The sequence below is a fragment of the Dromiciops gliroides genome, chromosome 2 (assembly GCF_019393635.1).
Source record: "Dromiciops gliroides isolate mDroGli1 chromosome 2, mDroGli1.pri, whole genome shotgun sequence".
NCBI classification, from domain to species: domain Eukaryota; kingdom Metazoa; phylum Chordata; class Mammalia; order Microbiotheria; family Microbiotheriidae; genus Dromiciops; species Dromiciops gliroides.
Window position 1 is genome coordinate 243023379 of NC_057862.1, and position 273848 is coordinate 243297226.

The window sequence follows — 273848 nt, forward strand, 5'->3', positions numbered from 1 at the left end:
AGATGGGGTGAAGTTTTCCAGCCTAAGACTACTTACAAGGTCAGCAGGAATGGTCTATTGCACCAGGGTGAGTATGGAGTGCAGGATGCACCTGTATAGGCCACACCACAGGAGCAGGACTTAGGGATGACTGAATCAGTACTGGCAGCAGCTGCTTTTGGAGCTCTCAGTCCACAGACCATAAGGAGGTCTGACAACTGATAAGAAGACTATAGGGGTCCCTCTGTCAATACTGGATATAGGACTCTGTTGCATTACCCACACTCAGATCTTAGTCACAGCCCAGGGTAGCAGTCTTAGGGTGAGAAGGATCATTAACACACCAGCGCTTGTGGCCACGGGGGAGCAGAGACAGTGGTTACAGTTCCAGGGCAAAAAAGATTGTTTGAGGTTGCTCACAGATCAAAACACAGGCCAAGAAAGTAGTAAGCACACCTCTCCTTAGATCATACCACCTTGGAAGAACTAAAAGCTCACAGACCCCCCCCAGAACTAGCTCTGAAAACAGCTGACCAAAAAACCTGAAGCTTGGGACAGTGCCTCCTCCTCCCCAGAAGCAGAGCCCAACTTTAATATAAAGTTAAAAGTCAAGAAACAAGCTGGAAGGTGAGCAAACAAAAAAAGATCCTTACCATAGAAAGTTACCATGGTGACAGGGAAGATCAAAACACAAACTCAGAAGACAACAAAATCAAAATTGCTGCATCCAAAACCTCAAAGAAACATGTGAATTTGTCTCAGACCCAAAAAAGAATTCCTGAAAGAGTTCAAAAAGAATTTTTAAAATCAAATAAGAAAGGTAGAGGAAAATTGGGAAAAGAAATAACAGTGATGCAAGAAAAGCATGGAAAAAAGGAGTCAATACCTTGGGAAAGGTGACACAAAAATGAAGAAAATAACACCTTAAAAAATAATAGACCAAATGGCAAAAGATGCACAAAAATTCCTTGAAGAGAAGAATGCCTTAAAAAGCAGAATTGGCCAAATGGAAAAAGATGTACAAAATATGGTAATGTTTTACATAATTGCACATGTATAACCTATGTCTGATTGCTTACCTCTTCTAGGAGGGGAGAGGGGAAGGAGAGAAGGGTGGGAGGAATTGGAATTTAAAACTTTAAAGAAAAATGTTTTTTATTTTTTAAAAAGAAAATGACAGACAAAAATCCACTGAAGAAAAGAACTCCTTAAAAATAGAATTGGCCAAATGGAAAAGGAAGTACAAAAGCTCGAAGAAGAAAATAATTCCTTAAAACTTAGAATTGACTGACTTGAAGCTTATGACTCCCAGAAGCAATAAACCAAAATCAAAAGAATTTTTTAAAATTGAAAAAATGTGAAATATCTCATTGGAAAAACAACTGATATGGAAAACAAATAGAAGAGAGAAAATTTAAGAATTATTAGATTACCTGATAGGCATGATCCCAAAAAGAGCCTAGACATCATCTTTCAAGAAATCAAGGAAAACTGCCATGATGTTCTAGAACCAGAGGGTAAAATTGGCATTGAAAGAATCCACCAATCACCTCCTGAAAGAGATGCCAAAATGAAAAATCCTAGAAATATTATAGCCAAATTCCAGAGTGTCCATGTCGAGGATAAAATATTGCAAGCAGCCAGAAAGAAACAATTAAAATATCATGGAGCCACAGTTAGGATAACACAAGATTTAACAACCTCTACGTTAAAGGATAGGAAGGCTTGTAATATGATATTCTAGAGAGCAAAAGAGCAAGTACTAAACCAAAAATTACCTGCCAATAACACTGAGTTTAATTCTTCACAAGGAAAATAGACATTCAAAGGAGTAGAGAACTTTCAAGCAATACTGATGAAAAGACCAGGCCTGAATAGAAAATTTAACTTTCAAATATAAAATTCAACAGGAGCATAAAAAGGCAAACAGGATAAAGTGTTTGCATTCCTACATGAAAAAATGATGCTTGTAACTCTTAAAAAATGTTTCATTATTAGGGAAGTTAGAAAGAATATACATAAAAAGGGGAGATGGGTGTGAGTTGCATAATTATGGGATAATATATAAGAAAATAAAATTAAGGGGTGAGAAAGATGAATGCACTGGGAGAAGAGGAAAGGAAGAAGTGTAATGGGGTAAATTATCTCACATAAAAGAGGCACAAAAGAGCTTTTAGAGTGAAAGAGAATACTGGGGGCAGGAGGAAGTGTTTGAATCTTCTTTTTCTCAAAAAGAGGATAACATACACACTCAGTTGGGCATAGAAAAATATCCTATCCTACAGGAAAGGAGGGGAAGTGGATATGGTGGGAGAAGCTAAGAGAAGAAAGGGCATATTTGGGGAGGTAATGGAAGCAAAACACTTGAGGATGGACAGGGAGAAAGGAGAGAAAGACTAGGATAAACAGAGGAAAATAGGATAAAAGGAAATATAGTTAATAAACATAATAGTGAAAAAATTATACGTCCAATTTCTCTGATAAAAGCCTCATTTCTCAAATACATAGAAAACTGAATCAAATTTATTTTTTTTTAAAGTAATAGCCATTCCTCAATTGATAAATTGGGTCAAAGGATGCAAACAGGCAGTTTTCAGAAAAATAAATCAAAGCTATCTATGGTCATAAAAAATGCTCTAAATCACTATTGATTAGAGAAATGCAAAGCAAAAGAATTCTGAGGTACTGCCCATGCCTATCAGATGAAATAATATGATAGGAAAGGGAAATGACAAATGTTGGAGGGACATGGGAAAATCAAATACATTGTTGGTGGAATTGTGAACTAGTTTACTCATTTTAGAGAGCAATTTGGAACTATGCCCAAAAAGCAATAAATCTGTTTGTACCCTTTGACCCAGCAATACTACTCCTAGGTCTGTATCCCAAAGAGATCAAAAACAAAAAGGAAAAGGGACTATATGTGGAAAAATATTTATAACAGCTCTTTTTGTGGTGGCAAAGAATTAGAAATTGAGGGGAAGCCCATCAATTGAGAAATGGCTAAACAAGCTATAATATGTGAATGTAATGGAATACTATTGTGCCATAAAAAATTATAAGCAGGCAGATTTCAGAAAAACCTGGAAAGACTTAATGAACTGATACTGAGTGAAGTGAGCAGAACCAGGTGAACATTGTACACAATAACATCAAGATTGTGAAATGATCAACTATTAAAGACTCAGCTCTTCTCGGCAATACAATGATCCAAGACAACTCCAAAAGAAAGACTCACGATGGAAAATGCTATCCACATCCAAAGAAAGAACTATGGAATCTGAATGTAGATCAAAGCATACTACTTTCACCTCTTTTTTTGGTTTTTTTTTCTTTTTCATGGTTTTTTCCTTTTGTTCTGATTCTTCTTTTACAACATGACTAATGTGGAACTATGTTTAACATGATTGTACATGCATAACTTGTATCAGATTGCTTGCTGTCATGGGGAGGGAAGAAGAGAAAAAAACTTGGAACTAAAAATCTTACAAAAATGAATGTTGAGAACTATCTTTATGTGTAATTAGAAAAAATAAAACACTTTTAAGTGTGAAAAGTGTTTTCAAACTAAATTATAACCACCCAACAATAATTTAAAAAGAAAGAAATGGCAAGCAGGATGCTCTCAGAAAAACCTTGAAAGACTTACACAAACTGATGTGAAATGAAGTGAGGAGAATATTGTATACAATATTAGTAATATTGTATGATGATCAGTTGTGAATCACTTAGCTATTCTTAGCAATCCAAGATAATTTCAAGTGGGTTATAATGAAAAATGCTATCCACCTCCAGAAAAAGAACTAATGGAATCTGAATGCAGATCAAAGTATCCTTTTTTATTTTATTTTTCTTGTTTTTTTAGGTTGTGTTTTCTTTCACAACATGACTAAGATGGAAATATGTTTTGCATAACTGCACATGTATAGCCTATATCAAATTGTTTGCCTTCTCAAGGAAGGGGAGGAAAGAGAGGGAGAGAATTTAAAACTCAAAAATTTAAAGAATTAATTTTAAACTAATGCAGAAATATGTTTAATGTGATTGTACATATATAACCTATATCAGATTGCTTTCTGTCTTGGGGAGGGGGGAGGGGAGAGGGAAGAGGGAAGGGAGGGAGGAAGAAAAATTTGGAACTAAAAATCTTATGAAAACAAACATTGAAAACTATCTTTACATGTAATTGGAAAATAAAAATAATAATAAAATGATTGAAAAGAGAATGAATTTTAAGAATTGTTTTTACATGTAGTTGGGGAAAAATAAAATATTAAATAAAAATATATTTAAGAAAAAAAAGAAACAGAGGATGGATTACCACTTGTTAGGGATGTTATAGAAAGATATTTAGATTCTTTGTTGTTCCTTCATTTCATTCCTGCCTGACACTTTGTGATCTATTTGGGGTTTTCTTGGCAAGGATACTGGAATAGTTTGCCATTTCCTTCTCCCAGCTCACTTTTTAAATGAGAAAACTGAGGCAAATAGGGTGAAGTGATTTGCCCAGAGTCACATAGGTAATAAGTATCTGAGGCTAGATTTGAACTCAGGAAGATGAGTCTTCCTGACTTTTTGCCTGGAACTCTACTGTGCCATTTAACTGCCCCTATTTAGATTCCATTTGGACTAAATTACCTCTTTAGTACCTCTCAACTCTGTGATTCTGTGACTATGTGCTCTCCAATGTTCATTCAAGCTGTAATTACTTGTGATTCTGTCATTTCTTGAGGATCAAAGCTTTTTTGGTCTTTATTTAGGCCCATTTCTCATTATTTGCTCATCCACAGATACAGAATAATTGTTGATATCTTCCTCATAAATCTTTCATAAATTTGACTACAGTGACTGTCACCTCTCAGCCTTCTCTTCCCCAAATTATATAATCCTAATTCCTTCAGCCCTTCTTCACTGAATGTGTTTTCTAGGCACCTTAACAGGCAAAAACAATGTGTCCAAACCAGAGAAGTGAACTTTAATAGGAACAGATAGAAAGCTCTGCATTTAGTTTAGAAAAGTATAGGTATAGGATGGGAGTGGGGCAGTAGACAAAATTTCATGTGAAAAATATGTGGAGGTTGAGTTATCCATAAAAATGCCCAGATTGATCAAATGTTTTGATCTGATTCTGTGGGTGGATCTGATTCATGTCAGTACAATGTACCAGTTCTTTTAGAAACCAGCTGCCTGATGTGTGAATGCTACCTCTGGCTAGCAGAGGGATTAGATAGGAAATTGAGAAGAGCACAAAAAATGCAATATAGTGGTGCTACATGATGTATACAATCCCATTGCAAATGATGGTGAGCCACAGAAACTGTCTTTCCAATTCATTTTTGGTTTGTTTTTAATTTATTTTAAGAATGTCTGAATTATGTTTGGGTTAACTCCCATTTCTAGAGAAAACAATAAAAAGCCTGGCTCAGCCATGGCATTTTTCCTCATTTGTGGCAATTCAACTTTTCTTGGAACAGAAACCCATGACTTCCATCAGGAAAACGAAGCAGTCTGGCAGAGTCCCAGAAAGAGCCACCCAGATACCATACCAGTCTATTTGTCTTGTCAAGAGTAAGAAAGGTGAATCCAGTGTTTCTTATTACATTTTTTTCTGTTAACTACCAGATGAACCACCACTAGAAAGAAAATGTGTATTCACATCGGAGAAAAATTGTGGAGTAAGAGAAATGAATGACAGAGGCAAGAAATTGATAGTAAACACACACACACACACACACACACACACATACACACACCTTAAACTAAAACCAACAGGATTCCAAGAATCTAGCCCTCCTAACTAAGGAATGCAGCTCCTTAGGAGAGGTGAATGGATCATCCATGGTACATAAACTTCACGTTGTATATAGAGACTATAAGGAGGCTTTGTCATTGGAATAAATCCATTTGGAAACTGACTATCTCATATCAAATGGTAATTGACTTGAATCCTCTCTTTTCATATCTCCCAGGCACCACTGTTTTCATTTTCAACAGAGACATGATGTCATGTCAAAGGCTACCAGAGCCCTCCATCTGCTTTCTTGGAGAAAAAAGAAGGGTTGCTGACCACAGCAGTCCCTAGGGAAACAGGTGCTTCTTCTGAAAATAGTTTTTGCTAGTATCCTCCTAAGCACACATACTCAAATACTGCATGTATAAACAGATACTCTTCTAAACTTCTCCCCATGCTGTACATGTTTACAGTCATTCTTGTGCACACATATATGACACTTTGTTTTGCTCCTGACCTATGCATGGGCATTGATCATATGAGCATTCACCTATTTCTCTTTACACATACCCACACACACATACACATACACATACACACAGTCACCACCAGATGGTATCAACTTCAGAGGAAAACTCATTCCTTCCTACCCTACTTTCTAAACCTATGGTGAATGGAAGGGTCATTTCATATGGAGAGTTAAGTGACCTAGATCCTAATCTTGTCATTGTTGTTAATTAGCCATGTGGCAGAAAACAGGTCATTTCATCTCACCAGGGCTGCTACTTCATCTGTAAAATCTTATGGTTGGACTATATTATCTCTAAGGTCTCTTTCAGTCATGATATTCTATGACCCCTTAATCTTTTGTCCCCTAAGACAAGCGTAGACCCCTCCCAGGATTTAGGAGAAGCACAGGGTTGACCTCCTGCAGAGCTAGGAGGCCTCTGGAGAAACCTGAGGAGGTGCCTCAATGGGCTATGACTGATAAGTTGCTGGAAGCAGATCTTTCTGGCTCTGCGTTCCTCTCATCAAATGATATCTTCTGGGCTCTCATACTTAGAAACTCATACAGAACTCTCATGAATATTTCCCTAGCCCAGTGAAGGGCAAGCCTCAGTGACAGATAAAAAGGAAAAGGAGAGCTGAAGAGACAACTCTTGACTGTTCATCATTTTTCCCATTGGGTCAGGGATGGGAGGAAGACAGCTATTAAGAGAAAGGGTGCTACTTTTAGTTGCCTTACAGTGTTGTGCAGTCCACAACAAGGGCTCAAGGAGAGACACCCCAGAAATTGTTTTGTCTCATTTTTAAAAGGTTTCTCTACCAACTTCATTCATATGCTTAGCCCTCTTCTTTCCCTATTCTAATTCTACTCTACCCCCAGAACAAATCTCTCTCTGCTGTCTTTGTTAGTGAAGTCCTATGATTTTTTAAATATAAAACATCACCTAAAACACACACACACACATACATACATACATCCTCCAGTGGAAAATCTGGAGAGCGTCACCCTGTTATCCAAATGCCTCAGAAAATCCTTGATCCCCCCAAATGGGAGAATGTTTGGGGGGAGGGGCTGTTGCTGCTGGTCTGATGGAAACATTGCCCTGAATAGCTCCTCTCCCCTCCTTTGATAATAAGGGGTCTATGGGGACAGTAAAGCTGTGTCAAGGATGGGATTGTCCAGGTATACTATAGAATAAGAACAACTCTTCTGATGTGGGGAGAGCTTAAAGCTACCTCAGTCCCCCAGTCTTCCATCCCACAGAATCTAACAATTTAGAAGGAGGCCTTCCCCATTCATTCATATGTGTCATGGTGTCATGGAGGTCTTCAGTGGCCCAATAGAACAGTGAGGTGGTTCAGTGTCTTGTCAACAAGAGCACTGGAGGCTAGGAACACCCCAGCCTCCTTGGAGGAGAACAGGAAAAGTAAAACAAGGTTGACAAGGGATAGAAGAAGTCTACGGTGGAATAGTGAGGCAGATGGCTAAGAGAAGAGAGTACAGAGGATGATGGCAGGGCCCAGCTCAGACACGGGTGTGTTTGCAGGTCCTCGTTGCACCTGAGGTGGAGGGAACTTCCTCATCTGCTGTGCTGCCTGAGTCTTCTTTGCGTAGACCAAGGCCGATATGGGTCTGCAGGGCTGCTGGGGTGAGCCATTCCTTGGGGAGACAGCTCTGTAGAAAAGGGATGCATGAGCTGAAGTAGGCCAGGCGGTTCACCCAACGAGGTATCTCCCGACCACACAGGATCTAGGAGGAGCAAACACAGAGAAATGGCTAAGTTTGATTGCTAATGAAAATTGCTAATGAAGTTAAGCACATGTTAAGAAACATCATTGTGGAGTGAAAATTAGATATTACATTGAAAATTAAAATATTTCCATAAGATCAATCTTTTTTATATCTATGTGTTTAACTTCAAAGAGTCTCAGTTTCCTTAGCTATAAAATGGGAATAATATTTGTATCATGTCATTAAGTAATTGTGAGAAAATAACTTGTAAATTTTGAAGCATTGTATGAATATAAGGTGGTTTTTTTATACATGCACCCTTTTTACTCTTTTTTTTCCTTGGCTATCCTTTGTTTTTACATTCTTTTCGTTCCAATATATCCCTCCCTTACCCATTAAGTCATCCCTTGTAACAAAGATTTTAAAAGGAGGGGAGGGGCAGCTAGGTGGTACAGTGGATAGAGCACCAGCCCTGGAGTCGGGAGTACCTCAGTTCAAATCCGGCCTCAGATACTTAACACTTACTAGCTGTGTGACCCTGGGCAAGTCACTTAACCCCAATTGCCTCACTTAAAAAAAAAAAAGGAGGGGAGAAGCAGTTCAGCAAAACCAACCAACATATCAACAATGTCTGACAGTAGATGTCAATTTCTATACCCATAATTCCTATATCTGCAAAGAAGGTTTATTTTATAACTTCTTTAGGACCAAACACAGTTACTGCAATTTTACTACATTTGGTTTTTTGTTTTGTTCTTCATTTATATTGTTACAGTAACTGTATATATTGTTTCATGGTTCTACTTACTTAACTCTACATTAGTTTATGTTTTCTCATGCTTCACTGGTGTGTTCATATAGTTTTTTCTTGTAGCATAATAATTTTCCATTATTATCATATAGAAAGTTTTATTCATCTATATTCCAATTTATGGGCATTGACTTTGCTTCAAAATTTTACTCCTATGAATATTTTGGTTTATAGCCCAACTTGATTTATACAAGATGTTTCTGTCACCCCATCTTTGGGATATATGACTAGCAGCAGAATCTCTGAGTTAAAGGATAGGAACATTTAAGTCTACATGTGTACTTTCTTCATGCAAAGTACTATGCTCAGCAAGATAGGAGTTACAAAGAAAGATAATTAAACATATTTATTAAGTATCTACTATATGCAAGGAACTGTGCTTAGTGCTAAAATATGTCACAGTCTCTGCTATGAAGGAGATAATAGATGCAAAGGTTCTTTTAAAAGTTAAAAGAGCTACAAAAGTTCAAACTATTATTGCTTCATTAAATCTTCTTCCAGTGCCCCATCATGGCCTAGAGGTGACTCTGGGTTCTTGAAAATTTATTCCTGTAGAGTCTGCTTGGTAGAGTCCTACCAAGGTAAAACTTTGAGTATGAGCCCAGTGATTATAGAATCATGGATTTAGCATTCAAGAGGTCTTTAGAGGTCATGTAGTTCAAAGCTCCCATTTTATAGATGAAAAACTAAGGCCCAGTGTATGTGTTGTCCAAAAACTAACCTAGCTAAACTGGGAAAGAGTCATCACCAAAAAGTGAGCCACCAGCTAATGAAGTTATTTGGGGCAATAATGACTCTTTACTAAGACTTAAAGGGGATTGTGATCGAAGGAGCATCCACACTGATGAGAAATCAGTCTTGAGGCATTGAAATATATCATCATCTTTGCAATAACAACTATAATAATATAGGCCAGTCTGGCAAATCAAGTGAGAGAACCATTCTATAAAAAGCATAGGATTTTTGCATTTGATTATATTCTCGTTAAACTGAAATATGAAAGGGTATAGAAAACTGTGATTCTGAAGAGACAGCCTTGGAATTGTCCATTATACTGAAAGACATTTTATAGATGTACACTGGGAGCCAGGAGACCTGGGTTCTTGTCTTGGCTTACTACTAATTAGCTGTATGACTTTGAGTAAGTCACTTTACCTCTTTAAGTCCCAATCTCTTCATCTGTGAAATGAGAGCTGCTCTATAGGATCTCTCAAAGTCCTTTCCTGCCCTAACATTCTAGACTTCTGTGAGAATCAATCCAGTGCTTCAGAAAAGACTGGAAGCTCAATGGATTTTGAAGATGAGGGATGGAAAGAGGAAAAAGAGAGACAGAGGCATAGGCAAAGGCAGAGACAGTGGCAGAGACAGAGAGACAGAAAGAAAGATAAGTTGCCAGACAAACAGTAGCCATGGAATTTCAGGTTTGAAGAACTTGTGCAGTTTAGGAAACAGCAGGGGCAGCAGCTGTTTGGGCTTTTGTTCTGTTTTCTGGCTTTCAGCCTGGAAATAATGCTGCCTTTTCCCTGATTTGCTTCTGTGAGTGTCTCAGGAGGACTGATCATTGAGTAGGGAACAAGCTGAAAACAGTATTTAGGGAACTTTGAGCAACAGCTCATCTATCACATCTCAGGCTGGGGCAGTAGTGCTAGAGGTAAGGGAAAGGTTTCCTTTACCTCCTCAAATCAGGTCATACCAGCTGCCTAAGAGTCAGCCTTTCAGGTGTTGCTCAGTCATTTTTCAGTTATGTCCAACTCTTCATGACTCCATTTGGGATTTTCTTGGCAAAGATACTACAGTGATTTGCCATTTCCTTCTCTAGCTCATTTTACAGATGAGGAAACTGAGGCAACCAGGGTTAAGTGATTTGCCCAGGGTCACACAGCTATTAAGTATAGAGTCAGCTTTACGAAGCAGTAACCTAAGACTTCAGGAGCCCATAGAATGGTGTTCTACATAAAACAATCTCTCACCCCCAGCTTGTTGATGCCTGATAGTCAACAATTTGGGGTTCATTTATAAAGTTTCAGGCTTTACTCTTTCCAGGTATCCACACAAGTTTATCATAACCGGTCCAGAAATCACTGGGATTCATTGAGAAAAAGTCATACAAGGAAGGGATAATTTCCTGTTTTGATAGGGTTACTATACCAAGAGTTCAAGGATATAGTCAGCAAGAGATTTGAAGGTGTTTCTCATGAAGGAAAAAAGACTCCATGAGAAAGAAAAGGAATTTGGTCAGAGGGGATAAGAAAGACAAGTTGATAAGAACAATTAAGCAACTAATAAGAAAAGGGGAAGGGAAGTTCGGTGTGTTTGTCGAGGTGTTCACAAAGTGGGAAAGAGAAACTCCAAAGGCTGCTTGCCCAGCAGTTCTCCTGGAGAGAAACTGGCAATAATAACAAGGTCTGTGCATCTGGATTATAAGGGATTATGAAAAATGTCAAAGAGCAAGCTGATATTCTTTCAAGGAATGTCTCTCCATTAACAAGGATATTAAAGAGAATGATGTGTCCTTTTCTTTTTCTTTTTCTTTTTTTTTTAGTAAGGCAATTGGGGTTAAGTGACTTGCCCAGGGTCACACAGCTAGTAAGTGTTAAGTGTCTGAGGCCGGATTTGAACTCAGGTACTCCTGAATCCAGGGCTAGTGCTCTATCCACTGCGCCATCTAGCTGCCCTGATGTGTCCTTTTCAAAAAAAAAATGGAAATGTGTGAGTTTCAAGTAAGATAATCACTTTGTTCTTTGCAAATTTTAAATGCTATATAGTAGGCTTTGGAGTCAAGAAGACTTGAGTTCAAGTTTTCCTCTGAAACATAACAGCCATGTGACAGAGGCCAAATCACTTAAACTCTCAGTGCATCAGGCAAATCTTTAAGACAATAGGTTGCAGAGCAGGTGCCAATCTACATTGGTAGAAGATGTTTAGTTCAGTCCCAAATCATTAAAAACTGCCATACTGTTATCATTAATATTAAGTCTACTATTATTATTATTATTATTATTATTATTAACTCCTAATAAGGAGTTAACTAGACACATTTATACACACACACAATTCTGGGATTTGTAATTCTGTCTAGTTTTGGAAAAGAGGAAACTAATGAAAGATCAGCTCTTAGTGGGATAGAGGTTTTCACTCATGTCAGGAACTTTGGGAGGAAAGAAGAAAAAAGGAAGAAGTAGCAGTCATGACATGGCAGTAGCACAACAGTGTCAGCAGCCTGTGTTTGCCACATGAACAACTGCCTTCTTTGGACCAGAAGAAATGGTGGGAGGTATGAGTGACCATGCATTTTTTTTTTTATCATAGGCACTCTGGTAGCAAAAGCACTGAGAGGAAAAAATGCCATTTGAAAAGAACTAACCCTCCCCAACTTTGGCCTTACTTCCACTTAATCGTGTTAGTTTGTTTGATTTTATTCTGTTCAAGAACACATTTAAAAGAGCTTTGAGATATCATTTTACAACTATCAGATGTCCTTCAATTGGGGAATGGTGAAACAAGCTCTGGTGTATGACTGTGATGGAACACTACTGTGATATAGGAAATGATGAGCTGGTTGACTGAGAAAAACATGGAGAGACTTGGACCTATGAAGGTACATGCTCAGCAGCTCCAGAGAAAGAACTGACGAGTAGAAATATGCATAGTAGGGTCTTACATATATGTATATATGTGTATCTCAGCCCTGCCTCACTTAAATCCAATAAGGTACAACTCAAGTCATCATCCCCATGTCATGGTCCTCTTTAAGAATGAAGGGCAGGGAGCAGCTAGGTGGCACAGTGGATAAAGCACTGGCCCTGCATTCAGGAGGACCTGAGTTCAAATCAGGCCTCAGACACTTGTGAGACCCTGGGCAAGGCACTTAACCCTCATTGCCCCACAAAAAAGAAAAGAAAAGAGAACGAAGGACAAACAACAACAATTAATGTGAATATATGTATATACACACACACATATACATATATACACACGTAGTTGTTTATCCTTCATTCTCGAAAAGGACCATGACATTGGGGTGATGTCATGCCTTGCAGTGAATTGGATTTAAGTGAGGGAGGGCTATGCAAGATCATCAACCTCACTTACCTCCTCCCAGAGCCATCTGGGCTGTTGTTGTTTGTGCTTCATTCTGAAGACACCATGGTATCAGGAAGTAATGTCATGACTTGCAGTGAATTGGATTTAAGTGGCGGAGAGGGGAAGCCTGTGCAAAGTCACTCTCTCCTCCAGTGCCATCTGGTTCCAGTGGCAAGACATATATCAGGATGAATGGAGATGGCCCCAAATGTTTGAGTCAATTGGGGTTAAGTGACTTGCCTAGGGTTACACAGTTAATTAGAGTCTGAGGTGAGATTTGAACTCAGATCTTCCCAACTTCAGGGCCAGTGCTCTATACACTGTACCACCTAGCTGCCCCACATTATTTGTAGCCTTCTGGCAAGGGGTAGGGAAGGGAGAAAAAAATAAAATAAGAAGTACACAGAAGAGAACAAAAGAAAACCTAGAAGGAAGCACAGAAAAATTGGGTAGCTTTGGGGAAAAATGTGTAGTATTTATTATACAGGTTTTCTTGAAATGGAAATTTATTCTTTTATATTGAATCCTTTCTTATATTCTTCTGGGTACATGGAAATGTTTTTGTTTCTTTTCTTGTTTTGTATTCAAGTTTAAAATTAATTTTTGAAAAATTTTAAAGAAAGAGAAAAAATACATTTGCCAGATTTAATATTATTTCTCAGAAACATCTGTGGCTGAACTTGCCTTTATGTTATCTCGTGTCCTTTTGTTTGCAGCATGCAATGGTAGCCACAGAGGAGACAGGGATCTTTCCTAGTGCAGGTCTGGGAATTCAACCTCCAGCTCATTGTTAGAAAGTTTTGCTCTGTAACTCTGGGCTTAAAAATAAACCATTTCATAAATAGCCATCTAAGTGCAAAATCTGCATCTAAATGCACAATATATTTTATAAATCTGTCTCATAGACACAAATCAAAGTTACATTATTGGGGCAGCTAGGTGGCGCAGTGGATAGAGCACTGGCCCTGGAATCAGGAGTACCTGAGTTCAAATCCAGCCTCAGACACTTAACAATTACTAGCTGTGTGACCCTGGGCAAATCACTTAACCCCAATTGCCTCACCAAAAAAAAAAAAAAAAAGTTACACTATTAGTAAATGTGAAAAAAGAGAACAGGGAAAGGATCTGGAGAGGAGAATACTGACCTATGTCAAGAGGTTATAGGGTGGAAAAATGTGACAAGGAAGAGAAAGAGAAGGAACACTGGAGATGAGTAGGAGATGAATTGGAATACATTCCGTGGATCTTATACTGAACTGTCCTGACTGCTTCTGGCCAACCGCACTGAAGCACTCAGGATTGGGGGATGTTGAAACAATTCTTTTATGGATCTTTTGGTTCTATGATGGTGGCAATGGGTGCTACAACAAGAGTTTTGGGGGGTAGCTAGGTGGCACAGTGGATAGAGCACCAGCCCTGGAGTCAGGAGGACCTGAGTTCAAATCCAGCCTCAGACACTTAACACTTTTTAGCTGTGTGACCCTAGGCAAGTCACTTAACCCCAATTGCCGCACCAAAAAAAAAAAAAAAAAGCATTTTGGTCAATTAACCAGGAAGCGTGAAACACTCAGTGGCTCTTCAAAGGAGTATAATACACTTCCAATTTACCTCTTTCTTCCCCTATTGTTGAGTATGTCAGGACCTTCTCAAGCTTCTCCTTGGAATAGGGAGGTTAGGGAGGGGTGGGGGTCCTCCCCGACCCTGATAGCCGACAAAGGTATAGAAAAGCACTGTGCTTGGGTCCTAAGACTCTCTAAAATGTCTCTTCTTCTTTATGTTCCTCTCTTGAGCATGGGTAGCCTCAGGGGTATCAATGAAATCTAATAGGATGAGACCCATGGCTGGAATATGTGTCTGGAATGATAAAACAAGTTCAAATAGAAAAGGAAAAAGGTGAGGAGTGAGTGGGAATAGTAGCATTAAGGAGATATATTTATGTGAGAATTCCAGGAACCAGAGTGGGAAAAGAGTGTGGAGAGAGAATTGGGAAGAATAACAATGGAGCAAAAACAGAAGCAATTGCTGATTGTCATTAGCATACACTACAGAGTACATATACAGAATGAGGAAATAAATTGGTTCAGATAACAGATCACAAACCTAGAACAGAGGGATGGAATAAGATATATGAAAGACTTCCATTACCCATATCTTTGCAGACCAACAAGGGGAACAGTTATTCTTTTTTCTCACTAAAAAGGAGGAACTAGTTGTCAGTGTAGAAGGGATGGGAATCTTGGAAGGTATAACTATTCCATCTAGGATTGGTAATGGGGGGGGGGCAGGAATGGTGAAGAACAAATGAGCAGAACCAAAAGAACACTGTATACAGTAACAGCAATTTTGTTTTAAGAATTACTTAAGGGGCAGCTAGGTGGAGCAGTGGATAAAGCACTGGCCCTGGATTCAGGAGGACCTGAGTTCAAATGCAGCCTCAGACATTTGACACTTACTAGCTGTGTGACCTTGGGCAAGTCATTTAACCTTCATTGCCCCGCCAAAAAACAAAAACAAAAACAAGAATGACTTAACAGAGGGGAAACGAGCTGTGTGACCCTGAGCAAGTCACTTAACTCCAATTGCCTCACCACCCCAAAAAAAGGAATGACTTAGTCATTTTGACTATTATAAATATACAAATTAAAAATAAAGGACATAGGAAGAAAGATGCTATCTGTACTGAAACAACTGATAAATAGAAGTATGAATAGAATGATTTTACATATATATATGTATATGTGTGTATGTATGTGTATATATATATGTGTGTATGTGTGTGTGTGTATATATATATATATATGTATGTATGTATCTAATGGTAGGATGGGGGGAAAGATGAGAAAAAAGGGGGAAAAAGAAATTTACATTATAATTTTATATATATTTAAAGAAGTACATAATAGTTTCATGTGCAATAATCTTTCTTATTATACTATGTTATGGAAATGTTTGTTTTATTCCATAAATTAAAAATAAAATAATTTTTTTTAAAAAGGGAGCTAGGCATAATCTGACATGTGGATTTCAAAGGCTTCAGAGAAAATCTAGGTATTATTCCATGGCCTACAATACTACTGGGGGAAGTCAGTTCAGAAAGGATGGGAAGCTCTTGAGAATGAATAGGAGGAAAAGAGGTGATGTCTAATGTGAGCCATGTGAACGAACACAACTTATCTAACAACTTTGATTTAAGGTAGAAGCAAGGACTGATAATGGATGGAGGAAGATAAAACATGGTACAGTCAGAAGAATAATGTCAGCTCAGGGCTCCAAAAGCTCAGACAACTGAAGATTGGTGAGGGAAAACTATGGACAACAAAAACGATGAGTTTTATATTTTTTAGCTATACTGAGGAAAAGAGTGAGTCCAACACAAGGATCAGACTATTACTCAAGGTTGATTGGACAATGACTGAGCTAAAGGTAGCAAGGGAAGTTGAGGACAACAAAAAGGATGGATTTTATTTTTTTTTAACTAGATTGAGGAAAAGAATAAGTTCAAAGCAAGGATAGGACTATTGCTCAAGATTGATTGGACAATAAGCTAAAGATGGTAAGGGAAGTTACGGACAACAAAAAGGATGGGGTTTTTTAGCTATATTGAAGACAAGAATAGGTTTAAATAAGGGATAGGACTATTGTTCAAGGTGGATGGAACAATGACATCTGATGACAGAAAAGACAGAGCTGTTCAATTCCTATTTTGTTTCCACTTTCTGTATTAAGGAACATGATATTTGGGGCCGAGCAAAAATGGCTAGAAGCAGTTGGAGTCAGGAAGACCTGAGTTCAAATTTGGTCTCAAACATTTACTAACTGTATGATCCTGGGAAATTAATTTAACATTTGCCTGCCTCAGTTTCTTCATTTGTAAAATAGAAAAAATAATCTCACCTACCTCCCAGGGTTGTTGTGAGAATAAAATGAGATGTTTGCAGAAGTGTTTTGTAAATCTTAAAGCACTATGTAAGTGCTTGCTATTATTAGCAGGGAGTTGAAGTCCAAAAATAAGTAAAAAGAAAATGAGAAAGCACTTGATGAGTTCCAGTCACAGGGCCCAAGTGAACAGCTTTCCAGGTTATAGAAACAACCGATTGCTGTTCCTAGATTGGGAAAATAGGGGCAATGCTATAGAAATAGTTTACCTAAATTTTAAATAAATCATTTGACAAAGTATTTCATGTGTCCTTGAAAAAAGAGGGAAGTTATACAAGAGTACATTTCAGTAGTTTAAGAAGTGAATAGCCAGACCAAAAGCCTTCATGTCAGTTTCAATGGAGGTCTTTAGTTGAGCACTCCAGGGATCTGTGTTTGCCTCTAGAATGTTTAGCATCTTATTAATTACCTTAATAAAGGCATAGCTGTCAAGCTAATCAGATTTGCAGATGACAAAAAAAAAACTGGGAGAGATAGCTACCAAATTGAATGACAGAGTCAAAATAGAAAAAGATCTTCATGGTCTAGAATGTTGGTCTGACTAGATAAGATGAGATGAGATTAAATTAAACTTTTCTATTTGGGCTCAAAAACCCCAAACTTTATAACTATAATATGAGAGAGAAGTGGCTAAGAGCCATTCATCCAAAAAGAAGATATATATGTATAGACAGACAGATAGACAAATCTGCAGAGTAATATGATAGCCAAAAAGCTAATGCAATTTTTTTTCCATTTCAGTTTGTCTTTTAAGCAGGCTTTCAGAAAGCCAAAGAAAATGGTTTAAATGATTTTTTAGCCATTTCAAATATAATATAAATGGAATATTAATATTTTTCACCAAAAAAAGGACAATATTAAAAGCATTTTCAAGAACCTCTTTTTTGTTTCCAAGTCTATTCCTCCCTAAGCAATAATACTTCTACGTAGATTGAGATATCAGCAGTTTTTCTTCAGTCAGTCAGTAAGCATTTATTAAACACTTCTATGTGGCAGACACTGTACTAAGTGTTGGAGATTTTAAAAAGCAAAGGAACTCACAGTCTAGTGGAGAAGACAACAAATAAATAAACAGATTCATGTATGATATATGTAGAGCAGATGGAAGGTAACCTTAAAGAGGAAGACTCTCTAGAAGGGCTGAGAAAGGACTCCTAAAGGCAGTACAGCTGAGCATTCAAAGAAAACAGGGATTCTGTGAGGCAGAAGTGAGTGAGCTGGGAAAGAAATTCAGGCATTGAGAACAGCCAATGGAAAGGCATAAAGTAAGGAGATTGGGTATTGCTGCAAGGATCAACAAGTCAGCTAAAGGATTTGAGTACATTGATTGGGAAGGTGGGGAGAGATCAGATTGTGAAGGGCTTTAAATGCCAAACAAAGGACTTTATACTTGATCCTGGAGGTAATAGGGAGCCAGTTGAGTTTATTCAATGAGGGAGTGGTACTATGGGAGTGGTGACATTTCTGGGATAGAAAAAAAATGTGATGTTTAAATTACTTTGGTAGCACTGTGGATGATGGCTCTAAGTGAGGAAAAAGTTGAGACTAGGAGATGAATTAAAAAGTTATTGCAGGGGGCAGCTAGGTGGCGCAGTGGTTAAAGCACCGGCCCTGGATTCAGGAGTACCTGAGTTCAAATCCGGCCTCAGACACTTGACACTTACTAGCTGTGTGACCCTGGGCAAGTCACTTAACCCCCATTGCCTAAAAAAAAAAAAAAAAAAAAAGTTATTGCAAGGGGCAGCTAGGTGGCGCAGTGGATAGAGCACCGGCCCTGGAGTCAGGAGTACCTGAGTTCAAATCCGACCTCAGACACTTGACACTTACTAGCTGTGTGACCCTGGGCAAGTCATTTAACCCCAACTGCCTCACTAAAAGGAAAAAAAAATTGAAAAAAAAGGTTATTGCAAGGGGCAGCTAGGTGGCGCAGTGGATAGAGCACCAGCCCTGGAGTCAGGAGTACCTGAGTTCAAATCCGACCTCAGACACTTGACACTTACTAGCTGTGTGACCCTGGGCAAGTCATTTAACCCCAACTGCCTCACTAAAAGGAAAAAAAAATTGAAAAAAAAAAGTTATTGCAAGGGGCAGCTAGGTGGCACAGTGGATAAAGTACCAGCCCTGGATTCAGTAGGACCTGAGTTCAAATCCAGCCTCAGACACTTAACATTTACTAGCTGTGTGACCCTGGGCAAGTCACTTAACCCCAATTGCCTCACTAAAAAAAAAAAAAAAACCAAAAAAAATGTCTATTGCAGGGGGCAGCTAGGTGGCTCAGTGGATAGAGCACCAGCCCTGGATTCAGGAGGATCTGAGTTCAAATCTGGGCCTCAGGCACTTGACACTTAATAGCTGTGTGACCTTGGGCAAGTCACTTACCCTCATTGCCCCATTAAAAAAATTATTGCAATAGTCCAGTTGAAAGGCAAAGGGGCCTGGACTAGGATGGTGGCAGCATGAGTGGAGAAAAGGAGGCCTATATAAGACATGTGAAGGCAGAAACTAAATTTATGAATGGATTGGATATTTGGGGTGATTGAGTGAAGAGTCAAAGATAACACCAAAGTTGAGAAACTGAATGAAAAGATGGTGATATCTGAGACAATAATAAGGAAGTTTGGAAGAGGGATAGGGGGAGGGGGAGATAATGAGTTTTGTTGAGTTTGAAATATATATGGGACATCTACTCTGAGATGCTCAATAACAGTTGGTGCTGCAGTCCTAGATCTCAGGAGAGAGACTTGGGCTAGATATATAGATCTTCAAATTATCTACATAGAACTTATATTGGACCCATGGGAACTGATGAGATAGTATAGAGAGAAAAGAGGAGAGGGCCTTGTAGGACAGTCATACTTAATGGGAATGACTTGATTAGAGATCCATCAAAGGAGGCAAAGAGGGAACAGTCAGACCTTTAGGAAGAAAACTGTGAGAAAAACAGTTTTTGTGAAAAGTTAAAGAGAAGAGAAAATCCAGGAGGAGAAGGTAATCAACAGGAAAAGAGAACCAAATGCTGCAGATCAAGAAGGATGAAGGCTGAAGCTAAGGCTATTAAATCTGGCAATTAAAGAGATCATTGTTAAGTTTGGAGACAGTAGTTTCAGTTAAGTAATGAATGAAGTTAGAAGCCATATTGCAAGGATTGAGAAGTGAAGGACAGGAGAGGAAGTGGGGGCACTGGGGTACAATTGGAATGGTTATGGCTGGAACTCAATTCTCAAAAAGTCCTCTGAAAGCTGGAAGTGGTAGAGGAATATTGCCCTTCAAGTGCCTCCTCCTGTGCCTGCTCTAAACAAGTCCCATAAACTCCACAGGCAGAATCTTAATGGCCTCCTAAATGACATATAAAGGTTCCAAATAGTCTATCTAGCACAAGTTCTTAGATATTTTCAGCAAAATTAATGGTCTTTTTTGAGGCCCCAGGCCTCATTACTAGTGGGCCCTGAGTGATTAAAATTCCTTTCAATACAAAGTTTTGCAAATTCAACAAATGGCATTTTACAAAGCTTACCATTGATTACAATCTGTGTAGTACTTATAAGGGGCATGTCCCAACATGAGTAACTCTGAAAAAGGAAATTAAAACTAGAATAATACAAATGAATTAACATTTGTGAACAATTCAGAAAAGGAGAAGGAAAAACTGAGTCTCCTCTCTCAGGGAAAAGTCTTAGCCTCTAGTGAACTCCCCAAAATATATGGTTCTCTCCCTTAGGGATGAGGGACTTAGGAGTTGACTGGAAGTCTCACTCTCAGGTAAAAGAACCAAACCATCCTTAATGAAAATTACTTTGAATCCCAGCAAGAAAACAGCACCCCAAATTTTCCCAACACCATCCTAAAAAAGGGCATTCTAATGGATCCCTGTTATGCACAGATACTAATAGAGTTCCAAACTCATCCTACAATAAGACAAGCAGACCAAAAAATTCAGATGAGCCCCAAATACAAGTGGCCCCCAAAAAAGGATTAAGTACTCAAAGCTGATTGGAATCAAGCCTTCCCTTCCTTGATTAAGGATCTAAAATGTGACAACAAAAACTAATTCTGGGCCCAGAGCATCTAGTTCACTTTCCCTCTTTCACTCCCCTAAGGGGGCCACTCTCCACCATGGCTTCCACTCAATGCTGAACCAAGATCAGTCCTTGAAGGATCTTAGCCTCTATAAGAGAAAGATAAATCTCTTTTTGTCACAAACTCTGACTTGTTGCATAACTGCATTTTACATTATAGAGTCAAATTTTCAATGATAAAATAGACTTTTAAGAAAACAACAAAATAAAAAAAAATTTTTTTTAAAGAAGGAAAACAACAACAGCATGAACAGTACATTTTCCCAGAGCTTGCATTTTGGACTGGCCTATAGGGTGCATGGAGGAACATCATGGACCAGCAGATGTTGAGGACATCACCCTTGAGAACAACTGCCTTAGGTGAACCAAGATATAAACCCAGAGGAGCAATGTGGTCACAAGAGCAAAGGTCACTAAGGGCAGGGTTTCAGTACACATGTGCTGCAGAGCTGTGATAAGAAGGAAAGTGCTGCCAAGAAAGAGATCCGAGTCAGGCTCCAAAGATTTCTCCTCTGGCTCCTACCATACCCTGCCCTTTCAAGCTCCCTGGCTTTAGTAATAAAAAGCTCATGTTCTTCCCTTTACCTGTAATAGTCATGTATTTCCTTTCTGCCAGAGAAGACAGGAGATGGAGATGAGGAAGGAGACAATTCCAGGCATGGAGGGAGGACAGTCAGAATACACGTGCCACTGGAAGTGGGTCATGAGCCCACCCCCTCAAGCCAATCCAGTCCCTGATACACTATGGTGCATTTATTCCTATGGTACCTTAAAATGTTTTGTTTGTTTGTTTGTTTCAGGTGTTAACATTTTATTCTAATTGTTTCTCTTCCTTTGAATCTCTCGTTGTACCTTGGACAGTACCTAGAGAGTTGAAGTCAGGCTCTAAATCTCTACCAAGTCTGAACATGGTAACTGCTCAGTAACCTTGTTATGGAACTTAGAGTTGCAACTGATCATTTAAGATTTTTTTCCCCTAGACCTATCATTTCACCAATCTAAAGCAGCAGTTCTAAACTTTTGATCTCAGGATCCCTCTTATACTTTTATAAAATACTGAGGACTAGGGAGCAGCTGGGTGGCACAGTGGATAAAGCACTGATCCTGGATTCAGGAGGACCTGAGTTCAAATATGAGCTCCGACACTTGACACTTACTAGCTGTGTGACCCTGGGCAAGTCACTTAACCCCCATTGCCACACATGCCCCCAAAAGAGAGAGAGAGAGAGAGTACTCCCACCCATGAGCTTTTATTTATGTGGAATCTATCAATATTTGCCATATGGTTTTTTTTGGTTGGTTGGTTTTTTTTAACCTCACAGACCCCCAGAAAGGATCTTGGGGACTCCTAAGCATCCCCAGACCACAGATTGAGAACTACTGATATAGGGAAAACTTGTGTGTGGAAACTCTAACCATCAATTAATATGCAACTTAGAAAGTTCCCTGGGTCATTGAGATGTTAAGTGAGCTGCTGAAAGTCACACAATTAGTATATTTCAGAAGAAGGGATTGAACCCAGGTCTTCCTGATGTCAAAATTGGTTGGTCAGGGGCAGCTAGGTGGTGTGGTGGATAAAGCATTGACCCTGGATTCAGGAGGACCTGAGTTCAAATCCGGATTCAAACACTTGACACTAGCTGTGTGACCCTGGGCAAGTCACTTAACCCTCATTGCCCCACTCCCAAAAAATTGGTTGGTCCATTACCCTCTGGGCCAGGGGATCTTATCCTTTTTAATGTCAAGGCTCCCTTTGACAGTCCCATGAACCTTGAGACTCTCCTCTTAAAATGTCTTTAAATATATGAGATAACAAAATAAATCAGTCATATTGAAATAAAGTTAGCAAAATATTTTTTAAAACAGGTTCATGAACCCCAGTTTAAGAATCCTTGGTTTATGCCATGCTGAATATGACCCATATAGTCTACCCCATTTATTTTTATAATTGGGGTTGTTTGGTACATGTCTAGACCACCTATAATTAGTGATGCCATCTTAAGGGGTCTAAGCATGTGCCAAACCCCCACTACAATTTTATAAATGAAATCTGGAAAGAAGTAGTGGCTCAAATACAGTCACAAAGGTACTGGGAAAGCTAGTGCCAAGACCAAGGTCTCCTAACTTCCCTCTGAGGCCAGGAATGGAGTCAATAAATGAACCCAAAGCCGGTGCTGATGCTTACCTCTGCCAGGGCATCTGAGAAGTGGTTGCAGTTCTTGTGCATGAGGTGGTAGGCATTGCCTTTGTATTCCTTTCCCATCTCCTCCAAGATCTTGTCCACATCTTCTTCTGTGAAGTCAGTGGTGCCAAGGGCTATGGCTTCTCTGTGGCAGGAAATACTAAGGTGAGAGAAGGCCTCCAGCTGTGTACAGCCAACCCCTGTGGACAGTAGGGACAACCCCATTGACCAAGAGGCCTGAGAAGCAAGAGGGGAAAATGGAGTTTGGTTCACCAAAAGAGTTCCTCTAGTACGGTGGAGAATGATCACTCTATTTATTCACCAGGCCATCTTCTAAAGTCTTAAATGTATATCCCCCAATTTGGAAGGCTATGGATCCTCCAATATGTGCATGAACACACACACACACACACACACACACACACACACACCAAGACACTGTGTTTCCAGGGGCAGCTAGGTGGCACAGTGGATAAAGCACCAGCCCTGGATTCAGGAGGACCTAAGTTCAAATCCAGCCTCAGACACTTGACACTTACTAACTCTGTGACCCTAGACAAGTCACTTAGCCCTCATTGCCCCACAAAAAAAGGGAGAGAGAGAAAAGGAAGACACTGTATTTCTGAAGGAGGACAATACAAGTAGCTATGCCCATTGTAATTTCTTTCTCCCCTTCTCCAACTTTATGTCTATGAGGGGAAAACAGGTATTTGTAGTTGGGGGAAGGAAAAGGAGAGTATTTAAAATCAATCAACAAGTATTTATTAAGAGTCTAACCAAAAAAACAGTTTCAGAAGGGATGAATATTATTAGTGCCCATTGATGTCCCAACTTCATTACTCACTAGCCATGTGACATTAAGTGAACACAATTTCTCTGATCCTCAGTTTCCTCCTCTATAAAATTGAAATAATAATAAATAATAGTCTCAGCACTACCTGACTCCCTATGTGGTTATGAGGACTAAATGAGATTTTTGAAATGTTGTGTTGTGTTTTTTTTTTTTATTGTAAAATGTCATACAAGCTTTAAGTAGTAGTTTGTGGTCCTGAGTATGTAAATATGGAGACTTAGAAAGAATTCTCTTTGGAGTGAGAGAATCCTGGAAATATGTTCTTGTGAGGTTGAAGAGTGAAAATCAGTGCTGGAAAATGTGCAGGCAGAAGCTGGGAGCCACAGCAATATATTTGGGACTTGTGAGAGAAGAGTGAGTGGCCAAAGCAAGAGTGCAATAGATTTTCAGCAAATCTCATGTTTATCCTGAGGAAAGTGAGAATAGAGTCTGGGACTAGAGTTTTGACCTGTTTCCTCATTCTCCCAGGATATATCAGCATGAAGTCAGCAACAATGAAAGGCCATGAAACCAGATTCTTTCCAGCACAGTATATTTGAATTTTGGACATCTGAGATCCTCCTAGTTTCTATTTCAGAAGAATACCGGAGGGGCAGCTAGGTGGCGCAGTGGATAGAGCACTGGCCCTGGAGTCAGGAGTACCTGAGTTCAAATCTGGCCTCAGACACTTAACACTTACTAGCTGTGTGACCCTGGGCAAGTCACTTAACCCCAATTGCCTCACTAAAAAAACAAACAAAAAAAAAGAATACCGGGACCCTGAATGACTTAGGGCATTGGGTAACATCATGTATAAGCACACACAATCACTCTCCCATTTTGAGGATATGGGTCAAGTCCCATTACCTACTTCCTTTCTCTTCCTACACTGAGAATGTGTCACTGAAAACCTTCCCCAACACCCTCATTCCTCCAGTTCGACACCTTGGCATCCTCTGGGTCATATTTATAACCTTCTCCATTGAAGAAGCCCCCCTGGAATAGACTCTTGAAAGAATAGACTCCCTGAAAGAATGTCTAGGAAAGGAGCTGAAGAAGGGCTGAGGGATGAAGAGTCCTTACTTGAATTTAAAGGTTTCTCCAAGCTCCACTGCACTTCCAGGTGTAATCTCAAAGATCCCGCTGAAAGGATAAGGATGCCCCCCATAGGCAAACTCTAAACAAGAGAGGAAGAAATCATGAGGGTCAGGTAAATCAGAGAAGATGCCTCAGAGAGAACCACCATTTGGTTCCTCTCAGCCCTTATTGTCATGACGGTAATCTTTGCCTTTGCCTCTGGGATCTTCCTGTTCTGTCTGTTTCTCTCCCCACTAGTTCTCCATCCTTCACAACCCTCCCAAGTCTTTCATTATAAACCTCCTAATCTCCATCAATGCTTTGTCTTAATCGCAATATTGGTTACAACTGGGCAGTACCCAAAGTCAAGCCTAACCCCTACAGCATTCTTGCTAAGGCATAGGGCTCCAGTTTGTACCTTCCTCCCAGGATTTTCCCCTGCTGCCTTTTCCAATCATAGTAAAACCCATCTGCTTAGCATGCATCCATTTCAGTGAAAACAATGGACATTATCAATGAGAAGGGAATGTGAGATTGCAAATAGAGATTCTTACCATTCCTGGGAGTAGACTAGGGCCCATTCTATATTATTAGGGTAATTCTAATTCCAGGCTTTTTCATGCCCAGAACACTCCCTTATAACCACCTCTCTTGTCAGACATAACCTAAACCATGAATAATTCCTGAATCCAAAACTTGTGTCTAACTCAAAGTTCTCCCCTAAAATGACAAGAAGTTCCTGATGTAACAATTGGAATGACGCCATCTACTGGAGAGTTGCTGTAGGAAAGCTCCACCATGAGGAGAAGGAGTCTGAGGGAGGGCAAGCCATGCGGTTAGGTCCTTAGCATCAGGAAGTGACCATTCGCTCATGGGTACTGTCTATCAAAGCTACCAGCCAATTAGCTTGGAGCTGTGTGTGGGGGATGTTCCCAGTTTCACAGGAGGCTTCTGGGAGGAAGGAGAAAGTGTTGGGTCCTTTTTGTTCCTGACCTCTCCATGGTGTGTCAGATGATGGGGTCTCTTAGAAATAGTTAGATTTTTACCTTTCTCTCTGGTTCTAATGCTCTTTAATAAATCTTTAAACACTTAAATGCTCTTGCTAAAGATTATAATTTATTGGCAACCACTCATTAGATATTTTAGACAGACTAGTTAGAATTTTAGCTCCTTACACTGATGAACAGCAGCCCATCTCCCTACCCACAAAAGTGTACAAATAAAAGACAAGGGGTCAGAGCAAGAACCCCTTAGAGCAGTACTGGGTTTCCCAGTCCTGCTGCTTATTACTTATATGGCCTTATACATGTCACTTAACTTCTCTTGACCGCATTAGAGATGACAACACATTGGAAATAGAACACCTTGTGGTGTGATTTGACCATCAAAACATGAGCATTTCTTCATGTCAAATGTGTAGGGCTCTTATAAATTTGAGATGCTACATACAAGAGCTTCAAAATGCAGATTACTCTTCCCCCTGGCTTTTAACAAACCACAAGTAGTCCTTTTTTTTTTTTTTTGTATCTATTCCATTTTTAAAGATTTTTCACCAATATAATATAACTTTTTGTTGTTGTTCATTCATTTCCTACTTTACATGACCCCATGAATGTTATCCATGGGGTTTTTCTTGGCAAAGATACTAGAATGGTTTGCCATTTCCTTCTCCAGTGTGTCCCCATTTTATAGATGAGGAATGGAGAAAAATAGGGGATAAGTGACTTGGCCAGGGTCACACAGCTAGTAAGTGTCTGAAGCCAGATTTGAACTCAAATCTTCCTGACTCTAAGCCCAGTGCTCTATCCACTGTACTACCTAGCTGGCCCATAGTATAACTTTGCTAAATTGTATTTCCTTATTTACAAAAGAAACTTTTATTTAAAAATGAAACAACATAAGCATATACTCAACTATACAAATGATGTGATAAGATCATTTTGCTACTAGTTTACTTAGTAAGAACTCTTTGTATTTAAGTCTTGGTAGGGTCAGAATTTAATATTCCCACAGCTACTCAAGAGTTTGAGTTCTTGTGGCTATTGTTGGCTTTTTTCAATGAGGTTTTTACTTCCATTTTGTTGAAAGCACCCTAATAATTTCTAAAAGAAAATGATAATGAAGATTTTTACAGGAGAATTATAACATCTATAAAATGAGGGAGCTGGAGATATGCTAAATGACCACTGAAGTCTATACTGCTTCTAAATATAGATTATATAGCCTGCCCAGTGGCATCTAAGGATGCCCTTTGGTCACTTTTTCTTAATGCAGTGGTGGTCTGAGTCACTAAACCATCTGCCCAGTGGTTTAGCATCATGGAAAATTTCCCAGACTCTGACTAGGAGATGCCCTTGTATTTGACCTGAGCAGAGCATACAAAAATGACCCCCTTCAAGAGCTCTCCCACACTGCCCCTCACCCTTTCTATCAGTTTCACTGCTCAAGGTAAAAATTACCAACAGTGTTACAGAAAACAGACCTATTACTTCTTCTGGCCCTTATCCTCTGCATTTCCCAGTAACCTGTGTGTTTATTCACCAACTTTGTTGTACCTTCTGCTCTCAACCCAACATCCTACATGGAAAAGCCCCAAATTAAATCAGCATACCCCTTCTGCCCAGTTAATTATATAGGAGGCTCTACCTCGGCCGTAAATCTCGATGCCTGAATGGAACACACCAATGCCCAGAGTAGAGGTGTACTCATTGATCCAGTACTGTAGGGAAAAGAAAAGAACATTAGAAGGGCAGTCACAATCCCAGGATACCTCTTGTTCCACAGTTTATGAGCCTATCCCAGAAAAATCCAGTGCATGGATAGCCAAAGTCATAAGTAGAACCTCTAGGCCAAGGGCAGGTAGCCATATACAGTGTCAGATTAAAGTAACTGGAGTGACCTAAAACATTTAGGAATTAGAATTCTTCATGCTATAACTGACAGTGAATAATCAAAATATTAATATTACCTCAATTCAGAAGATAAATCATTTGTCAGCATAAAGAAAGGAGTGCTGGGTTGTGTTGGGAAATTTGTCTCCTAAGCCCAATTCAGTCACTATCCAGATGCATGAATTTGGCCAAGTCAATTTACCTCCTAAGTCCACATCGTACTGATTTGTAAAATGAGGCAATACCAGAAGTCCCTTTCAACTCTTGAATCCTAGAGCCTACCCTTTATTATTTAAAAATATATATTCATTAGAACTTAACAAACACAATATTTACAAAGAAGAACAGAAAAAGAGGATTGCATATGAAACTGCGAATCGCTATTACATACAATTTCTTTTGTTAAAGTACATATTACATTTAATACAATAGTACCAATACTTCCGGCCTGTCACTGTGTCCTGAGCATTCTTATGCTCTCTTTGATGTATGTTTCTTGCTTCACTGATGCTCTTTTCCCCCCTTTTTGTTTCACTATCAATATCCCACCAATCCCCTCCTAATTCTCCTCTCCTACCCTAAAACAAAAGCCCTGATTTATAACAAATAAGTATAATTGAGCAAAGCAAATTCACACATTGGCTCTGTCTGAAAACATATGTCTCATTCTGTAGCCTCTAACCCATTACCTCTCTACCATGAGGTGGGAAGCATGGTTCCTTATCATCCTTTGGGAGGTATGATTGGTCATTACATTGATCAGAGTTCTTAAATCTAAATTATTTTCCTGTACATTATTGTAGTAACTATATAAATTATTTTCTTGGTTCTTCTCACTTCACTCTGTATTAGAAACCTTCCCAAATTTCTTTGAATCCATTTTTTTTGCCATTTCTTATGGCACAATAATATTTCATTACATTTACATACTGTAATATATCCAGTCATTCCCCAATTAATAGGAATCCATTTTGATTCCAGTTCTTTGCTACTATAAAAATAGTTGTCATTGATATTTTTTTTAACAATTGTTTCCTTTCCTTCTTTCTTTGCTCTCTTTAAAGTATAGACATAGTAGTGGTAATCTCTGGATCAAAAAGTATGCATAGCTTAGTGATTTTTGTGTGTGTATAGTTCCAAATTGCTTTCCAAAATGGTTGGATCAATTCAAAGCTCCATCAACAGTGCCTAAGTGTGCCTGTCCTTGAATATTCCTTCACATACATGCTATTGTTATTTTCCATTTCTGTCATCTTTGCCATCCTGATGGGTTCAAGATGGAAACTCAGAGTTATTTTTATTTAAATTTCTGTTCATGTTAGTGATTTGGATCATTTTTATAGTTATCTATAGGTTACCTATTTTCTTTTGAGAACTGATTTTTCATGTCCTTTGACCATTTATCTATTGTGCAATGGCTCTTCTTCTTACATATTTGTATCAATTCCCTATATACATTGCATAACAGACCTCTATCAAAGAAATCTGCAGCGAAGATTTCCCTTAGTCAACTTAGTCAATATGTTTCTCTTCTAATTCTAATTGCATCATTGCTTGCAAAATCCTTTCAATTTTATATTATCCACTGTAGAATAAAAAGTGCTTTGCTTTAGTAGGCATGATTGCTCAAAGCTTTTATTTTCAAAACAGCTGGCCACACTGGGGAACACTGCTTTTTTAAGGAAGTGGCTCCCACCCCTTATAGAATTGAAGTGTCTCATACATTAGCAAACAGAAAAAAAATTTTTTTAAACAAGATTATGTGGAAGAGGACTTCTGCCTGGATATGCCACTGTAGGAAATTAGGGGAGTGAGACTGAGTTGCACTGCATCCAAGTAAACCAACATTATATCCTTGCTGAAAATCTCTTCTATGCTAATATAGAATGAACTTTTGTTAAATGTTATGTGATTTTTAAGTGCCTCATTTCACTCTAATCCCTAGCCTGAACCACCATATTTACCTGACCTGAACATTTGGAATAGCCTATAAGTTTGATATGAAATGATCTTGTGACTGAAGTAGGGAAAGAGAGGAGCTCCAGGTGATTGGGTGGCCTGATAGAGGAGACTGATACTTTTAGCCACATATATAACAAGTCCTTTCTGTAGGATCAGGAAGGGGGCTTTCCTTAACACAGTTGAACTAGTTTCCTTAGTTTTCAAGGAAGTTGAAGGAAAAATAAAGATATCTTTAGGTATTCATTCCCTGCCTTTTGTTAATAGTCCTAGAAAAACTGGATTGCCAACCTAAGGAAACCAAAAGTAAACTGCTGAGTAAGGGAGAAAAGTAGGGGAGGAAAGAAAAAGAAAATAAATTTACATGATAACTTTATTATATATTTAAAAGGAATAGCAAGTTGTACATAATAGATTTGAAGTTCCATATATAATCACCTTTTTTTATACTATGTTATGGAAATTCTTGTTGTATTCCATAATTTTTCTAAAAGTTTAATTTTTAAAAAAAGAAATTGATGTGAATGTGCATTTGGTCTTTAAGGACTGTACCTTAAAATCAGAGGAACAATTCATAAACTTAGTAATAGCACAAGTAAAAGGTGTAAAACTGATGGAGACAGAAACTGACCTATGGGCATTAAGTATAGTCTCTAACTTGGAGGTCTCAAAAAAAAAAGTGAAATAGTCCTGCTGAAATCAGGACTATAGAGAGAGATAATAGGAGTGAGAGCAAGGAGAAAAATAGGAACCTTCCCCAATAGTGAGGAAATCTTGAGCATATCCTATCACCACCCCTAGAGGGGCCACTTCCAATTTAAGAGGGCACCTGGTCTTTGACTAGTAAGTAAAATATGTTTGTTTGCTTTGTTTTGTTTGGGGGCAGGACAATGAGGGTTAAGTGACTTGCCCAGGGTCACACAGCTAGTAAGTGTCAAGTGTAAAATATGTTTGAACAAGACTCTGATGAGTCACTAGAATGATGGTTGGTGAGGTCATGGTCCAACTGGGGCAATGCAAAGCTCCTCTAAGCTACCAGTTCCATTAGTTTGAGGAATCTCACAGAGGATTTACATCTGTAAAGTCAGTTAAAACAGTTAGTCCCCAGATGGGAATTAGACTCTCTCTATTTTCAGATCACTAAGATGGAGAGTTTCACATACCTGCCTGGAAAAGGTGAATTCCCTTTGTAATGGTTCTCCACTGGGGTGTTGTCAAGGAAGGGGGTAAAATTCCTAAAGAAGATAGGTTTTGTGGGCTGGCTATACATCACCCTACCATGGTCCCTTAAGTCCTATGATTTGTCAATGTTAGGAGCAATTAGATGTGCATGCACACACATACACACACACACACACACACACACACATACACACGCCAATTTTAATACATCAGCACAGCAACTATCAATATAAAAAGGGACTTGGGGCACTCTGGGGATAGCAGGATAAAGTACAACATCCTCTATCCTGCTAAATGGGCAAAGAGTAATAACACCCTTTTCTATGAGGAGCTTTGGGTTGGCAGTCCCAAGCCACTCATGTATATCATGCATACTTAAGAGTCAGTAGCTAGGAGAAGCTAGGTGATAGAGCACTGGCCCTGGAATCAGGAGAACCTGAGTTCAAATCCAACCTCAGACACTTGACACTTACTAGCTGTATGATTCTGGGCAAGTCACTTAACCCTGATTGCCTCACAAAAAAAAGTCAGTAGCTATATGAGCACTGATGTCAACCTCTATGCCAGTTATTGTGCATTAGGACAAATGGAAACCCTTGGAGGTGCCTGAACAATACTATAGAGTTAGCACTGTCAACCTGAAAATTAATGAAATGATCAATATAGGAGAAAAAAGGTCTTTAATCAGGGCAAAGGAGCTATAACTTGGATTATCACAAAGCAAGATTCCTAGGAATACCCAAAGATGGGGACTGAGGACAGGGTTTATGTGGGGTAACAGAACAAAGGGAGCTATGAGACTGCCTTTAGGTTAGGTGAGTTTCTCACAAATAGAAACTATTTAACTCTAAATAGAAACTACTTAATGTAAATGAACCTTTTTACATAATAATCTAAAGTCCAGGAATTAAGTCTGGGTAATAGTTTGTTTGGGAGATCCATAAAACAATTAAGAGTCTGGAATTGACAAAGATTGATTAGCCCCAGGCAATTCATTGGGCCTGGGAATGGGAAATAGGTGAGGATCAGTCTGTTTTCAGTAAATTGTGGTTATCAGCACCAAACAGTAGGTCCCAAGAAGCACAAAAGCTATTTCTTCCCTAGTGATGAAGATAAAAGAAGCTAGAGTACATTGCTACCACATCTCCCATTATGATAACCCTGTGAGGCCAATGAGAAAGGTAGATGGCATCTGGCAACTTACAGCAAACTACAAAATGCTGAACAGAGTTGTCGTGCCTGTTACTGTTGCCATTCCAAACCTCATATATGGCACAACAAGCAGCCCAGGCCATGGGTGAGTGGTAAGGGGTTTTGCCCTTTTCTCTATTCCTGTGGCTGAAACTAGCCAAGAAGAGTCCAATAAACCTTCACCATCTTTTGGGTGTAACTGAAACCTACCTGGTAGAGTCATGATCTGTTGAGCAAAAACCTGAAAGAGGTCTCACCCCCTGAGGGCACTGATATCCCACACAACACTGATGGCATCATGTTAACCAAACTAGATAAGGCCATGGTGGCAGAGACTCTGGATTGGAAAGTAGCCTATATGAGGGGCAAGAGGTTGGATCAACCTAAAGGAAATACAGAGTCTAGTCTACCCATTCAAAAATGGGGGGAATACTATAAACGGGGAGAACTTAAATTATTCCAGGTATGATCTGGAACAAATGGCTGATACTTACTTCACCTTGTCATGGGGTGCAGAGCACCCCAGAATTTCTCTGGGGTACACCAAGGAATCTTCTCCTTGAGAAACTAAACCAGAGGACAGATAATGCCTAGAGAGATAAACTGAACCAAATCAGACTGAGCTAGCTTGGGATTCCTACCCTTCATTCTAGTCTCCCTTACCCTGGGGAGATAAATTTGGGTGTGGCTACGGTCTTTTCCTTCTGAAGAGGGATCCATAGCCACCCTTCACCCAATTCCTCTAGTCACTACCCGTGGGGGATGGTCCTCCACTCCTCACCTAATTCCCCCAGCTACCACCAGTGGGGGATGGTCCACCCCCATCAGGCCTCTATAAAAGTACTTTCCAGTCTCCTATTCGAGGAGATTTGGTACCTCTGAGCCATGTGCTTTATGCCAATCTCCCCATGAAAAGTCCAGGGATTTCTTTCATGGTTTCCCTCCCCCCACCCTTCCTTTCCCTTGCTCCTAAATAAACTACCACCTTATTCTAACTACTTTTTGTGTGCAAGAGGGTGTAATTCTTTAAAGAGGAATTCCTAAGAACCCCAACTCCTACCCCAAACCCGTACCCCATTTTTCCCCATATCATTTGGCGCCCGAACATTTGTAGGGATGCGGGAATTTCCCCTTTCCTCTTAGCACACAAAATTGGGGGGGGGGTGGGAACTTCCCTTCTGGGTTTCCTTTCTCCCTCTCCCGCCTGACTCAACCTCCGGTTTGAGTCATAGAGAGGTAGAGAGAGGATCAGCTTTCACACACGACAGTGGAGGGCAGCCTGAGTCTCCCTCCCTCGCCGAAAGCTCAAGCAGACGTCTGGACCATGCTTGGCACACAACCTGGAGGTAAGACCCTACCTTCTGGGTTTCTCTTCTCCCTCTCCCACCGGACTCAACCTCCCATTTGAGTCACAGAGAGGTAGAGACAGTCGGCGTCTGCAGGACAACAGAGAGCAGCCTGGGACTCCTAGATGTCCGAACCACGCTAGGACTCTCAGACTACACATTTCTGGGTAAGAATATTTATGCTTATGTGTCTATCCCTTACCAGCGCTCTGCTCTTGGTTCAGACTATTCTCCTTAGACAGTACTTATGGGACAGAAAGGCAGTGTTCCGAAAAATTCACCTCTGGGGTGCATCCTAAGAGATTGGACTAAATTGGAACTTAAAAACCTGAGAAAGAGATGTATGATACATTTTTGTAACAATTTATGGCCACATTATCCTCTAGGAAGTGAAGGAAATTGGCCTGTACACGGCACCCTTAATTATAATACCATTTTGCAATTGGACAAGTTTTGCAAGCATGAAGGGAGATGGACAGAGATTCCATACCTACCAGCTTTTATGAGTTTAAGCCAGAAGTCAAAGGGAAAGGATGAGGTCCCCTTGCCGGTTGAGAATCACCGCAAGTCCAAGCAATTAGCCAACCCTTTGGGCACCTACTCTGAGACCTCAGCCTCCCCTCCTCCTCAAACTCATTCCCTACCTGTTTCTCATTCTTCTCGGTCCACTCCTTCCCCGCCTGCTTCCGTACCTATGGGTCAACCACAGTCATATCACTCTATGACTGAGACCTCTCCTTGCCCACCGGCTGATCTCAGAACCAATTCCCTGTGCCACACGGGGAGTGGATATCAGTCTCCCTCTATCCTGCTCTACCCCATTTACAATCGGGGGGAACTCCAATATGTTCCCATTTCTCCTGTTTTTTCCATTCAGCCGACCCCATCTGCTTTACCTAATCTGCAGTCACCTACGGCTATCTCCCTTTCCCCATCTCCACTCATGCTGCAGCCAAAGACTGTTTCCCCTCCCCCACCTACTCCACAGCCAAAGGCTGTCACCCCTCCCCCACTGGGCCCTCTGCCCAATCCTCTGTCTCGGCCTCCACCTGAGCTATCTCCCCAACCCATGTCCTTACCAGCATCTCCCACTGCTTCCCTGCTTCCATTAAGGGAATTTCCCATTGGGAAGGACACAACATTAAGGCATGCCCCTTTTTCTATAAGCAGGTTATCTAAGATTAAAGAGAAATTGGGGAGTTACTCAGAGAACCCCACAAAGTTCATAGATGGCTTTAAGTCTGTGACACTGGAGTTTGACCTTTCCTGGACCGATTTGCAAATTATTCTTGCCAGCTGTTGTACCCCTGACGAGAAAAAACAGATTTGGGATCTGGCAGTACAAGTTGGGGATGAACACTCGCAGGTTGGAAATTGGGTTGGGGTCCCTGGATTTACAGCTGTCCGGGTCATAGAACTGAGATGGAACTATGATAACAGGGAAGACAGGGCTCGTAGAAATCACATGGTCACCTGCCTAGTTGAGGGAATGAGAAGGGGGGTTAAGAAACAAGACAATTATGGAAAGGTGAGGGAGATAACACAGGGGTCTGATGAAAATCCTGCTGTCTTCATGAGCGGCTTAGTGGACTCTCTGAAGAAATATACCAACCTAGACCCCCAAAGAGATGTAGGAATAACTGTCCTCAATATTCATTTTATTAGCCAGTCTGCTCCTGACATTAGGAGAGAGCTCCAGAAGCTAGACTGGGGTCCCCAGATCCCATCCTCACAACTCCTTGACATTGCTTTTAAGATTTTTAATAACAGGGACCTTGTAGTAGCCAAAGAGAGAGAAAAGATGGCTCGTGCCCGCTCCATAGACCAAGCTTCTATAATAGCAGCAGCCATCACCACATCTGCTACCAGCAGAACTCCGGCTGGCCGAGATTCTGGCAGCTGCAGTAAACCGGGACACAGAAGTGGGGGACGCTGCACGAAGATGAGGCCAGCTCTCCTACCTCTTTGTCCCCAGGGCAGCACCCAAGAGATTGGCTTAGCGAAAATCCAGCGCTCTGCACCTTGCTCTCCTGACCAGCACCTTGTCAGGCCTATGGCCAAACTGGACATAGGAGGCAAACCTAGGAATGGTTTTGGGGCAACCTCTGTCTTACTCTCTGGTTCAGGTCCTAGCATGCCATCAAGGTACAAAGTGGGGATGGGATACAAGGACCCTAAATGTAGACAGACACTGCCTATCACAGAATTAGGCTTGATTTGATTACTTAACTCCAGTAAAGCAGGCCACAACCGTGTCCTGCAAAAAGGTCCCACTTGACTCCTGATCTGATAAAGTCCCTTTTCGTTTTTTTTTTTGCTCTGGTCAGTTTTAATTTTTTTAAGTCTGTTCCATCTAGGCTCAAAGATTCATGGCAGATACCCATTGTGCCTATGTGTCAACTCTGGACCCTCTGAGCCCCTCACAGCTCCGTGCACTCTGGGCCTTCTCCACTTCTCTCCCCTCCCCCTCCCTTGCGCCATGATTTCTTCGACCCCCGCTCAGCATGAAGCAGTTTCAGAAGAATCTTTGCCCCCTTTCCTTTATATATAGAGAAGTGGGGAATGTCAAGGGGTGCAGAGCACCCCAGAATTTCTCTGGGGCACACCGAGGAATCTTTTCCTTGAGAAACTAAACCAGAGGACAGATAACGCCTAGAGAGATAAACTGAACCAAATCAGACTGAGCTAGCTTGGGATTCCTACCCTTCATTCTGGTCTCCCTTACCCTAGGGAGATAAATTTGGGTGTGACTACGGCCTTTGCGTTCTGAAGAGGGATCCATAGCCACCCCTCACCCAATTCCTCTAGTCACTACCAGTGGGGGATGGTCCTCCACTCCTCACCCAATTCCCCCAGCTACCACCAGTGGGGGATGGTCCACCCTCACTCCACAGGCAAATGGTCCACCCCCATCAGTCCTCTCTAAAAGTACTTTCCTATCTCCTGTTCGAGGAGATTTGGTACCTCTGAGCCATGTGCTTTAAGCCAATCTCCCCATGAAAAGTCCAAGGATTTCTTTCATGGTTTCCCTCCCCCCACCCTTCCCTTCCCTTGCTCCTAAATAAACTATCACCTTATTCTAACTACTTTTGTGTGCAAGAGGGTATAATTCTTTAAAGAGGAATTCCTAAGAACCCCAACCCGTACCCCATTTTCCCCCCATATCAACCTCAAACCAATGGAGAGGCCCAGAAGTTACTGGACTCATTGTCTCTACCTGGGTATCCTGGTGACCCCAATTTACTGAGTAATGTGCAAATTTGCCTCTTTCAGGTAGGGTCCAGAACCATCTGCAACCCTGGGGAACCTAAAGTTGGTTGTCCAGCAGTCTCTTGTTTCTCATGACTTCCTGGTGCTGATGTTTTTTTAATATCTCTGTCCATAAGGAGCAGGTGAAATGGAGCCTTTGGCAGGCACCAAAAAGTGATTAGTTTTGATGATCACTAGGCTTCCAGAGCGAGCTTTGCGTGATGATGAATTACTATGCCACTTTAGAAAAAGTTACTCATTTCTTATTAGCCCCTAGTAACAAATTCAGTTACTACTGAATGGATAATAACAGGTCATAACATCACCCTTCTACTACAGTTTCCTATTATGAGTTGGAGTATGTAAAATGGTCCCTCTAACAAAATGGATAGAGCTCAGGTGGCCTATGTTATTACATGGAAAAGATCTATCCAAGACCATGCTTGTTTAGATCCCTCTCACATTAGCAACCTTCATGAATATATTTGGACTCTACCACAGGCTGAGACCTCCAGACCCAGCCCAGGCCTGATGCACAGCCTTTCTAGCTAGCTCTGCGGTGCCTGGGTCCTGAAGAACACTTTTTTTTACTTAATTCTCCAATGCCTCTGCCCAATAAAAGAGGAAAATTCCCCTTTTCTTGCCATAGACTAAGTATACAGACACAATACAAGCCTTCATGATTTACAATGATGGGATTTTTAAAACAAGAAGCAAAATCTGGATAAAAGAGTTTAGATAAAAAGAAAAGAGTATATAACAGTGCCAGCTATTGGAGAGAAACAAAGAAGGGAAATTGGAGAAGGCATTGATCTTTATGATACACCTTGTAATACACCTCAGTCTTTGAAAAGGAGAACACAATTGGCAGCCTCAGTCCAAGTTCTTTGTTCCAAGACAGTAATCCAGTGGCCCTGAATAATCTCTTCCTTGTCTACCACAGCTCAGCTCCCTCTCCTTCTCAGTGTCCCTCTCTTTCTCTCCCTTTTCCCTCCCTCCCTTTCCCTTTCCCTCCCTCTCTCTCCCCTCTGCCTTTTCTCTCCCTCTCCCTCTCTCCCACCATCCTTCTCCCTTTTTCTATCCCTGTCCCTCCCACCCTCCTTCTCTCTCTTTCCTTCTCTCTCTCCCCCTCTCCCCCCTCCTCCCTCTCCTCCTCTTCCCTCTCTTGCTCTCCCTCTTCCTCTTTCCCTCCTCTCTCCCTCTCCCTCTCCTTCTTTCTTTTCCTCTCACCCTCTCCCCCCCCCACCTCAAAGGTTGAGTCCCACAACTCTTGAATTTGGGTTGACTAGAGAGGCAAACCTAAGTTGGCACTGCCCAAGTACTTCTTCCCTACCTCTAGAAGCTTGGTTCCCTAAACTCTCTAGCCGCCTGAACTGTTTAAGAAATCCCACCCCCATCATTCCTTAACTACAGTTGGCCCTTGCAGAGTCTCTTCATGACTGGGTCAAGGAATAAGACAACAAGCATTCATTAAGCACTTGCTTTGCCTAAAGTGCTCTCCCTCTTCATTTCTGCCTCCTGGCTTGCCTAGCTTCCTTCAAGTCCCAGCTAAAATCCCACCTTCTTTCCTGAAGGAAAGGAATCCTTTCCCAAAGCTCCTTAATTCTATTGCCTTCCCTCAGTTGATTATCTCCAATTTATGCTTGTTTGAATAGAGTCACTTTTACCTTGTCCCTCCTAGCATACTTTGAATTCCTTAAGAGAAGGAACTGTCTTTTGCCTTTCTTTTTCTGGGGCAATGAAGGTTAAGTGACTTGCCCAGGGTCACACAGCTAGTAAGTGTCAAGTGTCTGAGGTCAGATTTGAACTCAAGTCCTCCTGAATCCAGGGCTGGTGCTTTATCCACTGCACTGCCTAGCTGCGCCTCTTTTGCTTTTCTTTTTATCCTCAGTACATAGCAAAGTGCCTGGCACATAGTAGACAATTAATAAGTGTTTAATAACTAACAGATTCCCAAACAGAAACTCATACCTCCACCATTATACCAGATGTCAGTTTCACTTGAACTAAGGAGTTGTCTTCACTGGGACAGATTGACAATCCCAGAGAGGGGCAGTCACCCCACCCCCCAAGCTCTGCTCTAAAATCTGTGATTTCAGTTCTCTCTAGATGAAGGATTATTAACCTTGAACTCATCCATAAAATAGAAGCAGATGATAGAATGGATTAGAAATCAGAATCCAATGATATCCTGTCTACAAGAGACACACTTGAAACAGAAAGACACATGAAGTAAAAATAAAAATATATTATGCCTCAACTGATGTTAAAAAAAAAGCAGGGATAGCAACTGGTCTCAGACAAAGCAAAGACAAAAATCAATCTAATTGAAAGAGACAATCAGGGAAACTATATTTTGCTAAAAGTTACCATGGACAATGAAGTAATATTGAAAAATTTTGTAGCAAGTTTCTCTGATAAAGGCCTCATTTCTCAAATACATAGGGAACTGAGTAAAATTTATAAAAATAAGAGACATTCCCCAATTGAAAAGGAGTCAAAGGAGATGAACAGGCAGTTTTCAGAAGAAATCAAAGCTATCTATAGTCATATAAAATTTCTCTAAATCAGTATTGATTAAAGAAATGTAAATTAAAACAACTCTGAAGTACCACCTCACACCTAACAGATTGGCTTACATGACAGAAAAGAAAAATGACGTGTTGGAGGAGCTATGGGAAAATGTAGACACTAAAGCACTCTTGGTGGAGTTGTATGTTGGCCCATCATTCTGGAAAACAATTTGGAATTATGTCCAAAGGGTTATAAAACTGTACATACCCTTTCATCCAGAGATATCACTAGTAGGTCTGTATCCCAAAAAGATCAAAGAAAAAGGAAAAAGACCTATATGTACAAAAATATTTATAGCAGCTATTTTTGTAGTGGCAAAGAATTAGACATCAAGGGGGTATCCATCAATGGGGGAATGGCTTAACAAGTTGTGGTATATGATTATGATGGAATACTATCATGCTATAAGAAATGATGAGCAGGATGCTCTCAGAAAAACCTGGAAAGACGTATATGAGTTGATGCAGAGTTAAGTGAGCAGAACCAGGAGAACAGTATACATATTAATAGCAATATTGTAATGATGATCACCTTTGAAAGACTACTCTGATCAATATAATGATCCAAGACAATTCTGAAGGAGTCATAATGAAAAAATGTTATCCACCTCCAGAAAGAGAACCAATAAACTTTAAGTGCAAATTGAAGTATATTTTTTAATTTTGTTTTATTTTTTGGTTTTGCTTTTTTGTGACATGGGTAATGTGGAAATATGTTTTGCATGATTCCACATGTAAAACTGATATCATATTACTTGCCTTCTCAATTTGTGGGAAGTTTGGAGGGAGGGAGAGAAATTGGAACTCAGAAATTTTAAGAATTTTTAAAATAAATAAATAATAAAATTTTAAGAGTGGGGGAAAGGATTCTTAGCTTTTCTGGTTTTAGAAACTGTCTTTATCAGTCTGGTGAAGCCTATGGATCCCTTTCTCAAAATAATGTTTTTAAATGCTTAAAATAAAAGGTTTAGCAAGTTGTGGTATATGAATGTAATGGAATACTATTGTGCTGTAAGAAATGATGAGCAGGCAGGTTTCAGAAAAACCTGGAAAGACTGAAGTGGACTGATGCTGAGTGAAGTGAGCAGAACCAAGAAAACTTTGTACACAGTAACAGCAACATTATGTGATGATCAACTGTGATATAGACTTGGCTCTTCTCAGCAGTGCAATGATCCAAGACAATTCCAAAGAACTCGATAGAAAATATTCTCCATATCCAAAAACAAAAAGGACTGTGGATTTGAATGCAGATCAAGCCATACTGTTTCTACTTTTTGACTGTTTGTTTTTTATTTTGAGGTTTTCCCCTTGTGTTCTGATTCTTCTTTCACAATATGACTAATGCAGAAATATGTTTAATGTGATTGTTCATATATTACCTATATCAGATTGCTTTCTGTCTTGGGGAGTGGGGAGGGAAGGGAGGAAGGGAGAAAAGTTTGGAACTAAAAATCTTATGAAAACAAATGTTGAAAACTATCTTTACATGTTACTGGAAAACAATAAAATACTTTTATAATATAATATAAAAATAAACAAACAAGCAAATAAATAAATAAATGGATGGATGAATGGATGAACAAATAAATGAATGAATGATTAAATGAATAAATAAATGAAAAGTTTAGGATTACAAAGGGAATCAATTATATTGAAATATAGATATCAAACACTTTTTAAAAAATAAGCTGATGAGGGGGCGGCTAGGTGGCGCAGTGGATAAAGCACCGGCCCTGGATTCTGAAGTCCCTGAGTTCAAATCCGGCCTCAGACACTTGACACTTACTAGCTGTGTGACCTTGGGTAAGTCACTTAAGCCCCATTGCCCTAACAAAAAACAAACAACAAAAATAAATAAATAAATAAGCTGATGAACCCTAGTTAAGAACTTTTACTCTCACTCTACTTTGAAAGAAGAGAAAAAGATAGAAGGGGCAGTTAGGTGGCACAGTGGATAGATCACCAGCCCTGAAGTCAGGAAGACCTGAGTTCACATCTGGCCTCAAACATGAGCTGTGTGACCCTAGACAAGTCATTTAATTCTGATTGCCTCCCCAAAAATGCCCAGAAAGACAGATTTTTATAATATGACTGACTCTTTTCTAGATCTGGCCTATATCTTCCATAAGGAGGTGCAATCAAAGCCCCATACCAAAGTTCACCTTCCTGTAATCTTATTGTCATGGGGTACAGAGCACCCCAGAAGTTCTCTGGGGCACATCGAGGAATCTTGTCCTTGAGAGGCTAAACCAGAGGACAGATATGCCTAGAAAGATAAGCGGAACCAAATCGGACTGAGCTAGCTTGGGATTCCTACCCTTCATTCTGGTCTTCCTTAATCCTGGGGAGATAAATTTGGGTGTGGCTGTGGCCTTTGTGTCCTGAAGAGAGATCAGAAGCCACCCCTCACCCAATTCCTCCAGTCACTGCCAGTGGGGGATGGTCCTCCCTCACTAAAGGAACTTTCCACGGGCAGATGGTCCACCCCCATCAGTCCTCTATAAAAGTACCTGCCAGTCTCCTGCTCAGGGAGATTGGTACCTCTGAGCCACGTGCTTTGTGCCTATCTCCCCATGAGAAGTCCAAGGATTTCTTTCATGGTTTCCCTACCCACCCCTTCCCTTCCCTTGCCCCTAAATAAACTACCACCTTATTCTAACTACTTTTGTGTGCAAGAGGGTGTAATTCTTTAAAGAGGAATTCCTAAGAACCCCAACCCCTAACCCAAACTGTACCCCATCTTCCCATTACATCATCAAGTTGATTAGGAAATTTTACTGATCAATCCCTTATAGATATACATTGCCTTACATTTTATAAAGAAAGCACTTTTCTCCTTTAAGGTAGGATTGTAAATATTATCATCTCCATTTCTATGGAAAAGGAAATTAAGTCCTTGAGAGGTTAGATGACTTTCCCAGGATCATCCACTTGTTTTCTGAGTTTGTTACTGGAGAGTATTTCCAAGAGGGTGAAGCCTGGGGATTGACATAGGGGATGGCTTTTGGAAACTGAACGCAGACCACTTTAAAGGCTACATGGGGATCTCGCCAGAGATGGATTGGCAAAGGGGGTTACAAATCCATGTTCCACAGTTTAGTAAAGTGTGCTGAAATGGGAAGCAGAGAAAAAGGAGCAATGGCTATTCTGTGTGAATAGGCTAAGGTGCCTACAAGTACTACAGATTCACCAAGTTCAATTAAAAGCGGCAAATCCTGCCTAATCAAGGGACAAATGTGGATGGGGATGGAGAGTGTGACAGATGGACCAGTTCCCCCACAGAGCTTCAAGGTGTTCACCTGCTCCAGCATTGACCCAGAAGCAGGCTTTCTACAAGGGTGGCTTGCAGAAGAAGAGAAGCACAGGGAGTACCAAGGGGTTGTGCCAGCTGGCAGATTCAGAAAACTGAAGGAGGTCCTGGGCAGGGAGTCTGGAAGCCAGACAGGTGTGGGCCTAAACTCACTAACCCCTCCCTGTTCTGATAGTCTCCAGGCAGAACATCAAAGCAAAGCATGGCAAAGGGAAGACTCAGATAATAGGGGAGGGAGGGTGGCTCACCCATAGCTCTTTTTTTTTTTTTTTAGTGAGGCAATTGGGGTTAAGTGACTTGCCCAGGGTCACACAGCTAGTAAGTGTTAAGTGTCTGAGGCCGGATTTGAACTCAGGTAATCCTGACTCCAGAGCCAGTGCTCTATCCACTGTGCCACTTAGCAGCCCCTCACCCATAGCTCTTAAAGAAAAAGAAATGGGCATGAGGCTGCAGCAGTCAACCTAAAATGCCAACCCTGCTAAGATGGAGCTTTCTATGGCCACATAGCACCGAGGGCAGAGACAGGAGAAATACTTAGTGGACTCTGAGAATTCTCCTGAGGCTGAAAATGCTGTATGGAGGGAGGTCAAAGTTGTTGTTGTTCAGTTGTGCCCAACTCTTCATGACCCCATTCAGGGTTTCCTTGGCAGAGATACTGAAGTGGCTTGCCATTTCCTTCTCCAGTTCATTTTACAGATGAGAAAACTGAGGCCCACAGAGGTAAGTGACTTATCCAGAGTCATACTGCTGGTGTCTGAGGCTAGATTTGAACTCAGGAAGATAAGTCTTCCTGACTCCAGGCCTGGCACTCTATCCATTGCATCACTTGGTTGTTCCTTAGGCAGTATGGTATATATAGTTTTTGGGGGGGTTTTGCAGGGCAATGGGGGTTAAGTGACTTGCCCAGGGTCACACAGCTAGTAAGTGTCAAGTGTCTGAGGCCGGATTTGAACTCAGGTACTCCTGAATCCAGGGCCGGTGCTTTATCCACTGCGCCACCTAGCCGCCCCCTATATAGTTTTAAAGAAAAGAAAAAATGGAGAAAAAAATTGTGCCAGGGGCTAACTAGCTGTGTGACCTCTGGCAAGTCACTTTCCCCTTCTGGACCTCAGTTTCCTCAATTGCAAAATGAACACTTGGACTAGATGACTATTTTGGTCCTACTCTAAATCCTATGTTCCCTATGAACTGGTCCAGTGGTGTCAGACTCAAAAAGAAATGGGTCCCTGCAAGATATATTACACCACTTAACATTACCTATGTTGTATTGTAGTTTTATTTATTTTTTTAAACACTTCCCAATTATATCACAATCATTGACAGACACCTTTAGAAGTTTTGCAGGTGAAGCTGTGAGTTTGAGACCTCTGATAGTCCATCATCTTTTATTTTGCAGTGGAGGAAACTGAGTCCCAGAAAGGCAAGTTACTTACTTGTATGAGAGGGTACAGAGCTGTACAGAGAGGGTCACACAGCTAGGAATATCCAAAAGCTAGATTTGAATTCAAGTCTTGCTCACTCCAAGTTCAATACTCTATCTACTATATCATCTTAATGCCTAATAAGCATTAAATTGAGAATTTGAACATTAATTTCCTGATTCCCGGACCAGTGAACTGTGCTAGCATTTAAAAAGGCCTGATTTCTTTATAAAAGACCACTTTAATCAAACCTGTTTAGAAGAACCACAAGGAGTTGAATAGCTCACCACCCTCTGTAGCCTTATGACTCTTTTCATTCATTTCCTAATCACCTCTGGGGCTGAAAACAACCAAATAACTGGCTCTGAAATAAGACCCTTGAAGTACCCTTGAGAAACACCTTCCCATCTAGAAAGGTAGGCCAAGATGTGTGTGTGTGTGTGTGTGTGTGTGAGAGAGAGAGAGAGAGAGAGAGAGACAGAGAGAGAGAGAGAAACAGACGCAGAAAGACAGAGATAGAAAGAAGAGAGAGAGGAGAAAGAGAAAAAAAAGAGAGAGGTAAGAGAGAGAAATACAGTTGGAGAGAGGGGGGAGGGAGGAAGAGAGAAACAGACAGGAAGAAGGGGAGAGGGAAAGGGAAAAGAGAGAGCTAATAGGGTAAGAGAACCCATTGAGCCATAATCTCAAATACCAAAGAAATCCCCCCAATGACACAAAGATTGTTCCAGGGGAAGTTTTCACTGCAGTGTCTACAGATCCAGGAAACCAGGTAGTGAAAAGCAGGTATTAACCTCTTGCTGGGAAAGACCCATGTCACGTTGATTTCAAAATAAAATAAGCAAGAGGAATGGATGCCCCCCTCAGAAGTCTCTAGGACTTCTGCAAATGGTATAGATGAACTTCCTCTCCCCCAGTAACAATCCACCTGGGCTCACAGAAATTCAGAGTTGGGAGTGACCTTGGATATCAACTAGTACAAGCAGTACCACGATAGGAATCCCCTTTACAACACTAGGGATGGGTAAGGGGAGGGAGAGGGAGAGAGAGAAAGTCATGCAGCCTCTTTTTGAAGACTTCTAGTGATAGGGAATTCATTCCTTTCACAAGGCAGCTCATGTCATTTTTGGACAGCTCTAACTTCTCCTGTCTCTGCCTAAAAATTGCCTTTCTGTCATTTTCACTCACTGCTCCTCATTCTTCCCTCTGAGGAAAAGCCGAGTAAGTCTAAGCCTTTCAAATACTTGAATACTGCTCTTATGATGCCCTAAGTCTTTTCTTCAGGCTAAACATACCCAGTTCAGTGGAGAGGATTTTTTTATTTTGTGTTTTGGTACAAGTACAGGTTGAATTACGTAAAAGGAAAGAGATACCGTGATTCTGAAATCCTAATATAACATGATTTCCAATCCCCTTTCCATCTTGGTTATTCTCCTCTCATTTTTAAATGACATTTTATTTTCTCTAATTACATGTAAAAACAAGTTTTAACATTCATTGTGGGTTTTTTAAAGTTTTGAGTTCCAAATTCTATCCCTCCCTCCCTCTCCTCGACCCTCCCCCCTCTCTGAAATGGTAACCAATCTACTATAGCTTATCCAAGTGCAAGCATGTAAAACATTTACATATTAGTCATTTGGTGAGGGAAAAACTTGAACAAAATAAGAAAAGGAAGGAAGGAAGGAAGGAAGGAAGGAAGGAAGGAAGGAAGGAAGGAAGGAAGGAAGGAAGGAAAGAAGGAAAGGGGGGGGGGAGTTGAAAGAAATTGAAAGAGAATAATAATGTGATCCATCCAGTCTGTATTCAGTTCTTTTTCTGGAGGTGGATAGCATTTTCATCGTGAGTTCTTTGGGATTGTCTTGGATCATTGTATTGCTGAGACTAGCTAAATCATTCACAATTCTTCATGATACACTGTTGATGTTACTGTGTATAATGTTCTCCTGGTTCTGCTCACTTCACTCTGTATCAATTCATGTAAGTCTTTCCAGGTTCTTCTGAAATCAGCCTGTTTATAATTTCTTATAGCACAATAATATTCCTTTACAATCAAATACTACAACTTGTTTCCAAATTGATAGGCATCCCCTTCATGTCCAACTCTTAGCCACTACAAAAATATCCTTTTCTCTTTTTAGAGCTTTGTTCAAGAAGAAGAAACAAGGGTCCATACTGTTTTGGGGATGGAGCCTGGCATCCATCTTCACCATATTTCCCTAAAATAAGAAAACCTGATGCCCCAGAATATTAAAAGACAAGGAGGAACTAATTGATGGGTTCAGTTCAGGTAGCTGTCATGAAACAACTCCTGCCTCATCAGACCCAATTTTGCCATAGATGGTCATGTCAAACTCCTCTCATTCTCCCTGAGACTCAGTTTCCCTATCTGTAAAATGAGGACAGAAAACTAAAATAACTATATCACAGTGTTTTTGTGAGGTTTAAATAACCAAATATATGTCAAGGATTTTTCAATCTTTAAAGCACCGTATGATTGTTAAAATTGTAAAGCTAGGGATGCAAGTGTCTGAGAGGTCAGAAAGTCAAGAAAAAGACACACTCACTAGTAAGAAGAGTTGAAAATCTTTGATCCCAGAACAAAAGACTCTTTATTCTCTTCCCAGTGTTATACAGCCCACTATATCTGGACAGCTCTTGACTCAGTTAATTGTCTCTAGAGAGAAGTCAGATGTGAAATCCTGCCCCATACTGAAGTCAGGACAAAAATGTAAGGATTGCCTCACACAGAGACCTACAGAGCATATGAGCTCAAGTGGAAAACAGGTTATGTTTCTGTATGCAAATGATGGGAGGTTCCTTCTGGTCCTCCAGAAGGAGAGAGAGGTTTTTCAACCAGGTGGCCAAATCCATACCAGATGAAGGGTTGGCAGCCCAAGTATTATCTGGTCCCTGTCCCACTCCCACCAATCCAATGAATAAATATCCCAAATCAGCCCAACCTAATGGGTCCCTGGATGCTTTTGGAGTGATAATAACTTAAGCACAGAAGTAGGGTGGCAGGTGCCTCTTTGGATCAATGGATAGAGCTGGGCACAAGGAGGAGAAGAATGGGAATAAAGGGGAATAGGTATAAAGAAAATGAATAATCAGCTTTGTTAATAAAATAATACTTGGCATTCAGATAGTACATGTCAATAGAGATCTTGGCAAGCGAATTCTGTCAACCTTAGGATGGATCCAGGAAGCCAGGTCTTAACCAATGTGAAATGGAGAATGTAAAATGAGTCTGCTAGTAGTTATCTGAATTATTCAAATTTATTGGCTAAAATATATTCTCTCTCTAGATTATGAAAAAGACTTGCTGTGCCAAGTTATTTTTTTCGGGCAGTAGCAAAGTTACCAAGTCACCCTTCCCCCTAAAAGGCTGCAAAATGATGTATCTGACTTAGATAGATGATAGATAGGTAGATAGATAGATCAATAGATAGATAGATAAATGATAGATATCCTTTTATGCTACTATTTACACAGAAGTATAATAAAATGTATGCAAGATTCAATTCAAGAAATATTTGTTCAGTACAGCTAGGTGTCCGAGTGGATAGAACACTGGATCTGGACTCAGGAAGACCTGACTTCAAATCCAGCTTCAGCCATTTACTAGCTCTGTGACCCTAATCTGTAAAATGGGGATAATAACAACATGTGCCTTCCGAGTTTGTTGTGAGGATAAAATGAAATAATGTTTGTTAAGTCCTTTGCAATAAAGAACTAAATAAATTATGCTATATAAATTGCTAACTTTTATTACTTTTTGTTGTTATTAATGGAAAAAGCTCTGGATTTGTAATCAGAGGACCCAGATTTCACTCCTAATTCTGCTGTTTACTAAACAATGTGACCATGAGCAAGTCCCCTTACCTCTTTAGGATTTAGTGTCTTCCTCTATAAAAGGAGGGAGTTGATTAGATCCCTGTGGTCTGTTGCAACTCTAAATTCTATGATGATGGGGGACAGATAGGTGGCACAGTGGATAAAGCACCAGCCCTGGATTCAGGAGGACCTGAGTTCAAATCCAGCCTCAGACACTTGACACTTACTAGCTGTGTGACCTTCAGTGTCCCACAAATAAATAGATGGATAGATAGATAGATAAATTCTATGATGATGCTCCTAAGGGTGAGTAGTCCTGACCTTTGGAAGCAGGATCTGTCAACATGCTTCCCATGCCAACACTCCTATAAAATTATCGCATAGCACCAATCTGTAGTTATTACCCATGCACCATTATTCAGCCTTTGGGAAAGGGGAGCTATTCTCTGGGGTGGGGGCAGATGGTAGTGAGAGATTGTCTGGATCTGTGATGTCATTGGTATAGGGAACTCCCAGTATGAAAACTTCATCCACTAATTCAATCTACCCATGCAAATCACATCAATTAATCAACCAGAAAGCAATTATTAAAAACTTTTCATGTGCCAGGCAATTTATTACATTCTGAGGATACAAAATCAAATATGTCACAGTCACTGCCCTCAAGGAGCTTACATTCTATTGGAGGAAATAACAATTACATCTCTGTAGAAGTTGAGCACATAAGGAGTGATCAGCCACTCATCTGCAGTTATGTGAAGGCTCTTATTGTTGCTGTTGTTCATCCTTCATTCCCAAAGATGACCAATGACATTGATACTTTGACTTGCACATGAATTGTATATAAGTGAGGCAGAATTGTGCAAAATCATTAATCTCATTCTCACTTCCAGAGTCATCGAAGTGCAGTGGCAAGACAAAAGTCAGGATGACTGGCAATGGCCCAGAATGCAGTGGGCCCATCTGTAGATCACATCAAGAAGAGCACTCTAAATCCCTTGCTAACAAACAACTCCAGGATTACCATATTAGAAAATGAAAGAGTTCTGAGGATTAGCTTTGTATCTAGGCAAGAAAGCTTAACTGCATTTACATAGCTACTAGTCCCAGTCTCTCTCCTGAGGCTCCTGTCCTCTTAGACATCACCAACTGCCTCTTGGAAATTTCCATCTGGATGTCCCATAGACATTTTAAACACATATCCAAAACAGAACTCATTATCTTTCTCCCCAAACATTTCCTTAATCCTACATTCTCAATTTCAGTTGAGAATGCATCATTCTTGAGTAAGCTCTCAGAACTCATGACACAATCACTCCAAAAAACCTCCAGATAATGCCATAGAACAATTCCTAGAGCAGCAGAACCCACAAAAGAACAGACTGAGATCATTTTCCAGCCAAAGATGGCTTAGAAGGTCAGAAGGAGGGGGCTGCTATACCAGAGTGGTAATGGAGCCCAACCAAACAGTCAGGCTAACACAGATCCAGGCCCAGGCAGGCCTCACCAGAGAAAGAGACTCCTGAAGCCCCTGAATCAGCTGCAACACCAGTGTCATCTGGAACTAAGCTCACAGTCTGGTGAAAGGGCTGAGTGATTGGCAGGGGGGAGATTACAGGGGTCTCTGCTGGCACTGAGGTGGAGCTTGGGTGTTTCACCCCTACTGGGAACCATAAGTAGGCTTGAGTGGCAGTGGCCCAGGGAGAGGAAGAGCACAACCTCATTGGAGCTGACAACCACAGCACACAAAGTTTTGCTGCCTAGTTAATTAGCAAGTTGGCCTGAGGTTATCTAGGGACCAGAGAATAAGCCATGCAAGTGAAGAACGTGCCACTCCTTAAACTATACCACCTGGGACCCCCTGAATCTTGGAACAGTATATCCTGGAAGTAGTGCCCCACTTTAAGAAGGAGTTAAAAGTCAAGTAAAAGACAGACAACATGATCATACAGTGAAAGGTGAGGACCATAAAAAGTTTCTTTAGTGACAAGGAAGATTGAGGTACACCCTCAGAAAAGGATAGCAACATCAAGGCTTCTACATCCAAAGTTTCCAAGAAAAATATGAATTGGTGTCAGGCCATAGAAGCACTCAAAAAGTACTTTGAAGATAAAGACAGACAGAGAGGTAGAGCGAAAAGCAAGAGAGGTAGAGGAAAAAATGGAAAGAGCAGGGGAAGCTATGGGCTTGGCCATAGGAGGAGTAGAGGGTGGGGTCTGGAGAGGAGGGGAGGGACCAGCACAATTTGAATCAGACTTGATTTTGAACTCAGGCCTGGATTCCTCTTCCCCCACTTTGCCTCCAGGTGCTAGGGAATTAAAAGCTTCTAGAGGGTGGGTCATTGCCTCCAGGCATGCAAAATTAGAGCAACAATTAGTGTTAGAATTGGGAAAAGCTGCAGGAATCTCTTCAGGTTTCTCTGAAAAAGCATGGTTGGGAGAGGGAGAGATATTTCCTTGTGTGAGTAAGTTGCTGGCTCTTTTAACAAAAAGAAAAAGAAAAATAGAAAATCCACAAAAACAAAGCATTAACATGATCTTATCTCCCATTTGTCTGGTTAAACAGACTAAAATCAAAAATAGGATAATTAGGGAGTTTAAAAGGTCCATTCGAAAAAATTTAAAGGAAAACACAGCCAGTACACCAGTACTTAGCAGTTAAAGGGAGAGGGAGGGGAAATTTCTTACCCAACTAGAAGATCAGAAGAAGACTGAAGGTTAGCTTTCCTCTTCGTGGTCAGCCATCTGTTAACGGCTAAAATTCTAGCTAGTCTGTCTAAAATATTTAATGAGTGGTCGCCAATAAATTATAAGCTTTAGCAAGAGTTAGACTTTTAAGCATTTATTAAGGAGAATAAGAATTTGGTAAAGAGAGAGAAAAAGGCCTAGATTCCTATCTATTAAAGGGAGAGCACATTTCTAGCTCCGCTCTCCACCAGAGTCCAGAGGAAAGAGCCCCAGAGTCAGCGCCAGTCTCTTCCTTCCTCCTCCCACTAGTCCGCGTCACTTCCTCCCGCCAAAGAAAAGGCTCCTGGTCTTGCCCTCAAAGACCTTCGCTTCATGGGCAGAACTCTTCTACAGTAAGTATCCAGCAGGTGGCATCATTCCAATCGTTACAATATCTTTAAGGTAAAATTGAGAGGTAAGAGGAATGCACTGGGGGAGGAGGAAGGGGAGAGGTAGAATGGGGTGAAATCCCACATGAAAGAAACAGGAAAGGGCTTATGGAGTAGGGGAATAGATGGGGGAAGAGCAGGGCAGTAAATGAACCTTACACTCATCAGAATAGACTCAAAGACCTTAATCTCATCAAAGTTGACTCAAAGAGGGAATATCTTGCACTGCTATTCTAGCCCTTCAGGAGGGTGGGAAGGGAGGTGGATGAGGGAAGGGTGAAAGAAGGGAGGGCAGATTGGGGAAGGGGGCAGTCAGAAGCAAACTCCCTTTGAGGAGGGATGGGGTAAAAGAAGATAGATAATGGAGTAAATATCATGGGGAAGGGAGTGGGATGGAGGGGAAAATTTAACAGCAGTATCTGTGAAAAAGAGAAAAGGGAAAAAATTGTGCAAAAAATGTTTATAGCAACTCTTTGTCGTGGCTAAGAATTTCAGATTGAGGGAATGCTCATCAGTTGGGGAATGACTAAACAAGCTGTAGTATATGATTGAAATGGAATATTATTGAGCAATAAGAAATGACAAGCAGGATGATTTCCGAATAACCTAGAAAGACTTATATGAACTGATGTATAGTGAAGTGATCAGAACCAGGAGAATATTGTGCACAGTGACAGCATTAGTGTTCTATGAGCAATTGTGAATGACAACTACTCTCAGCTATACAATGATCCAAGATAATCCCAAAGGATTAATGATAAAGCATACTATCCACCTCCAGAGAAAGAACTGATATTGAATGAACACAGCCTGAAGCATGCTACTTTGCATTATTTATTTTTACATGAGTCTTTTTATATAAAATTACTAAAATGGTAATGTTTTACATAATTGCATATGTATAATCTATATCTGATTGCTCACCACCTCAGGAACAGGGGAGGGAAGGGAGGGAGGGAATGAGAGAGAGATGGAATTTGGAACTTAAAACATAAATAAAGAAATAAACAAATGAATGGTTAAATAAATAAATGAATAGATAGATAAATAAATGGATGAATGAATAAACAAATAAATGAATGAATAAACAAATAGTTAAATGAATGAATATGTGAAAAAATAAATGAATGAATGAATAGATTAATAGATAAAGAAATGAATAAACAAAGAAATGAATGGATGGATAGATGAATAAATGGATAAATAAATGAGTGAATGAATGAGCAAATGAATGAATGAATGAATGAATGAATGAAAAAGAGAATGCACAATTCTCCTAGATACCCAGATTCACAACCTCAGGGTCATTTCCAGCTTTTCCCTTCCCTTCACCCCACCCCAACATCATATTAGTTACCAAGTAAAATGATCAGGTTGATTCTGCCTTTTAAAAATTTTTATCCTATTTACAATTAATTGATTTTGCCCTTTAACCTAGTCATGGTCCTTTGAACTTAGTTCAGAAACTCAGCTGGAATGTAATGAAATAAGTTTAGAAATCTAGTTCCACTACTAATCATTGTTCTATTCTTGCTTTGAGGAAATCTGTTATCCAGGGAGTCTGGTATACCACCAAGCTATCCTTCAAGAATGCCTGTTTTGCTCTCCAAAGAAGTCTGGTCCACTATCCTTAACCTTACCTGTGGACCCAAACAATGAACATTTTTAGTCACAGAAGGGAATAAGGGGGTTGTGGATAACCCCCCACTCCTAATTTCCAACCAATCATATTGTCCCCCATATCTCAGCTCTGTAACCAATCATATTGATTTCACCAGTCATGATGGCAATGTCTTATAACCAATTACAACTTGTTCCCTACCTACAAAGCCTTCTTCTTTTTCTATAGTCCCAAAAACTATAAAAAGGAGCTGTCCCCCTCACCTAGGGTCTTAGCTTTGCTGAGGAAGCTGAGATCCTATTTATTGGTAAATTCATGTTTTACTAATAAATTCACCATGCTCAGAACTCTGTGCCTTGGTTTACCTTATTTTGACTAACACAAGTTTTATCAATTCTGCTCCCTAAATACACCTTATATTCATTGTCTTTTCTCTTTTCATACAGCCTAGTTCAAGCCCTCTTCATTTATCACCTAGGTGACTGCAATAGCCTCCTAGTTAGTCTCTCTGCCTCTATTCTCCTTCTCCAAACCATCCTTCACACAATTTATGATACTGATATTTCTAAAGCAGAGGTCAGACCATGTCACTCAAGACACTCTAATGGTTCCCAGTGACATCTGGGATCAAAATACTAGGCATTTAAAGCACTTCTCAATCTGATTCCAACCCTACTATTTTAGGCTTACTGTACATTACTCTCCTTCAGGTAAACCATGTTCCAGCCATGTTCCAGGTATGTTCCATGTCCTACTTGCTGTACCTCATACACAGACATCCCCCATGCCATCAATCCATTCCTTTGCCTCCCCCTTATAGCATTCTTTAAGTTTTTATTCAGGTGCCACTTCCTTCAAGAGACTACATGTTCATATTGTTCATATACCTAGGTTCATATTGTGTTTCCCCTTCCCACTTCCTGGGGGAGAAAACAACTTTTTTTAAAAGAATATAAACTCCTTGAAGTTAGAGACTATTTTTGTACCCCTAATGACTAGCACAATATCTGGAAGAAATTATTTAATAAATGTCTGTCAAATGAATGCATATTATCTTAGAATTGCCTGGGACCCAGGGAGGTTAAGTAACTTGCCCACAAAGCAGAATTTGAACCCCAGGTTTCTTGACTCCAAGGCCATTTTTCTCTGCATTGTCTCTCTTTCTCTATCTATATATGCTAAAAGACTAGTTCAAAGGGATAGTGAAGTTAAAGCCAGTTACTGCCTTTGGGAGAGTGCATTAACCTCTCTGGACCTGAATCTGAGTCTGTAAAATAAGAGGTTTGACCTAGATAATTACTAAGGTTAAATGAGATATTTGTAAAGTGCTTAGCATAGTGCCTGCCGCATAGTAGTCCTTTAATAAATGCTTTTTCCCTCCCCTTTCTGCTACCCCATTCCACACTCCCATATAGCTCTCTGGCTGTTATAGTAGGAAAGAACCATAGGATTAAAGAAGGTTGAGGACAAGCCAGGAAATCTTTCCAACAGTTACTTCATTTAGAGCCTTGAATAATACAATACAAGATTTATTCGCCCTCCCCACCTGATCTTGCTTGGACAGGTCCTTATTGACCTTGTGGCCAGATGGCTGGCTTCTTTGGCACTGAACATGAGTTCAGTGTCTGGTTGTAGCCAGTATGAATGTAATAGTGAGATCAGAGGGCAACAAGCATCGATTGTAGGGAGGGTAGAATAGCATTGCCCTGCCAATCAACATGGCTTATATAGAACAATTCATGCAGTGTAGTATTGTTTAATCACACACACATCCACACAGTACTTCCTAGGATATCAGGAGACTTCAGACCCAGCTCCAGAATGTGATATGGCAGCTACAATGCTGGATGTAGCTTCAAACCTGCCTTTGAGACTTAACTGTGTGACCACGAGCAGGTCATTTAATATCTCTGAGCTTTAATAAGAACATTAGAGGCAACTGGGTGGTGCAGTGGATAGAGTTCTGCTCCGGGAGCCAGGAAGACATGAGTTCAAATGACCCCAGATACGAGCTGGACAAGTCACTTAACCTCAGTTTCCTCAATGGTAAAACAGGGACAATAACAGCACCCACTCCACAGGGTTGTAAGGATCAAATGATAATATTTGGTTAGCACAGTGCTTGGCTCTATATAAATGCCTATTCCCTTCCCTACTTTCCTTATCTATAAAATGAGGATATTATCACTTGTATTACCTACTTCTCAGGGCTGTTTTGAAAGATCCAAATGAAATAATGTGAGTAAAAGTCTTTGCCAGGCTCCACGAGGCTGGATACTATGGATGTGGAAAATTGCTCATACAGGGTATCCCAAAAGTATTAGTAGGTTAAAACTGCACAAAGACTTTTGGAACACCGTATTCTCTCAGACGCCTCTAATCTATTAATTACTTTTGCTGAACTACCCTTAACCCCATCACTGTGGTGGTGGTGGCGGTGGTGGTGGTGATGGTAGTTGTTGTTCTAAGGAATGGATCCCTGAAGAGGAAAGGAGAAGGGATGTATTTAGAAATTAAGGCGATATAAAAGCAAAAGTTATCAACAAAAAAATTGTTAAAACTCTATAAGGGCCAAGTTCCAGGGTGGAGCCAAGATGGTGGAGGAAAGGCAGTGAGCTCTCAAACTCAAGACACAATCACTCAAAAAAAACCTCCAGATAATGCCATAGGACAATTTCTAGAGCAGCAGAACCCACAAAAGAACAGGCTGAGATCATTTTCCAACCAAAGATGGCTTAGAAGGAGAGAAGGAGGGGGCAGCTAGATGGCGCAGTAGATAGAGCACCGGCCCTGGAGTCAGGAGTACCTGAGTTCAAATCCGGCCTTAGACACTTAACACTTACTGTGTGACCCTGGGCAAGTCACTTAACCCCAATTGCGTCACTAAAAAAAAAAAAAAAGAAGGAGAGAAGGAGGGAGCTGCTCTGCCAGGGCAGAAGTGGAGCCCAACCGCACGGTCACACTGACACAGATCCAGGCCCAGGCAGGCCTCACCAGAAAAGAAACTTCTGAAGCCCCTGAATCAGCTGCATCATCTAGAACTAAGCTCACAGTCTGGTGAAAGGGCTGAGTGATTGGCAGGGGGGAGATTACAGGGGTCTCTGCTGGCACTGAGGTGGAACTTGGGTGTTTCACCTCTACTGGGAACCATAAGTAGGCTTGAGTGGCAGTGGCCCAGGGAGAGGAAGAGCACAACCTCATTGGAGCTGACAACCACAGCACACAAAGTTTTGCTGCCTGGTTAATTAGCAAGTTGGCCTGAGGTTATCTAGGGACCAGAGAATAAGCCATGCAAGTGAAGAACGTGCCCCTCCTTAAACTATACCACCTGGGACCCCCTGAATCTTGGAACAGTATATCCTGGAAGTAGTGCCCCACTTTAAGAAGGAGTTAAAAGCCAAGTAAAAGACAGACAACATGATCATACAGTGAAAGGTGAGGACCATAAAAAGTTTCTTTAGTGACAAGGAAGATTGAGGTACACCTTCAAAAGAGGATAGCAACATCAGAGCTCCTACATCCAAAGCTTTCCAAGAAAAATATGAATTGGTCTCGGGCCATTGAAGCCCTCAAAAAGGACTTTGAAGATAAAGTCAGAGAAGTAGAGGAAAGAAATGGAAAGAGAAATGAGGGTGATGCAGGAAAAACATAAGAAAAAGGCAACAGCTTGAAAAGTCAAATGGAAAAGCTCTCTGATGAAAATAATTGTCTAAGAATTAGGACTGAACAAATGGAAGCTAGTGACTTTATGAGAAACCAAGACACAATAAAGCAAACCCAAATGAATTTTTAAAATAGAGGGTGGGCAGCTAGACGGCACAGTGGTTAAAGCCCCGGCCCTGGATTCAGGAGTACCTGAGTTCAAATCCAGACTCAGAAACTTGACACTTACTAGCTGTGTGACCCTGGGCAAGTCACTTAACCCCCATTGCCTAAAAAAAAAAAAAAATAGAGGGCAATGTGAAATATCTCCTTGGAAAAAAAAAAGCTGACCTGGAAAATAGATCCAGGAGAGATCATTTGAAAGTTATTGGACTACCTAAAAACCATGGTCAAGGAAAGAGCTTAGACATCATCTTCCAGGAAATTGTTAGGGATCATTGTCTTCAGATTCTAGAAGCATAAGATAAAATAGAAATTGAAAGAATCCACCAATCACCTCCTGAAAGAGATCCCAAAAGGAAAACTCCCAGGAATGTCATAGCCAAATTCCAGAGCTCCCAGGTCAAGGAGAAAATATTATTACAAGCAGCCAGAAAGAAACAATTCAAGTACTGTGGAGCCATGGTCAGGATAGCACAAGATCTAGCAGTTTCTACATCAAAGGATTGGAGGGCATGGAATATGATATTCCAGAGGGTAAAGGAATTGGAATTACAACCAAAAATCACCTACCAAGCAAAACTGAGTATAATCTTTCAGGGGGGAAAATGGGACTTCAGTGAAAAAGAAGACTTTCAGGTATTCATGAAGAAAAGACCTGAGCTGAATGGAAAATTTGACTTTCAAATACAAGACCCTAGAGAAGCATAAAAAGGTAAACAGGAAAAAGAAATTAAGAGGGATGCTGAGGGGCAGCTAGATGGCACAGTGGTTAAAGCACCGGCCCTGGATTCAGGAGTACCTGAGTTCAAATCCGGCCTCAGACACTTAACACTTACTAGCTGTGTGACCCTGGGCAAGTCACTTAACCCCCATTGCCCCGCAAAAAAAAAAAAAAAAAAAGAGGGATGCTAAAAGGTTAAACTGCTTACATTCCTATATGGGAAGATGATACATCTAACTCATAAGAACTTTCTCAGTATTAGGGCAGATGATAGAAATAAATTTAGACAGAGGGTACAGGTGGGAATTGATTATGAAGGGATGATATCTGCAAAGTATTTATTTTTTGTTTATCTCTCTTTGTGGGGTGGGTGGAGTTGGGTGGCATGCCTGGGGAGGAGAGTGGGTGAGTGTTTTGTGACTGGGGCCAGATTTGGGCTGGGGTCCCCCTGAGTTCAGGTTGGTTGCTTTGTCCACTGTGTCACTTAGCTGCCTCGTGATGATATCTTTAAGGTAAAATTGAGTGGTGAGAGGAATGCACTGGGGGAGGAGGAAGGGGAGAGGTAGAATGGGGTGAAATCCCACATGAAAGAAACAGGAAAGGGCATACAGAGTGGCAGGAGAGATGGGAGAGGAGCAGGGCAATAAATTAACTTTACACATAGGGCAGCGAGGTGGTGCAGTAGGTAGAGCACTGGCCCTGGAGTCAGGAGGACCTGAGTTCAAATCTGGCCTCAGACACTTAACACTTACTAGCTGTGTGACCCTGGTCAAGTCACTTAACTCCAATTGCCTCAACAACAACAACAAAAAATTAACTTTACACTCATCAGAATAAGATCAAAGACCTTAATCTCATCAGAGTTGTTTTAAGGAGGGATTAATACACACATACACACACCCAACTGGGTGGAGTAATCCATTTAAGATGGGCAGTAGATGAGCCTAACACTCATCAGAATTGGCTCAAAGACCTTAATCTCATCAGAATTGACTCAAGGAGGGAATAACATACACACTCAGTTGTGTGGAGTAATCTAACTAACCCTGCAGGAAAATAGCAAGGGAAGGGGATAAAAAGGGAGGGGCGGGGGGGCGGCTAGATAGCACAGTGGATAAAGCACCGGCCCTGGATTCAGGAGTACCTGAGTTCAAATCCGGCCTCGGACACTTGACACTTACTAGCTGTGTGACCCTGGGCAAGTCACTTAACCCCCATTGCCCCGCAAAAAAAAAAAAAAAAAAAAGGGAGGGGCAAAAGAAGGGAGGGCAGATTGGAGGAGGGGGCAGCCAGAAGCAAATCCTTTTTGAGGAGGGATAAAGTGAAAGAAGATAGATAATAGAGTAAATATCATGAGGAAGGGAATAGGATAGAGGGAAACAGTTAACAATAGTTATTGTGAAAAAGAGAAAGTGGGAAAAATTATATAAAAAATATTTATAGCAACTCTTTGTGGTGGCTAAGAATTGGAAATCAAAGGAATGTCCATCAATTGGGGAATGACTGATCAAGCAGTAGTATATGATTGTAATAGAAAATTATTGTGCTATAAGAAATGACAAACAGGATGATTTCAGAAAAACCTGGAAAGACTCATATGAACTGATGTATAGTGAAGTGAGCAGAACCGGGAGGACATTGTACACAGTGACAGCAGTATGGTTCTATGAGCAATTGTGAATTACTTGACTACTCTCAGCAATGCAATGATCCAAAGGGCTAAAGATGAAGCATACTATCCACACCCAGAGAAAAAGCTGATGTTGATTGAACACAGACTAAAAAAAAAAAAAAGAGTACTTATGGATTGTACATATATAACCTATATCAGATTAGTTGCTATCTTGAGGGGGGAAGGGAGGGAGGGAGAAAAATTTGGAACTCTAAATGTTATGAAAATGAATGTTGAAAACTACCTTTACATGTAACTGGAAAAAATAAAATAAATGTTTGTTACAAGACTGGAAAAAAAAAGAGAGAGAGAGAGAAAAAAACTCTATAAGGGTCAGCTCTAAGTTATGTGTCCTTGGGAAAGCTCTTAATTTTTTAATGCCTGAATTTATTAAGTATATATACATTTACAAATGTAAAATGGGACCAATACTACTCAAATTACTTATCTCATAGGATTGTTATAAGGATTGAATTATTTAATGTATGTAAGGTGCTTTACAGCCAAAAAGTGCTATAGAAAAATGTGAGTTGTTTTACTTAATTCAATAATGTTAAAAGATCCGTAATTTCTTCAGTGTGAATACTCTTTTCCATTCATGCAAATTGCAGCTCTTTCATATCATCTTTTCCTGTGAGACATTTCCATGCTTAAATCATAGGATTTAATTGTACAATAATCAACTCTGAATGACTTAGCTATTCTCAGCAACACAATGATCCAAGACAATTCTGAAGGGCTTGTGATGAAAAATGCTATCCGCCTCCAAGGGAAAAATGGATGGAATCTGAATGCAGATCAAACCATGCTATTTTTCTACTTCCTTTACTTTTTTTCATGTTTTTCCCTTGGCCTGTGTTTTCTTTTACAACTTGCCTAATATGGAAATGTTTTGAATGATTACACATGTATAACATATATCAAATTGTTAACTGTCTTGGGTGGGGGAGGATAAAGAGGGAGAGAATTTGGAATTCAACAGTTTCAAAAAATGAATGTTAAAATTTGTTTTTACATGTAATTGGGAATAAAAAATAAATTTTTTTTTTAAAGATCATAGGCTTTGAAGCTGGAAGGAGCCATAGAAATCATCTAATCCAATTCCCTATTTTTTTTTTGTGGGTCAATGGGGTTAAGTGACTTGCCCAGGGTCACACAGCTAGTAAGTGTCAACCAGGATTGAATACTTAGCTGGGTCTATTATCTCATTAGTTCAGGTACCAAGTGTTTGTATATAATTCCACTAGTTCAGATCAATTACACACACACACACACACACACACACACACACACACACACATGCACATACATGCACACGCTTCTTCATTCTGTGGGATTTTTCTTCATGTCTTTCCCTAAACCAGTCAGAGAGAATCCATCCAACACAACTGGAGTCTTTCCTAGCTTCTTTTAGTATCAGCAGGTTACCAGAGTAGTATTTGGAAACTATATAGAGGCAGTTTCCTGGCGCAGTGGTTAAGGCACTGGGCTAGGAGTCAGGGAGACCTGAGTTCAAATCCTGCCTCAGAATTTACTAGCTCTGTGACCCTGGCAAGTTACTGAACCTCATTTTCCCCCACCTATAAAATGAGAATAATAATTGCACCTACCTCCCAGGTTTGGAAGATCAAATAAGAATATTTATAAAGTTCTTTGCAAACCTTAAAATGCTATATAAATGCCAGCTATTATTATTTTTGATTCTTGCAAGGTAGAAGCTATTATGATCCTGATTTTACAGTTGAGGAAACAAGATTTAAGAGATTAAGTGAGGGGCAGCTAGGTGGTACAGTGGATAGAACACCAGCCCTGGAGTCAGGAGTACCTAAGTTCAAATCCAGCCTCAGACACTTAACACTTACTAGCTGTGTGACCCTGGGCATGTCACTTAACCCCAATTGCCTCACTAAAATAAAAAAATTTTTTAAAAAAAGAGAGAGAGAGATTAAGTGATTTGCCCAAGGCCACACAACTAGCTAGTAAGTAAGTGTCTGAGGCTAGATTTGAATTCTGGTCTTCCTGACTCCCAGTCTAGTGCTTTATCCACTGCACCACCTAGCTGCCTGAGAAAGCCTCTTGACCAACACGTTTATTTTACACGTGAGGAAATTGAAGCTTTAGAGAAATAAAATTAATTCCCCAGGCTTATACAGCTACCTAGTGGCAAAACCAGAAGGAGAATCCAGGTCTCCTGATTCCCATCACATTGCTCTTTCCATTAGACCACATTACCTCTCTCTAAACTCCAAAGCGAAATCTAAGCCAACCAAAATCCCCAAAGAGTTACTGTGTATTTCTTGGGTTTCCGAAAGCTGCAAAGACATTTTGCTAAAGATCTGGTATGTGACATAATAAAAAGACTGGCAGAAGTGATGATTCCTTTAAGCAACTGAAATGCACTCTGGATGATCTTATTTATGTACACCCTTTCCCTCTTTCCCTTGTTACCATTCAGTCCAAGCCCTCCCCATCTGATGACTGAATGACTATAGGCAAAACTCAAAGATATTGAGGGTTCAGTTATAGACCATCACAGTAAAGCAAGTATCATAATATAGTGAGTCACATGAATTTTTTGGTTTCTTAGTGCATGTTTCCACTATACTGTAGTCTATTAAGTATGTGATAGTGTTATATCAAAAACAAAACAAAACAAAACCACCAATGTGCATACCTTAATTTAAAAATACTTTATTGCTAAAAAAATTACTAACCATCAGCCTTTAGTGAGTCCTAATCTTTTTGTTGGTGGAGAGTCTTGCCTTGATGTTGATAAGACAGCAGTGATGTTTGCCCCATTGATTGATTCTTTCTTTCACTTGAATATTCAGAGGCCATTGTAGGGTTACTAATTGACCTAATTTCAATATCATTGTGTCTCAGGGAGTAGGGAGGCCCCAGGAGAGTGAGAGTGAGAGAGGCAGAGAACATATTTTTCAATTAAGTTTGCCATCTTATATGGGCATGGTTTGTGGTGCCCCAAAACAATTACAATAGTAACACCAAAGAACATTTACCATAGATCACCAAAACAAATATAATAATGAAAAAGTTTGAAATGTTGTGAGGATTACCAAAATGTGACACAGAGGGGGCAGCTAGGTGGCGCAGTAGATAGAGCACGGGCCTGGAGTCAGGAGTATCTGAGTTCAAATCCAGCCTCAAGACACTTGACACTTACTAGCTGTGTTGACCCTGGGCAAGTCACTTACCCCAATTGCCTCACTAAAAAAAAAAAAGAGACACAGAGACACAATTTGAACACATGCTGTTGGGAAAAATGGTGTTGATAGATTTGCTTGACACAGGGTTACCACTAACCTTCATTTATAAAAAATGCAGTATCTATGAAGCACAATAAAATGTGGCATGTGTACACAGTAGCAACTTCCTAATTGTTTTTCTTGCCTCCACTTTGTTGTTGCCATTGCTGATCAGTCATGTCTGTCTCTTCATGACCCCATTTTGGGGTCCTTCTTGCAAAGATAATGAAATGCTTGCCATTTCTTTCTCCACCTCATTTTTACAGAAGAAACAGAGGCAAATAGGGCTAAATTACTTTCCCAGGGTCACACAGCTAGCAGTATCTGAGGGCCAGATTTGAACTCATGAAGATAGCCTTCCTGATACCAAGTCCAGAGCTCAATCCACTGCACCACATAACACTCCTATCAAGACTCAATTTCCCCCAAATCATAAGATCATAGATTTAGAGACAAAAGGGACCTTATAACCATCAAGTCAACCATCTCATTTTACAGATGAGGAAATCAAGGTTAGAAAGGGTTAAGTGATTTGTCAATGGCCAAACAAGCTAATATCTAAGGTAGGATTTGAACTCAGGTCTTTCCAACTCCATGACCATTACTCCTATCCACAGAGCCACCTAACTGCCTTAACCTCTCATCAAATTAACTCTCCTAATTGTTTATCAAATTTTAGGTGGCATGAAATTGGACACTCTCAGCTGGAATCTCAACAGACCAGAATAATGAATTGAATCCAACAAGTTGAAATTTAATAAGGACAAATACAAATTCCTGAAATTAGGTTTACAAAAGATCAATAGCACAATGTGTAGGTAGGGAGTGGTATGGATGGTAAAGCCTGTGACACAGACACAGGGAGTGGTAGGAGACCTCAAACTCAATATGAGTCAGCAAAGTAAGTGCCACAGAGAAAGCAATGAAATTTAGGCTGCCTATACAGAGGGAAGTGAGCAGGAATAGTAATGGGGCCTTAAAAGCATGCCTATAAGAATGCTTAAAAGAATTGGGGATATTTAACTTGAAGAGGAGAAGACTTAATGGAGGATAGAATACATTTTGTTAGGTATTCAAAGGACTGCCAAGTGAAAGAAGAGTTAGACATTCTGTGGCTACTAAAGAGAGAACTGGGAAGGTTATAGAGAAAGATATTACAGTTTAATATGAGAAAAAAACTTGTTAATAATTAGTTATCCTAAAATGACTGAACTGACCCATCACTGAGGTGTTCAGAAGGAGGCTGGTTGAATATTTGATAGGATAGCAAAAGAGACTCAGGTTGGGGGTTGAACTAAGTTATGTAATTTCTTCTAATGCTAAAATTCCACAAGGAAGGGATTCTAATCCCACCTCTGACACTTGCTTTTATGTCAATGGACAAATCACTTCACCTTTCTAAGTCCAAGTATGCTCATCTGTAAAATGGGGTACTAGCACCTACCACTGGCATGTTATAAGAATAAATCGAGACAATTTATGTGTAAAGGGAAGAGATTTGGTTCCCTCCTCCAACTAACTTAATTGATACCAAAGGATGTACTTAAAAGTGATGAGGTTTCAATGTATTAAAAAGGTATTAATACTCTAGTATTCCTTCCCGACATACAAATACCTCTTCAACTGTGTCATTGGCTGAGCAAAAATGTGCCATGGAGACAAGACATGAAGACAAAGTTCAGCAGTTGAGGAATTTAGGTGAGTCCAGCCTAGGAGCCAGAAGTCAGGAAGAACCCAGCTCTTTCAATTCTAGTGGGAAGGGAAGGCATGTTCTCTGTCCTCCCTCCCCCTATTGCCACTTGATCAGAAGAAGACACTCCATTTAGCACTTGAGAGTTAGAGAGAGTTTGAGGAACAGTTGAGGGATTTGACAGGCAGGGACATAGAGAGTCAATCAATTAGTGTGGAAAGAGTTTTAAGGAAGATGGCTTTTGGCAATAAGAAGAGAGCCACCTATGGATTCAAGAGAGAACAAATGGAGAGTTGAGGGCAGCTAGGTGGCGCAGTGGATAAGGCACCAGCCCTGGATTCAGGAGACCTGAGTTCAAATCCGGCCTCAGACACTTGACACTTACCAGCTATGTGACTGTGGGCAAGTCACTTAACTCTCATTGCCCCACCCAAAAAAAAAAAAATAGAGATAGTTGAGCTACAGAGAAGACTCCCTGAAGAGAGGAAGGAATACCTTACTGTTTCCATAGATGCTATGTATTTGTGGGGAAACAGGTCAGACATTTATGGAGAATATTTTGTAACTACTGTTCTTACTATAATATCTTAAGAAAAGCTTTTGTGAAGAGCTAATTGTATCTGCTGGCTAACTGGCAATGGGAAGCACAATAGGGGTAGGTCTTTCTGTGTCAGCAAGTAGACACAAGTGATTCTAGAAAGGCATTTATTAAGATATCATAGTAAGAACAGTAGCTACAAAAACATTACTATCCTTGAAATCTAGGATACAGTCTCTCATGAATATATGCATTGTCCATGGTAAGAGTAAGCACAAGTAAGATGGTAGTTAGAGTCAAATGTGGATAATGCATGTGGCCAAGGCTACTTACTTCTCTGGTGGTGCTCTGTCTCAAAGTCCTTTCTCTCCTTTGGAAGCTTTGTGAGTACAAGGCTACTCCAGAGTGAATCATTACTATTGTGTAGGTTGCTTACCTGACTCCTAAGGTCTGCTTTTCTCCACAGTTCAACTCTTCATTAGCTCTTCCCTTCCCTTCTTTGTAGTCAGTGACCCTGATCCCTGAAGCTGCTATTGGCCTCAAGTAACTCTCCCTGTATCTATGTGTAATAGTGATTCAGAAAATATGTGGACTGACTACCCTGTGAGGAAGCTAAATTGCTAAAGACACTATGAGTTGTAATACATCCCAGTCTGAAAGAGTTGAAGCTATCTTGGTGAAGAAACTAAAGGACAGAGTGGCAGCAGATTCTAAAAAGTTTTCTGTAAGAGAGAGAGAGAGACAGAGAGACAGAGAATAGAGCTGTATTGAACAACAGCAGCAGATGATGGAAACGTTTTCCATGAGATTGACTCTAAACTTTATGGTATCTATAACTTCTTCCTTCTCCAATCTCACCACTCAGCTTATAAGAGAGCTCAGCAGGGAATGGAAAGAAACTATGCCTAATCAGAGAAGCCATTGATGATAAATCACCCATCTCCCCATTTCCCTCTTTTTTGTTTTATCACTGCCTATACATGGTCAGCCATGTTTCTTTGCTCATTTAAATTTTGCTGATTGTTTGATGCTCATCTAGACAAAGGCAGAATAATTTTATTGCATCCTACATTGTTGTCTTTGCTATAAAACGTGCTTAAGGGAATAAAGCCAGTAAATAATTAGCTACATGAAATTTAACCAAGTGGAAAGGTGTGTTTCCACCCTAGTGATCAAAGGGATTATTTAGATAACCCTTAGGGGTTTAGGGTTTTTTATGGATATTACTAATAATCTGTATTTTTAAGCTGTCTAACTTTGCAGAGAAAAAATCCACATGGAACCAGAATGCTTGCTAAAACTAAAACTCTCCTGAGCTAGTCTCTCTACCTCCCAGCTGATAGGTCCTTCTGAACAAGGGAGCCTTCAAGTTTTCTAGTTAGTGTGGATACCAGGGGGGGGAAAGGAAGGGAAAGTAGAAGCAGGGAATGACATAACATGGGTTTCCCTAGTGGGGGACTAGTGGAGACAGGAATGAACAAGAATCAACTCCATCCACTTCCCCAAAGGGAGAGGGAGAAAGTGCTTTTCAGCCAAATTTTCCTCCATTGTGACATCTACACATATGTCAGTCTAAGAAAGTATGTTAATCTAGCCAATGGCAGTTGGGAAGTGAGGGAAGAAAATCCTTCCTTTCTCTCACAAGAAGTGAAGAGATGGGTTCTTAACTGACTTCTCTCACCTGGACCCACCTGGACTCACCAGAACTCACCTGGATTCTCCAAATTTCTCCTATTGTCAAACTTTGACTGTGGGGTTTAGCTATTTAAAGTCCTAGAAGGGGAGTGTCCCATTGTTTAGCCAATGATGTTTCTTGCTTCTGATTCATACTTTGTGAAGGGATAACAAGGTGTTAACACATTAAAACCTCATCTGTGAGTGTATCAACTAAGCTAGGGGGAAGAAGAGGGGAAGAGAGAAGAAAGAACCAAATCTCTTCTTCCCAGCATATGTACAGTCCCTGACAAACTTTAAAGCCTAATATAAATGTCAGTTTATTATTCTATGAAATCATGTAACATTATAGAGGTAGTTCTAAAAAAGCAATCAGAGCAACATATCATTGTGCCATTTTAATTGTGGTGTCACAAGAAACTGTCTGATTTTAAAGCAATTGGTCCCCAAACGGAGGCACTAAACATTTACATACCCATCTGCAGAATACAGTAAGTAACTTACCTTTCCTGGAATTGTTCTTCAGTAAATGTTAGTTAAAATTAGACCAAGAAACTTCTGTCATGAATCCAGAGACATGTGGCAGAATAAAGAAGAATATGAAAGATACCTTATCTCAGAGGCTCCATAAATATGTGTTCACTGGGCCAGAGCACATCTTAACCCACACAGGGAAGAAACAGGGGCCATGAGAATGAAAGAGAGAGAGAGAGAAAAAAAAAGATGAATGACATGAAAATTGGTTTTGAGCTACTTTGGGAAGAAAAAGAACAAGCACTTATAAACATACAGAGTGCTCTTTTTATAACTCATTTTCCCACCATCTGCCATGAGTCCTAAAGGATTTCATTCCTAGGAAGGTAGAAAAGGCTAGGGTTATAGCAGAATATTGTAGTCTTCCCCCCTCGGCTCCCCATTCCCTTTTCATTTCATCAGGCATTCTTTGAATGGGTTTTATCTCTGATTTGCCATTAAAGAAGCTTTCTGGGGAGCCACACCTGCTCCTTCCTTTTGTTTCCAAGTTTTTTCTGGCTTCGGACCACAGATGAAATGGTTAACCCTGGCCCCCATTCCCTCCATTAGCAAAGAGTTTCCTCTGGACCCAGCAGCTGGCTCTGTGTCAGCTTCAATTTGATTTTCTAAAGAGCTTTTAACTTCACCAAATACAAAAGCAGCTCAAACACCCTGGGATGGGCTGCCCATCATGTAAATTATTGCTTCCCGGGTCCTAAGACATGGTACATGTCAATATAAAAGGTCAGAAAATGTGGTGGGACTTAGTCCAAGCACCCAAATACATCAGTAGTTCAACAAAAGAACAGAGCAGTTGCCCCCAAGGAAGGAACTGTGACTCAAATGAGACAGCTGGGCCCACAGTCTACTGGGAGGATTTGGGATATCAATGAGCATTGAGAAGGAGAAGGGAGGTGGGAAAGAGGAGGAAAGGGGAGGGGAGCCCAGTCAGATACACAACAGAAAAGAAATCACCTACCCTATAGCATATGGTTGTAGAAAGAGGAAAGGAGAACAAAGAAGGTTCCTGTGGACAGGGGGAAGGGTTGAATAAGTTGTGGGGTATAAATCAAATGGAATACCATAAGAAACAAAGACTATGAGGAATTCTGAGAACTATCTTGAGCCTGGTATGAGCTGATGCAGAGGAAAGAAAGCAGAACCTGAAGAACAATGTAATTATAAAAATGTAACTGAAATGAACACTAGGATTCAGATTAATTACAATAACAAATCTTGGAGCAGGAGATCAGTTCCTAGCACAGAGATGGAAAGTTGCATATATTATCAGATAAGATCACTTTGTCAATTTGATGTGGGATGGAATTAGGGTCAAATTGATCATGAGTCGTCCCAAAAGAATTATAAGACTCAGTGACTCAATTTCCCAAGTTTTATTGCAATACGGCAAGTGAACACAGGGAGAGAACCAGAAAAGTGGAAAGGTATCCCTTGAATAAGGAAAGAAAAGACAGTTACATTTGTAGTATGGATACATTGATTATCAGTCTCATTTTAATAATCTCCACCTTAGGGAGGTACAGGGGAGGGTATATCCTAATTTGGAGTGCCTGGGGGCTTGAGCCAACCCCTGGGGTGGATATCTTTTTCCGAGGAGGTGCGTTTTGGGGGTTAACACATCATAAGGTGAATCTGAGGACAAATTTGGCCTTTTCTGGGCATGTCACTTCTTGATTCCCATGTCTGTGTACTTTAAAAATATTTTCATTGATCAGTTTGAATTTCTCTGCCCTGTATGTGTATCATTGTTACAGTTAAGGTCTCTATGACCTGCCTCTGTTCTTGTTATGAGTGCTGATTAATATAGGTAAAGAGAACCTAGCCCTGACTTGTATTAATGAAGACTCAAGTTTGATCTACTAACTGGGGTCTGAATCCCTTTTAGAGCTCATATCTAAATTAGATCTTGCGTCTTAGGTTTTTCTGTTAACCCCTTGATGCAGCAGGAAAGAGAGAGAGACTATCCTGGTCTACCCAATTTTAAAGACTCAGGCTTCCTTGCTACCGGGCCAACAAAGTAAGGCTGCCGCCAACCGCTTAGTAAGGAATGGCAGAAGTAGGTGATCTGAGCGTGCCCAGGACAAGCCCACCCTTTTTTTTTTTTTGGTGGGGCAGTGAGGGTTAAGTGACTTGCCCAGGGTCACACAGCTAGTAAATATCAAGTGTCTGAGGCCGGCTTTGAACTCAGGTCCTCCTGACTCGAGGGTCGGTGCTTTATCCACTGCACCACCTAGCTGCCCCCCAAGCCCACCATTTTGTTACAAAGGAGGAACCAATGGAGGAAAGGTGGCACATTGGGATGCCTGTCATATAAAAATCAAAAGGCATCGATAAATGGGGCGGGGCAGGGGGGGTTGCAGGGAGATTGCTTTGTTTTTTTGTTTTTGTTTTTGTTCTTGTTTTAAGTTTATTTATTTATTTATTTAGGCAATTGGGGTTAAGTGACTTGCCAAGGGTCACACAGCTAGTAAGTGTTAAGTATCTGAGGCCAGATTTGAACCGCAGGTACTCCTGAATCCAGGGCCGGTGCTTTATCCGATTGCTTTGTTTTTAAGAAAGAACAAGAACCTAGGACTTTTGAGGCTTATAAAAGAGAAAGCATCTTAGAGTCAGAAGAACAGAGTTTAAGCTCTTGCTTTGCTTCTAACTCATTGTATAACCTTTAGTAAGTCACTTCATTTCCCTGAGCCTCTGTTTCCTCATGAGTGTCCCTTTTCACTGTTGTCTTTCTGATGGAGTGCTTACTGTTCTAACACGTTAACCACATGACCTTCCTTGTAGCAAGTCAACATCTTTGGGCCTCTGTTTATCTGTCAAGAATGTAAAAGTATGACAGAATCATTGACTTCCCAATTTGGAAGGGCATATCAAATGATATAATATTTGTAAAGCACTTAGCACAGTGCCTAGCATATAGGAGGTCCTTAATAAATACTTATTTTCTTCCCTTCCCTTTATATAATCCCAACTCATGCCTCAAACATGAATCCCTCTAATACACCTGTGAGGAATAGTGATGGAGCTTCCGATTAAAGGTCTCTTTTGACAAAACCCATTGTCTCCCTAGATTGCCCATTACGTTTTTTGGATGAAACAGTCCAAAAATTGAATGGGCAATCCTGAGAAGTAGTGAGTGGGTCATAGTGGGACACAGCTGTCCAAAAATGGCAAAGTCAATTTTCCCCTTACATCAGGTTAAAATATTTTTCCTTTTGCTCCTGGAATCAAAAACAGCATAATATCCCTTTAAATACTCAAAGACTGACTTCATGTACCCCCTTCCCATCTTTTTCTCCTCAAAGGTTAAGTATTACCAGTTTCTTCAGCTAATCCTCCCCTAGCAGAGTTTCCAATTTTCTCACCATCCTGGTTGCTGTCATCTGGTCACTCTCTAGTTTTTCAGCTTTTTTCCCTAAAATATGGCACTTAGAATGGAATATTCCAAGTGTGATCTGATCAAGGTCAATTGGACCATTACTCACCTTATTCTGGACACTATGACTCTATCACAAGAGTTTGGTCAGGACCTTTTAAGTAATCTAAGATTACATTAGTTTGTATGACTGCTAAGTCAAGTCATATTAAACTTTCAGTGTACTTTAGTACACTGATCTTTTTCACATAAACTGTTGTGTGACCTCTTCACAGGATATCCTGAATATAATATTTTTCTTTTATAGTTATTGTTCAGTGATGTCTGACTCTTCATGACTCTTTTAAGGGTTCTCTTATCAAAGATACTGGGTGGTTGGCCATGTTTTTCTCCAGATCATCTTACAGATGATGAAACTGAGGCAAATAGGGTTAAGTGACTTGCCCAGGGTCATACAGCTAATAAGTGTCTGAGGCTAGATTTGAACTCAGGAAGATGAGTCTTCCTGACTCCTGGCCCAGTACTCTATCCACTGGGCCACCTAGCTACCCTGCTATTATTCTAACCCTTTAATATAACCTGTTCTTCTTAAGTAAGGAATACTTTTGCATTCCTATATTCCAATCATGAGTTGCATCCAGAGGTGTGCTGGAGCCAGCTTGAACCAGCTGTGAAAGTCAAATGTTAAATTTTCAGTGTAAGCATTTATACCTCAGGTATTGGTAAATGATACAAATCAGGCTTGATTTATTGTTTGCTGATTATCTAAACTTAAGAAAGTGATAGAGAAAATATTAATAATTCAGATTAAGCTTAAAATTTTTCCACATATCCTTTTCTTTTTCAGAAACACAGCTGTTAAACATTGAGTTTACACCCCTGGATGTATCCCATCAAGTTGAATTTTCCTTTCTGTATTTTCATCTTTATTTGCCATTATTAGTCGGATCCTACATATTTGTGTATAGACATCTGAGATCATGAGTATTATGCCCTCTCAGATATTGTATCTTGCAGATAATCGGGTCTCTCAACTGACCCTTCTCCTGCTCTCTGTGTGGCCTGACATGGCAATATTCTCCATGCATGTTGGAATTTTTTTCCTTTCCCTCCATTTTCAATTTAAAGATCTTGTCAAGGGATTAGGAGACACCCTGTTTTCCAGACCTAAGGCCCAGCAAGCAAGCTGTGCCCTGAGCTTGGTATAACAACAATCCTTTGCACTCCCCCTCTAGATGATCTCACCCTCTGCAAAATCCCCATAATTATTGTGTTGCTTTGACCAGCACCAGGTGTTCTCTGAGTTTGGACAAGCACTAGACAAGCTTGGATAAGTTCTGGTCATGAAGCCCTGTGAATCAAAATGGTCACATTGTTACTGTCACCCCTCATTGTCAGGGCTACGGTTCACTGTGTAGCAATGATATAAGTATTAAAATCTGCCACATTAAACCAGGTCCCCTCTACAAGGGGCAGGTCCCTGGCACATGTGTCTAGTTTTCCTCCTTGCTTGCAAGCCATTTCCCTCACTTTGAAATTAAACTTCTGTTTGATTCCCTACTCTCCTGTCTCTAGCTGCTCTGTTCGTCTCTGGCCATCCACAGGTAAGAGGCCAGTTCAGTCCAGTTGACAACCCCTTTACCCTCTCTGGGACTATGATATATTTTATATATAATATGATGGATATTAGATAGATAGATAGATAGATAGATAGATAGATAGATAGATAGATAGATAGATAGATAGATAGATAGATAAGACTATGCCTCATCTGTCACTATGAATTCTTTGTACTAGAAGATCTCTAAAAGATCCTTTCAATATGAGACTCCACTCCAGTATCTTTGGCAAAGAAACCCCAAAATGGAGCCACAAAGAACCAGGCATGACTGAAACAACTTAACAATGGCCTACTAGCGTCCAGGAAAAGACATTCTTCACAACCCTTGTTAGATGTATTCATTCCTAACCTAGAGACCATTATTCCTGGAGCTAAAGCCTTGGTCAAGAAATGCAAATACCATTCTTCAGAGTCAACTTCTTACATAGATGTTTACTTCCTATAGCTACCTTTTTCTTCTAAAGTCCCTATCTTAAACCAACAGCAGTTATTTTAAAATTTAAAAAAACATACCAATAATTAATGTCTTCAGTTTCTTGCCTAGAAGTTGTAATCCCTTGTTGTTGTGTAGTCATGTCCCACCCCATTTGGGGTTTTCTGGGCAAAGATACTGGGGAGTGGTTTGCCATTTCCTTCTCCAGCTCATTTTACAGATGAGGAAACTGAGGCAAATAGGGTTAAGTGACTTGTCCAGGGTCACACCGATAGTAAGTATCTGAGGCTGGATTTAAACTCAGGCCTTCCTGACTCCAGGCCCAGAACTCCATCTACTGTGCTCTCTAGCTGTCCTCTGTAATTTGTAGAAATGTTTATTCGTTTGTTCCTGACAATCATATTTATTAATGACTTGTTCTTAATGGAGCCACACTAGCTCCTAGGGATCATTGCTTTTCCTTCTAAGTGCCACCAACTATTCATTGTCAGTTTTAGAATTTCAGCAGGGACCATGCTGGGCAAGCAAAAAAAAAAAAATGGTGAGAGTTGTCCATAGGGCAGCATCTTTGTGAACCCACACAGCTGGGATGGCTTTTTCTGTTTCTCTCTCAGACAGCAATTGCAAGCCAGGCCATAAAAGAGCTGGCCCAGTTGGAAATCTGAGCAGGTGGTTATATTTATTATATGGATCCTGCCTTTGGCATGCCAGGGCAGTTTTTTTCCATGACAGCTGTATGGTCAATAGACTTTAGAGTCTCTCAGATTCATGGTCCCTGGGGATCTCTTTTCTCCCCACCACTCTATAGTGTTTTTTCCCTACTTTGCTTATCTATAAGTTTCCAATATCATCCCAAAGTCTGAGACATTAATCCTGGTGCTAGGGCAGATTGGCTTGGGCACATAGATATTCCTGGAGAGGGCAGAATATCTCTGATTTTGTTGATTGACTAAACAGTTTCAGTCATGTCCAACTCTTCATATCCCAATTTGAGGCTTTCTTGGCAAAGATACTAAAGCAGTTTGCCATTTCCTTTTCCAGCTTATTTTACAGATGAGGAAACTGAGGCAAAAAGGGTTAAGTGACCTGCCCAGGGTCACACAGCTAGTGTCTGAAGCCAGATTTGAACTTGAGTCCTCCTGACTTCAAGGCTGGGGCTCCATACACTGTGCCACCTAGCTGAACCAATATAATAATTTCTATAATTTCTGGATTGAGGTAAATATACATATCTGGGTAACAGCAGTTATCCACTACATGAACTCAAAGAGTTCATGTCCCATAACACTTTTGACTCTCAGCACCTATACTCCCCAAAAGACTGTTAGGAATGGACTTCTCTAGTGAGATTGTTCTTTCCTTAGTTGGGGGAACTCTATCTTGTTCCTAAATGAAAGAGTCCATTTACTCTTTTGTATTATATTGCTTGGGCAGATAGGTGGCACAGTGGATAGTGTGCCCAGGCCTGGAGTCAAGAAGACTCACCTGCCTGAGTTCAAATCTGGCCTCAGACACTTACTAGCTGGGTGACTCTGGGCAAGTCACTTAATCCTGTTTGCCTCATTTTCCTCATCTGTAAAATGAGCTAGAGAAGGAAATGGCAAATCACTCCAGGATCTTTGCCAAGAAAACTACAAATGGGGTAATGAAGGGGTCAGACACAACTGAACAATTAATCTTGTATAACTTCCCAGATTTGTTTTAAATGTTTACTTAAATAAATGTTTGCTCAAGATATCTTAAAAAACAGGCATTTGGGATGAAGGAGTCAAGATGGTGAAGAGTAAGCTAACTATATATTAACCTCCTGGCCTGGGGTGAGACTAGTTCCTACCTAGATCAAGCAGGGGAAATGGCTTTTATCCTGAACACCTAATAAGAATGTTGTACCCCTAGACTGCAAATATCTTAAATGTAGTGGATAGATATATTTCTAGGTCACTGCTAGAAAAGAATACCAGCCCACTATCATTACTGTTGATTGAAGATAGTGACACCAGAAGAAAAAGGTGACTATAGGAAGGAAGCATCTAAGTAAGAAGTTGGCTCTGAAGAATGGGATTTGCATTTCCTGATCAAGGCTTCAGATCTAGGAACAATGGGTTCTTGGTTAGTAATGAATGCATCTAACAAAGGCTGTGAAGAATGTTGGGCTTTGGTTTTGGTTTTGGTTTTTTTTTAGACTAGAGGAAGACTCACAGATTGTTACAAATGAAAACAAGTAGAGAATCTATCCTTTCATAGGGATAGATGAGTCAACTGGCATAGGCTCACACCTGTCTCTTGGAAATGGAAAAGTGAAGGAAGGAGTGTCTAGCCACAGCCCTCCTCTTGCTCTACTCAGTGGTAGAAATTGCAGTATCCCTCAGATATGTGGAGTGGGTTAAATTCTTAAGCCACAGTATAGAGGTATACCTGGTAAAACAAATATCCCCACAAAACTAGACATCTAATCTCTCGCACTGAAATGGCAAGATCCATAGCAAGACTCAAAAGTGAATCCGAGGTTTGGGACTCTCTGTCCCATAGCTTTGTCACTACATGACTAAACCCATAGAAGAAAAAAAACCCATTATTTTTTAAAGTTTAGGAGCTGGGGGGGGGGGAGGGGGGCGGGGCAGCTAGGTAGCTCAGTGGATAAAGCACCGGCCCTGGAGTCAGGAGGACCTGAATTCAAATCCAGCCTCAGACACTTGATACTTACTAGCTGTGTGACCCTGGGCAAGTCACTTAACCCCCATTGCCCCACAAAAACCAAAACAAGAAAAACACAACCAAAAAAAAGGAAAAAAAAGGTTAGGAGCTCATTGGAATAAATTGTTGGTGTTGGTGTCCATTGTTTTCAATCATGTCCAATTCTTCATGACTTCATTTGGGGTTTTCTTGGCAGAGATACTGGAGTAGTTTGCCATTTTCTTCTCAAGTTCATTTTATAGATGAGGAAACTGTCATGGGGTACAGAGCACCCCAGAAGTTCTCTGGGGCACATCAAGGAACCTTCTCCTTGAGAAACTAAACCAGAGGACAGATACACCTAGAGAGATAAACTGAACCAAATCGGACTGAGCTAGTTTGGGATCCCTACCCTTCATTCTGGTCTCCCTTACCCTGGGGAGATAAGTTTGGGTGTGGCTGCGGCCTTTGTGTTCTGAAGAGGGATCCCTAGCCACCCCTCACCCAATTCCTCTAGTCACTACCAGTGGGGGATGGTCCTCCTCTCCTCACCCAATTTCCCCAGCTACCACCAGTGGGGGATGGTCCACCTTCACTGAAGGAACTTTCCACAGGCAGATGGTCCACCCCCATCAGGCCTCTATAAAAGTACTTTCCAGTCTCCTGTTCGAGGAGATTTGGTACCTCTGAGCCATGTGCTTTATGCCAATCTCCCCATGAAAAGTCCAAGGATTTCTTTAATGGTTTCCCTCCCCCCCACCCTTCCCTTCCCTTGCTCCTAAATAAACTACCACCTTATTCTAACTACTTTTGTGTGCAAGAGGGTGTAATTCTTTAAAGAGGAATTCCCAAGAACCCCAACCCCTAACTATACCCGTATCATTTTCCCCCCATATCAAAACCAAGACAAACAGAATTAAGTGATTTGCCCAGGGTCAACTGAAGTTAGTTTTGAACTCAGGAAAATATGTCTTCCTGACTCCAGGCCTGGCATTCTGTCTACTGTGCTACCTAGCTATCTCCGTTAGAATGAGCCCTGTATAAATTCCTGGTGTGTATTTGTAAGCAATTGTGTATATTACAAGTTTATAAAAAACATTTTATGTTTTACATAATTGCACATGTATAATCTATATCTGCTCACCACCTCAGGGAAGGGGGAGGGTAGGGAGGGAGGGAATGAGAGAGGGATAGAATTTGGAACTCAAAACTTTAAATAAATAAATTTTTAAAACCATTGAGCACTCAAAAGATGATCTTATTATCCATAATGACAAACAGATAAGAAGACAAACATATCAAGGAATCAAGGGACTTAAGGTTTGGATTGACAGACACACCTAAGAAGTAAGATATTATGGGGTCCAGAATTTGGGACTATTAAAGTTTAAACTGGCCAGCTAAGCTACAGGACAGACACACCTTGAGAAGTAAGGGAGATAAGCCCATTAGGTGTGGCTTAAGTCAGATCAGTGCTAAGGGGACAGAGATAGCTCCAAAAATCAGAACAACTGCCCCTCACCCAGTTGGATTTAAAATAAAATAAAGATTATTTTATTCTAATTGGATTTGTGTGCAAGAGGTTGTAATTCTTTAAAGAGGAATACCTAAGGACCCCCACGACCAATTTCCCCTGTGACATAAGGGAAGATAATATTTTATAGCAGGAAAGTCAGTCAGGCATGTCTACTACCTTACCTGAGCTAGGAGATAGAGATAACTCCAGAGATCAGGGCTATCATTCCAAAAAAATGAATCCACCTGGATTCTCAGGAATGACAAGCATCCAAGCTTTCCCCACCCCACCCCAAAAAGGAACTTTCCATTTTCAGGTGATCACCCCATCCACCCTCTATAAAAGCTTTTGCCTTTCCTCTGTTCAGGAAGGAGAATGTCTGAGCCCTTCTCACCAGGGGTGAAATCTTTGACTTAGCCCTTCATCACTTTCTCTAGCACCAAATAAAAGATCATTTAAATTCTATTTGGACTGTGTGCAAGAGTGTAATTCTTGACAGAGGAATACCTAAGGATCCTCAACCATTTTCCTGTGACAATAATGACATCATATATCAAATAAGAATTATTTGTGTTATAATAATAAAAGCATTTAGCTAGGACTTTAGAGCTTATATAACAATCCTGTGAAGTAAATGTCATATATATTATTATTCTCGTTTTGCAGATAAGGCAATTGAGTGGTACAGTGGCTCGAGTGCTGGACCTGAATTCAAATCTAGCCTCATACATTTACCGTGACACTGAACAGGTCATTTAAACTCTGTTTAGCTCAGTTTCCCAACAGTAAAATGGAGATATTAGTAGCACCTACCTCCCAGAGCTGTTATAAGGATCAAATAAGATACTATTTATAAAATGCTTAGCACAGTGGGTAGCACATAGTAGGTGCTATATTAGTGCTAACTATCATTATTGATATAACCTTGGAGAAATTAAGTGACTTGCCTATGGTAGCACAGCTTGTGTCCACTCATTTTGCCTGATCCCAAGTCCCCACTACATCATGCTGACTCCTACATACAAATGACACCAAATAATCAAAGAAAATTCCCACATGTTAAAAAACTAATTGCCACCAGGGGCAGGTCACTCTATTGTCAATAAATTAAATCAACAATTATCTATTAAGCCATTTCTATGTGCCAGGTACTCTGCTGGGTGATGGGGATGCATAGACAAAAAATAAAACAGCATTTAGTTCTATTTAGGCATCTAGGTGGCACAGTGGATAAAGCACTGGGCCTAGAGTCAAAAAGACTTCTCTTCATGAGTTCAAATATGAACTCAGATACCGGCTGTGCGACTTCAAACAAATCACTTAACCTTGTTTGCCTCAATTTCCTCATCTGCAAAATGAGCAAGGGAAGGAAATGGCAAACCACTCCAGTATTTTTGCCAAGAAAACCCCAAATGAGATCACAAAGAGTCAGACATGACTGAACAACAGCCATCATCAACCAACTTCTTCAGAAATTTGTCATCTCAATTTATTTAGATGAAATTTATTTAAACTAAAGGCAGATAAGGGCGGCTAGGTGGCGCAGTGGATAAAGCACCGGTCCTGGATTCAGGAGTACCTGAGTTCAAATCCGGCCTCAGACATTTGACACTTACTAGCTGTGTGACCCTGGACAAGTCACTTAACCCCCATTGCCCTGAAAAAAAAAAAAAACTAAAGGCAGATAGAGGCACCTAGGTGGTGCAGTGGATAAAGCACTGGCTCTGGATTCAGGAGGACCTGAGTTCAAATCCAGTCTCAGACACTTGCCACTAGCTACGTGACCCTGGGCAAGTCACTTAACCCTCATTTCAAAGGGGTTGATTGGGGCCCCTGATCAATGAAGTCTTCCCAGGCCACTTGATGAAATTATAGACTAGAAAGGGAAGATAATTGTGACAATGAAGTTCTGTCCCTGTAGTGGTCAGATTTGCAAGTAAAAGTTATGAGACTTTAAGTGGGAATACTCACACTCTGAGTGTTCTATTCACAGACAGAAAAAGATTGAAACTGGGAGTGATCAATTCTCAACTTGTAAAAAAAGTGGAAAGAACTCTCTGCCTTTCCTTCCTGTTTTAGGAGCCATGAAAACAGTTCCTCTATCAGCTTAATGGAAATATAGGGTGGCTAGCCATTGGCTGGCTACAGAATCAACCATGGCTAGGGTGGCCTTTAAAAAGCAAGCTAGCCAGCTTTCGTGTGCTTGTGGAAAAATGGATGAATGAAAATGGCACTTCACAAGGGGAAGGAAAAGAAAGAAGGAAGAAAAGGTTATCAGCCTTGGAGCTCAGATTGCTGAAGGAGAAAATATGCTTGGTGTGAGCCATAGCTTTGCTTCCTTCAATGACATCTTTGTCCATGATATCTTTGGCAAAGAAACCATTTGCCAAGTGACTTAGTGGGATGATGGTGAAGGCTAGCAGAGATGGTCTTCCCCGTGTAACTATGTTGGCCACTCAGGACATTGCCTAGACATGTAAAGAACTAGGCATCACTACCATTCACATAAAACCTTGAGCTACAGGAGGAAATAGGACCAAGACACCTGGCCTTGGTACCCAGTCAGTTCTGAAAGCCTTGTTGCATTCTGGAATGAAGAGTTTGCATCTTTCCCCTCTGACAACACTTGAAAAAATGGTGGTTGCCAGTTACATACAGCAGAAGCAGAGGCGGAAGCAGAGACTGAGCTGCACGGCCAGAACGTTCGACTTCACCAAGCATCAGACCGCTGAGTTCAAGGAGACCTTCTAACTGTTTGACCACACAGGGGATGGAAAGATCTTGTACAGCCAGTGTGGGGACGTGATGCAGGCCCTGGGCTAGAACCCCACCAATGCTGAGGTGTTCACTGTCTTAGGGAATCCCAAGAGTGATGAGATGAATGTGAAGGTGCTGAACTTTGAACACTTTCTGCCAATGCTGCAGACCGTAGCAAAGAATAATGACCAGGGCATATATGAAGACTATGTAGAAGGGCTTCAGGTTTTTGACAAGGAAGGGAATGGCACAGTCATGGGGACTGAAATACGGCACGTCCTCATCACTCTGGGTGAGAAGATAACAGAGGAAGAAGTGGAAGTTTTGGTGGCAGGGCATGAGGACAGCAGTGGTTGTATCAACTATGAAGAGCCAGTCCAGATGGTGCTGAACATCTGAGAACAAAAGTCCCCTTTCCACAAAGAGTCCCCTAACTTTCTGAGTGTGAAAATGATCCTCTTGCCCTTGAAGAAACTAACTACATTGTCAGGGTTACCAACACCTTCCTTCCAACCCACACATGTCCTCTTTGGCCTACCTGCTCTCTGCTTTCACCAAATTAAACTTGCTAACTGCTCCTAAAAAAAAAAAAAATGGTGGTTGCCATCCATGAATATTGGTTTTAGGTTTAGTTTTGTTAATAAAGATGTCACAGTATTGTTGTTTTTTTAATTACATACATTCTCTAAGGAGTCATCCCTACCAGTTGAGAAAGAAGTCATCTATACCTTGAGGAAGAACTCAGGTCTTAAGAAAGAATCCCTCTCTACCTTTTTCTTTGTGTGTCTTGGGGAGTCACTGAGAGGAGCAGGCTTAGTGAACCCAGTAGAATGACATACCCAGTAGAGATACTGAACGTAGGAGGAATAGCAAGAGGATGTCATAGAAGAGAAAAAGGACAAAGAGGACCTGGTGTGTTCCCTATATGTGAGTCTCTCTATTAGTATATTCTACATGTATGCCCTCTGTTCTCACTGACATTATATGTATTTGTGTGGGAATTCTTCAGCTTTATATTTTACACCTACTTCTCTTTACCATTTATTTCAGTGAATACCTCTGGGCCAGGAAGAATGGGTGATTATCCCAGAGCTATTACCCTAAAATCATTTGGCTAAGTCTGGTACTACTCCGATGCCTTATCATGGCAGACTGGGTTCCTCTAAGGCTGTGGAAGCTCTGGAAAGGATTTAAGTGATGGATAGTATCCACTATCTTAGGACCTGCCTAGCTAAGTTGAAATCAAACCTCAAAATCAGTTGTTTCTTCATATAGCCCACCGTGGTCAGTGGCCTGATATCTCTGGAAATACCTATTAGCCTGACAAAATGATAATATGCCCTGCCTACTTTATGGAGGTCTGCCAAGCAGGGTGCTGGTCCTTTGCCCATATAAGTCACAAAATGACTCCATCATTTTCTATACTGCCACCAGAACCATTCAATAAAAACCTGAACTGACTCTGCCCTTAGATAGAAAGCTGAAGATTTATGCTGTGACAGGTCAGCTCTCTTTTCAAGTCTGATTAGACCCTTTTATCCTTTCCCTCTTTCCTTCCCTCTTCTAAAGAGAGAGGCCTAGAACATCCTCTGGGGAGGAAGAGAAAGTATTTGCTGACACAGAAAGAATAAAACTTCACAATCAATTAATCAATATTTATTAAGTGCCTACCATGCACCAAGCATTATGCTAAGTTCTGGGGTCATTAAAAAAAGGCAAAAATTAGTCCCTGCTCTCCAGGAACTTACAATCTAACAAGAATCACAGAACAGGAGGAACTTTTTGGCTAAAATTAATTTTTATTCAGACAACGAAGCCATTGAAACTTAAACCCAAATACAAAAAAAAAAAAGCTAATGAAGTACAACTAATTAACACAATACTTTATGAAGGGTGGGGTAGTTACAGATTCTGGCTAGTCATCCTATAGGTCCCTTTTTCTTTTCTTCCCCCAACACATTCCTACAGGTGATACATTGTTAAATTGAACATCTCAATCAATCAATAAACATTTATTGAGTACCTACTATGTGTCAGCCACTGTGATAAGTGCTGAAGATCCAAATATGAAGAAAAGAAAGATAGTCCCTGCCCTCAAAGAACTTGCAATCTAATAAGGGAAGACAAAATGCAAAAGGAAGATGGAAAGGGGGTTAGGGTGGTTATAGGTGCTAGGGAAAGTATGCAGATTCAGGGGCATAGTGAAGCCAGTCAGTAAAGTCCCAAAGTAGTACAGCCAGGTGAAAGAGGAAAGGCTGAGCTGAGCTCTCTCCCTAAATGGAAGTTATTCAGAAGGATTACAGAACTTAAAGCAAAGGGGGCCATGATAATTATTTACTCCAATCCCTTCACATTATAGATGAAAACTGAGATCCACACAGGATAAGAGGCTTACCTACAGTCAGAGCTAGGGTTTAAACTGAGGTACCTTAAAAATAAATGAATAAACAAACAAATAAATAAATAAATGAGCTGAGGTACCCTAACTATAAAGCTAATGCTCTGAAAATGAAAGCACACACACACACACACACACACACACACACACACAAATTACTCTGAAGGGTATGGAGGCAGGAAGGGCAAGTCTCAAGTCTCTCTGAATCACAGAATCTCAGAGGTGATAGGGACCTCAAGGGCCATCTACTTCAACTGGATTCTGAACAAGAATTCCTCTACATCCCTAACAAGTGGCCATCCAACCTCTACTCAAAGATCTCCAATAATGATGGGTGTGTGTGTGTGTGTGTGTGTGTGTGTGTGTGTGTGTGTGTGTGTGTGTGTTTTAGTGTAAGTCTCACTAGACTCTTCATCTAGACTGAAAATGCAATGGCCACCTAGGATGATCAGCACAGAAGCTTTGACTTGCTCCATTTCCAACCTGAATCAGTTCCTTAAACAGTACAATGGCCCCTGACTCTTGGAAGAATCATCATACTGGTGCAGACTTAGTGCAAACACCAAAGGACTTGGCCCACAGCAACTTAAGAATTCAAGTGATCTACCAGCCTCAGCCTCCCAAGTAGCAAGGATGATAGATAGGCATCACCACACCTGGCTTTTCTTCATTTCTTTTTTTTCCTCATAGAACCCAAGTTTTCTTCTCTGTCATCTCCATCCACTAGTCTTTGTTTTGACCTCTGAGGCCAAGAAGAATAAGTCTCATCCTTATTCCACGTGTCAGTGCTGTTAAGGGCTAAAATTCTAGCTAAACTGTCTAAACTATTTAATGAGTGGTCGCCAATAAATTATAAGCTTTAGCAAGAGTTAGACTTTTAAGCATTTATTAAGGAGAATAAGAATTTGGTAAAGAGAGAGAGAAAGGCCTAGATTCCTATCTATTAAAGGGAGAGCACATTTCTAGCTCCCTTCTCCACCAGAGTCCAGAGGAAAGAGCGCCCCAGAGTCAGCGCCAGTCCCTTCCTTCCTCCTCCCACTAGTCCGCGTCACTTCCTCCCGCCAAAGAAAAGACTCCTGGTCTTGCCCTCAAAGACCTTCGTTTCACGGGCAGAACTCTTCTACAGTAAGTATCCAGCAGGTGGCGTCATTCCAATCGTTACAGTCCCCCCTGTTGTTCCTCAAGAAACAAAATGTTTCCTTGACGGAACAGTAAAACAATATAATAACTATTGCTAACTAATAATATGTGAACAACAATATAGAAAAGGAAGAGAGGAAAGTTTTGTCCAGAGGGGCGATTTTTTTTTGTCCTCATGAACCGACGCTTTGACATTAGTCTTGCAAAGGGAGGGCCTCTGCAGAGAATACATGTTACAGATGGTGTATATTATAACAGAAAGAGAAAAAAAAAAAAACAACAACAAATCAAAACTGTTCATTTAAAGTCTCTGAAAGTCTTTTCTCAGATGTCCTCTAGGTGTAGTCGTGGAATGGAAGTCTTTTCAGGGGTTGATGTGTGGATGCTGGTAATCAGCCAGGAAAATTTCCTACAAAATTGAGCTTAACACAACTTTAAAATAGCTTTGTCAATAATCAAATCAAACAATGAAAGTTCTCAAAAACATGTCTAAGGGAATTCAGAATCTTAGTTGTTACACATGAAACATATAATAAAACAAAAATTGAAACATTCTTTAAATTTATAATATTACTATAGTCCCCCCTTATGGAGGGTAATTGAGAAGACAATTGCTGCGATATTAATTATTAAAAATAATTTTTTATCTTTGTTTCATCACTTTTTGCATCATCTGCCTAATTATCCTCATGCCATTATGAGAAATTAGAAATCTAATATAATTGGTAACAGATGTCAAGGCCAAATTCAACACTGTTATTTATCATGACATCTGAGATAATTATGGGGGTTACCATAAAAGAACAGAGAAATGATGGGATATGAGCATTCCCACACTTGAGCAATATATACTGTCCATGCAGTATGCCAGGCTTAAAATAGGTGGATGGAATACATGTCCATGCCACCAAACATATTGGAGGAAACTGAGTCAGACTTAATCAGATGCATGGGATTCAGATGTCCATGGCATCAGGCATATAGGAGGGAGCATAGAAGCCAGGTGTAGAAGTGAGATGGGTGGGATGAATACTTCCAGCCATCTGTACAATATTGTGGGGAAAAAGAGAACAAAATATTAAACCAAGAGAATCCAACCTCAACATTTGTCAAAAGCCGTTCTCTCGGCCATACCTTGACTTCATGCATGTCTCCCCTCATGTGACAGTTCAGTGTCTGCTCTTGCATGTATTCCTCTTGCGATTGGATGGCATCTTGGCCAACTGGCATCTGATAACTCAGAATAAAGGCAATTAGTGTCTTAAATGATAAATTCCCATAATCCAAGTCTCATATGGATTTAAAAATTGAGGATAATAAATGATTGCAAAAAATGTGAATACATCTTGACTTGACTCAATATATATTTATGCAACAATTTCAAATAATACCCCTTTTTTTTACTTAGTATACAATCACTTTTGTGAAAAATCAGAACATATTTAAATACAAGTTAAAGCACAACACAATCCTAAAGAAAACTTTTTTTGAAAAAATATACTTGAAGATACCTAACATCTCTTCCCTAAAGTCTTCTCTTCTATAAGTCAAACCTCCCCAATACCTTCAACTGACTCTAGTATGATACATTCAGAATCTAGTCATATGAAGATTGTGATTGTGATCTCCTATATGCATTCTAGTTTCTACATGACCTCCCTTTAGTGTGGCCCACACTTAATAAAATATTCCCAACCTGGTCACAGCATAGGAGGACTATTTTTAAGTAAGGCATTGTGCTAAATGTTTGCATATTAATAAAGACCTTTTAAAAAAATTTCTCCCCAGAGAAAGAGCTAGGAAAGAGGGTTTGTTTGATAGCAGGATCCTGGGTATTAGGGATCGATGTATTACTATGGAGTCACATCGTTCATGCATTTTATTTACCTATATTCAACTCTATGTGAGGAGAAGGAGGAGGAGAAAGAGAAGGAGGAGAGGAGAAGTAAAGGAGGAGGAGAGGAAAAGGAGGAGAAGGAAGAGAAAGAAGAAGAGGGGAAGGAAGAGGAAGAGGAGGAGAAGGAGGAAAGGAGGAGGAGAAGAAAAGAGGAAGGAGAATAACAAAATAGTGTAGTGAAGGGAAGGGGGATTTGTTTAACATTCTATTCAACAAGTAAGAATATGCCCTTAAATGAACCTGTGCACCAGATCCCTCATTGAGTCCCTCTTTCTAGCACTTAGAGATGAGCTTGGCCCAAACAGGGGCAGGGAGGATCAGTGTGGGGAGGCAAGACTAGACCAATAGTAGGGAACTATCAGTTTTGGAAAACCCCATTGTTTAGTAAGATTATCAAAGGATAATTTTCTCCCTTCCCCAAGTGGCCTCTTGTTTTCTCTTGATAGAGTCTAGACGCAGGCTGAGTTCTAGACAAACTTACCTCTCCCTCTTCTTTTCCAAAAACTTTGGGCCTGAGCACAGTTTAGGAAGATTGTTGGAAAAAATTTCCAAGCAAGAGAACTTGAACTATTTCTTTTCATCTTCTTTTTCTGACAAACCATTAATTGATGAGGAAGAAAACTGTACTTTGCATTTTAGCCAAAGTTTATTTTTAAAACATCATTCAGTTTCCCCAACCAATTTCCACTTCTATTTTATCATAGTCATGAAACAAAAGACAAATTCCAAGGCAAGATAAAACAAAAATACCTAGTTTAGCTTTGGGGTCTTTAGTTTCATTTAAACAGAACAATAACACTATGAGTATCAGTGTACCCGAGGAAAAACATCTTGCCTAAAAAAACAATCATTCACTCTCTTTTTAACTACCCCATTCTAATTTGGTGAGGGTGAACAAAGAGATACTTTTTAAAATTGGATTAGGCAAGAATAAATTTTTCCTCTTAGTTTGCTCACCATAAAAAATAATGATTTAAGTTTCTTGGTTTCATAGAATCAAAATCCCATTCCTGAAATTGATAGATTAAGGAAGATTGGTTAGATATTTGATCCAAGTGACCCCAGAACTTCAAGCTAGGACATTATCAAGATATTATTTCTTAATACTTCATAATGTAGCTGAGGCCTTGGTGCTACATGCTTCAACACTGGGCATAATAAATTTTCTCTTTAATAATAAGATTGTGGGGGCAGCTAGGTGGCTCAGTGGATAGAACACCGGCCCTGGAGTCAGGAGTACCTGAGTTCAAATCCGGCCTCAGACACTTAACACTTACTAGCTGTGTGACCCTGGGCAAGTCACTTAACCCCAATTGCCTCACTAAAAAAAAATAATAATAATAATAATAATAAGATTGTGTTAACTTCATTCATTTTGGTCAGTACCCACCCAACCATTCAAGAAATTTAATCTAGGGCTGGGAAGCTCATGGTGTTCTATTCAAGCTTGGGTAGAGACAGATCCTTTTGTCTAGATAGGAAAGAAGGCTTCTGGGTCCAGGGGTCACTCAGCCCACCCATTGAAAACGGTATACAGGGACAGCTAGGTGGCACAGTGGATAGTGCACTGGCCATAGATTCAGGAGGATCTGAGTTCAAATCTGACTTCAGACACTTAACACTAGCTGTGTGACCCTGGGGAAGTCACTTAATCCCAATTGCCCTGCAAAAAAAAAAAAAGTTTACATTCTTTGAATTGATAGCCTAAAGCTATATATAAGTGGTCTGGTATAGCCCTTCATTTTAATATAACCTACCTCCAATTACATTAACCAATTAGATTTGATTGCCAAGTGATCATGCTTTTATTAATAACCTGCCAGCCTTATTAATACAATTAAATTGCCCAGAAGCTATATCTCTCAAATTTTTATTCACCACACATAGTGGGCATTTAATAAATGCTTGTTGATTGACAATGCTGGTGAAGAGAATTACCAATCTCTTATATAGAAGTACAATAATAAACAGTAACGGAGTGGCAGGCAGAGACTTGGCATGTGGGTTTGGTTCAGATACAAGGAAGACTATTCTTTTTTTTTTTTTTAAAGTTCAACCAGCTTTAATTAGCCACATGATCACCCATCCAACCCACATTTTACCACATCATATAACAAATGTAGAGGAAATGCTGATGGTGACCCTGGGTCCTTGAATAGGAACCCAGTGACAGACTGTAATCTCAAGACCAATCCAGCTAAATTTCAAGATCAAGGCCACACAATATTGGATTTTTCAGCCACAGAAACTCTCGAAGGCTACCTAACTAGCATTAGAGAAGAGCAGAAATCTGTGTTGGTGGAGGGGGCATCCATACTGAGGAAAACCACTGATCCTTGAACTGTGGATTCATCAAACTTTGCCCTACACCTGCCATTGTGCTAACGCCATCCAGAAAGGAAATGGTTAGTTCCTGTCCAAACCCATCCATGGAGAAGTGTCATGCCATTTACTTAAACTAGGTAAATCCAAGTGAAATCATTTGTTGCTTGCCCCAAGCTCACCCCACTTTCCCCGCAAAGGTGAAAGTGATGAAGGAAGACTATTCTTATGAGGTATGTTCTCATCAGTTAGGCCTGACTCAGGTCAGTCAGGTGACTTAGGTTCAGGATTGGAACGAAATAAGACACTCATAGACCACCTGACAGTTAACAAGAAGAAGATTAATTAGCTCTAGGAGGGAAAGTATATAGCAAGGATACAACATTGATTCAGTCACGTGTAGCTTCTGCATTTATCATGGCTGTGTGGCCATCAAGCCTGAGGGAAGAGTTCCTGATTTCTCATGCACTGGCTTTTTCAGTTTATACCACAAGGAAGCTACATCAATGACAGAGCATTAGCCCTCTGAACCAATTAAGTAAGGAGAGTGATTTCAATGCCTTTTAAGGAAAAAATAGCCTTGCCTGTTTGGGATATCAATCAATAAATGTTCAATCTATAAATATTTATGAAGCACCTGTTATGTACCAAAGAGTAGCAAGGTGGCACAGAGGATAGAATGCCAGACTTGAAGTCAGGAAGACTCATCTTTCTGAGTTAATTGAACTTAACTAGGGGATAATTGGGGCTTTCCCCAACTATGGGGAAATTTAAGTGTTCCCCAAGAACACCCAATTTTGAGAGCATTGAGAGCTTTTTTCCATCCTTGCAACAATATAGAAACAACAGAATGTAGCCCTAGACTGGTCTAGATCAATAGTTTAATCAATATAATGGACTTCTACTACAGAAATTCCTTTCCTCAAGGCAGGTCAAGAACTTGTCTTATTTATAGACTTAGACCATAAGTCTATAGCATATAGACTAATTCTGTAACTTATAGTCTCAGAAATTCAGTACTGTGAGCATTTAGAGGTTAACTAACTGGCCCAGGGTCATGCAGCTAGACGGTTATAGAGGAAGAATTAGAAGTAGTGTAGTGGGGGCAGCTAGATGGCGCAGCAGATAGAGCACCGGCCCTGGAGTCAGGAGTACCTGAGTTCAAATCTGGCCTCAGACACTTAATACTTAACTAGCTGTGTGACCCTGGGCAAGTCACTTAACCCCAATTGCCTCACTTAAAAAAAAAAAAAAGAAGTAGTGTAGTGGATAAAGGCCTAGCCTAGGAATTAGCACCAAGGTAGCAAGAAGATTCAGTTAGAATATAAAGTTACCATATAACCATATGCTCTCCTCATTAGGTATACCCTGAGTGATCTCTTTCTCAGTTGGCTTTTCCCCCATCTGTTAACCCTTGCCCCAGTCCTTTATAGCAATTGCTGTTGCTGTTGTTGTTCAGTGGTTTCAGTTGTGTCTGACTCTTCATGGCCCCATTTGGGGTTTTCTTGGCAAAAATTCTGGAGTGGGTTGCTATTTCCTTTTCCAGCTCATTTTATAGATTGGGAAACTGAGACAAACAGGATTAAGTGACTTGCCCAAGGTTACACAGTTAGTACATGTCTGATGCCAGGTTTGAAATCAGGTCAGATCTGAAATCAATAAAACAATCTGGAGAAGGAAATGGCAGACCATTCCAGTATCTTTGCCAAGAAAACTCCAAATAAGGTCACAAAGGGTCAGACATTACTGAAAACAACTAAGCAACAACATCCTTTGATCACACAGCTAAATAAGTGTCTGAAACAGGATTTAAAGTCAGGAGTCTTACCTGATTTCCAGCACCATATCCATTGGGCTACCCAACTGCCTCTTTTAAATGAAACAAAATGTATCAATGATTGACATCAGCAAGAGAGAGGGAAACAGGTTGGGAAGGATACAACTATCTATTTGTCTTAATTAAGTGGAAAGGTAGAGTTCATTAGCTGAAAGTGGTAATAGAACCCAGGAATTCCTTATGAGAAATTAGGCTGGAAGGATTGTAAGGATACCCCAAAAGTTCCTCTCCTTCCCCACACCCTTATGTGAACCCAACATGGCTTTCCGATATGTGAAATTGCAGTTTGATTACTTTTTTCCCTCATCAAAATGTAAATATTCCTGGCAAAGGTACCATATTAGACCTGAGGTGCTGGGAGAAACAGGAACACAAATCTATAGTTGCAGACTATATGAGTTTAATTGTATCATTAAATTATATTTAGTTTCTGTTGCAATTATTAATTGATCCAAGCCTTCCAGATTTAATGCCTTACCAGGGGGCAGTAAATTATACAGTAGCAATGGACAGATGGTTAAGCTCTCCTGACCTAATAATACATATGTGCCTGCTTCTCATAAAGTAGCCCACAGATGTACTACCATGATGAATTCACAAATGCCACCCTCTTACTAAATTAATTTATTTATTTTAATTTTTCTCAGTTATAATGTAAAGATATTTTTTGAGTTACAAATTTTTCTCCCACCCTCCCTTCTTTCCCCCCTCCAAAAGTCAGTAAGCAATTTAATAAAGGTTATACATTACAATCATGTTAAACATTCTAATAGTCTTCCTACTATCCCCATCTTTCATCTTTGGTGGGGGTTTTTGTTGTTAATTTATTTATCTAGAATTTTCCCCAAGTTACATGTAAAAAAACCCAAATTTTTTCACATTGTTTTTTTAAACTTTGTGTTCCAAATTTTCTTCCTCCCTCCCTCCTCATCCCTCCCTAAGAAATCAAGCAATTCAATATAAGTCATACATGTGCAGTCATGCAAAATATCTTCTCATTAGTCTGGTTATAAAAGAAAACAGATTTTTAAAAACTTTGGAAAGATGAACTAACGAATAAAATTATACTTCAATCTGTATTCAGATACCATCAGTTCTTTCTCTGTTGATGGTTTGCATTTTTGATATGTCCTTCTGATAGCATCCTGCTCATCATTTCTTTCATAGTTACTATGGCTAACTGTATTACTGTTAAGGGCTAAAATTCTAGCTAGTCTGTCTAAAATATCTAATGAGTGGTCACCAATAAATTATAAGCTTTAGCAAGAGTTAGGCTTTTAAGCATTTATTAAGGAGAATAAGAATTTGGTAAAGAGAGAGAGAAAGGCCTACATTCATCTATCTATTAAAGGGAGAGCACATTTCTAGCTCCGCTCTCCACCAGAGTCCAAAGGAAAGAGCGCCAGACAGAGCGCCTGGCTCCCCCTTCCTCCTCCCACCAGCAAATGTCACTTCCTGACGCCAAAGAAAAGACACATGGTCTTGCCCTCAGAGATGTTCACCTCATTTCTACAGTAAGTCTCCAGCAGGTGGCGTCATTCCAATCATTACAATTACCTTCCATCCTATTCCCTCCCTTTCATATTTACTCTATTTTCTATCTTCTTTCACACTATCCCTCCTCAAAAATGTTTTGCTTTCTACTGCCCCCTCACCCAACCTGCCCTCCCTTCCTTTGCCTCTCCACCTTTTTCCCCCTCCCCTCCCATTTTCCCTCAGGGCAATATATTACTATACCCACTTGAGTGTTTCACTAAATTAAGGTGATTTGAGATAGTTTTGACCTATCTCCCAAAATGTCAGTTATTGCACATTTTGTTCTCTGAACCCAATTCCCTTTCCTTCTTTCCTCCTTACTCTTTCTCCCTTCACAGCTTTGCTCCAGCCTACTTTTCCAAACAGTTACATCATTCTTCATCATGCACTCTATAATCTGGCCAGACTGGCTTTTTTGATACTCCTCACTCTTGAAATTCCATCTCTCGTGCCTTTGCCCAAGCTATCCCCAACACCTGGAGTGCACTCCCCATCCTTTCTTTTCGCCTCTTCAGATCCCTAGTTACCTTGAAAGCTAAGCTCAAATTGCATTTCATACACAAGGCTAGGTGACTCTTCCCAAAAATTAACTTGCATTTATTTCATATATAATTATGTGTGTATATGTGTATATGCACACATATATGTATATATAGTATGTGTATGTATATGTGTGTACACATACATACACTTATTCTCACTCAATAGAAAATAAGCTCCCTGAAGGCAGGAACTGTTTAATTTTTCTCTTTGTATTCCCAACACCTAGGATAGTACCTGGGACATAGACATTCAATACATGGTTGTTGATTGATCAATTGATTGCTAACTAGTTAAAGTGTGTGTGTGCGCACATGTGTGTGTGTGTGCGCACATGTGTGTGTGTGTAATTTGCCAAAAATCTCAATAGGATCACATCCCTGGATAAGGCAAGGAACATTTGATATTTGAGCAACATTTGGGAATTAAATATTACAATAATTTATACAGTATAGATGAGTTTAAGCAAATTGATGAAAGTGAGGAATAAGGTAGAGGTAGGAAGGACATTACTTCATATATTTTTAAGTTTTATTTAAGTCCAGTCCAGGATGAACCCTCAGCCATTAAGTCACAGGATGTTATTATATCTGGTAAAGGAAATGTATATAATCCCTTCCAGGCAAAGGCTGTGTTGTAGGCTAGGCCTGATTCAGGTGGATCTGGTAATTGGGGTTCAGGATTGGAAATTATATAAGATTCTATATAACAGCTAACATAAAGAAATTTGGGAGCAGTTCATAGTTGATCATCTGATATAAAATTATGACAGTGAGTGGCCCAGAACTAGGAATATCAGAACTACAGAAAAGGTGGTAACTTAGCAGAATCATAGATCCTTTGGTCAAGGTCATATGTAGTAAGAAAATGAAACAGTCAGAAAGGTTGTTACCCTCTTTCATACAATCTGTCCCAGTGTAAGTGTCTGCTAAGACTTGTCCTGTACCATCATCACCTCCATAATCTCTAGCCCGTTGGCCAGAACTTCTCCTTCCCTGGGAGTCCCATGGTAGTAGGGGAGAGAATATAAAATCTTGCCCATTTAGTGCCCTGTGCTGAGGGTCTGTTCCCTTCTTCCTAGGGGTCTCTGTAAGGACACCATCTACCTAATTTTCACCTAGGGACACAAGATTACTATCAAGTCAGCTGAGGATCCACTTTCTTCCAAGTAAATACATCTAGTGAGACTGAATGAGCCTATAGAGGTCTTACCAGGAAGTACACCCTGAGCTTTATTAGAAACTTCTGGGAACTCTTACAATAAGGTTATTCATTTGCTTGGGCATTTGGTGATGATTAACTTCTTGTCTACTCCAGGCTACCTGGTGGCCCAGGAATGAAAGGTTTTTTTGGTACTTTGGAATGATATGATAAAGTTGTAGTGGTTCCTTGGTTGTCTCCACATCCTGAGGCAGCTGAAAGAAAATTAGGTGCTATGTCTGATAAAAGAAGAGGCTTTCAGCTAATGGTTCTCTTTGATGGCAACTCCCCAGGTGACAAGATGTGATTTCAGTAAAAGATAAAAAAGAACTTTTTTTCTCTATCCTGACATAATGGTGGCAAGATTTCCATATACAGAGTGTGCTAGGGCCTCTACATGCCCCTTGCCTCTCTTGTGTGTATGTGTCTGTGTTTTGTTGTTGTTGTTTAATTTTGTTGTTGGTATTGGCCTAATAGGAATCAAAATGTTCTGGAAGAACAGTTGTGGCAGCAGCAGGAGGAATGAGTTGGAGAAAAGTGGGCATGGGGTGGGGGGGAGGGAAGAGAAAGAGAAAGAGATGGAGGTAGGGAGGAAGGGAGGAAAGGAGTGAGAGAAAAACAAAAGGGAGATCTGGCTTGCTGTTTTGATTGGACTGTGTTTAATGCAGGTGGAAATAGAAAATAGCTAATTAGCAGCCTTTCAGGGGAAAAAAAAACTGTCTATATCTTGATGAGGTTTGAATATTAGCCTCAAGACAGAGAGAGTTTTTCTTATAAGGGTATCAACCTGGTTGTTTAGTTCGCAGAGAGCACATGATATCTCTGATGGGTATTGACATGGCCTACAAACAATTGTATGTAATTAGAGGTATCAGCAAAATTCTTCTATTGGTCTTGACTCCAAAGCATCCAGCCTTTGACATTCCAATACTGTTCCCTCTAGGCAGCTCACCTAGCTCCATGGTTGCTAGTAACTAGTCTAGATAAAGATCTTATTTCTCATTAGGCCCTCTGAGAGGACTTGCCAGGAACCACATCATTCAAGGTATCTCACATTACAGGATTACTGGCTACCAAAGGTCACTTGAGTATGCCTCTCTTGTGGTAGGCAGTGCTATTGGTGAACCAGACAAAGGAACAATATCAGGAAACACTTTCTCTTGGGCAAGGTCCTAGAAAGCTAGCATAGGAGGCAGGGTGCTGGGACTGGAGGCCCCAGACTCTGGCTGAGTCACAACCTGTTTGTTTTGGGCACTAATACTAAGTAAGGGTCCTAGGTGATTGAAATCTTTTAAAAGTACCATTTCCATTTAATAATAGAGGCCTCTCCTATGTCCTACCCATCTCATTAGAAGGACCATCTGATAACACCTATCTCCTAATAGGCAACTCTGGATGAAGGATGATCTGACATCAGCATTTCAGTACCAACTATGGCTTAGTAATAGACAAGCAAATGTTTTCCAGAAATGTTATAGCAAGTGGATGCTTTGGGCAGCTTGAAGCTCCAGAATTCTGCCCAATGGTCTTTTGGTCTGGCCACCCCATTGGTGCCTGCCAAAGGTTCTACTCAGCGTGGTCTCTATGGCTAAAGAGCTTCAAAAACATGGGTCCCACAAAGTTGGGCCTGTGGAAAAGTCAAGTCAAGTCAGTAATAAGTTTCTTCTCTGAACAAGGTACCACTGTGCTAAACTCTAGAAATACAAAGAAAGGCCAAAGGCAGTCCCTGCTCTCAAGGAGCTCACAATCTAATGTTGGTGACAGTATGCATACAGCTATATAGAAACTAGCTCTATACAGGATAAATTTGAAATAGTCAACATAGGAAAAGCAATAGAATTAAGAAAATTAGGGAAAGGCTTCCTATAGACAGTGCAACTTTAGCTGGGACTTGAAGGAAGCCAAAGAATCCCAGAGATAGAAATAAGGAGAGAGAAAATTCCAGGCATGGGAGACAGCCAGGACATATGTGTCTCCAGAAGTGTCCAGGGCACAGGTCCATCCCCACACTCCAATCCAATCCCTTAGATTCACTGTCACGTAGTCGCTCCTGCTGTATCTTACATTACTCTTTTGTTGTCTCATGCGGTAACATTGTATTCTAGTTGTTCCTCAGCCTTTGTAACTCCCATGTTACCTTCATAATTAACTTGAAAGAAGTCAAGAGATGAAGATGAAGAGAGAAAGAGTTGTAAGTATGAGGGTAAAAATGACCACAGTTAGGAGACGGAGAGTCATGAAGGATCAAAAATACAATCATCTGGGGGCATCTAGGTGGCACAGTGGATAAAGCACCAACCCTGGATTCAGGAGGACCAGAGTTCAAATCTAGCCTCAGACACTTGACACTAGCTGTGTGACTCTGGGCAAGTCACCTAACCCTCACTGCCCTGGAAAAACAAAAATACAATCATCTGACATTGAAAGACCTTTATAACTATGGCCCCCAACCACTTTTCCAGTCTTACACACTTTCCCCCAAGTCCCCTGCACTCTGCAATCTGGGAATATTGCCCTCCTTGTTTTTCCCACAAGACACACCATCTACTGGTGCATTTCTGGGAATTTTCAAGGCTGTCCTCCATGCCTGGAATGTTTGCCCTTCTCATCTTGGCCTCCTGGTTTCCCTGGCTTCCTTCAAGTTGCATCTAAATTCCATTTTCTTTCCTGAAGGAAAAGAAGCCTTTCAGATCCCCATTAATTCTAATGCCTTTCTTCTTTCTTTGATTATTTCCCATCTATCCTGCACATAGCCTGTTTGTACAGAATTGTTTACATGTTGTCTCCTCCATTGGATCGTGAGCTCCTTGAGGGCAGACCTTTGCCTTTCTGTATATCTCTCATGCTTAGCACAATGCCTGGAACATAGTAGACACTTAATAAATTGATGACTATGTGAGAAACAGCAAGGAGTCTGCTGGATGGCCCAATTTAGGTCAAACAGTTTCTGCTTTCACCCCCCTGGGCTATAACTTTCCTTTATGAAATATCCAATAATGGGGAAGAGAGGGTGGTGAGGGGTCCTTCATGGCCAGCCCTGGTGAGTCTCCTGTGCCTTGGCAGAAATGGCTACTTCAGGAACATAACAGCTACAGCATGTAGACTGACCTAAAGGAGTCTCTGGCTGCTTCTTTTTGTTTTGTGTCTCTTTCTCAGCAATGAGAAATCCTAAGGTGTATATTCCTATCCTTGGTGTTGGTCTTGAGTTTGAGATGACAATAGGTTTTTGCTCCCACCATCAGAGCTGTTTGACCAGAGGAATTTTCTGTACCAGGCAAGATGACCATCAACAAGAGGAGGAGCCCATGCCCTGGCTTGGCTAACCGAGGCCTCTTGGAGTTGTCTGAGTTCTCTCGTATGGCTGTTTCTGACCTCATCATTATGGTGAACCAACCAGGGGCAGTAACATCCTGAAATGAAACACTGGCAGTGGGCGGGGGCAGCAATGACAACACTCATTCTAGAAAAGAACGGCAATACTCAGCCTCAACATGGGAAGGAAGTTCCAGGCTTTGGCACAGTGAGAAGAATTGTGAATCTCAACAGCAGTGATTAGTGGCATGGTCTCCAGATATTGCAAGCCCCACCATCCAAGGTCAGGATCTTGGGCTCCAACAGCAGCTGGGTAGGAAGCAGAGACAGTTAAGTAGAACCCAGTTGCAACAGAGTAGGCATTGATTGGGCCGTGGATTGGGCACCAGCATGGGCGGCAATACAATCAGGCCCATTGTAATAGCTCTTCACTAACTGTAATTTGAAACTGGTCAGGCTCCTCCACCTTGCTCCCAGTACCCAGTAGTCACCGGACAATTCTTCATCAAGAAGGTATTGGAGATTACACATCCCAAAAAACAGAAAAAGACCTATTTGTACAAAAATATTTATAGTAGTTCTAAGTAGTTCTATTTATAGTGGCTAAGAATTAGAAATCAAAGGAATGCCCATCAATTGGGAAATGGCTAAACAAGCTGTGAACTATGATAGTGATGGAATATTATTGTGCTATAAGAAATGACAAGCAGGATGACTTCAGAAAGGCCTGGAAAGACTTAGATGAACTGATTTGTAGTGAAGCAAGCAGAACCAGGAGAACATTGTGCAGTGACAGCAATACTGTTCAATGAAGAATTGTAAATGACTTAACTATTCTCAGCAATACAATGATCCAAGACAATCCCATAGGACTAAAGATGAAGCGTACTACCCACCTCCAGCTAGGTGGCACAGTGGATAAAGCACCAGCCCTGGATTCAGGAGGACCTGAGTTCAAATCCAAACTCAGACACTTGACACTTACTAGCTGTGTGACCCTGGGCAAGTCACTTAACCCTCATTGCCCTGGATAGATAGGTAGATAGATAGATAGATAGATAGATAGATAGATAGATAGATAGATAGATAGATAGATAGATAGATAGATAGAGATATATACTGAATACTTCGTGGTCACCATCTGTAATGTGGCTAAAATTCTAGCTATACGGTCCAAAAATCTAATGAGTGTTCGCCAACAAATTAGAAGCTTTAGCAAGAGTTTAGACTTTTAAGCATTTATTAAGGAGCATAAGAAATTGGTGAAGAGAAAGAGGCCTAGATGCCTACATCTATCTATCTCAGGGAGCCAGCATTTCTAGCTCCACTCCCCATGAGGTCCTGGTGAAAGAGAGAGAGCCTTGCCCCTTCTTTGTCCCACAAGCCTCCTGTCTAAACCAGAAACATCGAATGTCACTTCCTGATGCCAAGGAACTGACCTTCCAAGCCACATGGCTTGCCCTCAGACACCTTCTCCTCATAGCAGAGCTTTCCTACAGTATCTTTCCAGCAGGAGGCGTCACTCCAATTGTCACAATACATACATACATATATATATGAAATAAAGGTAATTATTAGAAACTATTTTGTCCAACTTATATGCCAGAAAAACGGATAAATGCAATAGGTGAATATTTACAAAGCTATAAAATACCTAAATTAACAAAAGAAATAGAGAATTCCAATAATTCAATATCATAAAAAGAAACTGAACAGGTGAAAAAGGAACTTCCTAAGAGGAAGTGGGAGGAAATCAGCACCAGATTAATTTATAAGTGATTCTGTCATCCAATGAGCAATTAATTCCAATATTACATAAATTATTCATTTAAAAATTATATAATAAATTGGGAAAGGAGGGGATTCTACCAAATATCTTCTATAAAATAAATAATACCTATAAATAATAATATACAATAAGAAATATAAATAATACCTAATTCAAAAAGAGAAAAAGCAGAAAACTATAGTTCAATAGCTCCAATGAATACTGATGCAAAAATATTGAATAAAATACTAGCAGAGAAGCTATATTAACAAAGTCAAAGGATTAGGCTACACTATAACCAGATTGAATTTATACTAGGAATGCAGGATTAGTTCAATATTAGGAAAACTCTAAACACAGTAGACCACATTAATAACAAAAGCAAAACTCATGCATTTCTATTCATAGGAACAGGGAAGGTTTTGTTTTTGTTTTTACAAAATATAATACCTATTTAAGTTATTTTTTATAAAAAAACTTTTAAAGCATCATTAGAAATGTGTGTACTACCACATTAAATTGAATGAATAGGGGGCAGCTAGTTGGTACAGTGGATAAAGCACCAGCCCTGGATTCAGGAGGACCTGAGTTCAAATCCAACTTCAAACACTTGACACTTACTAGCTGTGTGACCCTGGGCAAGTCACTTAATGCTTATTGCCCCGCAAAAATAAATAAATATATAAATATTAATTAATTAATTAACAAACAAATAAATAAATGGATGTATTGAATGTTTACCTTTTTCCAAAAAAATTTATATATAATAGAAATTCACTGTTTCATATGCAATTCTCTGTTGTTCTTTGTATATGAAAATGTTTTTCTTAATTTGTAGAGTTCACGGTAATTTTTTTTCTTTTCTTTTCTTTTCTTTTTTTTTTTTTTTTGTGGAGCAATGAGGATTAAGGGACTTGCCCAGGGTCACACAGCTAGTAAGTGTCAAGTATCTGAGTTTGGATTTGAACTCAGGTCCTCCTGAATCCAGGGCCGGTGCTTTACCACTGTGCTGTCTAGCTGCCTCTCACAGTAACTTTTTTTTTTGGCAGGGCCATGGGAGTTAAGTGACTTGCCCAAGGTCACACAGCTAGTGTCAAGTGTCTGAGGCCAAATTTGAACTCAGATCGTCTTGAATCCAAGCCCAGTGCTTTATCCACTGTGCCACCTAGCTGCCCCCTCACAGTAACTTTTTAAAAGAAAGCATGGGGGGCAGCTAGATGGTGCAGTGGTTAAAGCGCTGGCCCTGGATTCAGGAGTACCTGAGTTCAAATCCAGCCTCAGACACTTGACACTTACTAGCTGTGTGACCCTGGGCAAGTCACTTAACCCCCATTGCCCCACAAAATAAATAAATAAATAAATAATAAAAGAAAGCATGGTATTTTCTACATCTTTTGTCCATGCTATATACATCCCTTTGCCAACAGAGAAACATACTGAGGTGCAGAATGAAGAAACTAAGTCCAATGACTAGTGAAATAAGGAGCAGAGCCAAGAACATCTGGTAAGCAATGAACGAGTGACTCTCCAAAATAACATGTACTTGGGACACACTTTTAAGTTTAATCTAAATAACTATTTTCTCCATCGATTTTTGTAGCACTTGCCAATTTCCAATGTGTAAATACTCACACTAGAAATTTAAGAATCTACTCTCTTTCAAGCCCATTTGAACTGGCTCCAACATGCCCCTGAACAAAGCAAAGAGTGAAAATTTCTGGCCCTGAGACCCATCCCTCTTTTTGTTGTTGTTCGATCATTTCAGTCATGTCTAACTCTTTAGAACCCAATTTGGGGGTTTATTGGCAAAGATACTGGAGTGGTTTGACATTTTGTTCTCTGGCTCAATTGACAGATAAAGAAACTGAGGCAAATAGGGTTAAGTGACTTGCTCAGGGTTGTACAGCTAGGAAATGTCTGAGGTCAAATTTGAATTCAGAAAAATAAGTCTTCCTGACTCCAGGGCCATCAATCTATCCACTGTACCACCTAACTGCCCCATACCCTCTCCCAGTACCCATATGTATCACAAATTTGAATGTATTATCTATGATCTATGATCCAAAGTTAAAGTGCAATTCAACTATTGCTCCTTTAGCATGAACTCATTCATCAAAGATCCTAAGGCCGGAAAGGACTTAACTGAGATCCAGAAGGGTTAGTTTGCCCAAGATTGCATAGTTTCTGTATAGTGGAAAAGGAAGAAGGGTATGGTGCCCTTTGCATATAGCACATCGCCTCTTAAATCCCTAGTGACAGCTAGCTGAAAGATGCTCCTGGCAGAGAGAGACACACGAGATAAATTTTAATGGGAGGTGGAGAGGAGAAGGGTAGAGATTCATTGCCTGGATCTATATCCAAGAGGGTCAGGGGTCAGTTATGAGATTTTTTTTCAACCTAGATTACCTCATCTTTAAGAGAGGGATAACTCACTTGTGCAAAGGCAGGGGGCTGGACTAGATAATCCCTTGGGGTTCCTTCTAATCCTATGATCTATGATAAACTAATGTATGCTGAAGTCCACAGCTGTTCCTGCTTAATTCATATAATTATTATTTTCTCCATCACTTTTTGTAGCATTTGCCAAGTTCAAAGGAGTAAATGCTCACACTGGAAATTTAACAATCTGCCCTTTCAAGCTAGGCCCCTGAGCAAAGTTAAGGTTCTTCCATTTCTTGGCTCTGACTTCTGTCCCCCTTACCAATACATATCACAAATTGGACTCTACTATCTCCTTTAAAATATGTTCAATTTGGGTATCATAGTGATCGATCATCTCATGGTTACACATGCAATGAAATTTAGCCTGGCATTTAAGGGTTTCTGCAATCTGTCACTCAACTACCTTTCCAAACATACATCACTCCACTCTCCAGCATACACTTCATGTTCCAGCCAAGCTGGACTAGCAATTCCTGAATCTCATCTGGCCCAGAGTTAATATGCATAAAGCATTCTGCAAACCTTAAAGCACCATATAAATATTAACCATTATTATGGTTGCCTCCTGCCTGCATGCATTCACGCAGGCTGTTATCATGCCTAGAATATGTTGCTTTCTCATCTCTATTTGCTAAAATCCTTCTTAGGAGATGAAATATATCACCCACTTCCTGCTAGAGAAGCAATGAGGAATGACACATATTTTCTGGACACAACCAATGAAGGAATGTGTCATACTGAAGTAAACATATTTTTGAGAGTTTTCCTTTTCTCTTTTTGTTATTCAGTGAGGAAAGAGGTGAACAAGAAGATAGATAAATATTTGTTTAAAAATATATAAAATAAATGACTTTTTAGAAAGTAGGAGGTAGAAAAATGAAGGAAGACTAGCCTTACCAGATTTCAAATTATGTTCTAAATGAATAATTATCAAAACCTATTTGTTACTGATTAGTAAAACACAAGCATAGATCAGTGAGATAAACTAGACAGCAAGATCTAGAAGCAAATGACTGTAGGGCTGTAGCAAACCACTCCAGTATCTTTGGCAAGAAAAACCCAAATGGGGTCACAGAGTCAGACACAATTGAAAAATGGTTCAACAACAATAATTCAACAAATCCAGGAACACAAACTACTAGGGAAGAAACTCTTTATTTAACAAGAACTGCTAGGAAAACCAAAAGGTAATTTGATGGTAAATAGGTTCAGCCCAATATCTAAATTAGTGGAAATTGGATAAATTTATTTTGACTCAGTAATCCATTTCTAGGAAAAGCCTGCTTTATTGGTCTACTTAACTATAACCTACTGTAATCATTACCATTCACTTGCTTACAATTACCTGAATTACAGGAACAATATCTAGGAAGCAATCAACACCTACTAAAGAACATATTTTGTTGGGACTTTTCCTTTCTTTATGTTTTATCTTATACTTACAATTAATAAACTTTACACCAACGTGAAAGGGAGAGAGATATACAGAAAAACAGAGGTGGGGTGGAGGAAGGAAGGAAGGAAGGAAGGAAGGAAGAAAGGAAGGAAGGAAGGAAGGAAGGAAGGAAGGAAGGAAGGAAGGAAGGAAGGAAGGAAGGAAGGAAGGAAGGAAGGAAGGAAGGAAGGAAGGAAGGAATCCTCCTTAGGCAGCTTGGCTCAATGAATAGAGTATCAGACTTGGGGTCAGGAAGACCTGGGTTCAAATTTTCCCTCAGACAGTTACTAGCTTTGCAAACTTTAAAACACTATATAAATCTAGTTATTGTTATTATTAACTATGTTACTCTAGGCAAGTTACTTCACTTCTTTGAATCACAGTTTCATCATCCATAAAACGGGCATATCAATATCTTTAGTGCCAACCTCATAAATATTATTTGTGAAGATTGCATGAAATAATAAATGTAGAATGATTGTACATGTATAATCTATATCATATTGTTTACTTATCTCGGAGAAAGAGAGGTGGGGAGGAAGGGTGAGAAGAAGGAATAAAATTTGAAACTCAAAACGTTTTGAAAAGCTTTTGGGGCGGCTAGGTGGTGCAGTGGATAAAGCACTGGCCCTGGATTTAGGAGAACCTGAGTTCAAATCCAGCCTCAGACACTTGACATTTAGTAGCTGTGTGACCCTGGGCAAGTCACTTAACCCCCATTGCCCCGTAAAAAAAAAAAAAGCTTTTAAATTGTTTTAACATGTATTTTGGGGGAAATGAAATATAAAAAATATGTATAGAATGCTTTCTAAACATTAAAGCACTATTAAATATAATTTATTGTTGATATTGTTGTTGTTAATCTTCCTTCAAAGTTAAGCTCAGGCACCATTTCTTCCATGATGTCCTTTCTTAACATCCCTATTTAAAAATTTTCTCTGCCTCTTCAGATTCTTTGAGAGTACCTTATCTTTATCTCTACCTTGTTTCATATTATTTGCATACATAAAGGAACATGGATTTAGTTCAACTGAAAGTTTTACATCCTTTATAAGATGTAAAATGATCTGCTCAAATCTGAAAGGCTCCATCCTTTCATCCTCCCCTCAGTTAAATATTTATTGTTCTCAGAAAATCAACCAGAGTGCTTTGGCAAATATCTGCCAATAGTCCCAATTCCTAGATAGCCTTATAGTGAATACAGTTCTAGATTATGTGTAGGACATGCTATATACATATGTCATAATAGCACATGCATATCCATACAAGTAAACATGCATAATCAGTAGAACAAAGCAATACAGCAATAACATCAATAAGTCTACTAATAACAGAAAAAATTCTTATTTTTCTTCAGTGAACCCCTGCAAACTAGGGCATCCAAGAGGAAGAGTTCTGAATGGAGAATCTCTCCAGTTTATGAGTACTCATTCTTTTTTTTTTTTTTGCAGGGTAATGAGGGTTAAGTGACTTGCCTAGGGTCACACAGCTAGTAAGTGTCAAGTGTTTGAAGTTGGATTTGAACTCGGGCCCTCCTGAATCCAGGGCCAGTGCTTTATCCACTACACCACCTAGGTGCCCATGAGTACTTACTCTTAACACTACAGCTCATAAACCCCCACCACTATGGTTCCATTAAAAATCAGCCCACTGGGGCAGCTAGATGGCACTGTGGATAAAACACCAGCCCTGGATTCAGGAGGACCTGAGTTCAAATGTGGCCTCAGACACTTGACACTTACTAGCCGTGTGACCCTGGGCAAGTCACTTAACCCTCATTGCCCTGCCCCAAAAAAAAAATCAGCTGGGGCATCTAGATGGCGCAGTGGATAAAGCACTGGCCTTGGATTCAGGAAGACCTGAGTTCAAACCCTGGGCAAGTCACTTAACCCCTATTGCCTCACAAAAAAACAAACAAACAAACAAAAATCAGCTGAGTGTCACAATTAGCCTTTGGAAAAAGATGATGTAGTAAAAATAGTAATTACAAAAGGTACACCACTCAGAAATCTTGTATACCCTCCCATCAGTGCACACAGTATCCACTGGATTAGTACACTCAAAATACAAAGGCAGTGAGACACACACATAGAGAACATATGTAGTGAAGACAATTTTCAAATCTGGTATAGCAGGGCTTTGATGTCCTTTTTCTCTATGTGGAGTACTCATCTTGGTCCTTTCTCAATTTGGGGGGCTATCTCTCACTTGAGTCCATAACCACCTCTCCTTTCTTCTGCCAAGAGGCTCTTCTCCTCAAAAGGTGCTTCCAGACTCAAGCAACTGCCTCACTGCAAATATCTGTTTAGAGAATATGCATCAGCTCTCTCTCTCAAGGTGCCTGAAACTGTTTTGAACTGACTCTCTAACTTCTGAATGGAGTGTCTACTTTTAGGTGACTAATTCTGTTGCTATGACCAATGAAGGGAAGTTGAGGACAGAAAATTCATTCCTCTCCTTGAAGAGATGAAAAGTTTGGTTCTTTTCCAACTGCTGGCTCAAACCTTGACCCTTCCAAGCTTACTCTAACTGAAGACTGTCTCCAGGGCTTAGTTATTTAAAGCCCTGCAAGGTCATAGCCCTTGTAGGGAGTGGGGGGGGGGTGGAGAGAGGCTGAGGGGGAGGGCATCATTCAATGACATTGTTTCCTTCTGACTCAATGAGGGAAAGAGAGATGTTCATACTTCCCAAAGGGATCACTAGGTGTTAGCAGTTTGTTAGCACATGGACACCTCACCATCTGTAATTATTTTTTTTTCACCATCTGTAATTATGTCCAATGGATACATCAAATGAGTTGGGGGGAGGAGGACAAATACTAAATACCTTACACATATATGTCATATCCCCCTTTGTAAGATTCTCAAGGGAAAGGATTGCATCATTTTTCTTTTTTTCCTCTTTAACTTTTTTTTCATGAGAAGACAGACAAAATGATATCAATTGTGCATGTGAAATCATACAAAATATATTTATGTCATTTTTCATTTTTGTATTCCCAATGCCTATAGTGCCTTGATAGCAGAGATATTTGATAAATCTGTTGAATTGTATTGAATTCCATAACCCAAAGGAATATGCAAATACAGAGGCAACAATGAAATGTCATGTAGGACATTCTTTGTGGCCAGAAAGACCTGGGTTCAACTCAAAACACCACTCCCGAAAACAGACAAATGTCTCAATTTTTATTTATTTTTATTTTTTTGCAGGGCAATAAGGGTTAAGTGACTTGCCCAGGGTCACGCAACTAGTAAGTGTCAAGTGTCTGAGGCTGGATTTGAACTCAGGTCCTCCTGAATCCAAGGCCAGTGCTTTATCCACTGCACCACCTAGCTTCCCCCATTCAATTTTTAAAAGATAAAAAGGGCAGATTCTTGAAATATAGGTCTATAAACTTTACTCTAATTCGTGGCAAATTTCTAGAATGAACTATTAGAGAGATGATTTAGAAAAGAAAGCAAAGAAGGGCAACTAGGATAGTGAGAGACTAGAGACCATGCCATATGGCATTCAATTGAAGAAACTGGAGATTTTTGATGCTGGAAAATAGAAGGTTTAGAAGAGATATATTAGCAATCTTCAAGTATTTGAAGAGCTGTCATGCGGTAGAGAAACTAGATTTTTTTCCTGCTGGGTCCTAGAGAATAAAATAAGGAACAATGGGTGGGAATTGCAGAGAAACAGTTTTAAGCTCTATGTCAGGAATAACTTCCTAACTATTTAGAGCTTTTCAAAAGAAGAATGGACTATGTCAGGTAGAGAGTTCCCCATTATTATAAGTCTTCAAACAGAGGCTGGATTGTCATTTGCCTGGGATATTGCAGAGTGGAATGCCTGCTCAGATATCAGCTGGACTAAATACTTTCAAGATATATTCCAACTTGGGAGATTCTGAGATTTCTTAATCAGAAAAGCAAGGAGAATTTTCTCAATGATGCCAGGGAGAAAGAAATCTCTGACAAAGAGGAGAATTCCCGGGGGGATGCTGTCTCTAGTCATATGGTCATTAGTACCATACTGGCATAGGACATAAGGTCACATTGTCAATTATGCATCTCCAAAAGCCCAGTGCCAGATGCTCTGTTCTCCAGCATATTAGAAGTGGGTGAGGACAGATGGATTAAAGACAACACAGTCAGAAATAAAGAAGTCCTCATTTCCCAGCATTTCGCTGTTCTGAGTGGACAAGGAACTCAAGTTCGGGGTTTTTTTAATTAAAAATGCAAAAGAAATGGACTTTGACTAAAAATTAGAATAAAATTGCTGTTCTTTTCAATAACAATAATATTTGCATGATGAGCAGTAGTACAATATTGCTAGGCAATTGTCACTGGACAGCATCTCCCTTTGGCTGATAGATGGGTTCCATTCATAACAACCATACTTTTAGCATGCAAAAAAACAAATATTGGAAATTACAGGAGCAAAACAACAACCAAGTACAAAAGAAACTATATCATGCTTGTGATTCATACCTTCTAGCATGTAAATATATCAGATGCATTTCTGTGTATAGACATATACAGTGTCCCAAATGTCCTAGTGGAGTTTTAAACTATTAAAGCTTAAAGTATATAAACACCATAGAACATATGCATAGGTCTCAGATCATTCTGCCCTATAAACAATAACAACAAAATCAATGAGCATATTATCCACTAGTATGGCCCTGTTTGAACATCTATTTTTAATTCCAACCACTTATTGATTTTAAACGGTCTTCTACCTTATAGTCAATATTTAGTCAATGTTATTCCACTTAAAATTCACCAATATGCCTTACGTTTGCATTATTTTTGTAACATTCAAAATGCTTTCACATACATGACATTATTAGAAATATCCCAAAATGTCAATATTACTTTTATATCTTGTCTTCTATAATTAAAATGTTAAGTATTATTGAAACTAATAAATGTTTGTCCACAGTAAAACAAAGATCAAAAAAAATCTAATTCATTAATTTGTTCATTTTTATTCCCTGATGCTGGACATTAGGATCATAGATTAATAGATCTAGTGTTGGAAAAGCTCTTAATGGTCATTTGGTTCAACCCCTTTATTTTTGCAGAGGGAAACTGAGGTTTAAAAAGGTTAAACCCAAGGTCAGACAAAACTAAGATTCGAACTCATCTCCTATGACTCTGAAGGGTTGTTAGGGGCATTGATACAAGCCATAAAATAAAATATACTGTAAAGAACCACAATAACATCTTTGTACAGGTGAAATACAGCTAAAATTATCATCAAAGGCAACAATATAGGGAGAGCACTCGGGGAGATTATGATTGTTGCATGTAAGAGTCTGGGTATTCAGGTTTTCCTTGATGGAAGAAAAATAAGGAGATTACGTGATGACATTCACTAAATTTTATTGTTCTCATCATTGTCTGATGAAGCCATGGGAGGAGGGGGTCATCCACATTATCCTTTGATATGCTAGAGAATAGTTGGTGCTATTCTTACAGACAAGATAAAGAAATGTGGGTAAAATCATCTGTAGAGTTATGTTGATTAAAAACTGTTTATATGTCTTGACTCAAAAAGTAATCATTAATAGGTTAATGTTACTTTGGAAAGCTGTCTCTACTGGATCTATCTTTGTCCCTGCACTAGTGAACATTTTTATCAATGATTTAGATGAAGGCATAGATCTGCACTATCTGATTTGCAGATGATACAAAACTGAGAGAGAAGGCTGGTCCATTGAATGACAGTGATAATCCATGGACCAAATCTAATAAGATGAAATTTGATAAAGATAAATGTAAAATCCCAAATGTGCAAAAATGTGACAGAGATAAATGTAAAATCCTAAGCCTGCAGCAAAAAAAATATTAACTTCACAGATATAATACAGGGAGGCATTAGCTAGTCAACAATTCATGTGAAAAAGATCTAGAGAAATTCAGCTCAATGAAACAAGGGAAAATTTTTTATGAACCAATTTTACCACAATAATATCAACAAGAACAAGAAATGAAACTGAATTCTGAGTAATTATAATGTCCAATATTACCTTGTAAGGGTGGGATGGTTGATTTTACTCAACCTCACCTGCTTAAATTGATAAGATGCCAAATCAGTCTCATAAGTTTTAAACCACATGTGGAAAAGTCCTTCAAAATGTAGAGATGTTGCACAATAATTGTGTTGAGATAGGAAACTTGGCCAACCTCAGGGTCATCTATAAATTATTAAGCTAGATAGAACCAATTTCATTTTAGAGGTTGAACAGAGTGTAGTCACCTAACAGGAGCAAAGGTGTGACAGAGAAGGGAGATATCAAGAAGAATAATAAGCATATCAGAGTAGAAAAATATGGCCTGAGGGAAATCTTAAGAAAAGGCTGTATCCTTCCCCCAATATCTCTTCCCAGTGACTATCCTTAGAAACTATAATATAATTTGTAATTCTGTTACCCAAATGATTTCAGTAAACTTAATTTTTTCCAGAACCACAAAGAAGCCAGAGGTTAACTAGAAATAGATTTAATGTAAATTTAGGTGGAATAAATATTGGCAATTTTCTACTGAACTCAAAGCTTTTCATCTAAAATAAATTCGTTTAAAGCCAAAGAGGAAAGAACCACATGGACCTTATCAGCCATTATATTTCTCCCAGGCTTTAATGAGCTAATTAGTGTAAAAAGGGTGTTACTCCTCTTTTCGTTGAAGAAGTGGCAATGGATTATGAGTGTGAAATATTGCATAGGTCAGTGTATCAGTTGGTTATGCTTAAGATTTTTTTTCTTACAAGAGAAAGCTCACTGGGAGGAGGTAGAAGAAGGCATATAATGAGAAATTATAATTTCTCAAAATGAATTTTTAAATAAATTTTTAAATAAAACTTAATGACATAAAAATATCAATAAAATATTCTGAAAGAAAAATTAAAATACTAAGGATGGATTTTGAGCTCAATGTGAGTCAGTAATGCAAAGTAGCAGCCAAAACAATTTTTTTAAATCTTAGTCTTGACTTTAGTCTACATCAAGTAGGACAATGTCTAAACCAGGGATACAATAGTTCCACTATATGCTGCACTAGATGAATCAGGTTTAGGTGCCAAAATTGAGGAAAGGTGGATTAATGAAAGCATCAAGAGGTATAGAACTAGAATGGTAAGGGGGACTAGAAATAATGCCATAGAAAGATCATTTAAAGGAACCAGGGATGGTAGTATGAAGAAAAGAAGATATAGGAGGAATATGCTGACTATCTTTAAACATTTGAAGGACTTTCATGCTGGAGAAAGATGAAATTTATCCTGATTGGTCCTAAAGAGAAACCCTAGGAATAATGTTTGGCAGCTTTGGAGAGGCAGCTTTGTCTTGATATGTGGAGAAACTTCTTAACAATTATAGTTTTGCAAAAGTAGAATGGATTTCCTTGGAATGTAATGGGTTTCCCCTTGGTAGAGATCTTCAAGTGACGGCTTGTTGGAGATTTGGAGAGAGATTTCCAATACAAATTGGATTGAATTTGAATGTTTCTGAGCTCTCCCCCAATTCTTAGATTCAGTAATTCTGTGACTGAGGGAAGCTTGGAGACAGAGTTCACCCAAGAAGGAAGGAGAGTTGCTTTGTTTGTTCACAGACTAGGATGTCAGTCCTTTGATCATGTTTTAGTGGTTGTTGAGTGAGAGATAGCCTATCTTAAATCTAATGTATTGTTAGCCTGCATGCTTGCATAGGAATTGAGAAGCCTTTTATCTTTTCTTGGGCAGAGACATAAGCCTTGGGTAGAGGCCTATACATAAGTTAAATTCTGTTGTTCCCAGAGAAAATACTGGGTAAGACATGAAGCAATGGGAGTATGATTATTGAGAAGTCCTCACAATTGAACATGGCCTTTGTAAATGCAGAAGTTCAGTTCTGGGCCACAGGTTAAAGCCATGAAACAGGTGAATAGTTAATAGTTATAGGTCAAGGAAAAAGCAAGCAAGGAGAGTTAGAGAGATAGGAGATTAGGACCAGGTAAGATCATTTCAAATTTTGGAACTGGAGTAAAGTGAAGTGGCATTGGAGGTTAAGGGAACCTGCTGAACAATTTAAGTGGAGTGGAAAGGTGGACTTAAGAACCCATAGAAGTTGAGGAATTTGAGACTGTGTGATAAAAGGCTTCATTGTGGGTAGTGACTGTGAGTCAAATGCCAACTTCATGAAGAAAAGTGGAAGGGTGTTCTGGACAGTAGTAACTGACAACTTCAAGGATTTGGAGGTAATGGTGAAGTCAGATGGAATTAACTTCAAAGGTGACCTTGAACGAGTCATTTTCCAGTAGTAAGCCCTGGTTCCCTCATTTATAAAATGAGAAGGTTGGACTAAGGTCTGACCCTTCCAGCTTTAGATTTAAGCTCCTATGAGGAAAAGTTATTGTATAATGGTGAAGTTAAATCAACAAGTATGTATTAAGTTTACTTAGTTATTAAAATGTATTTATTAAGTATTTATTAATTTATTATTATGTATTACTATCACTCAGTGCTACCAAAGCAAGTGTTTGAGAATGGGCAGTGAAGAGCAAAGAATGAAGCAATTCCACCTCTAAACTTGTAAGAAAAGGGAGTGAGGAAAGGAATGGTCAACTTTTGAAAGAGGAGATAAAGATGTAGAATTCTCAGGGAAAAGCCAGATTTTGATTATTGTGAGAAAGTGGAACAAGTGTAAGAGAAAGATACCCAGGGAAGAGAAGTTTGTTAACAATGGAATGGGGGGCAGCTAGGTGGCACAGTGGATAGAGCACTGGCCCTGGAGTCAGGAGCACCTGAATTCAAATCCGGCCTCAGACACTTAACACTTACTAGCTGTGTGACCCTGAGCAAGTCACTTAACCCCAATTGCCTCACTAAAAAAACAAAAAACAAACAAACAAACAAAAAAACACAATGGAATGGAAGAGTTTCAAGAGACCCAATGGAAAAGATAGGTAGGGGAGGATAGAGACTAAGAATATAGAGCTGGAGTGAATTTCAAGAAAAAATACAGGAATATAGCAGGCTGGTGGAGTTTGGAAACCTGGAGTTTGTGTGTAGGGTGATTTTTCCAGGTGACTAGGATTAGGGGAGTAAGAGATTAAAAGATTAGTTAAAAGATATGTGTTAGCCATGGGGGAAAATGAATTTGTTAAGGGAATAAGGGGCAGCTAGGTTGCACAGTGAATAGAGTGCTGGGCCTGGAGTCAGGAAGACTCTGGCCTCAGATACTGACTAGCTACGTAACTCTGGGCAAGTCACTTAACCCTGTTTGCCTCAGTTTCTGCATCTGTAAAATGAGCTGGAAAGGGGCAGCTAGGTTACTCAGTGGATACAGCACCAGCCCTTGAGTCAGGAGTACCTGAGTTCAAATCCAGCCTCAGACACTTAACACTTACTAGCTGTGTGACCCTGAGCAAGTCACTTAACCCCAATTGCCTCAATAAAAAAAAAAAACGAGCTGGAGAAAGAAATGGCAAACCATTCTAGTATCTGCAAGAAAACCCCAAATGGGGTCACAAAGAGTTGAACACAACTGAACTGACAAAACAACAACAAAGGGAATAAAAAAGTGGCCAATGGGGCAGCTAGGTGGCACAGTGGATAAAGCTCCGGCCCTGGATTCAGGAGAGCATGAGTTCAAATCCAGCCTCAGACACTTGACACTTACTAGCTATGTGACCCTGGACAGATCACTTAACCCTCATTGACCAGCAAAAAAAAAATTTAATTTAAATTTTTTAAAAAGTGGCCAATGGAGAAACTTGTAGGCTTAAACATCCTTAAGGTTTCATTTGTAAAAGAGTACTACCTATGGGTTGGACCTCTATGAGTGAATTCTCCCCTTAGTTTAATTAACAAGATCTGTGTCCTGGTGCTATAAAGGGAAGAGGACTAGAATCAGATGGAAGTTTTTGCCCACTGGAATTGCAATGGCAAAGATCTCCAAAACAGATGACCTCATCCTGTCCTTGCCCCCACTACATGCCTCTATGTGTCTGGGAAGAATAAGACTATATTTTTTTTAATAGTTTCATTGGGGGCAGCTAGGTGGTGCAGTGGATAAAGCACCAGCCCTGGATTCAGGAGGACCTGAGTTCAAATCCAACCTCAGACACTTGACACTTACAAGCTATGTAACCCTGGGCAAGTCACTTAACCCTCATTGCCCCCCACAAAAAATAAAAAATAAATTAAAAATAGTTTCATTGAAAACAGAGAAATGTTCTTATCATATCAAAGTTCCACATCCAGACCGATTCCCCAGCTTGAGGAAGAAGTAAGTATGAGTATGGTATGAGTATCCTCGAATTGCACTTCAGACGACTACAGGCAATCTCTATTCCTGCCCTTGATGATCATTTTTCTCTTTATCTCTTTCCTTCCTTTCTCTTTCCTCTTCTTTTCTCTAACAATGAATTTCATTTAATTTCTATTATATTTCTCTACCATCCCATCCCTTTTTCCTACTCCTCTAAATAAGCCTTAGTCTTACTAGAATCATTCAAGAACACAATGGAAGGGTAACTTAAGGTCATTTTCTAGGGAAAAGTAACTTAAGATCATTTCCTTGCTTTGGGGGAGGGGAGACTATATGCCTGGCAATTCCTTGAACATATAAATCATTCTGCACAGGCTTCAGTGGTTCCAATTGACACTTATTATCCCATGCTGAGTTCCAGGATACAACCTGTAAAGCTAAAAAGAAAAAAAGGTTTTTTTGGATACTGCTTCCTGCTGAAAACATACCCTGAAAGGTTTTTAAGTAGTAGAAGAAAGTAAGGAAACAAGCAATTACCAGGCACCTACTATGTGCTAGACACAGTGTGCTAGACACTTTACAAATATTATCCCTTTTGATATTCACAACAACCCTGGGAGAAAGGTGCTATTATTATCACCATTTTACAGCTCAGAAAACTGAGACTGGAAGAGGTTTACTGACTTGCCCACAACTAGTAAGTCTCTGAGGCTGAATTTTGAACTCAGGTCTTCCTGATGTTGGGCATGACATTTTATCCACTCCACCCCCTAGCTAACCTAAGATTAGATGCTTTGAGTGGGGCAGACTCTCAAACAAGATCTGAAAGTAGAGACAGAATAAGGTGAAAGTAGTGGAATTAAGAAGAAATAAAGCCCACAAACAAAACTAATGTGACCAAAATTAGAAAGAAAATAGGAAACTGAGGAGAAATGTTACAGCAAGATTCTTTGATAAAGGCTTCATTTCTCAAATATGTAGGGAACTGAGCCAAATTTATAAAAATAAGAGCCATTACCCAGCTGATAAATGGTCAAAGGGTATGAACAGTTTTCAGAAGAAGAAATCAAAGATATCTAGTCACATTTTTTAAAATGCTCCAAATCACTACTGATGAGAGAAAAGCAAATTAAAACAATTCTGAGATACCACCTCACCCCATCAGATTGCTTAACATGACAAAAAAAAAAAAAAGACAAACACTAGAGGGGATGTTGGGGGCAGGAGGGAAATGGGACACTGTTGGTGGAGCTATGAACTGGTTCAAGCATTCTGCAAAACCTTTTGAAAGTATACTCAAAGGGCTATAAAACTATGCATACCCTACTACTATATCTGTATTCCAAAGAAATCAGAGAAAGTGGAAAAAACCACATTAGTACAAAAATATTTTAGCTACTATAAAGCTCTTTTTGTGGTGGCAAAGAATTGGAAATCAAAGGGATGTCAATCAATTGGGGAATGGTATAACAAGTTGTGGTATATGATTATGATGGAATATCATTGTGCTATAAGAAATTATGAATAGGATGCTTTCAGAAAAGTCTGGGAAGACTTATACGAACTGATACAAAGTGAAGTGAACAGGACCAGGAGGTTATTGTCCCCAGTTACAGTAATATTGTGAGGGTTATCAGATGTGAAAGACTTAGCTACTATGATCAAGACAATGATCCAAGACAATTCCAAAGGACCCATGATGAAAAATGCCATCTCGCTCCAGAAAGAGAACTGATGAACTCTCTGAATGCAGATTGAAGCATGCTTTTTTTTTTTTACCTTCTTCATTTTTCTCAGGTTTTTGGTCTGTGTTTTCTTTTGCAACATGACTAATATGGAAATATGTTTTGTAATGTTTCACATGTATAATCGATATCAAGTTGTTTGCCTTCTCAAAACAGGGTAGATTGGGATTAAGGAAGAGAATAAACTCAATTTTTAAAAATATTAATGTTTAAAAATTTTACATGTGATTGGGAAATAGCTAAGCAAATAAAAATATATTGTAAAAAAGAAGAAATAGGGGCAGCTAGGTGGCACAGTGGATAGAGCACCGGCCCTGGAGTCAGGAGTACCTGAGTTCAAATCCGGCCTCAGACACTTAACACTTACTAGCTGTGTGACCCTGGGCAAGTCACTTAACCCCAATTGCCTCACTAACAAAGAAGAAGAAGAAGAAGAAGAAGAAGAAGAAGAAGAAGAAGAAGAAGAAGAAGAAGAAGAAGAAGAAGAAGAAGAAATAAGACTCAGAGGTCTTTTTTGGGGGGGAGCAGGGCAATGAGGGTTAAGTGACTTGCCCAGGGTCACACAGCTATTAAGTGTCAAGTGTCTGAGGCCGGATTTGAACTCAGGTCCTCCTGAATACAGGGCCAGTGCTTTATCCACTGCACCACCTAGCTGCCCCCCAGAGGTCTCTTTTATGAGAATCATTCGTGTCCCATCCTTGACTTTGAGTGTTCTCCAAAGCTCTGTTCTGGGCCCTCTTTTTTCTCTATCTATACCCTCTCTTTTAGTTATCTCACTAGCTCTCATAGGTTTAAATATTTTCTCTATGAATATGATTCCTGAATCTGTATATCCAGCCCTAGACTGTCTTTCTGAGTGCCAGGCCCACATTGTATGTCTGTTAGACTTCTCCAAATAAATGTTGTCTCATAGGCATCTCAGATTCAATATATCCAGAATGGAACTCATTATCTTTTTCCGTAAGTTCATCTCTCTTTTGAACTTTCCTACATCTGTCAAGGGCATCATTTTTATAGTCAATCATTAGACTCATATAAACATCACCTTCTGGGAAATGAGCAGGTCTAATCTGTAGACTCTGGCCCAGGTTACATGTTTTGGTTTTGGTTTTGGTTTTGGTTTTTTGTGAGGCAATTGGGGTTAAGTGACTTGCCCAGGGTCACACAGCTAATAAGTGTCAAGTGTCTGAGGTCAGATTTGAACTCAGGTCCTCCTAAATCCGGGGCCAATGCTCTATCCACTGAGCCACCTAGCTGCCCCCCAGGTTATATGTTAAGAATGATTTGTTATCATTTTTAGTCATACTTCAGTCTCAGAGTTACCCTCAATTTATCAATCTCATTCATCCACTATATCCAATAATTTGCCTAATCTTGTTGATTTTTCCTCTAGAACAGTTTTTATATATGTCCCCTTCTCTCTATTCACATGGCCATTACTCTTGTTTAAATGCTCATTGTGGCTCACTTGGACTATATGACAATAGCTTGTTAATTGATCTCCCTGCTTCCAATCTCTCCAGTCTATAATACCTCCTTCACATAGCCATCCTATTAATATTTTTAAACTACGCATCTTTCCAGGTCACTTCCTTGCTCGAAAAGCTTCAGTAACTCCCCATTGCCATTGGGAATAAATATAAACTCCTCTATTTGCTATTTAAAGCCTTTCACAATCTGACTTGAGCCTATCTTTCCAGACTAATTTCAAATTACTGCCCATTCACACACATGCTAGCAGCTAAAGCCTTTTTCCCTCAGTTGGCCTCTCTAACCATGATCAAAATGTACACAAGGGGGGGGCAGCTAGGTGGCGCAGTGGATAGAGCATTGGCCCTGGAGTCAGGAGCACCTGAGTTCAAATCCGGCCTCAGACACTTAATACTTAACTAGCTGTGTGACCCTGGGCAAGTCACTTAACCCCAATTGCCTCACTAAAAAACAAAAACAAAAACAAAAAAACCCTAAAAAAAAAAAATGTACACAAGGATGTACACACTGGGGTGGGCCACAGATGCTTTACATATAGAGAAAACATAGAGAGAATAATAAAGCAATTAGTATATAGCCAAAGAAGAAATTGTAACTTTAACTACTAAAACCAACAGGTCAATAGAAGGTATCTGGGGAAACATAGACCCGCCTGCACTGCTTTGAAGTCTAACTTCAAAGAAGAAATCGTTTTTAGTTATTTACTGGTTATTTACCTTTTATCCTTCTTCCAAAGCTTTATACCAGTGGCTTCAAACTCAAATAGAAAGGGGGCCACTAACTTGTACATGAGGATCCCTACTGGCTGCATATTGACTAAGAAAACTACATATTAACATTATCTGTGTTCTATTGCATTTTTTTTTTTTGCGGGGCAATGGGGGTTAAGTGACTTGCCCAGGGTCACACAGCTAGTAAGTGTCAAGTGTCTGAGGCTGGACTTGAACTCAGGAACTCCTGAATCCAGGGCCGGTGCTTTATCCACTGCGCCACCTAGCTGCCCGTTCTATTGCATTTTTAAAACTCTTGTTAAATATTTCCTAATTACATTTTAATCTGGGTCTAGCTTATACTGTTAGTGTTGCAGTGCCACTGGGGGCTACATTTTTTTTTTTTGGCGGGACAATAAGGGTTAAGTGACTTGCCCAGGGTCACACAGCTAGTAAGTGTCAAGTGTCTGAGGCTGGATTTGAACTCAGGTCCTCCTGAATACAGGGCTGGTGCTTTATCCACTGCACCACCTAGCTGCCCCCTTGGGGCTACATTTTTAACACCTTTGATAAATCCAGAAGTTTAGAAGGTCTAATCCCAATTATACCATGGACCTCAACCCAAACAACATCACTTCTCTATACTTGATTTCTTCATTTGACAAACAAAGATCATAAAAGCTGATATGAAGTATATCTCTAAAAGGAAAGAGAATGTAACCAGTGCAGGGGTGATGGCCTAGGAAAGAAGTGTGGGATAAAGAGATTGGAAGTCACAGTGAGGCTGAAGAACAGGGTTTAGAGTTACAAAATGACAACATATTATGATCAATAAAATAATTTCCGAGTTCTTGAATATAGATGTGAGGCCCTTGTGGGTGATGACAAGATAAAATTTATAATGATACATGTCCCAAAAGAGTACATAATGGGAAATGATTATTATGGTGAGGAATCAGAAGGTTAGGCTATTTAGGGGAGTAATAATATGTATGCCAGAATACCCAAGTATGAGGTCAATAGTTAGAGTAGAAAGAAAGTCATGAACCTGGCACTGAATTCATTGAGAAAATAAGGAGAGTATCCTGAAAGACAAGAATAGCTGGCATTTATAAAGAGCTTTAAGATTTGCAAAGATAATAAGTGCATATATATATTTATATATGCACACATATGTATCTACATATTTAAATATACACACATGTTTTTGTTGTTGTTTAGTCACTTGCAGTCATCTCCAACTCTTTGTGACCTCTTCTTTTGGGGATTTTCTTGGGAAAGATTCTGGAGTGGTTTGCCATTTCTTTCTCCAGCTCATTTTATAGATGAGGAAACTGAGGGTCACTCAGTTAGTAAGTGTCTGAGACCAGATTTGAATTCAGGTCTTCCTGACTCCAGGCCCAGTACTCTAGACACTGCACCACCTAGCTGCCCCATACACACATATACATATTGATAAACACACACACCACGTACATATATACATATGATCTCATTGAATCCTCACAACAGCTCTAGGAGGTACTATTATTTTCCAAAACATTTTCCAAACAAGGAATCAAAGGCTGAGAGAGGTTATATGATTTGACCAGGATCACATGATCAAAAAGTATCTGAGCCATGATTTAAACTTAAGTCTTCCTGACTCTAAGTCCAGGGTTCTGTCCACTATGCTATCTAGCTGTCTCCATTTTTCTTATGAAGGTGGCACTCATTAGACTCATATAAACATCACCTTCTGGAAAGTGAACAGGTCTAATCTGTAGACTCTGGCCCAGGTTACATGTTTTTGTTTTGTTTTTGTTTTTGTTTTTTTGTGAGGCAATTGGGGTTAAGTGACTTGCCCAGGGTCAAACAGCTAATAAGTGTCAAGTGTCTGATGTCAGATTTGAACTCAGGTCCTCCTGAATCTGGGGCCAATGCTCTATCCACTGAGCCACCTAGCTGCCCCCCAGGTTATATGTTAAGAATGATTTGTTATCATTTTTAGTCATACTTCAGCCTGAGGCTCCTGAACCTAACCAGGGCTGGGAGAGGAAGATGAAAGTGAGTAGATCCCCCTTTCCTGGAATGTCTAAGTTAAAGTCCTTTGTAAGTGTTAGCTATTCTTAGGTATTTTAATTAGCACTTTCCAACATAGATGTTAAAGTGATTAAGAAAATCCCCACCATCAGTAGAAGAGCTTCATCTGCCAAGATCTCCATAGAGCACACTGAATATGAAGAACCCATGCTTAGGTAATGTGTCTGTTGGAAGAACGCTTCACTAGTTTGCATGTTCTGTGCCATCAAGTCTCTAGCCATATGGCTTGGCAACACTATTCCAAAATTACCACTTACTTACACAGAACTTCCATCGACTACAAGTTCCTAATCCATAACACAGACAAATTCAAAGATTACATTTTGGAAATGAGTCATTCCTGATGACAATCTTCTGAAATGAAATCTCTCTTCCCACAACCAAAACAACATACTTGCTCTCTATTAAGAGTTGTGACTGTGTTCTATTTGAGGGTGACGAAGTGTCCCCGCCAGAATCTATCCATATTATCCTGTCTCTCTGCACTAGAAAGCAAGATAAGAACCTGTTTGACCTTCAACAATTCCTACCTTGGTATTCCTGCTGGTAAGAAACTCTCATTATCTATTTCATGTGACTTCCCAGGTGTCTGCTAAGTGCTGATGAAAAGTCACAAAGCTGTACTGACTGGGTCCATTCACTATAAATGTTTGCTGTCCAATTTTAGCTATGCTGCCATTCTAAGGGCTAACCCTGAAGAGTTGTGGGTGGTTTTCTAGTAGAGACAATTGTGCTATAATGTAGTATATACATTCCTAAAAATCACCAAACTATGTAAAATTACATAATAAAAAACACAGAGTTCACGGGGGTAAAGGGGTTGGGGGTACGACAGTCAAAAAACATCATGAGTGACATTTTTTTTAAAATATAGAAACCTAATTAAAAGGGTAGCAAGTTTTATACATGTCAAATGGTTTTAAAATACATAAGTGCTATAATAAATAGTGGCAGCAACAATGGTTGTTCAGCTTGCAGGCTGGTTTTCATGGGGCTAGAATGACAAACTTGAAGGCTATAGGTAAGAGGATCAGGACTGGGGGCCTCAGCCATACGGGAAAAGAAGAGTGGAGATAAAGTGGAGAGCCAGCTCTCCTCCACCGACAGATTCTAATATACCAGAAGATATACCATAATATAGCTTTACCTTGAAAAAGACCTGAAGTTTTCTTGTAAAAGGGTTGCAGTTTATGAGTTTTTGTAAAGTAGTACAGCATTCTTCATTCCCACTGTTTCTTGAAGATTAAATCAAGCATAACTAAACTTGAAATTGTCATGTTCAAATTTTTCTCTAATATATCAATTGAGTTGGGACAAATTCACATTTTCAAAACAAGCATTATAGCAGGATTGACTGCACTATATCTTATGAGCCCCCACCAATGTGTTCCTCTACTGATTTATATCAGCTAGCCTGCCAAACTCCCCACAAACTGGGAGCACACTCTCCCACAAGTACATACAATGTGCAGGGGAAATTAGAATGAAGCTTAGAGAGGTCATTTGGCAAGAGTATGCTCATATATTCTGGTGCTGGAGACCTTTTTCTTCCCTTTATGATGATCTCATTATGTTCCCTTTAAGCACGGCATAATTTTCTGTTGGGACCCTTGTAGAGCCCTCAAGCTGCCTCCTTTGTCCTTGGCTCCCAATACAGATGTTGCCACCAGCTCCTGCTATTCCAGATATACTACTAGGGTCCTTAAGGGAAATCCATAATCTTACAATGTTCTGAAGTTCACAAGTTCCTCCTCGTGTCAAAAGGGGTTAGGTGAGAGGAGAAATAGAATTGCTCTTCTCCCCACCCTACCTCAATAATTATCAATCAGTAGATTGTCCCAATACTAGAATACTGGATTGTAAATTGGCTCATTATCCAGACAACTGAGAAACAGATGAAACCTCAAGCAATCCCAATACACTTCCTGTGATTATTTCATCCATTGTTTTTTTTTCCTTCTTTTTTCTTTTTGCAGGGCAATGAGGCTTAAGTGACTTGCCCAGGGTCACACAGCTAGTAAGTGTCAAGTGTCTGAGGCTGGATTTGAACTCAGTTCCTCCTGAATCCAGGGCTGGTGCTTTATCCACTGTGCCACCTAGCTTCCCCCTCATCCAATGTTTTGAAGCATTCAACCCCTTTCCAACTTGATTATGCTTTTGATTGATTGACTGATACAAGTATCAAAATACAAATCATTTTAGTTACTTTAAGTGAGGATGAGGTGCTTGACTGATTGATTTAATCACTCCTCACCCTTACACAAGACATTGTACTTGGTGTTGCAGATGCAAAGACAAGATATCCCACCAGCTATATTTTTTATTCTATCCTGTTCCAGATACTTAGGACTTCACATCATCAATTATTCCCTCTTTCTTATGTAATTATGGACACGAACAAAGCTGTACTTCCTGATTCCAGCCAACCATGTGTACCAGCTCAGCACATAAGCAATTTGGAGATGATGAACCTCTGGCTGCTTCCCACCACATGTGACTCAACACTGATGGGTTTAAGCTTTGACATAATAGACCTACTTCTTCCCTCTCGCTGGAAGAGACAGAGAGATAGTGAGTGAGAAAGAGAAAGAGAGTGAATTGAATGGAATAGATGTAATCTGTCTCTATAAATTTTTTAAACTGATGCAATCCTCCCTGTCCTCAGTGAATCAATTGGGGTGCATTTATGGTATCTGTCCATATACAAAATGGCCTCCTAAATGTCATATAAAAAGTCCCAAGCAATTCCTTCAGCACACATACTCAAGATTCCAGTCTTTAGAAAAGGTCAAGTCCCAAAAACTGCTGGAAAAACTGGAAGATAGTATGGCAGAAATCAGGCATAGACCAACATCTTACACCTTATACTAAAATAAGGTCAAAATGGATACATGATTTAGACATAAGAGGTGATACCATAGGTAAATTAGGAGAGAAAGGAATAGTATACCTATCAGATCTTTGGAAAGGAAAACAGTTTATGACCAAAGAATAGATAGAGTATATTATAAAATGCAAAATGGATGATTTTGATTACGTTAAATTTTAAAAAATTTGTACAAACGGAAGTAATGCATCCAAAATTAGAAGGGAGGCAGAAAGCTGGGAAACAATTTTTAGGGCCAGTATTTCTGATAAAGGCCTCATTTCTAAAATATATAGGGAACTAAATCAAATTTATAAGAATCCAAGTCATTCCCCAGTTGAGAAATGGTCAAAGGATATGAACAGGCAGTTTTCTGATGAAGAAACCAAAGCTATCTATTCCCATATGAAAAAATGCTCTAAATCTCTAATGATTAGAGAGATGCAAATTAAAACAACTCTGAGGTACCACCTGACACCTATCAGATTGGCTAAAATGACAAAAAAGGAAAATAATAAATGTTGGAAAAGCTGTGGAAAAATTGGAACACTAATGCATTGTTGGTGGAGCTATGAACTGATCCAACCATTCTGGAGAGCAATTTGGAATTATGCCCAAAGGGCGATAAAGCTGTGCATACCCTTTGACCCAGCAATACCACTTTTGGGTCTTTTCCCCAGAGAAATCATGGAAAGGGGAAAGGGACCGACATGTACAAAAATATTTATAGCTGCTCTTTATGTGGTAGCAAGGAATTAGAAGTTGAGGGGATGCCCATCAATTGGGGAATGGCTGGACAAATTGTGGTATATGAATGCAGTGGAATGTTGTGCTGTAGAAGACGATGAGCAGGGGGAGTTCAGAGAAACCTTGAGGGTCTTGCATGGGCTGATGAGTGAGATGAGCAGAACCAGAAGAACATTGTACACAGTATCATCAACATTGAGTGTTGATCTACTGTGATGGACTATATTCTTCTCACCAGTGCAATGGTACAGAAGAGTTCCAGGGAACTCATGATGGAAGAGGATCTCCAAATCCAGGGGAAAAAAAAAAAAGTACTGTGGAGTATGGATGCTGAGTGAACCATGCTGTTACTTTTGTTTTTGGTGCTGATATTTTTCTATTTTGAGGTTTTTCGTCATTGCTCTGATTTTTCTCTTATGGCATGACTAGTGCAGAAATATGTTTAATGTTATTATGTATATATATATATATATATATATATATATATATATATAAAACCTATATTTGATTGCCTGCTGTCTGGGGGAGGGAGGAGGGAGGGGAGGGAGGGAGAGAAATCTGAAATTGGAGAGCTTGTATAAACAAGAGTTGGGAACTATTTTTACATGTAACGGGAAAAAAAATACTTTATTAATTTAAAAAAAGAAAAGAAAAGGTCAAGTCCTATCATACTAGGTGGACCTGAAAATCACCATCACCCCTGCAAGTACAGAAATTATGCAAATTCAACCAACAATAGTTTTATTTATAATCTGGGCATAGTTTTTAACAACACAGAGCATATTCACATCTCTATCTGGTTGATAAATGCCTAGAGACCATGTACTCTCTAATCAACCTGGGCCAATAGGGGATACAAGAGTCCAGAAGGACCACTAGGAGGACAGAGGATATAGGAACTTGTCTTACTCTATGTCAATCCTTCACCACTTGGATGAAACCAATACTGGTTTAACTATGCTACATATGATAAGCCAGGCCACTTTCAGATGAGTAATTCAAGTTTGAGATTATAATGAAATGAGGCCCTCAAAGGACATCTTAGTTAACAAAAGGAGATTTACTTAGCCATGGCAGGAGAGAGGATATTGATTCCACTGAATACAGCTTCCCTACCTCTGTGTATCATGGCCCATAAGTCAGAAGTATGAGGGAGGTTTAGCAGTGACTCTGTTTGCCCTACTTTTTTTGTACCTAATCTACCAGGAATTTACATGAATGTTTTATGGTTTCCTCTGAGCCAATTAAGGCCTTAGGACAATTTCAATACTTTCAAGGAAAAACTAACCTGAGGCAAAGGCTCTAGTTATTGCTCTTACCACACAAGGAAAAAAAAACTCCAACTTCAGAAGGTAGATAATAAGGGAAAAAAAATTTAAGGGTAGAAAAGTATAAGAAACAGAGATTAGGGTCTGGGTTAGGTAAAAAGAAGAGAGACTATGGATCAAGAGCAAACTAATTTAATTATAGATTACTAGTGTTGGGGGGCAGCTAGGTGGCATGGGGATAAAGCACTGGCCCTGGATTCAAGAGGACCTGAGTTCAAATCCAGCCTCAGACACTTGACACTTACTGGCTGTGTGACCCTGGGTAAGTCACTTAACCCTCATTGCCCTACAAACAAACAAATAAATAAATATAGATTACTAGTGTTAATGATTCCTCTCTCTCATCATCTCCATTTTCTTTGTGAAGAAAGGGTGGGAGCACAAAGAGAAGAAAAATAAAAGCAGATGATGCATCATTAATAATCATAACTGTGAATATGAATGGGACGAACTTACCCATAAAAAGGAAGAGGGTGGCAGAAAAGATTCGAGAGCAAAATACAAAAAAGAATTTTTTAATTGAAACATAAAGATTCACAAATATTTAAAATGAGGTATTGGAGCAAAATTTATTATGCCTCAAATCAAAAAAACAAACCAACTGAGGATGGCAATCATGGCCTTAGACAAAGCAACAGTAAAAAATATGTTTAAAAGATATAATAAATAGAGAAAATACCTTATGTTTAAAGATGCTACAGATAATGCAATAACATCAACACTCAATACAACAAAGTACTAACCACTGAGCCTAGTCTTTAGGCACAGATGCCACAAATATATTTCCCCATATGGAAGATGCTAAGGAGCCTGCCTCTGGGAGACTAATAATGACATGTAATGAGAATCCCTTGGAAAGATCTAATATATATGTACATTTTCTGTGAGTGGTTCTGTTCTGTTGACCACATGGTAAGGAAGAATTTTTTTATTTACTGTGTTTAGCTGGAACTGGGGAATATATTCAAAAAGGCACAAATTCATCTCTTATTCCCTCTTGATACAATTACTCTTAGCTTGGTGTTTCTTTTCATGTGAATTATTCCTGGCTAACAGCATCCGATTAGAAACCATGCTGTAATACCACTGCTAGGTCTATATCCCAAAGAGATCATTTTAAAAGGACCTACATGTACAAAAATATTTACAGCAATTCTTTTTGTAGTGGCAAAAAAATTGGAAATTGAAGAGATATCCATCAATTGCGGAATGGATTAACAAGCTGTAGTATGTTAATGTAATGGAATACTATTGTGCTATAAGAAATGACAAGCAGGTGGATTTTAGAAAAACCTGAAAAGACTTACATGAACTGATGCAAAGTGAAGTGAGCAGAACCAGGAGAACATTGTACACAGTAACAGCAACATTGTGTGATGATCAATTATTAATGGCTTAGCTTTTCTCATTAACACAATGATCCAAAACAATTTCAAAACACTCATGATGGAAAATGCTATCCACATCCAGAGAAAAAACTGATGGAGTCTGAATGCAGATGGAAACATATTATTTTCACTTTGTTTTTTTCATAGTTTTTTCCTTTTGGTCTATTTCTTCTTTTACAACTTTGACTAATATGGAAATATGTATTTTATGATTGCATTTATATAACCTATATGAAATTGCTTCCCATCTCAGGGAGAAGAGTGGGGAAGAAGAGATGGAGAAAATTTGGAACTCAAAATTTTGTTTTAAAATGAACGTTTAAAATTGTATTTACACATAATTGGAAAAATACTATCTGCAAGGAAAAAAAGAAAAGAAAAGAAACAATACTTAAGGAAAGAGGCCTTGGGACCTTTCCCTCCAAGGCCAACATGTAATAAATATTTCTTGGCTCATTATCCCAGAGTAAAGCCTGTTTTATTTCTCCATCAGAGTTCTAGAGGTAACACTGAGGTATTTTTCTCTAATACTATCAACTTGAGTCCTCATTCTATTGTGATCTCCTTCACTGTTAGCTACCAGTCACTAGCTACTCCAGTTCTATTTAACCAACTAATATCAATTAACTTTACAAAGGGATATTCATTTTGAAGCTATAGAAAGAATGGAAGTACAAGCATTTCTCCTAACACTACAGGGGCACACTCTCTCCTAAACCACATTGGTCTATGGGGAGAGTGGGTTCAAATCTTGTTCACTTTCTACATAGCATTGTTCCATCAAGTTCACATCCAAATGTGGCATCACTCCAAAATGAGTCCTAATCTCAGCTACTAGGTTGGATTCCAAAGGGAATTCCTCATTTCTAGATGCCAGATTGCCTGAAAAACATGGCATGGAATTCACTCAGGGACTCCTGGGCTTTAGACAGTTCACACTCTGGGCCTTTCAAAAATCACAATGTCATAGCCTACAGTTAAATCTTTTTCACACAAAGGAGGTAGCCTGTACAAAGATGCAGAAGCAGATGATGGAATCTTGTGGACAGAGAACAATAAATAGAATAGCTTGGCTGGAGTACATAGTGTATGAGGAAGATTAATGTGCAATTGGCTTGGGAAAATAATCTGAAGTGAGATTGTAAAGGTCTTAAAATATCAAACAGAGACACTAATGTGGGACACTAATGTACTGTTGGTGGAGTTATGAACTGGTCCAAGCATTCCACAGAACAATTTGAAAGTACACCCAAAGGGCTATAAAATTGACCCAATAATAGCACTACTAGATCTGAACCCCAAAGAAATCAAAGAAAAGGGGAAAGGACCTATTTGTACAAGGGTGTTTATAGTAGCTCATTTTGTAGTGACAAAGAATTGGAAATTGAAGGGATGCCCATCAATTGAGGAATGGTTGAACAAGTTGTAGTATATGATTATGATGGAATACTATTGTGCTCTAAGAAATGAAGAGATTCTTGCTTTCAGAAAAACCTGGGAAAATGTATATGAACTGATGCAAAGTAAAGTAAGCAGAACCAAGATAAAAAAGTAAGAGAAAAATCCATACTTTTAAGAAGCCTAATGGAGGAGATAACATACAAACAAGTATATACATATAAGATATATGTATAGAAGGTGCCATAATAAGACATTAGCAGATTTGATTAGAAACAGACTCCTGTAACAGGATTAATGCAGAAATAGGATTAATGTTATTATGTGTATATATATATATGTGTGTATATATATATATATATATATATATGTATGGAGATATATAGATATAACCTATATCAGATTACCTGCTGTCTAGGGGAGGGGGGAGGGAGGGGAGGGAGGGAGAAAAATCTGAAATTGTAAAGCATGTATAAACAAAAGTTGAGAACTATCTTTACATGTAACGGAAAAAATAAAATATCTCATAAAAAAAAAAAAGAAAAAAAAAAGAAACAGACTCCTGCAGAAGGTAGGATATTACCTGTCTTAAAGAAAAGTGGAATTGTGGAAAGAGAGAACATTCAATCCAGGTATGCAGGAGAGGTAGTAAAAAGGCATAGATAGGATCAGTAGATAGAGTAATGTATATCAGTGAACAATCAGGTCAATGTTGTTGGATCATTTGAGTATGTGGAGGAGAGGAAAGTGTAAGGACTAGAAAAGCAGGAAAGTATGAAGGGCTCCTTTTGTGACAGTAACTAAATCAGGAGACATATGTAGACAGAGTTTACCTGAATTTCAGCAAAGTGTGTGATATTCTCTCAGAGTAGTCTTATGGATTAAATAAGGTGCAATAAGTTTGTCTAAGCAACTGGCAAAAGACTAGACCCAAAAAGTTGTAATTAATGGATTCTTATCAACTTAAAGTACAGTGCCCCAGAGATCTGCCCTTTGCCTTGTATTCTTTAACATTTATATCAATGGGAGATGGCATACTTATAAAATTGCTGATGACACAAAATCGAAGGCATAACTACCATAATGGATAACACTCAGGATACAAAATGATAATTGAAAGGTGAAAACAATGTACTGAATCTAGTAAGTTAATAGTGGTAAGAGTGGGGGCAGCTAGGTGGCGAAGTGGATAGAGCACTGGCCCTGGAGTCAGGAGTACCTGAGTTCAAATCCAGCCTCAGACACTTAACACTTATTAGCTGTGTGACCCTGGGCAAGTCACTTAACCCCAATTGCTTCACTAAAAAAAAAAAATAGTGGTAAGAGTAGAGCTTTTGTTTTGAAAAATTGGTTGTATATTAACTATAAGATAGGAAAGCATCATAATAACAGTTTATGTTTTCAAAAATCAGGGGGAATTTTAAAGGACTTCAAGCTCAGTTTGGACAGTAATATACAGAAATGTTTTTTTTTAATGTAACTCAATCCTAGGGTGTATTTAGAACGGTATGTTCAAAATAAGGGAAATTCATACTATATCCTACCCTGTACTGACTGTTATCTGGAGTACTGTGCCATGCCCTGGGGATCATGTTTTAGGAAAGACATTCATTAGTGAGCATGTAGAAGTTGGAGATCACAATGTTGAGGAGAAAAGAGACCCTACCACATGAGAACTAATTAAAAGAATTTCAGATGCTTAACTTGGAGAAAAGAAGACTTGTGATCATAGATTGAGAGCTGAAAGGAACCTCAGGGATCATCTAGTCCAATGCTCATATTTTCCACTGATGTGGAAACTCAGACCTAGAGAGGTTAAGTCATTTGGTCAAAGTCAAGCAGTTAAGTAACTGATATAGTCATGTTCTCTGGTTCCAAATCTAGTGCCCTCTCCATTGGAGCCTGAAGATGCCTCTGTGATATCTATTATCTTCTTCCATCATCTCTCCCCTAACATTGCCACCACTCTAATTCAGACTCTCATCACCTCATGCCTGAACTATTGAAATAGCCTGCTGGTGGTTCTGCCTTCCCCTAGTTTCTCCCCACTCCAATACATCCCCCATCATCTACCAAAGTGATTTTCCTAAAGCAAGGGTCAGACTATGTCACCCTTCTATGAAATAAACTCCAGTAGCTCCTTATCACCTCCACAATCAAATCCAAAATCCTCTATTTGGAATTAAAAGCCTTTCATAATCTAGCCCTTTCAGTGTTCTTATGCCTTACTTCCCATCACATACTTTTTTTTCTTTTTGGGGGGGGTGTGGGGCAATAAGGGTTAAGTGACTTGCCCAAGGTCACACAGCTAGTAAGTGGCAAGTGTCTGAGGCCGGATTTGAACTCAGGTACTCCTGAATCCAGGGCTGGCGCTCTACCCACCACGCCACCTAGCTGCCCCCATCACATACTTTTCAATCCAGTGACACTGGCTTCCTTTCTGTTTCATGAACAAGACACTCCATTTCTCTCCTCCTGGTATTTTCACTTATTGTCCCCATGCCTGGAATGTTCTCTCCTACTGTCTTCCCTGATTTCTTTCAAGTCCCAGCTAAAAATCTACCTTCCACAGAAAGCCTTTTCCATTCTTTATATGTTTTAGAAATGAGGCCTTTATCAGAAACACTAGCTGTAAAAAATTGTTTCCCAGCTTTCTGCTTTCCTTCTAATCTTGGCTGCATTGCTTCTGTGTGTACAAAACCTTTTTAATTTAATATAATCAAAATTATCCATTTTGCATTTTATAATTTTCTCTATCTCTTGTTTGGTCATAAAGTCTTCTTCTCTCCATAGATCTGAGAGGTAAATTATTCCTTTCTCTCCTAATTTGCCTATGGTATCACCCTTTATGTCTAAATCATGTACCCATTTTGACCTTATTTTAGTATACGGTATAAGATGTTGCCCAATGCCTAATTTCTGCCATACTATTTTCTAGTTTTCCCAACAGTTTTTGTCAAATAGTAAGTTCTTATCCCAGAAGCTGGAGTCTTGGGGTTTATCAAACAGTAAACTAGTAATTTACTAATGTGTCCCTGTGCCTAACCTATTCCACTGATCCACCACTCTTTTCCCTAGCCAGTACCAAATAGCTTTGATGACTGCTGCAGAAAGTCTTTTCCGTGGTGGCAGCTAGGTGGCACAGTGGATAGAGCACCGGCCTTGGATTCAAAAGGACCTGAGTTCAAATCCAACTTCAGACACTTGACACTTACTAGCTGTGTGACCCTGGGCAAGTCACTTAACCCTCATTGCCCTGCCCCCCCCAAAAAGCCTTTTCCAACCTCTCTTAATTCTAGTGCCTTCTCTCTCTTACTTATCTTTTATTTATCCTGTATCTAGCTTGTTTGTACATACTATACTTGTTTGCTTGTTGTGTTCCCCATTATACTGTGAGCTCTTTGAGGGCAAGGACTGTCTTGACTTTGTTTTATCTCCAGCATTTACTATAGTTCCAGGCAAACAGTAAGTGCTTAATAAATGTTTATTTACTATTTAAAGAGCTGTCTTGATCCCAGAGGACAGAACAAGGAACAACAGGTTGAAACCACAAAGCTTGATTTAGGCTTGATGTGTGGAACATCTTTCTTACAATAGATTTATCCCAAAGTAGAACATGTTGTCTAGGGAGGTGGTGCCCCAATCTTTTCTGGAATTTGTAACTTGTTAGGGATGTTGTAAAGTGGGTTCCTGTTCAGATATGGATTGAACTCAATGACTTCTGAGATTCTATGGATAACACACAGTCTTACTTACATACTCAGTAAAATGAAAGGATTGGATTAATAGTACCTTCTAGTTCTGAATCCACATTTCTGTTTTTCTCTGTGTAGTTGAAAAGGACATACCAATCTAGATTTTCAGTTCAGAACCTCCAAGACACACTCAAGCCCTCTTGGTAGACATGAAACATGGCAACATGAAAAAGCTTCCATTTGTCCAAGGACAATAGCTTCCCCAAATCATCCAATAGTAAACATTGTTTTCCTTGTCAAACAAATCGAGAAATCAGATCTTAAGTAACAGATTCAGCTCACTCAAGTCAAAGAAAGGGAGCAAGGTTGGGGATTCTGTGACTGCCTTGACCACCCCACTAAAGAAAGATCCTTTAGGGGAGAAAGAAAACTAATGTTGACTCTGGTCCTACAGTCCATTGTACATAAGAACTTACACCTGTTTATACCAGAAACACACATGGGTCTGATCAAATTGTGAAAATAGATTTTATCTGATGACAATTATTTGAAACCATTTACAGGCAATGTGAATTTTAAGAGTAATTATCAAAGCAGGAGTAGGTGTTAGAGCTCCCATCACTGTGGCAGTTTTTTCCACATCTACTATTTTAAGATACATCCCCAGTTTTCCTCTCTTCCCCCAAAAACCCCCAATTTCATTCATATGGAGAAGCACAAGAGTTCCATGCTATGGGTAGATGCCAAAATATAAGCCTTACATTGCATATACATTTATATTCATTGCAACACACCTATCATTTATTCGGCATGTGAATTCTGTAATGTTCCCTAGGCAATCCTATTTTCTGACTGGCATCTTTATCCAATTTTCCCTCCATGGTAGCATGAGTTTGGAATTACTGCACCACCTTTGTCTATTAGCATTATATTTTCCCCAGTGTAAGAATACTTTAAAATGTGTGTGCCTTGTGAATTTCCTAAAGATGTCCTTTAAAAAAAGCTAAGGCTACAGTATTCATAGAACCCCCTCACCTCCCCCCAACGTGGGTGGCAGGATGAGTAAGGGAAGCCCTCTACACAGAGTATAAGAGCAAAGGGCTAAGAGTTGGTCCAAAGCTGCCCTTTCTGGTTCAGAACTATACTTCCTCTTACACTCAATCTACTGTGTGTGGGTTTGTTTAAGGGATCACATGTACAATACAAACCAGGCGATCTGCCTGTCTCAGGGAGAAGATGTTGAAGCAAAAGTGCAAAGTGTTCTCAGCCTTTTAAATGAGTATGACAATGTCAGAAAAAAATGGACCAGGAGTGAGTGCATTGTTGGAGATTAGGAGAAGATTGGGGGGGGGGGGCGGGAAATTCTCTGAGTTGTGAATTTTGCAGAATTTTTGCATTTGGATGCAGAACTCATGACATATCACAGCCACAGTTAACTGAATACTCTCAAGATCTTGATTTTACATTCCAAAGCCAAGGTCCACCCCACACTGGAACTCTCCTTTCAAGATTCCTAAATGATTGCTCTTCCTTACAAGAACTTGAGTTTTCCACGACTCGTGGGCTCTATCCGCCTTGAAATTCAAGGGCAAACCGGCTCAGCTCCAGAAATCAAAGCTGCCTGCATCTCCTGGAAGCCTGAGCTGCCTGCAAAGGAAGGCAATCACATCTCCCCCTCCCCAAGAGCGCAACAACTAGTCAAACCAGAGCGCTTTACCTTCCATTCCTGGGAGATGAGATGGGAGCAGCAGGAGCCAAGTACCTTGTCAATCTGTCTATGTGTCTGTTAGTCCGGACAGACAGCCGGTCTCTCCAGGACTCTGCGCTGGGCTCCTCTTATTAGCCCGGCTGTGTCCAATCACAAGGGGCATATATGTTGTCATTGCACCCAACCTCCTACCGTTTCATACTCACCATATCATAGACATTCAAAATCACCGGTTCATTTGCCATCGTTGATTGTAGAGAATACTGGGGACAAATATTATTTCCCCTTCCCGTTGCAGCGTTGCCCCCCTCCCCCAGGTACTGTTTGGGCTTTGCCCTCAGCTATATGCAAAAGAATTCCTCATTGTACGACTTCCAAAGAAACTTGCATGAGGAGGAAAGGGGGGCTTTGGGGCTCCAAAGTTGTTTTTTCTTGCACCCCCACACACACCACAGTACAAATACACACTCACACCAGCATTCTTCCTAACACTGCGGCTCATCGGGGTTTCTGGACTTAGCGGTGCACCATCCAATCTTGTAATCCAGGAAGAAGTTAAAAAAATCAAAAGTCAAAGCAATTGCAGGGAGCTCCAAACCCTAGCTCTGTCTTGCTACGTATGTCCACAGAACCCAGTAGAAAGATGGGGGAGGTGGAGGCGAGAGAAGGTTCTACCAGGAATGGTAATAGGAAGAAAATGGAGTAGACTCTAGGCAAAGTATACATTTAAAATGATGCATGAAAACCCCGAACATTTTAAAGGACTTTACACTCAGCGGCCAGTTCCTCTGACAGGAGTTGAAATTCCTCAGATAGGTTCCTAGCCTCAGCTTGCTGCAGGCAGGCGGCTCTTATTCATAGGTACCTAAATTTTTTCTATCACTTCTGATCTCGAGGCAGTTGCATTTTCCCTTTAAAATGCCAGAAACGTGGATTTGAATAAACTTAAACAAACAAGCAACGCGCATTTCAGGATGAATAATTTCACCCAGAGCCATGAGGGTAGAGTTTGTCGACCGCCGCCTCTCCCCAGCCCACTAGGAAACTGTCCTGGAGATTGAAGCTGATCTGCTCCTATTGATAAAGGTCACCCTGGACTGACGGAAAGGAGAAAATGCATGTGTCTATGTTTCTCTCTTCGTCGTCCTCCATGCCTCCCTCGTATGAGCTAGAGAGACTGCTCAGGGTCTGAAGCCGCAGCTTCAGTCCAGGTAGATTGGGGAAATCTGTCCAAAGTGCTTCAATTGCATCTGCTCGACCCTATAGGGCTGGTATCGGGTGGGTCCCTCCTCTGGGCAAGCTGTAGGGAGGGTGTCGGGTTCACTGGTATCTCCCAACGGCTCTCTCTGCTAAGGCGCCATCTAGAGATCCCGTGGGCAGGAGTTCTCCAAGGTGCTGAAGGGAGCCCCAGAACTGAGTTCCAGAAGCCGTGACCGAAGGTCCGAGTCTCTGCCCGCGACTTGGCTCCTTTAATTACACCTGCCTTCAGTTGCTTAAGGGTTGGGGAGAGAGGCTGGAGAGAGGCTGGATTGCCTTCCCTTGCCTTGTAGGGCAGGACAAGGCAGGGCAGGGGAAAGAAGTAGGGGCAGCTCTATTTCTGAGTCAGATCATCCCGAATGAAACAGTTCCCTCCATGCCGTAACCGAAGCATTACTTGCAGCCGGTTCTAGACTGATGCATCTGGAGGGGGCTGGCAGAGGCACAGGGCTAAGTGAGGCTGGTAGTGAATGCTTCTGCTAATTGGAGAGGGAGACGGGGGAGGGGGAGTTCCCTCGTTGGCCGATTCCTAACCAGTGACACCCACTGGCAATTAAAATCTGAACCAGAGGAGAGTCAACTGAGAAACCCATTGCGGTAAATTTCTTCCTGTTCCCGCTCCCTCCTCCCCGCGCCCCCACACCCTCCTCCCCACCGCCCCCTCCGTGTTCTTCAAAGGGAATAAAAAAGAGTAGAAGGGATATGGAAAGAGGAGGAAAGGAAAGAAGGAGAAGGCGGGGAGGACAGAAAGGGTCCCTGCATTCATTGGGGGTGGGGGGAATGTTAAAGTGGGGGTAGGGCGTAGGGGTGGTAGCCTGTTCTTTAATGTTGAAGCGGCAAGGATTTGGGCTGTAGTAGTTCCCCTCCCCCTCCCAGCACCCTCTCTCTATCTCTATCGCTATCTCCACCACCACCACCTCCCTCCCCCAGCTTCCCATTTCCTAAAATAAATAAATAAATAGACTGGGAGCTGGGGATGGATGAGCTCATCTGAGTTGGAGGCGTAGCTCAGGCTGCCTGCCAGCTTGCAGCCAACCAGATCTGAATGAAAATTGCAGAGAGCCTATTACATAAGAAAAAAAAACAGCATTCCCCACCACCACCACCCCTTGGCTGCAGGGGTCAAGCGAGGCACACTGAGGTCGGAAGCAACCGGATTCTCTCTCCTGTTCTCAAATGATAACGAATGGACCAGAACCCCCACAGCGCTGAGCCCCCCCCCCCACCCTGCTCATCCAGATCTTTCAAATAATACAGCTGGTGATTAACTTCGAGGAAGAAGGGGGAGAGAAAGAAGAGAGAGAAAGAAAGGGAGAAAAGAAGGGAGGGGGCACGGGTGTTGAACATTTCTCACGTCTTTTATCACCGACTTTTTTCACTGCTTATTTTCCTCAATTAAAAAAGAGAGATAAATTCATTTAATAGTTGGAGGATGATAGTAAAAGATACCCTGGATAAGAACGAGGATACCTAAAGCGATCATAGAGGTGGGAAGGTGTAGACCCTGAATTAAGATATAATAATTTATTTAAAGGAGTGTGTGCTGGCACACTTTATTATTCCATGAAAATGCACTTGGAAGGAAGTAAACTAGTAGATGTCTATTGTGCATTAAAAATATTGGGTCCAAAAAGAGAGAGATGATAGCCTCATTCATCTCTCTCTGCCTTAGCCAAATCACATCAGGAATACTGTGTCTAGTTTGAGGTGCCACATTTTGAGAGGCAGGGTGGCACACTGGAGCTTATAAGAGCAATCAGCATTGAATAATGAAAAGGACTGTTGTTAAAAAAAACTGTTGTAAAAGGACTGTTGGGGGAGTGACTTTAGATTCTAGTTGAATTAGTCTGTTTTCTGCTCATTGAACAAATTCATATTGGCATGTGTATATATATATATATATATATATATATATACACACACATACACACATCTAGATCTAGATATAGGTATGGGCAGAGGTAGAGGTAGAGAGAGAGATAGCTTAAGGTATAAATGTAGATATAGATGTATGTGTAGGTGTAGAGCTAGAGACAGAGACAGAGACAGGGACAGAGATAGAGATAGGGATAGATTAAGGTATAGATGTAGATATAGATGTAGGTGTCCGTAGAGAGGAAGAGGGAGAAAGGAGAGAGAGAGAGAGATTCCCCAACATGGACATTCCCCATGTGGACATTCAATGCCTTAGCTTATCACAATTGTTAAGATATTTCATAGGGGTGTAAGTGAATCACCCAAAGTTTACCACCAATGAAGAGTATCCTGAATAAGAGGGAAATCTGAACTGTAAACCAACAAATAAGCTGGAGTCTACAATATCCATTTGAGATATGAGTGACCATCCTTATTTGAAGAGAGTTAGTGAAAATAGAACTCTATATGTGAATTCCAGGAGAAATCATGACCCAAGCTAAGGCTGGAAGACTGTTCAGTAAAAGATCAAATTAACAAACTAAAATACTACTTAATCTGGAACTAGTTTTCTTTCAAGCTCACCTCTGATTACCTTAATAATAATTGCTTACATTTATATATCAGTAAGATTTGGAAAATGTTTTTTTCTCTTATTTGATCCTGTAGGTATTCTCATTTTACAGATAAGGAAACTGAGGATTAGAGAGATCAAACAGAGCAAGTGTCAGATTTGAACCTGGGACTTCCTAAATCCAAATTCAGTCCAGAAATATTTATGTCGTTCCCTAACCCTATTCAAGGCAGACAGATGGCAAAGTAGATAGTCAGGAAGATCTGAGTTCAAATCTGACATCAGATACTCACCAGCCTTGTGACCCTAGGCAAGATTCAAGCACTCAACTCTGGTGGCTGCTAGCTTCAGGCACCCAGGTGGAAGCAACTGAAGAGATTTGTGTGGGACAAATATTTTTGAACCCAGAGAGTGAAGTAGGCCCAAGCATCAAGAAGGTGAAGATTCACATTTTTATCCAAACTTTAGTAAATAGAACTTTAGAAAATTATAAAAAGTAGTCAAATTAGTGAATGAGTAGGCTCTTGGGCTAAGTGTTGGTTCCCCTGAAAGCCATTCAAAAAAGGAGTTGATAACCCAAGGGACTGGCCATCATTCAGCAAAATCCAAGCCCTGGGGTCAGATCCTGCAAGGCTGATGAAAGGACTAGAAACCATGTCACATGGTTTAAGAAACTGGAAACTTATAAGTGGGAAAAGATTTAGGGGAGAAATAATAACTATTCAAATACGTGAAGAGCACTCATGAGGAGGATAGGATTTAGCATATTCTTTGTGGTTCCATAAAGGAGAACTTCAAAGAATAGATGGAGTTTACAAAGAGACAAAAGTTAAGTCAATATAAGGAAGGACTCTCTAGCTATTAGAGCTACCCAATCTGCAATGGACTGTCTCAAAAGGCAAAGCATTCCCAGTTGAGTTCCTCTTCTTTTCCCTCTTGGATGCATTCCTGGACTTCATCAGAATCTCATAACCCTGTAAGATCACATTAGCTCTGAAATTCATACCTCTCTGTAATCCCTGATTCTCCCCCTACCCCCACCCCTCACCAACTGTAGAGGATGGAGGGTGGAACATTGAATAAGTCCTGCCACTGCCCTGCCATAAATCCTTCATTTAAGGAGGGCCCCTAGGGCAACCATCTCTTTATTCCCTCACCCACCTACCCTACTTCTTTCTGATGCACTCCTCTAGATTTCATCATGTCCCAACACCAGGTACCCCTCCTCCCTGCCCCAAGTTTTCAGTTTCTTTTTATGTGTTGTCTTCCACCATTAGATTGTGAGTTCCTTGTGGGCAAGGACTTCCTTTTATGTTTCTTTATATCCCCAGTAATTAGTGAAGTGCCTAGCATATTGCTGCAGTGAATACAGTGCTGGGCCTGGATTCAGGAAGGCTCATCTTCCTGAGCTCAAATATGCCCTCAAACACTAGCTGTGTGATTCTGGACAAGTCATTGCCTCAGTTTCCTCATCTGCAAAAATGAACTGGAGAAGGAAATGGCAAACCACTCTAGTGTCTTTGCCAAGAAAACCCTAAATGGGATCATAAAGATCCCAAATACAACTGAAATAACTGAACAACAACAAAAGCACAAATGTACCTGGCTCTGTGAATGTGCATTCTCTTTAACAAATTCTCTTAAATAATTGGGAGGGGGACAGCTAGGTGGCGCAGTGGATAGAGCACTGGCCCTGGAGTCAGGAGTACCTGAGTTCAAATCTGGCCTCAGACACTTAACACTTACTAGCTGTGTGACCCTGGGCAAGTCACTTAACCCCAATTGCCTCGCTAAAATAAATAAATAATTGGGAGGTTATTCATCACTCATAGTTTAGCAATACTAATATAATAAAGATTACTACTTCCTAAAAATAATTTACAGATTTGGAGTGCTATACAAATCAAACTACCAAAGAGGTATTATATAGAGCTAGACGAGATAATAACAAAATCCATTTCTAGGAACAAAAGATTAAGAATCTCAAGGGAAATAATAGAAAAAAGTTGGAATGAAAAGGGAATGGCACTTCCAGATCTCAAATTCCATTATAAAGCTATAATCGTGACAGATATTTGATACTGTCTAAAAAACTATAAAAATATATTAGGAAGAATCGATCTCAATAACCCAATATTCAATAAACTTAAGAAAATAAATTACTTGGAAGAAAGAATACCCTATTTGAAAATAACCATGAAAAAACTGGAAAGAAGTGGGCAGAAATTAGATTTAGACCAGCACTTTATACTGTATACTCCAATAATTTCAAAATTGTATGTGTTATTAATTAATATGAAGGGTCACAGAAATATTTTTTAATTAGAAGAAAATGAGGTCATACTTTTAAAACTAAGTCCAATATATATGTGGGTGTATATATATATATATATATATATGTATGTATATGTATATGTATATAGATATATAGATATAACCTATATCAGATTACCTGCTGTTTAGGGGAGGGGGGAGGGAGGGGAGGGAGGGGAGGGAGGGAGAAAAATCTGAAATTGTAAAGCTTGTATAAACAAAAGTTGAGAACTATCTTTACATGTAACGGAAAAAATAAAATACCTTATATGTAAAAAAAAAAAAACTAAGTCCAAGTGAGAGTTCTTAACCAAACAATAACAATAACTAGCATGTATATAGTGCTTTAAAGTTTTCAGTCACTTTGCAAATATTATCTCATTTTATCCCCATTTCAACCCTGGGAGGTGGGTGCTATTATTATCCCCATTTTATAGATGAGAAGACTGAGAAAGACAGAAGTTAAGTGACTTGTCCATACAACTAGTAATTGTCTGAGGCTGGATTTAAAGTCAGTTCTTTCTTCCTGATTCCAGGTAGATCACAAAAGAAAAAATAGATATCTTGATTACATGAAATTGAAAAGGTTTTGTACAAACAAAATCAATGCAAATAAGAAAAGAAGGGGAGCCATTGATAATAGTTTTGATAAAGGTCTGATATATAACATATTTAAGAAACTGACAAAAATATATAAGACCAAGAACCCCTACCTAACTAATGTCATCAAAGGTTAGGAATAAACAGATCTTAAAAGAATAATTTCATACTATTAAATAATATAAAAGATTTTTTCAAGTCACTAGTAACAATAAGAGAAATGAACATTAAAATGACTCTAAGTTTTCACCTCAGCACATTTACTTTCTTCCTGGCAAACCATTTTGTCAAAAATGATGAGATGAAAATAATGATAGCATCAATATGAATTGGCTCACTGGAAAGCAATTTAGAATTATACTAAGAAAGTGACTAAAATGTCAATACCTTTGATCACTGCTAAACATATACTCTAATATAGTTAAAGACAAAAAGAATAGTTCCACATATACCAAAATATTAATAGAAGCAGTTTTATGGAAGATAAATGTTGGGAACAAAGGGAATGTCCATCAATTAGGAAATGAATAAATAAATTGTGGTACAAGATACAAAGAAACATTAAGTATGGTGGGAACAATATTCCCATACTGGTTTGGCTGGTTTTTCCTTCAAAGGTATTGAAATTGTCCTCAAGACTTAACTGATTCAGGGACTGAGGCTCAATCATTTGATGTGGCTTCCTATTGCTTGAGTACAAAAAGTCAAAAGGTGTGCCAGCTTCACTCTGATGCTTTTGAGGGAAGGAGGTTGACCATGGATACCACAATGGAAAGAAAGCCACACTCAATTGAATCAATAGATGTCCTCACTTGAATATACTTGCCAAATAGCCTGCCCGGCTATAGCCAAATGAAGTGCCTTGTGTTAACTTATATGAATTATGAGTGTTACCTTTCTTTCCAATATAAAACCTAAACTACCAGGGGATTGGCATAAGTCAGGCCTTTCCTACAACACTGACCTGTAAGAAATGATAACTATGAAGAATTCAGAAAAGCATCAAATTACTTATATGAACTGATGCAGGTGGAACCAGAAAATCTATCTATCTATCTATCCACACACATATATGCATATGTATGTGTATGTATATATATATATATATATATATATATATATATATATATATGAGACCACAATAGTGTTAATGTGAACAACAAAAACAACAACAAAAATCCAAAACAGAATACTGTGTAATTATAATAATCAAGAATCCTGGGGACATCTAGGTGGCACAGTGGATAGAGCACTAGCCCTGGAGTCAGGAGGACCTGAGTTCAAATTTGACCTCAGATACTTGACACTTAGTAGCTGTGTGACCTTGGGCAAGTCACTTAACTCTCATTGCCCAACCAAAAAAAAAAAAAGAATCTTAGCCCTGGATAGAATTGACAAAAATGCATCCTTCCACCACCACCTTCTTTGCAGAGGTAAGGGACAATAGATAAAAAATACTTCATGGGGCAGCTAGATGGCGCAGTGGATAGAGCACCGGCCCTGGAGTCAGGAGGACTTGAGTTCAAATCCAGCCTCAGACACTTAACATTTACTGGCTGTGTGACCCTGGGCAAGTCACTTAACTCCAATTGCCTCACCCAAAAGAAAAAGAGTTAATTGAGAAAATACTTCATGCACTATCATGATCAGTTAATATAGTCATTGATTTTATTGAACTACTTTTTTTTCTTTTTAGAATTCATTTTTGCAAGAATAGCTTGTTGGATAGAAGAATGAGTAGGAATATGTTCACAAATGAAAGCAATATATCAATAAAAATATATCCATTTTTAAAAAGAAAGTGTAGTATTTCATAGAACTGCTAGATTTTTTTAAAAAATCATTCAGTCCACACATATTTGAATTCTTAATCAAGTAGCCCACAACTGATAAATTTGCATAAACGAAGTAGTCAGATATCTCCCTAAATCTTACTTAGGGAATATATGTAATCCCTGTTTAAATAGCCTCTCTAATAGAAACTTTGCATATTAATACTTTACCATTAAAAGAGAGGGAATAAAATTTGAGAGACTACTAGCTTAACAAAAATCTATGAGTGAGTGAGTGAGTGAGTTAACTGTCATAGAAAAAAAGATATACAGTTAACTGAAAGCAGAGGACTGTCTGTGAGAGACCAAGGAAATTAACCGACAGAGAAAGTGTCTGAGTGTAATTCTGTTAGAGAACTAAAAGAACTTCTTTCCCTAAGAGAATTAACATTCTCATCTTTAAGAGATATTGAAGAGGGGCAGCTAGGTGGAACAGTGGATAGAGCACCGACCCTGGAGTCAGGAGGACCTGAGTTCAAATCTGGCTTCAGACACTTAACACTTACTAGCTGTATGACCCTAGGCAAGTCACTTAACCCCAATTGCCTCACCAAAAAAAAAAAAGAGAGAGAGATTGAAGAGACATTTTGTGAGAACTGAATTTAACTTTTAATCTATGGAGAAGAAATTCTATGGAGGGGACATCCCTGATAAAAGACTTTTAACTGCCATCTGAGAGAATTGTTGTTGCATTGTGGGGCTTATATTTTAGGGGGAGTCAACAATTGCAGCCAATGGTGAAAGGTAGGAGTGTGCTGGAGCCAGCTAAAGCCAACTGTTAAATTTTCAGTATGAGCATTTACACATCAGAAGTTGTTATATGCTATAAATCAGAACTTGATTTATTTTTTGTTGATTTCTAGACTTTTAAAAGTTATAGGAAAATGCTAATAATACAAAAGTGTATTATACAAACATTTTTTCCTTCTTCAGAGAACTGGATTGTTCATATTTACCAGTATGCCCCTGGAAAGGCGACTCTGATGGTGAGTCTTCTGACAGTTGATACATTCATGAAATATTCATTTATGTCTTTGCCTTATGTGTAACTGTTAATAAGTTATTGTTATAATCACTACTGATTAGAGAAATGCAAATTAAGACTACACCTATCCAATTGGCTAATATGACAAAAAAGGAAAATGATAAATGTTGGAGAAGATGTGGGAAAATTGGAACATTAATGTGGAGCTGTGAACTGATCCAACCATTCTGGAGAGCCATTTGGAACCATGCCCAAAAGGCTTTAAAACTATGCATACCCTTTGACCCAAAAATACCACTACTAGGTCTATATCCCAAAGAGATCATAAAAAAGGAAAAGGACCCACATGCACAAAAATATTTATAGTTGCTCTTTTCGTGGTAGCAGAGAATTGGAAATTGAGAGGATGCCCATCAATTGGGGAATGGCTAAACAAGTTGTGGTAGATGAATGTAATAGAATACTAATGTGCTGTAAGAAACAATGAGCAAAGGGGTAGCTAGGTGACAAAGTGGATAGAGCACTGGCCCTGGATTCAGGAGGACCTGAGTTCAAATGCGGCCTCAGACACTTGACACTTACTAGCTGTGTGACCCTGGGCAAGTTACTTAACCCCAATTGCCTCACCAAAAAAAAAAAAGAAAGAAAGAAAGAAAGAAAGAAAGAAAGAAAGAAAGAAAGAAAGAAAGAAAGAAAGAAAGAAAGAAAGAAAGAAAGAAAGAAAGAAAGAAAGAAAGAAAGAAAGAAAGAAAGAAAAAGAAAAAGAAACAATGAGCATGGATTTCAGAAAAACCTGGAAAGACTTACATGAATTGATGCTGAGTGAAATGAGTAGAACCAAGAGAATACTCTATACAGTATCAACAACATTTCATGATGATCAACTGTGATAGATTTAACTCTTCTCAGCAATACAATGATCTAAGACAATGCCAAAAAAGTTATCATGGAAAATGCTCTCCACATTCAGAAAAAGAACTATGGAGTCAGAATGCAGACTGAGGCATACTACTTTCATTTTTGTTGGGGTTTTTCGTTATTGTTCTTGTTTATTCATTCTTTCATTTTTTTTCCTTTTGTTATGATTAATGTGTAAATCTGTTTAACACAATTATAATGTATAACCTATGTCAAATTGCTTGCTGGCCTTGGGAGAGGGGAGGGAAAGGAGGGTGGGAGAAAAATTTGGAACTCAAAAAATATCTTTGCATGTAATTGAGAAAAAATAAAATAGGAAAAAGAAGTTATTGTTATATAGACAATAATACTAATGCTTATCTGAGCTTAGGAGACCAGGATTTGAGACTGGGAGAGAAGAGAAAACTTTGGGAAAAGATTTCTCTGGTTTTAAAGCCCAGTTTAGGGATGGAGGCTCAGAACTAATTAATAAATTAGAGAGATTTTACATTCTAGTCATTTGTAAAGAAATATCAGAATATATTCCTTGATTTCCTTTTGACCCAATGTAAGATAACTAATAAGTTTACAAGTCAAGTAGGAGGTTGAAGAGAAGTTTGATGTTTGTTTTCAAAAACCCCTAAAAGGTATTGCTCTTAACTTGTGTGAGAAAATAATTATTAGTGATGGATTTCTGGGAGAAAACCCAAATGTGTTGGCTGCTCTCTTCCCTTCCTAGGGAAACCAACCTGGGATAAGTTTAACAGAAGGAATGCAGATTGACCTTTCTGATTAGCTAGGGAAGGAAGCACACCTACATGGTTGGGATTGGATCTCTAGAGCACTGTCAATTAGTGGAGCTAAATGATGCTCATCAATTATCTTAGGTCAATGTGTGGTGACCCTCCTCTACCAAAAAGAAGATAAAAATCTGGGAACATGTGGCACACATCCGCTCTCTGTCTCTCTGTCTCTCTGTTTCTCTGTCTCTCTCTGTCTCTCTGTCTGTCTGTCTGTCTCTCTCTCCCTCTCCCTCTCCCTCTCCCTCTCCCTCTCTCTCTCTCTCTCTCTCTCTCTCTCTCTCTCTCTCTCTCTCTCTCTCTCTCTCTCTCTCTCAGGTGCCCTTCCTGGGACTCTTATTGTCTCCATGCTGGGTATGTAATTAATGGGAAAGTCAGGCAGACACATGGTCAATACTTTAATAATATGTGATCTTAATTAATAAAAAGTGCTTACTGGGGGTTTCTAGGTGGCACAGTGGATAAAGCACTGGCCCTGGATTCAGGAGGACCTGAGTTCAAATCTGTCCTCGGACACTTGACACTTACTAGCTGTGTGACCCTGGGCAAGTCACTTAACCCTCATTGCCCTGCAAAAAATAAAATAAAATAAAAAATGCTTACTGCCAAAACTGGTGCAATAGCCTTTAATTTATAAGTAGCAATATTTTAGAAAATCCCAGCTAGTCCCACAATATTTTAAATGACGCACTTGCAATACGCACACACACACACACACATCCACACCCTCATCCATGTGATTGTGCTCAGCACGACAAATGCTTCTTTACGGACTGAATGCAACAGGTGTCATTAGCAAAATGAACAAACGAAAAAACAAAAAAACCTGCTACATATGCAGTCTCATCCATTTAACAGGTAGGGTATAGAAATGCTATGTGTCTATCATGATCCTTCATACTTGAAAATGATTATTGTTGGTGATCATTCTCCCTGTGTGTATATATATATGTATATATGGCAGTGGCTGCAAAAATCGATTCCTTAAATATAATCTTTTCAAAGCCATGAACATATAAATACTGTCACTGGATTTTTTATTATGAGTACTTGTAGCATCTGTTGCTTTTCATATCTTTGATGACAACCAGCCCTCATCAACCTGAAGTCTGTTTAAATGTCTTTGCTAAGAAAGAGCCATTCCATTCCTGATTAACTTCCAAGATATCACAATTGCTACTATTTTTTGCCATTCAATCCATAGCTACATGACAGTATTTGAAGCTATGCTTTGGAAAAATTTTAAATGTACTAATACCTTTCATTTTTACATAGTCTATTATATTCAGCCACTCAACAAGCACTTACTAAGCACCTACACTGTACCTGACATTGTGCTAAGTGCTGGAGTTACAAAGAAAGACAAAAACATAATTCCTACCCTCAAGGAGTTCACATTATAATGGAAGAGACAAAATACAAATAACTATGTACATACAAGATGTTGTTGTTCAGTTGCATCCAATTCTTCATGACCCCATTTGGGGTATTCTTGGCAAAGATACTGGAGTGGTTTTGCCATTTCCTTCTCCAGCTCATTTTACAGATAAGGAAACTCAGGCAAAGAGGCTTAAGTGACTTGCCCAAGGTCACCCACCTAACAAGTGTGAGATCAGATTTGAACTCAGCAAGATGAGTCTTCCTGATTCCAGGCCCAAGCACTCTTACCCACTGTGATATCTTGATGCCCATGGACCCAACTTTGTTGTTGTTATTGTTTAGTCATTTCAGTCACATCTAACTTTTCATGACTCCATTTTGGGAGTTTCCTTAGCAAAGATACTAGAATAGTTTGCTATTTCCTTCTCCAGTACATTTGACAGATGAGGAACTGAGGGAAACAGGGTTAAGTGGCTTGCCCATGGTCACACAGCTATTAAGTGTCCAAGGCCAGATTTTTCCTCATGAAGATGAGTCTTCCTGATTCCAAGATCAGTGCTACTTTGCTGCCCTACAAGATATATACAGTGAGAATGGAACATGGTCTCTGAGCAAAAGGCACTGGCAGAAATGGGAGAGGGAAGTCAGGAAAGACCTCTCGTAGAAGAAAGGATTTAGTCTGAATCTTGAAGAAAGTCATAGAAGTCAGGAGGCAGAAATGAGGAGGGAGAACATTCCAGACATGAAAGACAGCCCATAAAAAAGCATTGGGTCTAGAGATGGAATGTAGGCTACAAGAAACAGCAGGAGGGCCAGTGTCACTGAATCATAGAGTAAGTGGCTGGGAAGTAAAGTTTGAGAAGATTAGAAATACAGGGAAATGTCAAGTGCTGAAGGGCTTTAAAAGCCCTTGATCCTAGATATAATAGGCAGCCAATATTTAATGAATGGGGGAAGAGGGGGGAGGTTGACATGATCAGACCTGCTCTGTAGTAAGACCACTTTGGCAACTGAGTAGAAGGGATGGAATGGGGAAAGACTTGAAGCAAGGGGATTAATCTCCAGGCTATTGCAATAGAATAGGAGTGAAGTGATGGAGTCTTGGACCTGGGTGGCAGCTGTGTGAGTGGAGAAAAGAGGATGTATGCAAGAAATTAGGTGATCTTGAAAATTACTGAGAATGGAGATGATAAAGCAGGCAATCTAGTGGAAAAGATAGGATGGAGTGGGATAACGATTCATAAAGGGCTATTTGCCTTGGCAAGGAAAAGGCTAGCCTCTTCATGTGAGACACAGATGCAGGAGGAGATGGTGGGGGAAAACATCTGAGTGATATGAGATGAGAATAAGGAGAAAAAGAGGAGCTTTTTGGCAAATGTCCTGAAACTTTGGGGGAAGTAAGAGGCATGGTTTTCAGCTGAGAGGGTAGGGGGAGAGAATGCCATTAGGAGCTTGTGGAGGGATAAAAGGTTTAGAAGAGTCTCCAATAAGGAGATGTAAAAGGATTGAGTCAGTGAGAGTCCCATTGGAATTTATGTAACAAAAATTTGCAGTGGACCCAGTTGGAAGTTGTGTGATTTTTTCCCAGCTCCATTCAACAAGACATGAATATAAAGGAATGCTAGGGATGAGGGGAATAATCTATTGTTGGGACTTGGAAAGGCACTATTAGTGTTAGGATAAGGGAGCAAGGGACTCCAGTGTAGAGGATAATGTAGAGTTGAACTGCTTCACCATAGGGTCAAGACAGAGAAGGAATGAGACTAAGACCAGTGCATGGGGTGATGGCCTGGGAAACAATGAAATAGTGGAGAGATTAAAGGTCATCTTGAGGACAAAAATCAGGTTTAAGTGTCATAAGGCAGAAGTAAAGATAGGGATAAAAGATTATGATCTCAAAAAAAAAGAAAAGAAAAGAAAGGAAAAGGAAAAGGGAAAAAACCACAAATTTCCTGGGGGTAGCTAGGTGGTGCAATGGATAAAGCACAGGCTCTGGATTCAGGAGGGCCTGAATTCAAATCTGACCTCAGACACTTGACACTTACTAACTGTGTGACCTTGAGCAAGTCACTTAACCCTCATTGCCCCACCCAAAAAACAAACAAAAAAGCCCCAAAAGATTATGATCTGATAAAGACATTTCAAGATTCATGAACATGAACACATGGGTTACGCAAGATCAAAGGTATGATCATCTATCTACATAGGTGAGGTGGAGTAGTAGAGTAAAGAATTAAGTATATTGAGGAATTTGGGAAGTAAGATGTTCGAAGAAGTATCAATATGTATGTTAAAGTCCCCTAATATGAAGGCAAGAGTTGGGATAGAGAGAAGGACTGATAGCCAGACATCGAATTTGTTGAGGTAGACAGAATGCCAGGTCACCAGGTCTCAGTGTGAGACAGATGCTAGAAAGAATAAGAAAGGAAAAGGGTAAGATGAAAGCGATGGAGCAAGCCATTCCAAAGAGCACAGTGGAAGAAGAAGGCAAATGTGGAGTGGGAGAACTAGTGGGGAGGGGAGGGCTGAGGGAGATGGAAGTAAGGAAACAATGAGGAATGGGGAATTCAGTTTATAAAATGACAACCAGGGGTTTGGAATCAACATAATGGAGACAGCATAGTGGGATGATATTATGTTGGCTAACCATTAAAGAATGAGGACAAGTAGAGTTTCAAGGGAGGTGATCTTTTCAAAACCCTCATCCCTCAAGGTCCAACCTTATAGCAGGATGGATGCTGAATCCTGAGAGGCATTGGAAGCCGGACTCATAACATGCAGGAACTGATGATGATATGGCCAGAGGGGGTTACCACATAGGAGGCAAGAACTGGCAATGGGAAATGTATCTGAGCTGAAAAAGACCCCCACAGCACTGGGGCAAGACAGAGGCCACAAATGTGTGATCTGAAAGTTGGGCTGAAATAGGCATCCCTAGAAAGTCTCTTGAGCTAAAGGGACACAAGTAAAGAGACTCAATGATCCAGGGCTGATGCAGATCTATATTTTCCAATATATCTCTCCCGATCTCCCTAGCCAGCAAGCCATTCCTTATAACAAAGAATAAGAAAGGAGGTGGGGAAAGCAGTTCAAAAAAACTACTAAGCAGAAAATTGACTAATAGTGTATCCAATGTTCCACACCCATAGTACTCCACCTCTGCAAAAAAAATAAGTGGGGTACATTTTCTCCTCTTCTTTAGGACCAAACTTGATCATTACAATTGCACAGCATTCAATTGTATTGCTGTTGTGGTGGTTTTCATTTACATTGTTATAATCCTCATATGTATTTTTTTTCCTTGTTTAGTTTACTTTGCCAAATCGATTCATGTTTCTTCCCTTCTGTATTCTTTTGTCACTAATTGTAGCACAGTAATATTCCACTATATTCATATACAGTACCACAATTTGTTGTGTGACTCCCCAGTTTCAGAACATTAATTAAAGAAATATTTACACACACAGCTCGCTCCACCCATACTCAATTATCATTGCCCTGCTTTGGTTCACTACACAAATAATATAGGTAAATCATTTTATAAACAATAAAGTTATCATTATTTTGAGACAGCTCATTATATTTCTCTGACATTGTCTATCTGTCTCTGTCTCCATTTCTCTTGGTCTCAGTCTCAGTCTCTGCCTCTCTCTGTTTCTGTCTCTTTCTCTGTCTCTCTCTACATATGTGTGTATGTATGTGTGTATATATACATACATATTTATGTATATATCTGTGTGTATATACACCAGATATACATATATATATAGAGAGAGAGAAATGTCGTTCAGTTGTTTTTCAGTCATGTCCAACTCTTCATGACCCCATTTGGGGTTTTCTTGGCAAAGACACTGGAGTAGTTTGCCACTTCCTTCTCCAGATCATTTTACAGAAGAGGAAACTCAGACAAAGTGATTTGCCTAGAGTCACAAAGCTAGTAAGTGTCTGAGGCTGGATTTGAATTCAGGAAGATGGCTCTTCCTGCCTCTAGGCCTGGCATTCTATCTATCCACTGAGCCACCTAACTGTATATTGATATGGAGATATAGATATAGATAGCTATAGATATAGATATAGGTAGATAGATACACACATACATAAATACAAACATGCAGCTGGGTGGCTAAATATGTGTATAATTATATTGTGTGTATATATGTGTGTGTGTGTACGTATGTACACGTGTGTTTGCATCTAGTCTATTGAGCATAACTTCCATACTGGTAGAATGACAACCCCCATCTCCAAACCCTACTGTTCATGATGTTATCTTGCTATTTCATACCTACAGGTCATAGATGGTGCTTATAAACTTGATCCGGAAGCTAAATAGAAGCTGTATGTACAGCCCCTGAGAAAGCTAGACCCATACCAGTATTGGGGTTTGACCTAATTCAATCTCCCTCCTGAAGGACATATTGGTCTTATCAGTTTTCAATTTTTTTCCACTGGGCATGTCATCAGACAGTCTGCAGCCTTTAGAGCAGACTTCAGTGGGAGGGTTTTGCTCTGTATTATCAGTAACAATGAAAAAATCGTAAAATATCTGAGCTACAAGGTAAGCTGGAGATCATCATGCCCTCATTTGAGGGGGTGGGGGTGGGGGAAGGGGTAGTATTAAGTCACATCATATGAAAGTGCTATCTCTGAGCCCTGGGTTAGGAACAAGCAACCTGTGAGGTGTTTCGATGCCTTAGGATAATTTGAGAGCATTTCAGACCTCCCTAATAATCACTGGAAGGTAGATTGGATTGTAAACATTTCAACCATATTTTATATGCATGCACCAGAGTGGGTTCCACATATCCTACCATGATCCCACTACTAATGAGTTAAATCCTAGCCCCCAGTTACTTAAGAGCCAGTGGGAATTGTTTGGGCATGACTGAAAGTGGAATATGGTCCATTATGGAGTCTCAAAATATACAGTAATGCCTCTAAAGGAGCCATTAAAATTCACACCAGGAAAAAAACAGCTAGTAACAAAACACATTAGACACTATACAGAGTTAGCAAACTATTATGTAGAGGATTTAGAGGAATCCTTAGGGATATCCCTCCTGTCTTTGTTCCAAGATGTTCAGGAGTCCCTACGAATTGTAACTTTCTCTTGAGGATGAAAACTAACTAAAACATAGAATCCTGAAATGTATACAGGATCTCTTGCCAAAGGATTTCAAAGACCTCGTTAAGTATTATTGATTAGCAAGTATCATTTTTATTTTACAGATGAGGAAATTAAGGTTCATACAATCCCAAGAATACAATAAAAAAAAAAACATAGTATAGTATATTTTCAGAGTAGCTATTCAGAATGTACGGACATGTCCTCTACTCAGTCTAGGTTGCTGGATCTCAAATCAAAGATTTGCAGCTGTTTTCTGCCATCATTTTTGTTGTCAATTCTCAGAAGTTAATTCTCAGGTTACTCATCATCCAGTGAACCGAAGGGCAACAGAGAGCACAGTTTTCCAATGTCCTCGTTGCGGCAGGAGCTGCGGCTCCCGTAACCAGACTGCACAGCTACACTGTGGCCTGTGGCTCTTCAAGGCACTGATTCATGGTCATCCGTGACTAGTGGAAGCCTACTAGTTGTGTCCGACTTTTTGTCACCCCATGAACCATGGTATTCCAGGCCCTTCTCTCCTACACTATCTCTCAAAGTCTGTCCAAGGTCACGTTTTTTGTTTTCATGATAATATCTCTCTATCTCATCTTCTCCATCCTCTTTTCCTTTTGCCTTCAATCTTTCCCAGTAACAAGGTCTTTTCTAATGAATCCCATCTTCTTATTTTGTGGCCAACGTATTTAAGCTTCAGTATTTGAGCTTCCAGTGAACAGCCTGAATTCATTTCTCTAAGTAATGACTGATTTGACCTCATTGTTGTCTGAGGAACTCTCAAAACTCTTCTCCAGCACAATTGGAAAGCACTGATTCTGCTGTGCTCAGCTTTCCTTATACTGCAACTCTCACAGCCATACATTGCTACTGGAAAAAACCATAGCTTTGACTATACAGATATTTGTCAGCAAGGTGATGTCTCTGTTTTTTAGTATGCTGTCCAGATTTGCCATAACTTTCCTTCAGAAGAAAAAGCATCTTTTACTTTCATGGTGGCAGTCACCATCTGCAGTGATCTTTTGAGCCCAAAAATATTAAATCTGACACTGCTTCCTTTTCTTCTCTCTCTATTTACCAGGAAGTGATGGGCTCAATTGCCTAGATCTTAGAGGGTTTTTTCATTGTTAAACTTCAAGCCAGCATTTACACTCTCTTTTTTCACTTTCATCCAGGTTTCTTAATTCCTCTTCACTTTCTGCCATCAGATTACTTTAGATTAGCATATAAACATCTGTAGATGTGTTTCTTCTCCAGAAAAAAAGTAATGTAGGGATTGTTTCATTTTTGTCTTGGTACCTCCAGTTCTTAGCACAGTTCCAGGCACCTAGTAGGTGCTTAATAAATGTTGATTGAGGGCTTGAAGGGATCTTAGAGATCATCTAGTTCAAGAATTATTAATGCGGGATTTGTGAACTTCTCTGATAATTTGGTGGCTATATTTCAGTATAATTGGCTTCCTTTGTAATCCTTAGTATTTTCTTTTATACATTTAAAAATGTTTTTCTGAGAAGGAATCCATAGGCTTCACCAATCTGTCAAAGGCATCTACAACACAAAAAAGAGGAGGGAGGGAGAGAGAAAGAGAGATAGAGAACTGAGAGCCAAAGAGAGGCAGTATCTTGGCCAAGGTAATAATATAATTATTGCAGATCTGGTCATTGACCTAAGGACTCTTGGTCCCTGCTGATCTTGATGCAGTATTTTCAGTTACAAAACATTTTCCTGTACATTGCCTCATCTGATCATCACTTGTAAATGTGTCTAGATTGCCACACACAGAAAGTTTAGGTCTGGTCCATTGACTAGTCTCTGATCAAACATGGGTGCAGCTCCAAGCAGTGTCTCCTTCTTTGTTGTACTTTCTGTGTCTGGGGTATATTGTTCTTAAATAGAGAAAGGGGCATAGGAAGCAGGGGTATGCTGGTAAATATTTAAAAACTGGTTTTCTAGGCAGAAAAAAGTATACACATGTCACATTTTTAAGTTAATCTGCATTATTAACATTTTCTCTATCACTCTTTTATATCTAGACAATCAACAAAGCAATAAATCAAACCATGATTTGTAGCATTTTCCAATTTCTGAGGTATAAATGCCAGTATGAACTAGCTCCAGCACACCTCTAGTGAGAAGGAATAAGAGATGGGAAAGTGGAACAAGGGAAGGAGGGAAGGCAGGCAGGAGGGAAGGCAGGCAGGAAGGCAGAAAAGAAGGAAGGAAGGAAGGAGAGAAGGCAGGAAAGAAAGAAGGAAGGAAAGGATGAAGGGAGGGAGGCAGGGAGGGAGAGAGGGAGGGAGAGAGAGAGAGGGAATGGAGGGAGGAAAGGAGGGAAGGAAGGAAGGAAGGGAAGGAAAGGAGTGAGGGAAGAAGGAAGGAAGAAGGGAATAAGGAAGGAAGAGAGTGAGGAAACTGCCTTATTTTTGCCATCCCTATATAAATAAATGCCAAATACCTCTGTCCTCATTTGGAGGCATGTAAAAAATTGAAGTCCCTTGACTGGGCTCTGGAGTACCTAAAGAACTCTTTTCTCTGCACTTCATTCCCCATCACCTCTGATATAATATCTGATATATTTTGAGTAGTCCCCAATGATATGACTTGTTTCTAATCTACAGGTCCTGCCCCATTAATTCAACTCAGATCAGAATCTATCATGATATGAAACTTTTGATATGCAGAGAGTAATAACTATGAGCCTGATTTCATTTGTGACTAACCCATCCTGTGAACGAGGTCTCCAGAGTTACCCAAACCTATTAAGCCAAGGGGCTACCTGCCTTCCTCTGACCAACAGCAGACATCCTCCCCAACAACAACAGCAAGGTTTCTTTCTATATGGAAGGTCACAATTGGAAGCTTGAAAGGTCACTTTGCCTTCTCGAGTTCCAAATACTATACTGTTGCTAAGCTTTCCCCAGGAAGCTTGCCATCTCCCATTGCATGCAATATTATCACAAGCATCCCTGGAGGTCCTAAGATAGGTTGGGAGGCGGTGTAGATCAGTGGACTATAAATTCATTAGGAAACAGCAGTGTGATTTGGCAGCCAAAGAAACCAATTCAAGCTTAGGTGGTATGAACAGATGCAAGATGAGTGTAAGAGGGGAAGTGAGGATCCTGCTGTTTTCTCCCAAGGTCACTTCACATCTGGAATACTCCATTCAATTCTGGATGCCATATATTACAAAGAACATTGGCAAGCTGGCACATGTTCTGAAGAAGGCTACAGCCTTTACATTTATTAATAGTTTCTCTCCCTCTCTTAAAGTTTTCATTCTTTGGTATTTTTCTATTTCTATCATACAGGGAAAACTTAGCCTGCAGACAAATAATAGCTAGGATTTACATAGTGCTTTCAGGTGTGCAAAGCATTTAACATATATTATCACATTTGATCTTCACAACCACCCTGGAAGGTAGATGCTATTATTATCCCCATTTTATGGATGAGAAACTGAAGTAGATAGTGGTTAAGTGACTTGCCCAAGATCACACAGCTAAGTGACTGAGGCAGTATTCAAACTCAGGCTGACTCCCAGCCAAACACACTATCCACTGCACCAACATTAGATTGTGATGAGGTTATGACCTTAAAATTAGTTCTGGTGTTAAACTGAAAATATTGCCATGATAAATTTTTCTGTATACTCATATTTACTGTGTACTCATTTTAGCCTTGTAAGAATGGGAAATTAGAATATGTGCTAAACAGTTATGTGACCATTGTTCAAAACAAAGGGTTAGTTGACCACTGTATATTTTTTTACATTTAGCATAATAATAAAGGCACATCGGGAATCAAGTGTTCTAGTTCATTGAGTTTTCTGGATCATTGAAAGTTACCCAGTTGGAATTGTGAACTGATCTGGAAAGCAATTAGAAATTATGTCCAAAGGGCTATAAAACTGCATACCCTTTGATCCACCAATACCACTGCTAGGTCTATATCACATAAAAAAAGGGAAAAGGACCCATTTGTACAAAAATATTTCTAGCAGCTCTTTTTGTGGTGACTAAGAATTGTAAATCAAAGGGATGCCCAACAGTTGGAAAATGGCTGAACAAGTTGTGGTATATCATTGTAATAAAATATGATTGTGCTATAAGAAATGACAATCAGAGGGGCAGCTAGATGGCGCAGTGGATAAAGCACCAGCCCTGGATTCAGGAGGACCTGAGTTCAAATCTGGCCTCAAACACTTGACATTAGCTATGTGACCCTGGGCAAGTCACCTAACCCTCATTGCCCTGCAAAAAAAAAAAAAAAAAAAAAAAGAAATGACAATCAGGTTGGTTTCCAAAGCAAAGTGAAGTGAGTAGAACCAGGAGAATATTGTACACAATAACAGCAATGTTGTTTGATAAAGAACTGTGAATTACTTAGCTATTCTCACAAATACAATAATCCAAGAGAATTTCAAAAGACTCATGATGAAAAATGTTATCCACAAATGTATAATCTATATCAAATTATTTTCCTTCTCAAAGAGAAGGGGTGGGGAGGAGGAAGGGCAAGAATGTGGAACTAAAACTTTTTTAAAGGAATGTTGAAAATTTTTGTTTTCATGTAGTTGAGAAAAATTAAATTATAATTAAAGGGGAAAGGAAAAAAGAAAGCCCTAGGCAAAGTAATAGTTCCAAAGCACAGGTCTGACCATGTCACTGCCCTGCTTAAAAAACTTTAGTGGTCACCTTAAGTGCTAAGAGTCCTTATCTGATCACCCCAACTTCGAGGGCTTCCCCCCTCCCTTCCTGAAATTCCCTCTTTTGTGTACATTTTATATTTACTTAGATTTATACATATTATTTCTCTTTAACATCCTTGACTGTCAGGGCAGCTAGGTGGCGCAGTGGATAAAGTACTGGCCCTAGATTCAGGAGGACCTGAATTCAAATATGACCTCAGACACTTGACACTTACTAGCTGTGTGACCCTGGCAAATCACTTAACCCTCGTTGTCCCACAAAAGAAAAAAAAAAAGATCCTTGAGTGTCTCAGTTTTGTATTTGTCTCCATTGTTTAACACAGTGCCCAGCACATACTAGGCACTCAATTAATCATTGACTGATAACTGAACCCTTGCCAAAAAACCTTTACATTTTCCTGCCTTAGTGAGTATAATGAACACAATTAACTTTCTCTTATGACAAAGGAACTTACGGTATCCAAAAAGGTGCTATAATGCAGTGGGAAGAGAGCTGGTCTTGGAGTCAAGAGAAGTCAGTTTGAGTCCTGGCTCCAAAGCTTATCAGCCATTATAGCACAGGCAAGACTCTGAGCATCTACTTCCCCATGGGAAGGATGATGTCCATGATATAATGTAATATAATGCCTACCTCCCAGGGTTGTTACAAGGATCAAATGCAGATGTTCATATAATAACTTGGCATTGCGGGGCAATGGGGTTAAGTGACTTGCCCAGGGTCACACAGCTGGTACGTGTCAAGTGTCTGAGGCCAGATTTGAACTCAGGTACTCCTGAATCCAGGACTGGTGCTTTATCCACTGCGCCACCTAGCCACCCCTACTCATACAGATTTATGATCTGCAACTTTTAGTCTCAGAAAACTGTCTGGGGCACTAAAAGGTTAGAAGACTTAACCAGGATCACACACACACACACACACACACACAGGTATGATTTTAAACGCGCATCTTCCTGAATTCAATGACAAACTCTTTATCCATTATACCTGTCTTTGATGCCTACCTAATGCTTACTTTAATAGTTCTAGGGTATGTCATTGCACTGGTGTGAGCAAGCCCTATAATGATGCAGATTTTACCTTTTCTGTGATGTAGGAGAGAGTCTTCATAAGTTGTTATGACCAAAAAAAGTTCATCCCCTTGTGGTTGATGAGCATCTACAGATTTAGCCCGATCCTTGGACAACAGCTTCACAGTATATCCTCAGTCTTCAACTTGAAGCTTTTCCAACTTATAGGACCTTCCAGAGCTTGTAATCCATTGGATAGCCTTCAAGAATCCAGGGTCTCATCTATATCACAAGGAGGCTCGGATTCAGGGATATACTAGTAAAATATTTAACCACCAGCTCTCAAAAAATCTTTTCAGGACATTTTCTCCATCACTTTCTTAAATCTATGCAATCAACAAATGTCAAGACCTGATTTGTAGAGTTTGTGGATTTCCAAGGTGTAAATGTTCACACTGTAAATTTAAGTCAGCAAGCTACCTCTAGCTGACGCCAGCACAGCTCAGATCTCAGGACTATAGAGGTAGAATTTAACTCAAATATATCCATTAATCACTGACTGAGTGGAGACAACTGTTCTAGACCCAAGTTTAGATAAGGCATGGGTTTTGTCCTCATCAAACTTACAGTTTAGTAATAAAGGGATATGACACATATACAAATGACTTTTTCTTTTTTTTGGACAAGACCCATGATTTCACCGTGATAGTTTAGAGAGATGCCTTGGAGACTGATAAATTGATTGACTTGACCAGGGTCACACCTAGCCATTATAGGTCAAGGAATTAAACCCAGGTCTTCCTGACTTTGAGACCAGTTTTCCATTCACTACATCATGCTGCTCTTCCAATGACAATGATACAAAAAAAATAATAATACATGCTAAGTCCATAGAGAGGTACAGATGAACTAGTAGTACATAGGAGTAGGGAACATCATCCTTGAGTAGAGTATGATGGAAGGCTTTGTTAAAATTTTAGTTGAGTTTTAAAGAATGCATAGGAGGGTGAAGGTGGTGGGAGGGGAAACAAATATACATTAACGAGAGAACATGGGGCAGCTAGGTGGCACGGCGGATAGAGCACCGGCCCTGGAATCAGGAGTACCTGAGTTCAAATCCGGCCTCAGACACTTAACACTTACTAGCTGTGTGACCTTGGGCAAGTCACTTAACCCCAATTGCCTCACTAAAAAAAAAAAAAAAAGAGAACATGGAGTGGGGACAGGGGGAAATGGCAGGCATCATAGAGTTATGTAGTGGAGAGCAGTATAAAAGAATACTGAAAAGGAAGCGTGCTGACAGAGTGTAGAGAGCCTTAAATACCAAGCTAAAATGTTGAACTTTTTGTGGTAAACAATTAAGAATCATTATGAGATTTTGAGCAAAGGAATGCTACGTTGTTGTTGTTGCTCAGTCATTTTCAGTCTTGTCCAATTCTTTATGAACACTAATTGAGTAGGGGCAGCTAGGTGGAGGGGTAGATAAAGCACCGACCCTAGATTCAGGGGGACCTGAGGTCAAATCCAGCCTCAGACACTTGATACTAGCTGTGTGACCCCGGGCAAGTCACTTAACCCTCATTGCCCAGGGGGGAAAAAGGAACTACTAAAATTATTTAAAGTATTTGCAAAAAATTGAAATGATAAATACTGCAGATAATTAGATAGTGTCATTTATAACACCAATTGAGGTTGTCTTAGCAAAGTTAATAAATACACACACACACACATATATATGTTTGTTTGTTTTGTTTTGTTTTTGCAGGGCAATGAGGGTTAAGTGACTTGCCCAGGGTCACACAGCTAGTAAGTATCAAGTGTCTGAGGCCGGATTTGAACTCAGGTACTCCTGAATCCAGAGCTGGTGCTTTACCACTACGCCATCTAGCTGCCCCCCCACACACACATATATGAATGTACATGTGGGTGTTGCTGTTCAGTTGTTTTTCAGTTGTGTCAGATTCTTCATGACCCCATCTGGGGTTTTCTTGGCATGGGGGCAATAATACTATCTACCTCTCAGGTTTATTGTGAGAATCAAATGAGATAATATTTATAAAACATTTAGCACAGGGTTATTATTGTTCAGTCCTTTCAGTCATGTCCAACTCTTCCTGATCCCATTTGGGGTTTTCTTAGCAGATCCTAGAATGGTTTGCCATTTCCTTCTCCAGCTCATTTTACAGATGAGGAAACTGAGGCAAGCAGGGTTAAGTGATTTGCCCAGAGTCACACAGCTAGTAAGTGATTTGAACTCAAGAAGATATCTTTTTGGGGCAGCTAAGTGACGCAGTGGATAAACCACTGGCTTTACTGGATTCAGGAGTTCCTGAGTTCAAATCCGGCCTCAGACACTTGACACTTACTAGCTGTGTGACCCTGGGCAAGTCACTGAGCCCCAATTGCCACACACACACACACACACACACACACACACACACACACACACAAAAGAAGATGTCTTCCTGACTCCAGACCCAGAACTCTATCCACTACAGTACCTAGATGCCCTAGGAATGACATGACTAGATCTAAAAGATCAGCATGGTGGTGATTTGAAGGATGAACTAAAGTAGGGAGAGAGGACATATAACAAGACCCATGTTAATGAGGATATATAAATATATATAAGCCTATAAGATGTCAGCAAATCATTACATTTTCTGTAACTTTACACCTGCCCTCGAATGGAATGTACTATCTTTTTGCTTCTCTTTCTTTAAAGAACCAGTTTAAGTCCTACCTCTCCCATGAGACCTTCCCTGGACCCTCATTACTGTCACCTTTTCTGAACTTTTGTAACACAAAAATAAAACGAAGTGACCGAAAGCAAGTCACTTTACCAATCTGGCATAAAATTAAGTTGTTGGATTTGTTGTTCTCTGAGGTTCCCTCTAGCTTTTGATGAAATCAAATAATATTTGCAAAGCACTTGGCACAGTGCCTGGAACAATTTTGTTGTTGTTGTTCAGTTGTTTAGTCATGTCGGACTCTTTGTGACCCTTGGGTTTTCTTGGCAAAGAGACTGGAATGGTTTGCCATTTCCTTCTCCAGTGGATTAAGGATATACAGGATGTTCAGGGAGGACTAACACCTCTTGTGTGAGGGCTTTCAGAGCCCTTTTCAGGGCTGCCCATCTACCTGTGGTGTCCAATCTGTCACCCAACTCTCACTCTCAGCTCTAAGAAGCTGTAGCATGAGCAGCAGCTACATGCCAGTAAAACTGTCTCACCAGACAGGTTAAACCAGGTTGAGTGTAACCCACAGGCCTCAAACCCTTCCGTGAGATAGGAGGATGTCTACCCCAAGTATGTAAAGACGTCCCCCAGTAGAATGAGCAGATGAGAACAATTTGTTCCAAAGGCCATAAAGGCAGCTGAAGCAGGTTCTGTGGAGTGCTTAGAGTTTGGTCAGAAACCAAAGGTGCCAAAGTCATCTACTACATCCTGGGCCATCACCAGTCTTCCTTACTTTTGTCTTGCCACTGGACTCCAATGACTCTAGAAGAAAGAATGAGGCTGCCAATTTTGTGCAAATCTGATTCAATTCCAATTCATGCACAAATCAAGATATCACCCTGTATTGTCTAAAATTATTGCTATTATTTTATAAATTTTTTAAATTAATTGCTATTTATATATTAATGGCTGTTACACCAGTTTTGGCAGAAAGCATTTATTATTAATTAATATTATGTATCAGTAAAGTATTGACCACGTATCTCCCTAATGTCTCATAGTCTCAGGCCTTCATACCTACAGAGTCCTAAGGGGAAGAGCACCCAACAAGAGAAAGCATTCTGAGCCAAGGGAGCAACCCTAGGGTGACCAAGGTTTTTATCCTTTTTAGATAGAGATGGGTCATTATACATTGATCTAAGCTAATTGGTTAGCATCGTTCAGTTCCATTGATTGATATGAGTTGAGGGTGGTCTAAATTAAAAATGAACACAAGAAAGAGTATGCAAAAGAAGGGCAAATTCTAGTATCTAGGTGTGATTCTTCACTTAACTAAACAAAGGAATCAATCTCCATTTCTATTGTTCCTTTGTGTTTGTCCCACACAAGATTTGCTAAAGTTTCTCAAGAACTGGACTTTCTGGAGTGGGAGGAGGGGGACGGGAAAAAGGACTGAAACTGATTTCTGGGACCCTCCAAGAAATTAATTATTAATAATTATTTTCTCACAACCCCATGATATCATTGTTCCTCTTCAAAAATGAAGGACAAATGAGGCAGCTAGGTGGCGCAGTGGATAGAGCACCAGCCCTGGAGTCAGGAGGACCTGAGTTCAAATCCGGCCTCAGACACTTGACACTTACTAGCTGTGTTACCCTGGACAAGTCACTTAACCCCAATTGCCTCACTTAAAAAAAAAAAATGAAGGACAAACAACAACAAGGCAAACAGAGACTAAGTGACTTGCCCAGAGTCATACAGCTAGTAACTGTCTGAGGCCAAATTTGAACTCAGGATTTGAACTCTAGGCCCAGAGCTCTATCTCCTAGGAAGCACATAATGCCTACATATAGTAGTTGCTCAATAAAAAATTATTCACTTCTTCCTTCCCCTTCAATTTGATTCAATGACTCTACAACTTCTCAATTAATTGTATTTGTCATGAGCCCAGAGACAGTAAATTTCCTCTTTCCTCTTAGCACACAAAACCTGGAGATAGGAACTTCCCTTCTGGGTTTCTTTTCTCCCTCTCCCACCTGACTCAAACTCCAGTTTGAGTCACGGAGAGGTAAAGACAGTCAGCTTTTGCACACGACAGCGGTCGGGCAGCCTGGGTCTCCCTCCCTCACCAAAAACTCAGCCAGACATCTGGACCACGCTCAGATCCTCAGACTCCATGTTTCTGGGTAAGAACTTTTGTGTTTGTGTGTCTATCCCTTGCCAGCACTCTGCTCCTCCATGAGACCAGCAGCCAGCATTTCTCTCCCTTGAGAAAGCTCACCTTAATGTCTGAACCACATTCAGACCATTCTCCTTAGACAGGACAATATCTGGGTACAGTAATGGGACAGAAAGGGAGTGTACCGAAAGGTTCACCACTGGGTTGCATCCTAAAAGATTGGACTAAACTAGAACTTACAAACTTGAGAAAGAGATGCATGATCTATTATTGTAACACTGTCTGGCCACAGTATCCACTGGGGTCTCAAAAAAATTGGCCTGTACACGGAACCTTTAACTATAACACCATTTTGCAATTGGACAAGTTTTGCAGGTATGAAGGGAGATGGACAGAGATTCCATACATATTGGCCTTTCTGACTTTAAGCCAGAAGTCAAAAGGAAAGGATGAGGTCCTCTTGCTGGTAGAAAATCACCGCAAGTCCAGGCGATTAGCTAACCCTTCTGGCACCTCCTCTGAGACCCCATCCCCTCCTGCTCCTCAGCCTCATTCCCTACCTGTTTCTCATTTCACCCCTTCTTCCCCGCCTGCTTCCGTCCCCATGGGTCAACCACTGTCATACCACTCCATGACTGAGACTCCTCTTTGTCCACCAGCTGATCTCAGAACCAATCCCCTGTGCCCTCCACAGCCGAGCTCTGGCCACACTGGGAATGGATGTCAGTTTTCCTCTATTCGTCCTACCCAACAGTGGTCTCCACAACCTATCCAGCTATCTCCCTCACCGCTGTACCCCTGTCACCATCTGGGGGAGCTCCAATACATTGCCTATTCTACTTTTTCCATTCAGCAGCCGCTCTCGTCTGCATTCCCTAATCTGCAATTGCCTATGCCCATTCCTCCAGTCTCCCTTACCCCTCTTCCACTCACTCCACAGCCAAAGACTGCTACCCCTCCCCCACCCACTCCACAGACTAATCAGGTTCCTCCATCTGACCCTCTTGCATGTGGCTCTACCTATTCCACCAGCCCCCAGGTCCCCTCCCCAACCAGTTTCACCCAGGTCCCTAAACCACATGGTCACCTGCCTGGTTGAGGGAATGAGAAGGGGAGAGATTAAGAAACAAGTCAATTATGAGAAGGTGAAGGAAATCACACAGGGGCCAGACAAAAACCCAGCTCTTTTCGTGAGTCACCTCGTGGACTTTATGAAAAGATATACCAACCTAGATCCAGGAAGAGATGTAGGAATAACGGTCATCAACATTCATTTTATTAGCCAATCTGCTCCTGACATTAGGAGAGAACTCCAGAAGTTAGACTGGGGTCCCCAAACCCTATCCTCACAACTCCTTGATATTGCTTTTAACATTTTTAATAACAGGGACCTTGTGGTAGCCAAAGAGAGAAAAAAGATGGCTCGTGCCCACCCCATAGAACGAGCCTCGCTAATAGCAGTAGCCATCACGTCTGCTACCAGCAGATCTCTGGGTGGCCGAGATTCTGGCAGCTGCAGTAAACTGGGACACAGGAGTGGGGGATGCTCCTCGAAGGTGAGACCATCTCCCCTACCTCCTTGTCCCTAGTGCAGCCCCCAAGAGGTTGGCCTAGCAAAAACCCAGCTCCTTGCAGTTCGGTCTCCTGGCCAGCCCCTTGTCACTGACATCTCCAGGGCCAAGCCCATGGCCAAGCTGGACATAGGAGGCAACTCTATGGATGACTCAGGGGTGATCTCTGTATTACTCTCTCATTCAGGTCCTACTATTCCATCAAAGCTAAAGGTTTTGGGGAGTTTAAGGAGAACACCCCTTAAATGTAGGCCAATATTGCCTTTCATGTGTATGCATGAGGATCACAAACGCCTTCATCCCTCCCTGGTTCTACCCTCTTCACCTTGGCCCTTATCAGGGCACGATGTCAAGAAAAAGCAAGCTCGGTGAGAAGTTCCTAGCTTATGGGGTTGTAGTTCACTGCACAGAACAGAAGAAATAACCTGTAGCTATCTCACAGTTGTTGATTTGTTTACTGCTACTCTTAAAATCTTTCATGGTAGAATAGTTTAAAATTGGGAATTATTTGGAATGTGTAAAAGTTGCAAAGAAAAATATTTTTTTTAATCTAACCATTGAACTGCACAGAATTAAGCTTTGATCTGATTACTTAACTCTTCTAAGGCAAGCCATGCCCTGTCTTGCATTCAGCCTTGCATTCAGCTTCCACAGGGAAAAAAGCAGCCACACTTTTTACTCCTTATCTGATAAGTCTTTTTTCATTTTTTTGCTCCGGTCGGTTTTAAAATTTTTTGTTTAAGTCTGTTCCATCTAGCCTCAAGGATTCATGACAGATACCCACTGTGCCTATGTGCCTCCTCCCACCCTCTGGACCTCACACTCAGGACCAGGCCTTCTCCACTTCTCCCCTCCCCGTCCCCCGCACTGTGATTTCTTCGACCCCACTTGGCATGAAGCAGTTTCAGAAGAATCATCAACCCCTTTCCTTATATAGAGAGAATTGGGGAATGTTATGGGCCCAGAGCACCCCAGAAGTTCTCTGGGGTACATCAAAGTGATGTAGGAGGCAAAAAGGGGTTAATAGAAAAACCTAAGACCCAAGCTCTAATTCAGATATTAGCTCCAAAATGGAGTCAGACCCCAGTTAATGGATAACTTATGATAGGTTCTCATACCCACATAAATCAGTATCCATAACGGGAACAGAGAGACCTAGGCCATGGAGACCTGAAGACAGTAAAGGAAGTGACAAGGGTATAGAAATTCTAATGAAAAATGGAGATATTTTGAAACTATCCGTGGGAATCAGAAAGAGACATGCCAAATTTGTCCCCAGATTCACCTTATGACGTGTAAACCCCCAAAACACACTTCCAATGAAAAAGATACCGGCCTCGGGGGTTGGTTTAGGACCCCAGGAACTCCAAATTAGGATGGGCCCTCCCCCGAAACACCCCAAGGTGGAGAATATTAAAATGAGGACAGGCCCTCCCCTGTACCTCCCCAAGGTGGAGATTATTATAATGAGACTGATAATCAATTTATCCATACTATAAATATAACTGTCTTTTCTTTCACTATTAGAGAGATACCTTTCCACTATTCTGGTTCTCTCCCTGTGGTATTGCAATAAAATTTAGGAAAATGAGTCACCAAATTCCATCCCACATCAAAAGAACCTTCTCCTTGAGAAACTAATCCAAAGGACAAATACACCTAAAGAGATAAATGGAAGAGGATTGCAGCTGAGCTAGCAATCCTGGACCCCCACCCTTCATTCTAGTGTCCCTCACCCCTGGGGAGATAAGATTAGGTGTGGCTGCTGCCTTTCTGGCCTGCGGAGCAGAGAAAAGGCTTGAGAGATCCCAGCCACCCCTCACCCAACTCCTCCAGCCACCACCAGCAGGGGAGGGGCCTTGCTCACTAAGGGAATTTTCCACAGTCAGATGATCACCTCCATCAGTCCTCTATAAAAGTGCCTGCCTGTCTCCTGCTCAAGGAGATTGGTATCTCAGAGCCACACTCTATGCCATGCCTTTCTCCCCATGAGAAGTCATCCAAGGATTTCTCTCTTGGTTTCCTTTCCCTTCCCCAGCCCCTAAATAAACTATTATCTTATTCAATTGGTTTTGTGTGCAAGAGGGTGTAGTTATTTAAAGAGGAATTCCTAAGGACTCCAAACCCCTAACCCCTATCCCGAACCCCCTACCCCATTTTCTCCATGTCATAACCTACACTATATTTGTAGTTTCATGTGCATTAGTGTTGTAATAGATTGTAAGCTTCTTGAGAACAGAGTTTACATGTAACACAAGTTTTATGCTTCTGCAAACCTTATATCAGCTAGTACAGAACTGGGCCCATAGTAGATCCTCAATAAACACCTGTTCACAGATTTTCCCTAAGTCCTTCTGCCAGTCAAAATAGCTAGAAAGGGAAGTAAAAACATTCTATTTCCTATCAACTATTATCTACCAGCCACCCCATACATCAGGTTAATTGACTCTCCCTCGGTTCCATAACCTTGTTCAAAAATTGTCCTGTGAAGTAATATGCCTCTTGAATAACAAGAGAGAGCAAAAACTACTGAGTCAGCCAAACAGGTCATTTTAGCAAGCTATTCCCAGAAGGCAGAAGAGTGCTTTAAAAAAAAAAAAAAAGCTTTGTATGTCACTGTCTCCTCTCCTGACTGATTTTAAAACTTCAAAAATATTAGTCAGAAAATATTTAACCTAACTTTTTAAAAAATCAATTCAAAAAGTCAAAATCCTTATGCCCAAAATTCTGGTTAAAAAAATAACCAGTGGGGCAGCTAAGTGGCGCAGTGGATAGAGCACCGGCCCTGGATTCAGGAGGACCTGAGTTCAAATCCGGCCTCAGACACTTAACACTTAACTAGCTGTGTGACCCTGGGCAAGTCACTTAGCCCCAATTGCCTCACCAAAAATAAATAAATAAATAACCAGTTTGGGGCAGCTAGGTGGTGCAGTGGATAAAGCACCGGCCCTGGAGTCAGGAGGACCTGAGTTCAAATCCAGCCTCAGACACTTAACACTTACTAACTGTGTGACCCTGGGCAAGTCACTTAACCCCAATTGCCTCACTAAAAAAATAAATAAATAAAATAACCAGTTCGTGAATGATTTTCTCAGAATCGAATGGCTTCTACCAAGCCGACCAAGCAAGCTTCCAGGAACCCAGGATACCAGGCCAAATTTCCAAAGCTAGCAGGCCATCGCTGTTCTCCTTCCTAATGCTACTTTGTAACTGGAATGTAAGAATGTCCTTCATAGAGGGAGATGATGCTCTTGACCCACCGTGAACCTGAGTGAATTTAGAATTCTTTTTCCAAATGTTTTGATGGCTTGCTCCAAGCTATTTCTACTCTCTCATCCTCTTATGATACTAGGCAGAATAATGCCAGTTGTCATAGCAAGCAGCAAAGGTGCTGTTTTATGCCCAGGGATGGAAGTCAGGAAAAAGGCCTGGCCTTACTAACTGCACTTCTCCTAAAGCCCAGGTCTGACCACATCCCTTCCCTACTCAATTAGCTGTTCCCTAATAATAGTGATGTGGGGGATGGGTTCTCTGTTAACCCTTTTAGGTACTATTTTGTTGGGGGGAGGTGAGGCAATTGGAGTTAAGTGACTTGCCCACAGTCACACAGCTAGTTAAGTGTTAAGTGTCTGAAGCTGGATTTGAACTCAGGTCCTCCTGAATCCAGGGCCAGTGCTCTATCCACTGCACCACCTAGCTGCCCCCTTTTAGGTACTATTGATAAGGACTCAAGCCTCAGTTTATCTGTTAACCCCTTTTTGCCTCCTCCATCAATAGGATCGATTATAAACTCCTCCACTGGGCTTGGCCCCAGTCCACCAGTCCTTCATTAACGTATATTACGCTCCTTTGTGTACTGTACAATTCAACCATCCCTACACATGACATCGTTGGGCCCGTATCTTTGCACTGGCTGTCCCACCTGCCTGTAATGCATTTCATCCTTACTTTTTCTTCTTGTTCAGTTGTTTCAGTCGTGTCCAACTCTTCATGGCCCCATTTGGGATTTTCTTGGCAAAGATATGAGAGTGGTTCACCATTTCCTACTCGAATTCATTTTACAGATGAGGAAACTAAAGCAAACAGGGTTAACTGACTTGCCCAGGATCACACAGCTACTTAAGTGTCTGAAGCCAGATATAAACTCAGAAAAATGAGTTTTTCTAACTCCAGACCTGACACTGTATTCACTGTGCCACCTAGCTACCCCTACTTTTTCCTCTTAGAATCCCTAGTTTTCTTCAAAACTCAGTTTGAAATTAAAGCTATCTATAGTCATGTTTTTTTTAATTCTCTAAATCACTATTGGTTAAAGAAATGCAAATTAAAACAACTCTGAGGTACCACATCCCACCTATCAGATTGGCTAATATGATAAAAAAGGAAAATGATAAATGTTGGAGGGGATGTGGGGAAACTGGGACACTAATGCACTGTTAGAGTTGTGAACTATGCCTACCGGGCCATAAAACTGTGCATACTCTTTACCCCAGAAATACCACTACTAGGTCCATATCCCAAAGAGATTTTTTTAAAGGGGGAGGGGGAGAACCTATATATACAAGAATATTGATAGCTGCTCTTTTTGTGGTGGCTAAGAATTGGACATTGAGGGGATGCCCATCAATTGGAAAATGGCTGAATAAGTTGTGGTATGTGATTGTAATGAAATATAACTGTGCTGCAAGAAATTACAAGCAGGATGATTTCAGAAAAACCTGCAATGATTTACATGAACTGGTAAAAAAGTGAAGTGAGCAGAACCAAAAGAACATTGTACACAGCCATAGCAATATTGTATGATAAAGAAATGTGGATAACCTAGCTTATCTCAGAAATGCAATGATCCAAGACAATCTCAAAGGACTCATGATGAAAAATGCTATCAGCCTCCAGAGAAAGATATTATGTTGTCTAAATACAGACTGAAGCATACTATTTTTCACTTTATTTCTTTCTTTTGTTCAAGTCTTCTTGCACAAAATGACTAATATGGAAATGTTTTACATGATTGCACATGTATAACCTACATCAGATTGCTTACCATCTCAGGGAAAGGAAAGGGGAGGGAGGCAGGGATAGAATTTGGAACTCATTAAAAAAAAGAATTGTTTTATGTGTAATTGGGGGGAGATATAATATTATTTTTTAAAACTCAGCTTGTACATAACACTTTCTACATAAGATTGTTATTGTGCCCCTCTCCCGGTTGTTAATGCTTCTCCTCCCCATCACATACTCATATATGTCCACACCATCTCTTCTGATAAAGTATATACTCCTTAAAGTCAAAGACTATTTCATTTTTATGTTTTTCTCTCCAACATCTAAGACAGCACTTGGCCCATACATAGTAGGTTCTTACTAAATGCTTGCTAATTGACTGGTTGGTTATGATTATCATTATTGAGACTGTATCTGTGAGGAAAATGACTCCTGCTCAATAATTCTCTGGAACTCAGTGGTGGTGATGTGTCCAAGGCTCATTTACTGTCATTCTTGCAAGAATGGGCAACCCAGTAACAAAGCTGGGGTCTGAATCCTTATTCTCTGATTCCAGATCCAGCCCTTTTCCCTCATTTGATGCTGCCTCATGAGTGGCTGATTATCCTGTCCCCAGGAGGTTTAATGGATATATTACCACTGTTAGTTTTTTGATAAATTAGTCTCCTGTAGTTAGGACACTTTTACACTCAAAAAGCAAGGTAGGGAGGTAAGGATTTGCTATGTTGCTTTTTATTAGAGTTAACTCAACAACCCACATACAGACCATTGGCTAATTTTAAATCCTTCTGCTTTTACCCAGCTCCTAGGATAACACTCACCATCCTGAAGAAGGTCAAAAAGTGCAGGTGAATCTGTAGGCTCCAATCCCATGCTTAAGTGTTCCTTGGGGGGGGGGGGGGAGGGTGTCACCTGACCCTTGTTTTTCCCCAGGATGTGGCAAAACACTGACTCAAAGGATCTGCAGGTGCTTTTTTTGTGTGTTTTGTTTTAAAGTGAGGCAATTGGGGTTAAGTGACTTGCCCAGGGTCACACGCCTAGTAAGTGTTAAGTGTCTGAGGCCAGATTTGAACTCAGGTACTCCTGACTCTAGGGCCATTGCTCTATCCACTGTGCCACCTAGCCGCCCCTCTCTCCAGCTGCTTTGAGTGAGATTTCCCCTGTGAAAGTGGAAGCCAATCTCACATCTACTAATGAGAACCTGAAGTCAGTGGGATGTTGGCTCTAGCTTGTGGCTTTTCTGCTAGCTTCTTAACAGCCCCAGTGTATTACCACCCAGATAGACAAGATAGGACCATGCACACTTTGGAGCAATTGAACTCACAGCAGGAGATAAGACCAACTCAATGACACACGCCGGAGGCTTTCCAGTAGGTCTAAGACTAGCACAAACTCAAGCATCTAACTGGGATCTATAAGGGTCACAGCAGTGGAAGAAACCAATTCCAGATTAGGGATTTGAGAGGAATGGTGTGTCCTCCTCAGAAGGCAGGATATATTACTCAAATCCTAGAGGTTTCTTCCCGCCCCCCGCCCCCCCCCCCATCTCCACCATTCCTTCCTTTCCCTGCTGAGTCAACAGAGGTTTTCTGAAGTTAGATAACAAAGACTCACAAAATCTCAGGGTCTGGTTGTTCCAAGGGGTGGAGGCAGCAGTGGCACCACATGGGGGGGGGGGGTCCGACATATTTAGAAGTGTAACGAACGGGGCAGCTAGGTGGCACAGTGGATAGAGCACTGGCCCTGGAGTCAAGGGGACCTGAGTTCAAATCTGGCCTCAGACACTTGACACTTACTAGCTGTGTGACTCTGGGCAAGTCACTTAAGCCCAATTGCCTCACACACCACCCCCCCCCAAAAAAAAGAAGTGTTGTGAAGAATGTGAACCTGGATGGGGGAGGGACCTTGCATTAGATCTAGGATAAAAAGGGGAACTTTACTGGAGCAAGGCGCACCACTCCTCTGGAGTGCTTGCCCTTTCTTTCAAGATCATAATAAAATGGCCATCCTTCTTTGCACCAGACAGGGAGTTGTGCCTCAGTTTACCTGTTTCTAACAGGATTGATTACTTAAGGAAAAGGAAACAGAGAAAGGCTGAAGCCAACAATTGCATTGGATCACCAGAAGATATAGGCAGAAGCCAGGGATTTGGAGAGTGGGGTGCAGGGACTGGACCCAGCCATCCCACCCAGAGTTTAAATGGCAGCAGCATTCAGAATACAGAGGGGGCAGGACCAAACAGGGCCTGCCCAGCCTATAAAAATGCAGAAAGGAAAGGAGCCTTCCCTGCATAAAGTCCCAATGCAAAAACAAGCTGAATATATGAGCAAACAGAAGGAATCACTGTGCATTAAGAGAAGCCTAAAAGATTAAGCAAAAAGAAGAGAATAAGTTAACAAGGATAAGGTAGTACTCATAGGAAGAAATTACTACAAGAGTGGTTTGAAGGAAGGCAACAAGGGATAAAGAAACAAAATTAGGCAGAGAAAAAGAACTGGATGAATAAATAGCTTAGAACATAAAGTATGAAACCTTACTACAGTAGTCAACTCCCTGAAAAACAGAAGGTTGCAAAGAGAAGTCAATGTTTCCTTGAGATAAGAAATATTAGAACAAAAAGAAAAGCCTGGAGGAAAAAGGGAAGAGCATGTGAGGTATCTAACCGTCAAAAACTACTGACCCAAAAAATAAGTCAAAGAGAAATAATTTCAGAAGCTACAAAATCCCCCAAAATCATGGCCAAATAAAAACCCTGGATATCAGATCTTAAAATGTCATCAAATAAAACTGCCCAGATCTCCTGGAACCCTAGAGATTCAAATAAAAATTTTATTAAAATAATTCGTAACATCAATGTGATATGGGGAAACCAATAGGAGAAAGCACGTGGGTCCTTAGGATTCCTCTGTAAAGAATTATACTCTCGCACAAGACCTAATCAGGAATAAGAGAACAGGTTTATTGGGGTACAAGAGAAACCGGCCGGGAGGAAGGTTTTGCCAGAACAAAACGCTTCCCCCCAACTGACTTGTGGGGTGCCATTTTATAGGGTTTAGATGGGGGGTGGGTAAGAGTCTCTTATTGGGTGAGGGGCTGGTGGTCTTCCCGCGTTGCGCTGTGGTAGGAAGAATCCCTCATGAGAGATCTGGTGGTGGGTGTCAACTTTGTCCTGATGGGTCTAAGCAGTCTGCTGATGGGCGGTTCCAGGTGGTCTTCTCCTGGATTACCTCATCCAGATGCTTAGGAGGACTGGAATGTGGGGTGATGGTCCTGGAGCATGCTCAGTTCAATCTGTGCCACTTATCTCCGTTAGGTGGGTGTGTGTGTCCTTGATTGTGTTCAAGGAGAGGCCTACTTGATTTCAAGGGAAAACCCCTGAGGTTTCAAGGAAAAGGTTCCTTGAACCCCCCAGAGAATTGTTGGGGTGACCGGGGCCCATAATCCTCCCATGACAAATGAATTAGCAGTCTATAAAAATAGATGAACAGACATCATCATCCTTTCTATATATGATCACCAAAATTCAGTGGCAAGAGATGTAAAAGGATGTTTTGCATGACTACATATGTATAACTTATATTGAATTGCTTGAGTTCTTAAGGGGGAGAGGAAAGGAGGGAGGAAGAGAACTTGGAGCACAAAGTTTTAAAAACCGATGTTAAAATTTGGTTTTACCTGTAACTTGGGGGAAAAATTTAAAAAGAGATATAATAGGAAATTCTATTCAAAATAACTATAAATTACATTAAATGTCTGGGTGTCCACTTACCAAGACAAACATGGGAATTATATTAATATAGCTACAAAATATACTTTACAGAAATAGACAAAATTAAATAATTGGGAAATATCAATAACTTATGGTTGGGCTATACAAATATAATAAAAATGGTAATACTATTGAAGTTAAATTATATATTTAGTAGCAAACTAATCAAACTTCCAAAAGGTTATTTTATAGGACTTTAAAATATAATTAAATTCTTCTAGAGGAAAAATAGATCAAGAATTTCTAGGGAAATAATTTTTTAAAAGTGGGAATGAAGGCAGCCTAGCAGTACCAGATCTCCAATGATATTACAAAGTAATAATTATCAAAACTTTTTGGTTTTGAAATATGAAAAGTTGAAAATAAAGTTGATCAATGAGACAAGACCCAGAAGGAATCAATAGTATTCAACAAATTTAAGAACACCTAGTTACTGGGGTAAAGACTCACCATTCAATGCAAATTTCTGGAAAAACTGGCAACAAACGTGTCATAAATTAGGTTTAGAAAAACCCCTCACAGCATATACCAGAATAAACTTCAAATGCATTCATCACTGAAATACAAAAGGTCACACCATAAATAAATTGGAGGGGCATGGAAGTTAATAGTCCATAACAATGACTAAGGAAAAAGTTCTTCACCAGATAAGTGATATAGATTATAAGGTATAAAATGGACAGTTTTGATTTCTTAACATTTAAAAGTTTTGCACAAACAAAATCAATGCAATTTGAACTAAAAAGAGAAAGGTGAAAAGACCAGCCAAGATGGTGGAGTAAAAGAAAATAGAATAATCAAACTTTCCCCTATAACTATATTACAAAGATCTAGAAACCATTGCAAATCAAGTCCTGATCAGATAATATAAGAAAAAAATAAGAAAAAAGCAAATCACTTTTCCGGTCCAGGTCACTATAACAACAGTCAGAAAGGTCTGTAGGATGTAAGGGAGAGGGTCTAACTAGGACCTTACCATGAAGAGAATTGAAAAGAGAATTAACAGCTGTCACAAGAAGAATAAATACTTGCCCAAGCAATAGACTCCTTGAAAATTAGAATAAACAAATGACTCCATGAAACAAGAAGTTTTCAAACAAAGTCAAAAGATGGAAAAAATAGAAGTTTTAAGTATCTCATATCAAAAACAACTGACTAAACAAACAGATCAAGGAGAAATAATTTAAGAATCAGACTCTCAGCAAGTCACAACTAAAAATAAAAAAGCCACTGGCCACCTCCTGAAAGAAGCCCCAAAGTAAAAACTCCTAGGTACATTGTGGCCAAAATTCAGAACTTCCTAGTCAAAGAAAAAAAAATGAAAACAGTCAAAAAGAAAGAATTCAAGCACCAAAGCACTGTAGTCAAGATCGCATAGGATTTAGCAACCATAACTATAAAGAAGCATGATATTCTTGAAGGCTAAAGAATAGGCTTGCAACCAAGAATAACTTACCCAGATAAACTGAGTATAATCTACATGGGGGAAATGAAACCTTAATGAAATAGAGGACTTCCAAGCATGCCTGATGAGAAGGTCAATGCTGCATAGAAACTTTGAAATACTAACACAAGAGTCAAGAAAAGGGAAGACATCCTTTAAAGACAAGTCTATAACAGGCTAAAGAGGGTTGGGGGCCACACTCTAGTACCATGCCCCAGGCAAAAGGTATCATGGTTTCATTCCTTTCCTCCATACATTATCTGAAAAGTCAGTGTTTATCACTTAATGAAGAGTTAGAGGACAGGGAAATGATGACAGATTCTCCAAAAAGGCATTGTGGGTGGGAAGTTTCAGGGGAAGTATCCCAAAATGTACTTCAGGGTACATGACCATTGTTCAGTATTTTAAATGTAGAAAAGTATGCAAAAGCTAGTGAGGAAGGAGTGCTGAGTGACTTCTTAAAGATTAGAGTGTTCAGATATAGACTCATAAGAATTTCTTTATGGAATTTCTCTCCTTTCTCTTGTGAATTAATTTCTAATTGCTCTACATAAAATGTGTAATTCTCTTTGTGGATGTTTTGAGAGTTAATGCGGGTGTTTAGAAAGGGTCTAATGTGTCATCTTATTGGTCTTTGACTTGAAAGTTCTCCCCTTTGTCCTAAAACTCATCTGGAAATGGAACTTTGGCCTTTTTTTTTCCTTCTTACTTTTTCCCCCATGATAGTTTGAATAAAAACTGAGGCTTTCCTCCAGAGGAAAGCAGGTATTAGAGTGGAGGGAGGGGCAGCTAGGTAGCACAGGGGATAGAGCACCTGCCCTGGATTCAGGAGGACCTGAGTTCAAATCCAGCTTAAGACACTTTACAATTACTAGCTGTGTGACCCTAGGCAAGTCACTTAACCCCAATTGCCTCACCCCCCCCCCCAAAAAAAAAGAGTGGAGGGAGAGCCATGATCAAGGGAAGGGGACAGAGGCAGTTGCTGGCAAGCAATGACCCAACCAGTGAAAGGACCAACCCACCTCACCAATATAGCAACACAATACCCTACTCCTCATTGCTAGACACACACACACACACACACACACACACACACACACACACACGCAGATTGTCTTCCCTACTAGAATATAACCTCACTGAGGGAAAGGAATGCTTTGTTTTTATCTTTGTATCCACAGCATTTAGCATAATGCCTGTCACCGTAAGTACTTAAGATAAGTTTGTTGATTGATTGATTGAAATATTTATACACCCACACACTGCTGCTAGTCCTTCCCTCAGGGGAAAACCAGAATATGTCTAATCCATCTCCATCTAAAAGCCCTTCAAATATGTCCCTCCTAAATCTCCTTTCTAGGTTAAAAATCCATTGCTCCTTCAAAATTTTTTAGTGTGGCAAAGTCTTCAGTCCCTTCACCATCTTGTTTATTCTCTTCTGGATGTATTACAGTTTGGCAATGTCCTTCCTAAAATCATTATCCAGAATCAAATATAATGCTCTAGATGCAATCTTACAGGGCACAGTGCAGAGGGACATTCCCCTTCCTCATTCTGGACACTATGCTTCTTTTAATAGACCTTTTCAGATTGCACTATTCCCCTACATAAATCTTCTGCTCCAATCTGGCTGGTATCCCCAGTGTCCCCAGAAAGCAGAGAAGGGAAAGGAGAGCATTCCAGGCCGGCTGAACAGCATGAGCCAAAGCACAGATGGGGAAAGCCCTCAGTAAGCACTGGGAAACATGTTCTAGTTGGGAAATGTGTTCTGTTAACAAGTCCCTGATTGAGAGATGGATTCTGAAGCCTTGGGGGAAGAGATCTCAGAATTAAGAGCTATCAAGTGCCTTGAGATTTCAGAGTAGAAAAGAAGACACATCTTGCAACTAAGAAGAACCAACAATATCACCAAATAACCACAGAGAATAAAAATGTCTAATGTGTCATCTCTCTCACTAATGTGATAGCTTTCTCACTAAGATTCCCCAATATTTTTTTCTTAAAAGAGGTCCAGAAATTAGTCAAGCCAAGAAAAAAAGAGTAGCGATGCCAAAGGATGCTTCCAAAAGGCAATATTAATGATGACTATAACCAAAAGTAAGGATTTAGAAGTGGACACGACCTGTTAGTATGAATGCTGGATTAAAATTCAGCAACTCATTGCAAGCCATGACATCACCTCCCTGATGTAATGGTTCTCTTCCAGTAAGAAGGACAAACAACAACAACATGTTCCCAGAATGACCTAAACTCACCATACTCTTGAGTAAGTCACCTGAGCAAGACACCTAGTATTCCTAGGTGTCCTTATCTGTACAATGAATGCAATAATCTCTAAGGCTCTTCCATCTCTAACATTCTGTACTCTAAGAAAAGATAAAGATGGAGAAAATGAGCAGAAAAGCAATCCTCAGAAACAGAAAGGTTTGAGGCACACATTTATCTAGTTAAAAATGTTAACAAATTAAGCTCTCAGTATTTGAAGCAAATGAGACAATTTTTGAAGCAATAAATAGCAGACTGAAAATGTTAAACAGATGAGTGGAAATATCAGAAAATAGGTTCCTAAAATTAAAGGGAAAAATTGGAGAGAAAATAACTTATTTTCCACATCTTAATACTTCAATGTATAGCCTTTGCTATGAATTTCTATTTTATGGAGGCCATGAAGACTGTTAAAAACTCAGATATTGTTACTGCGGTGTTTAAGAACTTATAGTGTTGTAAGAAAGGTTTGGTAGTTGGATGCTATAGTTAGGAAATATCTTGATGTAAAACACCTCTTCCTATGAAGTTAGAGAGAAGGTGAGTTATTTATCTGTGATCCTGAGAAATCTATGAAAAGTAAGTAGTGAAAATAGCTTAAGGTTATTTTAAGGTCAATAACCCTTCTCCTCATGGAAGAAAATGTGTTTTCATTCAGTAATCCATTAGGATCTATGGAGAATCTATGGAGAAGACAGGAAGGAGGTGAAGGAAAACATTCCTCTGCTGGAACTATTTAGCCTTGGTATTATAAAAATAACTTTATGAAGAGAAATATATGAAGAATCTGTGACATGCTAGAAGTACAAGGTATTTTGGAAAGATTTCCCCATGTTCATTAAAGAGAAAGCAAAGAGAAGGAACTAATCTTTTTTTTTTTTTTTTAGTAAGGCAATTGGGGTTAAGTGACTTGCCCAGGGTCACACAGCTAGCAAGTGTTAAGTGTCTGAAGCCGGATTTGAACTCAGGTACTCCTGAATCTAGGGCTGGTGCTCTATCCACTGCGCCAGCTAGCTGCCCCGAGAAGGAACTAATCTTAAGAAAAAGGATTGAGTTGTTTTCAAGAGGTTTTAATCATTATGTAGAGTTAGTTGAAGGATTTGAGGCTGAGCTTCCAGAAGAGTGAATAGGAGTCAATAACTGATATTTTGAGGGCATAAAGTAACTTTGGAAATTATATTGGTCATACTATTTACTACTGTAAATAACACACATATGTTTATTATTGCTCACTTGTTAAGAAATTATGTATGTTTAATAATCTTAATATTTATATGTAGATGAATAAGAATAATTACTAGTAGAAGAAGTTTCATTTAATTTAATGAATTTGAGTGGAGGTTCAAGCTAACTAGTGAAAAGAGAATGCAAATTTATTAATGAGAAACAAATTATCCAATATTCCCTTAGTTCCCTATAGAGCCCAACATTCATAAATTAGTAGAGGTCAGAGAGGAAAGGTGTCTTAAAAGTAAGTGTGGTCAGATCCCAAACCCTGTATCATACTTGCTAGAAGTGAATAAGTGATAACATGGGTAAAGATACTCCCTCCAATGGTACAGATTGTAATTTATCACATCCATGACTTATCTTTTATAAAACCTTTGCAGAGAATTTGCCCAACTAGTTGGAGACCTTTCTCTGGGTTATTTCACATTTTGTAGATTCCTGATTTTGTTGCATGACTGACCCATCTCCTTTTCCAATTATACATTGGCCCATAAGTAAAACTCTTGATGTCCAGAAAAAAAAAATCAATTTGGAAGAGGTGATAAACAATCTGTCCCTTTAGAGCATGGTCATACAGGGAAGAAGTATCCAATCCCCAGAGGGACTCACCTGTGTTCACATGTATAGCTAACAACCCTTGATCACCCAACCCACCAAAGAAGAGAGGCAGAGTAGAAGGGGAGATGCATCAGTAGGATAAGGCAGGCTCCAGAAGAGGAGCACAATTGACTTGTCCCTTAGGAGTAACAGACCTAAGACCAAGCAAAAGACCAAGACCAGTATTGCTTCAAATGCAAAGGGCTATGGGATGGGGCAGGTGAAAAACCATAAGGAGTAGGAAAGACTAGTCAGAGGACTGCCACATGGAGGAAGCACAATCCTTGAAGGTCAGCACCTTGAAGGAAAATTCCCATCACTTCTCCTTAACTACAGTTCTGTTCCTGGATAAGAAAACTCATACTACTTCTTCTTTAATGGTCATGGTTGGGGGGCAGCTAGGTGGTGCAGTGGATAAAGCACGGGCCCTGGATTCAGGAGGACCTGAGTTCAAATCTGATCTCAGACACTTGACACTTACTAGCTGTGTGACCCTGGGCAAGTCACTTAACCCTCATTGCCCTGCAATAAATAAATGAATGAATGCATGAATAAATAAATAAACAAATAAATAAATAAATGTTATGGTTGAAATTATTCTACAGTCTCCTTGCCCATACCATGCATTTCTCCATTGCCCTTTCAATCACCTAAAATTTGGTTATGATACTGAAGTATTCACAATTGTATATCACTGAAAAAACAATATATAGATGACATATGTCTATACATACATATATACATACATACACACACATAAATGTGCATATGTATATTTTGTGTGTGTGTGTGTGTATTTAACAGGTGAAATTGTAGGGGGCAACTAGGTGGAGCAGTGGATAAAGCACCAGCCCTGGATTCAGGAGTACCTGAGTTCAAATCCATCCTCAGATACTTGATACTTACTAGCTGTGTGACCCTGGGCAAGTCACTTAACCTTCATTGCCCCAAAAGAAAAATGAGATTATTTTGCTTGACTGTGCTTATTTATTTTGAGGGGAGAGTTTCTATCTCTGTTTTTTTTTCAGTTGGGGGATTAGAGGGAAAGTGACAAGTAGGACAGTTTTGAAAATAATATGTGGAATTTATTATATGCTTAAGGAAATAAGCAGTATAAGATGGAAATTCATGATTTCCTATATAATCCTCTTCTGTGTCCTACTGTATATATGGTATATATGCATATATGTATATATTTATATTCAGTACATATGGTCTTCTTTTGGGTATTTACATTCAGAATGTAAATAAAATACATTTAAAGTATTTCTTCTGGATTAACGTTGATGTCATTGAGGAGGCCTTATGATGTTCTGGGGCTCAAAACAAATAGCACTATGTCATCCACAAGCATCCACAAGCATCTGGAAGACTTTCCCATCTGTTGGGAATCATTTTTCCAGTTGGACCCTCTTAGGACATCATCTGTGACAGTAATGAACACTTTTAGTGAGCATATGTCCTCCTGTTTTATGTCTAGTTGAGAATTTTTTTAAATATTTTTATTTTATTTCACTTATTTATTTATTTTTGCGAGACAATGAGGGTTAAGTGATTTGCCCAGGGTCACACAGCTAGTAAGTGTCAAGTGTCTGAGGCCAGATTTGAACTCAGGTCCTCCTGAATCCAAGGCCAGTGCTTTATCTACTGTGCCACCTCGCTGCCCCCAAAAATATTTTTAAATGAATAAATGGAGAAGATAGAATTTTGGAACTGGTGAAAGCAAGTACAGTTTCCCAAATGCAATTCAGCTTTGTTTTCTTCATTTTCAGTTTTAGGTCCAACTCCTTAACCATCTGAAGTACCTAGCCTAGATATGTGTATGATGTAACAATAACAGCAAATAGCATAGAGCCCTTTAAAATTTGCAAAGCCCATTACATACGTTATCCCACTTAAACCCTCCCCTTAGTGAGGCTAATACACCATAATTATTACTATCCCCATTTTACAGATGAGGCAATGTAAGATTAGGGAGGTGAAGTGACTTGCCCATAGTTACACACGGGCCAGTGTCAAAGGCAGGATTTGAACATCTGTCCTGACTTCTAGTCTAGCATTCTTTCCATTCTAACATGCTGTGATCCCACTGTCTCAATGGATTATCTGTCCAACTATGAGTCATAAGGCACTGCAGGCTACTTTCCCCCTTTCCCACCCTACTCTGATGGGCCCAGGGCCCAGCCAGAGGCAAGCACTTCAGGAATCTTTCCTCCCTGCCAATGCCCCTTTCCTACTTCCAGGTCCTGGCTAAATGCTGATTCTACCTCATCTCCCTCCCATGGGAGAGAACCCAGAGGCCCAACCACACTCCAACCCTCTGGACTACTCCCTTCTTTACAATGATGGTAGATTAGGCCCCCTTGCCATATTAACTTGGAAACTCATACCACTTCAATAAACAGGAAGTAACCAAGTTCAATCCTTCCCAAAAGATGGAGAACCACTGGGTCTTCCATCTGTCCTACCACTATTGCCTCCAGATGGGAAAAAGAACCTCAGTTATCATCTAATAGACTAGAGATAAGGACTGTAACTGAGATTACATTGATATGGGGGATTCCCAGATGAAGAAATTCCCTCTACCAATACAGGTTGGCAACAACTCTGAAATTTCGTCTTAGAAAGTTGTCTAGAGTACTAAAAAGTTAAGTGACTTGCCCACAGTCACACAGTCAGCTCATATCAGAGGCTTTGTGTAATGTATAAGTCACTGCATTTGGAGTCAGGAAGACGTACAATGTACTTCATACATTGATTAACTATGTGTCCCCGGTCAAGCCATTTAACATTATGTACCTTACTTTTCTCAACTATTAAATGAGGGCGTTGGATTCAGTGGCCTCTGAGATCTCTTCTATTATGCCCCACAGTCTCTCATGAACCATGACCAAATCAACACTGCCATTGACACACCCCATCCAGAAACAATCTATTTCCTTGTAAGGGGAAGCTAGGTGGTGCAGTGGGTAGAGCACAGGCCCTGAAGTTAGGAGGACCTGAGTTCAAATCTCACCTCAGACACTTACTAGCTGTGCGACCCTGGGCAAGTCACTTAACTCCAATTGCCTTAAACATTCAGGGCCATCTCCAGTTGTCCTAATATATATCTTGCTACTGGAGGTTGGTGACCTTGCACAGCCCTCCCTCACTTAAATTCAATTCACACCAAGTCATGACATCACCCATTCTCTTCAAGAATGAAGGACAAACAACAACAACAATATCCTTATGCCCTCACCTATCCAGGTAATTCTCCAAATCAAAATACCCTTCCCCAACCACCACTCCCCTTTGGTGTACTGTCTATTCCATTAGGCTGTAGGTTCCCTGAGGACAGGGAATGTTTTTACTTTTTGTATTTTATGATGATTAAAAATATGAGAGACATAGTTTCTGGGTAATTTAATCATTTTATTAATAGGCTGACAAATTATTAATAAAAGGATGGTCATTTGGCTGTCTTTCTTGGACCAAAAACACCTAATGGCAGTGGGGTCACAAATTATATGCCCTTCAAAGAGGAGGTGTTCCTGAGGGATGCCTAATAATTTCTCATTGATCAACTTAATTTGGAAGTAGGCTATATTAAAATGAAGGGCTAATTGCAGACCACCACCCCCAACCTAGGATTAACTATTAATCTTCACCCCAAACTAAGTTTTTATTGCCCTAACAAGAATTGAGAAGGGTCATTCTTATCAAGATTCCTAAAAGCTTATATCCCTGACTAGGACCAAGGAAAGCTGACTTTATTTTATCAAGAAGGACTTTGGAATGGGAGGAAGCCAAGATTAAATCTCCAAGATATTAATTACCAAAATAATTTCTCACAATTTGTATCCCCAAGCATGTATAGCTTAGTATTTGGAACATAGTAAACATTTAAAGAATGCTTTTTCATTTATTGATTCATAGTCAGGACAAAATGCATTTTTTTGTCCATTTATTTTTTCCTATGTGGAGTATTAAAATGATTTCCTCTGAATTAATATGGATTTCATTAAGGAAGCTCTATGCTGTTCTGGGGCTCAAAGCAAATAGCACTATGTCATCCACAAAGAGAAATATCTGGAGGACCTTTCCATCTGTTTGGAATCATTTTTCCAATTGCATCTTGTGCATGACATCATCCGTGACTGCAGTGAACATCTTTAGTGAGCATGTCTTCCTGTTTTATATTTTGTTTAATATTTGTATACTGTAGCCCAAGACCACAGGGTATGGGCTTGCATGGTCCAGGTTTAATTTAGGGACCTACTTCAAAAATCACTCTCAGTAGACTATATTGCTCCCACCAAAAGTTGTTCCTAGGAAATATCAGCCTTTATCCTGGTTATATCTTGTGTCTAGTTCCCCATGGATGTGTGTAAAAAGGTCCCTAGGTACCACACAAATATTCAGGGTTACAATGCATATACTGGGTGTCTTTGTTCCTCCCCACAGAAAATGTTAAAACATCATAACATTCAGGGGCAAGTAGGTGGTGCAGTGGACAAAGCACCGGCCCTAGATTCAGGAGTTCCTGAGTTCAAATCCGGCCTCAGACACTTGATACTTACTAGCTGTGTGACCCTGGGCAAGTCACTTAACCCCCATTGCCCCGAAAAAACAACAACAACAACAACAAACCATCATGACATTCTCTGAGCAGTCCTAATCAATCCCCAACTTAGGATAATTAAGGCCCATGAATCCAACTGGGACAGAGGCAAAGGAAAGAGGGTTGTAGATGAAAGGGAGTATGGAGACCTGGGAACAAGACTATGGAGAAACCAAGTTTGGCACAGGTTACAAGTACTTCACATAGCACAAGAGGATTCCCTAATATAGAGCATTCCCCAATTGATAAATGATCAAAAGATATGAACAGTTTTTAGATTAAATAATAAAGCTATCTATAGCCACATGGAAAAAATGCTCTAACTCACTATTGATTGGAAAGATGTTAAGTCAAAACAATTCAAAACCTCATACCTATTGGTTTGGATAATAGGATCACAGAGGGAAATGAAAAATATTGGAGGGTATATGGGGAAAATGAGACATTAATGCATTGTTGATGGAGTTGTAAACTGATTCAACTATTCTGCAGAACAATTTGGAACTATGTGCAAAGGGCTATAGAACCACCTATACCCTGACCCAGCTATACCACTACTAGGTCTGTATCCAAAAAGAGATAGAAAACAAAAAAGAAAAGAACTAATATATAGAAAAAATATATTTATAGCAGCTCTTTTCCGGTGGCAAAGAATTGGAAATTGAATCAATTGGGCAATTGCTGAGTAAACTGTGGTATGGATTATGAGGGAATAATATTCTGCTATAAGAAATGATGAGCAGGGTACTCTCAGAAAACCTGGAAAGACTTACATGAGCTGACACAAAGTGAACTGTACTGTGTACAAAGTAACAGCAAGATTGTAAGATGATCAGCTGTGAATGACTTAGACATTCTCAGTAATGCAGTGATCCAGGACAATTCTGAAAAACATGATGAAAAATGCTACCCAGAGGCAGCTAGGTGGCGCAGTGAATAGAGCACTGGCCCTAGATTCAGGACTACCTGAGTTCAAATCCCACCTCAGACACTTGACACTTACTAGCTGTGTGACCCTGGGCAAGTCACTTAACCCCACTTGCCTCACCCAAAAAAAAATTTTTTCAAAAAAAAAAAAAGAAAGAAAGAAAAATGCTACCCATCCCCAGAGAAAGAACTGGTGGTGTCTGAATAGAGATCGAAGCATAATTTTTTTTAACTCTATTTTTCTTGAGGCTTTTTTGTCTCTTTTACAACATGACTAATATGGAAATGTTTTGCATGACCACACATGTATAACTTATGTTGAATTCCTTGCCTTCTCAAAAGTGGCGGGGGGGGGGGGAGAGGAAGAGAGAGAATTTGGTACAAAAAGGTTTTTAAATGGATAATAAATTTTTTTTATATGTAATTGGGGAAAATAAAATGCTAAATAAAGAAAAATATTTTTTAAAAAAAAGAGAATATGAGCAGCCAGCAGAAAGATGATAGAAAGGTGGAGAGAGATCTGATTGCCAAGGCTTCTCAGAGCCCTCCCCTTAGCAGTGTCCAAAGGGACTGTTTCTCAGCCACTTCAGAGTCAGCCCCATGGGATGAAAGAGAATAGTACTGAAAAATAGGTTGGAGAAAAGATGTGGCATTAAGAAGCACATTATAGCAAGAACACCTTAGAAAAGTGGGTAGAGTGTGATAAAAGACAGAAAAGCTAAATGAACATTGTGTGTTCATAACAAAAAGTAATTTAAAAGAATTATCCAAAATTACTATACAATTATGTGATAGCAGAACTTAGAATTAAAAGGAAGTTGATGAATATCTACAAAAATATACAATACCCAAATAAAAAAAAACAGAAATAGAGATATTAAACAACTTAACCTAAGGAAATAAAATTGAATGGTATTAAATGACCTACCAAAGGAAAGAAACATTGGGCTAGATGAGAACACTTTAACTATTTACAGATCAAATAATATCTATGCTACAAAAATTGAACTGGGAATTTAAAAACAAGCAAGCAAAACAATCACACCCCTCAAAGAGCTTGCACTCTAATAAGGAAAGACAATACATATAGAGGGATGGTAGCCAGAGAAGAGTATTTTGGACAGTAAAGTCAGAAGAGTGCCCAGATTAACAGGACCATTTATTGTTATGGTCTTACCAGGAATGGTGGTGTTAATTTGATTACTGTTCTCTGATCTAAAGTTGGAGGTAGAGAGGGGAAGAGATGGGGTTGGAAAGTACGTGATCAACAGTACGACAGAGATGTCCAGGAAGTAGAGTATGTGCTTGAAACCAGGCAAGATAAAGTAAAATTTCATCAATCAGAGCACAAGGTCACAGGACAGAACCTTTGGTTTCAGATGAGGTGGAGTCTTCAGCACCAGGAAGTGGACATCAAGGAGACTACAGCAATATATTCATTAAACAATCCATTATGACAAAGTTGGACTCATACCAGGGATATAATGATAGTTCGGCATCACGAAAACAATTAGCATAATTAATTACATAAACAATAAAAATGACAAAACCCACATGATTTACTTAATAGATTCAGAAAAGTCCTTTGACAAAATAAAACACTCATTATTGATTTATGTTTTGAAAACCTTAAAAGGTATGGTTGGGCTTTAATATGATTAAAAGCATATATTTGAAATCAAGAACTAGTCTTATTCAGAATAGATAAATACCAGAAGCTCTCCTAGTGCAAATCAACATGTTCCCTCTCCCTACTGTTTGTATACCTCCAAAATGCTAACTATAATGACAAGAAAACAAAAGTAAAGGTACAAACATCAATAAAGAAGAGATAAAATTATCCCTATTGACTAATAGTATGCTACTGGACTTTGAATCAATCAATAAGTATTAGTAAGTACCTACTATGTGTCAGGCACTATACTAGATTTGAGAATATAAGCACAAAGAATTAATCCATCCTTTCTCCCAATGAGATTAAGTTCTAATGGGGGAGACAAATACATATATAAAGATATACTGTATAAATATAAAGTTAATAAACAGATATAGATATAGATATGAATGTACATATGGGTGTTGTTGTTCAGTTGTTTTTCAATTGTGTCAGACTCTTCATGACCCCATCTGGGGCTTTCTTGGCATAGGGGTAATAATACTATCTACCTCTCAGGTTTATTGTGAGAATCAAATGAGATAATATTTATAAAACATTTAGCATGGTGCTGTTATTGTTCTGTCCTTTCAGTCATGTTCAACTCTTCCTAACCCCATTTGGGGTTTTCTTGGAAGAAACTAGAGTGGTTTGCTATTTCCTTCTCCAGCTCATTTTACAGAGGAGGAAACTGAGGCAAGCAGGGTTAAGTGACCTGTCCAGGTTCACACAGCTAGGAAGGATCTGAGGCCAGATTGAACTCAAGAAGACAAGTCTTACTGACTCCATGCATGATACCCTATCCACCGTGCCACCTAGCTATCCTCCAACAGCCTGGAACATAGTGGGTGTGATGTAAATGGTAGCTATTATTTTTGTCTCTATTTTAGAGATAGTCTCTATTCTAGAGATAGTAGGAAGCTACTAGAGATGGTTGAATAGGGGAGGAGTTTATAGTTTATCCTTGTTTGTCCTTCATTTTTGAAGAAGACCAATGACATCATGGGGTGATATCTTGACCTGCACATAAATTGGATTTCAGTAAGGCAGAGTTGCACAAAGTCCTCAGTCTCTTCCAGAATCATTGGAGTCCAGTAGCAAAACAAAAGTCAGGATGACTGGCAGTGGTCCAGGATGCAATGGATGAGTGTGGCATCTTCCATGTCTGACCAAGTTCTAAGTGCTCCATAGTGTCTGCTTCAGTTACCTTCAAGACCTTTGGAACAAATTGTTCTCATCAGCTCATTCCACTGGGGGAAGTCTTCATATGCTTGGGGTAGATATCCCTCTAACTCACCCACAGTTCTAAGGCCTGGTGGTTATTATCAACCTGGTTTAGCCCATCTACTGAGATGATTTACCATGGTATGGCCACTTCCCATGCTACAGGTTCTTGGAGCCACAGGTGAGAGTTGGGTAAAAGGTGGGCACCAAAGATGAATGAGCAGCCTCCACAAACCCTCACACAAGAGGTGCTGGTCCTCCCTGAACACCCCCATACACCCCCAGTTTATCCTAAAGACAATAGGAAGCTACTAGAGATGGTTGAGTAGGAGAGTCACATCTGAGCTTAAGGAAAATTATTTTGGCAGCGGTGTGGAAGATGGACCAGTGTGGGAAGAGATGAAGCAGGGAAACCAATTGGAAGGCTGTTACAATAATCTAGATAAAAAGTGAAGAAGGCCTGAACCAATGTGGTAGCTGTATACATGAGTAGAAGGGGCAGGATGCAAGAGATGTTGTGAAGGTAGAAATGACAAAATCTGGCAGCTGATTGGATATCTGAGGTATGGGGGATTGATTGGGGAGTCTAGGATAAGATTATGAACCTGAGAGCCTGAGACACTGGAAGATGATGGTGCCTTGGTCAGAAATGGGGAAGTGTAGGGGGCAGCTAGGTGGCGCAGTGGATAAAGCACCAGCCCTGGATTCAGGAGTTCCTGAGTTCAAATCCAGCCTCAGACACTTGACACTTACTAGCTGTGTGACCTTGGGCAAGTCACTTAACCCCCACTGCCCCACAAAAAAAAAAAAAAGAAAAGAAAAGAAATGGGGAAGTGTAGAAAGGGGAGGGTTTAGGAGGAAAGATAATTGGTTCAGTTCTAGATATGTTGATAGTATAGTTCTAGATATGTTGATATCTCCAGGACATCCTATTTGAAATATCTAATAGGCAAGTATTGATGCAAGAAAGAAGCTTGGGGAGAGAATGGAGCTGGATATGTAGATTTGGAAATCATCTGCATAAAAATGAAAGGAATTAATGAGGTTACCAAGAGAGAAGGTAGAGAGGAGGAAGAGAAGATAACTCAGGACAGAACCTTGAGGAACATTCACAGTTAGAGGGCATAATGTGGATGAAAAGCCCTTATCCAAATGTGAACTACCTGAATCATCCCGGAGTAGGTCAGTTTTCAAATAGAGGGGCATTTTCTGAGTTTCACCCAGGGCATTGATTCTTGGCTTTGGGGGCTGCCATTCCTCCCTCTAATAATTCAGACAGAGCAGCTCTTCTCTCTCTCTTACTCTGCATGGCTCTGTCTTTCTCTGCAGCTTCTTTTTCACAAATAAGAAAACATACAAACCAGAAGCATACCTCGTATTGTAGTCCCCTGAATGAAAAACACTTGGGTTTCTCTTAACAGGTAATTTCTGTTGTGATTTCCTCTTCCAAACCCTCATTTTTGGTACCACTTTTAAGTAAATGGTGAGTTGGAAATATTCCAGTCTGGGACACATTCCAGCTATTCTGTGCCACAATGGCACCTTTTAGATGGTCAGTTCCAGAGAAGAAATATAGAGTTTGTGGCCGAGTAGCCCACTCTAATTCTTCTTTCAAATTATTTATTTAGGGGGCAGCTATGTGACACAGTGGATAAAGTACCGGCCCTGGATTCAGGAGGACCTGAGTTCAAATCCAGTCTCAGACACTTGGCACTTACTAGCTGTGTGACCCAGCGAAAGTCACTTAACCCCAATTGCCTCACAAAAAAAAAAATCATTTTGAACTTTTTTTAATTTTTGAGCCTTAAATTTTCTCCTTCCCCACCAGTCCTCCCCCACCCATTGAGAAAGCAAGCAATATATCAATTATACATGTGAAGTCATGCAAAATATATTTGTATATTAGTCAAGTTACAAAAGAAAAAGTTTTAGGGGCAGCTAGGTGGCTCAGTGGATAAAGCACCAACCCTGGATTCAGGAGGACCTGAGTTCAAATCCAGCCTCAGACACTTGATACTTACTAGCTGTGTGACCCTGGGCAAGTCACTTAGCCCTCATTGACCACAAAAAAAAAGAAAAGTTTTTTTAAAAATATGCTTCCACCTGCACTCAGAGTTCATCAGTTCTCTCTCTGGATGTGGATAGTATATTTCATCATGGGTCCTTTGGAATTGTCTTGAATCATTGTCTTGATCAGCGTAGCAAAGTCTTTCACAGTAGATCATCCTTACAATACTGTTGTTACTGTGTACAATGTTCTCCTGGTTCTATTCATTTCACTTTACATCAATTCATATGTCTTCTCAGGATTTTCTGAAATCATCCTGCTTTTCATTTCTTATAGCACAGTGGTATTCCATTACAATCATATATACCTTGTTCAGCTATTCACCAATTTATCAGCATCCCTTCAATTTCCAATTGTTATTGCAAAAAGAGCTGCTATAAATATTTCAAAACTTTTTCTTTGATCTCTTTTGGGTACAGACCTAGTAATGATATTGCAGGGTCAAAGGATATTCACAGTTTTATAGCCTTTTGTGCATATTTCCAAATTGTTCTCCAGAATGATTTGACTAGGGGGCAGCTTACTAGCTATGTGACTGTGGGCAAGTCACTAAACCCTCATTGCCCCCCCAAAAAATGTAAAGGTAAAGAAGGGGAATATTGAAGGAAACACTGTGGGGAGTTACCTATATCAAAAAATAAAAATACAAATTACAGAATGGTCAGACCAGTTCACAGCTCCAGTAACAGTACATCAGTGTTCCGGTTTATCCACATTTCTTCCAGCATTTGTCATTTTCCTTTTCTGTCATATTAGCCAATCTGATAAATGTGAGGTGATATTAGAGTTGTTTTAATATGTATTTTTCTAATCAATAGTGATTAAGAGCATTTTTTCATGTGACTATTGTTAGCTTTGATTTCTTCTTCTGAGAACTGCCTTTTTATATCCTTTGACCATTTATAAACCAAAGAATGGCTCTTATTTTTATAAATTTGGCTCATTTCCCCATATAGTCAAGAAATGAAGCCTTTATCAGAGAAACTTGCTGTAAAATGTTCTCCAAGTTTCCTGCTTTTCTTTGAATTTTGGCTGCATTGGGTTTTTTGTGTGTGTGCAAAACCTTTTAATTTCATGTAATCAAAATTATCCATCTTACTTCCTATGATCCTCTCTGTCTCATGTATTGTCCTAACTCTTCCTTCATCCATAGATCTGACAGGTAAAAAATTTTCCATGCTTATGATATTACCCTTTATTTCTCAATTTTGTACCCAGTTTGACCTTATCTTGATATATAGTGCAAGTTGTTGGTCTATGCCTAATTTCTGTTAAACTGCTTTCTAGTTTCCCCAGAAATTTTTATCAAATGGTAAGTTCTTGCCCTCAAAAGCTTTGATCTTTGGGTTTATCAAATACCAGATTACTACAGTTACTTACTACTATGTATTGTGTACCTAATCTATTCCACTGATCTACCACTCTATTCCTTAGCCAGTATCAGATTGTTTTGATGATAACTGATTTGTAATATAGTTTGAAATCTGGTACTGCTAGGCCTTCTTCCTTCACATTTTTTCATTTATTCCTTTAATATTCTTGACCTTTTGTTCTTCCAAATGAATTTTGTTAATATTTTTTGTAGCTCTACAAAATAATTCTTTGATTGTTTGATTGGTATGACACTGAATAAGTGAACTAATGTAGGTAGAATTGACATTTTTATTATATTGGCTCAGCCTATCCATGAGCAATTACTATTTCTCTAATTGTTTATATCTTTCTTTATTTGTATGAAACATAATTGTGTTCATATAGTTCCTGGGGTTATCTTGGCACCCATTCTATCTTTCAATGAGGACAGTAGCTTGGGGGTGATAGCGTAAATGATTAGTGTTATTATGGGCAGCTTTGTTTATCTTCATTCTGGCAGTTGACCAGTATATCATGCAGTGGTGGTGGCAAGTATCAGAGTGCCAACTCCTCTAGGTGTCATGTAACTATATGTGAAAAAAGGGGCAGCTAGGTGGTACAGTAGATAAAGCACTGGCCCTAGATTCAGGAGGACCTGAGTTCAAGTTCGGCCTCAGACACTTGACACTTACTAGCTGTGTGACCCTGGGCAAGTCACTTAACCCTCTTTGCCCTGCCTTTATATATGTGTGTGTGTGTGTGTGTGCAGAGGAGTTCACATGCCTATGGAAGAGCTATGAAAATATATATCATCCTCTCCCAGGTGAAAACAAACTAAGCTTATTTTTCACTGTGATATGTATTGAGAAGACATTGGCCAAGTCAGTCACAGCATATAACTCCTTGAATACCTATTATAGTTCTTCCATTATTGTTATATCAAGGATGGTTGAGATGTACAGCACCAGCTTATTTAATTAGTAACCAACTATAGGCCTCCAAGTTTCTTTGTCATTTCAAAGTAGCTGATTAGGGCTTTTAAATGTAGAACATAATACTGGCCTCTGAAATTCCCAAGATCAAGGTGGATATTTCTCTTACTCTTCCTATAAAGTTTAGCATATGTGGCCCATGATGCAGCTTCCCTGGACATCTCCAAAAGTCTCCATTTTGCTTGGCCTACCAGAACAAACCAGTGGATGACTCTGGGGAAAGAGCAATAGCCAAAGACCTTACCCACAGAATCTAGGCTAATTTTTCTTTAAAGGGCATCCTAAACTATGCTTAGACTTAAGGGGACTAAATCTCAAACCACCAATGTAGCTTCCAGGTGGCCTAAGTACAAAAGCCAGTTTACCAGCAGTTATTACACATCTCTTTGCTCACAGTTCTGATTGACAGATCAACATGGCCAGTACAGAGGCCAGGAATCCTTACCTAACTGAATTAATGCTGTATCCTTATTGAATATCTTTTGCTTACTACCACTAAGTAAACCATTAAATAGAGTACAAGTGTCTCATTTGGGGGGGGGGGGCAATGAAGGTTAAGTGACTTGCCCAGGGTCACACAGCTAGTAAGTGTCAAGTGTCTGAGGCCGGATTTGAACTCAGGTACTCCTGAATCCAGGGCTGGTGCTTTATCCACTGCACCACCTAGCTGCCCCCTAAGTGTCTCATTTTGTTCCCATTCAGAATCTGAACTACCAGGGTGCCCTGAGTCATACCTGGCCTACAAAAACCCCTTACTAGTGCAGCTCCCAATTATAGATACTAGTTAGTGGCTATGATATAATAAACATTCAGGTTGCAGAGTAACACCCACCATGGTGCACATGAGAAGCCAGTGTCCTATCCTGACCTAAGTGCTAACCCATTTTCCCCACTACTGGTATCTCCAACCTTCCTAAATTAATGGTCATTCCTATCTTTAGGGCCCCATGGCACAATAGTAATTTAGGTTTCTGTGTTCAACTGTGTAAAGCAGGCCCTAGAATACCAGTTCTAATTTTCCATTCTAACTTACTATTACGTGTTCATATGGCCTACTGTTCTCATGACAAATAGTGGCCCCAGAGCCATTGTTCCCACCCTATTGTGTTTATTTCTGCTTGAAGTCCTGAAGATCAAGGTATAGTGGATTATACAAGCCATCTTTGACCCCACCCACAACCTAAAATACTTGGGACAGGAAAACAACCTAAGTTTATTCATCATTCTTAAGTTCCAATGTCTCCCCTGACCCTTCAGCTGGACAGGGTTTGTGGGAAGAAGGAAGAGAAGGATTCCTGGGTGATGGAGCTGTTCTGAGCATGACCTATAAGATAAACTGAATCTTCATTGCTAACCAAGCCGATCTGGAGGAAGAGAATTTGACAGCCCCATCTTTTTACTTTTTTCCTCTCTAGGAAGAAACCAGATCTTCGTTCTTTGTCACTCATTGCTTCTACTTGCCTCTGCTTAGATGTTTGAGAGTCACTGCTTTGGAAGCTTGGTTCTTTTCCCAGATAGTTACTTCTGCCTTAAGTCATTAACTCTATGATAAATTTTATAAACCAACAAAAAGACCCAGGCTGTTTGATGTATCAATTTGTAGATAGCGATAAAGGGAGGAAGAAGAATTCCATTCTTTTAGAAAGGAAAGACATATATGCTGGAACAGCACATGCACAGAGAGGGAGAAAGTGTTATCTTCCGCAAGCCTTGCAAAACTATACAATATTCCCAGGCCTATTTTCTTCTTAGTTTGTAAAAAGACAGAAAGTAAGCCAGTTGTCAGGAAAAGAGAAAAACTGTTATTGCTTCAGTCTGAGAGGCTTGGAGTGGAAGGATTTTCTGAATATGATTCAAAAACATCACCTCTAGAGGGGAAGGAAGAGCTAAGACGGTCCACAGATGTAGTAGCCTAGCTGGAGGGCATCAACTGTCCATGGCTGGTTACCATAGTGACACTGCCATTGCTAACTAGCAACACCACCAGGGTCTGAAGTCGCTAACAATCTCCCTCTAGTGGTTAGACTGACAGACAGCTTGTTTCCTTGGCAACATACTGCAAAGTAGCCTGAATCTGCATGGTGCTCTGCCCTGGTCTTCTGAGTGATCTGCACTGGCCAACAGAGTGACTACAAGTGGCTGGTCCCACACTGACAGTTCCTAGGATAGGTTGTGGAGAATTTAGGGGTCTCCTCACCTAGGTAGCTTGGTGTCACAGAGGGATCAGGCATGGAGTTAGGAAGTTGTTGCTGTCCAGTTGTTTCAGTCGTGTCCAGCTCCATAGCCTCATGTGGGGTTTACTTGGCAAAGGTACTGGGGTGGTTTGCCATAGTCTTCTCCAGCTCACTTTACAGATGAAAAAACTGAAAGAAAACAGGGTGAAGTGACTTGCCCAAGGTAACACAGATAATAAGGATATGATGCCAGATTTGAATTCAGGAAGAAAAGTCTTTCTCATTTCAGGCCAGCCCTCAAATCCAGGCTCAGGCCCTTACTAGTTTGGTGACACTAGGCAAGTCACTTAACCTCCAATCTGCCTTGGTTTCCTCAATTATAAAACAGAGATGATGATCACCTACCTCCCAGGGTTGTTGTGAGGTCTCAGATGAGACCAATTAATAAATGTTTCTTCCTACCAAAGATGGGTCAGACAAGATCCACAGCTGAAGGACCTACAGTCTGCCCTAACTCTCTTTGCTAAGATGACCATCCCCCATCCCTCTAGATTTTCCCTCTCATTATCAGACTCCCACACATCAGATGTCCCCAACCAAACTGACTGTGCTTTCTGTAACAAGACCAGAGGCCTCACCTGAGCTCCATTCCCGCCTGCATCTGGTAGCTGAGCAATCTCTTTCCTCTGTTTCTCCATAATGGTTAGGGAGAGACAGGATACCACAGTTTTCACCATGCTCCTCCTGTCCTAGTTTCTTCCTAATCTACTATGCTACTGTCTTGGGGTATAAGAGATTTGCTTTCCCATCACACTGGTGGGATTTCTCCCTCACGGGCCAGAGGACCACACTATCTAGCAGATATCCAGTACTACATCCCAGCATCTGAAGGGTCTGTTCCTTCTTTTGTGACAGAACCTGCTGACTATGACAATTGCTCTAGGCCAGGTCCAGTGATTTTCCACAATAAAGCTTCATAGCCAAAAGTACCACTCATATGGTTATTAAAGGATGCAAAATGTGAAACAACTATCAAGGATCTATGATAGGTGGGTGCAGTTTCCTTCATCTTGCTTATTTCCCTGGTGAGGATGTCCTCATGACAGGTAGCAGCACCCTGGATAGGCAGGGTTCCATTAGGTAAGAAAAGCCACCACATTAGGGTCATGCTATGTTTTTATATTCCAGCGTGTTCCCACATTTCACTCCAGCAGAGCTTAGACATTAGCTTGAGGTGATCCTCAATCAGTGGGGAACAGAGGTGATCCCCATATCTGGAGGCTAGCTCCAGTATATACCAATACATTCATAGCGATACCCCTATACTCTATGATAGTAAATAAATGGAAACAAAGTGAGCATCACCTTAATAGTGAACAACTGGGGGAAAAAACTATGGTATATAATGCACAAATGTAATGAAATATTATTATCCCACAGGAAATGAAAAAGATAAAGAATTTGGAGAAACATAGAAAAATCTATATGAATTGATTTAGAGTGAAATAAGCTGAAGCAAAAGAATAATTTAGACAATGGCTCCAGTAGTGTAAATGAAAAGATGACAAGAAGGTAATCAAACTCTGTGTGATTGAAAAACCAGTTAAGGTGCTGGAGAACAGATGATAAAACATAGCTCCCCCCTCATGGCAGAGGAAGAGGACTCAAGGCATAATGTCCTATATATTGTTGTGTGGTCATTCTATCTGGCATTTGGGCTTAGTTATTGTTCTTTATCATGAGGAATGTTTTTCCCCCAGAAGTGACTGCAATATAATGACAAAAGGCTAAATAATATTTGTGAAAGGACAGTAGGAAGGCAAGCCAACAGGGAGGAAGGCAATTCCGGGAACCTTAAATTTGGTCAGGTCAAGAAAATTTTTAGTTTCTTATGTAATATTTTTTCCCACAAGCCTAGACTGCCTCCCTGGGGAGAAACAAGTCACTAAAGACCCTGGGAGCTATATTTCTTCCAAGTTGAACAAAAAGGACTTCTTTAGAAAAACTGCTGAAATAATGGTGAATCTACTCCTCTTTCCATTTGTCCCTTTCATGTTATTGCCCCCAAATGACAGGTGAAAAGATTACAAGGTTAATCCCTGAAGGTTGCTTTAATATTTAAACTTTTTTCCTGCTAGTTTTTTGGGTGGGTTTTTTTTTTTCACGTTGAATCCATAAGGAAAGAATAATTTTGTGGCATCCTAAGGTTGTGTTTTACTATAGAAAATGTGCAAGAGGGAAAGAAAACCTGTGGTGATTTGACTGAGGTAAATTCAGCCAGCTGGGACATCACTGTCCCAGATTGGCAATCAACAGATTTCCTGGGGGCTTTAAACATCTTATGAATCCTATCTACAATTTGCATTTGCAGAGAAAGAAAGCCTCGTGGAGTTAGGACTTTTCACCCTCATGAACTGACTTCACTATCCCCAAGCCCACTCATAGCTTTGTTAGCTTTTTTCCCCCTTCCTCCATTCACTAGATAGATAGGAAGAATAGAGACCTCATGAAAAAGCCCTGAGCTTGACCATAGTGACCTCTGCCTATCAGCACATATATTGTTTTTTTGTTTGTTTGTTTTGTTTGTTTGTTTTTGCAGGGCAATTGGGGTTAAGTGACTTGCCCAGGATCACACGGCTAGTAAGTGTTAAGTGTCTGGGGCCGGATTTGAACTCAGGTCCTCCTGAATCCAGGGCTGGTGCTCTGTCCACTGCGCCACCTAGCTGACCCTACACATATTGTTTATAATACAAATATTTAACAGATGTCTGAAGATAATGATACATTTCTAAAATCTATCATATACATTTATAAGAAATGTACTAACTGATAATATCTGAAGATATTTTAAATATGAAAAGGTAACCAGACAAGTAATTTCAACCATTTTCCAAAATGAGCAGGCTAATTCATTCATTGCCAGTGAAATATTATTTGTTAGTCTCTAACCATCTCAAGACCCACTCCAAATGCCACTTCCTTCACTAAGCTTTCCTTGATTCTCCCCAATTGGCAGAATATTTCTTTGTTATCAGATCTCATAGCACTAAGTACTCCTCTTACTTAAGAATTACAGTATAATCTAATTTGTATGATATTTATTTGCATTCATATTCTAACTCCTATAGTAAACTATCAACTACTTGAAGGGAGAAATCAGGTCTTATTTATCTTTATATCTTCCCTGCAGTGAAATGAAAAAGACAAATAGTTTGTTGAATGAATGTATAATCTTACAAGATACCTAAGAAGAATCAAGTGAACATACAGCATCTAAGAAGTATCATCTTTTTAAAAAATGTTTAGAATTTTATTTTCCAAATTACATGTAAAAGCAAATTTTGACATCAATTTTTTTTTAAATTTTGTGTTCCAACTTCTCTTCCTCCTTTCCTTCCCACCCCCCACCCCAAGAACTCAAGCAATTCAATGTAAGTTATACATGAGCAGTCATGGAAAACATCTCTACATTAGCTAGATTGTGAAAGAAAACAGATAAAAAACAAAACTTCAGATTAAAGAATTGTCAAAAAAAAATGTGTTTCAGTCTGTTTTCAGATACCATCAGTTCATTCTCTGAAGATGTATTGCAATTTTCATAAGTCCTTCAGAGTTATATTGGATCATTGCCTTGCTGAAAATAACCATGTGCTTCCCAACATATCATCTTACACTACTGCTGTTATTTTGTATACAGTAGGGGCAGCTAGGTGGAGCAGTGGATAAAGCACTGGCCCTGGATTCAGGAGGACCTGAGTTCAGATCCAGCCTTAGACACTTGAAACTTAACTAGCTGTGTGACCTTGGGCAAGTCACTTAACCCCAAATGCCTCACCAAAATATATATATATATATATATATATATATATATATATATATATATATATATATATATATATGTATGTATGTATGTATGTATGTATGTATGTATGTATGCAGTACATTTCTCTCTGCTTCAGTTCATGTGGGTCTTTCCAGGTTTTTCTGATAACATCTTGTTCGTCATAACTTTTATATACTTCCTTAAACTTGACAAAGAATTTTCTTCACAATAGCCCAGCAGAGTAGGTACCATATGTTTTGCCATTGTAGTCAATCATCATAACTATTTCCCTCTGTTTGGGACAAAATTGCCTCGGCTTACCCAAATAATTTGAGGAGACCACCAAGTCAAGCAGAGGCAGATTTATTACATTCTCATGAGAATGGGCAACCCCATGCAAGGGATGCGGAGAGCACTAATGGGCTCATGAGTTGGGTTTTTATGGAAGTTTTGAGGCTGGGGGGGCCCCTCGTGCACAGGGTGAGCTCACAATCTAACATCCAATCCTATCTCACCCAGTATGCATGTTCAGCATGTGATCAAAGTATGGCTACATATTCCAAGAGCGAAGGGGAAAGGGGAGGGGGAAAAGGTGAAACCATAGGAGGGGAAAAGGGTGAAACCACTCCACCTGTGTAAGGAGGGGCATGGGGGGAGAAGGGAGCAATGGTACCAGGAGTTAGGGCTTAGGAATGTAAAAAGGGAGAGGTAAAATCCGGGTGTATCTGTGCTAGCAGGAGACATCTTTCCTGCCTGGTCATAGAACAAGGGGGAGTATGAGGTGTATTATAGCAATGGCATAACTAACCCATAACAAGGACTGGGGGGTTGGAATGTTGGCAGTGAGGGATGGTATCATGGTACAGCCAAGCAAAATACATGATTTCTGTTATTAGCAATGGAATGAAACATAAACAGAATGATCTGACAATAACAGGGACTGGGGGCTGGGGGCTGGGTACTTTCCAGACCTCATCCTCAGAATCTGAACTGACTCAAGTCCACCTATCCTACACACCTCTATCCTATTCCCTTCCAATGATATTTAATCTATTTTCTCTTATTTTGCCCTATTCCTCCTCAAAAGTGTTTTGCTACTGACTGCCCCCTCCCCTGCTCTACCCTCCCTTCATTCACCCTTCCCTCCTTATCCTCTTCCCCTCCTACTTTCCTGTAGGGTTAAATAGATTACTCCTCCCAATTGGGTGTGTATGTTATTCCCTCCTTGAGCCCACTCTGATGAGGTTAAGGTCTTTCACTTAATTCTGTTTTCTAAATTTTTCTTCCTCCCTCCCTCCCTCCTTAACTTTACCTATGAAATCAAGCAATTCAATATATGTCATACATGTGCTGTTATGCAGAACATCTTCACCTTCCTCGAAAGTGTTTTGCTTTTTACAGCTCCCTCCTCCAAACTTCCCTTCCTTCTTCTCGTACCCCCCCCCATCTCCTTCCCACTTTTCCTCAGGGCAAAAATATACTACTATACTCACTTGAGTATGTATGTTATTCCCTCTTTGAGCCAATTCTGATGATAGTAAGATTCATTCACTCCCCCACTCCTTCCCCCTCTTCCCCTCCCCTCTATAAGCTTTTTTCTTGTTTCTTTCATGTGTGCTACCTCTCCCCAGTCCTCCTCTCCTCTTCCCCTTCCCCCATTCTATTCCTCCTACCCCTCAACCCTATTTTAAAGATGTCATCATGGGTTAGCTAGGTGGCACAGTGGACAAAGTATCAGCCCTGGACCCGGGAGGCCCCAAACCCAAATCTGGCCCCAGCCATAAGACACCCCACACTCTTTGCCCCACAAAAAACAAGGATAAACAAAAAATAAATGCTTTACAGATATCATCCCTTCATATTCAGTTCAGATTTGTGTCCTCTGTGTATTCCTTACTGAGAAAGTTCGTATGAGTTGGAAGTATTATCTTCTCATGTAAGAATGTAAACAGTTTAACCTTTTAATGTCCCTCATGATTTCTTTTTCCTGTTCACCTTTTTATGCTTCTCCAGGGTCTTGTATTTGAAAGTCAAATTTTCTATTCAGTTCATGTCTTTTTGTCACAAATGCCTGAAAGTCTTCTTTTTCATTGAAGTCCCATTTTTTTCCTCTGAAAGATTATACTCAGTTTTGCTGGGTACATGATTCTTGGCTGTGGTCCCAGTTCCTTTGCACCTGGAATATCATATTCTATGCCCTCCAGTCCTTTAATGTAGAAGCTGATAGATCTTGTTTTATCCTTATTGGAGCTCCACAGTATTTGAATTCCTTTTTTCTAGCTGCTTGCAATATTTTCTCCTTGACCTGGGAGTTCTGGAATTTGGTTATAATATTCCTGGAGGTTTTCCTTTTAAGATCTCTTTCAGGAGGTGATCAGTGGATTCTTTCAATTTCTGTTTTAGCTTCTGCTTCTAGAATATCAGGGCAATTTTCCCTGACAATCTCTTGGAAGATGTTATCTAAGCTCTTATTTTGGTCATGGTTTTCGAGTAGTCCAATGATTTTCAAATTATCTCTTCTAGATCTGTTTTCTAGGTCAGCTGTTTTTCCAAGGAGATATTTCATATTGCCCTCTATTTTTTTATTCATTTGGATTTGCTTTACTGTGTCTTGATTTCTAATAAAGTCACTAGCTTCCATTTGTTCAATTCTAATTCTTAGGCAATAATTTTCTTTTTCTTTTTTCTTTTCTTTTTTGTGAGGCAATTGGGGTTAAGTGACTTTCCCAGGGTCATACAGTTAGTAAGTGTCTGAGGCCAGATTTAAACTCAGGGCCTCCTGACTCCAGGGCCGGTGCTCTATCCACTGCGCCACCTAGCTGCCCCTCAATAATTTCCTTCAGACAGCTTTTTTATCACCTTTTCCATTTGGCTTTTCAAGCTGTTGACTTTTTTCTCATGCCTCTCCTGCATTGCTCTCATTTCTCTTTCCATTCTTTCCTCTACCTCTCTAAATCATCCTTCTATCTCTCCTACTTTCTCTTCAAAGTCCCTTTTGGGCACTTCCATGGCCTAAGACCAATTCATATTTTTCTTGGAAGCTTTGGATGTAGGGGCCCTGAGGTTGTTATCCTCTTCTGAGGGTGCACCTTGATCTTCCTTGTCAATGAAGAAACTTTCTATAGTTCTCAACTTTCTTTGCTTACTCATCTTGCCATCTTTTACTTGACTTTTAATTCCCCACTAGGGCTACACTGTCCCAAGCTTCAGAGGGTCCCAGGTGTTTTGGTTTGAGGGAGGGCAGGTTTTTCTCTTGCCTGGCCTGTTCTCTGGTCCAAAGATAACCTCAAGCCAACTTACTAATTAACCAACCAGCAATGCTTTCAGTGCTGTGGTTCTTAGCTTCAAAGAGCCTATGCCCCTCCACCACCTGGGCCTCCCACTGCTCAGGATTTCTTCCTGGTTCCCTGCTGGGGTGGGAGAGATGAATTCCTCCCTAGGTCCCGCTGACACTCCTGCAATTTCCCCTTCCAGTCAGCTGTTCAGTCCTCTCACCCGACCACAAGCTCAGTTCCAGAAGACACTGGTGTTACAGCTGATTCAGAGGCTCAGGGATAAGTTTCTCTGTTGTGGCATGCCTCAGATGTCTGTCAGCGCAATCACAGGGTTGAACTTTACTCACAGCCCAGCACAGCTCCCTTTAATCTGTCTATGGCTGGAAAATAATCTCAGCCAGTCTTTTTGTGGGTTTTTCTGCTCCAGGGGTTCTTTTATTGCTCTTTTTGAGGTAATTGTATCAGGAGTTCTGTGCATTTAATGTCTTTTCTCCGCCATCTTGGCTCTGCCCCCAAGAAGTATCATCTTGATAGTATATAGAAGACACAATCCTCTTCTTGCTGAATTAAAATAAGTGAGTTATTGTACGTGAGTTGTTTTTCTTCCCCAATCTTTTTTCATTAAAAGTCCTCTCTTGCTTCAAGATCCAAGTCACTTCACCTTCCATAAAACCTTCCTTGACCTCCTAGATGTTCTTTGTCCTGGTATCTTTCATGGAATTTTGCCCAGGTCTCTCTTTTGCCCCTATTTTATTCTACCTTGTATAGTATTTGTTTTAGTGCCATATACGCCTTTCCTTTACCTCAAAAACTCTTGAACCTGGGGTCACCCATGAAGCAACCCCAGTCAATAGTAAGCCAATCAGCATTCATTAAGCACCCACTTAGTATGTGACAGGTACTATGGTAAGCACTGGAGATAGAAAGAAAAGCAAAAGATAACCCCTTCTCTCAAATAGCTCACTATGTAATGGAAAAGATAAACATGCAAACAACTATGGACAAATGATCTATTTTCAGGATAAATTGGAAATAATCAATAGAGAGAATGCATATTAAGAGGAATTGAAGAGGGGCAGCTAGGTGGCACAGTGGATAGAGCACCGGCCCTGGATTCAGGAGGACCTGAGTTCAAATCCGGCCTCAGACACTTTACACACTTACTAGCTGTGTGACCCTGGGCAAGTCACTTAACCCCAATTGCCTCACCAAAAAAAAAAAAAAAGAGGAATTGAGGAAGGCACATGGTCACAGCTACTCTTTAGGAAATCACTTTGATGGCAAAATAATGGAGGATAGACTAGAGTAGGGGAAAATTTGTGGTGAGGAAACCCACCAGCAGGCTATTGCAATAGTCCAGGCATGAGGTGATGAGAGCTTGCAGCAGGATGGTGGCAGTATCAAATGACTGGAGAGCGAATATTCTGGAAATGTTATAAAGATCAAAGCAAGAGTCCTCTCAAATAGATTGACTATGGGGGTTGAGAGATGGTGAGCAGTCAAGGGTGACACCTTAAGTTGTAAGTCTAGGAAACTGGGGAGATGGTGGTTCCCTCTATAGTAATGGGGAAATTTGGATGGTGGGGAGGGTTGAGGGGAAAGATGATGAGTTCAGTTTGGACACATTGAGTTTGAGATGTCTACAGGATATCCAGTTCAAGGCATCTGAAAGACAGATCAAAATGCAATACTGGAGATTAGCAGAGAAATCAGGACTGGAGAAGTTGATTTGAGAATCATCAGCATAAAGATGATAATTAAATCCATAGAGGGAGAAGAGTGCCTAGGATAGAACCCTATGAGACCCCCACGGTTAGTGGATGTGACCCAGATGAAGATCCAGCAAAGGAGAATGAGAAGGAGGTGTCAGGTAGAAGGAAAACCAAGAAAGAACAGTGTCCCCATAACCTAGAGAGAAGAGAGTGTCACGAAGAAGGTGGTCAATAGTGTTAGAGATTGAAGAGAGGTCAAGAAGGATGATGATTGAGAAAAAGCCATTGGATTTGGCAATTAAGAGATCATTGGTAACCTTGGAGAGAGCAATTTCAGTCAAATGATGAAGTCAGAAGCCAGATAGTAGATGGTTAAGAAGAGCAAATAGAGAGGAAGTGGAAATATCTACGATAGATGACCTTCTCAAGGAGTTTAGTCATAAAAAGTAGAAGAGATATGGGATGGTAGCAGGGATAGAAGGTTTGGGGGAGATTGGGGAAATAGGGATATATCTGTAGACAGTAGGAAAGCAGCCAGCAGACAGGAAGAAATTTAAGGTGAGAGAGTGGAAATGACAGAGGGGACAATCTGCTGGAGGAAATGGGGTGCAATGGGATCATTTATAGGTAAAGGGGTTTGCCTTGGCAAGGAGTAGGGCCATCTCTTCGTGCAAGACAGAGGTAGAGGGAATAATGAGAGAAGGCACCAGGATGATGTGAAATGAGGAGGAGGAAGGGTGAAGAGGGAGCTCTCCATGAATGGAATCATTTTTTCAGTCAAATATGAGGCAAGGTTCTCAGCTGAGAGGATGGGGGGGAGGGCACTAGAAATCTCCCTTCTCTGACCAAGCTAATTCTGGGATCATGCTGCCTAGAAGGTTGAAATCCCCCTCCTCTACTCAGAAGGCTGGAGTTCAGGAACTCCATGAGTCCATGAGATAGAGAAATTGAGACTATAGTATGTCCCTTCTTTTTGGGGGGGGGGGGAGGCAATAAAGATTAAGTTACTTGCCCAGGGTCACACAGCTAGTAAGTGTCATGTGTCTGAGGCTGGATGTGAACTCAGGTCCTCCTGAATCCAGGGCCAGTGCTTTATCCACTAGCTGCCCCCCTAGTATGTCCCTTCTTATCAGACCTACACAGTCTGTCCTTTGTGCAAGGCCCCAGTAAACATAGACATGCCTGCTTCTGCCATGCAGTTCTGTAGAGAGTCTCTTAGGGTGCTGCTGTCTGAGAATTAGGGAATGGATTTTTTTAAAGAAAAGAACTATATAAGAAGTCCCAAAAAATCTTAGTGAAGTTCAGTAGCTCACATATACATACCAAAACATAGCAACATAGCAAAAACTAAATTTGCACTAAGATTTTTGGGATACACTATTTATGTTGTGTATGAGAAACTTACTATAAATAAAAAGATTTTCAGAGATAAACTCTACTTCTCTCAACTCAGAAAAAGTACAGATGTGGCAATACTTAGCATAGGTAAGACTGATTTTATTTTTTAAAATTAAGTCAGTAGACACACTAGCGACATACAATTATATAGGATGGGCCAAAAGTCACGAAGGGGTTTCAATATTTAATAACTCCTTTATATTTGTTTTTTGTTTGTTTGAGCACTGACCCTGGAGTCAGGAGGACCTTTGTTCAAATCCAGTCTCAGACACTTGACAACTTACTAGCTGTGTGACCCTGGGCAAGTCATTTAACCCTCATTGCCCCACAAAAAAAAGAATTTTTTAAAAAAAGGTCAAAGTCTCACCACTGCATCCAGGGCCATGACACTGAGTCCTGACCTATGTCTTGCCACTGGACTCCATTACTCTGGAGGAGAGAGTGAAGCTGATGACTTTGCAAAGCTCTACCTCACTTAAATCCAATTCTCTTGCAAGTCAAGACATCACCGTCCTGATGTCATTGGTCCTCTTTAAGAACAAAGAACAAGCAGGGGCAGCTAGATGGCATAGTGGATAGAGCACCAGCCCTGGATTCAGAAGGACCTGAGTTCAAATCCGGATTCAGATACTTGACACTTACTAGCTGTGTGACCCTGGGCAAGTCACTTAACCCCAATTGCCTTAACCCTTCATTGTCCTGCAAAAACAAAACAATACAAAGAACAAGCAACAAAAACAACAATACCATGATCCACAGGTGCAGATAGAAAGATATTTTCTTATTCTATACAATTCTTGTCTGTGTCTTTCCATTGATCTTCCATTGAGGACCTAACCAGAACACTGGAAGCCTTTCTTTAATTCTTTTAATATTCTAATGAAATGAAAGTAATGTTCAGGTTGGCCATCACTCTCCCAACCTGACCTGATTACTGCCTTTTCTAGTTATACACACCTTCGATGATATCTTTTAATACTACACTTCATAAGCAAGTGACTACTGATAATCTGCTGTGGTCTACTTACACCCACCATGTGTCTTTCCATTGCCCTTTGGGTCACCTGAAATTTCTATTTTCTATATAAGATCACTGGAAAAACCTTGCCTGCCTCTACCTATCACCCAAAAAATTTGAAAGAATTTGCATAAATATTTAATAAAATGAGAAATAGATAATAATAATAATAATAATAATGGGAGATATGAATAGAATCATAGAGTGCTAAAGTTGGAAAGATTTTAGAGTTCGTTTCGTCCTACCCTTTCATATTGAAGATGAGAAAACTGAAGTCTATACTAGTTTAACTCTTGTATTTTATTAAGCTTGTGGTCATTCAGCCTTTCCTCGAATACTTCCGTACTATCTTCTGAGATAGCTCATTCTTCTTTGGAATTGCTCTGGTAGGAAGTTTTTACTTACATGAAGCTTGAGTTTGCCTCTCTATAACTTCTTTTTTACTTTTTTTAAATTTTTTTATTTTTTGTGGAGCAATGAGGGTTAAGTGACTTACCCAGAGTCACACAACTAGTGTCAAGTGTCTGAGGCCGGATGTGAACTCAGGTCTTCCTGAATCCAGGGCCGGTGCTTTATCTACTGCACCACCTAACTGCCCCCTCTTTATAAGTTTTATAAATTGGGGCAACTAGGTGGCACAGTCGATAAAGCACCGGCCCTGGATTCAGGAGGACCTGAGTTCAAATCCAGTCACAGACACTTGACACTTACTAGCTGTGTGACCCTGGGCAAGTCACTTAACCCTCATTGCCCTGCCCCCCCCCCAAAAAAAAAATTGTTCCTAGCCAGTTCTGTGCCTGTGGGGCCAATCAAAATAAGTATGATTATAGCTATTTAATTACCTAAAAGCAGCCAGAATCTTTTCTTCAGGTAAATGATACTTCAACTACACCATGCCATCTCTTTACCATTAGGGAATCTAATATAAACCAATGCTTCTGCTTATCCTTTTATCCCTTTTGCATCATTTTTCTAGGCCTGAAATAGAAAGAGAGAAAAACTGGCAGATTCATATGATGATGTTGGCATGAAGGGATTACCCCCTCCTTTTCATCTGAAGTCATGACAATTCTCTTGATGATTTGTGATAGGGGTAGAAGGCATGAAACATGATAAAAGCAAGGTTATTCCTATTTTGCAGTGGGTCTCTTTCATTTCTGCCTTTCTATGACCTTACAACCAGTACTTCCCTTCCGGATGATGGTGCCTTCTGAACCAAGAAAGCAGAAGGGTGAATATTGTGATCGATTTGCTAGAGCAGTTGGGCCCAACTGGGTGGCAAAGAGCCACAGTCAGTGCCACTCAGAAGTAACTAAGGCTTGATAACCAACATTACACTTGTGGGTGCCTGTATGAGATTGAGGTGGGTGAGCTTTCCCTTTTTAGTTCATGATTCCTTTTCTATAATCTATGGGTGTGTGTGATCAGGATTCTTTCCATCTGCACCAAAAAAAGTTGGGAGAGGGCCAAACAGCAAGCTAGAAGATGGAGATGGTTGGTGTCAATTCTTTCTCCTTTTTCACTTTGTGCTATGTGGAAGAGTAATTAGAGTCTGTGCATCTACTAATGCATTGGAAAATGTCTTTAGAGAGTAAAACATCACAAGAGGTAAAGACTTGCTGGAAAAAGATATTAGATTTCACATTTTAATATTTTGAACAATATCTCATTTCAAAGACCTATTTGTACAAAAATATTTATAGCATCTTTTTGTGGTGGCTAAGAATTGGAAATCAAAGGAATGCCCATCAATTGAGGAATGACTAAACAAGCTGTAGTATATGATGGTGATGAAATATTATTGTACTATAAGAAATGACAAGCAAGATGATTTCAGAAAGGCCTGGAAAGACTTGTATAAACTGATATATAGTGAAGTGAGCAGAACCAAGAGAACATTGTGCACAGAGACAGCAATACTTTTTGATGAAAAACTGTGAATTATTTAACTATTCTCAACAATACAATGATCTAAGACAATCCCAAAGGACTAATGATGAAGCATACTACCCACCTCCAAAGAAAGAACTAATATTGATGGAACACAGACTGAAGCATGCTATTTTTCACTTTCTTTATTTTTTTCCTTTTATTCAAGTTTTCTTGTACAAAATGACTAATATGGTAATGTTTTATATAACCATATATGTATAACCCATATTTGATTGATTACCACCTCAGGGAGGGGGAGGGAAGGGAGAGAAGGAGGGATAAAAATTGGAACTCAAAAATCTAAATAAAAATGTTTATTACTTTAAAAAAAATCTCATTTCATCCACAATGCTAAATTAGGATTTGACCATAGTGTGGTTAATAGAAGCTACTTTGGATCTAAGTGCTAAGTACTTAGAGGGGGAAAAACTAGGTATTTGTAGGCTAAAGGTCTGTGGAGGCCCAGGAGGAGAGGAGGAGGAGGAGGAGGGGGAGAAAGAAGAAGAAGAAGAAGAAGATTATGATTATGATTATGATTATGATTATGATTATGATTATGATTATGATGAAGAAGAATTTATTATTAAGAGCTTATTATGGACCAGGCACTTTATGTAGCCTAATACTATATAGTAGCATTTCTTTGCCCTTTGACGAAGTGTAAGTGAAGAGGATTTGGCTGGTAACTAGAGCCTGGTGCCACCTGATGGGTACATAAGATATTGTGCTCAGCTAAACTTGAGACAATTCTTTTTTTTTTTTTGGTGAAGCAATTGGGGTTAAGTGACTTGTCCAGGGTCACACAGCTAGTAAGTGTCAAATGTCTGGGGCTGGATTTGAACTCAGGTCCTCCTGAATCCAGGGTCAGTGCTTTATCCACTGTGCCACCTAGCTGCCCTGACAATTCTTTTTTGTTGTTGTTGTTGTTGTTTTTCTTTTTTTGCGGGGCAATGGGGGTTAAGTGACTTGCCCAGGGTCACACAGCTACTAAGTGTCAAGTGTCTGAGGCCGGATTTGAACTCAGGTACTCCTGAATCCAGGGCCGGTGCTTTATCCACTGCGCCACCTAGCTGCCCTGACAATTCTTAACAAGTAATGTGTTCTTGCTGAGAACACTACTGTGACCCTGAGTGTCATACTAACAAACCACAAATACAATGATCTCCTCCCCAAAATCTGGCATCCTCCAAGCTGCTCACAGCATTCAGTCCCCTTCCAAACTAATTTGTTCTAAATCTAATTTTATACCACTTGGTGGACTACCCCTGCTCTAAGATTATTGGCATAATTGAGATAAACAGCAGAGCCTAGGACCAATGACCACCAGACACTATCCCTGGCCTAGCAGTCGAATTCATCTCTCTCTCTCTCTCTCCAGTCTCAGTCTCTGTCTTATCTCTCTCTGCAAGTGGCTTATCTCTTTTTCTTCCTTCCTCCTCCCCCAGAATTGCCTATCAGCATCCATTTGTACAATAAGGAAAAATCCTGAGGCAATACACACTATCAGAATATTTCCTCCCACTTAAGACTTAAGGCCAGCATCTGGAAGGTCAGAGATGATAAGTAAATGCATAAGGACATGCATAGCCCCTGTGTTTTCCATAGATATTTTCCATGTGATATTCTTAACTCAAGCAAATGTCAAATCTCAGCATAAACAATCCATATAGATACTGAAAAAATACTTAATTATCTTATACTCAGAAATTAAATCCACAATAGGTTTTTTTGTTTGTTTGTTTTGGGTGAGACAAATGGGGTTAAGTGACTTGCCCAGGGTCACACAGCTAGTAAGTGTCAAGTGTCTGAGGCTAGTTTTGAACTCAGGTCCTCTTGACTCCAAGGCCAGTGCTCTATCCACTTCACCACCTAGCTTCTCCAAATCCATGATAAATTAAAAGAATGTCTGAAGAAAAAAAATTTAATGTAGATAGGAAGCCACCAACCATATGGGAAACAGCAAACTCTGTGCCAAGGAAAAAATATGTTGATATCTATGCCTATGAAGCATAGGAGAACATTCTGAGGTCTGACCTCCCACTCCCCAAGCTCATTTGGGAGAATTATAGGAAGACCCTCAAGACATGTAGATTTACTGAAAACCCAGATGAGCTCTGTCTAATTCAGATGGGTTTCTGTGACTGGAATTATCCCAGGTAATTTAAGTAATCTTATTAAAGTACCCAAAGAGAACATATTGTGGAATAATTAGGATGTTCTTGAATCAGCAAAGTAGTCCCTTGGACAATGCCACAAATATTTATTAAACTGAAAGGACAAATAGGTTGGCTGATGTTTAAGTTACTCCATTTGCAAATAATCTTAATGTTGCTAGCTCTCCTGTTATTGTTGTTCAGTCATTTTTCAGTTGTGTCTGATTCTCTGTGACCCCATTTGGGGTTTTCTTGGCAAAGATACTGGAGTGGTTTGCCATTTCCTTCTCCAGCTCATTTTACAGATGAGGAACTGAGGCAGACAGGATTCAATGACTTGCCCAGGGTCACACAGCTAGAAAGTATCTGAGGCCAAATTTGAACTCAGAAAAATGAGTCTTCCCGACTCCAGGTTCAGTACTCTATCTGCTTATTGGGGCACCTAGCTTCCTCCATGTTCTACTGTATCCATGGATAAAGTTGAATTGTAAAGGCTGTGAGGTAAGAGGGTGCCATTGGAAGGAAGGTCATTCTTTGGGAGTGACATAAAAACTCTTCTGGTTCAGCTTCTGTGTACATAAGTTGAGACAACTGAGCTGCAAACCAAGGGGATAAAGCAAAATAAGGATGTAACCCTTATCCTGGGAGGCATCCCAGTGCAGTAGAAAGTTGTCTGTATAATAAAGTACTGGTTGGGGGCAGCTAGGTGGCACAGTGGATAAAGCACTGGCCTTGGATTCAGAAGGACCTGAGTTCAAATCCAGCCTCAGACACTTGATACTTAACTAGCTATGTGACCCTGGGCAAGTCACTTAACCCTCATTGCCCTGCAAAACAAAAACAAAACAAAATAAAGTACTGGTTTTGGAGTCTGAGAACTTGGGGTTCAAATCCCAGTCTTTTGATTTACTACCTGTGTGACCTTGGGCAAAAAGTCATTTTATTTCTCTCTGAGCTCTTGTTTAATTTTCTGCAAAATGAGAGATTTAGCCAGGTGTGATGGCCTGAACCTATAAGACCTGCTACCAGGGAGGCTGAGGCTGGTGGCTTGCTTGAGCTCAGGAGTTCAGAGCTGCAGCAGAGGTTATACCAATCTAGGGTCTGCACAACGTTCAGAGTTAGGCAGTTGAGGTTGAGAAAGACCTTCTGGAGAGAGAGAGAGAGAGAGAGAGAGAGAGAGAATGAAAGCGCACTTTGGGCCATGACTTCTTGAGGACACCTCCGTTCCCCCATTCCCTTTCTTTGTTTTCACAGTTTTGTACCCAGCATGCTACTGAATCAAGGATAGGGAACAATAACTGGGTAGAGATCCAAAAACCTGTGTGTGTGTGTGTGTGTGTGTGTGTGTGTGTGTGTGTGTGTGTGTTGGGGGGGGGGCACTAGGTTAGAACCTCCGACATTCTGTGCTCCTCCTGTGAGAACAGAACACTTCAAAGATGGTTCATTCCCCCCCCCCAATACTCCCCCAACAACAGGTCTGGGGAAGTCAAAGCCAGCATATCTCCTTTCTCCAGGCTGTCACAAATCCAATACCCTGGGGCCTCCCTCCCAAACCAAGAATAGGAAAGATTTCAGAAGGTCTCATCTGCCGATCTTCAGACATCTTTTGGTCCAGGCTGGGATGGGGTATGAAAGGAGCAGAGAGCCAGGTTTCTGTGAGAGTGAAATGTGAACATGAAAGGAAGAATTCTAAAATGAAGAATGGGGTTTCTAGAGGACCCATTGGAAGGGGAAGGCAGAGCCAACTGACACAGGACGGGTGGGGCTAAAGTGGATAGGGATGTAGTCTAGGAGATTCAAGGGAAAGGAGTTTTTGTCTGGGCAGCCATTTTTCAGTCTTGTCTGATTCTTCATTCGAGGTTTTCTTGGCAAAGATACTGGAGTGGTTTGCTATTTCCTCCTCCAGCTCATTTTACAGATGAGGAAACTGAGGCAAACAGGGTGAAGTGACTTGCCTAATGTCACATAGCTAGTAAGTGTCTGAGGCTAGATTTGAACTCAGGAAGATATGTTTTCCTGACTCCAGGCCTGGCATTCTATCTATTGCACCACCTAGCTGCCCAGGCAGCCTGTCAACTTTGCACCAAAAGGGATCCAGAAAGGAGGAGAAGAGAGTTTACTAACCCCAGGATGGTAGATTTTCTCCCATTTGTTCCCAATTCCCAAGGCAGCTAGGTGGTGTAGAGGCAGCTAGGTGGCGCACTGGATAGAGCACTGGCCTTGGATTCAGGAGGACCTGAGTTCAAATTTGACCTCAGACACTTGACACTTACTACCTGTGTGACCTTGGGCAAGTCACTTAACCCTCATTGCCTCGACAAAAACAAACAAACAAAAAAAAAAAGTCTGGTAGTCTGTCTACCAAAGCATACCCAATTCCCATCCTTATTTCCCAGTTAGATCTGTCCCAGGTCCTGGAATTCCTAATTACAGTTCTTGGCCTACATGACAACTTCCACTTTCCATTCCCTCTTCTCCCCAATCTACTCCCATTTCTCTGAAGGAACCTCTCTAGCAAAGAAGATCCAGAACTCTCCTATGCTTCCTTCTCCACCCAGCTAAAGATTTATGGCTGCTAGACATCAGCCCCAGTCCCAAAAGCAGGGCCTTCTTAATCCAGAAAACACACCACAGAGAGACTGTCTAGTCTGCAGACAGAGAAGACCCTACCTAGACTAGGGATTCTTAACCTGGGGTCCATGAACTTATTTTTAAATATTTTGAGAACTGTATTTCAATATAATTGGCTTCCTTTGTAATTCTTTTTTTTTTTTTTAGTGAGGCAATTGGGACTAAGTGACTTGCCCAGGGTCACACAGCTAGTAAGTGTTAAGTGTCTGAGGTCGGATTTGAACTCAGGTACTCCCGACTCCAGAGCCAGTGCTCCATCCACTGTGCCACCTAGCTGCCCCTTCCTTTGTAATTCTATGCATTTGATCGTATGCATTTTAAAAAATTGTTCTGAGAAGGGGTATATGGGTTTTATCAAACTTCCAAGGGGTAAGAACCCCTGACATAGACTTTCTATCCTTTCTGACATTAAGGTTAACAAGAAAAACTTTTTCAATCAAAGAAGGATCTCCCAGAGCCCCAGCTGCTGAAATTAGGGACCTTGACATTTCAAACATCCTAATTACTCCAATTTTTAAAAATTAAAATATGAAGCTAAATTAGGTATAAAAGCTTTTCTCCAGCATGACTTCCCACACACGTGCACACGCACACACACACACACACACACATACACACACACACATACACACACACACATACACACATGTCCTCCTTTGATCTGCTGTCTCCATAGGAGCTCTGAAAACTTCTTGTTTCAACTTGCCTCTGTGTCAGAGCTTGAAATAACTCCTCTGTGATCCCTTGGGGACTCTTTCCTTTCACTGGGCTGTAGATTTAGACAAGACAAGCCATTCTCTCATTCTGAATTATACACGGGCTACCACCTTATTCTGGATTTATCAATCCCACGCATATGCCAGTGATTTGAAATGTTTTTGGAGCAGGTTTTGGGAATATATGAGTGAAAGATTAGGAGGGCAATCGAGAGGCTGTAAGCTGACCCTGTTTAAATCACGAAGGTGAATGGGGGGAGAGGGAGGAAATGAGAGTGGGTAGAGTCTGAGGTTTTTGATTGATACTTATATCACTATTCTGTATTTTAAGCAAGAAAAACACTTCATGTAGTGAGGCCCTTGGAAAGCTCTCTAACATATGGGAGGAACAAGCAAGAGCTGACAGAATTAGCAGAAAATAAAATTGGCTCAGTTGAGTCAGGTGACTGCAAACCGCAAAACAAGGACCACTGGACGAGATAGATCTGTTATATGGCTGGAGGCACTGCTGGGTTCAATGAGTATCTTTTCTTTCTTTTTTTTTTTTTTTTTGGTAGGGCAATGAGGGTTAAGTGACTTGCCCAAGGTCACACAGCTAGTAAGTGTCAAGTGTCTGAGGCTGGATTTGAACTCAGGTCCTCCTGAATCCAAGGCCAGTGCTTTATCCACTGCGCCACCTAGCCGCCCCCCCCCCCCCCCAGTATCTTTTCTTTTACAGAACAGATGTACTTCAGGAAAATGACAACTTAAAGCAAATTGCTTATAATCATAATTAACTATTCACCTCATGCATAAATTAAAGATGTTTGCAAAAGAAAATGACCCCCACAATAGGCTGAATTGAAAGCTTTTACTGAGAAAGGAATTAAAATAGTGGCTAATCTCATATATGGTGGATCCTACCTCCTCTCTCTTCCCCTTCTTGGGTCAGTTTTCTGAATCAATTCAACAAGCATTAAGTACCTTCTATACATATTATGTAGTGGATAGAGTTTCAGACCTGGAATCAGAAAAACCTGACTTCAAATCCTGCCATGTGACCTTGGACAAATCACTTCTCTCAGTCTCAGTCACCTCAGCTGTGAAATGGGGACAAATGTAAAATGGGTATCTACCTAACAAATTAAACAAGATAGCATATGTAAATTATTTTACAACCCTTAAAGTGCCCTTAAATTGTATTATTGTTATGTTAGACACTGCTAAGAGGTAGGGGTACAAAGATAAAAAACAAAAAATAGTCCCTTCCCCAAAAGAGTTTATTGAACTCCTCAGCAGCCCAAGGTATATTGAAAAAATGATTCCTCCCATACCTGAAGATCCCTGACAATTAATTGCCAGACTTTTCTAGCAACCTACTCTTTGGAATATCATTGACTGTGTGCTAATGGTGTGTTGTAATACCACTTAGTGACAGTAGGTGTCGCCACACTCTTAAATTTGAAATGCCAGATGAGGTTAAAAAGTTCCCAAGTGGGGCAATTCTGGGCATTGAAAATGAAATACACGGAGCTCCCTTAGAATGAATTAGATTTGTATAATGTGGAAACTACAGGAGCATCTCATTTATCTGAAATCATTAGCAAATAAGCTATTTCATGTCAATGAATTTTATACATAACATGAAGTTTACCACTGCCAGATTTTAAGTATATAGATCTGGCCACGTCACTCCCTTCTCCAAAACCTTTCATGGCTCCCTAGTGCCAACTGAGTCAAACTTCTTAATTCAAGGTCCTCCATAATCTAGCACTATCCTATGTTCCATCCTTATATCATATTACTTCCTTCCATGGACTCCAGCCAAGTTGACTTACCATTCTCCTCGCTTACACATCCCATACATTCCAGCCTCTGTCCCTTGGTTAACAACATTCCCTCGGCCTCTCCTTCCCCTTCCACATTGGATCCAACCTATCTTTTAGTGTCTGGCTCCAACTCCACCTTGAAGCCTGAGACTGTACTGTAGGGATTTCATTTGTGAGCCCAAGATGACATGACTGTATTATAACACCATACAATAAATACCTTGAATTATTCAGTGTGTGAGCTTTGGTGTAAATACTTTAGAACATCTATTTTGGCTACTCAGACCTTTTTTTTTTTTTTTTTTTGGTTCTTTCTAGATTCTTGGCTATGTCTAAGATTGTCAAAGTTGCCAGAGAAACAATCTTTGGTTAAATGAGCTGTTAACAGTATTTTTCAGAGAATAGGCCCCTCCTGACAATAACAACCTTTCCCTACTCAGACTTCCCATAATACTTCTTCGTTGTTTTTTTGTTTTGTTTTGTTTAGTGAGGCAATTGGGGTTAAGTGACTTGCCCAGGGTCACACAGCTAGTAAGTGTTGAGTGTCTGAGGCCGGATTTGAACTTAGGTCCTCCTGACTCCAGGGCCGGTGCTCTATCCACTGCGCCACCTAGCTGCCCCCATAATACTTCTGTTATGGGCCCAGCACCCCTGAAGTTTTCTGGGGTACATCAAAGAACCTTCTCCTTGAGAAACTAAACCAAAGGACAGTCATACCTAAAGAGATCAGGACTGAGTTAGCTCCAGGACCATCACCCTTCATTCCAGTCTCCCCCACCCCTGGGGAGATAAGATTAGGTGTGGCTGCTGCCTTTGTGGAGTGAGGAGGAGAGAGATGGCTTGAGAGATCCACAGCCACCCCTCACCCAACTCCCCCAGTCACCACCAATGGGGGATGGTCCTCCCTCAATAAGGGAACTTTCTAGTCAGATGATCACCCCCATCAGTCCTCTATAAAAGTACCTGCCTGTCTCCTGCTTGAGGAGATAGGTATCTCAGAGCCATGCCTCTGTGCTATGCCGTCTCCCCATGAGAAGAAGTCCAAGGATTTCTCTCTTGGTTTCCTCTCCCTAGCCCCTAAATAAACTATTATCATATTCTACTGGATTTGTGTACAAGAGGGTGTAATTCTTTTTTTTTTTTTACATATAAGGTATTTTATTTTTTCCATTACGTGTAAAGATAGTTCTCAACTTTTGTTTATACAAGCTTTACAATTTCAGATTTTTCTCCCTCCCTCCCCTCCCTCTCCCCTCCCCTAGACAGCAGGTAATCTGATATAGGTTATATCTATATATCTATATATCCATATATCTATATACATATACATATAGATATAGATATAGATATATACACATATATATATACACATAATAACATTAATCTTATTTCTGCATTAGTCCTGTTATAAGAGAAAAAAATCAGAGCAATGATGAAAAACCTCAAAATAGAAAAAAAACAGCAGTACCCAAAACAAAAGAGATAGTAAGGTTCATTCAGCATCTATACTCCACAGTTTTTGTTTTGTTTTGTTTTTTTCCTTGGATTTGGAGATCAAGAGGGTATAATTCTTTAAAGAGGAATTCCTAAGAACCCCTACCCCTATCCCAAACTCCCACCTATTTCCCCATAACACTTTGCTTCACATTCTATTATACATTTAGGTATGCTAGTTACTTTGCCAATGTGGCACAAGTTGTGCTTCATGGCATGGGTGGGATCTTGAATTCTTGTAAGAAGCACAAGATCTAACGGTGCTTAGAGACCCTCAAGCACTGTTCTAGGCTGTGTATTTGTGGTCTGTGGACCAGCCTCCCCAGGCTGCAGAGGGGTTGACTAATGGGTGATTAATTTTTTAGTGAATTTAGTAATTTAATGAAAATCTTGGAGATCACTGAGTCATTGGAGGATCGGGATCCACCCACTCTGACAAGATCACAGATTCATGATTGCCAAATGTCATCATCTTCATCATTTGTTGTTCAATCATTTCAGTTGTGTTAACTTTTCAGGGTGGGCATTTGTTGTTGTTCAGTCTGGGTGGTGTCCAACTCTTCATGACCCCATTTGGGGCTTTCTTAACAAAGATACTGGAGTGGTTTACCATTTCCTTCTCTAGCTGATTTTACAGATGAAGAAACTGAGGCAAACAGGATTAAGTGACTTGCCCAGGGTCACAGTGCAGCTAGTGAGTGTATGAGGTCAAAATTTGAACTCAGAAAGGTGAGTCCTTCCTGACTCCAGGCCCAGCTCTATCCATTGTGCTACCTACCTAGAATATTGTATGGTGTTTTAAGGTTTGTAAATCATTTTGCAAATATTCCCTCATTTGGTTCTCACAACAGGCTGGGGAGGGAGGTGTTATTATAATCACCATTCTACAGGTGAGGAAACTGAGACAAACATTGGTTTAAATGACTTGCCCAGAGTCAAACAGAGTCAAAAAAGTGTCTGAGGTGGGAATTTGGACTCAGGTCTTCCTGAATCAAGGTCCAGCATTCTTTCTGAGCCATATATTTACTCAGACTTTATATATCTTCCACAGTTCCCTTTCACACAGTAGGTACTTAATAAATATTTGTAAAATGAATCATAAATGCCAAGGCTATTTTCATTTTAATGTCAGTCTATCTAAAATGTACAATACTTATTCTTGCCATATTAAAGGGAAAAAATAACCTCCCTCCTCTAGCTTCCTTCAAATGTCAAGCCAAATCCCATCTTCTACAGGAAACCTTCTTGAACCCCTCTGAAATTCTAGTGTGTTCCCTCTGTTAAATATCTCTTATTTAGTCTGTCTCATCTCCTCCGCTAGAGTGTGAGCTTCTTGAGGGCAGGATTATCTTTTGTTTGTTTTGTCCTTAGCTCTTATGCAGAGTGCCCTGATAAACAGAAGGCACTTAATAAATGCTTATTGACTGACTAAAAACATATTGAACATAGTTTAGTGTATGTTCTTTATCTGAGATCTATGAACATGTTGTTTATCGATGCTTTGATAACTGTATTTCAGTATTATCACTTTCCCTTATCATTCTATGTATTTTATTTTATGTATTACAAAACATTATGCAAAGGGGTCCACAGATATTCCCAGACTGCCAAAGCAGTCCATGGCTCATAAAAGGCTAAGAAGCCCTGCTTTAAACTCTTCATGAAGGTTTGAAGTCACCACAGAAGGTCAGAGCTAGGATGGACCTTAGATTTAGGGGAATGGGGGCAGCTAGGTGGCTCAGAGTGGATAGAGCACCAGTGCTGGAGTCAGCAGGACTTGAGTTCAAACCTGGCCTCAGACACCTACTAGCTGTGTGACCCTGGGCAAGTCATTTAACCCCGGTTGCCTCAAAAAAAAGAAAAAAAAAACTTAGAAGAATGGGCCGAGATATTAGGTTGTCTAAGATCACACAACTAAGAAATAGCAAAGTCAGGACTAGAATTCCTATTTCCTAAATGCCAGATGGGAGCTCTTCACTAGTGTCCTTTTCATCATTCCACATTGCCTCTCTTTGTGAATATGAGGTATTTATTGTACTGTGTTATAATACAGTAATGTCATCTTGGGCTCACATATGAAATCCCTACAGTACACAATCTCAGATTTATACTTTCTTCGACATTGCTTCTATCTGCTTTTTATAGTTTTTCCTGTCTGCCTCCTCATTATAAGGCTGTCACTGTTCCTGCCTGGATTGCTTCTAATATGCAGTGTTATAAAACCAGATTACCTCAATATTTCAAGCATCTGGGATTTGGTTATTTGAATTATTCAGTGTGTGAGCTTTGCCGTATACACTTTTGGACATCTATTTTGGCTACTCAGACCCTTTTTATTTTTTTCTTTTTGCTTCCTTCTGGGTTCTTGGCTATGTCTCAGATAGTCAAAGTTGCCAGAGAAATGCTCTTTGGATAAATGAGGTGTTGCAGTATTTTGCAGAGAATAGGGAGAAACCAATGAGTCTTAGGATCCTCCAGGTACTAAAAAAAAGATCCTTGATTTGGGGGCAGGGGAGTAGGGATGATAAGAGAATCACAAGTGTTTCCCTACTCTGCTCTTTTGCAGTCTGATGGGCCTGAGTGGACAAGACACGGTTTTGTTGCTACTGCCCTCACTGAAGAGGGATATTGTTCTACAAGCCTCATTTCCCTCTTAAAAGAGCAACAAAGGGGCAGCTAGGTGGTGCAGTGGATAGAGCACTGGCCCTGGATTCAGGAGGACCTGAGTTCAAATTCAGCCTCAGACACTTAACACTTACTCGCTGTGTGGCCCTGGGCAAGTCACTTAACCCCAATTGCCTTACTAAAAAAAAAAAAAAGCAACAAAAACCAATTAATAAGAACCTACTACCCATCAAGCACTGGGTATACAAACACAACCCTATTCACAAGGAGCTTTCATTCTAATGGTTGAGACAAGGACATATATAGATATATACAAAATAAACTAGGGAGAGCTAGGTGGCACAGTGGATAAAGGCCTGGATTTAAAAAAAAAAACAGAATAAATAGAAAAAGAAGACATGCAAAGTAAATGCAAGGTAGTTTTTTGCAGAAAGGGTCCTGGTCGTTGAGGGGATTAGGGAAAGGCTCCTTGTAGAGAGGTGGGATTTAAAGCAGCATTTTGTCAAGAAACAAGGGAGGGGCAGTAATACACAATGAAGTGAGATGGATAGGTTGGGGATGGGTTACAAAGAACTTTACAAGGTAGACAGTTTGTATTTTATCCTAGAGGCAGAAGGATGCCATAGGAGTTTTACTGGGTAGTGTGGTCAAATGGTCAGGTCTTCGCTTGAGGAAAATCACTTCAGCAGCACTGTATCAGACAGACTGGAGTGGGAAGAGAGGCTGTTTTAATTTATCTAGGCAAGAGGGGATAAGGACTGGAACTAAGGCTGTGTGAGTAGAGAGGTGTGAATAGAGGTGCCAGGTCTGTGGAGATAGAAATAGTGAGATTTAATATCTGATTGGGTATGTGGGGTTAGAAAGAGTGAGAAGTCCACAATAATGACAAAATGACAAAGCTGGGGAACTGGGAGGATGGTGGTACCTCTGACAGAAATAGAAGAGCTTGGCAGGGCCTGGGGGAAAATTTTGGGGGAAAGCTCTTGAGTTCTATTTTGGACATGTTGGGTATGAGATCAGAGCTATAACGAGAGAGGGTAAAGGGCCAGGCCTGACTCAGACCAGTCCAGGAGTTCAGAATAAGGAGCAGCATGAAAGGAGAAATTTGTAGACTGTCGAGAGTTAATAAAAAGTTTATTTAGCCATCGTATGGAAAGGATACTCAACAAGGGGCATAGATAATGGCACAGAGGGAATGGATTCCAGGGTGCAGATAAAGATATTTTTTGGACACAGCCAATATGGGAATTTGTTTTGCTTGACTATGCGAATTTGTGACATAGGTTTGGGGTTCTTTCTCCCACTATGAGTAAGGAAGGGAAGAGATTTTTAACTAAAACAGAGTACAATTTAAAAAATAGTATGAAGTAATGGTTTAGGTAGGTGTGCACTCTCCACCCCCACCTCCATATGGAAATGCTTCTAGTCAGAAGAATGCGTTGAGTGAAATGGGTGTGGTGACTCTCTTGGCAGTGGGACATCTTCCAAGTCTAAGAGGCATTGACTCCACAGGGGCTGGCCTCTTTATACCCTAGGCAACTGGTAAGCCATATCAACAGTTCAAACCTTAGACCCTTGGAACAAACAGATCTTGGAAACAGCTTCCTTTTAGGGAGAAGCTAACCCAATCTAGAGAACAGAATCTTAGGAGAAACTAGCCCAGCAAGGTGGTTGCTTCTACCATAAGAGACAATTGGAGCTTTGCCCCAGCACAGTAAAATGTAGAAGCTGCTGACTGTACTTTGGACTCTTGCTATAGTATGGAAACAAATGGCCTTAGCACCTAGTGAGCAAGAATCATTAAAACAGGAAAATGCCAGACAACATTCTTCTTCCTCCTCCATCACCACTGTATCCAAGGTAAGGTTTTAATCTGTTCCCATCACCCCATTCCTGCTGCCTAGCCCATCCCTGCAGTGTCCTACCCTCCAAGGGAATTGCTTTAGGCACCAAAGATGCTAGTTATGGCTCTCCCCTAGAGTATAAATTCTGAAAGCTGTAATGATTGGAATGACGCAACCTGCTGGAGAGCTACTGTAGGAAAGCTCCACCATGAGGAGAAGGTGACTGAGGGCAAGCCATGTGGTTTTAGCATCGGGAAGTGGTTTGCTTGTGGGAGGAAGAGGGGGTGAGGCCGGTTCTCTTGCTCTCTTTCGCCAGGACTCTCATGGAGAGCCAAGCAGGAGAAGTGTACCTCCCTGAGATAGATAGGTGAATCTAGGCCTTTCTCTCTCTCTTCACCAAATTCTTATTCTCCTTAATAAATGCTTAAAAGTCTAAACTCTTGCTAAAGCTTATAAGTTATTGGCAACTACTCATTAGCTATTTTAGATAGTATAGCTAGAATTTTACCCCCTTACAAAACTTGGATAATTTCTTCTTTCTTCTTTAACTCTTCTCACATCTTAGATGGGCACTGCCCATTGTTTGCATTCCACACAACTCTGGTGCTGGCCATGTCTTCTACATTGAATTTCCATTGTGAACTTGCTATGATGGGTTTTTTCCAGGGCCAATGATGATTCTTTTCCATTGGAGGAACCATAGCAAACAAAAACAAAATTCATTTGGAAGAACAAAAGGTCAAGAATATCAAAGGAAAAAATGCAAATAAAGGAAGTCTAGTAGTACCAGCTCTTTGGGGGGGGGGGGCGGCAAAGGGGGTTAAGTGACTTGCCCAGGGTCACACAGCTAGTAAGTGTCAAGTGTCTGAGGCTGGACTTGAACTCAGGTCCTTTTGAATCCAAGGCAAGTGCTTTATCACTGCACCACCTAGCTGCCCCCAGTACCAGCTCTTAAACTATAATTTAAGGTAGTAATAATCAAAACTATATGGTACTAAAAACATTTATAGCTGCTCTTTTTGTGGTGGCAAGGAATTGGAAAGTGAGGGGTTGCCCATCAATTGGGGCTGAACAAGTTGTGGTATATGAATATAATGAAATACTATTGTGCTGTAAGAAATGATGAGCAGGAAGATTTCAGAGAAACCTGGAAGGACTTGCATGAACTGATGAGTGAGATGAGCAGAACCAGGAGAACATTGTACACAGTATCAACAACACTGTGTTGATCAACTGTGATAGACTTGATTCTTCTCAGCAATACAATGGTTCCAAAGGACTCATGATGGAAAATGCTCTCCAAATCCAGAAAAAAAAAAGAACTGGAATCTAGATGCAGATCGAACCATATTATTTCTATTGTTTTTGTTGTTGGTGGTTTTTTGAGGTTTTTCCTTTTTGCTCTGATTCTTCTCTTATAACATGACTAATGCAGAAATATGTTTAATGTGATTGTACATATATAACCTATATCAGATTATTTGTTGTCTTGGGGAGGGGAGAGGGAGGGGAGGGAGAAAAATTTGAAACTAGAAATCTTATAAAAACAAATGTTGAAAACTATCTCTAAATGTAACTGGAAAAAATAAAATATTTATATGAAAAAAACTATATGGTACTTTGGGGGCAGCTAGGTGGCACAGTGAATAAAGCACCAGCCCCGGATTCAAGAGGACCTGAGTTCAAATCTAGCCTCAGACACTTGACAATTACTAGCTGTGTGAACCTGGGCAAGTCACTTAACCCTCATTGCCCTGGGCGGGGGGGGGGGGGGGGGGGGGGGGGGGAAGAGTTATATATGACAGAACCAGGACTAGAACCCTAAGCTCTTGACCTCTAGTTCTGTGTTCTTTCCAATATATTCCATTGTATAACAAATGCCTAGAAATTTTAATAATATCAACATTTATATAGAACTTTAAAGTTTACAAAGAGCTTTACATGTTATCTCACTTGATCTTCACAAAAATTCTATGAGGTAAATACTATTATCATTTCCATTTTGCAGATGAAGAAACTGAGGCTAAGTGACTTGCCAAAGATGACAGTGTCTAAGGCAAGATTCGAACTCAGGCCTTGCTAACTCCAAGTTCAGCACCTATCCACTTCGCCTCCCACCTACCTATTTCACCATTGCTTTTTAAATTGACTACAAAAGCTTATACTTTAAGCCTTACCCTTCTATACCTCTCATCTCCATCTCTGAAGTTTAATCTTAACCTAAAGCAGTCCACTTTTTTTGTATTCTGGCTCGCTTCTTCGACCATCAAACACCTAGGTTGGCCACACACTCACCTTGACAGCTCATATCATTTGGCTCCATACCCTGCCCCCATGCCTTTAAAAGGCATAGCAACAGTTACCACTTAAGATACCTTTCTCTGCTTTTCCTATTTACTGAAAAACTCACTCTAAGCCAACTTTCCTAGAATATACATGGAAAATCCTTCTCTCCCAAGCTCATCCACTGAAGCAGAGTAACAAGTTTGCACCTACATAATTTACAAAGTTCATAGGATCTGGGGCAGCTAGGTGGCACAATGGATAGAGCAGGTGGCACAGTGGATAGAGCACCAGCCCTGGAGTCAGGAAGACCTGAGTTCAAATCTGGCCTCAGACATTTGACACTTACTAGCTGTGTGACCCTGGGCAAGTCACTTAACCCCAATTGCCTCACCAAAAAAAAAAAAAAGTTCATAGGATCAGTTGTTGAGTTAGAAGATGAGGAAATGGCAGTCCAGTGGGTTAAGCGACTTACCAAAGATCACACAGATTAAGTAGTAAGGCCAAGATTTGTACCCAAGTCCTCTGAATCTAACTCTTTTGTTGGAAGGATATAAATAAAACCACATGAGGGAATGTTTTGAGGAAATTTTAAACATGATACAAATACAAAGAGGTAGAGGGACTGAGCCAGGTATCAAGAGCTGGTTAGAGGAGGGCCCTTTGAGATTTTCCAAAGGCTTTCACACTTGCTAGGTCATCAGGTTTAACTACCTCTGGTTGAGCTACAATGTGAACCCAGGGTTGTATTACAAGAAGACCTGTTAGAGGGAAGAAGTATAAGAAAAAAATATTAATCATGAAAACTGTCCAAAAGTGAAATGGGCTGCTTCATGACACAGTGAGCTTTTGTACTCAAGTACAAGTTGGGTCACCACTTCTCAAGGGTACTGTAGATTCATGCATCAGGCAGATGTTTAAACTAAATTACTTCTGTGTTTCATTTCAACTCAGATTCTATGATTTTTCATTTTATTCTGGAGTTTTCTCTTTGGATCTGCCTCCCCCCACCCCCTTAATGCTGGTCTTGGAATCAGTTTCCCATTCTCATTAGATCTACCGAATTCCCAGAACTGCTAGTCTCTCCATTTTGTTTTCCCACAATCTCATTCTAATGTCTCCCCATGCACAGTAGGAAATGGGAGGGGTACCTTCCAAGGAAATAGACTGGTCATATAATAATGTAAACTTCTTGAGTAAAGGGATCAAATATTGTATTTGTATTTTCCCTAGGACTGGGAACAATGCAGTTCTCAGACAGCTGAAGCAGGCACTGTTGAGTGCTTAGGGTTTGGTCATCTACTGCATCCCGGGGCCCTCACCAATCATCATGACTTTTGTCTTGCCACTAGACTTCAATGACTCTGGAAGAGAAAGGCTGATGACTTTGTGCAACTCTGCCTCACATCCAATTCTTGATCGAATCAAAACATCACCGTGTGATGTTCCTGGTAGTTTTTTGAAAAGAAAGGACAAACAACAGTGTTTCTTAGTTTAAAAAAAAGGGGGGGGGGGAGAATGGAATGAGTGCAGACTCTAGCTCTCTGCTGCCCTCTGCTGACACTAACAAAAATCATCTGTGCCTAAGTAACCTCCCAAGTCCTGGGTTCCTCCCAGTTCCTAGGTAGATGGCACCATTAATTACTGTTGTTCCTCTAGAATTGTACAGAACAGGCAATTCTCAAGCATCAGGGCACAGGAATATCATTGAGTCAAATCCCAGATAACACCAAACCAGAATTCCATTCACCTGCTTTAACCTATGATACTTAATCATCAAGTTAATCATTTTCATTCTTTGTCTTCCCCTGACAGAAGGTCCCAAGGCAAGAAGCAGTAAGGAGAGGGAGGTGAAAAGCAACTATTTAATTCACAAGACGGCTGCAGAAGGGTTTACACATGGCATGCCTGGTAGCAATGAGGCTTAGCACAAAACAAGAACATAATGAATTTAAATTAGTTTATTGCTCCACTCTTACTCTTTATTAATGTCTATCACATCAGATGACATTTCTGTAGTGTATTTTAGATTAATGCACACTCCAAGTGACTAAAGGACATCTGTTTGATATGTTCTGAGACACCCTGCTATATATAGCTTTCACCCAGGGATGTACTATGATCAAGCACAAACAAAAAGGGTGTGGAAGGCAGTGAAGGTGAGGGCAGAGTAGTGTTTATGAAGATCGTTTTTGTTTATGAGAACTAAAAAAGTGGCCTGGTGGTAAAATGAGCAACGACCACGTAGTTAAACTCAGATTTCAAATCATAATTCTGGATATGGGGTTAATATGGAAAGTGATCAATAGCCTGGGCCTCCCTGTTCAAAACTGCAACTTAAGAGGAATTTTTATTGGTTTCTCAGGACAGGTACATGAATTTAATTATCCCTGCAAATACATAGTTCTTCACGGATGACTTTAAGGTTAGCTAATGATTGACCTGCATTTGAAAATGTACTCCAGCAACAAATCAACAATGAGTGTGAAGAAAATGCATAGCAAGCCCTCCTTCTTTTAAGCCTCGATGATGAAGTGACAGCTTTGCTAAATGAAGCAGGTCATTGAATGCTGTACTTCTGCACAACAAACTGCAACAAAAGAAAGAAAAACCTGGGACAATTAAAAATCTAGCTACAATCAGGATGGAGGCCCTGGCAGAGGGTGGAGGTGAGAGGGGAGGAATCTTTCTTTTCCACATATCATTGGATTCTAAACTGGAAGGGACCCTCTGATCTCTGGGTTGTCAGTTCTAGCTGCCAAAAGAGCTGCAGCATCACAGGGGATGTCTCCACCAAGAATGCCAACTCTGAGCAGAGCCAGGGCAAGGCGTTGGCACAAGTTCCTACCTCAAATAAAACAAGGGTTGGGCAGCTGGAGTTCAAGAAGGGACACGTTCAGCAGAATGCAAACTCCTTGAGGGCAGGGACTTTTACTTTGGTTTCTGTATCCCCAGTACCTGGTAGAGTGCCTTCAATATTTTTTTGGTATATTCTTATTTGTTTCATTAATTATTTCCCAATTACATTTTTAGGATATTTTCTTTTTTTATCTAGACCCATAATTTTATCATGTGTAGAATACATGGTGTGGAAAAGTCCCTCCACAGATATACATCAGCAAGTCATCCTTATCCTCTGGTCTTAAGAGAACTGCCTGGGAAACTGAGGGGTTAAGTGACTAGCCCATGGTTACATTGCTGGTATGTGTCAAAGGCAGGATTTGAACCCAGATCTTCCTGACACCAAGGCTAGCTTTTTATCCTCTATCCAACGTTGCTTCTTGTCATGGATATAATAGACACTTAAATGTGTATTGAATCAAATGTAACTTTTTAATAAATGTTTATTTTTAATCCTGGAAAATTCTGTTCATCAGTACATGCAGCTGTTTTATCAGGATAATTCCTATGTTCTATGGCAAAGACTCAAAGCTTCTTCCAGGACAGTAAACACAGGGACGGAATTTTCAAAGTTCTATCAAACCAACATTCCTTGTTCAGGCTCTAACTCTGAACCTATGAAAGGCAGCGAGATGCAGTTCAACAATCTGCTCTCAGATCTGTTTCTTTAAAATTCAGACCATCTATCAACATGAAACTTTGCTTTCTCTGACGCATGTTTGACATTGATGACGGCCTGTACTTTACACTTAGAAAATAAGCTTACTAGTCATAAAATGAAAACCAAAATCTCAGCATTAAGGGACAGATTTCTTTAGCTTGTCTCCAGTCTCATCTCTCTCCAATTAACCCTCCAGAGAGCTGCCGACATCATCTTCCTAAAGCTTAGGTCTGATTGTACCATTGCCAATAGTTTAAAATACCAACTATAGAGCAATCCATAATCTTCCATCAACCAACCTTTCCAGCCTCATCGCACTCTACCCCTATCATGCACTCTAGTTTCTGCCCAAACTAGACTCCTCACTGTTGGACAACCTCATCCTGCCCCCTTTCATCTCTTTGTTCAGGTTTTCTTCCATGCCTCAAAGACAATCCCCCCAATGACTGAAATCCTCTTCCTTCAAAGCTTAGCTGGTGCTTCTTCCTCTATGAAGCCAACTCTAACCCCCATAGTTGAAAATGATCTCTTCCTCTCAATTCTATGTGTGATCTAGACCTCTCCTTTACCCTTATCACAATCGGCCTTCTAGCATACTTATTTGTATCAATGCCTTAATCACCATCACCCCATTTTAAAGATTCCTCTAAGCAGACCCTTTGAGCTCAGATTCTGATTTTTTTGTGGTTTTTTTTTTTTCTTGTTTTGTTTTTGTTTTGTTTTTTTTTAGTGAGGCAATTGAGGTTAAGTGACTTGCCCAGGGTCACACAGCTAGTAAGTGTCTGAGGTCGGATTTGAACTCAGGTACTCCTGACTCCAGGGCCGGTGCTCTATCCACTGCGCCATCTAGCTGCCCCCTCAGATTCTGTTTTAAAATTTTGTATGTCTCTCACTGTAACATAGATTCTTGCTCATGCCCGAACATCCAGCATGTGGCAGAATAACATAATTCATTGAGCTATTCACATGCTTAATTGAATTATTTGTGGTTGAACTCTTAAATGGTTACTAAGGGAATTCACAATTTCTGTACAATTGACCATTAACCATTTAGCCATCGATTCTCTGGAATTTTACTCAGTAACTTGGAAAAGAAGCTTTGTGGGCTTCTGGAGAAACTGAGGGATTTGTGGACATTCAAAGCCCACTATTAATATATTCAATCAGTCACTGAATCAGCTTGATGTAGTAAAAGGGACATTGTATTTGGAGTCAGAGAACCTGGCTTCCAATTCTATTTCTGCTACTGTAGGGAGGGAGGGAGGGAGATAGGTAAGTAGGTAGTTGGAAGGAAGGAAGAGAGGGAGGGAAGGAAGGCAGTAAGGAAGGAAGGGAATTATAAAGTAATTGCTTAATTACGAAGCACCTACTATGTGTCGGGCATTGTGCTAAGCACTTTTAAAATATTATTTCATTTGATCTTCACAACAACCCTGAAAGGTGGGTGCTATTATTAGCCTCATTTTATATTTAAAGAAGCTAAGGCAAAGGTTAAGTGATTTGTCTAAAGTCACATAGCTAATAAGTATCTGAAGTCCTCCTAATTCCAGGCCCAGCACTCTATTCACTGTTTCATCTAGCTGCCTTGAGCGGAGCACTTAACTCTGGGCCTCCGTTTCCTTATTTAGAAAAATGAGAGGCCTGAACTAGATAATCTCTTAAGATCCCTTCCAACTCTAAGTTTATTATCACAAAATCATAGAACTTCAGAGTTGGAAGGAATTCTCATAGCCATCTAGTTCAATCTATACCTGAAAAAAAAATACTCAATGATACATCCAAATGGCCATTTAACCACCATCCCCCAAAGTAGCCCACTCCCTCTGGAGAGCTTCCTGTCTTAAGCTGGAAGAGGATAGTCATTATCACTTCCTTCTCATGTAGGGTGGCAGTGCCCTCACCCCAGTCTGTAAGTCCTTGAGATGCTTTTTGAATAAGACTATAGGTCCTTTCTCAGATTCATAAAATGAAGAGATGGGAAGAACCCCAGGGGTTATCTAGTAAAACTCAGACCTGCAAAATAATTTCCTCTAAATCATACCCCATGAGTGGTAAACTGGTCTTCTTTGCTTACTGAGTTACAGTGATGGAGAATCCATTATCTTCTTAGGTAGCCCCATTCCATCTTAGGATCCATTCATGATGGAAGGGGTTATCCATGTTTAAAAGAGCAATAATTATTATGCAAACAAGTTAAACAACTTACTAAAGGTCACAGTTGGCCAATAAAAAAAAAAAACAGGAACAGAATTATCTTCTATTGCCACAGTGATGAAATGACCTTTCACCCAAAAACACTTTGTTCAAGTTGACATGTGTGAAACTTGTTCTGTATCACACTGGGCTGTAGTGTAATTAAGAAGTCCAGTGTGCAGAAATGTGAGAGCAGTAGGAAGAATTAGAATGAAGAAAAGCACCAGGGAGATATCATGAGACCAGCATGTACATTATTGTCTGGTGAACCCAATCATACTTGTACAGGGTCATCAGAAAGTTACCGAATCTTACATTGGAAAGAAACACAAGAGGCCAAATATTTTAATTTCCCTGCCCTATGTATGAATTCTCTCTATAATATCTCTATGAGAGACCTGTCTAGCTTTTCCAAGCACATCACCCAGTGACAGGGGAAGTTTAAGTCATTAGGAATTAAATGGTACGTAAAAAAAAAAAACATCCTTCTAAATCTTTAATTTGCCATTAAAAACAATTTTTAAATTTAAAAAATCCAATTTACCATTAAGTCTGAATTACAGATTTTTCCACCATGCCCACAACTTAAATTATTTAAATTAAATACAAGAGGATTAGGTAGGTTGGAAAATCTGTAATCCACCATTAATAACAAATTGAATTCTCTTCCCACTGACTTAAACTCTGCTAATCAAAGGGGAAAGTTTACTTTTGATTTTGTTTCACATGGGACCTGAAATTTTAAAATATATTTATACAATATATGAAATAACTCTCCTAAACAATCAATTTGGCTTTCAAAGAGTAATTAATTAGATCTATCTACAACCTATTACAGTTTAAATGAGCACAGGGCCTGCATGACTATCTATATTTCTATGGAGCAGCTAGGTGGCAGAGGGGATAGAGCACTGGCCTTGAATTCAAATCCAGCCTCAGACACTTGACACTTACTAGCTGTGTAACCCTGGGCAAGTCACTTAACCCAGATTGCCTCAAACATCCGGGGCCATCTCTAGTCGTTCTGATATATATATTGCCAATGGACCCAGACAGCTCTGGAGGAGAGAGTGAGGCTGGTGACTTTACACAACTCTGTCTCAGTTAAATCCAATTCACTGCAAGTCATGACATCACCTCCCAATGTCATGGTCCTCTTCAAGAATGAAGGACAAATAACATATTTCTATGAATTAACATCTGCTATCATAGAAAATCCACTATAAATAAGGGGAATTCTGCCCCAGCAACAAATCATAAAATGAAGTATTTATAGCTGAAAGACAATTTGGGAGGTCATCTAAGGCAGGTGGTACAGTGGGTAGAGCACCAGAGCTGGAGTAAGGAAGACCTAAATTCAAATACAGTTTCAGACACTTGCTGGGTGACCCTGGGCAAGTCACTTGACCTCTGTCTGCCTCAGTTTCATCTGTAAAGTGGGGATAGTTATAGCACCTACCTCCCAGGGTTATTGTGAGGATTAAATGAGATAACTGTAAAGCATTTAGCAAAGTGTGTCTGGCACATAAGTGCTATAGAAGTGTTAGCTATTTTATTAGTTATTATTATTAAAGATGATATTATTTGGGGGCAGCTAGGTGGCACAGTGGATAAAGCACTGGCCTTGGATTCAGGAGGATCTGAGTTCAAATCCGGCCTCAGACACTCGACACTTACTAGCTGTATGACCCTGGGCAAGTCACTTAACCCCAATTGCCTCACCAAAAAAAAAAAAAAAAGATGATATTATTTGGGATCTGAACCCAGGTTCTAACAAATTTTCAACTATATCATATTATTTCTTTTTTTTTTTTAAGTGAGGCAATTGGGGTTAAGTGACTTGCCCAGGGTCACACAGCTAGTAAGTGTTAAGTGTCTGAGGCCGGATTTGAACTCAGATACTCCTGAATCCAGGGCTGGTGCTCCATCCACTGTGTCACCTAGCTGCCCCCATACTATTTCTTAGTGCCTTATTTGAGCAAAAAAAAAACCAAAAAACTAAGACAACTTTTCTCACTGTTTCCTACACTACAACTGACTGACTCTTGGGTTACTATCAAGAATCAGAGCCATGGGATGAGCCCAGGCTAAGAAAGAAGCAATTTTCTGTGCCTACAGACTCACTCACCAGTTGAGGTCATTTAAGGCCGACAGTCTGGTACTCCAAGTACAACCAAGCACCTATTCAGGGATGAAAGTATATTTAGGCCTCTGATCACTGCATGGGCTCCTGGAGCAGCACTCTAACCCCAAAGGCAAATTCTTAAGAGCACTCAGGGGTTCATATTGCACCCCAGGGATGGTGAGGAGGCTCAGTCAAGGAACTTGTATGAAAAGTTGCTTTTGAGTCTTCATGGGCCACCTCAGCCTAAAGCACTCTCTCCTGACGTGGAATTCCTATAGCAATTATGGCTAATGTTAATTCATCTGACAACTAATTCAGTGCTACCTTGGGACAGTTCTACTGCTGCCCTGGACCATCTGATAGCTTTTACTATGAACTTTTCAGGTGGTTATCTTTCATCTCACCAGCTAGACTAGAAGCACCTAGAGGGCAGTTCCTGTGTTGTTGCACAATAAATACAGTCAATAAATATATCAAGGAGCTGGGATTTCCTCAGTGTGAGGACTCTTAGATTGCAATCCATCTATAACACAAGAAGTAGGTCATATACAGTTACCTGAGCCACAAAGAGTTGTGACTTATCCACAACCACAATGTCAGTGATGGCATCTGAATGCAGGTCTTCCTGACTCGATTCTGGGCCTGACAGCCTATTGATAGTGGAATGCTGCTTCTCTTGCACATGGAAAGGGTTCAAGAAATACTTGATGTGAAACGATAAACATAGGTTCTGATTTTCCTGTGATGGTTCCTCATTCATCAAATAATTACAGTCTGCTGCCCTGCTTCACGTGTCCTATGGCTGTCCACATCAGCCATCTTCTTGTTGTCCATCCTGCCACCATATGCATTTCCTATCCCGATCACCCCCACAACTTTCAACCTTTTCACGTTTTGCTTTGGGAACATTAATCAAATCAATACTACCATTGCTTCTGGAAAGGATGTGTCACATGGCTCCCCGTATGGCTCCACTCACCACCCCCATTCCCTGTGACATACCAAGCCAAAACACTCTTCCTTGGATATACTCCCTTATGTGTGCTGTCTCCCCCAGCTAGAGTGGCAGGCGCTTTCTTGCTTTCATACCTGAATCTGCAGCTCCTAGCACAGTGATGGGCACATGGATACGTGCTTAATAAATGCTTTTCATTTATGCCTTCAAATTCCAAACCCATTTTGCATAGTCATACCTCTTTCTAGACCTTTGCTGTTTCCATGTTCCCTTCCACACTCTATTCCTCCTAACTCCTACCCAACCTTGAAGTGCCAGTTCCATAAAGATTCCCCAATTCACAATGACCGCACCCCTCTGCCGAACTTCTAAATCACTAATCAATCAATCAATCAACATGCCTTTATTAAGTGTCCACCACATTCCAGGCACTGGACTAGGCACCAGGGACACAAGTATAAAGACTGAAATAATCGCGATAAAAGTATACAACACCCAATAGTATATAAAGATTATGTTATACTGTTTAATGGCACTTGTTGCTGCTAGGTATCCTTTTTTTAAATGTATCTCTCTGTGTCTCACCTTCCCAGCTGGAGCAAGATTCTTGAAGGCAGAAAGAGGCTTCTTTCCAAATCCGGGACAAAGTCATCTCTGCACCCCAGGCAGGGTTTGAAAATAGCATCCCCGAGGTGCCCAACAGAAGCTTTGAGTCTTAACAGACACACATGCCATTTATCACAATAAGAACACACCTTAACGAGCAGAATTTTCTGGCATATATATATATATATATATATATATATATATATAAATAATAACATTAGAATGCAATTATTTGCACTCCACTAATTGCATTGTGCCCTCCACACAGAGGGAAAAAACAGAGTGGAAGAAAAAAGCATATTGCAGTTTGTCGCAGGCAGATGGATGAAAATCAATATGTATATCTTGGGCAAGCCCTAAAGACATATTGAGAAGATGAGGTTAGAGAAGATCACATCTGGAAAACTGGGCTGGGCTTTCTATCAGACCAAGGGCTCAATGGCAATAAAACCCATTTCTTTAACATTCACATTCTCCCAGTGATCCTAGAGGATGCATGTCAAGGAACACCACACTTTCAGAAGAACTCATGAATAATGCAAAGACTGACAGGAAGACGCAGGGTAGGCATAAGGCAGCCATGTCGTTCGTGGGAGACACAACATAAAACAATTACTGAAGCACATATTAACAGAAAGGGAAAGAGGAGAGATGACCACATAGTGAGAATGAGACACGTACAGATGGACAGACTGAGGGGGAACAATTGGCACCCTGGAGATAATACAACAGCAGCAGAGAGACCTTCAGTGAGCTAGGTGAGAAAACAGGGAAAAACCACGAAACCACATAGCATGACAAGATGGTGAAAATGAATCCACTTGAAGGGAATACAAACACTGATCAAAGGCGGGATCCATCATAGTACCCATATAAGAAATGTCTGTTCCAGCCCATCCCCTTTGGTTTGGACCCTACCTTGGCTCCCCTCCTCACCCTTTAAAGCTGCCCATCTGTGGGACAGTATTGTAGGTGGCCTAATAGAGAGCTACAGCCATACTGAAAGGCTTTGTCATAGCCAAGGGTCTTAATAAATATCTGTGCATTGGAGGGAATCAATTTCCTGCTGACTTTTTTTTTTTTTTTGGTGAGGCAATGGGGGTTAAGTGACTTGCCCAGGGTCACACAGCTAGTAAGTGTTAAGTGTCTGAGGCCAGATTTGAATTCAGGTCCTCCTGACTCCAGGGCCAGTGCTCTATCCACTGTGCCACCTAGCCGCCCCTCCTGCTAACTTCTAACTTCGTTCTGTGGCTTCCAGTAGTCTGGTTGCCAGGCATTAATTCACATCTCACACAATCACACTACCTACCTACGTAACTTTATCTCATAAGAGACCACAGTATGAAAAACTCAATTTTCAGTAGCCCAGCATCCAATAAGTTTAACCCTTCGAATTCAAAGCCCTTTGTACAGGCTATAGGGACAACATGGGACCCCGGGAGTGAACACTGATAGAGTGGAGAATGGTGAACTGAATCAAGGGCTGCATTTTCATCCAGTACATGCAAGCACTATCCAAGATAAGAGGAAGGAGGGAATCAACCCAGAGAGAGGCCCCCTTTATCCCTTGTAAGTATGCCTGCTCTGAGGAATTTTGCCCAGAATCATCCTGAATACTTCTGACCTAACAAAACTGGATCAATTTTCAGCTCAGCATTCACAAGGCCATCATCCGGGTTCAGAGCCATCTCTAAACAGGCTCTGGATATTCTGGGGGCAAAACAGAGACCAGAAGCGTTTAGGGCAGAGGATACTCAGTCTCAGTTAGGAGTATGAGAACAAAGGGACAAAGAACTAAGGGAAAGGGGGAAAAAGAAGAAGGGTGCATGGGGAGTTCAGGGTAATCTGTGGGGGAAGGAGATAGCTGATGTTATAGAAATCATAAAATTTTTCAATGTAAGATCTTGGACTTTATTTTAGCAAAGATTTTTTTAAGTGCCTATTTAAATTTGGGGGCTCTCCCACATGGCTATCATGGGAAAAAAATACTTCCCCTGAGAAATCTCTGGCTAGTTCCTTCAGCTTCCTCTCTGCCTAGGCCCAGGCCTCTTCCATAGTGCTCACTCACAGTGTAGGACTCTATTTACATTTTCAATGAAGTGTAAGCCCTAGCATCAGAAACCTAGAAACCACAAAGTAGCTTTGTCTCTTTAATTCTCCATAAGGCATTTACCATCACATTTTTCATTGGTAAAAATGGTCCCCTCATTCTCCTTTGTTCAGTGTAGGCACCTAGGTTTGTAGTTAGGAAGAAAGTGAGGACCGCAAAGAGTTCCCAAGTAAAACCAATAAAGAGAGAAAACCCCCTTCTCTTTCTCTCAGCTCACACAACTGGCCTTGAAACAGGCCAGGCAAGAGAAAAGATATCATCCAGGGTGACTGGGTGGGCAGGATTTTCCTGGTGGGGGACAAAGCCAGAGGCTGAACTGCTGGTTATCGTGGTGGAATGTCCATCTCTCCCACACCCAGTACCTCTCTGCTTTAGCTTGCCAACTAATTTCCTGCTTCCCTCCACCCCTCAACACAACAATGACAGCTTTTCAGTAGTTGGACAAGCCCTTCCCAACATCAGTCCAGAACAGACCAGTCCATTCGTTCTCTTTAAAGCATGTGGTGGCTCTGTACGTAAGTGGATAGGTGGGTAAACAGAGGGAAGGAAAAAGTGAGATCTTCATTGGGGTGCACTGGAGGGAAACAAACTTTTATCACAGCCGCTGCCGATATCTCATGATGGCCCAGGCGGCTGCCATGGCAACAGCAAACAATGGCACCAGCAACATGGCAACAGGGATGCCACTCGGTTCCCCTTCCCCTCGATGACCCAAGGGCCCATTCTGCACCTGGACCTGGAAGGGAAAGAATATTAATTCAAGTTAACCAGTGTTTCAGAAACACCAGCACTCAACTGACATGACCTGGAAGCCTGGGCTCCATCAGGCAAAGGCAAGAGGGAGAATGAATAACTCTTCAGTGTTATTTATGCTATAGCCCTTGGAGATGAGGCACAGGATAGGGTCTAGCAGGGAAGCCTCTACATTGGCTTTGCTGAATACTAGAGGTGCCCAAGTCCCTCACGAGGAGCAATAAGCTTGTTAGGTGCTCAGAGAGCACCTCAGAGAGGTTCTCCAAGAGTGATCCTTCTGAAACGCTCCTTGGAGCAGAGGGTAGAAGTAGCAGACTAATTCTCTGTGGCACCCAGCACTGACAAGAGAAACTAGTCAATTCCTAGATGGATCTCTCCTCAGAAATCAAGAGTTTGGCCTTTCATTACCTAAACTCCTCTTCCCCTACTTCTCGATTCTAGATACAAGAAAAGGGAGAAAAACCCATATGATGCAGGCAAAATAGAGGACAGAATATAAAACATATAAATCTTGGGAGTTCCTCTCCTAAATGGTGCTTGTATGTACTTTCTCCTATAGCTGAGTGACCCGTGTATAAGATATAGAAGATATATATCTTGCAAAATATATGAAGCACCAGATATCCTAGTAGCAGTTATCTACTCCTCCCAAGTCATTCTCCCTCCTTTGTCGAGGAGTCCAGTACCTGGCCCGTACACTTCTTCTCCTCTCTATTATACTACTATAATTCTGCTGGAAGACTTCAATAATCAATGTTATTGTCCTTCAAACACTTCAACCTCCCAATTCCTCAACTTCTATGACTTGACCTTTCTACCTCAACAAGCAAGAGGGCTAGTCTTGATCACACCATCACCCCGAACCAAGTCTTCCATTTCAATTGAACAACACCTCCAAAGTCCACATTTCAAATCATAACCTCCTGTTTATAATTCCCTATCTCACTATGCTGGATTTTTCCTAAACCTATTCTTCATCCTCACTGGGAATTTCAAACCTTCCATCCCTCAAAAATCTTGCAAGCCATACAACTTTGCTCTAACTTCACCTTCCTCCTTTCCCAATATTGATCATATAGTTAATAAATTCAGCTCTATATATCATCTATTCTCAAGTCCCTTGCCCCCAATGTTATGAATTCTCAAATGTCAACCGTGGATTAGTCTCACCACCTACTTCAACCATTCTTACTTACGAAACTGAAGGAAATCATACAACTGAGCCAACCTGATCCAAAACAAATTTATGTCATCTCAAATGGGTCTTCGCAAGACAATCTTTTTACTGCTTCCCTTGCTGAGTCTTTATCCTACTCTCCACAAAGGCAATTTCAAACCTCTTCTCAAATTTTCTACAGCAATCTCTTTTTGTTACCCTCTCTACAAGGATGGTGCCTCATCTCTTACTGAGAAAATAAAGGCTCCTCTGTATCCCCAAACCTCTTGAAGATATCTCTTATTCTCTCCTCCTCTAGTCTCTGATGAAGAGATGACCTCTTTGCCAAGGCCAATCCCTCTATATATCCAATTTTCTCCTGTTTTCTCCAGCAGATTGCCCCCTCACAATCATCTCCTCTCTCTAATCTCTATCTCTCTCTAATCTCTATCTACTGGTTCTTTCCCAGAAGCCTACAAACTAGCCCAAGAGAAATGGAGAAATCCCATCCTGAGAAAATCGTCACTTGATCCCCTGCCTCAAGCTATCATCTTATATCTTTCCTCCCTTTCTCAGACAAATTCTGACACAAAAGAGGTTTACATCAAGAGCCTCCATTCCTCTCACTCACTTCAGATTCAATAATCAAGCATTTATTAAGCTCTCAGTATAAGCCAGGCACCATACTAGGATAGAGTGCTGAAGTCAAGAAGATCTGAGTTCAGACACTGTTTCACACACTTCCTGGCTCTTCGACCCCGGACAAATCATTTAACCTCTCTCATCCTCAGTGTCCTCACCTATAAAATGAGGAGGTAGGACTTAACTTAGAAACAGCTAAATGTCACAGTGGATAAAATACCAGGCCTGAAGTCAGGAAGACACATCTTCCTGAATTAAAATCTGGCCTTAGACACTTACTAGCTGTGTGACCCTGGGCAAGGCACTCCACCCTACTTGCCTCAGTGTCCTCATCTGTAAAATGAGCTGGAGACCCATCTTTGTCAAGAAGACCCCAAGTGGGATCACAAAGATTCAAACATGACTGAAAACAACTGAACAATAACAAAAAGGATCTCCAAGATTCCTTCTAGTTCTAAACTGATGATTCTAAGTTATCAACTCTTCGCACACTGGCTTCTAACCTTGTCACTCAACTGAAATTATTCTCACCAAAGTCACCAATTATCTTTGAACTGCCAAATACGATGGCTTTCAGGAGTTGTTCTCCATGGCTCCATGTTGGGAGACGCTTTAAATGTGGCTGAATCTAAACAGCTGGAGCTTCTGTACCAAATGGCACGTCAAACATAATCACGGATTATAGACTGACATTGGGGGACTTAAATTCCCGGAGGGCACATCAAAAACCCTCCTCCTCCTCGCATTCCCACCGATGACCTGTAGAAGATAGCAGGAGAAGGAAAGGTTGGAACTAGGTCCATGGAATTTGTGTGGATCTCCAAAAAGCCTGCTATATGAAGACTGGCTCCAAACACACAAATAGAAAGGATGCCCACCCTATGTTGCACTTTGAGTGACACAGCATAACCGGCGTTTCGGAAGAGGTCCACAGCATCCTGATGCAGCAAATTCTTCAGGTCTTGACCATTCACCTGCCAAGAACAGTAAGGAAGAACAATACGGGAATCAGAAGCAAAACTCTAGTAAATCTACATGTTGGATCCTGAAAATACAAAATCCTAAAAGGAGCATTTTATGACTAAATCACACATTAGACTCTATAGGGAGGGTGAGAAATGAGCACCCTTTAGGGTGCATAGACCTTGTCAAATCACTCCCTCATTCAAAAATATTCAGAGGCTCCCTATTGCTTCCTGAGTAGAAAAAACTCATTTTTCATCCATTTGTGGCCTCCATGATCTGGCACTGCCCAATCTTTTTGGCCCCACCTAACTTTGTAGCCTGTTACCACCCTTCTTGCACTCTATGCTCCTCTCTAACTTTTCATGGGTCCTCCTGTTTCCATGCTTTTGCTCACACTATTCCCAGTGCCTAGTGTGCCTTCCCTCTCCTTCTCCTGCATAATTCCTACCTAAATCAAATGCCATCCCCAAGATGCTTTCACCAATGCACCTTGCCAGTCAGGTTCATTCTCCTTGGGCCTCACACAGCACTCAGTTTTACATTTCTGTCAAGATGTGGTATGCTGCAGTGGCAAAACCACACCAGAGCTAGCAGTGATACCAATACAAAGTATAGATCCTAAGATAGAGGGAAAGGTCTCACAGATACAAAATATTTATGGTATCACTTTTTATATTGGCTAATAACCAGAAGTGAAGTTTGCACTCAATAAGTAGAAAATGGCTTAACAAACTGTGGTGATTGTAATGGAATACTACTGTGCAGTAAAAAATGACAAATAATTACTTATATGAAACGATACAGCCCAAAGTAAGCAGACCCAGAAGAATGGTGTATATGATGGCCACAATAATCTAAAGGAAAACAGCAATTAAGAACTTTGATCAAAATGTAATATCCCGTAGTGATGTCAGAGGACTAATGGTAAATAAAGCATACCACCCGCTTTTCAGTTGAGAGGTGGTATGCTAGATGAGACAAAAATTTTCAGCCATGGCCCATGTGTGGATTTGCTTTGTCCAACCATATTTACTTGTTACAAAGAAGGGTTCATTTTGAGAACTGGGGGACAGGAGGGTGGGGAGGAGGACAATGATTGGGAAGTAATGCTGATGGAAAAGAACACTAAGAAATTTTTAAAAGAAATGTAAAAAGAACATTTTTTTAAAAGCGCAGAGGAGGGGCAGCTAGGTGGTGCAGTGGATAAGAGCACTGTCCTTGAATTCAGGAGGACTTGAGTTCAAATCCAGTTTCAGACACTTGACACGTACTAGCTGTGTGACCCTGGACAAGTTACTTCACACCAACTGCCTCACCAAAAAAAAAAAAAAAGCACAGAGAAAAAGCAGACTGGACCAGGAGGCATAAGGAAGCCCAGTTTCTAGTCCCAGTTAAGCCACTAACTAGCTATATGACCTTGGGTGATGCACTTTACCTCTCTGTGGTTAGGTTTCTTCATCACTTCTTAGAGTAGGGGTTGTCCTAAATCAGGAGTCTGGGGACCAGGAGTCCCCAGATGCCAGAAAGTCCATGAACTTGAATGGAAAAAATATTAAATCTTTATTTTCACTAGTCTCCATCTGATATTTAGCATTGCCAGTAATTACTGAAAAACCTTATTCTGAGAAGGATCCAGATTATGAAAGGGGTTCATGACACAAAGAAAGGTCAGCAACCGCTGGAATATATGGTCTCTAAGGTCCTTCCAATTCTCTGACTCTACCTCTCATCCCATTTATACACTTTCCCATCTTTGTCCCTCTTTCCACCCACGATGCCATTTCTGGTCCTAAGCTAGGTCTATCTCTCCTTTGAAAACTGCCTCTTCTATAGTCATTCCAGCCACTGTAGTCACATGTTCTTGCCACTTCTTTCAACTTTTCATGTATTGTTAGCATTTTGAACAAGATCCTCAGGGCTTAATTCCTCCCACTCACCTTCCACCCTACCCCACCCCCACATACATGTGGCTCCAATCCAGTATTAACCTACACAACTTTTCTTCATATACTCTAACCTCTCACCAAACTGGAATACTGCCCTCCCCCAAACACACCTAACAGTTTTCCATCTGTCTTTTTGTGTGTGTGTGTGAGACAACTGGGGTTAAGTGACTTGCCCAGGGTCACACAGCTAGTAAGTATCAAGTGTCTGAAGCCAGATTTGAACTCAGGTCCTCCTGAGGGCCAGTACTCTATCCATTGCGCCACTTAGCTGCCCCATCTGTCTTTATTTCTATCATTCTCTGTATTCATTTGGAATGCTCTTCTTTCTCAATCTCTAGCTATTGATAACCCACCTATCTTACAAGCCTCAGCTCAAATGTCACTTTCTCCATAAAATCTTCCATAAGTTTCCTGGATAGAAATAACTTCTTTCTTCATCCTTATCATAAGATCACACAAATTGAGAGCTTGGATGGGACCTTAGAGGTCATCTAGTTCAGCCCCATCATTTGACAGATGAGGAAACATTAAGTAACCTACCCAAAGTCACACAACTAACTACTAAGTGGCAGAACCAGGATTAGAACCCAGATCCTCTTAACTCCAAATTGAATTACAATTTTCACTGTTCATGCCATTTCTTATGTGTTTCTAATTTGTGTCATCTTTATTGGTGCCCCTGTCTATTACCTCCTCTAGTATTTTATAAGTTCTTTAAATGCAGGGATCATGTCTTCGTTATTTCTATATACCCACCAGCAAATATTATAAATTGCACAGAATAGACACTTTGTAAACTTGGGGAGAAGAGATGACTTTTACATGTTCACAATGTTTATACTGTGAATGTAAACATTGTAATGATTCCTTGTAGCATGGTTTTTAAAGAATAGCACTAATACATTCGTGTTCCAGAACAGAGACTACCAAAGAGTAGGCTTTGGACCTGTGCAAGGAGTCCATGAATCCGTATCTAATATGTTAGCAAACCTATCTTATGTAAAAAGAATGAATAAATAATACGCCCCACATATATCATGTGTTTTCAAACACTTTTTTGATGACCAAAATACCAATTCACTAAAATTGTTATTGAATTCATAGAAGCCATCTGTCACAGTGGATTTTCTCAAATAAAAGATACTAAAAAGCTGTTCTACTTGATCAAGGAGTTAAGGACAGAACCTATTTTGCTTCAACTCTAGTTGTTATCCCCTTTTCTGCCTTAGTAAGCATAGTACAAGGATCATAACAAAACCTCCTTAATACCTAAGGATCTTAGGTTTATTATTCATTCTAACTATGAACTCCTTCTAGATGATACTCTATCAGTAGATGTAGAAGATATAATGGGAGGTACTAAATGTGTACTGACTTAGGGTCATAAATACCAGAAGTTTCCTTTTTATTTATTACTGGAAGTAATGTAAATTTCTTGTCTCATTTCATTCTTCTCATGAAAGATGAGAGCAAGGATGAAAAAAATTCCAGGTGGTCTTGCTGTATTCTAGTGAATTAAATTCTACCCTAATATAGGAGGTTCTGTGGGTTTGTAATTCAGTTTTTGGTTTTTTTGTTTTTGCGGGGCAATGAGGGTTAAGTGACTTTCCCAGGGTCACACAGCTAGTAAGTGTCAAGTGTCTGAGCCCGGGTTTGAACTCAGGTCCTCCTGAATCCAAGGCCAGTGCTTTATCCACTGCACCACCTAGCTGCCCCATAATCCAGTTTTATTGGCTGCTGATGCAGTTTTGCCTGGCTCTGAATTGGTTTCTCCTTGTGAATATGTACACAAATGATTGTACTATCTCCATCTGCAGTGTCTAAGTTGAGTAGAACAGAGATGTCTTTGGTTTCTGCAGACAATGGGTACTTCACAGTACTTGATACTGTCACTTGACCACATTTCACTATATAATTTCACTACATTCCATAAACTTGGAGTAATGCTATAGCACAGTATGAAATTGAGCAGACTAATGAATGACCTGCCCTGTGTGGTATCATTAGGCAAAAAAGTTTTGTTCAAATGGAATAATCACCAGTGGAATAAGTTCAGTGACCACCTTTTAACTGACAAAATCAATGTAGATCACATAAAGGTCTTCTGGCAGGACCAGAGGTAATCTATCCTAAGGAGATAAAAATCGAGTATTTGTTAAAGCTTCCAGAGAGAGGGAGAGGTTTCACAAGCTTCCTTAGTGACCTATTCCAATGTTACATAACTGAATGATAGCAGTATTCCTAGACTTGGAGTCAAGAAGACTTGAATCCTGCCTTTGTGACCATAGGCAAATCACTTCATTTCTCTGTCTCTCAATTTTCTAATATGTAAAATGAGAATTATAATACTATAGGACGTTTCTCACTAGGTTGTTGTGAGTCTCAAATGAGATAATGTATGTAAAGTTCCTTAAAAACTTTAACCTGCCACATAAATGTCAGTTATTGGGGGCAGCTAGGTGGCGCAGTGGATAAAGCACTGGCCCTGAATTCAGTAGTACCTGAGTTCAAATCCAGCCTCAGACACTTGACACTTACTAGCTGTGTGACCTTGGGCAAGTCACTTAACCCATCATTCATTGCCTTGCCAAAACAAACAAAAAAACAAAAAACAAAATAAATGTCAGTTATTGTTATCATCATCACATCATCATGTTTGTTGTTAGAGTCTCAAATTCTTTCTTATGGCTTCTAGCCCATGGAATGTTGTTTTTTTTTTAAATAAAGTACTCCTTTCCCCACTGGTAAAAATTTATTTATGCTTAGAGTTGTTCCAATACAACAAGGCTTTAATCTTCTTAAAAGAATTAGACATGATCTGGAAAGCTCACAAGGTATCAATGTTTCCCCAACAAAAAGGACCTTTTCTTTGGGGTGGGAGTGGAAGGAGGGGTGAGGAGGCAGTCACTACATAACAGCAATTTTTAAAATAGTCATTATTCTGGTAGATGAGGGAGAACCACCATGTTGTCATTTAACTTTAGGATATGTAACTATGATAAGAGGTAGATATCACTCAGGAAAAATGGAAGAGGGAAAAGTCAGGGGATCACTTTAAAATATCTTACTGGAAACCCATAACCAAGGATAAAAAAATATAAGAAGCTCCAAAACACATAACAAACAACTCCCCACAAAACAGCAGCATTGATTGGAGTGGAAAAGGCAGAACTCATCAAAATAAGGAAGCCACTGACCAGAGAACAGGGAAGCTCAAAAGGACTGAGAACAGGTCATTAGATCTGGCAACTAGATCACTGGGAACTTTCCAGGGGCAGTTTCAGCTGAACAGTGAGGTTGAATTGCCAAGGGTTTAGAGTCAGGGGAGAGAAAAGGACATGGAGGCACTGAAGTGTAAATGGCTTTGTCAAAGAGTTTTGCCATGAAGAGAAAGAGAGATCAAGGATGATAGATAGTAAGGATAGTGCTAGAATAGAAAGGATCAAATGAGAGTTTTTTAAGGATAAGGGGAAACATGGGGATGTTTGTAGGCAGTGAGGATGGAGGCCATAGAGACAGAGAGATTGCAAGTTAGTGAAAGAATAGAGATGACAGGGGGCAGCTAGGTGGCGCAGTGGATAGAGCACCGGCCTTGGAGTCAGGAGGACCTGAGTTCAAATCTGGCCTCAGACACTTTACACTTATTGGCTGTGTGACCTTGGGCAAGTCACTTAACCCTCACTGCCCTGCCAAAACAAAACAAAACAAAACAAAAAAATAAGAATAGGGATGACAGAAAAGGCCCCCCAGCTAGATGGAATGGGATCACTTGAGTATGGAGAGGGGTTTACCTTGGCAAAAGGGTCACCCTTCAGGTGAGATAGGGGAGATAGAGAAGCTAGTGGGGAAAAGACACCTGAGTGATGTGAGATAACAATAGGAGGAGGAGCTCTCAGCAAATGGCCTCCATTTTTCCAGTTAAGTATGAACTGGGGTCTTCAGTTGAGAGGGTGGGAGGAGGGCATGTCATGAGAAGCTGAAGGAGGATGCAAAGGTTTGAAAAAGGCACTCTGGTGAGTAGAATAGGGAACTGAGTAGGAAGATGGAGAAGAACTGAATTGCTACAGTGAGGGCCCAGGTGAGATTTTATAGCAAATGTATAATGTGTAATCGACCCAGGAAGCATAGACGGTTTCATGATTTTATCCAGTTTTGCTCAGCAGCTTGTGAATAGAAGCAAAGAAGACAGAAGGTGGAAGTCATCCAAGTCTGGGGTTTGACAAGGCATGACTGACAAAAGGACAAGGGTGTAAGGGACCCAGGGATAGGGTTGAAGTGATTCACTAAGGGGTCCATCAAGATCAGGAAAGGGGGAAAGCAAAGTGAATGTAATAGTGATGGCTTGGGAAAGAAGTGATTGGAGCAGCTAGGTGGCGCAGTGGATAAAGAACTGGCCCTGGATTCAGGAGGACCTGAGTTCAAATCTGGCCTCAGACACTTTACACTTACTGTGTGACCCTGGGCAAGTCATTTAACCCTCATTGCCCTGCCAAAAATAATTTTTTTTTTAAAAAGAAAGAAAGAAGTGATTGCTGGAGGGATTGGATGATGAAGAACAGAGTTAGGAGTCATAATATCTAGGGAAAGACAGAATGATAAAGTCTAATGATAAAAGGAATTTCAGAATTCACTAACAAGGAAGTGGAACACTCGTAGGTGATGAGAAGACCATGAGCATGACCATTTCTAGGTAGACCTGAGGTAGAGAGGAGGAGTAGATCATAAGAACTGAGTAGACCGAGGAACTAAAAAGTTGGGAGTGTTTAAGGGAGTATCAATATGGATGTTGATGTCCTCTAGTTACGAGGGCAGGATTTTGGGTGAAATGACCATGAGTCAGGCACTGAATAGCCTAACTTGGTGCCTGGCACATAGCGAGCACTTAACAATACTTATTAATTGACTGACTGGTACAAAACTTCTACTTGGGCAACACACTAGCATGCTTCCTTGAAACAGCACTGCAGTGTCCTCTCATATTTACAGACTCTCCAAGATACTCCTAGAAACACTGAACACAAATGTTGGTAAACTTCCTAACTTTTGGTCCACTCACAAAATAAAATTTAGGCCTTCAAAGTTTCAAGGGCTTGTGCAGAAGTTAAATGCGAGGTCACTGGGGTGGGGAGGGAGAGAGTGGGTGTCGTAGAGAGGAATAAGAGCACTGCTGTAGGGAAGTCTAGTGTACAAAGAACTGCCTTGATCAGAGTCCCAAAACTAAGTAAGTTTCTGTTCCTGGAGACACAGAGTCAATCAAAAGACAAGCTGAAGCATCAGTCTCTTCAAAAAGACAGTGTCAGGTCAGTCAACTTTGACTGACTCAGACTGGGTCACTGAAAGAGGCAAAGGTAAGGGGGCAGCTGGGTGGCACAGTGGATAAAGCACATTTTTGCATTTCATAGTGTCACAGTGGGGGTCCTATCTAAGCACTTTAGAATAGATTCTGCATCTGAAAAAAGTGACATAACTCCAAAAGCTACACAAAGAAAGGGCCTCAGGTAAGACACAAATCCAATGATAAGGGGGCAGGCATCAAAGTAGGATCGATGCATCAGGATCTCAACTACTGAAAGAAAAGCAGTTTCCAAGAGGAAGAAGCCCTGTACTAGAGTCCTGGATTCTTTGTCATTTGGACCGAAACTCTTTATCTACTCTCCTTTCCCACATCTTGCTTATTAGCTGTGCGACCACTGGCGAATCACTTAACTTCTCTACCTCAGAGAATTGGGTCAATAATATTGTACTCAAAAAAATAAAAAGACCAAACCAAAAAAAAGACACCACCTTATTTGTCTAAAGGCAAGGGTAAAACTAGATAATATCAGGGACTCTTAAGGTCAATTCTATGCTATGTTTGCAGCAACAAGAGTCCTTCCAAAGAAAGGGACAGGGCGTAAGGCTTACAAGACAAGGGACTGTGAAGGAGGCAAAAACCAGTTCTCACCGAGAGGATCTTATCACCCTCCTGGAGCCGCCCATCCTGGGCCGCAGCCCCATCCTCTTTGATTCGGCTGACGTAGATGCCAGTGTCGTTGGATACATACTGTTGATCGGTCCCTCCGACGATGTTGAAGCCCAGCCCTGAGAAAATCATAAGGGTACGGAGGGGAGAAGTGGGGTAGAGAGAGTAGGGATTAAGAAAAAGAGACAGGAAGAGAGAGACAGCAAGACACAAAAAGAGAGAAATGAAAATGTCAGACAACATAAACGCAGACTAGGCAAACAGATGAAGTGGCGTCAGAATGGCATTCCCACAAAAACTAGTCAATCGCTCCCAGAGCTACCTTCCTGGATCAGGACAGGAATAAACTATTATCAAATGGATTTTTCAGAAGTTTCAGGAAAGGATCCCTGGTTCCTTCAAGCAAATTGAACCAGGAATTAACGTTAAATCCTGCAGGACAAAAAAAAAAAGACCTGCTCTCCATTTCTGATTTCTCTGGCAACATCAGGAAGGTAGCCCAAAGTCCAGACTCTTCACCCATTACACTCTTTACAATGGGGTATGAAGTGAGCAGAACCAGAACAATTTATACTATGAAATAAAAATGATAAAAATTAACAGTTTTGAGGATTTTTGTGCATCGATGAAGAAAGAAATGAGCAGAACCCAGAGAACAATGTATACATAAACAACAACACTGTAAACAAACAATTTTGAAAGCTGTAAGAATTATGAGCAATACAATGACCATCCATAATTGCAGAGGACCAGTGATGAACATGCCATCCATGACAGAGAAGTGATGGATTTGGGGAAGAAGAATGAAACACATGTATTTTTTTTTGTACAGTCACTGCAGTAATTTGTTTTGCTTGACTATGCATATTTATTGTTAAGAATTTGGGGGTTTTTTCTTTTCTTTTTTTCCCCCAATGGGGGGAGGTTTGAGAGGGAGAAAAACTAGATTTCTGTTCATTAAAAAAAAACTAGAAAGGTGGAGGAAATACTACAGATGTGAAATGTTGCAAGCACTTTCTGAAGATGTCACCACATTATTAGTTTTACTTAGCTGTTTTACATTTTTATGAGACCTCTCAAAAAGTGGGAGTGATCTATAAATGTATGTAACGCAAAAAAAAAAAATTTAATTAAAACTGAAAGTGAAAAACAATTATTCAATTACTTTTTACCCATTACTAAGTGAAAGAAACGTTCTGAAGATAGCCAGATAGAAAAGGCCAATGCATGCATAGACCTTCACTCCCATCCTTTTTTTTCCTCTAGGTCCTGTGTTACTTTGGGTGGGCTATGGTTTGAGTTAGGATTTATTCATTTTTGATAGGAGGGAAAATTGGTATGAGAATAGATATTTAAAGGATAATTGCTACTTGATGGAGGAACCAAGCCTGTGAAGAACTCAAGGAACTCTCTTCTCCCTTCCTAACTCTACCTGAAGTACAAGCAACAGTCAGGCGTTTGTTATTATACAATAACAACAGCTAGCAGTTATATAGTACTTTAAGGTTTACAGAGCGCTTTACAAATATTATCTCAATTTACCCTCACAACATCCCTGGGAGGTAGGCGGTATTGTTATCCCATTTCACAGATGAGAAAACAGAGGCAGAAGTTAAGTGAGCCATCTAGAGTCCTACACCTATGAGATTTGAACCCAGGTCTTCTTGACTCCCATCCCAGCACTCTTCCCTATGCCAACTAGCTGCCTCCTAAAAGACTGAGTGAGATGTATGTGTGTAACAGGGAATCTTTACCTACTGACAACTGAAACCAGACTAACAAAGACCCACCTATGAACTCCCTGTGCCATTTACCAGATCGCAGGAGGAGTTTATTATGCAGAAATGAACACCAGTTGCAACAAGATTTTCCCTGGATTCCTGGTGTTTTAATTATTTTAGTTGTTCGTGGGATTCAGAGATAAAAGAGACCTCAGAGACAACCAAGGCCCACAGAGAGGAGCAGAACCAGAGAACAATTTCTGCCCACAGCAGGCCGGGGAGGGCCGGGGAGGGGGGAGGAGGGGGGGAACCAGAATGAAAACCCAAGGCTTCTTACTCCAAATTCAGGGCTCTTCCCTGTACCCAGAGACATGCTCGTTTATCTCTGTGAGGAACAAGAAGAGGAGAGCAGGGAGGCCACATTGAAACAAGAGGAAGTTATGAATGAACATCCCACTGCTCTACCTTGACTACCTTAGGCTCTGCCTAAGACTCATAGTAAGTGATCTGCCCAGAGGTCACAGAACGGGTTGGTGTCAGAGGCAGAATTTGAATTCAGGTTTTCTTGACTCCAATTCTAGCACTCTTCCCCCCCCCCCATATTGTCTCTTTAGAGTCTAGAAGTTAAATAAATAGGGGCAGCTAGGCGGCTCAGTGAATAGAGCACCAGCCCTAGAGTCAGGAGGACCTGAGTTCAAATCCGGCCTCAGACACTTGACACTTACTAGCTGTGTGACCTTGGGCAAGTCACTTAACCCCAATTGCCTCACTAAAAAAAAGGAAGAAGAAGTTAAATAACTAAACAAATGAAACAAATCTGTGGTGAAAGGAAAGGCTACAGCCACATAACTCTCTCCTGGCTACAACCCAGCTAAGAAGGACATCTCAGGATGCCCATGAGGACTTCGCAGCTTAGACCTCAAGGCCACTGCAAAATCACTAGCAAACTACATGTGTTCTAGGGGAAGCTCTGAACCAAGACAGGTAGAACAGACAACTGAAACAACACACTGGGGGGTAGCTAGCTGGCGCAATGGATAAAGCACCAGCCAGGATTCAGGAGAACCTGAGTTCAAATCCGGCCTCAGACACTTGACACTTACTAGCTGTGTGACCCTGGGCAAGTTACTTGACCCTCATTGCCCTGGAGGGGAAAAAAAGAAAGAAAGAAACAATACACTACATGGTCAGGCTCTGGCAAAAGAGAAGATTAAAGGAGCCTAGGGGACGGCTAGGTGGCACAGTGGATAAAGTACCAGCCCTGGATTCAGGAGTACCTGAGTTCAAATCCGGCCTCAGACACTTGACACTTACTAGCTGTGTGACCCTGGGCAAGTCACTTAACCTCATTGCACCACCCCACCCCCCAAAAGTGAAAATGATCATAAAACAACTCTGTGTGATAGGTGTTACTTAAACCTACAGCTAGAGCACAAGTTAACTCACAATAGAAAAGCCCAGGGCCCATCTTCAGCTTCTCCTCCCACCTCCAGACCCTCTACCTCACACTGCCTAAACAGGGCTAAAAAGAAAGGGGAAGATGGCTTTTTTAAGTGCTGTCTTGTGAAATGGGGCATGGCTCTAGGTTAGAGATATCCCAAGGCTTCAGAAACTCTGACTTGAACAGCCACCCCACAATTCCCCAAAGCACAAGGAAGTACCTTTAATTTTAAATGGGGGTAGGGGCAGCTGGGTGGCACAGTGGATAAAGCACCGGCCCTGGATTCAGGAGGACCTGAGTTCAAATCCAGCCTCAGACACTTGACACTTACTAGGTGTGTGACCCTGGGCAAGTCACTTAACCCCCATTGCCCCGCAAAAAAAAAAAAAAATTTAAATGGGGGTATTGAGGAAGAGAAAGGTAAAAGATGACCAAACAACTCAGAGAAAATCAGGAATCTAGGTCTTGTCATTCCCACCGTCAGCTCAATCTACTTGCCAGAATGAGGGAAGAGAAGAGTTAAGACATCAAACATCTTCCTCACAACAGCACCAAAGCCCACCCCTTCTTTGACAGAAATCTGGACCAAAACCTCCTTAAAAGAAAAACATCTGAGGATTGCTGGCTATCTTGGGAACCATCTGCCTCTGTAGCATCTCCCTGAATGTGAGCTGGTTGTCATGGACCATGATCCTTTGGCGGAAAAGTTCCCAAGAATTTTTCTCCCTAATGAAGTGTCCAAGTCTTCTTTCTCTCAGAACAGTATAAAAACACTTCTCACTACATATGAGCACCTTGTCTCAAAGCTCTAAAAATGGAGAAAGCAGATATGATTCTCATGATTTAGGAATGAGTAGTCTCGCAGTCCATTATCTACCAGCGGAACGTATCCTTGAGTGGAACATTAACTTATGTAGAGAGCCCACTCTGTAGTTCAAATAACCCCTCTGCTTACATAGCCCCAGTAAATGCTGTGGCGGATGCCTCCTCAGGTGCTCAAACTGATGGACAAAAGGGAGAAAGCACAGGCAACAGATAAACTACAGGCCCAAGAAAACTGGGGCATGGGCCATCTGGCATATGCTGGAGACTGCTAGCCCCTGGTTTATGGAAGAAAACCTAATTTCCTTAAACCGTCATGCAAAGCCCTCCACAACCTGATCTTGGCCTACCTTTCCAGATTTACCACCCACTGCTTCCTCAAAAAAATTCCTGCTTCAGCCAGACTGGTTCATTAATTCATTATGTGCCTTAATCATGTAGTTTTCTCCACCTATAATACCTTCCCCTCTAAGCTGGCTCAAATTCTACCCACATTTAAAGGAGATAAGGACAGGGCAGTATTTTATTGATAGAGAACTCCTGGGTGAGGAAACTCTCCCTACCAATGCCAATTCTCTGGAATTTAGTCTTAGAGATTTACCTAGAACACTGAGAGGTTGCCCTGGGTCACACAGCCAAGATGCCTCTAACGAGGCAGGGCTTAAACCCTGGGCTTCCTGGCTTCCAGACCAACTCTCTTTCCACCTTGTAACACTGCCTCTCCTACTTAAAAGGCCCAATTTAAATCCTACTTCTTCCTAACTACTTTGACCCATACTCATCCTCTAAATTCTTTTAGCAGCTTTTGCAATTATTGGTCACATTTGAACTCAGGTCTTCCTGACTCCAGGCCTGGCACTCTATCTGCTGAGGCACCTAGCTGCTGAGAGGTAACAGGGAGTCCCAGTTAATTCCTGAGTAAGGCAAAGTCAAGGCCAGATGTGTGCTTTTAGGAAGATTATTTTGGCAGCTGTGTAGAGGATAGAACAGAGAAGGAAACCTGAAAGCAGGGAGACCAATTACAAAGTTATTACAATAGTCCAAGTGAAAGAAGATGAGGACTAGAATTGGCAGACAAGAAATATGTTTGTGATAGCTGTGTGACCCTGGGCAAGTCACTTAACCCTCACTGCCCTGGAAAGAAAGAAAGAAAGAAAGAAAGAAAGAAAGAAAGAAAGAAAGAAAGAAAGAAAGAAAGAAAGAAAGAAAGAAAGAAAGAAAGAAAGAAAGAAAGAAAGAAGGAAGGAAGGAAGGAAGGAAGGAAGGAAGGAAGGAAGGAAGGAAGGAAGGAAGGAAGGAAGGAAGAAGAAGAAAGAAAGAAAGAAAGAAAGAAAGAAAGAAAGAAAGAAAGAAAGAAAGAAAGAAAGAAAGAAAGAAAGAAAGAAAGAAAGAAAGAAAGGAAGGAAGGAAGGAAGGAAGGAAGAAAGGAAGAAAGAAAAAAAGAGAAAAGAAATATGTTTGTGAAAAGAGAATTGGCCAAACTCGGTGACTAACTGAATATGGGTGGTAAAGGGCAGTAAAAAATCAAGAATGGCTCCAACATTGCAATAAATGTTTATGAATTCCTGAATGAATAAATATGTACTAGGCTCACCATCTAGATACCAGGACTGGTATCTAGGCATGAGTTCAAGGACAGCAGACTTAATTAAGAGCATGTGCTATCCCCAGAAGCTGGGCAAGGCGGAAAAATGCATGCTACCAAGTCAAAGGTAAAATAAATGAATACATGGCAGGTTTCCATGGTGTAAAGTCAGGACAGAAGTCTATGTTCCTACCTTGAGATGCCCTCAGATCTATCAATAGCAAACCATAAAACCTTCCTCCTGTGACTTATATTTGGAGTCACTTGAACACTGCAGTGCTGCTACAAAAGAGAATACTGCAAAGCAGCCACAACCTGTAAAATCCTCAGTGTCCTTAAAAGAGGGGCAAAACGAGGTTTACTCACTCCTTCCAAAAAGGGGAGAACTTGCTACAATGAGAATACTTGGCTCAAGTATTGGCCCCTAATGGACCACAGGGAAAAACAAGTCAAGTAGTATGATGTCCTCCAAGGAACAAAGTCAGGGTTATTTCCCACCATCCTCCATCATGTTCAAATCTAGGTTCTGCTACTTGATACTTATGCAACCCTGGCCCGGGCCAGTTTCTACATCTGTGAAATGAGACTAGGTTATCACTAATGTTCCTTCCACGTTAAATTCTATGATCTTATACAATAAGACTAAGACTGACCTCACAGTTAGTTCCTGACCCTCCCCAGTTCCAAGCATCTCTGTCTCCAACTGACCTAAGCCCTGATGGCTGCATGGTCATACCCAAGACCTCATCACCACAAGGAACTATATACCACATCCAACCTGAATTCTCAAACTCCACTCTCAGAGCATAACTTTCTAGCCTCCCCTCACAGGGGACCTGCTTGCCCTCTTCCTCATGACTTCCATCGCACATGTGTGCACGCACACACGCACACGCCTTCCCTCCAACAAGATGACCTTCCATCTATTCTTTTTTTTTTGGGGGGGGGGGCTGGGAAATGAGGGTTAAGTGACTTGCCCAGGGTCACACAGCTAGTAAGTTCCATCTATTCTTTATGTATTTTGTGAGTGTACAGAGTTGTTTGCATGGTGTTTCTTCCATTCAAATGTGAGTTCTTTGAGCAGGACGCATATTTCCATCTTTTCTTTGTATCCCCAGTGTTTAACATAGTACCTAGCACATAATAAGTACTTCATATTCCCAGCTGAGTAACTGACTGCTCGACTCTGGCTTCACTTGCCTCCTCACCCAGTATCTACCCCCAAGGTGAACCACATCAATGATTCACTCCCCCCATTCCCAACCTGCTAATTCTCAACCTTGGGTAATTCCCACCATCCATTTTCTCCACTCTTATTTCTAAGACAGTGAGCATGATGATGTAGATTTCCCCCATTACAATTTTTTTTTTTTTTTTGGTGAAGCAGTTAGGGTTAAGTGACTTGCCCAGGGTCACACAGCTAGTAAGTGTCAAGTATCTGAGGTGGGATTTGAACTCAGGTACTCCTGAATTCAGGACCAGTGCTCTATCCACTGCGCCAACTAGCTGCCCCTTCCCCCATTACAATTTGATTAAGCTAGGTTCTCCCTGTGGCCTAGCAGTCCTTCAGCCAATCTCCAAGTCAGGAGGGACCTTGGCTGCCATAGACTCCAACTCAAACCCAACCAAGAATTGATAGCCAGAATGGAAAAAGGGATAGCACGCTGGCATTGGAGTCGAGAGAGACCTGAGGTAAATCCCATTTCTACTACAAGCTGGCTAACCATCAACAAACCACTTAGTCTCTAAGTTTCAGTTTCCTCTCCTCTCCTCTCACAAGGCTGTGGTGAGGATCAAATGATGTAAGGTGGGTAAAGCAATCTGTAAACCTTAAAGTGCTATAAGAATGCCAACTATTATTCCCAATCTCACCTATATTTCTTGGCATAGGACATTAGCCCTTTGTATAATTTTTTTTGGAGGGGGTGGGACAATGAGGGTTAAGTGACTTGTCCAAGATCACACAGGTAGTAAGTGTCAAGTGTCTGAGGCCAGATTTGAACTCAGGTCCTCCTGATCCAGGGCTGGTGCTTTATCCACTGCAACACCTAGCTGCCATTTGCCTATATTTCTTTTCTTTTTTTTTTTTTGTTTGCTTGTTTTTTGTTTTTTTGCAAGGCAATGAGGGTTAAGTGACTTGCCCAAGGTCACACAGCTAGTAAGTGTCAAGTGTCTGAGGCTGGATTTGAATTCAGGCCCTCCTGAATCCAGGGCCAGCGCTTTATCCACTACGACACCTAGCTGCCCTTTGCCTATATTTCTGATGAAAGCTCATCTAGCTTCTGTCCAGCAAAGGGGAACCTATGCCATCCAAGGCAGTCCAATCTACTTTGGAGACTTCTGATTGCTGGGACATTTTTTTTTCTTTTTGTTGTTCTGTCATTTGCAATCATGTCCAACTCTCCCAGACCCCATTTGGGGTTTTCTTAGCAGAGATACTGCAGTGGTTTGCCATTTCCTTCTCCAGTTCATTTTACTGATGAGGAAACTGAGGCAAACAGGGTGAAGTGACTTGCCCAGGGTCACACAGCTAGGAAGTATCTGAGACTGGACTTGAACTCAGGAAGATGGAGTCTTCCTGACTCCAGAACCAGTGCTTTATCCACTGTACCACCTTAAATTAAACTAAAATCAGCCTTGATGTAACTTTTATCTATTACTCCATGTTCTACCTTCTAAAACCAAGCACAAGTCTAATCCCTCTTCCATATGACAGACCTTCAAATATTTCCTAAATCTCCTCTCCAAGCTCAACAACCCTACCTCCTTCAACTGAACCTCAGAAAACATGGCGTCCAGTCCTCCTACCATCCTGCTCATTCCTCCTCTGAATTGGCTCCACTTTGTCACTGTCTTAAAAGCTGGAAACTAAATAGAAGTAAACCCAATTTTCCAAGTGTCATCTGACCAGGACAGAGCACAGTGAGACTATCAGCTCCCTCACAGGCTGGACTCCAAGCCTTTCTTGCTGCCAGTTAACATTAGCTTTTGAATGCCCCTTGAGACCTTAGATTCCTTTGAGCTTGTGGTCCACTAAAATCCCTAGATCTTTATCAGAACTCCCTTTTTTCTCCCTTTTCTCCTGCTTGTTCTCCCCTCTCAGCCTTCACCTCCCTTTCTTCCTTGCCCCCCTTTCTCTCTCTCTCTCTCTCTCTCTCCCTCTCCACACCCACTCCCTGTCTCTTCTCCACACACCTCCCCCAACTGACTCTTTTCCATCTGGCCACAAACAGGCCTATAGATTTCAGCAATCTTAAAAAAAAAAAATTAAAACCCCAAACTTTCCCTTGATCTACCATTTCAACATCAAACTTCTTACATAATTAGGTGATACCCTATTACCTTCTCACCACCCATTCATTTCTCCTGGAATCTGGCTTCTTACCCTGTCATTCTATTGAAAGTTCTCTCCAAGGTCTCCAAAGAACCTCTTATGCCCAGATCCACAAGGCTTTTCCCCCCTTGACCTCTCTCTAGGATACGTCACTACTTAACCACTGGCCCTTGGCTTTGGAGAAGCTGCCCTCTCCCGGGTCTACCTCTCCCTAACTGCTCTTTATCTCCTTCTTACCTCCCCAAATGCTGTTACTGCCCAGAGTTTGAAGTTTGACCCTCTTTGCTTGCTATAGTTTCACAGAGTTTTAAACTGGAAGGAACCTCACAGATAATCAAGTCCAAACATCTCATTTTATAATTGGGAAAGCAACAAGCACAGTATATTGGAAAAAAGCACTGTGTTTGGAACAGGAGGACCTGGGTTTGCATCTCAATTCTGCCACCTGCTACACCTCTGAGACCTTAGGTAAGTCACGATTTTTCTGGGTCTCAGTCTCTTCATCTGTAAAACGAGATCAATTCTACTTCCTGTCAACTCTATCTCCACAATTTTCCAAATCCGACCCCTCCTTCTCTATTTTCACTCATTGCTACCACCCTAGCTTAGGCCTTCCTTACCATCTTTTTTCCCCCCAGGAATAAATAAGGGTAATATATTTATAAAATGTTAGAACTGAGAAAGGATGGCTTACAGTGCACTGAAATACCTATATCTTTATCAGAAGAACTCCCCTCTTGGGGGCGGCTAGGTGGCGCAGTGGATAAAGCACCGGCCCTGGATTCAGGAGTACCTGAGTTCAAATCCAGCCTCAGACAGTTGACACTTACTAGCTGTGTGACCCTGGGCAAATCACTTAACCCCAACTGCCCCACAAAAAAAAAAAAAAAAAAAAAGAACTCCCCTCTTAGACCTTAGAAATTATCCAAGGCCCGGAGAGGTTAAGTGATTGGCTCAGAGTCACACAGCTAGTTCATGACAGAGGCAGGCCTAAAATTGAGTACATCAAGTCACGGCTATGCCACTCTGTCCTACTTTTGACACAAGCCATCAAGACATACTTAACAGGAGAAGCATGAAATAAGAGGCAGCACGAAGATTTTATTCCCCTTAACACTTCTCTTCAGGACCAAGTTTTCCTAGCTGAAAAAGAGTAAATACAGGAAGAGTTAACATTCCTACAGAAAAAAAGCTAATCCATACCTATCTATATTGGAATAAGGACCTGAAAACTGAAGTTCTCCAAGCACCTACAAATACAGACACAGAAAGGGCAAATAGGTCTTCTTGTCTTCAACTTGGCCTCAAAATCCACCCTTTTCAGAAGCTATTCCAAATTCTTTAATGGCTCTTTATTTGCCTGCCAGCCACCTTCATACCTCAGTTCCAACTTCAACCTCCAAAGGTCACTCCAGCTGCCACCCTGAGGGCCCAGTGCTCTTGACTGCTTAGGGTTCAACATATCTGGGTGACCCTGGACCTTCCCTCCCTCCCCTATCCACACAAATGTCCTTTCCACCCCTAACTGTATAATCAAAGCATCCCTAGAAAAAACAAGTCAATCCATAGTCCTGGGACTCCCTTAGACACTGCTCGGAGTTCCCTAACCAAACACCCTGCCTGACCACTACTTCTCTCTTCAGGATGGAAGCTCTGAAATATAAACACAGGAGTCAAGAGAAACCGAGAAAGGTAAATATATTTGAACAAGGGGAAGGATCCAAATAACGATGAAGTGCTGACATTCCAACCAGGGATAGAGGAAACAAGTGTCCTTTCAGAATCCTATTATCTTTAAGAGCCATAGGTGAAGTTAAATAGGTAAAACACAATGCCTGGAAGGAATTTGGTTCTGTTTTACTGACTTTAAAAGAGGAAAGAAGAGACGGGGCAAAGGGACACATTAGAGAAGAAAGAAGGAAAAAAGGGAAAAAAACTTACGATTGCAAATAAATGGAAAGATGAGAAGAGTATGCAAATGTTGAGGGAATTAGGCATCTCATGCTCTCATTCTTATCTGAACTGGATAAAAGAAGACTAGACAAATACATACAAACACACAGACAACTTTACAGAAGTAGGGGTTCGGGGCGGCTAGGTGGCACAGTGGATAAAGCACTGGCCCTGGAGTCAGGAGTACCTGAGTTCAAGTCCGGCCTCAGACACTTGACACTTACTAGCTGTGTGACCCTGGGCAAGTCACTTAACCTCCATAATAGCCCCACCAAAAAAAAAAACAAAAAAACCAGAAGTAGGGGTTCATGGGTATAGAATGTTGTATATGATGTACTTTTAAAATGTTTATTGATTTTACAAGATCTTTTTTCTTTTTTAATGCTTTATTATAAGGTATGGATCTCTGGAAGCGGGTATGGGGAGGAAAAGAGAAGAAAATGGAAGTAATGTTAAAAATATATCAATACAAGTTGTGGTATATGAATACAATGGAATACTATTGTGCTATAAGAAACGATGAGCAGGAGGAGTTCAGAGAAACCTGGAGGGTCTTGCGTGGGCTGATGATGAGTGAGATGAGCAGAACCAGAAGAACATTGTACACGGTATCATCAACATTGAGTGTTGATCTACTGTGATAGACTGTATTCTTCTCACCAATGCAATGGTACAGAAGAGTTCCAGGGAACTCATGATAGAAGAGGATCTCCAAATCCAGGAAAAAAAAAGAACTGTGGAGTATAGATGCTGAATGAACCATACTATTTCTTTTGGTTTTGGTGCTGTTGTTTTCCCTATTTTGAGGTTTTTCATCATTGCTCTGATTTTTTCTCTTATAACATGACTAATGCAGAAATAGAATTAATGTTGTTATGTGTATATATATATATATAAAACCTATACCAGATTACCTGCTGTCTAGGGGAGGGGGGAGGGAGAGAGGGAGGGAGAAAAATCTGAAATTGGAAAGCTTGTATAAACAAAAGTTGAGAACTATCTTTACATGTAACGGAAAAAATCTATTAATTAATTAATTAATTTTAAAAAATAAAAAATAAAAATATATCAATAAAACTTTATTTTCTAAGTCAAAAAATGGAACAGAGAAGCACCTGAATACAATAGCATAGTTTAAAACAACAACCCAGGAACACAATGATATAAATCATAAAAAACATCTGGGAAAATTGAAGAGGAATTTGTGAGAAATTAGGTTTAGATCAATTATATCATATCCTATAAAATAATAAAATCCAAATGGATATATAACCTATATATGAAAGATCACTTTATAAACAAATGAGAGAATAGAAGATACCATTTACAACTATGGATAGGACAAGTGTTCTTGAGCAAATAAAGGATGTTGAGGATTACTGGAAATAAAATGGATTAATTTAGTAACATAAAACCAAAAAGCTTTTGCATATACAAAAGCAATGGATTTAAAGAAGAAAAGTAGTTAACTGGGGGAAAAAAAAAAGTCTCTACAACAAGTTTCTCTGATAAAGGTGTTATATATTCACAATATATAGGGAATTGATACAAATCTTTAAGAGCTAGGAGCTAGTCACCTAATAGATAAATGATCAAAGTATATGAAAAGGAAGTTCTCAAAGGAAGAAATTCACAATATCAACAAATCCTATGAAAAACTGCTCTAAATCACCAAATAAGAGAAACTCCAATTAAAACAATTCTGAGGTTCCGCATGCACCCATCCACTGGAGGAGATGTGGGAGGACAGGTACAGTAGTGCTCTGGTCTAGCTCATGATAGAGCTGTGAACTGAATTAGTCATTTTAGAAAGTAATTTGGAATTATAAAAGTTACTAAACTGTACATACCCTTTAATCCAGTGATACTACTTATAGGCATATACTCCAAAGTGATCAAAGAAAGAGGGAAAGGATCCAGATGTACAAAAATATTTACTTTTTGTTGTAGGAAGGATTTAGAAATAAAGTGACTAGTCATCATTTGGGGAATGGCTGAAGAAATTACAATATATGATGGCAATATATGTCACTTCAATTTTATTAAGGCAATGCAATATTACTGTACTGTAAGAAATGATAGAAGAGACAGATTCAAAGAAACCTGAAGACCTGGGTGAACAGATACAGAGTGAACAGAACCAAGAGAGCAACTTGTACAATGCCTACAACACTGTAAAGAAAAACAATTTTTAAATATTTAAGAATTCTTTTTTTTTTTTAGTGAGGCAATTGGGGTTAAGTGACTTGCCCAGGGTCACACAGCTAATAAGTGTTAAGTGTCTGAGGCCAGATTTGAACTCAGGTACTCCTGACTCCAGGGCCAGTGCTCTATCCACTGCGCCACCTAGCTGACCCGAAATATTTAAGAATTCTTACCAGCCACAATTCCAAAAGACTGATGATGAAGTATGCTTCCTACCTCACGACAAAGAGGTATATTAGAAGTGCAGAATGAAATTTATGTTTAAAGACATGGACAGTGAGTGGATTTGTTTTGTAGGACTATGTTTATGTGTTGTAAGGGAAGGATTTGTTCTTTAGGGGGTAGAAGAATTGGGAAAATAAGTGGGCCTAGTGCTTGTGGTGCAAAAAAAATTTCAATGAAACATTTTTAAACGAACAAAAGAGAACAGAAGGAATTCAGGAAGACATAGTTTAAGCAGGACAGGTTTGGAATTAATTTGAATTTATTACATACTTTCAAAAACAAGAAATACATATTAGAGATTCACAATTTCATATATGATTCCCTTTTTTCGATTCTTCTATATATAAATGTTCATGTCTGTTGATAGTTGTCAAGTTCTAGATAACAAAAAGTTACAATTAAAACCCAGGAAAAAAGTCTGTACCTAGATTAGACGACGACCAGGGCACCTAATGGGGGAAGTGGGGCTGGGGGGGGGGGGAGGCGGGGGCAGGGAGACACAAAATTGTCCCAGAAGAGTGACCTTTAAAAGAATTCTTCTGAATGCTAACAGTCCTAGAAGTGGGTTCTAATCCCAGCTCTGTCATAAACTTAATATATGACTTTAAGGATGTCACTTCCATTTTGAGGGTCCATTTCTTCATTTGTAAAGTGAAAAGGTTGTACTGGATGATCTTTGAGGTTACTTAACTCAATAGGTGCCTCAAATTTCTTTTTCTATCTCATTTCCTCTCTTTCCCAGCCCCCTGAGCTCCCAACTCTAACTTCTCAACACATTTATATGTTTGGGACAATATGACTCTCAACATTACTTGTGGAAGGGAAAACCTATTATAGGGTTCCCTAAATTACCAGGATATCTACGGTTGTGGTGACCAATGAAGTCCATGTTCCAAAGGTAACCCAAGGGACTTGACCTTTCTTGTAAAAAAAGGTTACACTTCTGTTGATCAACTGTGATGGACTTGACTCTTCTCACCAATACAATGGTCCAAGATAGTTCCAAAGGACTCATGATGGAAAATGCTCTCCAAATCCAGGAAAAAAAAGAACTGTTGAACCTAGATGCAGTTCGAACCATACTATTTCTATTGTTTTTGTTGTTGTTGTCGGGTTTTTTTGAGGTTTTTCCTTTTTGCTCTGATTCTTCTCTTATTACATGACTAATGCAGAAATATGTTTAATGCGATTTTACATATATAATCTATATCAGATTACTTGCTGTCTTGGGGAGGGGGGAGGGAGAAAAACTTGAAACAAGAAATCTTATAAAAACAAATGTTGAAAACTATCTATACATGTAACTGGAAAATAATAAAATATTTATATGGGGGGAAAAAAAGGTTACACCTTACCCATGTTCAGATCTCAGCTTTTCCATTCAATAGCTGTTTTGCCGTAAGCAAGACACAATCCCTCTGAACTTCAGTTCCCCATCTTTAAAGTGAGGAGGTTTGAGAGATGATCTCTATAGTTCTGCCCATCAGGGATCCTCAGGTCAAAAAGAACACCATGTATGGTCCTTGACCTCCCTCCAACTGGCAAACAGGCCCTCCTCCTCCATCACAGGGCAAAAGGTTTGCACCTGCTAAACCACAGCTTTCTCACCACATCCTTCACAACCAGGATTGGGTATCCCACCTCCCAGAAGCCATGTCTGTAATGAATCAGCACTACCCTAGGAAGATAGAAGACACTGATCCGGTGGTTTTTTGGAACTAGACTCCAAGAAGACTTATCTAATAAGAACTGCTTTTGGACAGTTGTCATTGACACCTTCCAAACCTTAATTCAATTCCTGGCACAGAATTGCCTAGATCTTGAGGTCCCAGAAACCAGAGTGCCATACACTTTGGGGAAATGACTCAGGAACCCTTCACTGGGTTGGTCTCCTTTCCCTGTGGACAGTTTAGACAATTCTTTCCCACAAAGAGCCTAGAGACCAATGGATGATACTGCTGGAAGGAGCCTGGCTCTAAACATCTGAGGTAGGTCTCTGTATAACTGTAATGAACAACTAACCAATAAGCATTTATTAAGCAACAACTATGTGCCAGAACTGATACCAAAAAAGGCAAAATAAGCCCTAGCCTTCAAGGAACTTACTGTCCAAGGGAGGTACAAACAACGCACAAACAAAATGTGTTCAGGATCAGTTGGAGAAAATTAACAGGGAAGGCACTAGTTTTAAGAGGAACCAGGAAAAAATTTTCACTTAAAGTAGGATTTTGGCTGAATCTTGAACAAAGCCAGGAGATAAAGACAAGGAAGGAGAGAATTCTAGGAATGGAAAACAGCCAGTGAAAATGCACAAGAAAAAAAAAAGATCCTCTAGCTGACTCAGTAGCACCCCTGCATCCTTGGATGACAGTAAGAGTTCTTATCCAGACCTCATGGGAAAATGGGGCAGTCCCTAAGCAAAGGGCTCTATCTAGATGAGTAAAGATTTGCTACTAGCCTCCCCACCCACCCATAAAACAAGGCTTCCAGGAATGGGGAGGTCCTTGCTGGTAAACATGGGAATAGGGAAAGGATACAGGTATAGGATAAATCGATATTGACCCTGGCCCCAGAACAGGCCGCATTCAAGAAGTTAATAGGTTGTTTGGGCACAGGGTGAGTATAAATGGCGATTGCTTCTGTTTTGGCCAGAAAACCAAAGAGTGTTTCCCTCCCAGATTGATTTGTTTGTTTTTGACTCGGTAAAAGAGGCCATTCTTTGCCTCATTTCTTACCTAGCCTTAATCCCTGAATGGGCAAGGCCTAAAGCAAACTGAGACCTGGGAAAGACCTTAGCTTAAAAAGGCCAAGGTCTCCCACTGCATCCAGGGCCATCTCTAGTCCTACTGATGTAAATCCCGCCACTGGACCCAGCTGGTTCTGGAGGAGAGAGTGAGGCTGGTGACTCTGCACAGCCCTGCCTCACTTAAATCCAATTCACTGCAAGTCATGCCATCACCTCCCAAGGTCATGGTCCTCTTCCAGAAAGAAGGGCTAACAACAAGAATGAGGTTGACCATACCCACAGCATTCCCTGTGTGTAATTTAAGATTCTAAATGTGGATTCTAATGTGTTCCCCCAGTTTGGGGGAAACTGACTAAAAATCACTGATAAAACGAGTTTAGGTTTTTAAGGGTTTATTGGAAAATAGAAAGAAAAAGATTGAGAACAGAATTCTAACAGCCTGGCATTCCTATCTTTCCTCAAATTTCCTGTGAAGTCCTCTGCCGCTACCACCATCAAGTCCGGAAACCAAAAAGGGCCAGCGCTCTCTGCGCAGGCTCCCTTTCCTCCTTCCTGTCTCCTCCCAGACCATAGGAGGCTCCTCCAGTTGATTGGCTGGTAGACTTGATAGACAGCACCCATGAGCAAACGTCATTTCCTGACGCCAAGGAAAAGCCACAATGCCTCTGAGGCATTTTCCTCATGGTGGAGCTCTCCACAGCAAGTCTCCAGTAGGTGGCGTCATTCCAATCATTACACCTGGATCTCCCAGGCTAGTCCTTTCAAAAAAGGAAATGAAGTTAATCTAGCATGACTTTGATGAAGCTACAGCTACTGTTTTTGTTTTTGTAATTAGCTCCCCTAAGAATCTACTTACCATCCCATGGGGGCAGCTAGGTGGTGCAGTGGATAAAGCATGGGTCCTGGATTCAGGAGGAACTGAGTTCAAATCCAGTCTCAGACACTTGACACTTACTAGCTATGTGACCCTGAGCAAGTCATTTAACCCTCATAGCCCCACCCCCACCCCCAAAAAAGAATCTATTTACCATCCCAGTGACTTGACAAACGAAAACAACCCTCCACAGCTACAACTCCCTGGTGTGTTTTTTCTCCCTACTGCAGCGTGAGCTTGTTGAGTAAAGGAATTGTCTCTTTTTTTAATTTGGATCCTTAGCATTTAATCACAGTACTTGGCACACAGTGCTTAATAGATTAGTTTTCATTCATTCAATGATTTCTGTTTGTGCAGTGAATGCAGATCAAGAAGACCCAAGTCCAAATCTGGATTCGAACACTAACTAGCTGTGTGACCCTGGGCAAGTCACTGAATTTCTATCTGCCTCAGTTTCCTCAACCAAAAATTGGGATAATAATAGCACCTACCTCCCGGAACTGTTGTGAGGATCAAATGAGGTAATATCTGTAAAGCGCTTAGCACAGTACCTGGCACAAAACAGGTTCTGTCAAAATGCTTATTCCTTATCCCCTCCTCCTCTCCAAAGTGGGAACTAGAATCTGGATCCCCAAGCCCTACTTTAGTGTTCTTGCCTGTCTACAGAAAGCTAACTCACTTAATTCTGCCACCTGTAGCTCCACTATTCATCTAGCCACATATCCTGAACACCATACTTTCCCTACATAATATTCAATAAGAGGGAAAGAAAAGTTTTAGAAGAAAAAAAAACCCACAGGAATTCTTTGAACAATAGATACCCCAAACTTCAAGTCTGGAAAAAGTTTAGGAGCCCATGTATTGTGCTGTACTAGATGACAAAATGGATTAAGTCCCCACAAGTAATCAGTGAAGAATTATTCACTAATGGACAAGAGACTTGGTAAAATACAAAATAAAAAGTTTTCTGCACATTGTCTACTCTCAGATTTGACTTAATCTGCCTCATTCCATTCACACATACACATACACACATATCCCAGATTACTCACTTCCCCTCTGCATCCATTGGGAACTGATTAAGGAAAAGAACACAAACAGGAGTCAGGAGCCCTGATTTTTTTGGTCCCACCTATGCCAATAACTTGCTGTGTGACCTTGCACTTAGTCCCACTTCTCTGGACCTCAATCTCTTTATCTCTAAAAACAAACAAATAAACAAACAAACAAACCTTGAACTGGATGGGATATCTAAGGTTTCTTTCCAGCTCAAAAATTAATTTTTGTTAGTTTTGTGACATCTGGCTCAAGATCAAGCTGGAACACACGCCATGTCTGGGACAAATGTTGCTAGCCCTCTATCATTACCCAATTCAAGTTCCTTTTATCTTCTCTTACAAATCCCAATCCCACCCACTCCTTCTACCTTTTTCTCTCTATTCTTGTTCCCTTGCCTATGTCTTTGTTCTTCTGGGGTCATGGGCACTGAGGGCTAAAAATTCTGTAAATTCACTCTAAACATCAACTCCCATCCTCCTAAAGCAATGGTCTCCGAAGTAGAGGCTATGGCCTGACTCCCAAAAAGTCTATGATCAACTACTCACAGGGTTGATAAGATCTCACAATCCTCCCACAGTAAATTACAGGCTTATTTCCAATACAACCACACCTACCCTTACCCCAACACCCTCCCATCTGCCCCATTATTCCCCATGGCAAGATCCCAACCTCCTTGACTTCGCCCAGCATGATAACTCCTCTGGGGAGTTATCACCTAACCACTACATAGTACCTATAGCAGCAAGTATTTAGGTGCCACCACCCCACCCCAGCAGCATGCCCATCCCCGTTTCAAGACTCTGGCAGGCATCCTCTAGAGAAGGACATCACCATTCTTCCAAGTTACCTTGGTGTCATTTTCCAATTTTCACTCTCCCTCACTCTACATAAATCAGTGGAAAAGTCTTGTTATTTCTACCTCTACATTTCTCTTAATGAAGCTACCATCTTTGTTCAAGCACTCTTCACCTCTAGTGTGGATTATTGAAATAATTTCCTAGTGGGTTTCTCCTCATTGAATCTATCTTTCACAAACCACCCAATGATTTTCCTAAACTCAATAAATTCCAGCAGGTCCCTAATGACTCTGGAATTATATATTATTTCATCTTTATCTTGCCCTTTAAAAAATTTATATTTTTATGCGTTTGATAATGTAAATAACTTTTAGCACAGCAGTACATCCATATACTTTTAAAATAAATATACAAATATTGGGAGTGTATGCTTAATTTTTTTTTTCTGATAGCTGTGTGCAATCCAAAAAAGTTTAGAGACCACTGTCCTAGAGAACCAATCCCTTCAAGATAAGGGGAACACACAACTCTTAACCTCAACAGGAAATTCATTAGACAGGTATGGGACCTTTCTGGAGGGTTTGCTAGTCTCTAAAGACCTAAGAAAATCAGGCATAATCATCTTTCTAATAAAAAATATGAAAAGATAGGGACAGCTAGGTGATGCAGTGGATAAAGCACCGGCCCTGGATTCAGGAGCAGTTCAAATCCTGAGTTCAAATCCAGCCTCAGACACTTGACACGTACTAGCTGTGTGACCCTGGGCAAGTCATTTAACCCCCATTGCCCCAGAAAAAAAAAATGCAAAGATGCAAACAAGTAGGAAATAGCATCTTAAATGAAGGTATAAGAGTCCAGATGTACTGTATGCAAAGCAATTTAGGGACAGGCACTAGCCACCACCTCCATGTCCCTGTCACTCTGATACTACTCAGAAGAGATGCTGGTTAAACTGCTGACTGAGAAGGGGGCTGGCTGTACCATGAGGTCTATTTTCAGAGGGTTCAATCAACACCCTGTACTACGCAGGCTTTAAGTGGCTGGTCAAACCCCCTACTAGAGCCCCTTAAAAGAAATGCGAGTGTAGGGTGAGGCTGTGTGGAGGACTTAAAAAAACGAGGCAGGTGGTCTTGAGGAAAAACCACCAATCAAGGGCTTGGAGACACCCAGGTTACAGTCCCAGCCTGGCCACTTAATTAGCCAATGACCTTGGGCAAATCACCTCTCTGGGCAAGCAGTTTCCTCATCTGTAACAAGATGGGGTTGGCCTAGGTGATCCTTCAAAGTCCCCTTGTCCACCGCAAACCTTACCAAAAGCTCGTGGATCTACTGATCGATTCAATGGCTCTACAAACTGTCAGTTAGGAGCATGACTCATAAAAAAAAGATTTTATACAAGGGGTCAAATGAATTTTCATGTTAGATTCCAAAGAATCTCCGTAACCGAGATATTTTAAAATAGAGGGACAAAGCAATCCTCGCCCAAGGCAGGGGGAGGCTGGAGAAGGGTCACTCCTCTGCTGCAGAGCCTGCTACTAGGGAAAAGGGCGGCTGATGGGGCAGAGAGGGGTGTAGGGGTGATGAGGCGGCCCCAGGTAAGTTACAAAGGACAATACGCCCCCCCCCCCCCTTTATCCTCCCTCTCCCGGGAGCCGCTCTGACGTGCGGGAAGCTCAGACGTGCCAAGCTGCGGACAGGGCAGGAGCGGACAGGAGAGGGCAGAGGCTCCTCCGCCAAGCGCCGGTTCCAAGGGAAGAGAGGCGGCCACCAGCAGAGACCCCTCCACGAGGGGGAAGGGGTTATACTGACAGAGTCCCCCGGCCCCGCAAAGAAAAGACGGGGTCGGGGTCGGGGAAGAAAGAAAGGAGAGAGACCCCCAGCGGCGCAGCGGAGAGCCTGAAGCAGCGGCCCCGCGCCCCCCCAGGCCCTTCCTCCTACCTCCACCCGCTCTCCAGCTCCCGCCAAGTACCTGAGGGTCCCCTGAAAAGGTTGATCTCTTCTTCCGTGACCAGATAATCTACTCTTCCGTTCATGCTTTACCCAGGGCCCAGGGTTTTCCAACCCCCGACTGGATTCACTCCCCCCCCAGTCGTGTTCACAGGACTGAAGGTGAAAAAAAAAAAGAGCCTCAGATGCAGCAGCAGCACTTTCAGTTTCATCAGCCGCCCCGGACAGGAAGAGGAGGAAGGGATACACCGGGAATTCTGGGGAATGTAGTTCCCGGTTTTGTCCTCCTAGTTGCTGTACTGAGTCTCCTTGTTTGGAGGTAAAGTGAGTGAGAATATGCACCAGGTGCTAACAGCACCCTTATATTTCCAGGACCCTGTATGCCTGTGGTTCAGTTGATCCTCAATAACACACTGGGAAAGTGATTCCCCAATAACACCGGGGAATTTTGTAGGAGGGGAAACTGAGGCAGTCAGTTGGTTATTAACAACAACAATAATAATAGCTAACATTTATACATTTTTTACTGTGTGCCAGAAACTGTGCTAAGCACTTTATAATTATTATCCCATTCGATCCTCACAACAACCCTGGGAGATAGGTGCTATTATAATCCCCATTTAACATATGAAGAAATTGAGACCAAAAAAGTCAAGTGACTCACCCAGGGTCACACACCAAATTTGAACTCAGATCTTCCTGATTCCTGGCTGCCACATAACCCAGTACTGCACTGGAGAAGATTTGGGGTTAATTACTAAGGGCCTCAGTTTTCCTTATATGTTTTTGTTTTTTTTAAAAAGGATGCCTGTTGTACCTCCTTAACAGGGTCTTATGAGGCCCAAATGAGACAAACTATATAATCCATTAGATGGTAAACTCCTTGGGGGTAGAGACTGTCTTTTGTCTCCTTTTGTAATCCCAGTGATTAGCACATAGTAGTCACTTTATGTATATGTGTGTGTATATGTATATATGTATATGTAGTATATATGGATTGATTGAAATGTTTAAGTGTAAGGGAATAAGCATTTATATAGTGTCAGATGCTTTACAAATATTATCTAGGGGCAGCTAGAAGGCGCAGTGGATAAAGCACCAGCCCTGGATTCAGGAGGACCTGAGTTCAAATCTGGACTCAGACACTTGCTAGCTGTGTGACCCTGGGCAAGTCACTTAACCCTCATTGCCCTGTAAAAACAAAAACAAATATTATCTCATTGGATATTCACAACCACCCTAGAAAGTAGGTGCTATTATTATATTCATTTTACAGTTGAGGAGAGTGAAGCAAAAAGGTTAAGTGATTTGCCCAGGGTCATATGCCTGGTGTGTGAGACAGTATTTAAACTGTCTGGCCTTTCTGACTCCAGGCCTCTGTGTGTGTTGAAAACCTTAAAGCTCAATAGAAATGTTAGCTATTCATATATTAGGTACTTAGCACTTGTTTTCTGAATTTGTTTAAATTAAATGTTTAATTGTTCAAACAATTAAATGTTTATCAATATCTTTTATTTTTACATCACCTTCATTTCCCAATATATTCTCCCTCCCCCTCCCAGAGCCATCCTTTGTAGCAAAGGGGGGAAAAATACTTCAGCAAAACTAACCAACATATTGTATGAGATGATTTTGGATTTGAGTCAGATTAAACTCAAGGATGGGGTCTGGAAGGTATAGTTAGTTTAAAAGTTTATTGCTTGTCAAATTCTCACTGTCTCCTTTAAGTTTTATTGCCAATTAATAGTATTTTTACTTCTGCTCAGTCTCCCCACTTGTCAGCTACATCTTAGTTTTATCTGGAATCCATCATTTGTCAGAACCCCAGTCCCTGTTGAGTGGGTTGGGGAGTTTGCCCACCAATTCAATACTTGGGACTCAAAAAGAAAGGACAAGGCTCAGCACAGGATTCGGCAATTAAGTTGAGACCAGATGTTAAGTGACGTCTCTTTTTCTCAGAGCAGAATCCCCTTGACCCTAGGTTCTCAACAATGGATTATTCTTTTATTCTTTATTCTTTTCTTTGATTTCCCAACATAGCCGAAGATAAATTTTTTTTAATCAGATCATCTTTATTATAATTTAGTTTTTGTTTTTGTTTTTGTTTTGTTTTTGTTTTTTTTTTAGTGAGGCAATTGGGGTTAAGTGACTTGCCCAGGGTCACACAGCTAGTAAGTGTTAAGTGTCTGAGGCCGGATTTGAACTCAGGTACTCCTGACTCCAGGGCCGGTGCTTTATCCACTGTGCCACCTAGCTGCCCCCCCGAAGATAAATTTTAACCCTATCATCCTTCTAAAAGTAACACGACTACAAAACAATGCTGAAACACCTGAGTGACTCTTCCTGTTATTCAAGTTGAATATCTTTAGAGACAGGGGCCAGGAGAGGGGAGTCAGTGGGAACTGTGAGATCTGAAACATCTTACTGTCACTCCCCCATTCCCTCTTCCTTCAGTTTGACCTTGTTCCCCCTCCCCTTTTCCCCCTTGTTCCTGGAACACATATGCATGTCTCCATACATTGATCACAAGCTAAACACGCACTCTGGGTGAGACAGGATTGGATGTTAGATTGTGAGCTCGCCCTAGTGTGCATGGGGACTTCCCCTCTGACCAACATTCCTATAAAAGGTCAAGGCATGTATTAACTATTGCGACTCAGTCATTGAGTTTGCCCATTCCTGCAGGAATGTAATAAATCTGTCTCTGCTTGACTTGGTGGTCTCCTCAAGTTATTTGGGTAAACTGAGGCAGCTTGCCCCAAACAATATCAAACAAGTTCAGTGGTATATGAAGTGTTTGACACACATAGTCCCCTACCTGGGTAAAAAAATAATAAAACGGGGTGGGGGGGAGAGTGGAAATGCATTCTCATCTCTCTTCTTTGGGGTCAAGTTTGGTTATTAAAATTTCACAGCATTTAGTAACAATTTTTTTTAAATAAATGCTTGCTGACTAATTTATTATCCTAGAAAGCTCTGCCCGCAGAACACCCACCTAGAAAGCCAGGATGGAAAGGTTTTAAATATGGGTCTGTGACAGCCTGTGTCTGTTGTCTTAGGACCAGCTTAGATAAATTTAGAGAGGCTTATCCCTAGAAAATTGACTGCCAGCTGATTAATTGTTTGGCCAGAGCCACTCATATAACCATCTGCTAAGGAGCCTACAGTTGAGCTCTGTAAAACTGGAGGGATTACCCAGAGGATCAGAATCAAAGATCCTTAAATTAGTAGCAAAGCCAGGTGCATAACCCAGACTGTCAGAACACTGCCCCATTAACCTTGTAGAGGAAGCCTAAGGATATGAATAGAGGATAGCGGTGGCTTTGACGTCAGCTTCAAATCCTGGCTCTGCTACTTAACACCTTAATGACCCTCTCCCAGCCTCAGTTTCCTCTTTTGTTAAAAGGTGATAATAGTAGCAACTACTTTACAAGATTGTTATGAGACTCAAGTGAGATATTTTATCTGTTTTGTAAACCTTAAAGGAGCCATGCAAGTTTAATTGGGGGCAATTTAATTGAGGCAAGTCGCACTGATCTGCAGGAACCTGGGACACTTCTGGTGGTCCACTTGTGCTTTGGTTCAACAGTGAAGAGTCTGACCCTTTGAGATGACACAGCAAACCTTGGGTGGGTCCCTTGGGGGCTCCCTCCCCTCTCCCTCTCTTCCCAACTCTCTTGGTGTCTCTCCTTCCCTCCCTTCTGCCTTCCCCCTTCCCCATCTCTCTCTCAGCAACCTCAACCTCATCGGCTTTCATGGATTATCATTTCTATGGACATGACACATACATGTGTGTATATGTATGTGTGTATGTTTATATGTATAGGTATTCTATATATGTGTATGTATATGTATATGTATTTGTATGTGTGTAAACATATATATTATATATGGCAAAAGTGTGTGTGTATATATATGTGTGTGTGTGTGTGTGTGTGTGTGTGTGTGTGTGTGTATAAAATCTTAAAGCTCAATACAAATGTTAGCTATTCACATAGTAGGAAGACACACACACACACACACACATATCCAGCCCTGATATCTCTCCCCTGAGAATCCTTCCTTATCATTCATCTACTAGGCACCTCAAACTCAACATGTACAAAACTGAATTCAGGCCTAGGCTACAACAACCCCCAAACTAGTTACAACTCTTATTCCAAATTCAACATGTACAAGGCAGAATTCATTCTCTTCCTCCTCAACCCCACCCCCACTTCCAAATTTCCCTGTTCCTGAGGAAAGTACCATCATTCTTCCAGTCTCCCAGGTTTGTAACCTTGGCATTCTCCTTGACTCCTCACTCTCCCTCACCTTACAAATCAATTACCAAATCTTGTTGTTTCCACCTTCCTATCTCTACATCTGATCTCTTCTCCCCACTCCTATAGCTAAACACCTTAGTTTAGTCTCACAGACTATTACAACAGACCCCTAAAGGCAACTGTTGGCTCTCTCAGGTCTCTCCATCTTCCATCCTGCTGCCAAAGTGGTTTTCTTCACATTCTGATCTGACCATATGCCCTACTCAGTAAACTCCAGTGACTCCTTATTGCATCTAGGATAAAATATAAACTCTTATGTTTAGTTTTTAAAGCCCTTGCAACCTGGCTTCAGCTGACCTTTCCAGCCTCATTGGACAGTACTCCCACATTTTGTAATCTAGCCACACTGGCCTTTTCTGTCACATACATAACATTCCATTTCCTGTCTTTGTGCATTTGTACAAACTGAAATGCAACGTGAAATGGTGAAATAAAGTTGAAATATTGAAAATTTAAGGAAATTCAAGGTGTCTCATAACTAAATCAACTGACTTGGAAAGCAAATCATTGAGAGATAATTTAAGAATTATTAGACTTACCTGAAAGCCATGAACAATAAAAGGAGGGAGATGGGTGGGGCAGGAAGGGAAAGGAGGGGAGAGGGGGAGAGATTGGATATCATATTTCAAGAAATTATGAAAGAAAATTGTCCAATTATCTTAGAATCTGAAGGCAAAGTAAAAATAGAATCTACTGATCACCTCATAAAAGGAACCACAAAATGAAAACTCCTCAGAATGTCAAGTCAAAATTCAGAGCTTCCAGATTAAAGAAAAAAAATCAGGCAAGTTGCCAGAAAGAATTTAAGTACTGAGGACCCTTAATCAGGATCATAGAAGATTTAGCAATCATTCACTACTTGCTATGTCTACTTTATAGAACACTTCCAAGCATTCCTGATGAAAAGATTAGAAATTGGTAGAAACTTTGAAATACAAACACAAGAATGAAGAAAAATACAAAAGTTAAATACAAGGAAGCAATCTGGAAAGAGTTTAGAAAAAGGAAGTATTTGCATTCTAATGTAGAGGGGGTGAGCATCCCCTAAGAACCATGATGTCAACAGGGATCACAGAGGGAGACAAATAAGATGGAGTGATGTAGTAAAGTTAGTAATGATTTTTGTTATGTCTTGACAATCTTAAAAGGAGAAATGACTAAGTGGGGCAGAGCCAAAATGGCAGAGTAAAGCCAAGAAGCTGCCTGAGCTCTCCTAAATTTCCTTCAGAAACAATGTTAAATTAAGCCTCTCAACGGATTCTGGAATTGTAAAACCTGAAAAAAGATGAACTGAAACAATCTTCTGACTTAAGAAAACCTAGAAGGTCTTCAGGAAAGGTCTGTCTCACCTGGGTAAAAGGGGAGTACAGCTCAATGCAGAGGGTGTCTGGGCAAGCCAACAAAAGGCTCTTTGCCACAGCACAGATCAGCAGCTAAGTACCTTTGGTCCTACATCAGCAAGCTAGTGGCACAGTAGGGCAGTTGTGAGGCCCCCAGCCCCAATGCAGAAGGCAATCTGCCAGCTGCTGAGGCCTCAGAGAAGAAAGCCAGTGACTGGGCCCCTGACCCCCAGCAAAAGAAGCTTGAGACTGTGCACACTATACTTAACTTTAAAAGGCATGAAAGAAGCTAAAATATGAATAAGAAAACCAAAAGGCCCTCTTGGGAGAGCTAAAAAAAGATATTATAAACCAAATAAGAGAGGTAGAAGAAAAATAGGGAAAAGAAATGAGAGTTATGCAAGAAAAAAGTCAATAGCTTCAAAAAAAAAAGAAAATAATGCCTTAAAAATACAATGGGACAAATGGAAAAGGAGGTGAAAAAGCTGGCAGAGGATAATAATTCCTTAAGAATCAGAATTCGGCAAATGAAAGCTAATGACTCAATGAAACAACAGGAAGAAGTAAAGCAGAATCAAAAGAATATAAAAGTAGAATAAAACATAAAATATCTCTTCAGAAAAACAAAAGACCTAGAAAATAGATCCAGGAGGGACAACTGAAGAATAATTGGACCACCTGAGGACCATGATCAAAAAAAGAGCCTGGACAGAATATTTCATGACATCATCAAAGAGAAAAAAATGGCCATTGAAAGAATCCACTGATCACCTGATGAAAGAGACCCCAAAAAGCAAACTCCAAGGAATATTGTAGCCAAATTCCAGAATTATCATGTCAAGGAGAAAATACTGCAAGCAGCCAGAAAGAAACAATTTAAATCTCAAGAAGCAACAATCAGGATCACACAGGACCTAGCAGTTTCAACATTACAAGATCAGAGGGCTTGGAATATATTACAGAAGGCAAAGGAACTTGGATTACAACCAAGAATGTACTGCCCTGCAAAATTAATCGTAATCTTTCAGGGGAAAAGATGGGCATTCAATAAAATTTAAAACTTTCCTAATGAAAAGCCCAGAACTGAAAAGAAAATTCAATCTACAAATACAAGACTCAAGAGTAGTATAAAAAGGTAAATCATGGTACTCAATAAGGTTTAAATGTTTACATCTGCACTTGGGAAGAAGAGAACTAGATCTTTATTGGGACAGATAGGAGTAGTACACATAGACAGAGGATGTGGGTATAAGTTGATTTTGATGTAATGATATTAAAAAAACTTAAGGGGTGACAAAAAGGATTATACTGGGAGAAGAGGCACAAAAGACCTATTACAATAGAGGGAAAGAAGGGAGGGGTGAGCATTTTTTCAACCTTACTCTCATCTGATTAGGTTCAAAGAGGGAATAACATAGACTCAATTGGTTTATCTTACGCCATAGAGAAGTAAGAGGGGAAAGGGGAAAGAAAAGGGTAGGGTGCTGATAGAAAAGAAGGTAAAACTAGGAGGCAAAGGGGAAAGAAAAAGGGAGGTGGGGCTGATAGAAGGGAGAATAGATTGAGGGAGGTGGTGGTCAGAAACAAAACACTGGTGAGAAAGGACAGAGGAAAAAGAAAAAGAAAAGTATAAACAAGGGGGAAAATAGGATTCAGGGAAGGTAAATGGGACGAACTCTCCCATAAAATAGGAGTGGATAGCAGAATCCTACAATATGTTATTTACAAGAAACACATTTGAAGCAGAGAGATACAGAGTTAAGGTAAAAAAAGACTGGAGCAGGATATATTATAGTTCAGCTGAAATTAAAAAAAAAAAGCAGGGGTAGCATTCTTTATCTCAGACAAAGCAAAAGCAAAAATAGACCTAATTAAAAGAGATAAGGAAGGAAACTACATCTTGCTAAAAGGTACCACAGACAATGAAGTGAAAATATATGCACCAAGTGGTACAACATCCAAATTCTTAGAGAAGAAGTTAAGTGAGCCACAGGAAGAAATAGACAGTGAAACTATATTAGTGGGGGACCTCAACCTCCCCTTCTCAGAACTATATAAATCTAACCACAAAATTAAAGAGAAAGAAGTTAAGGAGGTAAATAGAATTTTAGAAAAATTAAATATGAATGTGAATAGAAAGGAATATACTTTTTCTCATTGGTACATGGACCTACACAAAAAGTGACCATGTATTTATTAGGGCATAAAAACCTCACATTCAAATGCAGAAAGGCAGAAATAGTAAATGCATCATTTTCAGAACATGAAAGGGCCATGGAAAGATAGACCAAAAATGAATTGGAAACTAAAAAATTTCATGTGAAAGAATGAATGGGGCAAACAACAAATCAGAGAAACAGTAATTTCATCAAATAGAATGACAACAATGAAACAACATACCACAACTTATGAGATGCAGCCAAAGCACTATTTAGGGGAAATTTTATATCTCTAAATACCTACATGAATAAAAGAAAGAGGAGATCAATGAATTGGGCATGCAACTAAAAAAGCTAGAAAAATAAATTAAATATCACCAATTAAATACAAAATTAGAAATTCTGAAAACTAAAGGAGAAATTAATAAAATTGAAAGTAAGAAAAACTATAGAATTAATAAATGAGACTAACAGCTGGTTCTATGAAAAAAACAATAAAATAAATGAACCTTTGGTTACTTTGATTTTTTTTTTCTTTTCTGGGCAGGGCAATGAGGGTTAAGTGACTTGCCCAGGGTCACACAGCTAGTAAGTGTTGTGTTTGAGGCCAGATTTCAACTCAGGTCCTCCTGAATCCAGGGCTGGTGCTCTATCCACTGTACCACCTAGCTGCCCCTGGTTACTTTGATTTTTAAGAAAATAAAACCAAATTACCAGTATCAAAAATGAAAAGGGTGAATTCACTACCAATAAAGAAGAAATTAAAGCAATAATTAGGAGCTATTTTGCCCAACTATATGTTAATAAATTTGACAATCTAAATGAAATGGATGAATATTTACAAAAATATAAATTGCCCAGATTACCAGAAGAGGAAATAAAATCCTTAAAAAAGCCCATTTTAGTGCTCGCTTCGGCAGCACATATACTAAAATTGGAACGATACAGAGAAGATTAGCATGGCTCCTGCACAAGGATGACACGCAAATTCGTGAAGCGTTCCATATTTAAAAAAAAAAAAAAAGCCCATTTTAGAAAAAGAAATTGAACAAGCCATCAATGAACCCACTAAGAAAAAAATCTCCAAGGCTAGATGGGTTTACAAGTGAATCCTACCAAACATTTCTTTTTCTTTTTCTTTTCTTTTTTTTTTAGTGAGGCAATTGGGGTTGTGACTTGCCCAGGGTCACACAGCTAGTAAGTGTTAAGTGTCTAAGGCCGGATTTGAACTCAGGTACTCCTGACTCCAGGGCCCGTGCTCTATCCACTGAGCCACCTAGCTGCCCCACCAAACATTTAAAGAACAATTAATTCCAATACTATATAAACTATATGGAAAAAGAGGTGAAGAAAAGATCCTGCCAAATCCCTTTTATGAGACAAATATGGTGCTGGTGCCTAAACCAGGAAGAGCAAAAACAGAGAAAGAAAATTATAGACCAATCTCCCTAATGAATACTGGTACAAAAATTCTAAATAGAATATTAGCCAAGCGATTACAGCAATGTATCACCAGGATAATACACTATGGCTAGGTGGGGTTTAAACTAGGAATGCAGGTCTGGTTCAATATTAGAAAAATTATCAACATAATCGACCACATCAAAAACTAACCAAAATCAAGTGATTATCTCAATAGATGCAGAGAAAGCTTTTGATAAACTACAGCGTCCATTCCTATTAAAAACACTACAGGAAGGGGCAGCTAGGTGGTGCAGTGAATAAAACACTAGCCCTGGATTCAAGAGTACCTGAGTTCAAGTCCAGCCTCAGACACTTGACACTTACTGGCTGTGTGACCCTGGGCAAGTCACTTAACCCCCATTGCCCCACAAAAAAACAAAAACAAAACAAAACAAAAAAACACTACAGGGGCAGCTAGGTGGATCAGTGGATAAAGTACCAGCCTTGGATTCAGGAGGACCTGAGTTCAAATCCGGCCTCAAACACTTGACACTTACTAGCTTTGTGACCCTGGGCAAGTCACTTAACCCTCATTGCCCTGTAAAAATTAAAAGAAAAACAAAACCCACTACAGAGGAAAAGGCAGTGAGCTCTCAAACTCATGACACGATTGCTCCAAAAAACATCCAAATAATGCCATAGGACAATGCCTGGAGCAGCAAAACCCACAGAAGAATGTGCTGAAATCATCTTCTAACCAAGAACGGCTTGGAAGGTCAGAAGGAGGGAGCTGCTATGTTGAGACAGGAATGGAGCCCAACCCCACAGTCACCCTGACACAGATCCAGTGGCAGGAAGGCCTCACCAGAGGAGACCCCTAGAGCCTCTGAATCAGCTGAAGTGCCAGTGTCGTCTGGAACTAAGCTCACAGTCTGGTGAGAGGGCTGAGCCCTTGGCAGGGGGGAGACTACAGGGGTCTATGCTGGTGCTGAGACAGAACTTGGGTTTTACACCCCTGCTGGGAACCAGGAGGTAGGCTTCAATAGCAGGGGCCCAGGCTGGGGAGGGGCACAGGCTTGTCAGAGCTAACAACCACAGCACACACAACTGGTTGATTAGCAAGTTGGTCTAGGATCATCTATGGACCAGGGAACAGGCCAGGCAAATGAAGAACCTGATCCTCCTTAAATCATACCACCTGGGGCTTCTTAAGCTTGGGATACTGCAGCCTGGAAACAGTGTCCCACTTTAAGGAGCTAAAAGCCAAGTAAAAGAAAGGCAAGATGAGCCGACAGAGAAAGGTGAGGACCATAGAAAGTTTCTTTAGTGACAAGGAAGATCGAGGTGCATCCTCAGAGGAAGATGTCAATGTCAGGGCTCCTATATCTAAAGCTTCCAAGAAAATTATAAATTGGTCTCAGGCCATAGAGGCTTGAGTGCCTCTAAGGACTTTGAAGATAAAGTTAGGGGCAGCTAGGTGGCACAGTAGATAGAGCACTGGCCCTGGAGTCAGGAGTACCTGAGTTCAAATCCGGCCTCAGACACTTAACACTTACTAGCTGTGTGACCCTGGGCAAGTCACTTAACCCCAATTGCCTAACTAAAAATTAAAAAAAAAAAAAGATAAAGTTAGAGAGGTAGACGAAAAAATGGAAAGAGAAATGAGGGTGATGCAGGAAAGACATGAGAAAAAAGTCAACAGCTTGAAAAGCCAAAAGGAAAAGCTCTCTGATGAAAATAATTGCCTAAGAATTAGGATTGAACAAATGGAAGCCAGTGACTTTATGAGAAACCAAGACACAATAAAGCTAATCCAAATGAAAAAAAAAATAGAGGGCAATGTGAAATATCTTCTGGGAAAAACTGCTGACCTGTAAAATAGGTCCAGGAGAGATAATTTGAAAATTATTGGTCTACCTGAAAACCATGATCAAGGAAAGAGCTTAGACATCATTTTTTTTTTCTTTTTAGTGAGGCAATTGGGGTTAAGTGACTTGCCCAGGGTCACACAGCTAGTAAGTGTTAAGTGTCTGAGGCTGGATTTGAACTCAGGTACTCCTGAATCCAGGGCCGGTGCTTTATCCACTGCACCTAGCTGCCCCTTAGACATCATCTTACAAGATATTCTCAGGGAAAATTGCCCTGAAATTCTAGAAGAAGAAGCTAAAATAGAAACTGAAAGAATCCACCAATCACCTCCAGAAAGAGATCCCAAAAGGAAAACTCCTAAGACTATTAAAGCCAAATTCCAGAGCTCTCAAGTCAAGGAGAAAATACTGCAAGCTGCCAAAAGAAAGAATTCAAGTACTGTGGAGCCCCAGTCAGGATAGCACAAGATCTAGCACCTTCTACACTAAAGGACTGGAGGGCATGGAATATGATATTCCAGAGGGCAAAGGAATTGGGATTACAACCAAGAATCACCTACCCAGCAAAACTCATCATAATCTTTCAGAGGAAAAAATGGAACTTTAATGAAAAAGAGGACTTTCAGATATTTGTGATGAAAAGACCTGAACTGAATGGCAAATTTTACTTTCAAACACAAGACCCTAGAGAACCATAAAACACTGGAGTTGGGGGACATAGCTGGGGTTGTACAGTGGGTGACAGTCTTGTATCTGAGGCTGGGTTTTGGCTGGGATCCCCCTGGGTCCAGGGTGGATGCTTTGTCCACTGCTTCACCTAGCTGCCCCATGATGACATCGTTAGGGTTAAATTGAGGCGTATGGGGAATGCACTGAGGGAGGGGGAAGGGCAGAGGTGAAATCCTACATGAAAGAAACAGAAAAATGCTTATGGAGTGGGGGAATAGATGGGAGAAGATCAGGGCAGTAAATGAATTTTACACTCATCAGAAAAGGCTCAAAGACCTTAAATTCATCACAGTTGCCTCAAGGAGGAACTAACACACACACACACCCAACGGGGCAGAGTATTCTATTTAA

At 40.4% G+C, this 273848-nt stretch overlaps 2 protein-coding genes, 1 non-coding gene and 1 pseudogene across 4 annotated transcripts; 2 read left to right on the forward strand and 2 right to left on the reverse strand.

Annotated features, from left to right (window-relative positions):
- Window positions 1-4517: 4517 nt before the first annotated feature.
- LOC122740855 (deubiquitinase DESI2-like) lies at window positions 4518-131885 on the reverse strand. Of its 2 annotated transcripts, none has more exons than XM_043983651.1 (5): window positions 130626-131885; window positions 27593-27665; window positions 24953-25046; window positions 23041-23182; window positions 4518-7967 (listed from the first exon to the last, which is right to left on the reverse strand). In XM_043983651.1, the coding sequence occupies exons 1-5, from the start codon at window positions 130653-130655 to the stop codon at window positions 7743-7745; spliced, it is 564 nt and encodes a 187-aa protein (XP_043839586.1). In that variant the 5' UTR covers window positions 130656-131885; the 3' UTR covers window positions 4518-7742. The 2 variants fall into 2 exon arrangements, with proteins under 2 accessions (XP_043839586.1, XP_043839585.1); XM_043983650.1 differs by having other exon boundaries at window positions 130360-131883.
- Window positions 42587-79327, forward strand: LOC122741810 (annotated as a pseudogene).
- A 97680-nt stretch (window positions 131886-229565) lies between the features above and the next one.
- On the reverse strand, window positions 229566-261906 carry LOC122740856 (synaptojanin 2 binding protein). Its single transcript, XM_043983652.1, has 4 exons — window positions 261695-261906; window positions 240946-241082; window positions 232968-233063; window positions 229566-230274 (listed from the first exon to the last, which is right to left on the reverse strand). Exons 1-4 carry the CDS (start codon window positions 261756-261758, stop codon window positions 230134-230136), a joined length of 438 nt encoding a protein of 145 aa, XP_043839587.1. The 5' UTR covers window positions 261759-261906; the 3' UTR covers window positions 229566-230133.
- Window positions 261907-270400: 8494 nt separating this feature from the next.
- Window positions 270401-270507, forward strand: LOC122744780. The gene has a single exon (XR_006355126.1). It is a non-coding gene; the product is annotated as a U6 spliceosomal RNA (small nuclear RNA).
- Window positions 270508-273848: the final 3341 nt, after the last annotated feature.

Excerpts from the sequence above, each read along its gene's own strand:
- LOC122740855 (XM_043983650.1), bottom strand. The coding sequence starts at position 130,398 with ATGGCAAATGAACCGGTGATTTTGAATGTCTATGATATG. Across the intron at positions 23,183-24,952 it reads GGAGAAACCTTTAAATTCAA|AGAAGCCATAGCCCTTGGCA; the intron begins GTAAGGACTCTT and ends TTCCTGCCACAG. Across the intron at positions 7,968-23,040 it reads TCTCAGATGCCCTGGCAGAG|ATCCTGTGTGGTCGGGAGAT; the intron begins GTAAGCATCAGC and ends TGCTCCTCCTAG.
- LOC122740856 (XM_043983652.1), bottom strand. The coding sequence starts at position 261,758 with ATGAACGGAAGAGTAGATTATCTGGTCACGGAAGAAGAGATCAACCTT. Across the intron at positions 233,064-240,945 it reads AGGGTGATAAGATCCTCTCG|GTGAATGGTCAAGACCTGAA; the intron begins GTGAGAACTGGT and ends TGTTCTTGGCAG. Across the intron at positions 230,275-232,967 it reads CACTCAAAGTGCAACATAGG|GTCCAGGTGCAGAATGGGCC; the intron begins GTGGGCATCCTT and ends TTTCCCTTCCAG.